Here is a 288,358-nt window from a genome sequence, read left to right as displayed (position 1 = left end):
GAGCAGGGTAGGTGGAGGCGAGTGGTTACAAGTGGTTACGAGTCAAAAGCAATGTTAAAGAGGTGGGCTTTCAGTCTAGATTTAAAGGTGGCCAAGGATGGGGCAAGACTTTATAAGGGGGGGTGCCTAATTTAAGAAGGCACGCAGGTGCCTACTTAGATGCAATTCTATAAAGATTCATAGGTATCTGTGTGCATTTATAAAATACTAGTGTAAGCAGGTGTAATACACAATCTTGGGTGCATCTGTTCATAAAGGCGGTTAATAAATCCCAATAAATAAATAAATAAAAATCTGAGTGCAAATTCTGCCCCATATCTGCCTACCAGCAAAGCACACACCATCGTATCAATGCACATGCTTTTACGCCATCTGAATTTTGTAACAGGAAATTTACAGGTCATGTTGCCACATGCATGCAGAAATGAGTTTCTAAAACTAACCTTAAAACATTTTCTCTAAGTTATCTTTTTTTCCCTTGCAAGAGAAGGCAAATGGGCTCAGAGAGCATAGAAGGGGGGAAGTGTCATTTTTAAATATAAAAGTAAAGTGTTATTTGCATGATGCATCTTCATGCCACAGGCCCTGAAACAGAAGAGCTGGTACATTAGCTCCAGCTACCCATTAACCTAGTGGCTGTTCTTCTGACCTCCCAGCAGGAGTATAATACCTTTTAACCATACTAATTCTGCTTTAGCATATAAACTCAGTTTATAGGATTAAGGCCAAGGGTAACAGCAATCTTCACTGTGTTCCAGCAGAGAAAATGCATGTGCACAACCTGAGGCTGCTACACAATTTTAACTCCACAAACAGAGCTTATAGCGAGAGTGGCTCCCCTGTTGACAAATTAATGTGCCTTGAGCTTTGAAGAGGAAGTCAGAGAGGGGCACAGAAGAGAAGGGGACATAGAACAATGGAGGGAGACGGGAAGAAGAATAAGGAGCAATAATAGGAGCAAGATGGAGAGGTGGGTGACAATGCAACAGAGAACGTACAATAAGTGAGGTGAAAGATGGGGAGAAAGGAGGAAGAAGGAAAGTGAAGATGTGGTGATGGAGGGTAGAAAAGGTGATCAACAGAGACAGAGGGAAAAGGAGACACAAGAAGAGAGACAGAGAAACAAGGTGAATGCAGATAAAAGACAAAACCCGATCACGTTTCTTTTCTCATCTGGCTGTTAAAACCATAATGTTTGGTCCTAATTTGTTGGAAAATGATTGTGTATTATTGTTTCAGAAGGAATCCTTTTATGTTTAAATATGTTTTATTGTTTTAAAATGCAGCTATTTTTAAGCACAGCTGTGCCTATCACTGGTTACTACTGTATAGGATCTTGCAGTTTTTTTTTTAAGATATTGGCTCAATTTATTCAATGTCCTTATGGTTTCTTAAATGTATACTTCATATAAAGTACTATCTAGTTTAGTGATATGAACGTGGGCTATCCCAGTCTGACATTGTTGCCCAGTTATGCTGCCTGGGAAGAGGGAGGGCACTGCAGATTCAAGCACTGGCTTAAAAAAAAAATTACTATTGTATACCAGGTTCTGAAGAATAATCTTTTTATTTAAGGGCTTCTGTAAACCACAGCCACTAGAAGCTGTACTTTTTCAGTTGTTTTAACTTTATGAAGGGACCAAGTAAACGCTAATGTGATTCCAACTGAACACTTGTCCGCCACTTGTTTAAAAAGCTCACCTTCATTTTTCACCAAGCACACCAGAGTTCTCATAAAGCCTGCTTGTTTCCCTGCCGCAGAAAGAACCTGGATTCTGGATTTGACACAGTCCACTGGGTACACGGCAAGCCAAAGAGCGACACCTCCAAAGCCACCGCTTATCATCAAAGGGATAGGGCCTGGCAGAATAAGTGATACATCATCAGATGAAAGACACAGACAAAACTAAGAGCCATGTTAAGAATAATTCAGAAAGGAATGGAGAATAAAATCTAAAGTGAACATTATAATGCCTCTGTATTCATCCATACTGCGACTGCACCTCGTGTACTGTCTGCAATTCTCATTGCCCCAAAATTAGACAAAGCAGAACTAGAAAAGGCACTGAGAAGAGAAACCAAAACAACTCTGGTACGGAGAAAAGCTGAATAGGAGCAGATATGACAAATGTCAATAAAATTTTAATTTGAACACATATTCTGCTTAACCAAAAGAAGCTCAAGACAGACAATACCACAATCAATTTTACATTTTCAAAATTCAGACAAGCAAGCCTCCCACTAAAAACAGTAAAAAAACAAAAAAAACAACACACAAATAGGGTGGAACAGTTAAATAGTACTGTTTGAAAGGGTAAACAACTGTTTCCTAAGTTGAGGCAACACTTCATGAAGCCAATAGGTAGTACATTTAAAAAACAATCAGAGACCATCAACTTTTTCACCAATGTACAATTAAGCTGTGGAATTTGTTTCCAGAAGATGTGCTTATGGCAGGTTCATGAAGGAAAAGTCCTTAAACCATTATTAGCCATGTACTGTAGGCTTGGGAAAAATCACAGCTTACTGCAGTGTATGAACAATAAAGAATACCACTATACTCCTTGGGATCTTGCCAGCTACTTGTGACTTGCATTGGCCATCCTCAGAAACAGGATGCTGGGCTCAACTAACCTTTTAGATTGACACATTGTATGTTCTTATGTACTAGGGTTTTTCTTGTTTGAAAAGATGGAATGCTTATAGTGTGACCTGATTCTGAGAATACTTCCCTATGCCAATGAAACAGAACATAAAATAGTTCCCCTTTATTTTTCTTCTTCACATCTGTTTGGGACAAATGTGCTAATAAAAAGTATCACAAGTGGCCCTATATGTCACTCACTTTTCCCATCAATGTTTACTTTTAAATATTCTAGGTTTGCCTCAGTTCAAATTCCCTCCCCCCCCCCCCATTTCTCATATCAGTGTTGCCTAGTTTGTCCCCAGTCCCTCAAATCACTCGGCAATTTTCTAAACTGGTTCAAAAACTTATAAGGGGAAGAGAAAACACATTCCTCATAAAAATCTGCCAACTTTGACTCCCTCCACATCTAGACTTACCATATTTGCTGTGAGAGAAAGAAAAAAAAAAAAAAAGACACAATATTACCCCACCCCCTGTCACAAACCCGTCATACCCCCGCATGATGCCCCCACCCCCAAGAAAGCCAGATTCCCTCTCTTCCCCCCCCCCCAAACCTTTTTTCCAGCCTCCCTCCACCCACATTCCCTCCCCTCCTGTACCTTATTGTAGTGTCCTGGTGGTCTAGTGGCCTCTTTGGGGCAGGAAAAAGCCCCCTCTTTCCTGCCCGGCGCAGCTGCAGACCTGTCTTGCTCCCAGTTCTGCTTCAAAATGGCTGCTGATAGTTCAAGCAGTGACCTTACAAGACTTCTGGGGAAGTCACGCAAGGCCGCCGCTTGAACTCTTGGCAGCCATTTTGAAGCGGCGCCGGGAGCAAGGCAAGTCTACAGCCGCACTGGGCAGGAAAGAGGGGGCTCTTTCCTGCCCCAAAGAGGCCACTAGACCACCAGGACCCTACAATAAGGTAAGGGAGGGGAGGGGAGGATAGGATACCCTGAGGCCCACCTGCCCACCCATTTGTCCGCAAACCTGAACGAACTGGCAGGCTGGCAAAACCCGCCCGGATGCCCTGCAGTGTACTCAAAAAGAGGACATGTCCGGGTAAAACCAGACATATGGTAACCCTATCCACATCCCCTCCCCCAAACTTTTAAAAGCTCAAAATGTTTGGTGTAACCCTAGGACCTACCTCCACACACAATTTTAATGGAGCTAGGTCCAGTTATTTGAATGTAGGGGGCACACATGGACATTCAGTACAATCTTGTTTTCATATAGAACCAAGGCTAAAGAGGAACAAATTTTATCCAGAACCAATACGACTACTAGAAGGCTGCTCTAATATTGAAGCATATATACACACACACACAAGATTTACTCAGGACCTTCAGCTAGTCCTTTCCCATCTCCTCAGTGTACAGAGTACACTATATTATAAAGATAAAAAATACGGAAATCACCAGAGGAAATCAAAGTACTAAGCTTGTCAACAGTCTTGCACTTACCCAACTCTTCTTTCGATTTACCTCCTGAAGCAAACAACGATCGACTCAGTTCATATCCACCGAAAAAGAAGAAATATCCTGGCATCTCTCTGAATAAAGTGCTTGACAGTCCTTGGTAGAATCCCAATGGGCCATCAGTGCGAATAATACCTTTCACCACTGACCAAACTGTACTAACAAAAGGGAAGCAAATTATCAGTGCTATGCTCTGGGTTTTCAAGTACAAGGAATGCAAAACTTTCTCTGTTGCATCTTTTCTCTGGAATTCTGTTCCCCTTGACATTTGTGCAGAATTGTCTTACCTTTGGTTTGGGAACCTTTTTCTCAAGCTTTCACTAATTAGAAACATTTGACTTGTGAACTCCTAGGTCCTGGTCCACTCTGGTAGCTGCAGCATTTTATGGACCTTTGGTCCTCTGTATTTTTTTTTCCTTTTCTTTCCTCCTTGTACTATCTTTCCTCTATACTATCTAACTTTGTAGTTCCTTTCCGTTTTATTGTACACTGCTTTGACTGCATTTGGAAAGGCAGTATATAAATACTGTAATAAAACATCTGGCCAATAAAAGTCTAAAGGGGGTGGGTATCAATGTGGGCCACCTTTGAGACGGGTTATTTTATCACTAACTCGTGCTATTTTAGCACAGGTCCCATTTTATGTAATGAGACCTAGAAGTGTATTTTCAAAGCACTTAGACTTTAAACGTTCCATAGGTTACTGTGTAACTTGGTAAGTCTTAAGTGCTTTGAAAATTCATCTCATAGTAACAGCCTGTTCTAAAATACATGAGAAATGGACGTTCATGTGCTGGTTTCATCCACCATGAATATCCATTTTACAAACGGAAACATCCAAACTATGAACAAGGCAAAACAAGAGACATGGACATCTTTGTGGCTGTATAGGAACATCCATGTTATAAAATGGCCACATAAACATCTGTGTGGTGTGAAGGAATAGTCTAATGATTAGAGCAGTTGGCTGTAATCTTTGTTCAAATCCCACTGCAGAAATTTTGTGATTTTTTTTTTTTTTTTTTAAATTATGAGCCCTCCAAGGACAGAAAAATGCATACTCTGCTTCTATGTACATGGATTCAATAGCCTTCAGGAGTTACGGGTGATATATAAATGTTTTTTTGTTTTTTAATTTAGTTACCATGAATGTCCATAGTTCCTGAAGCTGTCACAGAGCCTGGTAACCCCTTTCCAATTTATACTGGGGGGGGGGGGGGGGGGGTGACTTCCCAAACCCTCCAGTGGACAGCTGCTCAATCAGAGCACCTTTCTGTAACCTGGAAGAGCCAGGTACAAGAGCTAAATACCAATGTCCATCCTTTTTGGACACAGACATCCCTAAGACGCTCATAGGAATATAATGGGCATCTTTGTTGTTTAGCGCATGCTAATTTTTAGTGCGCACTAAATCCGCTAGCGTACCTTAGTAAAAGGGGCCCTAAGTGGTGTGAATTCATGTCCATGAGGTGATGCATCAGGAAAGGTGAACAGAGGGTTCCAATCAGATTGCCCTCATGTGGAAGGTATGATCACCCTTCTATCAATTCTGAGTTCAGCGTCAACTGTGGCTGAAATAAGGATTCTTACTGTGGACCCAAAGTGGGAAAATGTCCTTTAGACATCACTGTTGAGGCCGAGTCTTGCATATCCCTCACCTTCCCAAACAAATCATTAAAATCATCTTACTTGTGCCTTTCAAGAACCTTTCCAGATAACTGTAATTCATGCATGGCCTGCAGACGACATTTTACCAGCTCTGTGGGGCAAAGCACGAGGGAGGAGAATACAGAGGCAACTGAGCCTGCAGCTGCATTCTGTAAGTCACTGTGAAAAAAAAAAAAAAAAAGAGAGAGAGAACTAGTTTCCAAATACAGATCACCCTCCCCTGTAACTCCAAGGAAAATGCTTCATTCTCACACTTGATTTCTCATTTTTGTGACTGAGTTTTTCTGAATAGTTATCATAAAGTTGTTTAACTTCTACTTGCAACAGGAACCAGTCACAGAATTAACACAGTCCAAATCTGTCCAAAATTCCGCCGCACGGCTTATCTACCGCGTGAACCGATACTCTCATATCACCCCTCTCCTCAAGTCGCTTCACTGGCTCCCGATCCGCTACCGCATACAGTTCAAGCTTCTCCTATTGACCTTCAAGTGCACTCAATCTGCAGCCCCCCATTACCTCTCTACCCTCCTCTCCCCGTATGTTCCCACCCGTAACCTCTGCTCTCAGGACAAATCACTCTTATCTGTACCCTTCTCCACCACCGCTAACTCCAGACTCTGCCCCTTCTGCCTCGCATCACCTTATGCCTGGAACAGACTTCCAGAGCCCATACGCCATGCGCCCTCCCTGCCCATTTTCAAGTCCTTACTCAAAACCCATCTCTTCTCCCTTGCTTTTGGCGCCTAACCACCCTCCCCATTCATGTTACCTACACTGACTACATAGTTTGTAACCTTTAGATTGTAAGCTCTTTTGAGCAGGGACTGTCCTTCCCCATGTTAAACTTGTACAGCGCTGCATAACCCTGGCAGCGCTATAGAAATGCTAAGTAGTAGTAGTAGTAGATAATCATCTTACTGAGAATACAATGAAGACCACTGGATATTCAGAAAATACATCTAAAAATATTTTAAATAAGTGAAACTATCGGATACATAAAAAGAATAGGTGAAAAAGCTGTGGAACACAAGACCCGAGGAACTAATTCACTGAAGCCAGCCCCAAAGGTTCATGAATTAAACTGAAGGTTACTTTTGCCTGCCATGTAACAAAGATTGACCGATTCATCCGATCTTACCAAATACTTCTGTCCACACTGCAAAAGATGAATCCCAGCTGCCAGCCTTGGTTTCCCACTTTGCTCATACTCAGCACCCCTCCCCCTCCATATCTTTTAGTAGTCTAACTAAATACCAATACTGATGAGGTTATTGCCTCAATGTCCAAGCTAGGTCCCCTATGTAGTCTGTCAGAAAGACCTGGTTAAGTGACCACCTGTGTTTTTACTCTGACTTCTAGACTGACCAGGTGCTAGTTGATTTTCATTGCTGCCTGCTCAACGCATCCAGCTACTAAGACTTCTAACATTTCAGATAACCATAAGTACATAAGTACATAAGTACATAAGTAGTGCCATACTGGGAAAGACCAAAGGTCCATCTAGCCCAGCATCCTGTCACCGACAGTGGCCAATCCAGGTCAAGGGCACCTGGCACGCTCCCCAAACGTAAAAACATTCCAGACAAGTTATACCTAAAAATGCGGAATTTTTCCAAGTCCATTTAATAGCGGTCTATGGACTTGTCCTTTAGGAATCTATCTAACCCCTTTTTAAACTCCGTCAAGCTAACCGCCCGTACCACGTTCTCCGGCAATGAATTCCAGAGTCTAATTACACGTTGGGTGAAGAAAAATTTTCTCCGATTCGTTTTAAATTTACCACACTGTAGCTTCAACTCATGCCCTCTAGTCCTAGTATTTTTGGATAGCGTGAACAGTCGCTTCACATCCACCCGATCCATTCCACTCATTATTTTATACACTTCTATCATATCTCCCCTCAGCCGTCTCTTCTCCAAGCTGAAAAGCCCTAGCCTTCTCAGCCTCTCTTCATAGGAAAGTCGTCCCATCCCCACTATCATTTTCGTCGCCCTTCGCTGTACCTTTTCCAATTCTACTATATCTTTTTTGAGATACGGAGACCATCTTAGCCATTCATTCTGGCAACCCCAACACTCTCTTGAATTGTCTGAGAATTCCACTTAAAACAGAGTAAACCAGTGGTTTCCAAACCTGGGTACCAATGATCAAATCCCCTGCGCTATTCTGAAAGTGCTGGAAAAGCACAGAGGATTAAAGCCATCATGATTAGGGTTACCATATGGCTCCAGAAAAAGGAGGACGGATTGAGCCAGCCGGGTTTTACTTCCATTGCTTTCCATTGAAAGCAATGGAAGTAAAACCCGGCTGGCTCAATTGCTTTCCATTGAAAGCAATGGAAGTAAAACCCGGTTGGCTCAATCCATCCTCCTTTTTCTGGAGCCATATGGTAACCCTAATCATGATCAAAACTAATAGCATGCAAACTTATGCTTGCTATTAGTTTTGATCCTCCCGCAGGAGTTCTTTGACAGGTCTGGCCAATTTCATCAACTAAAACCTGGTGTAACAGCGCATGACTAATTTAGGCGCGGATCGGACATATTCTATAACACTGTGTGTAAATTTTAGGACTGCCCATGCCCCTCCCATGGCCATGCCCCCTTTTGAGATCAGTGCAGTCCAAGTTACACGCATTGCTTTAAAGAATACGCTTAGCGAGGATATGTGTGTAAATCCTAATTAGTGCCAATAATTAACATTCAATTATTAGCGCTGATTGGCTTGTTGCCCAATTAAGTTCTGTGCACAAATCGGCTACGCGTGCTGATTTGCGTGTTGAACTCTAGTTGCTATATACAGAATCCGGGGGTTTCTAGCATGCATGCACTGGGAGGGGCTTCAATACAATACAAGGGAGAAGAAACTCCCTTATATGGTACTGAAGTCTTGCCCAGTACACCCCAGGATGCACAGGGCAGGGTACCACCATTTTGAAGGTGCCACTCACTGGAGGAGGGCGTGCTACTCCCTTCTCCTGCTTCAAAAGGTACAGGAGGGGGGTTTGGGAGGACACTAGACCACCAGGGAAATTGTTTTGCATGGGGAGGGCTGGGGAGTGGAAGTCCACCGGACCTCCAGCCACTTGTATTAATTCTGTTTGACAGCTACTTTTTTTTTTTTTTTACAGCCTGGACCTGTCAAACAACTTCTGTGGGAGGATTGTGCCTTGGGTGCATGCCCAGACACAATCCTCCTGCAGAAGTTCCCCGATGATCAAAACTAACAGCCCACATACATTTGCATGCTATTAGTTTTGATCATCGGAGCTTTATTTACAGCACGAGGAATTTGATCATCTATCCATTAGGTTTTTCTTTTTAGTAGCAGAACCTGGTTACCTAGCAGTTTATTTATCCTCCTTGAGCTGTCTAGATCACATCTCATGCATGTATCTCTCTGACTCGTCTCAGTCTTAAACCCCTCCACTGGATTTCCTTCTTCACTGACATACCAAGTTTCAAGTTTTTGCCCCATAAACAATACTGCCAGAAAGAAGTCTTGGCACATCATTTTATCTCTTTTCTTATATTTTCCCCCACTCACACATCTGCTATTCTGACTACTTTCCCTGCCTCTTATCACCCTTTCCAGATTTTCTTCCCTGAGCTTCTCTTTCTGACTTCCGTGCAGGTACTGAATGCTAATATTTGACTCTGACTTTTACAACTGTGTTTTGGACTCTGTATTAACCTGTTTTCTCATATGTATATATGTTTTTAACAAATATTTTGTTCATTTTATAATTATACATTTCAACAATACATGTTAACATTTAATGCACAGGATATCACGCCTTAGCCAATAATGATCAAAGTTAACCTTCAAACCCCTCTACCCCCATAACAACTGAACCATCCTCATAAGTACATAAGTACATAAGTAGTGCCATACTGGGAAAGACCAAAGGTCCATCTAGCCCAGCATCCTGTCACCGACAGTGGCCAATCCAGGTCAAGGGCACCTGGCACGCTCCCCAAACGTAAAAACATTCCCGACAAGTTATACCTAAAAATGCGGAATTTTTCCAAGTCCATTTAATAGCGGTCTATGGACTTGTCCTTTAGGAATCTATCTAACCCCTTTTTAAACTCCGTCAAGCTAACCGCCCGTACCACGTTCTCCGGCAACGAATTCCAGAGTCTAATTACACGTTGGGTGAAAAAAAATTTTCTCCGATTCGTTTTAAATTTACCACACTGTAGCTTCAACTCATGCCCTCTAGTCCTAGTATTTTTGGATAGCGTGAACAGTCGCTTCACATCCACCCGATCCAGTCCACTCATTATTTTATACACTTCTATCATATCTCCCCTCAGCCGTCTCTTCTCCAAGCTGAAAAGCCCTAGCCTTCTCAGCCTCTCTTCGTAGGAAAGTCGTCCCATCCCCACTATCATTTTCGTCGCCCTTCGCTGTACCTTTTCCAATTCTACTATATCTTTTTTGAGATACGGAGACCAGTACTGAACACAATACTCCAGGTGCGGTCGCACCATGGAGCGATACAACGGCATTGTAACATCCGCACACCTGGACTCCATACCCTTCCTAATAACACCCAACATTCTATTCGCTTTCCTAGCCGCAGCAGCACACTGAGCAGAAGGTTTCAGCGTATCATCGACGACGACACCCAGATCCCTTTCTTGATCCGTAACTCTTAACGCGGAACCTTGCAAGATGTAGCTATAATTCGGGTTCCTCTTACCCACATGCATCACTTTGCACTTGTCAACATTGAACTTCATCTGCCACTTGCACGCCCATTCTCCCAGTCTCGCAAGGTCCTCCTGTAATCGTTCACATTCCTCCTGCGACTTGACGACCCTGAATAATTTTGTGTCATCGGCGAATTTAATTACCTCACTAGTTATTCCCATCTCTAGGTCATTTATAAATACATTAAAAAGCAACGGACCCAGCACAGACCCCTGCGGGACCCCACTAACTACCCTCCTCCACTGAGAATACTGGCCACGCAATCCTACTCTCTGCTTCCTATCTTTCAACCAGTTCTTAATCCATAATAATACCCTACCTCCGATTCCATGACTCTGCAATTTCTTCAGGAGTCTTTCGTGCGGCACTTTGTCAAACGCCTTCTGAAAATCCAGATATACAATATCAACCGGCTCCCCATTGTCCACATGTTTGCTTACCCCCTCAAAAAAATGCATTAGATTGGTGAGGCAAGACTTCCCTTCACTAAATCCGTGCTGACTTTGTCTCATCAGTCCATGTTTTTGTATATGCTCTGCAATTTTATTCTTAATAATAGCCTCCACCATCTTGCCCGGCACCGACGTCAGACTCATCGGTCTATAATTTCCCGGATCTCCTCTGGAACCCTTCTTAAAAATCGGAGTAACATTGGCTACCCTCCAGTCTTCCGGTACTACACTCGATTTTAGGGACAGAATGCATATTTCTAACAGTAGCTCCGCAAGTTCATTTTTTAGTTCTATTAATACTCTGGGATGAATACCATCAGGTCCCGGTGATTTACTACTCTTCAGCTTGCTGAACTGACCCATTACATCCTCCAAGGTTACAGAGAATTTGTTTAGTTTCTCCGACTCCCCCGCTTCAAATATTCTTTCCGGCACCGGTGTCCCCCCCAAATCCTCCTCGGTGAAGACCGAAGCAAAGAATTCATTTAATTTCTCCGCTACGGCTTTGTCCTCCTTGATCGCCCCTTTAACACCATTTTCGTCCAGCGGCCCAACCGACTCTTTGGCCGGTTTCCTGCTTTTAATGTATCTAAAAAAATTTTTACTATGTATTTTTGCTTCCAACGCTAATTTCTTCTCAAAGTCCTTTTTTGCCCTCCTTATCTCCGCTTTGCATTTGGCTTGGCATTCCTTATGATCTATCCTGTTACTTTCAGTTGGTTCTCTTCTCCACTTTCTGAAGGATTGTTTTTTGGCTCTAATGATTTCCTTTATCTTACTGTTTAGCCAGCGTGGCTGACGTTTAGTCTTTTTTCCCTTTTTTCTAATACGTGGAATATATTTGTCCTGAACCTCCAGGATGGTGTTTTTAAACAGCATCCACGCCTGATGCAAGTTTTTTACTCTGCGAGCTGCTCCTTTCAGTCTTTTTTTCACCATTTTTCTCATTTTGTCGTAATCACCTTTTCTATAGTTAAATGCTAGCGTACTTGATTTCCTAGTTTCACTTCCTTCAATGCCAATATCAAAACCGATCATATTATGATCACTGTTATCGAGCGGCCCTCGTATCGTTACCCCCTGCACTAGATCATGAGCACCACTAAGGACTAAGTCTAGTATTTTTCCTTCTCTTGTCGGCTCCTGAACTAGCTGTTCCATGAAGCTGTCCTTGATTTCATCAAGAAATCTTATGTCCCTTGCGTGTACAGATGTTACATTAACCCAGTCTATATGCGGGTAATTGAAATCCCCCATTATTATTGTGTTGCCCAGTTTGTTTGCGTCCCTGATTTCCTTTAACATTTCCGCATCCGTCTGTTCGCCCTGGCCAGGCGGACGGTAGTACACTCCTATCACTATCCTTTTCCCCTTTGCACATGGAATTTCAATCCACAGTGATTCCAAGGAGTGTACAGAATGGATGACAAGGAGAGTTTTGTAGCACATGTGGAATTTCTAACACACAATCCTTGATCCCATACATCAGATCTTAAGGTGATTTTCCGCCAAACCTCATAAGGCTACCATACTTTAAGATCCCACTTGGTTTTTGCAGAGTGCTGTGAGCTTAGACATCAAAAATGCATAATGCAACTATTCCAGTACTCTAAGCAGATCAGGAATGGCTAGTTTTGTTGGGGTTTTTGTTTTCTCTATAGCTCCTTTTGGTTTAGCAAACTCTTCAAAAGTTGCCCATTTCCTCCCACCCTGCAAGCACCTCCATAAGGGATTTCTCTATTTTACCAATATTGGGTTAAAATCTTGGATTTCAGAATGGCTCCACTCCATTTTGGCCACTATATCAAACCATACTGCCCGATGATCAGCAGTACTTAAATGGGCATCTACCCGGACAATTCAGAGACAGAACACTCCAACTCATACCCCAGAAGGTTAAAATCTCCCACACACACACCTGCTTCCATTCATAACATTTAGAACATTCTGCTTCAAGTCAAAATCTGCAGGCCATGCTGGTGCAGATGAAGCACCTTCTAAGAACATAACATAAGAGTACTCATTCTGGGTCAGACCAATGGTCCATCAAGACCAGTATCCTGTGGCCAAGCCAGGTCACAAGTACCTGGCAGAAACCCAAATCATGGCAACACTCCACACTACAAATCCCAGGGCAAGCAGTTGCTTCCCACATCTGTCTCAATCGCAGACTATGGACCTCCAGCAATTTGTCCAAACCTTTTTTTTTTTAACCCAGATACACTAACCGCTGTTACCACATCCTCCAGCAAAGAGTTCCAGAGCTTAACTATTCGTTGAGTGAAAAAATATTTCCTCCTATTTGTTTTAAAAGTATTTCCATATAACTTCCTCGAGTGTCCCCTAGTCTTTGTACTTTTGGAACAAGTAAAGACTAGAGACCATTCGAGAAGTTACAGTATATGGAAATACTTTTAAAACAAATAGGGGGAAATATTTGTTCACTCAGCTGACCCACAGTGCCCCTTTTCTCCTTGCTGCCTGAATTTCAGTTGTGTAGACATTTTTATAAGGGTTACTTCTCCATTTCTCTACTATCCTTATCTTTGCTATACAGTTTATACCCTGGTATGGCTGTCTCTCAGTCCGGGTAGACAGTGCAAGCTATAAGTTTTAAATAAAATTAAAATATGCAACCTGTTGAGCCCTATATTTGTGATGGCAGAGGTAGACCTAGATACTGTTGCTCTTAGGGCTTGTACATCTAGAATTGTATTGACTTTTATACTCAAAGCCTTCCAGATATTATTGCTCCTTAGCACAAAGTCTTTTATCTACTTCCCTTGTCCACCTTGTTGCTCCAAAGTCACCCGGTGAGCTCCTCACTTCTGTATTTTACTCCACAATCATCATTTGTCTATCAGCAGTGACAACCCAAACCAACCAGCTTTCATCCTGTAGTTTAAACACATGAATCTCTCACTCTGGTTCTTCTCTTCTCACACAGAAAGACATATACTATCATGGCAGTTCCCAATGTATCTAAAACCCTCTTCTTTGCACCAGGTTTTGAACCTTGTATTGAAGTTGGTAACACAACATAGCCTTTCTTCACCCTCACCATGGTCATACTTCCGAAAATGCTAATTCCTCCCAAAACACTCGGAGGCTGAACTGAGTCCAAGATTCAGAAGTGCATGCTCTGATATAATCAATGGGAATTATTCATGTTGTAACAAAGCAAGGCAAAAGGGACTGCTTTCAGCAGTCAACCAGATTTTCAGTCTATCCACTCCAATCCTCTTATTTTTGAAATACTGGCCACTAAAATACTTTAAACCATTTTAACTGCTCACCTTAGCATTATGTGTCTGTCTAGTCCAAGAGCACTCCTCACCACCTGTTGACAAAATCCATAGCTCATGAACAGCACAGAGTTTTCTGCTATGTTAGCCAACAGGGCTGGGCTGGTTCCCTTGTAGAAGCCTCTAAACCCCACTTGTTTGTAGGTCTTCGCTGCGCACTCTATAAGTCCTCTGTACAAGTTAGGGAATGTCTGCATCTTCACTTTTGCTGTGTCAAAGGGCTGCCCAACTAACACACACGCAGTTCCACCTGAAATAATACAGCCAAAAGTTACACAATGAGCAATGGTCAGATAAATTCAGTCTGCTTCACGTACTTGGTAACCACTTGCAGTGATCCAGGTGAAGGGCAGACTGACACATAATGTATACACCATAACTCTCCTAGACAAGTGCATACAAGCCAGCCAGTGGCAGTGCCAGGAAACACAGGGGTAGTAAAGTATTATCCCAGCAACCTTAGTTCAATGTGGCTAACAATACATTGCTGTTACAATATGTTAAATTCTGCATGTGATATGCTGGAGTCGTGTACATCAGTGTTAAAACCACTGATCTACACAACTCCAGGTACAACAACATTGCTGGACCACACTAAGTGAAGCGTGCTGTATACACCGGCTGGTTTATTCTGCCCATGATGCAGCCATTATTACTGGTGAAACATGGCCATGTCGGGCACAGATGATTGTTAACCTGGGAGCATTTTAACTTTATTAAAAAGACTGCCTTTTTATATGATCTGCCTCCTTAAAACATATTCTCCAAATTATATGACACAAACACATTTAAGTGCCAGGTATGTATCTGACAGAAATGGCACAATAAGCAGTATATAAACATTATTAAAGAATTTATTAAACTTTCAAGTGTTTTCATTATTTTTCCAAACTTTCTGTCCAGTTGGACAAGAATAGAAAAACAGCCTGCTTCTGGTCAATCAGCTGAGAGTGCTGTCACAACATCCTTCACACTGATGACAAAGAAAGCTTGAAACAGCTCCCTACAAGTAACAATGCCCACTATCCCTTTCTACCATAACAGCTTTACTCCAATGAGCGAGTCTGTAACAGCAGAGCCAGTGTAAGGGCTTTTTCCTTTTTTCAACACAGAAGAACATTGTAACATGAACTGAAAGCTAGTTGTGTTTAACTGTGAATGGAGGGAAAAGAAACCCTGACAGGATGCATCAACAGACTGCCACATAAGAAATAATTTTATAATACAGTGCCTAGGTTAACTTAGCAGGAAAGCACCTGTTTCTAGACTATTTTATAAAGGCACACAAACTCATTTCATTCATTCATTCATTTAAGCACTTATATACTGCTTAGACCTAAGCGGTTTACAGTTTCATTTTACAAGTACTGGGTCTGTCCCTAGTGGGTTCACAATCTAAGCAGTACATTATACTACTGTTGTACCAAGGCAGTTGAGGTTTCATTTTATTTAATCACAAGTATTACTTTTGACTCATGAATTAAAGTGGATTTCATTAACAGTCCGGCAAGGATTTTGTGGTTGATTTTGGATACTTTCTAATTAGGAGTCAGCAACTGAGACCTCGACCCTCTCCCCTCTTTCAGTATATAATTTTCATGGATTTGGGATTAGATCCAAGCATTTTTCATGGTGTGTGGTTTTCACTGAAGATGATTTTAATATGTGCCATAAAATAAGCATTTGCTCTGGAATTACCTGCAGCCCCTGCAGCGAGATCAATAGAAGCCTGGAGAGTGGAGCTTGGTCCCATAGTTCCCATCAGACCAATATTACATCAGTAAATCATTTGAAACTCCTAGTTTTGAGGAGGAAGTAGGGGGAAAAAAGAATTAAAATAAGACTTTATTTGGGGAATTCACCAAAGCTTAGCATAGCAGGCACTAATTCCATCGGTATAAAATGGGTTTCCTGGCATTTAGCGAATACTAAGCTTTGGTGAATTCCCCCCTATATTATGGTTTATTGATTTCTAACCCATCTGGGCCAAGGTGGGGAACAACTTAAGCATACACAATTATTTCAGAAATACAATTATAGAAAAACAATCTAAAATACACCGCACACAAACCAGGACCTCTTCTCTACTTGAGGTCTTGTGGAGGAGTAGCCTAATGGTTAGTGCAGTGGCCCGAGAACCAGGGGAACCCAGTTCAATTCCCACTGAAGCTCTTTGTAATTGTGCACCTAACCCTCCATTGCCTCAGGTACAAAATAAGTGCCAGTATATAATATGCAATTTCCTTGATTGTAAGCACAGAAAGGCAGTACATCAAGTTTCATTCCCTTTCCCAAATAAAAGGGCCTCTCAGTCTCTTCCTCCTGCACACAAAAAGCCTTCTGGAACTGTCCCAGGGGGTGACAAACACATACTATTAAGACAGCACCACCAAAAAGCATGTTTTCATGTGAATTTTAACATAATGAGTATGAAAAGGTAGTGATTGAAAGAGAAAGCTGTCTATGTTAAGATATATCAGAACTGCCTGTATTTACTAACATGGGAAGACTGTCCCAAAGGAAGGGGTGAGAATGTGGCAGGGCATTGAGCCCTGCAGTTAATCCATTGCTGCAGACTGGGCCATCAAAATCCTTCAGGCCAATGGAGATAAAGCGAGGGGGTTGGCTAGTCTGAAGAAAACAAAAACCCTATATCCACAATGACCATGATCTGGGGGGCTCAGAATCAACTACTATACTTGCGGTGGCTCTGGTTTGAGGGATAAATATCATGACTATATCCACTGTGACCCTGCTTTAGGGGATGAGTATCAGTACTTTATCCATGGTGAGAGTGCCCCTGGTTTGGGGGAATGATAATCAATTTTTATATACTGTTTACACACAAGGCTCAAAACAGTTTACAATTAGAGAGGTGAACAATTCATAAGATCATGCAATCCTGTGATTACAATAAATCAATACTGGCTATTGTCCAGTTCTACTGCAAGTATTTATCAAATAATCAGGTTTGCAGCTCTTTTAGACATTTAAATACAGTAATTAGCTTCACATCAAAGTACTCCATGCATAGAATTCCAAATCTCTTTTGTATCAATCATTGATGCAGGCATGCTGCTGGAAGCTCTAACATATTAAAGTACCATTCACTTTGATTTTAAACCAGATTTGGAAGTCCTAAACTTTCTCTAGATAAGAAGGGTATGTTTGTTCCATACATTTTAAAAGTCAAACAACATTTTTAAAATCAAGCCGTGCCCTGACTGAAATCCAGTGTAACGACTTAAAAAAAAAAAAGAGGGGATGCTCTTTCCCATCTAGATTTCCCAAAAATGATGCTAGAGCTAGCAGCAACACCAGTACAGTAAACACAGTGACTAGTTTGGGGGAATGAGTATCTGTACTCTGTAGCCCTAATGAAGATGATTCCAAAATACACGCAATCGGAAGCCCTCACATTCACACTCCCAGCACCTCTCCTCGCATGCAATTGGGTACCTAGAACACACCCTCTCCCCCCCCCCCCCCCCCTGCCATTTCTCCCCGTTCTCCGCGATCCGGCACCTCTCCCTCCCAAACCCATATCTAAAGTTGCCCACTAAGAATCCCGCAGCTCTTCTTCTCCAGTACCCCTTCCCCTATCGCGTGACTTCTCTCCCTCTAAGGCGTCCCGACTCCGAGTGACTCCCACCTGAGAGTAGTTGCTAGCGAAGCAGGAAGTAGCGTTTGAAGAGAACAGGGCAAGGAGATTGGATAAAAACAGGACAAGGGATGACGTCAAAAAGCTGAAGCCAAGTAGGTAAGACTGTTTTCCCTTACCGCGCAGCCGTCATCCTCATACAACCGGATGTACACAGAGGAAGTATAATAAGGTATAACTGTTCATAGCTTAGGATCTTGCTCCACCCCCATCCCCTTATCTGTTGGTGTTCCCCAGGGATCTGTCCTTGGACCCCTTCTCTTCTCAATCTACACCTCCTCCCTGGGCTCCCTGATCTCTGATGGTTTCCAGTATCATCTCTATGCTGACGACACCCAACTGTATCTCTCCACACCTAGGGTTACCATATGGCTCCAGAAAAAGGAGGACGGAAAGCAATGGAAGTAAAACCCGGCTGGCTCAAACCATCCTCCTTTTTCTGGAGCCATATGGTAACTCTATCCACACCAGACATCACCGCGGAGACCCAGGCAAAGGTATCGGCCTGCTTATCCAACATTGCTGCCTGGATATCCAACCGCCACCTGAAACTGAACATGTCCAAGACCGAGCTTATCGTCTTTCCACCAAAACCCACTTCTCCTCTTCCTCCACTTTCTATCTCAGTTGATAACACCCTCATCCTCCCCGTCTCATCTGCCCGCAACCTCGGAGTCATCTTTGACTCCTCTCTCTCCTTCTCTCTGCGCATATCCAGCAGATAGCCAAGACCTGTCGCTTCTTCCTCTTTAACATCAGCAAAATTCGCCCTTTCCTCTCTGAACACACCACCCGAACTCTCGTCCACGCTCTCATTACCTCTCGCCTGGACTACTGCAAGTTACTCCTCACCGGCCTCCCACTTAGCCATCTATCCCCCCTTCAATCTGTTCAGAACTCTGCTGCACGTCTCATATTCCGCCAGAACCGATATACTCATATCACCCCTCTCCTCAGGTCACTTCACTGGCTTCCGATCAGATACCGCATTCAATTCAAGCTTCTCCTTCTTACCTACAAATGCACTCAGTCTGCTGCCCCTCACTATCTTTCTACCCTCATCTCCCCTTACGTTCCCGCCCGTAACCTCCGTTCACAGGATAAATCCCTCCTCTCAGTACCCTTCTCCACCACCGCCAACGCCAGGCTCCGCTCATTCTGCCTCGCCTCACCCTATGCTTGGAACAACCTTCCTGAGCCCTTACACCAAGCCCCCTCCCTGCCCGTCTTCAAGTCTTTGCTTAAAGCCCACCTCTTCAATGCTGCGTTCGGCACCTAACCCTTACCATTCAGTGAATCCAGACTGCCCCTATCGTACCGACCGTTCACTTGTCCATTAGATTGTAAGCTCTTTGAGCAGGGACTGTCTCTCTTTGTTAAATTGTACAGCGCTGCGTAACCCTAGTAGCGCTCTAGAAATGTTAAGTAGTAGTAGTAGTAGTAGGTAGAGTAGTAATTTGTTATAAATCTAATCAGTGTGCCATTTGGAGGGGCTGGTTACAGGGACAACCTAGCACGCGTTCTATTCCTACAGAGATTTTTTTCTCTTTGTAAGGGCCACTAAAACAGACATCATGTTAAGAGAATCAGGTGCTCAACATTCTGCAGCCCCTCTCTACCTCTTCCCAGGAACTCCGTTCACTAGGCAAATCTCTCCTAATTGCACCCTTCTCCTCCATCGCTAACTCCAGACTCTGATCCTTTTATCTCGCCGCACATTATGCCTGGAATAGGCTTCCTGAGCCATTACGTCTAGCTCCATCCCTGGCCACCTTCAAATCCGGGCTAAAGGCCTACCTGTTTGATGCTGCTTTTGACTCCTAACTTGTCACTTGCTCGTAACCTTTATCTTGTCTTCCTCTCTTCAATAGTCCCTTTCCCTATGTGTGTCCTTCTGTCTGTCCTACCCTTATCCTTATTGGTCCTGTCTGTCCTGATTTAGATTGTAAGCTCTTTTGAGCAGGGACTGTCTTTTCTTCATGTTCAATTGTGAAGCGCTGTGTACGACTGGTAGCGCTATAGAAATGATTTATAGTAGTAGTACTATTTATTTCTTACTTATTTATATCCTACATTAAACATGAATTAGGTTGAAACCTGGGAACATTTAAAATCTTTTTTCCCCCCCGTGCCTAGATCAAAATAGAAAGATGGTTTGTGGGCACTTGCTCCTTTTGTTTTGTGGAACACAGTGGTATATTATAAAAATACACATACAATAGTAGCTATAGTCCACAGTTTGGTAATTGGCACATGTTCTTTGCTTAGGTTTCCATCAGAGCTCTTTCTTCCATAGTGTTGGATTTCTGCTATTTGACCTAAAGATTTTGTCCCTTTACATACAGCAGTTTTGTGCTCAAGCACCAGGAAGGGAGGGGAGTATGGTTCTTGGGTTATGTCAGAGATTTTCAGCCTTTTTCATTTCACACACGCTTACATGGCACCAGTGGCGTAGCCAAGGGTGGGCTTGGGTGGGCCCAGGCCCACCCACTTTGGGTTCAGGCCCACCCAGTAGCAGCATACCTATGATGTGGCTGGCAGGGATTCCCAAGCCCTACCAGCCGAAAACTCCCAACAAGTGTCCCTCCTGCATACCTTGTAAGTAGCAGATCTTCGCCTGCAGTGAGCAGTGACATACATACTGCTCGCACCGGCCCCACAGCCTTCCCTCTGATGTATTTCTGCCTAGGCGGAAACATGAAGCTGCATCAGAGGGAAGGGTGTGGGGCCAACATGAGCAGTGTGTATTAGTTGCTGCTGGTGAAAATCTGCTATTTAAAAGGTATACAGGAGGGGGGGGGGGATGTTTGAGAGACCATATTTATTTATTACATTTGTACCCCGCGCTTTCCCACACATGGCAGGCTCAATGCATGGCATGCAGGCGAGAGGAGAGACTAAATCACCTGTGGGACGGGGCGAGGTTCTTCTGCCCACCCATCTTGGGCCCAGGCCCACCCAAAATTGGGTGTCTGGCTACGCCCCTGCATGGCACAAAAATTGTCAAGGCACAGAACTGGAATCTGACCCATCCCCTTCCATCCCCACGCGTACCTGCAACCTTTAGAAGTAATTTCATTTAATTATGCTACTGAAATATATTAGAGCACCAATATACCTGCTACTGGGAAACTGGAACAAGATAGATTACTACAGATTCCTGCACAGACCCCATATACCAGCAGACTCCTTCACCTTAGTTGCAGATGCAGAACATGACTCTTACCTGAAACAAACTGGGAACCGCAAAAAAATAGCAATATAAATAATTCAATTACTAAGCTGAAAATAAAATAATTTTTCTACCTTTGTAGTCTGGTGATTTTATTATTCCAATCAGCGTGTTCCCAATCTTTGGCTCTGCTTTCCTCTGTCTGTGCTCCTTTCCATTTGCAATTTCTTTTCTAACCTCCTGCCCTGTCTTTCACTTTCTTTAACTTCTCTGCCTTCTTCTCAAATCTATCTGGTTTTTCTTCTCTCTTCCCTTCATGTGCAGCCTGTCTCTCCTCTTCCCTTCCACACATGTGCAACCTATCTCCCATTTCCTCCCACACATATGTAGTCTGTCTTCCCTCTCCCCCCCCCCACATATATGTAGCCTGTCTCCCCTTCTCTCCTACACACGTGCAGCCTGTCTCCCCTTCCCTCCCACACATGTACAGCCTGTCTCCCTCTCTTCCCTTTCCTCCCACAAATGTGCAGCCTCCCTCTCTTCCCTTACCTCCCAAATATGTGCAGCCTGCCTCTCCTTCCCTCTCACACATGTTCAGCCTGTCTCCCCTCTTCCTTTCCCTCCCACACATGAGCAGCCTCTCCCCTCCACACATGTGCAGCCTGTTTTCCTTTCCCTCCCCTCCCACACTTACACGGCCTGTCTCCCTCTCTTCCCTTCCCTCCCATACATATGCAGCCTATCTCCCCTTTTCCCTTCCTTCCCACATATGTACAGCCCGACTCCCCTTCCCTCCTACACATGTGAAGTCTGCCTTCTTCCCTTTCCTCCCACACATGTGCAGTCTCCCCTTCCTTCCCACACATGGGCAGCCTGTCTCCCTCTCTTCCCTTCCCTCCCCTCCCACAAATGTGCAGCCTGCTTCCCCTCTCTTTTGGGTCTAATCTCTTCTCCGACCTTCCTCCATCCACCCCTCAGGCATCTCTCTCCTCTCTGATTCTTTCAAAGTTTGCATTACTGGCAGCTTTTAGAACAGACCTTCCTATGGCCATCGCCACAAAGCTTTCCCTCTGCCTGTCCATCCCATGTGGTAAAAAGAAGTTGTGTCAGAGAAAGGACCACGGGGCTGGCCAGAGGAAGGCCTGTTCTAATAACCGCCAGCAACCACAAAATTTGAAGATTGCAGCGGAGAGGAGAGAGACCCGAAGAGTGGGAGGAAGTACATCATAGCAGCGCACGATTGCCAGGTTATGTGGAGGGGATTCCCGGACTCCCCACAGCACACATTTGTAAAACACTGGGTTAGGTTCTCTGTAAAAGTTTTTATTGTACACAAACAGAAAAAAAGCAACACTGGGCCTTCAAGACTGAGACAACAGGAGTATTTTATTAGTGAATGACCCGACACGGGCCGTGTTTCGGCGTAAAACAACGCCTGCCTCAGGGGTCAGGGTTTAGGCATAAATTGTGAAATGTATAGGTATCCAAAACCTCCGAGATTAAACGGAGAGAAACTTTGGAGCCAAGAAAGCCTGTCACACCGGACAGTAGCGATTCAAAATAAGCCACCTTTTAGTCTCCTGTTTTTGCAAAAAAAGGAGACTAAAAGGTGGTTTCTTTTGAATTAAAAACATAAAAAATAAGTTTTGGATGTTACTGAATTTTTATTATTCTGTCTCACTGTATTTCCAGTTTTGACACAGTATAAGTCATCACAAGAACAAAGTATAAGAAAACCAATATACTGCATTAGGGACTTATAGTCCATTTAGTTATATTTAAACAAATGAGAGATCTGCATGAAACAAAATAAGTATTTATTTTTATTCTGACTTATAAAACTACTTGTCCGAAACATGCTTAAAACAGAGTAATCCATTTGTGTTTCTAAAATTTAAACTTCTAGAAAACAGCTGAAGTGAAGATGTGATTCCATGTGCCCCAATGAAAGGAGAGTTTAATTTTACTTCCATTTAATTTCAATATATTCCATCTTTATTTTTTTTGTGTGTCCAAGAATTTTATTGGTTTTAGAAAAAGACAAACAATTTATCAAGTAATAACATCAACTGTAACACAGAATTCAAACAAAAAAACCCACCTGCAAATCAAAATAATAAATCTTAAACTAGTTACCTAAAATTAAAAGATTTCAGATAAATATCCACATGAGACCAAATTTTAGCAGTAGAACGTCTCACCCATTTTGTCTGCAACAGAGGTTTCAAATTTATGAATCTGTAAAATTGAATGCCACCAAAAAGTAGAATTGAGATTAGAATTATCTTTCCAATGCATAAGAACCAGTTTCAGTGCGGCAACAACTAAAATGTTCATAATTTTTGTTGGGAAACGTCCAATTGATCTTGGAATAGCACAGAACCTAATATAATAATTGAAGGAGTAATTGGACCCTGTACAAGAAGAATATTTGAAATAAAAGACCACACCTGACACCAAAAGTCATGTTATTCTACAATCAAAAATCATATGAAGCAAGGTACTAGCTTGTGAGCCACAGGACCAACATTTGTTGTTATTCGAAAGACCAGCTACTGCCAATTTATGAATCCAAATCGCCCTATGACAAAAGAAATATAACGACTGCACATAGCTGGCTGAAGCTGTAGGCCTTTTTACTTTAGACCAGAGATAAAACCACTAATTGGGTGATATCTGAATTTGAAGATCATTTTCCCATACGGAACATAGGCTTAGTTTGCTGCTTAAACACTTTTGTATAAAAAATTTGTATAATTGTGATACAACATGGCCTTTGTAGCAAATTTTAGAGAGGTAATCACGTATAGTAGGAGACCTTACATTTAGGTTAGAGAGATCTTTGTTCTGGGTTAAACAATGTTTAACCTGGAGCCACTTAAAGTATTGGCTGACTGTAAAGAAAAGACAGAACAGAGATCCTCAAAGGGAACAACTGAATTACCAGAATACACATGTGCAATTGTCCTTATCCCACTTTTTGCCCAAATTTCCCAAAATATAGGGTGCTTATTAATTTTGATTAAAGGGTTGCCCCATAAGGTGGAATGAAGGGAACAAGAGCTTGAAAATTCCATATAATTATCAAGTTCATGCAAGCAAGAGAAAGAGGAAAGAATTATATTGTTATTTTTCAACTGTTCTGGAATAAATAAAGGCAAGAGATGGGAACTTAAAGACGAGCCCCACACCAATTGCTCCATTGCTAACCAAACCGGTTGATAATGTAGAGGTTTTATCAACCAGTATGACGCCTGACCTAAAATGAATGCTTTGTGGTAAACAAAAAAATCAGGAAAGAGGACACCTGCATTTCCTTTGGTGTTTTTAAAAGTTTTCAGAGCAATCCTAGGAGGCTTATTATTCCACAAAAATTTAGTTAAGATATTATCTATTTGAGTATAAAAAAACTTTCTAAAAAAGGATACGAAGCATATTAAGGATAAAGTTGACTTTGGGCATTAGCATTATTTTAACAGTCTCCAATCGACCCCAACAAGAAAGATGTAATGGTTTCCAAGGAAGAGATAGAGATTTAACCAACTCCAGGATATACTTCCTATTCAATTCCAATGTACCTTCCAAAGAGGGACATACATTAATATCTAATGATCAAATATGCTGTGAAGACCATAGCAGACCATGCAGCAAAACCAGATCAGAAGTAGCACGAACATTAAGTGGAAGAACCTCCGTTTTAAATTTAATTTTATAACCAGAGATATTAGAGTAAATAGAAATAAGTTGAAACAAAGCTGTTAAAGAGGAGGCTGGATTTGTCAAGAACAACATTATATCATCAGCATAAGTGGAGATTTTGACTTCCAATAGAAATTCCTGTGATATTTATATTATCTCTAATTGCTATAAGAAATGGCTCTAGAGCTATATTAAATAGAAATGGAGACAGGGGACAGCCTTGCCTGGAACCCTTTTCCAGATGAATTGGATCTGATAGTGTGTTATTAATCAAAATTCGGGCCGTTGGATTATTATATAAAACTTTGACCACTTTATAACTGTAGGCTTCCCAAGACAGATTACAACAGTTAAGGTGAACCCATTTGGAAACAAGATATCCTCACTGAAATTTGGCCATCTGTATTGTATAGAAGAACAGTGTAGAAAAATGAGCACAAAATACAGAGTTTATAACTGCTGTTTCTCTACCAGCTACAATAATTTTTTAGGCTGTTTAGTGATATTCAAATTTTATTTCATGATGTTTATATCTAGATATGGGAAGCTTTCAAATAAATTTAAAAAGCTGTCAAATGAGTTAAAAAAATCTTTTGTCTTCTACCTTTTAAGGCACTGCTGCCTATCCAACTGGAAGAGCTTTTGCCTTTTTACAGATGGCCCACGCATTGGTAGTCCCTAATTTCGAATAATCTTTTTGCTATTGTTTTCAATAGCGTTTGCTGTTGTTTTGGGTGGACCAGTGTGGCAGTAATCTCCGCCTACTGACTTCAGCCCATATAATGGGCTCAATAGGCTAACCCAGCCTCCTGTTTTTATCCAGCCTCCTTGGAACAGGACGCAGAAGGAAAGCTGCGGGACAAGTAGATTTAATAACAGGATAGCATGATGTCAAAAAGTTAAAGCCGTTCCCCCCCCCCCCCCCCTTATTGGCCAGAACAAAACAATTGCTATCGCTATTGAAAACAATAGCAGACTTGTGAAGTTTTATTAAACCACTTTGGTTTTGCATTCTTTATGTCGGTGAGGGAAGGGAGATTGGGGGGGAGGGTTGAATTTTCGAGGGGTCTGTGAAGGGGGGGGAGGGTTAAATTCAAACTGTATTTGTCAATGCTTCAGAGCTTGCTTTGTTATTTGCAATGCTGTATTGTGGATTTCAGTGCTGTGCTATATGCCTTTGTTTTTCATTTTATATAGAAACTAGTAAAAAAGGCCCATTTCTGACACAAATGAAACGGGCGCTAGCAAGGTTTTCCTCGGAGTGTGTATGTTTGGGAGAGTGTATGTGAGAGTGACTGTTTGAGAGTCAGAGTGAAAGTGTGAGTGTGTGTGTGAGAGAGAGAGTGAGTGAGTCTGGGTGTGAGTGTGTTTGTGAGAGAGTGTGTGTGTGAGAATGAGAGTGTGTGCAAGTGTGTATGTGAGACACAGTGTGAGAGAGAGTGTGTGTGTGTGGGCGAGAGAGAGACTGTGTGTGAGAAGGGAAGGCTAGAGACGTCGGGAGCGCCGCCTCCTTCCCTGACGCTGCCGGAATTGTTTGGTTTTTTTTCCGCCCTCGACGTCATGACGTTTGACGCGAGGGCGGGGCAGAGACAGCTGGCTGGCTTCACACCACGAATCCACGAACCCTACAGGGAGTGTTTGAGTGGCTTCAGAACGTTGTCTTCAGAACGTTCACGGTGCGTTTTATTATATTAGAAGATATCACTATTGTCATCATCAAAACAAAAAGTAAAGGCATATAGCGCAGCACTGAAATTCACAATACAGCATTGCAAATAACAAAGCAAGCTCTAAAGCAGTGACAAATACATTTTGAATATAACCGTCCCTTCACAGACCCCTCAAAAACTCCCCACACACCCCCAACTCCCCTTGCATCCCCCCACTCTCCTTCTAACATAAGAAATGCAAAACCAAGGAAGTTTAATAAAACCTCACGCTCGCTATTGTTTTCAATAGCGATAGCAATTGTTTTGTTCTGGCCAATATGGCAGCAAGCTCCGCCCATTGCCTTCAGCCCAGATAATAGGCAAGATATGCAGTCTCCTGTCATTAAACCTCCTTGCTGCAGTGTAGCAAGCTGCACAGGAATGGGGTCTGTGGGAATCCCATGGGGATGGACGTAGTTCATATGGGATCCAGTAAGTGAGTACGAGCCTCTCGGTGACCACCTACCTACCCAGGTTCTCCAAGATGTCCATGTACTGCTTCCTCCCCCCTTCAATAATTCCCCACAGCCACACTGATGGGTCCTTTTACTAAGGTGCGCTGAAAAATGGGCTGTGGTAGTGTAGGCACATGTTTTGGACACGCGCAGAAACATTTTTCAGTGCACCTGTATAAAATGCCTTTTTTAAAAAATTTTGACCGAAAATGGACGTGGCAAAATGAAAATTGGCGCGTGTCCATTTTGGGTCTGAGACCTTACCGCCAGCCATTGACTTAGCGGTAAAGACTCGCACGATAACCAGGCAGTAATAGTCTATGCATGCCCAAATGCAGATTACCGCCCACTTGCCAGAAAATAAAAACATTTTCGGACGCACTCCAAAAATGAAATTACCGCATGGGCCACGCAGTAGCCGGGCAGTAACTCAGAATTGGCGCACATTGGTGAGTAAAAAGGCCCCTTACTCTCTGCCCAGGCTGATGGAGCCAATGAGGTTTAGTAAGACAGGAAATGGCATGAGCCTATCTGGCCCATTATGTGGGCTGAAGCTTGCCGCCATATTGAGTGACCCAAAACATTCACAGACGCTATTGAAAAACAATAACAAATTTGTGAGGTTTATATTGTTTTATTAAGACTCCTTGGTTTTGTATTCGTTATTAGGAGGTGAGTTTGAGGGGTTTGTTTTGGGTATACCAATATGACAACTGCTGGGGGAAAAACCAGCTTCAACTTTTTGATATCATGCCATCTCCTGTCTTATTAACCCTTTAGTGTCCAATGTTCCCGTAATAAGCCATATGGGAACAGATTGATGGGAACATTGGACACTAAAATTAAATCTCCTTGGATGGAGCAAAGCTCACACAAACCCAACCTCCTTGCACTAACCCATACATGGGCCGCCAGCGGCATCAGAGATCACATGAACTACGGACACAAGGGTGTGGCAACCTCCACATGCAGCCAGATCACTGCACATGGAGGTCACCACGTGTCAATAGATCAGGTGGACTTCTGATGGTGCTGGCCTGTGCATGTGTCAGTGTGAGCCTTGCTGCATCAGCATGGCTGCACTGAATTATTGATGGGAGGACTTGTTGCACAGAGCTATTTAACAGTGGTTTGCTACCAGAGCAGAACTGGTTAAATAATACACAGGGAATTATTTTCTCTTTCTTCTTAATTTGGGCCAGTTCTACAAATAATTTTATCCATAAAATGTATGCTTGGACTTTGAGGCGTTGTTAAAAGCAGACTGGAGGCCAACATAGATAATAGGTAGGGCATGAAATTAAGGTGCTCTGAATATAAATTTAAGCCAACTAAATAAAAAAGACTGCTGTAAATATTACTGTGGGCACTAGAGCACCAATATTCCTGCTACTGGGAAACTGAAACAAGCTGGACTGTTAGATTCCTACACAGACACTAAATGCTAATAGAATCCTTCACCTCATTTGCATGCCACATGGACAGATGCTCACCTGATATAGAATAGGGAACCACAAAAAAAACATGCAGACAAAAGCTGAAATGGAGGTTCCCCCCCTCCCCTGCCCCACACCCCTAAGAAAGCCAGACTCTATAAGCAATGCAATACTAGTAAAAGAGAAACGGAAATGTATTTTCTCCTGTACTTTGCAAAATAAAAATTGGAAAAACAAATGCACATTTCACAAAGATGGCACATCTCAGTCCTTAAAACGTATTAAATAAAAATAATTGTTTTATTTTCTACCTTTGTTGTCTGGGCATTTTATTTATATAATTAGGCTGGTCTCATTCTCTTTTCCAGTTTCCACGTGTCTTCTAAATTCTTTTCTGGGTTCATAAGTACATAAGTATTGCCATACTGGGAAAGACCAAAGGTCCATCAAGCCCAGCATCCTGTTTCAAACAGTGGCCAATCCAGGTCACAAATACCTGGCAGGATCCCAAAAAAGTACAAAACATTTTATACTGCTTACCCCAGAAATAGTGGATTTTCCCCAAGTCCATTTAATAATGGTCTATGGACTTTTCCTTTAGGAAGCGGTCCAAACCTTTTTTAAACTCCGCTAAGCTAACTGCCTTTAGCACATTCTCTGGCAACGAATTCCAGAGTTTAATTACACATTGAGTGAAGAAAAATTTTTTCCAATTCGTTTTAAATTTACTACATTGTAGCTTCATCGCATGCCCCCTAATCCTAGTATTTTTGGAAAGCGTAAACAGACGCGTCACATCTACCCGTTCAACTCCACTCATTATTTTATAGACCTCTATCATATCTCCCCTCAGCCGCCTTTCCATGTCTTCTCTATCCTCTTGTCTTCCTCCATTCCTTCTCTACATCTGTATAGCACTGATCTTTTGTTTGTTTCCCCCCCACCCACCCTTTTCTCTGCATTTATATGTGCCCATTTGATTTTACTCTCATTCTCCCTTTCTCTCACCTTTTAGTCCTTAGTCTTCTTTTCACTTTCCATCTACCTACTGGCTTTCCATCTCCCTCCCATGTCTTCTACCCCCCTCCCCATCTCTTAACCCTTTCCCATCCTCTGTACTCACCCTCCCAACCCCAGCTCCATGCTTGTATCACCTTCCTTCCAGGCCATTCTTCTATCTCTTACCCTGTACCCCATGTCCTACTGCCCTCTTTCACCATCTTTTTAACCCAATTTCCACCCTCATTCAATCTCTTCAGAGACCCATCCCTTTCCTCCTATACCCTGCCCAGTACTCCATCCCTTTTCAATGCCTCTCAGCCTCTCCAGTCTTCCAGGTCATTCACATTATGTCTCAAACTTTCCCCAAACATCATCCCTTTTTTCTGCCCCTCTTCTCATATCCCTCATTTCACACCCTCACTCATTCTTCCAACCCATCAACATACCTACCAATGCAGAGTATCCCCTCAAAATTTCCATGCCATCTCTCCTATAATTCCCTGTTCTTCTCCCCAACACTCTTTCATTCAATCGTCTGTCATCTTCTGATCTGTCCCTTCCATCTTCTGCTCTGTTCACCTTTCCCCCAATCCCTTGTCCTAACCATCTTCTGCTTTCCAGTGTCTCCTGTCCATTTGACATTTCTCCTCTCCATGTCCACCATTATTCGCTTTGTGTCCCTGTCATGTCCAGCACCTCCTGTGTCCCTTTCCCTCATGATTAGTATCTGCCGTGTCCCCATTTCTCTGCCGTGTTCATGTTTGTTTTTTTTTTTATTTGTACCCCGTACTTTTGTGCCCCTGTTCTCTCCCCCAGCACTCCCTCTCTTTCCCCGACCCCTTCTCATGGTGAGGCTGGTTGATGCCTGGAATGCCCTCCTGAGAGAGGTAGTTGAGAAAAAAAAACTGTGACGGAATTCAAAAAGGCGTGGGATGAACACAGAGGATTTCTAATTAGAAAATGAATGGTATATAAAACAAAACTTAAAGGGTTGCATATTTATTAGGATTCATTTACCGCCTTTTTGAAGAAATTCACTCAAGACGGTGTACAGTAAGAATAGATCAAGCATGAGCAATAGGCAATTACAGCAATCAAAATATTCAAATAACAATACAAAGTATGGCATAGTATACTACTTACGTCAACACAATATGTAATAAAACATTATAATTGATAGTGAAGGATAAAGCAAAGATGGAACATATAGATAGGTAAGAGAGTAAGAAGTTAAAAAGTAGGTGACTGATTTAGAGAAAGTTGCACATGAGGTCAGAGAGATGGTTAAATATTATCTCAGCTAGGGTAGGAGTGGATAAACATGTCCTGCTGCTGTATCTACAGCTTGAGTCACTCCTTTTCTGTGTGAGACTAATACTTTAGTTACATCTTCCATTAAAGGCCTGGTTGAACAGCCAAGCTTTCACCTACTACTACTATTTAGCATTTCTATAGCGCTACAAGGCGTATGCAGCGCTGCACAAACATAGAAGAAAGACAGTCCCTGCTCAAAGAGCTTACAATCTAATAGACAAGAAATGAAGTAAGCAAATCAAATCAATTATTGTGTACAGGAAGGAGGAGGGTAGGTGGAGGCAGGTGGTTACAAGTGGTTACGAGTCAAAAGCAATGTTAAAGAGGTGGGCTTTCAGTCTAGATTTAAAGGTGGCCAAGGAAGGGGCAAGACGTAGGGGCTCAGGAAGTTTATTCCAGGCGTAGGGTGCAGCGAGACAGAAGGCGCGAAGTCTGGAGTTGGCAGTAGTGGAGAAGGGAACAGATAAGAAGGATTTATCCATGGAGCGGAGTGCACGGGAAGGGGTGTAGGGAAGGACGAGTGTGGAGAGATACTGGGGAGCAGCAGAGTGAGTACATTTATAGGTTAGTAGAAGAAGTTTGAACAGGATACGAAAACGGATATGGAGCCAGTGAAGCGACTTGAGGAGAGGGGTAGTATGAGTAAAGCGACCCTGGCGGAAGACAAGACGGGCAGCAGAGTTTTGAACCGATTGGAGGGGGGAGAGGTGACTAAGTGGGAGGCCAGCAAGAAGCAGATTGCAGTAGTCTAAACGAGAGGTGACAAGGGTGTGGATGAGGGTTTTGGTAGAGTGCTCGGAAAGATGACCCCAAGGTTTCGAGCTGAGGAGACAGGGAGAATGAGAGAGCCATCAACAGAAACAGAAAACGTGGGGAGGTGGGTTTGGGGGGAAAAATGAGAAGCTCGGTTTTGGTCATGTTTAATTTCAGGTGGCGTTGAGACATCCAGACAGCAATGTCAGACAAGCACGCTGAAACTTTGGTTTGGATGCAAGGTGAGATATCAGGGGTAGAAAGGTAGATTTGGGAGTCATCAGCATAGAGATGGTAGGAAATGTCATGGGATGAGATTAATGAACCAAGGGAAGAAGTGTAGATAGAAAAGAGGAGGGGACCAAGAACAGAACCCTGAGGTACGTCGACAGGCAGAGGGATAGAAGTAGAAGAGGATCCACCAGAGTGAACACTGAAGGTGCGGAGGGAGAGGTAGGAAGAGAACCAGGAAAGGACAGAGCCCTGGAATCCAAGTGAGGACAGGGTATCGAGGAGTATGCTGTGATCGACAGTGTCAAAAGCAGCGGAAAGATCAAGAAGAATGAGGATGGAATAGAGACCTCTGGATTTAGCGAGTAATAGGTCATTGGAGACTTTAGTAAGCGCAGTTTCGGTTGAGTGGAGAGGGCGAAAACCAGATGGTAGTGGGTCAAGAATAGCATGTGAGGACAGAAAATCAAGGCAGCGGCGGTGAACAGCACGCTCAAGTAATTTGGAGAGAAAGGGAAGGAGGGAGATGAGTCGGTAATTAGAGGGACAAGTAGGGTCGAGTGAAGGCTTCTTAAGGAGAGGTGTGACCACAGCATGTTTAAAGGCAGCAGGGACAGTTGCAGTGGAAAGTGAGAGGTTGAGAATGTGACAGATAAAAGGAATAAGAGCAGGAGAGATGGCATTAAGAAGGTGGGTGGGAATGGTATCAGAGGAACAGGTGGTACATTTTTAGGAAGAAAGGAGAAGTGTAGTTTCCTCAATAGTAACTTTAGGAAAGGAGGAAAGGGAATGAGGGGAAGGAGAGAGAGGGGAACGGACCAGTGGAGGGAGAGGTGGCGAGGTAGAGAATGCAAGGTTTATCTTTTGAACCTTGTCGTGAAAGAATTCAGCAAGGGTCTGAGGAGATAATGAAGGAGGAGTTGGGGGAGGGGGCACCTTGAGGAGAGAGTTCAATGTGGTGAAGAGAAGTCGAGGGTTAGAGCCAAGAGAGTTGGTCAGTTGGATATAATAATCCTGTTTGGCACGTAAAAGAGCAGATTGGAAGGAGGTCAGCATGAACTTTAAGTGTAAGAAATCAGCAAGGGCCTGAGATTTCCGCCAGAGGCGTTCGGCGGAGCGGGTACAGGAATGTAGGTAGCGGATATTAGAAGTCAGCCAAGGCTGGGGTTTTGTATGCCTTTTAGGGCGGGTCATCAAAGGTGCAAGAGTGTCTAAGGCAGAGGATAGAGTATTGTTGTAAGAAGAAACAGCCTCATTGACAGACGTGGATGGTGCCACAGTAGAGAGGAGGTTTGAAACATGGGAGGATAGAGATGAAGGGTCAATATCGTGAAGATTCCTAGATAAATTAGATAAGATAGGACGGGACTGGGAGGGAGGAGATTTAAGTGTGAAAGTTATAAGATGGTGATCAGAGAGGGGAAGATCAGAGGCAAGGAAACTAGAGGGTGAACAGTTGGAGGAGAAGATGAGATCAAGACAGTGACCATTTTGATGAGTGGGGGAGGTGGAGCAAAGTTGGAATAGAGATAGAGATAATCTTATGTTAAGCGGAGCCTTTCAGGCAGTGCATTCCAGAGAAGGCTCGCTTTTGGGTATCACATCATGTAATGTCTTTTGGAAAGGGTGTGGTTAGTGATAGTCCTTGAGAGGACCTTAGTGTCCTTGGCTATGTGTGGAGGATCATCCTATTCTTCAGGTACTCAGGGCCATTTCCTTTCAGGGCCTTGAAGATCAGAGTTTTAAATTTAGCCCTGTATTGTACTGGTAGACAATGAAGTTTTTGTAAAAATGGTGTGATGTGGTCACATCACTTGCAACCTTCTATGAGTCTTGCTGCTGCATTCTGAATGAACTGGAGCTGGTGCAGGCCCTTTGTAGTCAGACCAGTGTATAGTGCATTGCAGTAATCCAGTCTTGATGTTATCGTGGCATGTGCAACTGGGATAAGATTTCCCTTCTCTGTGTAAGGAGAGAGGCAGCATAGCTGTCACAAATAGTAGAAGCAGCTCCTGAAGGCTGCTTGGATTTAGGGAGTCAAAGTAAGTGTTGAGTCTGGCTATATTCCAAGGTTCCTGATGTGATCTGAGGGAGAGTTCGTACTTCCCAAAAGGGATTTTGATGTCAGGCATGTAGCCACTTGTGTTAGGTACCCAGAGAAACTCGGTTTTACTTGGGATCAGGCAAAGTTTGTTGTGTTTAGCCTATTCTTGAATTGATGTTAGACAGTTAATCAGTTCATTCAAGGCTGTGGGTAAGTCAGGTTCAATGGGTACGAGCAGCTGCACATCATCTGCATAGATGTAGAATTGAGTGTCCATTGACCGATCAGCTCAGCAAGTGGCTTGAGGTAGATATTGAACAGAATAGGTGACAGTATCGATCCTTGTGGTACCCCGCAGGTCAGTGTCCATGGTGGTGATGAGTTGTTGCCAAACATTATGGACTGTTGCCTGTCTGATAGATAGGTTCTGAACCAGGCAAGTACTGTTCCATTGATACCTGTTTCTGTCAGTCATGCTAGCATGATATCATTATCCACAATGTCAAAAGCTGCTGAGAAATCTAGCAGTACTAACATCAAGGCAAATCCCTTGTCTCGGTTTCTGTGAAGATCATCTAGTAGGGATACGAGGACCGTTTCTGTTCCATAACCAGGTTTGAATCCAGATTGACATAGATCTAGCCAGTTTTTCCTCTTCTAGCCAATCATTAAGTTGAACACCGACTGTTTGTTCTACGAGTTGCCCTAGAAATGGGATTTTGGATACTGGCCTGTAACTTTCAAGTTTGTCTTGGTCAAGGTTGTTTTTCTATAGCAAAGGGCAAACCACTGCCCTTTTTAATGCTGTTGGTAGTTGCCCGTTAGAGAGGTGTTCACAATTTTTGTGGCAACTTCTATAGGGCTCCTACTTGCCCGCTGTACTGTCTTTGATGGGCAGGGGTCAAAGGAGCAGGTAGTTGGTCGAAGGTCTCTTAGGATTTTGTTGAGGCTGTCCTCTGTCATTAGGTTAAAAGTGTCTCATCTGTCTCTGTCAGGATGGGGCGAGTTTGGGACTGGGTGGGATTGCCTGTAAATCCTGGCGGAGACTTTTGTTAGCACAAAGTATGCAGCAAAATCAATGCAGTTCAGTTTAGACTGGGCAGGCTGACTGTGTTGTGGTTGTTGCAGTAGGCTGTTTACTATATTGAACAACTGCTTGGTTGAATTGGCAGCCTGTGAAATGTATTGAGAGAAATACTGTTTTTTGGTTGCTGTTAAGGCTGTTAAGGCTTTGCCGTGTGCTTCCTACAGTTTAGCCTTTTTTTCATCTAGGCAAGATTTACGCCATCTCCTTTCCAGTCTCCGTCCTTTGCGTTTAAGGATCTGAAGTTCTAGAGAAAACCAAGATGAGCGTTTGTGAGTGGGGCATAAGACCATTTTTAGTGGTGCCGTTTTCACTAAGGTCTTGGCTAAGTGTGTATTCCAGATGTCAACTTGTTCTGACACTGTAGTTGTCATTTCATCCACATGTGCATAGTCCAAGGCCTCTAGGAAATTCTCAGCGGTCACTTGCATGTCAAGTGGTGCTTAGATGCCAACTCTGGCTGTATCAACTAAGGCCGGTGCTGGGCTGGCTTATTCAGTCCATGTCCTGCATATAGCAATCCAGTTTAGGATGGGCTGAGAGGGCTTCAAGATTCCAGTAATTTTTAACACGAGGATTATGCTGGGCAGACTTTTACAGTTTGTATCCCCTGAATGACATAACAGATTCAGATAGGCTGGAGTGGGCTTCGAAGGCAACTCCAGTAGTTGGAACATAAGGACAGAGCCGGGTAGACTTCTACAGTCTATATCCCAGAAAGACTATGATCAAGTATATAATATCACATTCATTGCTGATTTTAATCTCAAATTGATGATGAATGTGACTGTTGGACAGAGTGGATGGACCGTGCAGGTCTTTATTTGCTGTCACTTACTATGCTACTGCGTCTCTCTCTTTTTAGCTCCATGACCTTTCCTACTTTCCCTCCAACCTATCCCATCTTTCTCTTTTCCCTCCGCTCAACCCTTCCCAACCCAGTATCTCTTTCACCATACGGGTCCAGTTTCTCTTTCTCATCTCATAATCTGAACTCTCTTTATGATCCCCTTTCCTCTCTGGGGCCTGGTGGTATCTTTCTCCCTACCCTCCATGCAATGTGGCATCTTTTATCATCCCTCCCCCACCATTTGAAGTACATCTCTCTATCCCTCTACTTCACAGTGTCTGCCATCTCTCTCCCTTGCCAGCCCCTCTTCCCCTCACGTTGCAGTCTTTCATTCATCTGGGCTACCGGCAGCATCAGCCATGACAGCATGCTGCCTTCAGCTGGTCGCCTATGCGGGAACAGAAGATGTGGCAGAGAGAAAGTTTCCAGGTCTGGCCACAGGCAGGGTACTTTCTCTTTTGAAAATGAGCCACATAGACATAGATGATGCACACAAAAAAGGAGACTATCTTGCCTAGATTGTAAAAGATTAAAAAAAAAAAGGCAAAATGTTTTAGTAATCTGTTTGCTGAGACATTCTTCCATCCATAAGCTTCAGCCTGACTCAGACAGCCAGTTTTCTAGAACCCCACCAATGTTTTTTTTCTGTGGCTCAATCTATTGATTATAGTTTTATCACAGCAACATGACTATTTACATCTGAAGCTATAGCTGCTAAACAAAACCCATCTCATATACAGTGATAAGAATTTAAAGACAAGCATGCTACTATGTATATATGGAGGGGCTTTTTCATTATGACGACTAAAGCCTGATTTTGGATGTTTTGCACAAAACATCCAAAATCCAAATAGGAAAGGAGATCATTTTCAAAAGAGAAAATATCTATCTTTTTTTTTTCCCCCAAAAATACTGTTTTGAACAAGGCTTTGCGATTTAGACATTTTATTTTTTTGGTCCATTTTTGAAAAAAAAAAATAATAATAGGTGAAAAACGTAGAGGTTCATGCCATGGGGAGGTAGGAGAAGCCAGCATTTTTAGTAGACTGGTCCCCCCAGACAGCAAGAGGACTCTTTTGTGCACTTCATAAAAATGCTCCCAGGTTCACAACCCACAGCCTTCCAAAACCCACAGCCCCCCCCCCCCCCACTACAATAGCCCATAGAAGTGAAGGGGGTACCTATACGTGGGTACAGTAGGGTTTTGGTGACCTTGGAAAGTGTCAGAGTTTCCACCACAAGTGTGACAGGTAGAGGGAAATAGGGACCTGGGTTCCCCACTGTGTACTAGACCGACCACTACACTATTCCAGGGACCTGCATGCTGCTCTAATAGACCTGACTTTAACATCTGCAGCTATCATAAAGGCTGGTAAGTCATATTTTTATTCACTTTGGGGGGGGGGGGGTTACCCCAGAAGCTCCAGCTGCTGATTTAGGGCACATTTCTGTGCCTTATTCTTCTGAAAATGGGTCTAAACCAAAACATTTTTGTTTTGTTCCATTATTTATTTATTTAAGTGCATTTCTATCCCACATTTTCCCACAAGTATGGCTGCAAAACATCCAAATGTTAGGTACACCCCACTCCTGCCTTCAAAACACCCCCTTGTGACCTAAACACACTGCTGATGGACTTCATAGAAAAAAAAAAAGTCTAAAAATAGGTTTTGAAAATACTGATTTGGAAGCTTGTGTGAGAAAAACGTCCAAATGCTGCTTTATGCAACTTTTTAGACATTTTTCACTTAAAAAAAAATGAGCCCTATAGGCCCTCTGTGAAATTAATCTCCCCTTTATTCACAAACTAAGCATAAGACTAGCACCACTGCATCAGTAAATAGGGCTTTAAATACTTTTTAGGTATGTATAATGATAAAATAAACAGAGGTTAGGAGGTGGCTACTGCAGAACCAGTTATGAAGATGGGGGATAAGAACATGTCAGTCACAACAGTTACATTATATTACACTGTAAGGAGGCAATTAAAAAAATAAAGCTAACCTTAGCTTATGGTATATACAAGTACATATTTTTAAATAGATCTACCCAATTTATGAAGATTAAAAGCTGTGCTCAGAGCCCAAGACTCAAGTGAGTCACTCTACTCAATTACATCCAAAAATATATTTTCCACTAGTATTTACTAAATCCTTCAAATTTTAAAATCTAAATATAAACTAGCAGAAACACTGCAAGCAGAGGAGACAGCACTGAGCCTTCTCCAGTATTTACCTTCCCGAATCTGCTATCTAACTACAGCACTTAGTTCCAATCCCTCTTCCTACTTGAGTCCATGGTAAAGAGTTGCACGGGGACAGAAAACTAACCCATCTGCGCTGGAATCAGACCCGTTCCCACAAGAATTTAAGGATACCTATTAAAAAAAAAAAAAAAGTCCGGTCGGCTGTCTCTCTTCAGGTTTGAGCTGCAGCACTGCAGGTAAGGAGGGAACAGAAGTTCAATTGGAACATGCTGGTGTACACATGTAAGACTTGGTTCTGATTCACTGGCACTCTGTGCTGAGAGGCCGCCATACGCACACAGCAGTAGGTCAGGTGACTTCTAATACTTGTGCCTGTGTCAGAGCTGAAGCCTGTGCATCAGCCCAGGAGCAGAGAGGATTAATGGAAGATTTTCCACATCGCTGCTGTTAAAGCAAGAAGAACGAGGAGGCTGCACTCAAAGAACTTGGTAGGTGAGAGACTGCCACAGGTGCAGCTTATACTTCCGTCACCAAGGGAAGGCTGCAGCGCAGAAGGGATTTCCGCAAACCCCATGCAGGTCTCTAGTCCATGGGCATCCCCTTCTGCAAGCCTGCCCATCCTGCAATCTTCCTCTGGCCCCAGAGCCGAGCTTTATAGAACTACACCTAAAGAACATACTAGCACACACTTCCTTGCAACAGTACACATGCTACACAGCAAGGTACTACCAACAGAGCTCCAACCAAAAGGATGAACACAAGTTTCAGCCGATTTACATAAAAAAGTAAATAAAAGAAAAAGAAAATGAAGAACATAAAAGAATAGAGGCAAGCAAGAAACAAAAATTAAACAGTTATCAATTTAGAGCACTGTTATGTTTAAATAAATACATGAAAAGTCAGTGTACAAGTTCTTGTTGTAGAACAGAACACAATTTCACAAATTAAAACATCCTAAAATTGATTTCCAGCCAAAAGAAGAGAGTAAACAAGACAAGACATGATCCAAAGGAAAAAAAAAAAGACCACCATATTTTGGCCTACACCAGTGGTTCTCAAACCTGGTCTTAGAGGCACCCCCGCCAGTCAGGATTTCAGGATATCCACATTGAATAGTTATGAGAGAGATTTGCATGCAGTGGTGCATGCAAATCTTGCTCATGAATATTCATTGTAGATATAAAACCTGACTGGCTGGGGTGCCTCCAGGATCAGGTTTGGGAACCACTGGTGTAGGCTATTAGACAAAACACATCTCTTCCAAGATTTTTCATATGTGCAAAAAAAAAGTTAAGTTAAAAATACTCTTATAAATAACAAACTTATTTTTTAAATGCACTAATGAAACCAGAGAGAACTGTCTGAAGAGCTTGACGGATTCTGTTGAAAAGCTTCAGTAAGGGTCAAGGTCGAACTGTTTCATCATCAGCTTCCGGCTGTGTTCATAGGCTACGAACAGAGCACCATTGGCAGGGAATGCACGGATCAAGGTAGGCTTCAGTCCAGAATACAAAGCTAATAACCCTTCAAAAACAAAAAGAGATATGTGAGTGGAAGAGAAGCCTAATAGAATAGTGGGCCGAGGTTCAAATTTCACTGTGACTCCTTGTAACATTGGGCAAGTCACTTAACTTTTCATTGCCTCAGGTACACACTTAGGGGCCCTTTTTATTAAAAAAGAGGGGTGGGTTAAGCTCTTACCACAGGGTTAATGCACAGAAACAGGCTACTACGAGACTGTGTTAAGGGGCGTTGTGATAGTTTGCCTGTTTCTGCACTAAGGGGTCCCTTTACTAAGCCGCGTTAGGGCCTACGCAAATCCAAGCTACCACGTGTACCTGGCAGTAATTTCATTTTTGGAGCACATCCCCTACGTATGTCAGAAAATTATTTTTATTTTCTGGCACGCGGCCCTACCGGGCAGTAAAAGGCATTTGATGTGCGTAGATCCTTACCACCCGGTTAACATGAGAGACCTTATCACTAAGTGAATGGGTGGCGGTAAGTAAGGTCTCAGACCCAAAATGGACGTGTGTCAATTTTCATTTTGCCGCACATCCATTTTCTGTCAAAAAAAACAAAACAAAACAAAAAAACGGCATTTTTACAGGTGCGCTGAAAAATGATTCTGCATGCGTCTATAACACGTGCCTACACTACCGCAGGCCATTTTTCAGCACACCATAGTAAAAGGACCCCTAAAAGACCACACATTACTCAATTTCAAAATTTTTCATTCATGAATAGAGCCTGGGCGTGGAAGGATTAGCCTGCTAGCACTTTATACCTACCACATCCAAAATGGCTAATCCACTGTTAAGCGTTAAGTGCTCCCATGTTAACATTTGGATTAACTCCTGTTACCTGCTCCAAGTTAACACACAATCTGCAATTAAAAAAAAAAAAATACCAAGGATGCTCCTTCTTGATGCAGTAGTATTCTGCATTAAAAAGGCGTTAAGCCCAAAACTAATACGTTTTAGTAAAGGAGTCCTTTATACTGAAAGGCCTTCAGGTACCGTTTAAAAAGCCAAGTTTTCATTTTCTTTTGCAAAGTCATTACCCTTCTGCTTTAGGAATGTTGCCATCAGAACCAGGCCCTTCGCCCTGTCTTTTCTCTTGAAAATGGATTTCTACTAAAAGGTTGTGGCCTAGCAGTCTCCGATTGTCCCCGGATCACATAGGGCACACTACACACTAGCTGATAAAAGTTATCTGGTCAATTCTGTGACAGTTTTATGGTTTTTAAATAACCTAAAGTTTAAAATGGATACACAAGCGGCTGTTTCAATACGTGGGATGACTGTAGTTTCAAACAATGGCATTGGTGAACCATTCCTGATAGGACGAGCGAGCATTCTAGATCAAGGGTGTCTAACCTTGGTCCTCAAGGGCTGCAACTCAGTTGGGCTTTCAGGATTTCCCTGATGAACATGCACTGCGATCTATTTGCATGTACTGCCTCCACTGTATGCAAATAGATCTCATGCATATTTATTGTGGAAATCCTAACAACTCGGCTTGGCGAGAGCCAAGGTTGGACACCCCTGTTCTAGATCCTGTTAAAAAGACTTTCAGTCAAGCCTGTGTTTATATCACTGGGGCCTGCAACCACAGCTGTAAAAAGGGACTAGCAGAACTGCTGCTGTTGGATAGACAGGCTTGCTAGCCGTCTCTTACCTTCATTTCTCACGATGCTCACTAGTGTTCCCATGAAGCCAGCCTGCTTCCCAGTCATGGAAAGAACTTGGATTCTAGATTTCACACAGTCCACTGGGAAAACGATAAGCCACAAAGAGATGCCTCCAAACCCACCGCTCACTATCAAGGGAAGGACACCTAAAGGGGGATTAGACAGGCAGCTTTGAGAGACTTGTGAATGTCGAACAGTGGCTCTCGGCCCTTCCCTGAAGGCACATCTAGCCACTCGGGTTTTCAAGATGAACATACTGTGTTGACGAGATTAAATATATCCAGATTTGAGACACGTTATATGCAAATCTAACAATGTTTCAAGATCACCGCAATGAATACGCAAAACTGGCTAGGTGTACCTGCAGGACAGAGAGGAGAAGCACTAATGTGGAATACTGGCATCTTTAAAAAGGTATTCAATTCTTTTTTAAATATTAGATTACAAACAGTTAATTCCCATTAACAAAAGGTTTATATTCCTCATGAAGTGCAAGTCTTGGCAGATAAATTACATATTAATTAAAACATCAAGCGACTAAATTTGCCAAACTTTAGTCACATGATTTCTTTTATTGTTATTATTGAATAGCAAACAACACATTGTTAACAACCTAACAGATGAGTTACCACAAAGAATCATAAACAAGCCCAAAGTCACGCAATATTCTATACTTCCAGATTCACCATGGTGAGTAAACTTCCAAGAAGATAAAGCCTAGGGTTTTGGACCTTAAGGGGAACATTTTACGACAGTGTGCTCAGTTTTTGCACTTACCATGCTCCAACAGCCAGAATTAACGCACTGTCCCCCAGATTCTATGTAGTGCGACTGAAATAGCGTTTGCAAATCCATTCATATTCTGGATTTGTGCGTGCAATTACTTAACAAGCCAACCTTGCAATGATAATTGCCACTTGAGCAACTGACACTCTTTGACATTAATCAGAATTTACAGGAACAACTTGCTAAGCATATTCTGTAAAGTGGCGTGCGTAAATTCTGATGCATGCTGCCAAAAAGAGGACATGGCCATGGGCGTCGAATGGGTGGGCCGTGGGCATTCTGAAAATCTATGTGTAGAGTTATAGTATACAGCTGCTCGGCGCGGTATTTACACCAGTCTTTGCATGGTGTAAATGGATGTGCCTAGAGTCAGGTGGTTTCACAGTTCTACGTAGCATACTGTACATTTTCAATGTGAAAGAATCATCAAAATATCCAAAAAATTGTAATTGAGCCAAAGAAACCAAAAAAGTCTTGACTGTATAAGTTTCCACACCCCTTGACGCAGTACTTGGTGGAAACCTTTTTCGCAGCAGTAACAGCCAGAAATCATTCAGGGTAAGTATCAACTAATTTTGCACAGTGGGTTGATTCAGTTTTTGCCCATCCTTCCTGTTAGAATAACTCAAGCTCTTCAAGATGGCTAGGGATTATCTGTGAACTACAACTGGGTCACTTGAACTTTCACTTTCTTCTGAATCACTTCATTGTTACTTTGCTTTGTGCCTAGGATTCACTTGTTCAGAACCCTTATTTTATCATCCTCACTTTAATATTCCCTTATCTCTTGTTTGTCCTGTTTGTCTGTCCTAATTAGATTGTAAGCTCTGTCGAGCAGGGACTGTCTCTTCATGTTCAAGTGTACAGCGCTGCGTATGTCTAGTAGCGCTATAGAAATGATAAGTAGTAGTAGGTGCATGCATGGTCACTAGGCGATTCTATGAATCTGCTAGGCATATTCTATAAACTGCACGGTTTACAGAATACACCTAGGCGGAAATATTTTTGGCACCGATATTTCAGGCGCCTCATATATGTAGAATCTAGTCCTGTATGTGCAAAGGCCATGTGGTAACTGTTGAGAGCATGTCCAGTAGGTCCCATGCAGTTACCACACAGGAACATTCCTCACCACGTAAGTGCATCCATCCTAACTATGAATGAAGCTAGTGCCTCCTGTTAAGGAGTCGTTTGTGCATGCTGTCAGCTATGCAGTTAGCACAGGTGCACTTTATTATTGTGCGTTAATTGCAATGTGCCATCCACACTCAATCTGTTCATACCCCACACTAAGCGGTTAGCATGGGATTTTAGCACAATGGCTGTTTAGTGCACAGTAATTAGCGTGGGCTCGTGGCAACGCTTGCACAACGCAAAATCCTGCGCAATACTGCATAGCAAACATGTCTCCAAGAGGTCCTTTTACTAAGGCATACTAACAGATTTAGCATGCGCTAACAATTAGTGCACGCTAAATGATAAGATGCCCATTATATTCCTATAGGCATCTTATTTAGCACACGCTAATCATTTGCACATACTAGACTTATTAATGCACCTTAGTAAAAGGAACCCTAAGTCTTTGATGTTATAATTTTCTTTTAGGGCAGGGGTGCACAACCTTTTGAGGACCAAAGCCTAGTTGGGAGTTTCAGATTTTCATAATGAATAGATTTTCATAATGAATATGCACAAGATTTACATACACTGCCTTCACTGTATAAAAAAAAACAAAAAAAAAACCAATCTAATGCTTAGTCTTTGTGGAAATCCTGAAGGGGAACAACCCCAAGTCTATAAAACAGGGATGCACGTCACCTTGTCTCTAGTGGTGGAGTAGAGAACTACTTAATTCCTTCCTCTCTATTCTCATCATAGGTTTTGGAAAAACTTAAGTACTGTCAGCTTTAGACTGTATACTAAATACAAAAGTTCACAAACCAGTGGCGTAGCTACGTGGGGCCATGGGGGCCTGGACCCCCGTATTTTTGGCCCTGGACCCCCCTGCCGAATACCCTCTTGACCCCCCTCCCGCCGTTGTACGTGCAGGACGTCAGACTCAGAAACAGAATGAAGCCTTGTGCCAGAAGAAGAGGACCTCGGCTGGTGGGGGTTGGGGTCCCCCGCCAGCAAAGGTAGGCGAAGACGACGGCGGCGGGGGAGGGTTGGTGGCAAGGGGGGGGTTTAAAATGTGCCCCCTCACCTCGGGCTCTGGACCCCCTCCCGCCGAAGTCTGGCTACGCCCCTGTCACATACACAGAAAAGGGGTGACCTATTTAAAAAAATACCCAAATTTAAGAAAGGTCGCAAAGGCTTCTATATGCCTTTACAAAATAGGTACCTTGAATTTGCACACTATCCCCCGGATTCTATATAGTGTGCCTAAGGATTGGCGCCGAAATCAGCACAGATTCTATAATAATGCACGTAATTTAACAAGCTAATGAGCACTAATAGCACTTAACAAGCAATAATGAGAACCAAATGGCACTGATTAGAATTTAGGCACACAACTTGCTAACCGTATTCTATAATGAAATGTGCCGAAATGTTTAACGCACGCAGGCAAAAGGGGGCATGATTATGGGTGTTTCATAGGCGTTCCAAAATTTACACACCTAGTTATAGAATATGGCCTAGTGCGCCTAAATCTACATGCAGGAATTTACACTACGTTTTCATTGGTGTAAATAGATGCTGAAATATGTATTCTATAAATCGATGCCTAAAACATGGTGGAAATGCCCGTGTGTAAATTTAGGCATGGATGCCCTTATTCTATAAGAATGTGTATAACTTAAAGGAACGCCCACAATCCGCCCATGACCCTCCTATTTCCACACCCCCTTTATTGACTCATTCCTAAATTTATGCATGTACATTCTAATTAGTGCTAATTGCTTGTTAAAAACCAACCAGAGCTAATTAGCTTGTTATTCAGTTAAACTGCAGACCCAAATTGGGTATGCGCCCAAACTTACGCAAGCAAATTTTAGTGCTCTTTATAGAATTCAGGGTATATGTAGAAAAGCCTTTATAAAGATTACCCCCCAAAGTTTATATTATCCAAGAATGGGAGGGGGGAGGAGATGTTGGGGTATTTCTCTAAAGCGTTTTAACTTTCTATTATCAACATGTGTTTGTACTTTGGCTGCATGTTAGATGAGATTAATCAATATATTACAAATATAGATAACAAAAATGGTGTAGAACCCCCCCCCCCCCAAAAAAAAAAAAAAAAAAAAAAGAAACCTCAGAACTTGACTGCCACATTTTCAGGGCATGTCAACTCTTTAATCACCAGCTTCAAAAAAAAAAAAAAAACCCTCCCCAAGTGATTAACAAGTGATTTAAAAATACAATACAAATAACATCTGTTCACGATCCCCTAAAATTTGGTACCTCGCTATCTGTGACATTCCAACCAGAAGCACCACTAGCTTAAAAACAAGCCAGTACCCACGTTTTTAGTGAACGGCAGTTCACTTAATTACTGAAGGTGGTGGGGCAATTTGTTCTAGAGAAAGGGTGCCTGGGAGAAGAGAGATTTTCCCGCTGATGCGTTAGCAACAACATCTTTGACTACGCCTATGAAGCTAAAGTAGGTAAAGAATTCTGAATTCTAGGTCTTAAAAACACGATGGCCCAAACCCCTGAATGAGTCTGAATACCGTAAACAAAGAACCGGACCACAATTTTCACCTTCAGTGATAACCAGCGGAGGCTAGAGGAAATATGTTCATGGGGATCCTTTTCTCCACCAGTTTAGCTGCTGTATTCCTGTTGAAATCATGTTAGTCCCCTTTATTAGTAATCTTAGGTAAAAGACGATTACAGCAAATCAATCTTGTACTGATCGTGACATTAACCATATAAATTGTACTTGTGTAATGAGGACCAATAGTAAAATCACTATTAGGGAAATCTGCTAATCCCAAGACGACTTAGCATGAAAACGAACGCAAGGCCAAGGGCTTTATCCTTCACAACAATAGCAGCACCTCGAAGCACGATGACAGGGTGTGGCCCACAACTTTATCCCTATGGACCCAGAGGGCTCCAAATTTATTTATTTATTGCATTTGTATCCCACATTTTCCCACCTCTTTGCAGGCTCAATGTGGCTTACAATACATCATGAATGGTGGAAATACATACGAAAACAGACCTTTAGTATTACATAAGGATCTTGGGTAACATGATAGTGATAAAGCATGATAGTAGTGTGTCAAGTAAATATCGTAAGGCAATTCTGGATATGTGTGATGGAGTTCACATTTGTTGATCTTTGTGGTATGTCTTGTTAAAGAGATGTGTCTTCAGTAGTTTGCGGAAGTTAGTTAGTTCGTAGATCGTTTTTAAGTTGCGCGGCAGCGTGTTCCAGAATTGTGTGCTCAAGTAGGAAAAGGTTGACGCATACATTAGTTTGTATTTTAGACCATTGCAGCTGAATTTACATGAACTTATTCTCAAGTTTGCAAGTGCAACTAGTCAGAGGCTTGCTATAGACACTAACTGGGACAACCCAAAACCTTCAGAATGATCCAAATGAGACAAGATGAAAAGCTGAGTATCAGCAGCAAAGTTGTGAAAATGAACATTAGGCACGTTAGTAGCCTAGTACTTACCTAGTTCATCTTTTGATTTCCCACCCGATGTGAAGAATGAGCGACCCAGCTCATATCCGCCGAAAAAGAAGAAGTAGCCAGGCACTTCCCTGAGTAAAGTGCTCGAGAGTCCCTGGTAGAACCCCAATGGACCTTCATTCTGGAGAATGCTCTTCACCACAGCCCAAACTGTACTAAGATAAAAGAAAGATATTACCATGGCTAGCAAAATGCACTCTCCATGCACTTCAAGTGTGTTGTATAAAAGTCCAGGATTGTACCAGGGCCTCAGAACCTGTCGCTGGATCCAGTTTTCATGGTGTTAACTGGGCAGTCAATTTGATCAGCATTACTATTGTCATCTTGGTAAAGTTTCACTTGCTTGGCCAAAACCAAACATACACTCCTCGTGGTACTTGCAGTTTATGATCTTGACATTTATTAAATGTGTGAACAAAATGATGCTCCTCTCTCTCTGGCAACTTTGAGAATTTATTGCCCACAACGACTGCTTTGCTCAAGTGATAAATTATATCTAGATGTACCATCAAGCACGTACATCTAGACGAGTACAGATCTAGAATGCTTTATGTGGAGGGTGCCATGTTGTGGAATTTGCTTCTGTATAATTTAAAGAACTATGTACAATTTCGGAAACAGCTAAAGGCATTTTTATTTAAAAAAGCCGGATTGTTGAAAATTTTAGAAGTCGTTTTATTTTGTTTTTGGTATTACATATTTTTAAATTTTGTGTGTTTATTAGTTCTGAACCACCTTAGTACCAGGGATAGAGTGGTGCATAAAACTACGGCATAAATAAATACACACACACAACTGATGCAATTCTATCACTTGGCGCCTCAAATTTAGGGGCTACATTGGGGCACACTTATGCCTAAGTGTCGTTGGTCTAAGTCGTTATAGAGTCCTAGCAGAAACCCACATTGCCATGGCAAAACTTGGGTATGACCCCTTATGCCATCTCAATGGTGGGTGTAAAGAGTCGCGCTTAAGCGCACTAAGTGACAAGGGTAACTGATAGTACTAAGTTACGCACACCCGCGGTCCTCCTGTGCTCCTTCCACGTCACTACTTTGTAGAATAACTCCTAGTACACATAAGCGAAAACACCTATTAAAGACATGTTTGACACATACAGTGGGGGAAATAAGTATTTGATCCCTTGCTGATTTTGTAAGTTTGCCCACTGACAAAGACATGAGCAGCCCATAATTGAAGGGTAGGTTATTGGTAACAGTGAGAGATAGCACATCACAAATTAAATCCGGAAAATCACATTGTGGAAAGTATATGAATTTATTTGCATTCTGCAGAGGGAAATAAGTATTTGATCCCCCACCAACCAGTAAGAGATCTGGCCCCTACAGACCAGGTAGATGCTCCAAATCAACTCGTTACGTGCATGACAGACAGCTGTCGGCAATGGTCACCTGTATGAAAGACACCTGTCCACAGACTCAGTGAATCAGTCAGACTCTAACCTCTACAAAATGGCCAAGAGCAAGGAGCTGTCTAAGGATGTCAGGGACAAGATCATACACCTGCACAAGGCTGGAATGGGCTACAAAACCATCAGTAAGACGCTGGGCGAGAAGGAGACAACTGTTGGTGCCATAGTAAGAAAATGGAAGAAGTACAAAATGACTGTCAATCGACAAAGATCTGGGGCTCCACGCAAAATCTCACCTCGTGGGGTATCCTTGATCATGAGGAAGGTTAGAAATCAGCCTACAACTACAAGGGGGGAACTTGTCAATGATCTCAAGGCAGCTGGGACCACTGTCACCACAAAAACCATTGGTAACACATTACGACATAACGGATTGCAATCCTGCAGTGCCCGCAAGGTCCCCCTGCTCCGGAAGGCACATGTGACGGCCCGTCTGAAGTTTGCCAGTGAACACCTGGATGATGCCGAGAGTGATTGGGAGAAGGTGCTGTGGTCAGATGAGACAAAAATTGAGCTCTTTGGCATGAACTCAACTCGCCGTGTTTGGAGGAAGAGAAATGCTGCCTATGACCCAAAGAACACCGTCCCCACTGTCAAGCATGGAGGTGGAAATGTTATGTTTTGGGGGTGTTTCTCTGCTAAGGGCACAGGACTACTTCACCGCATCAATGGGAGAATGGATGGGGCCATGTACCGTACAATTCTGAGTGACAACCTCCTTCCCTCCGCCAGGGCCTTAAAAATGGGTCGTGGCTGGGTCTTCCAGCACGACAATGACCCAAAACATACAGCCAAGGCAACAAAGGAGTGGCTCAGGAAGAAGCACATTAGGGTCATGGAGTGGCCTAGCCAGTCACCAGACCTTAATCCCATTGAAAACTTATGGAGGGAGCTGAAGCTGCGAGTTGCCAAGCGACAGCCCAGAACTCTTAATGATTTAGAGATGATCTGCAAAGAGGAGTGGACCAAAATTCCTCCTGACATGTGTGCAAACCTCATCATCAACTACAGAAGACGTCTGACCGCTGTGCTTGCCAACAAGGGTTTTGCCACCAAGTATTAGGTCTTGTTTGCCAGAGGGATTAAATACTTATTTCCCTCTGCAGAATGCAAATAAATTCATATACTTTCCACAATGTGATTTTCCGGATTTAATTTGTGATGTGCTATCTCTCACTGTTACCAATAACCTACCCTTCAATTATGGGCTGCTCATGTCTTTGTCAGTGGGCAAACTTACAAAATCAGCAAGGGATCAAATACTTATTTCCCCCACTGTATAAGTTCCATTTAGCTCTAAGTTTCAGCTTATGGAATTGCCCTGATAATATTTAGTGAAACATTTTTTTTTTTTTTTTACAAAATGGTCTCAAATTATGAAGGTAAGAAACCAGTAACATTAAAAGGCAATACAAATGCCTTCATGAAAATTCTGTTAGGCTATAATCACAAATTCTTCATGAGCAGTCTAAGGCAATAACCACAAACTCTCTCATCATGCTTCTAAAATGCCAAATGGTTTATCACCACATATATGAATTTTTGCATATAATGTAGACAACCCCCCCCCCTCCCCCCACTTCAGGGCAGATATTCAGATCGCGGGAGTTAGCCAGGCTAACTCCCATAGTTGGCACTAAAATTGGATATTCAATGATGGGCCATTTCCAGTGATCAGGTTTAATTTTAGCTGGTTTGACTTTAACTGGCCAAGCCAATATTCAGCACTGGACGGTCAAAGTCAAACCAGCCAAAGATGGGACTGCCTTGCACATAGCCAAATATGGCCGCTGAAGATAAGTGGCCATGTGCCGAAAATCGGCGGATAGCCAGTTATCCTATATAATAATACATACCTCCAACGTTCTAACCTGCCTGGGACCATGGCTTCCTCGGAGGTGGTCTGCAAGGCAGCTTAGAACGCTCTGACGACAGTAACATCACGGACAGCTGATTCCAAGGCAAGGGGAGGAGTAGGGAAACACGCGGAGCGGAGCTTGTTTCCCTACTCATCCCCCTGCCTGAGAATCAGCTGTCAGTGCGCCGCTACCTGCAACACAGAACCCACCCCCCCCCCGGCGCATCAACAAAGCACCCCCCACACCCGAACATCAACACCCCCGCCCCCCTCCCCCCACACACACGTCCCATCCTGTTCAAGGCCCCCTCACGCCGAGTTCAAGGCCCCCTCACGCCGAGTTCAAGACTCCCCCCTCCTTCCGAATTCAACAACCCCCCTCCACGTAACTGACCCCTGGACCCCCCTGCCGTGAACATCTCGACCTCCCTTCCCGCAGAAAACCCTCCCCCGCCGGCGTCGTGTACCTGTGCTGAAGACAGCCAAACTTCTCTTCTCGGCTGCGCCGGGGCGTTGCTTCATTAATGATCATCTGTTCAAGTTTCTGTGCATGCGTCTGACATCAGACACACACACAGACATCAGACACACACACAGAAACTTCAACAGATGATCATTCAACAAGCATCGCCGGCGCAGACGAGAAGAGAACTTTGGCTGTCTTCAGCACAGGTACGCAGCACAGGGCCCATACCGAGAGCAATCAGTTTAGTTATCAGTCACCTATGTAGAACCATGTCAAAGGCTTTGCTGAAATCCAAGAACACCGCATCTAGCGAACTTCCCATATCCAATAGTTTGGTCACCCAGTCAAAGAAAATCAGATTTGCTGACAAGATCTGCTTCTAGTGAAACCATGCTGCCTTGCTCCTGCAGTCCATTTTGATTCTAGAAACCTCACAATCCTCTGCTTTAGAAGTTGCTTTAGAAGTGGTCCCATTAGTTTACTCACCAATAAGGTCAGACTAATAGGCCTGTAATTCCCAACCTCTTCCTTACTTCCGCTCTTGTGCGGAGGGACCACATCTACCCTTCTCCAGTCCTCTGGGACTTCAGACTAAGAAAGCATTGAAAAGGTCAGACAGAGGTGCCAGAAACTCTCATTGTTCCTTGAGTACCCTCAGATGTATCCCATCAGGCCCCATTGCTTTGTCTAGTTTTAGTTTAGCTAGCTCCTCATGAACACAGTCTTCTGAGAATCAGTCCTGGTCTACCACACATGCATTCCAATTAGCATTTGCTTTCTACAGTCATACCTTTGGCCTTTCATCCATGAACACAGAACAGAAATAACTGTTAAATAGTTCAGCTTTATCCTTATCAGTTTCTACATATTCCTCCCCTTCACCTTTGAGCCTCATAATGCTATTTTGGCACTTTCTCCTAACACTTATATACAGTGGTGTGCTGGAGCCGGCTCGCACCAGCTCGCAAGAGCCGCTTGTTAAATTTTGACAGCTCTTGCGAGCCGGTTGTTGTACGGGGCGAGCCGGCTCCATTGCACGAGGTAAGCATGGCAGGAGGGCACCATGCTTACCTCCCCTCCCGCTCCCATCCATGTCTAGTGATGTCTTTCGCCCCCCCCCCCCAATCCTCCCCTGCCGCTCCCATCTGTCAGTTCAATTACCTGCCTCGAAGTGCCGCCTTATTTAAAGCCCTGCTGCCTGTCTCCAGCTGCCTTCCCTGCTTGCTTCTCAGGAGTTCGGTTCGCGCCCTTAGTCCCGCCTTCTGACGTCATTCTGACGTCATTTCCTTTTCCCGCGGCGGGACTAAGGGCGCGAAGAACCGAACTCCTGAGAAGCAAGCAGGAAAGGCAGCTGGAGACGGGCAGCAGGGCTTTAAATAAGGCGGCGCTTCGAGGCAGGTATTTGAAACTGACGGATGGGAGCGGCAGGGGAGGATGGGGGGCGAAGGACATCGCTACACATGGATGGGAGCGGGAGGGGAGGATGGGGGGGGGGGCGAAGGACATCGCTAGACCTGGATGGGAGCGGGAGGGCAGGGGAGGGAGGAGAACTGCTGGGCATGGATGGGCAGAGGGGGGCAGGGGAGAGAATTGCTGGGCATGGATGGGCAGAGGAGAGAATTGCTGGGCATGGATGGGCAGAGGGGGCAGGGGAGAGAAGAGAATTGCTGGGTATGGGTGGATAGAGAGGGGCAGAGGAGAGTTTCAGGACATGGATGGCAGGGAGAGCAAGAGAAATTCTGGACATGGATGGAGGGGAGGGAAGGGAGAAAGAAGAAATGCTGGACACGGAGGGGAAGATAGAGGAAGGAGATTAGATGAGGGAAAAGGAAGTGAGGAGAGAAACGGCACATGAATGGAGAAAATAGTCAGAAGCTGGATCCACTGTACAGTCAAGTATGCGGAGGACCAGAAATGAAGAAGAAAGGAGGAAAGAAAAGAAATAAATGGAAAGGAAGCCCTGGAAACGGAGTCAAGGGAACAGATAGAGAGCAGCAGAATCAGATACTGGACCAGTATGATCAGAGAAACAAAGTCACCAGACAACAAAGGTAGAAAAAAAATAATTTTATTTTCATTATAGTGTTTGGAATATGTCCACTTTGAGAATCAGGTGCTGAACGTTAAAAGTTTATGTTTATTTACTTATTTATGGCATTTTATCCCATATTAAACATGAATTAGATTGGAACCTGGGATCATTTAATTTTTTTTTGCTGGAGAGAGTAATGTGTTGGCCGCCGCCCCCCCCCCCCCCCCGGTATAGCCAGCTCTGCAATTTTTTTTGGGGGGGGGGCGCAGAGGTGGATGGGGGGGTGCAGAGGTGGACCGGGGAGAGAGCCTGTTGTTAAAAATTTACCAGCACACCACTGCTTATATATCTAAAAAAGGTCTTACTACTACTACTACTTAACATTTCTAGAGCGCTACTAGGGTTACGCAGCGCTGTACAATTTAACAAAGAGAGACAGTCCCTGCTCAAAGAGCTTACAATCTAATAGACAAGTGAACGGTCGGTCCGATCGGGGCAGTCAAGATTCACTGAACGGTAAGGGTTAGGTGCCGAACGCAGCATTGAAGAGGTGGGCTTTAAGCAAAGACTTGAAGATGGGCAGGGAGGGGGCTTGGCGTAAGGGTTCAGGAAGGTTGTTCCAAGCATAGGGTGAGGCGAGGCAGAATGAGCGGAGCCTGGAGTTGGCGGTGGTGGAGAAGGGTACTGAGAGGAGGGATTTATCCTGTGAACGGAGGTTACGGGCGGGAACGTAAGGGGAGATGAGGGTAGAGAGGTAGTGAGGGGCAGCAGACTGAGTGCATTTGTAGGTAAGAAGGAGAAGCTTGAATTGAATGCGGTATCTGATCGGAAGCCAGTGAAGTGACCTGAGGAGAGGGGTGATATGAGTATATCGGTTCTGGCGGAATATGAGACGTGCAGCAGAGTTCTGAACAGACTGAAGGGGGGATAGATGGCTAAGTGGGAGGCCGGTGAGGAGTAAGTTGCAGTAGTCCAGGCGAGAGGTAATGAGAGCGTGGACGAGAGTTCGGGTGGTGTGTTCAGAGAGGAAAGGGCGAATTTTGCTGATGTTAAAGAGGAAGAAGCGACAGGTCTTGGCTATCTGCTGGATATGCGCAGAGAAGGAAAGAGAGGAGTCAAAGATGACTCCGAGGTTGCGGGCAGATGAGACGGGGAGGATGAGGGTGTTATCAACTGAGATAGAAAGTGGAGGAAGAGGAGAAGTGGGTTTTGGTGGAAAGACGATAAGCTCGGTCTTGGACATGTTCAGTTTCAGGTGGCGGTTGGACATCCAGGCAGCAATGTCGGATAAGCAGGCCGATACCTTTGCCTGGGTCTCCGCGGTGATGTCTGGTGTGGAGAGATACAGTTGGGTGTCATCAGCATAGAGATGATACTGGAAACCATGAGATGAGATCAGGGAGCCCAGGGAAGAGGTGTAGATTGAGAAGAGAAGGGGTCCAAGGACCGATCCCTGGGGAACACCAACAGATAAGGGGATGGGGGTGGAGGAAGATCCATGAGAGTGAACTTTGAAGGTGCGGTGGGAGAGATAGGAGGAGAACCAGGAGAGGACAGAGCCCTGGAACCCAAATGAGGACAGTGTGGCAAGAAGTAAGTCATGATTGACAGTGTCAAAAGCAGCGGATAGATCCAGGAGGATGAGGATGGAGTAGTGGCCTCTGGATTTGGCAAGGAACAGGTCATTACAGACTTTAGAAAGTGCTGTTTCTGTCGAGTGAAGAGGGCGAAAACCGGATTGAAGCGGATCAAGGATGGCATGAGAGGAGAGAAAATCAAGGCAGCGGCTGTGGACTGCGCGCTCAAGTGTCTTGGAGAGGAAGGGTAGGAGGGAGATGGGGCGGTAGTTGGAGGGACAGGTAGGGTCTAGTGATGGTTTTTTGAGGAGTGGCGTGACTACAGCATGCTTGAAGGTGTCGGGGACAGTTGCAGTGGAGAGAGAGAGGTTGAGGATATGACAGATGGAGGGGGTGATAGTAGGAGAGATGGTGTTAAGTAAGTTGGTGGGGATGGGATCAGAGGAACAAGTGGTGCATTTTGAGGAGGAAAGAAGGCGGGCGGTTTCCTCCTCGGAGATATCAGGAAAGGAGGAGAAAGAGGTCTGGGTTGGTTGGTTGAGGGAGAGGGTTGAAGGGTGAAGAGGAGGAGGTGGCTTGGTAGTGAACTCAAGGTTGATCTTTTGCACCTTGTCGCGGAAGTAGTCAGCCAGTGATTGAGGAGAGAGTGACGGGGGGGTGGGAGCGGAGGGCACTTTGAGGAGGGAGTTAAGGGTGGCGAAGAGACGACGAGGGTTAGAGCTGAGAGAATTAGTCAATTGGGTGTAATAGTCCTGTTTGGCAAGGAATAGTGAGGACTGGAAGGAGGATAGCATGAATTTGTAGTGAAGGAAATCTGAATGGGTGCGAGATTTCCTCCAGAGGCGTTCAGCAGATCGGGCGCAGGAGCGAAGGTAACGGATGCAAGGGGTCAGCCAGGGCTGGGGATTAGTACGCCTTGTGGGACGGGAGGTGGATGGTGCAAGGGTGTCCAGAGCAGAGGAGAGAGTGGCATTGTAAGCGGAGACAGCCTCGTCAACAGACTCGGAGGACATGATGGAGGGGAGGAGATTAGAAATACTAGATGATAAGGTGGGAGGGTCAATAATCTGGAGATTCCTGGAAGTAGTGGTTAATGTTGGGCGGGGCTGAGGGGGAGGGTGAAGAAGTGTGAAGGTGATCAGGTGATGATCAGAGACAGGAAGAGCTGAGGTGTGGAAATTGGAGGGTGAGCCGGAAGAGGAGAGGACGAGGTCAAGGCAATGGCCATCACGGTGAGTAGGGGTGGTGGAACAAAGCTGGAGGTTGAAGGATGATGTTAGAGTGAGGAACTGAGAAGCGTGAGAGTTGGACAGGTCATCAACGTGTATGTTGAAGTCTCCGAGAATGAGGGATGGAGATGAGGGTTCAAGAAAAACAGAAAGCCAGGCATCGAAGTCGGTGAGGAAGGAAGGGAGGGATTTATCAGGGGGGCGGTAAATGACTGCCACTCTGAGTGGCAACGGGTAGAATAGACGGATGGAGTGGACTTCAAAGGATGAGAAGCAGTGAGACTGTGGTAGGAGGAGGGGTTGGAAGCTACAGGAGGGCGAGAGTAGTAACCCGACGCCTCCTCCACGGCCAACTAGGCGGGGAGTATGGGAGAAGAGATAGCCTCCATGGCATAGAGCCGCAACTGAGGCAGAGTCGTCAGGGGAGAGCCAGGTTTCAGTTAGGGCAAGCAGGTGAAGGGAATGAGAGATGAAGAGATCGTGGGTGAAGGGAAGTTTGTTGCAGACCGAGTGGGCATTCCACAGTGCACATGAGAAGGGGAGGGAAGAGGGGGGGAGGAGGGGAATAGATATGAGATTGGAGACATCCCGGAAACGTTTGCATGGATAGGACGAAGACAGGTGTGGGGGACCTGGATTGGGATTGATGTCTCCTGCGGATAGCAGGAGGAGGAGCAAGAGAGTGCGGAGGAGGGTGGGGGAGGTAGGGCGACGAAGGCGACGAAGACGGGATGCGCTTAGGAGGAATGGGGATGGGTTAATGGCAGGAAGGAAGTGTTGAAGGTTGAGAGCTAGGAAGGAGGAGGGGGACAGGAGAGATGGTGAGGTGGTGAGGGACGGGGGTGAGTAGGGTATTGCAGTAGTGAGCAAGATGGGAGAGGACATGGGTGGGCAGTGAGTTCCAGTGGTAGACAGCGGTAGGGGGAGGGGAAAAAGATTAGGAAGGGACAGGGCAAGGAAGAGAATGTGTAAAGGGGCCATAAGTAGTAACTGAGGTGTTATGGGTATATATGTAGTGACTGAGGTGTTAAGCGATAGATAGAACGGCAGAGCTGGATTAGAGGCTTAAAACTGGAATGGTAGGCAGCAGGCAGGTAGGCACTGCCCAGTAAGAACAAGTCACACCCACTATGTTTGAAAAATGTGGGAGGAAAGGAGGTGAAGAGCCTGAACACAGAGACAGAGCAGTTATCTGCAGGCAGATTAGGTTGCTTGGGAGGGTATATAAGAACTATCACCCTAGGGGTGGGTGGGTAGAGGGGTGGGTGGGAGGGATCTAAGTCTAAAATGTACAGACAGAGCTGCAGCACAGCCAGTTAATCTGTAAAAAAGATGGATTTCTCAAGAAAAACTGGTATAGAAGGCTGCCCCTCTAACAGAGAATCAGGTCACACCCACTAAGTTTGAATTTGTGGGGGAGATTGTACAGACAGAGCTGCAGCACAGCCAGTTAATCTGTAAAAAAGATGGATTTCTCAAGAAAAACTGGTATAGAAGGCTGCCCCTCTAACAGAGAATCAGGTCACACCCACTAAGTTTGAATTTGTGGGGGAGATTCAGAGACAGAGCTGCTAAGTCTAAAATGTACAGACAGAGCTGCAGCACAGCCAGTTAATCTGTAAAAAAGATGGATGGCAGGGAGAGCAAGAGAAATTCTGGACATGGATGGAGGGGAGGGAAGGGAGAAAGAAGAAATGCTGGACACGGAGGGGAAGATAGAGGAAGGAGATTAGATGAGGGAAAAGGAAGTGAGGAGAGAAACGGCACATGAATGGAGAAAATAGTCAGAAGCTGGATCCACTGTACAGTCAAGTATGCGGAGGACCAGAAATGAAGAAGAAAGGAGGAAAGAAAAGAAATAAATGGAAAGGAAGCCCTGGAAACGGAGTCAAGGGAACAGATAGAGAGCAGCAGAATCAGATACTGGACCAGTATGATCAGAGAAACAAAGTCACCAGACAACAAGGTAGAAAAAAAATAATTTTATTTTCATTATAGTGTTTGGAATATGTCCACTTTGAGAATCAGGTGCTGAACGTTAAAAGTTTATGTTTATTTACTTATTTATGGCATTTTATCCCATATTAAACATGAATTAGATTGGAACCTGGGATCATTTAATTTTTTTTGCTGGAGAGAGTAATGTGTTGGCCGCCGCCCCCCCCCCCCCCCCCCCCCCCCGGTATAGCCAGCTCTGCAATTTTTTTGGGGGGGGGGCGCAGAGGTGGATGGGGGGGTGCAGAGGTGGACCGGGGAGAGAGCCTGTTGTTAAAAATTTACCAGCACACCACTGCTTATATATCTAAAAAAGGTCTTGCCCCCAATTTCACCGTATTAGCTCCCTTTTCTTTCATTTGCATCTTTGCTTTCCTGACAGCTTTCCCAGCTTCTCCAGATATTTTTTGCCTGTCTTCCTCTTTCTGCTATGTCTTGTAATTTATGAAGGCCAACCTTTTTTCCCTTACCTTTTCAGCTACATTTGAGAACCAAAGTGGCCTTCTTTGCCTCTTACTTTTATATATACTTTTCTAACATAAGGGTTTGTCACTTTTAAAAGTGCTTCCTTCAGTTTTGCCCACTGCCATTATACTTCCTTCAGCTGTACCCTTCTAGCTAACTCTTCCTTGACATATTCCCCCATCTTTTGAAGTCTGCAGTCTCCTCCTTTGTCTTAATATTGAGCCACATCATTCAGTGATCACTAGATGCCCAATGAACACCCACTAACATCAGAAACACTCTCCAGTTGTAAGCATCAGGTCCAGAATAGCTCCATCCTGCATGGATTCCATTACCAATTGCTAGAACAATTTTTCCTGTACAGAATCCAAGATCCCCTTGCTTCTAGATGACCATGCAGCAGGGTCATCCCAATCAATGTCCAGCCTATTAGTACTTCCCCTTTCATAGCAGTCTTCAATTAAACCTCTCTCCATTTCATATGAGGAAAGGCTAAAGAGGTTAGGGCTCTTCAGCTTGGAAAAGAGATGGATGAGGGGAGATACGATTGAGGTCTACAAATTCCTGAGTTGTGTACAACGGAGTAGAAGTAAATCAGTTTTTTACTCGTTCCAAACGTACAAAGACTAGGGGACACTCAAAGTTACATGGAAATACTTTTAAAAATAAATAGGAGGAATAGTTTTTCACTCAACGAATAGTTAAGCTTTGGAACTCTTTGCCAGAGAATGTGGTAACAGCGGTTAGCGTATCTGGGTTTAAAAAAGGTTTGGACAAATTCCTGGAGGAAAAGTCCATAGTCTGCTATTGAGGCAGACGTTTGAAGTAACTGCTTGCCCTGGGATTTGTAGTATGGAGTGTTGCCACGATCTGGGTTTTTGCCAGGTACTTGTGAACTGGCTTGGCCACTATTTGGAAAACAGGATACTGGGCTAGATGGACCATTGGTCTGACCCAGTATGGCTAGTCTATGTTCTTCTGTCTGTGAAGGAGGTCTGTATATCACACCAATGTAAATGCATTTTCCATTCCCTCTTTCCATATTAACCTGGGCTTATTCCTTACCCCATATGTCCTGCAATTCAGAATTGACCCTGGGTTTTTAAAAAAAAACAACTTTTAAACAGAAAAATGCTGAAGGAAAGTCGATTGTACTTACTTTTGCCCTCTTGTAATCTTCCCAGACAACTGCATTTCGTGCATAGCTTGAAGACGACATTTCACCAGTTCTGTGGGACAGAGGGCTAAGGAAGCAAATGCAGCAGCAAATGAGCCTGCAGCGGCATTCTGCAGATCACTGAAACAAAAGGAAAACAACAAGGGAATCTAACTGAAGGACTATCATGGATTTAGTGTATCTAACACAGAAATAGGGATCAAGAAAAACAAAACAAACAAAACTCCAAAACCATCACATAGCACACATGGGCCTATTTATTACAGTGCAGTAAAATTCTGCTGTTACGTTGTTAACTGCAAACATTAAGAGGGAGATGCATCAATCAAACGTTAAAAAATAAAACGTAAAAGTGCTTAACGATTTTTAAAAAACGAGGAATGCAGTATAAAAACGCTCCAGAAATGTTCGGATCGGTATTGCAAAGTAGGATTTATCACAGAATCGTTAAACCCGTCGTAAATCAGCGCCAAAAGCATGTGCAGAGCAGCCGAGCGTTATGCTGGCTGCTCTGCGCATGCCACAAAGATGTCACAGATGTCAAAACAAACCCCCCCCCCACAAACACGTGTGTTTCGGGAGGGGGCAAGGGCGCTCGTCATGAGCATCCTGTATGAACGCCTTGCCCCCCCCCCCCGCTCCCCGCTTCCCCCCCCACCCCCCCACCACCCGCACGAAAAAACTCCAATTTTAGCAGCCCCAGCCCCGGGCCGGCCCTCCTCCCTTCCTGTGTGTTCTCCCACACTTGCTCCGCCTCTCGCCATGCTCCAGTCCCGTGCCCCGCCCCCCCTTAGGTCGTCGCCGCCGCTCCCCTCCCTCCAACGACCCCCCCTTTGCCTTACCGGCCAGTGCAGCGCCTCCCACCTCTGCTGCACGGGCAATAACAGCTGATCGGCGATTCAGCAGGCCTCCTCAGACGTCCCTTCTTTCTTCCTGGGCCCGCCCTCCTCTGACGTAGAGGAGGGCGGGCCCAGGAAGAAAGAAGGGACATTTGAGGAGGCCTGCTGAATCGCCGATCAGCTGTTATTGCCCGTGCAGCAGAGGTGAGAGGCGCTGCACGGGCCGTAAGGCAAAGTGGGGGTGGGGCACGGGCACGGGACCGGAGCATGGCGGGAGGCGGAGCAAGTGTGGAAGAATACACAAGAAGGGAGGAGGGCCGGCCCAGGGCTGGGGCTGCTAAAATTGGAGTTTTTTCGTGTGGGGGGGAGGGGGGAAGCGGGGAGCAAGGCGTCCATACAGGATGCTCATGATGAGCGCCCTTGCCCCCTCCCGATTTTTTTTTTCTTTTTGGTGCTGAGGGAGAGGGGAGCAGCAGCGACCTGGGGCATCAATAAAGGACGCCCCTGACGCGCGTTTTCGCCCCCCTAGTTATTTTTTTTAATAGATTTTACTTGTAAACTTGTAGCAGACAGCCCCTTACAGTAATCTGGCCGGACCAATGCTCCTACCCTGTGAATGCCTCCATTACATTCACTTGCTAAGCAGAGTTGCATGCGTCATTTATAGACTGGCACTCTGCTAGTGCTTAACCCCATAAGTGCTAGTATTCTAGAAATTTGTGTGCCATGTTATAGAATAAAGGGGGATATTTTTACAAGAAGATGTCTTATGGAGCATTAAGTGGGGTGCTGTCTCTTACAGTGCAAGACAAAAGTGCTTATGGCAATCAAATATTTGATATATACAGCAAATGCATATAATGATTTACATTTGTCTAATTGATACTCACACTGATGGTGTGCATGAGCTCCACATTGTATGACATTCGGAGGATACCAAGCTCCACATTGTATGACATTCGGAGGAACGTATCATAGACAACTTTTGAAAACATCAGACGTTTGAATTTTGTCTGTAGAAACCTCTCTTGGCATTGGTGTGACCCCTGACGCAGGTGTGGTAGCACCGAAACACGGCCCGTGTCGGGTCTTTCTTCAATCAAAGTTCATTATTAAAGGATTTTTTAAATAAAAGAACTGTGCTCCCTTCGTTTTTAAAGGCTCTTTGTGCTGTTTTTTTCTGCTTGGACTCTTTTTGTACTTAATTCCCTCTCTTTGTTACACTATAATGATTTACAATCAGGGGGTGGAGTTTAATGACCTAAATTTTGCCATTACAGAAGACAATATCAAGAACTGTTGAATATAATTTTTTTTTTCAGGATAACATGTTATGAGGGCATACATTTTGGCTCACAGAGCCTTTCACATAGATGAATGTCTCAAATGTGCCGTCACACCCGATGTCTTACATGTTTTGGTATTTTTCCCTTATTAAGAAACCTGGAGGGCCTTTGTCAACATATATCAGGATACCCTGGGGTCGAGTTGTAATTTTTCACAATTCTATCGCAATTTAACAAGAAAACCTTACAAGACTGGGAGACTAGCCAGCTTATTTTTGAAAGAGAAAGATGCCCATATTTCGACCCAAATCAGGAGATGGGCGTCCGTTTCCCGTGGGCGCCCAAATCGGTATAATAGAAACCCGATTTTTGGCGTCCTCAACTGCAGTCCGTCAAGGAGACGAACAAAGATCACTGGGGTGTGTCGGAGGCGTGGTGAAGACGGGACTGGGGCGTGGTTATTGGCTGAGGAGAGATGGGCGTTTGTAGCTGATAATCAAAACAAGAAGGGCGTTTTTGATGAGAATTTGGTCCGCTTTATTTTGACCCTTTTTTTTCAGGTCCAAGTCTCAAAAAAGTGCCCCAACTGACCAGATGTCTACCGGAGGGAATCGGGGATGACCTCCCCGACTCCCCCAGTGGTCACTAACCCCCTCCCACCAACAAAAACTCACTTTACAAACTTTTTTTCCCAGCCTGTATGCCAGCCTCAAATGCCGTACCCACCTCCATGACAGCAGAATGTGTTCTATTCTCTGACAGCCTTTCCCTGGTTCTGATGTGGGTCTCAGGTGAGTGTGACACCTTTTCTGTTAAGGGCACTGCATAGTCACATCAGCAATGCATTGTGGTGGGTGTAGGGTTTTGGGCTCCGTGATTCCACTAGCTTGTGTTAAATGCTCACGATGTTGGTAATTGGTAGGCTCTACTCCCATGGTGCTTTTCCCTCTGCTTACTGGGTCAGAGTGTGCCCTGTTTTGTTTCCGGTAGTCCATGAGGTAGTGGCCATTTGTGTAAGACACTTTTAGATCCCTTTCATGTGTTAGCCACGTTACAGCACTTAGTTCTTACTTTGAATGTTGCTGAAAGAGGGCATTGTATACCATTCTGCCAGCTCGGACCTACTACTAATCTCAGTACCAGCGAGACTCGTTGCCAGTGGGGCACAACCTCTGATCTGAAGTCAACTGTGAGTAAAGGTGCTTATTCAAATAAAGGACGTTTTCAGCGAGATTAGTCTTCAGGTGTCAACTGGTGTGCCAAGGTTATACACCAGCAACAAGTCCTGTCCCTGGAGCACTTTTAGTGGGTACTGCAGTGCACTTCAGGCAGGCAGACCCAGGCCCATCCCCCCACCCGTAACACTTGTGGTGGTAAATGGGAGGCCTCTAAAACCCACTGACCCACAGGTAGTTGCCCCCTTCATCCCTAAGAGCTATGGTAGTGTTGTACATTTGTCCCTCCCATGACCAAATGGCTTGGATTGGGACGTTTCTGAGCTGGGCGTTTTTAGTTTCCATTATCGCAAAAAAAAAAACGCCCATCTCAGAAGGGACCAAATCCATGGCATTTGGTCCGTCCAAACCGTATTTTTGAAACTAAAGATGGACGCCCATCTTTTTCGATAATATGGTCTGTCCTGCCTCTTCACATACCCGTTTTCGGACATAGACGCCCAAGGAGATGGGCGTTCGTGTATGCCCTTCCACGTGTCTAAATGGCAGATGACTTTTAATGTGAACAAGTGTAAAGTGATGCATGTGGGGAAAGAGGAACCCGAACTATAGCTACATAATGCAAGGTTCCACGTTAGGAGTCACCGACCAAGAAAGGGATCTCGGCGTCATTGTTTGTAGATACGTTGAAACACTCTGCTCAGTGTGCTGCGGCAGCTAAGAAAGCAAATAGAATGTTAGGTATTAGGAATGGAAAACAAAAAAGTGAGGACGTTATGTGTGACCGCATCTCAAATATTGTGTTCAATTCTCTAGTTGCCGCATCTCAAAAAAAAGATATAGTGGAATTAGAAAAGTTACAGAGAAGGGTGACGAAAATGATAAAGGGGATGGGACGACTTAAGGAAAGGCTGAAGCGTTTAGGGCTCTTCAGCTTGGAGAAAAGATGGCTGAGAGGAGATATGATAGAGGTCTCTAAAATAACGAGTGAAGTGGAACGGGTAGATGTGAATCATTTTAACTCTTTCCAAAAACACTAGGACTAGTGGGCATGCGATGAAGCTAGAAAGCAGTAAATTTAATACGAATCGGAGAAAATTTTTCTTCACTCAACGTGTAATTAAACTCTGGAATTCATTGCCAGAGAATGTGGTAAAGGCGGTTAGCTTACTGGGTTAAAAAAAAAAAGGTCTGGATAGCTTCCTAAAGGCAAAGTTCATAGACCATTATTAAATTGACTTGGGGAAAATCCACTGCTTATTTCTGGGATATGTATTGAACTTTTTTGTGATCTTGCCAGATATTTGTGACCTGGATTGGCCACTGTTGGAAACAGGATGCTGGGCTTGATGGATCTTTGGTCTGTCCCAGTGTGGCAATACTTATGTTCTTATGAGTTGGTGGAGTCACCTGGTATGTTGTTTCATAGTAGTATGGAAGGGTGGGTTGGTATAACCGAGCAGCAGCAAGGTTTCCTCAGGGGAGTGTCTCCTTGTCCACAAGTAAATTATACTCATTTGGCAGAGAGACCACCCGTTGCACAATGGTGCTCTCAGATTAGTTACTTACAAAGGAGAGGATGGGCATCCCAAACCTGAATGGCCTTTCAGCGCAGCTCAAGTTCTGGGAAACGCTGTTCTCCAGGGCAAACAGCAGAATCCTGCTAAATATAGGACATAGGGTATCAGGTCTGTGCGATAATACACATGGTAGATTGCATAGTGTCACTGGGTGGGTGGGAGGTTTAGATAGGTATTATTTATAGGCGTTACTGTCGAGATGGTTCTAAATGGTATTTTTTAGGCCCTTTTCTAATGCGTTTTCTCTCATTAAAAAAAAAAAAGTGCAAATAAAATCTTAGGGATTATCTTCTGAAAAAGGGATGGAGAACAAAACCAAGAGCAACATTTTTCCTCTGTATAGGTCCCTGGTGAAACTGTGCTTTTGAGTATTGTATGCATTTCTGGTTATAGTACAACTAGAAAAGGTTCAGAAGGGCAACAAAAATGATAAAGAAGATAAACATTTCTCTTAGGAGGTTACAGGTTAGAGCTTTTCAGGTAGAAGAAAAAAAAAAAAGACAGCGGGGTAGAACAGAAGTTTATAGAATGATGAGTGGGGTAGAAAGGTTAAATAAAAGAATTTATTTAATCTGTCAAAAATAAAATCTAAAAGGGACACTCAAAAAAAATCACCAGAAGATTTGAAAAGATCTTTCTACTATTTGTTGTCACATAGCCCATAATGAAGCTATGGAATTTGCAGCTACAGGATATGGTCAAGGTGACCAGCATAGCAGATTCAAAGAGGACTGGCCAAGTTCCTGGAGGAAAAGTCCATAAAATGTTGTTAGCCAGCTAGACTTGGGAAAACCATTGCCCATTCTTGGTAATCTACTTTTGGGGATCTGCTGGGTATGTGCAACGCAGATTTGTTACTGCCAGACAGGATGCTGGGTCAATGGACTTTGGTCGAACTCAGTATGGCTTTTACGCCTATTACACAGAGAATATGTTAAGTGCATTGCAGATAATGTGATGCTGTTAGCCACACCTATTCAGGTGGCATTAACTGTACCATGCACCAAAAGAACAGAAGAACAATCCTCCACAGGTAAAGTACGAAGAAATGCACAACAGTGGAGGAGACCAAATAAAGACTTCAATAAAATACTTTTCTTCTCGAACACCATTGTTGTAAGAACCCACTGTTTGATTTGATTAATTGTACCAAGTTATCTGCTGCATTATCATGTTAGTGAGACACAGTCTCTACCCATTCTACATTAGGCATTCCTTAATGCAGGAAAAAGAATGTGCTGTTAGCATACCAGTTCCCATATTAACGCCTGGATTCTATATATGATGCCCAGAATTTGAGCATGCAAATTGAGTACACAGGCCAATTATCAAAAATTGGGTGCTAACAACCAATTATTGATGTTAATTGGCATTCATTAAAATGTGCATGTCCACCTGGCTGCGTACTATTTTATAAGGATTGGCGCCTAAGTTTACTAGCACATAACTCAAAAAGGAGCGTTGCCATGGGTGTTCCGAAAGTTGCGCACGAAATTATAGAATACATCCTCACCACACCTAAGTCGGGTGCCAGCACTTACACAAGGTTTCGGCAGGTGCAAGTCTGGCCCTTAAAGTTAGGTGAATAAATCGGCGCTAAAGCATGATTCTATAAAGGGCGCACACCCTTTACAGAAATCGCTTAGCACAGATTTTTTTTTTTGGAACGGCATTTTGAGCGCCATTTACTGAATCCAGCCCTAACTGTTTAGCGTAGCTAAGAATGTAGGCCCTACAATGAATAACAGTCTTCTTAGCAATCCCCATACCAACATACTGGGAAGACAGTTAAATAATCAAAATACATTGTGACAAATCATCTCAGTCATTCACTCACCTTAGTACTGCATGCTTGTCTAACCCAGAAAGTTTCCTGACTGCTTTTTGGCAGAATCCATAGCTCATGAACAGCACAGAGTTTTCTGCTATGTTAGCCAACAGGGCCGGGCTGGTTCCCTTGTAGAAGCCTCTAAACCCCACTTGTTTGTAGGTCTTCACTGCGCACTCTATAAGTCCTCTGTACAAGTTAGGGAATGTCTGCATCTTCACCTTCGCTGTGTCAAAGGGCTGCCCAACCAACACGCATGCAGTTCCACCTGATAAGATGCAACGTTTCTCAAGTCATTCACGAAGTGGTTATGGGTATGGGAAATTACAGCTGCAGGTTTATATCCCCATCCACCCCCAAATACCATCAGGCATAAGGGAAACCAACTGCCATATTCCCCCAATCACATAAAATGATTCGCTACTGCAGATAATGTATAGTAAGTGGCTTGAGGCAGGGCCATTGCCCCACTGGGTGGCTGCCCATAGCCATATGCCTACTGTTCCCATTGGTAAGTCTGCCGCAGATGAGTGTGTAGGATATAGAAGGAAAAACCCTTTCCATATTTGTGATCAAGTGAAGGCAGAGTAAGGCATGCAACATCATGTGTGAAACATGTATTTAAGAGATCTATAACAAGCAAATATCTTAACTCAGTCAGCAATCTGTCTAGGACTAAACATGTATCTTTAGTACAAGATGAGAAACACTTGCAGGGCCTTCACTAGTCCAGTATGCTCCTATATTCAGGACTCTACCAAGTCAGAATAGGGAGGAGGTGTATACCGTAAAAAAAAAAATCTTATTTGTATTTTCTACACGTTGAATGGTGGGGCCATTGTACAATTTGTGAAGGATAAAGAGCTCATAATGTCTGAAGCTCTCAAAAATAAATAAGGATTAAAAAATACTGAGTTGCCGTACTCCCCAAGTAATTCACTACTTACAAGTACAGACAAAGTTCTATGAAGGAAGGCCATACTGCCTTGGAGGGGCTTAGGTTGAGAGACAAAAAAAGGTTAAATTCCAACACCATATAGAACTTAAGGGGCAAAAATGCTTGAAAGGCTTTGATAAATAGACTGCATGGGAGATGAATATAAGAGAAAATTTGACTGAAAAACAATGGGAGAAGTTTGCTGGTAGGAGTGAGCAAATCCTCAGTTTCTGTAGTGGTTAGCGAATAGCTATAAAACAATTACTATAAAATTTTACACAGATGGTTATTTGACATCAGTTAAACTACATTAACTGTTTCAGCAAAATGGTAGAGATTATGCCCCTTTTTCACATCGGGTGAGCATGCACAAAGGCAGAGAGAGCTTTTGGTAAGTAGTCTGGAAAGTCAAAGGTTGAACTGAACTAGATACTAGTGATACGTATTTGTTTCTTCTGGGCTATTGGCCTGTGAAAGTCCCTAACACATGCAAAACAGTCTTGGGATGCTTAACAACCAGGTGTCCTTAACTGGCATACCACTGGAAGCAGAGAGTCCCCAAATTAGGATTGCTCAATAAGTAGTTTGCGGAACATACCTTTATGACACATTGTTATGTTGTTAACAAAATTGTAAATTTTATGTTAAACTGCACCTGCTGTATACTGCCTTGGGTGACTCTTCATAAAGGTGGTTAATAAATTCCAATAATTAAACAACTAACTTTGAAAAGGTTTGTCTTTTTTGATTAGCTGAATAATGCGTAAAGGGCGGGGGAGAGTTTAAACGTTACATACAGAAGCTAAATAAAATGTTACAAGCAATCCTTATATGAATTTTGACACTGTCAGGGGTTTGAATGATATTTGCATATGTACTGCATCACTTTTTTTTTTAAGATAAAAAGATTAGGAGTTCACAAAATTACCCTCTTATCACCAAACCCCCCCCCCCCCCCCCACACACACAGTTTTTATTGTGATATTACATAAGCTTGTAAGGCATATATACTAGTCACTCACAGTAGGACTAGTATTGGCCAAAAGCTCAAAGAAAACTACAAAAGGGGCCAAGGTAGTAGAAATAGAATGCAGGTATCGGACAATGCCCTCCCTAGGAGACCAATATGGGCATAGAGGGGTCCGACCCCTGACAGTAGCACTATAGAGCCTGGCTCATTAAAAACTCCTGCAAAGAGCCTATTGCACTACATACTACAGATATGGATTAAATTCAGTATACCCTCTGAAATGAATTGGCCAAAGTCACTAAGCAGCCAGGAAGGTGCCTACCGCCTACTTGATGATGCAACCCTCATGCTTTGTTGCCTCAACTGTCTGCACCCGAGACAAAGATAGATTTGAAGACCTGAATTTGATTCCTGACCCTGGCTTCTGCTCACTGGGTCAGGTAGGGTGCTGTACAGGCAGGTTCACCGCCCCTCAGAGGACAGGGAAAGGAGGAAAGATACAAGCTTGGCTGTTATGCCGTTTAGTTTTAGGGGGTCTTTTACTAAGGTGCACTAGCATTTTTAGCCTGTGCTAAACGCCGAGACATCCTACGGGCATCTCTGTGTTTAGCGCCAGCTGATTTTTAGCATGAGCTAAAAATGCTAGTGCACCTTAGTAAAAGACCCCCTTAGTGCATAAACTGGTCTGTTGAGGGCTGGGTTAGAGCGTCAAGAAAGAGATCCATAGATACTTTTAAATGAATTTCATAACATCTAGCTCCAGTAGATACATATTTGTTTGAAACATTTCCAATATCAGTTTTTACCAAATATGGCAGAACAACAACAACAACAAAAAAAAAAAAGACCTGAGTGCATACTAATAAGTGATATTGCTCCCAAAATGACACCTCTTCAATAAATAAAACAGGAAAAATAACACACACCACAAATATTGGGGCTGCACACTCCTAGTAGATACTGGTTTCAACTGAGCTAGGAGACAAAAATAAATGTGTGGAAGAAATACTACAAATAGAAAAAAAAATCTAACTGTCCCATGCTCACAACAAAAAAAATATGAACATACATGTATGTGTTTGCCTTTTGTTAAGTCCTTTCCACTTGTAAAATTAGATCAGTTAGTTATTCACTAACAGCAAGAGTGGTGCAATAAGCTTTGCATCAGCACAAAATGTGCTTTGTCCTTGTAAAGTTTCACCATCCTCTTGCACGGGTGAGTCAGGCGACTCTTGCCTGATGTAATACTTTACAGCTACAGCGTATTCACACTTAGATCATCTGCGTTTTACATGGATATCTTCTGGATGTATTTATATTTACTATTGTATTTATTGCATTGATTTGACTAGCTCAACAGTAAAGATTTTGTATAGAATTAAGGGGTTTATCAGAAGCAAATGACTAGCACAAATTCTCCCCTCCCCCCTAAACACTATTTGACAGCTCCAAGCAAAGTCCATCTCTTACAAAATGTCATTTGTGATAAAATCTGGGACCAAACTCTGTTGCAATACATTCATGTGATCCTAAAAACATCTAAGTATGTTCGATGGTTGTTATGAGAGCGAGAGTATGCGATCAAAAGACCACTTAACATCTGTGTTTGGAAAGAATATTATTCAGAGATAGTGGCAATGTGGGATTACTTAGAAGAGCAGGTTAATAGGCAGATCACCCCAAGATGTTTTTTGGAAATGTGAAGAATTAGTACCAATTTCATCACAAGTCTCTCCAGGGTTTGAACTACAAGACAGTAAAACTTTAAAAACACTTTTAAACAGCCGAAAAGCATGGTGCTATTCTTTCTAACCTCATTTGTAGTTAATATTTCTTAGGATTTCACAGGTCAGGCTCCTTGTGCTACACAGAGAACTGCCACTAACTAGATTTTTTAAAACGTATATTAGTTAAAAATAGAAACAAAACAATCTCGGCCCAATCCTCTGAAACGCCCTTCCACCCAGCATCCATATGGAACCCTCCTGTACATAATTCAAGACAACTAAAGACTCATCTGTTTTGCAAATCTGTCAGGTCCGCTACCTCCTAATTTTGTTCCCCCTACCCTACTGTCTCTTCCCCGTAGATTAAAAAAAAAAATTTTTAATTATTGTATACTGCATAGTCGCCTTATGGATCCCTTGCACTATATCAAGTACTGGAAATAAATAAATGTGTTTTTGATTTGTAAACCACACAACATAAGCACGTAAGCCTTGTCATACTGGGACAGACCAGACCAAACATCCATCAAGCCCAGTATTTCATTTCCAGCAGTGGCAAGATCCCAAAAAAAGTAAAATAGATTTTATGTTGCTTATCCTAGAAATAAGCAGTGGATTTTCCCCAAGTCCATCATAATAATGGCTTATGGACTTTTCTTTTATGGAATTATTCAAACCTTTAAACCCTGCTACGCTAACTGCTTTTACCACAATCTCTGGCAACAAATTCCAGAATTTAATTACACGCTGAGTGAAGAAATATTTTCTCCGATTTGTTCTACATTTACTTCTTAGTAGCTTCATTGCGAACCCCTACTCCTTGTATTTTTGGAAAGAGTAAACGAGCGATTCACGTCTACCATTTCCACTCCACTCAGTATTTTATAGATTTCTAAGATTTCTAACATATCATCCCTCAGCCGTCTTCTCCAAGCTGAAGAGCTCTAGCCTCTTTAACCTTTCACAAGGAAGTCGTCCCATCCCCTCTTATAATTTTTGTTGCCCTTCTCTGTACTTTTTCTAAATTCTGCTATATCTTTTTTGAGATGCAGTGACCAGAACTGCACACAGTATTTGAAATGCAGTCGAACCACAAAGGTATACAAAGGCATTATAATATTCTCAGTTTTGTTCTCCATTCCTTTCCTAACAATTCCTAGCATTTTATTTGCTTTCTTAGCCACTGCTGCACACTGAGCAGAGGGTTTCAACATATCAAAGGTAACACCTAAATCCTTTTCCTGGGCAGCAATTACTAACATTGAACCTTGCATCATGTAGCTATAGTTTGGGTTCCTCGGATGTCTCAAGCAAAAAAGCAGTTAATCTGGCAAAATAAACTAAATCACGCCATTTGTGTCCATGTAATACATTTTGTATATAGTGTATATTATATTTATTGTATCAAAAGAGCTAGGCAGGTGTACCATGTGATTTGTTCCATTGTCTCTCTGTAGAGGAAGTTACTCATCAAACATATAAATGGCGAGTGACCGACTCACTCGCAAATGCGCAGTAGAGACTTCCCTCTCTGTCCCGCCCCCGCGTCAATACGTGATGACGTGGGGGCGGGACACAGAGAGGGAAACTGCGCCGCCGAGGTTGCTGCCGCCACCCCTCCACCCGGCCCGGGCCCTCTCTTCCCTTCTGAACTTACACATCCATTCGCCGAACGCAGCAACGCACATCAGCTGAGCTGCACTGAGCCCTTCCTTCTTTGCCTGTGGCCCCGCCCTCCTGTGACGTAACGTCAGCGAGGGCGGGACACACACAGGCAGAGAAGGAAGGGGCAGCTCAGCTGATGTGCGTTGCTGCGTTCGGCGAATGGATGTGTAAGTTCAAAAGTAAAGAGAGGGCCCGGGCCAGGTGGAGGGGTGGCGGCGACTTCGAGGGGGGGGAAGCGGTGGCGACTTCGCGGGGGGAGGGGAGCGGTGGTGACTTCGCGGGGGTAGGAAAACCTCAATACCAGCCCGTTTTTACGGGCTCAACGGCTAGTAAGAACATAATACCCATACTGGGTCAGACCAATGGTCCATCTAGCCCAGTATCCTGCTTCCAGCAGTGGCCAATCCAGGCTACAAGTACCTGGCAGAAACCCAATTAGTAACATCATTCTATGCTACCAATCCCGGGGCTTCCCCCATGTCCATCTCAATAACAGACTATGGACATTTCCTCTAGGAATTTATCCAAACCTATTTAAGCCCAGATATGCTAACCACAGTTAACACATCCTCCGGAAACGAGTTCCAAAGCTTAACAATTCTTTTAATGAAAAAATATTTCCTATTTGTTTTAAAAGTATTTCTGTGCAATTTCATCGAGTGTCTCCTGGTCTTTGTACTTTTGGAATGAGGGGGGGGGGGGGGGGGGGGGGGGAATCGATTCACCTTCTTCTGCTCCACACCACTCAGGATTTTGTAGACCTCAATCATATCCCCCCTCAGAGCATACGGCCCAAAGAGTGCTTACCCCTGATCATTAATAGGATTGAGACCTTGACTGTATTCATATTAAATTAGTTTATTATTACTCAGACACACTTTTCTCTCTCTCAAGAGTCACATTTTCCCCACCTTTGCAATAAACCAATTTCTTCAAAACTTCACTTTTACTTCCCAGCAACAGTGATTATCCAGTTTGAAAGCTCTTCCCCTGAGGCAGTAAAACTTCCGATTTTAATGCCACACACTAAGGGGCCCTTTTACTACAGGGCATTAAGACCTCCATGTACTTAACATGAAGGAAAACACTGCAAAACGTGTTAAAGTGTTTTGCAGTAAATTTCACTTTTTCTGTGCACTAACCACACTTTTTAAAATAATTTTTTGCATGGCGTGTGTCATGGGCAGAGAATGGGTGTAGAAGTATTATCCAGATAGCGCGTGCCGACTTATGGAGTTCATGGGTGCATTTAGTATGTATTTTGATTTCTACTTGATAATTGTTAATTCTTTTTTTTTTTTTTTATCTGACTTTCTTTGTCAAAGTTGGTTCTTTGGTGTGAACTTATAAAGCAAAAAAAAAAAAAAGGGAGGTGCTAAGTGTTCCCACATTATCTTTTTGCAAGTACTGTGTGCTAATGCGGATATTAGCACACGACCTGGAAAAAAACAATGCCAGCTTATGCTGTTGTCAATCTGGGTTTAGTGCGTGGAAAAGTCCCATGTTAGCATTTGCCAGGCCCGAGTTTGCCACAGCTTAGTAAAAGGGCCCTTAAGTAAATTGCTTATATTTTTCTTGTAAATAAAAAGTTGAAAGTCAGAAAAACAGAGTCTTCTTGTGGATGTTGAAATGCGGGGTTTAAGCTGTCTGGACATTAGAACACGTATATACTTTTCAAGACAACCAATACAGCTAGCTATACAGCATTGATTTTACTGGACATCTCCATTGTTTTTCTGCATGCTTTTGTGCTGTGGAGGTTGGTTCTTCTCTAATAAGGACCAGAATCAAATTTTATACGCATTTTATGTGAAGACTAGTAAAAAAGGCCCGTTTCTGACACAAATGAAACGGGCGCTAGCAAGGTTTTCCTCGGAGTGTGTATGTTTGAGAGAGTGTATGTGAGAGTGACTGTGTGTGAGAGAGAGTGAATGTGCGAGTGTGTGTGTGTGTGTGTGTGTGTGAGAGAGAGAGTCAGTCTGGGTGTGAGTGTGTGCAAATGCGTATGTGAGACACAGTGAGAGAGAGAGAGAGAGAGAGAGAGAGAGAGAGAGTGTGTTTCACACAGATACAGTGTGTGCGAGAGAGAGAGAGAGAGAGAGTGTGTGTGAGACACAGACTCTCTGTGAGACTGAGTGTATGAGACCAAGAGAGTGTGTGAGTGACTGTGTGACACATAGAGAATGAATGTGATACAGTGTGAGACATAGAGTGTGTGAGAGACAGTGTGTGAGAGTGAGAGAGAGAAAGACATTGACTGTGAGAGAGAGTGTGTGTGACAGAGATACCTCCCCCCTCCTCTGGTGTCATGCCCCCCCTCCCTCCCTCTCTCTGATGTCAGGCCCCCCCCCTCTCTCTGGTGTTTGAGCATTACTGTGCAGGACGCTGAGCTCTGGCTGTCCTTCAAGGAACTGACCAATCCTATTTAATAGAATGCACCTCCAACATTCTGAAGCCGGGAAACCTCGTGTGGTTGGTCACTTCTGCTTGTGACGAACCCAGAAGTACGTGATGACAATTCAGGAGATGGATACAGAGAGCAGGAATGCCTCAGCCATGCAGTCAGCTTCAGAATGTTGGCGGTGTGTTTTATTATATAGGATATAAGAAATTTAAAAACTGCCTGGGGCTTTACATACCTAAAAAGAAGGCACTACTGATATGTCCCCTTGTACTTTTAATGCAATATACGTGTACCCTGGGGCAGGAACAGCACTTTTTTTTTCACCAGGTGTAACTACCTGGGTGCTTTCAGGCAGGCTCTCTTATAAGGCACCCAGATTCGGGTGCGGAAATTTGGCCACAATCCCGAGATGCACATGCAACTTAAAATTGGCTAACAAACTGCTAACGAGCGATTGGCAGCTAACCACCAATTGACATTAATTGGCACCAATCAAGATTTGCATGTGCATCTGGCTGCGACTGGGTGCCCAAATCCCATGGCATGCAACTCAAAAGGGGGCGTGGCCATGGGAGGGGCATGGCCGTGCGTCAGGAGTGTTCCGAGAAGTTGACCATGTTACAGAATAATGGGTCAGTGCACCAGCATTTAAACCAGGTTTCAGCAGCTGTTTAAGTCTGGCGCCCAACAGTAGGGGTGCAAGAATCGATACTAACCATGACTCTATAAAGGGCATTTGCCTTTTATAGAATCACGCTTAGCGCTTATCTATTCTGGCACCCATTTCTGAGCACCATTTATAGAATTTGGCCCTAGGTGCTTTATGTTGCTTTTACGTTTATCAATAGAAATCAAACAAAATAAAACATGTTGCTTTTACAAAATTACGTGCTTTTTAAAAACAATTGTTTTTAGGCATCCTATAATACCCCTCACCACATTGTCAAACCTTCCCCAGACCCCACCCCCTAAAGTTCACATCATCTCTCACTGCCCGTTTGCTTTTTATTCCTCTTTCCCGTCTTGCACAGGTCTTCACTCCCAACTCAGTGAGTACCCATCTCTCCAAAGCAACCCAGGAAAAAGAGTGCAAGGACTCATCAATGCACGCTCACAGGCTACACAGCAGCAGCTTCTTCTGCTACTGGGTTGTATGGGAGGCACAGCCTGTGAGAATATGGATTAAGTTAGCCACCTTTTCAAATCTGATATGAAGGCAAGTTACAAATTCAGGTACAGTTAGTAAAAATTCATGCATCCATACCCCATAGACACACAATAGAAGAAATATTTAGTAAATAGGCCCCTACGTTTCCACCCAAGACAACAGAGGGTACAGTGATTTTCAAGAGTCACAAAACACATCATTGAATCTGGGATTCAAACTAGCTTCCGTGGTTCTCAGTCTGCTGTTCTAACTGAAGAGGTTTGATAACGGGAGACAGCATGAGCCTTTATGGCCCATTATGTGGGCTGAAGCTAGTAGGTGGAGTTTGTTGCTCTATCAATTTAATTGTTTTGGGTATACCAAGACGGCAGCAGCAGAACTGGGAAGAATTAAAACCTCCTTGGGTGGAGACCAGCTTCAGCCTTGTGACGACATGCCATCTCCCGTTATCAAACCTCCCTGGTTCTAACCAGTAGGTTATATCTTCAATCCAGTCCGCTTCAGGAGAGATGAAGTAAGAGGAAGAAGACAGTCTGGGGAAGTCCATGGCATGGTCTTCAAACTTTAAAAATAGAAGGTTTTTTTATTTCTTTTTTAGGGTAGGGGGAGGATAGGGGGAGATTTATGTCCAAAATACTTCAAGCTCTAAAACCTGCTGTAAATTAGAACATATATTATTATTATTATTAATTGCATTTGTATCCCACATTATCCCACCTCTTTGCAGGCTCAATGTGGCTTACAATATATAGTGGAAAGTGGAAATGAGAGGAGAGTTAATATTAGTGTAACAGAAGTATATTGGGTAATGGAAAGTATGATGAAGATATGATATGGGGCATGTTAACAATGCTTACTAGATATATGTGGGGTTTTCATATGTTTTAGTCATTGTGGTATGTCTTGTCAAAAAGATGTATCTGCAGCAGTTTTCAGAAGTTGGTCAGTTCATAGGTCGCTTTTAGGTTACGTGGCAGTGCGTTCCAGAATTGCGTACTCATATAGGAAAAGGTTTATATTTTAGGCCTTTGCAATTTGGGAAGTGAAGATTAAGGAATGTGCGAGATGATCTTTTGGCATTCCTGGGTGGTAGGTCAATCAGGTCAGACATGTAAGCTGGGACTTCGCCGTGGATGATTTTATGTACTAAGGTACATACTTTAAACGTGATGCGTTTTTCTCGTAGGGGTTTTTCTCATAGGGGTTTTGCACTTTTGTATTTTGGTTTTCCAAATATGAGTCTGGCTGCTGTGTTCTGGGCTGTTTGGAATTTTTTGAGTATGTGCTCTTTGCAGCCAGCGTATAGTGAGTTGCAGTAGTCTAGGTGACTGAGTACTAATGATTGTACCAGATTCCGGAAGATGGTTCTTGGGAAGAATGGTTTTACTCTTTTTAACTTCCACATTGAATGTCGCCTTCGCCCCTTCTTCCACCCAGGCACTTCATCACCACAACCTAAAGTGTAGCATTGTCATGTCTTCCTCCTCCTAAGACCCACAGATGACACTTTCTTTCTCGCTCTCTCTCTCTCAGCAAGACAGTACCACAGTCATCATCACCCACTGCCTCCTCCTGGGGCCCACCCATACCGACACTATCAATTGCCTTGTCCTACCCCCTCTGTTAATATGTGGCCTGGCTTCAGACCTACCACTGGAATAGTGGTGGGCTAAGCTACACAGCCTAAAGCAACTGAAAAGTACTGAGTAGGCCAAATAACAAGCTAATGATGTCATATTTGAGAATCTGCTAAAAGCAGGTCTGAACAATGGGTCTTAACACAACCAGGTACAACTTTCTAATTGAATATAGCACCTATAATGACAGAATAATGGGTAAAAGGAATAAAATGAGGTTCTTAAAATGGGACTTATTTTCCATCAGATGGCACACAGATCATAAGATGTTATGAAAGGTATTACAAAAGAAAGATGTGAAACTGGTATCTTAACAGAAAGATATTTTAGTAAACGAGAAAAACAATTTGTTCTAAAAACATGTTGACTTTAACGGATATGGGGCAATCTCTTGAAATAGCTAGAACGGAAAGACAGATGGTACAGATGCGCATCTGGCCGGATACGAAAGTATGATCTCAGAAATTGAGAAATATTAGAAAAAAAAGGGTCCTGCCATAGACTTCTATTGAGATCTGTAGGTATAAAAGAAGGGAGAATTTGGCTTAATTTCGGAGTCCTCCCCAACGCTTCTTCTCGGACGGCAGGGCCCTGTGCTGTTGAACCCAGAATCTGTTTGATGTCTGTACTTAATTGAACACTTGGTAAGAATAAAGCCTTTTCTCTGAAATCTATCTCTGTCTTTATTTTCAAGTATTCTTCACCTTTCATTGATACTACAAACTAAGCCACGCACACAACTAACACTCAATGTCTATATACATTACTGTTGCATTTTAATAGAATACATGTAGCTACATAGATGACCAAGGATTCACTTAGATCCTGATAGACAAAAGGCCAGGGTCATGGATAATATCCTAGACTTACGCCTTCTGGTATCTACACAACAAAGATATCACTGGGATGGAATATCAAAAGGATTTAGGCAGGCGGCCCAACACATAGTGGAAGCGCTGACCCTTTGCCCCTACAGAAGGGTATTCCTAGGGCACAAAGAGGGCCTTTAAAATTTACACCTCCAATAGTCTAAGATACAACCAAGCATTTATCTTTTCCCCTTAAGTGTGTGCAGCATGTGATTGGACTGAGGAGCAGCATGTCACTAACCTGTAGAAAATCAACATAACCATGACAGTTTTTAGGACTCCTTATCTGCATGCTATTTCAGCTCAATGGCATGCTCCAGGAGGATTCATAAAAGGTTTGAAAATAAGGGAAAGGGCCTTTCTGTGGTTTTTGCAATTACTTTCAAAGTGTATACGCAGGTACTTATTTGTACCTGGGGCAATCAAGGGTTAAGTAACTTGCCCAGAGTCACAAGGAGCTGCAGTGGTCGAACCCAGTTCTCCAGGATCAAAGTCTACTGCATTAACCACTAGGCTACTCCTCCACTCTGCTCTAGTGGGCCCTGGCTCTGTGTGCCAATGCTGTGCACTTATCACTTGAAATCCCAGGCTTTGTGCTGCTAATATATAGCAAATATATACAACAGCAAAAGAAAAAGGAGGCCACCACTGCTGTGTCAGCAGGATATCACAAGACAGGGCATGCACTGTCCATGATATTGTTAGTAAAAGCTCCCTCCCCACCATCATCCACTTGGCACCTTAAAGCATAACCCAAGATCTTTACAACAGAAAAAAAATGTTAATAATCGCAACACAGTCACTATCAAATTAGTGATAGTTCTTTAATGGTAGGCAGCTTATAAAAAAATGGTGTTTAACATTACCTGCAGCCCCTGCTGTGAGGTCAATGGCGGCCTGAAGGGCAGAATTTAGCTGCATGTTTCCCTCTGGCTTACTTGTCTTAGCAGCACAGGAAAGCTCTCACAGCCACAGAACTGCTTATATATTTCTCTGAGGAAAGGAAAATGAAAATACATATAAAGCACCTTTGGTATCAACTACTACAGCTCTATCAAACCAAGACATTTCTAGAAAATAAGTGTTCCAACAATTAAGTTTCTATTCAGCAGTTGTATGTGCAAGCGATATTTAACAGAAAAAGAAATGCATCCAGGAAAAGTCTGGTTACCAGTCTATGAAGAGCACTGGTCTAACAGCTTTCATCTTGAATATTTAGAAAGTCTTATGCACATACAATGAACTCTCTCTTTTCAACACGATGTAAGATAGAAACAAAAAGCGCATCTCCCTGTGCTCTGCAGTGTTGCCAGATGGAAAAAATTGTTCACGCCCAAAACCAGCCCCAAACCGCACAAAGTCAATTTGCATATGAATGACATTAATAAATATTAATGAGGGCATTTGCATACAAATGACATCATTAAGCCTGCCTCCACTGGCTGCGGCAAAACTGAGCCAACCTGTGGCCAACGGCCGTGGGAAAAAACCGCCGGTGGGGCAAGAAAAAGCCGCCCAAAATCCCGCAACCCGCACGTGGCATGAAAAAGCCGCAGCGGGTTGCAGAAAGGAGACCAATTGGGTGGGAAACCCGCAGCCTGGCAATACTGGTGCTCTGTTCTTCCAAACCCCCCCCCCCCCCCCCCACAGTACTGACTGAATCCGTTTTCTTTTTGGTTGCTACATGTAAGATGAACCAATATCCATTACTGTGGGCAAGGCAAAACTAAGCCAACCTGTGGCCAACGGCCGTGGGAAAAAACCGCCGGTGGGGCAAGAAAAAGCCGGCCAAAATCCCGCAACCCACACGTGGCATGAAAAAGCCGCAGCGGGTTGCAGAAAGGAGACCAATTGGGTGGGAAACCCGCAGCCTGGCAATACTGGTGCTCTGTTCTTCCAAACCCCCCCCCCCCCCCCCACAGTACTGACTGAATCCGTTTTCTTTTTGGTTGCTACATGTAATATGAACCAATATCCATTACTGTGGGCAAGGCAAAACTAAGCATATACTTTGGGTCCAAATGTTTAGCGGGGGGGGGGGGGGGGGGGGGGGGCTCATGAAATATACTCAGGAGGCTAGGATTGCTCTTACTGTCCAGAATTCAGAGTTTTGCACCAACATCCAGAAGGCAGAAGGATGGCTAATGTGTTTTAAAGCTTTATCTATGGTTGTCTAATTCCCCCCCATCCCCCACTCAACCTTTGTGAGTGTGCCTGCCCTGCCTATTTGCAGTCTAACTAGCAGCAGAGACTTTAGGTAGGATTCAGCCAATGGCAAAGCAGTGGGGGCAGAGCACTAGAAGGTGGTGAGTTGAGGGGGAGTTCTTATGTAGAAGTAAAAGTTTCTACATGGGGGGAGGGGTGCAGAAGAGAAATGACCCCCAACCCCCCCACCCCCAAAATGTTCCAATGTATTTCTGTGGGAGGATTAGTAACAACAGCTGCAGCATACACACACACTGGTTTACTGTAACATAATGATTAAGGAATTGAACTTGTCAAACTGCGCTTTCCTATCATGTCCTCTCCTGATCAGAGGCACTCAGAAAGCCAAACACAGATATAAACATAAATCAGACACACAATGCAGAAGAGATGGAAACAATGCCATACCCCACATACTTTCCCCATATGTTACTATTTCTGTTTTGAAAGTCACATTGGGTTGTTGTTGTTTTTGTTGTTTTTAGACACAGAGGAAATGAGGAGGTGTGCACAATAACATTGCCTAGAACAATTGATCTTTGCAACAATCAGAAATCCTATATTGTCTAGGAACTGACAGATCTATGACTGGCCTGTACAATTCTATATTGCAATGTTGCAACGGTGTAGAATGACATACTAACTTAAGAATTCTGCTCTTATAGTAATGGTGCTTGCCCAGCAAGATCCTACTGGCATACTGCCACATTCCAGTGTCAATCATTTCAGATTTAGGTTGTTCGTGAATTACAAAACAGTGAATACAAACAGTGACTCACAGATCCTAGTGGGAAGCTATTGTCCTCATGTGGCCGCCATGAGTGCTCCTATATACAGGAGTTACAGCCTGGCCATGGGAGATACTCAGCAGCTTACTACAGGGGTGCTTATAAGTAATAAATGTCTGGAGCAAACTTGTGCATTGCTGAATAAGTCTTGCAAAAACGTTTGCTTAGCTTAACCAGATTTGAACAGGAGTAGGATGGGATACGATGATAGGAAGCAACCATGTTGATAGCCGTGTCTGCCTGCTAGGCTGCAACCAAAATAGCTAGAAGTCCTAGCCGAAAAGCAGCACTCATGTAGTCAAGTCTACCTGGCAGGTTATGCAGTAGGCTCCAGGTGCGAATTGAAGGATCCTGTATGCTCATCTGCCAAAGATGATAACTGAGCACAAATGAAGAGAGCTCTACCAAGCTACCGCACCCTATGGCTGGAGGCGAAGATCTTTCAGACTAATTATTTAAAATTTTATAAATATTTACAGTTTATATGTAGCTACTAATTGGGATTCTGCCAGGTACCTGTGACCTGTATTGGCCACTGTTACTGGGCTAGATGGACCATTGGTCTGACCCAGTATGGCTATTCTTATGTTCTCATACGCTCATTTTTCAGCTAATTAGAGGTTCTTTGAGGGTGCAAAATGCACTTGTAAGTTTTTCTTTTGCAGTGCAGGTTCGCTGGGTACATTTTTTTGTTGAATCAAATGTGTGCAGATAAGGCACATTTGGTGCAAAGTGGCATTTTTCCTGTATTTATTGGATAAATACCCTTTTTTGTATTAGGGCTTTTTTTCAGGGTTTTATCATCCAAACCGTAAAATCAGAAGCCCAAATATACCCTTATAGTATACACAAAAATTGGCAGAAATGACCAGCTGACCCATCCAGTCTGCCCACCTTCTATCACTTATTACATGCCACATTATATTCCATCTTAAGATTGTGCTAAAATGTGGCATTTCAATTAATGCGCAAGAGCTGACCTAAGGCCCTGCTTACTAAGAAGCGCTAGAGGCACATTAGCGTTTTTAGTGCACACTAACCATGTATACGCCCATAATATTACTATGGGTGTCTACACAGTTAGCGTGTGCTAATTTTTAGCACGTGCTAAAAACCACTAGCACACCTTAGTAAACAGGGCCTCTACAGTCTTTTGTCCTGTTCTGGAGGCCATGCCTCTGAAGTGATATAGCCAGAGCAGGCAATCTAGAAAGAGGGCCATCACAAAAGCCATATAAAGAGTACAGGGGGTAAGAGAAAGAGATTCAAATACCTCAAAGATGATATAAATGAAACACAGGAAAATAAACTTTCCGTTAAAAGAAGTCCTAGACAAAGAGGGCATCAGGCTGCAAAGAAGGTAGGATCAGAAACAGAAAATACTTAGTCATGGAAATGGCAGTGGATTCATGCAATAGCCTTTCAACAAAGGCAAAAACCAGTAGGAGACTTCAAGAAATAATTTACTGGTGAGGACGTGAAAGGAATGCAAAAGAAAAAAAAAAAACAACAAAAACAAACCAGGGTCTTTGAAAACTGCACCAAGAGGTCAACTGGACAGGCTAAATGAGGTCTCACCTACAATCAAATTATATGTAGGAGTTAAGGAGGAACAAGTTTGCAATTTAAATTTAGGAATTACACAGGTCATTCAAGGTGCAATTGACCTGGCATTACTCTGCTATGCTCATACTTTTGGATTTCAGCATCGTGTTCTTTTGGCAACCATGGCTGATCACTTTGACAAGGCAGCTTGTTGGGCAAAAGGTGATGTGGAGCTAAGAGCAAGAGTACAGAAAAAGAGGCTGATCTTCCTCCACATCAATTGAAATCTACAGACAGCGGGTTCATACACATTGAGGGGCATTTTTGATACCATGTCTGTCCAAATTGAGACGTTTTGCCAAAAGCCTGGTTTAGTCACTATGAAGCCCTTTTACCAAGCCATTGTAGAGCTGCTGCGGGCTTGGCGCACAGCAATTCAGCCCTACTGCCGGGCTTGCGGTAGTCCAGCAATAATCTGACTCCCACGATGTGGCATTTCTGGTGCAAAAAAAATAGTGCCATGGGCTTACCCGGCAGTAATACCACCAGGTTAGTGCAGGAGCCCTAACTGCCTCCTAAATAGGAGATAGTAAGGGCTCCCTACCCCCTAAAATGGCTGTGTGGCAAGTGGCGGTAAAAGGAGGTCTCAGCGTCCAGGAAACCCATGTGCCGATGCCACCGCAGGGGTCCTTTTACCGCCACTTGGTAAAAGGACCCCTAAGCAAACTAGGCTGCTGCCTAAAACATCAGCTTCTCTGAAGCAGTAAAGAGCCACTTTAGAAGAAGCAAAACAAATATATCTTGAAAGCCAGATAACTTCAATTACTCGCCAGAAGAATCTACCTTTACCCACAGGGAAGGTGGGTAATTTTCAGTCCATTAAACTGAGTTTTGGGAAAAATTACCTTGATTATGAACACACATAACGAAGTTTAAAGTGTGAAGTCCATCTGTGCATTTTTAGAAGATTGCTCTGGGATAAACAATGTTGAGTTCAATTATTAAACTCTTGGGGAGGCAGGAAGGGGGCAAGACAAAATTTGCCTAGGGTAATTAATACCCTTGCACACGCTCTGGTTATTACTGGAATACTAGAAAGACCCATACATCCAAACCACAGAGAGTGTAAGAAGCAACTATTTTTTTTAGAGGATATATTCTTAAGTTTAAGCCAGGGATACCGAAACACTATTTACTGCATTTGTACCCCACATTTTCCCACCTGGAGTAGGTTCAATGTGGCTTACAGGTTATATTAGGAAAAACAGGTTACATTGTAAAGAGCAATGTGAAGTGACAAGATTTATGAGAAACAGATGGTATTGGGTTTTATGGAGTGACACAAAAAGTTCTGATTAGGCCGAGAATCACAAGAAAAGGTCAAAATGACATTTACTACAGATATTCCATTTCTGAAATGCTTTTTAATATAAATCACTATATAATTCAATCATGTTGACAAGTGTAGTGCAGTGACAAACTGACAGCAAGGTCCCAGAGAATAGCATCTGGGAAACTTGCTCCACTTTCTGGCACCAAATAAAAGGTCTCTACCACAATTAAAGAACACGAGATTGAAACTGTAGAACAAATATCTTTTATGTCACTTCACCTAATACATCAAGGCTTCCTCACCTCAGACATACACTATTTTTATATCAAGTTTTTATTTATTATTATGACACATATCCCACATTATCCCGAAAATAGGCTTGAGTTCATTGTGGTTTACAGATTAGATTAAAGATACAGAGTATAACACTGTTGAAGCAGATGCTGAAGTGGCTAAGATTTAAAGAGTGGTTGATCTATAAATATTATACATATTGATAAGATTCACAAATGAGCTGCTGATAACGCACATAGTGATAGGTGTGATTAATTCTGAAATTAATTTGGGAAAAAAATGGATTTCAGCAGTTTGCAGAATTGTAAGTAGTCTGGATGAGATCTAACTGATTTAGCACCAGAGTTACAACATTTGGTTCCAATATAAGTGAAATCAGTAGATAGTACTGATTTGTATATCACGTTTTTAAAGTTTGCTGGACGAAGTAAAAGGGAGTCTCTGGCTCCAATGAGGGCTTTTGGTTCATATAATCTAAGGAACCAAAGTTCCTAGAAAGACAACACAAACATGTTTTGAGCTCTACAGCTGCTCCTGTTTGTGGAGAATTGCTTTCCGAATCTGCTATGGCTGCTTTCCAGATGTATCTCTGCCTAGTCTCTGGGTAAGCACACAATTATGTGCAGAATGAAAGGCGAGCAACTTAAAACATTTTCCACCTGCATTCCACTGGATCCTAACTACACAATGCATTAGAAAGTCAGACGTAGTTAAGTCCTCCATAAGAATAGCCATGCTGGGCTACACTGATATGATAGTCCAGCTATCCTGCTTCCAGCACTGGCCAAATCAGGTCACAAGTCCTGCACTGCTTTTTGTTGGGGGAAAACAAAACACAGACTGGATGATTTTATCTCTAGAACTCCTTTCCCCCCCAAAACGCTGAATGAAAGCACCGGGTCAAAGTCAGTCTATTCTAAAATATCAGTCTTACCGGTGCAGAACGCTGGCCACGTGCAGCCGGCTAGACAGCATACGACCAGCATCTAAGCTGTCATCAGACTTCAAAAACATAACTATCCTTTAGCAAGGCGAAAAGAGAACATTGCAATACCTTGTGTTTCTAGTTAGGTGAGCTTTTTATATTGTCTACTCCTCCCGCTCCTAGCACAAAATGATGGATCTGAACAACCTTTCCTGAATTTACAAGTTCCTAAAACAAGAAAGACTACTACTCTCCAGCAAAGATTCGTACTCGGCCATTTCATTTTGTCCACGTTAAATGAAAAAGCAGCTTAAAATTGAGAACTTACCACTGCATGAACCGACTCCATCTGCAGACACGTGCCCCAGTTAATATAGCATGATACTGGCAACAAACCCGGAAATCAGCCATTCCAACCCAGTACCCGAGCGTCCATTGCCTTTGTCTCCCTATCTCCTGCCAATCACTTCACTGTCCCTCCCCCTCTCACTGTAACCATTTTCCCGGCTGTAACTGGATTAGGGGGATTCTTCTTCAGTTCAGCGCAACTTGCTGCAATGTTTCCTGATTTATGCATTTGCTTTTCTCTCGCAGTTTTGGTGGTTTACCGGGGGAGGGGCTGTTAAAAAAACTGATGCTGTGTGTTGTGTGTCTGGAGGTACCCCCGGGGAAGAGGAGTTACAACTCCCCCCCCCCCTGCTGAAGAGCTCAGAAGAGAAATAGCTTGCTGAAATGCAATGTAAATACTGATTTGAGGTCTGGTTTATGAAAAATGAAAATGTTGTGATCTCTGCGTTATTCAGCAAAGTAAAGTTTCCCTTACATGTCAGTGTATGCTGTGGACATGGGTATTGTTTGGAGAGGAGGCAAAGGGGACATTGCTCCCCTAAAGGCTGCAAGACAGAGTGCTTTCTTGCCTCCTTCCCCCGCCCCATGATGCAATGTTGCCAGATTTTCAGTGGGGTTTATAAGTTTACAGGAAAACTAACCATTTAGACCTTCACTTTTAACCAATTAACCAACTTTTTAATTACCTAACAAGTCTCCCATGAGAAAGGCAGAGAGTAGGCATGTTCTGCACTAATTGGTTAGCACAGCTACACTACCATGTAGTGGCGTACCAAGGGGGGGGGGGGCGGTCCGCCCCGGGTGCACGCCGCTGGGGGGGGGGGTGCCGCGCCCCTGTTGGCCGAGTCCACTCGTTCCCTCCCTGCTGCTCCCTCTGCGCGGAACAGGTTACTTCCTGTTCCGGGGCAGAGGGAGCAGCAGGGAGGGAATGAGCGGACTCGGCCAACAGGCGCGCGGCTCCCCCCCAGCGGTGTGCGCCCTGGGGGGGGCGCATCGGCGATTCGCCCCAGGTGTCAGCCAGCCTAGGAACGCTACTGCTGCCATGTGAGAGCACTTACCGACACCTACAAAAGAGGTGTCGGTAACTGCTCACGAGCTAATGGGAAAATTAGTGCATGACCATTATTGCCTAAACAGAAAAATAATTTCCTGGAAGTGCTAAAAGTGGCCTTACTGTGCAGGAAAGACCTGCGCTGGTAATAGCACAGTCACATTTTAGCCCTGCTTAGTAAAAGGGCCCCTAAGAGATTACTCACAACATTTAGGGGCCCTTTTACCAAGCAGCAGTAAAAGGTGGCCCGCGGTGGTGCCGGCACATGGGATTGCCGAGGCCACCCTTTACCACAGTGGGTAAAAGGGCTTTTCTGAGTCAGGGCAGTAACTGGTTGTGCGCTACTTAAATTGGTGCATGGCCATTTACTGGAGCCCTTACTACCCCCTATTTAGGAGGTGGTAAGAGGCTCCAGCCGTAACCCAGCATGTGCTACCTGATTACTGCTGGGTATGCCTACTTCCTGCTCACCAGCGCTACAAAATAAAAACTATTTTCTAACACTAGAAACGGCAAGCAGTAGCCCTATCACCCGTTGATAAAAGGGCCCCTTAGTCCAATAAAGATTTTGAGCTAAACCAGAAAAAAAGTTTACTGATAATCCATAAGAGCAAATAGTCAGAAAAAAATAGCAGAATAGTACAAAGTACAAACAATTTTTCAAAGTCACATCCATGCTAAAGCAGTTATCCATGACTGAGGTAGAAAACTATGCCAATCACAGTTACAAACCACTTCCAGCCACTTGAGCTCCCCTTTTTATGAAAACCTTGGGCCTCCCATTCTTTTCTTCAGGGTCTTTATATCTCCTGTCAGACCCCCAGAAACTTCAGCAGGTGTTTGCCTCCCTGCTTCTCAAAGACAAAAAGTCACAAATGGGATACTTCTGCATGAGATAAGTCTAGGATTGAGTTCCTTTCCTTTTGGCCTCACTATCCTCACCCTCCTGTAACTCAGCTCCTTGGAGTCTCCTCCTGACACCTCACAATCTCTTCAAGGGAAAGAAAGGTCTCTCTTCACCTCCAGTGGAATCTCTAGAGAGCAAAATCCAACATGGTTTTTTTCTGCAGAACACCCGAGAACACTTTGATACACCGGCCCCCACTCTCTCTGACCTCACCTTGACCAAACTCTTTCAAATCTGGATTTTCAGTTCAATATTAAGCATTTCCAAGAGAATATGAATAGAGCAGTCGGATGATTTGCCTACACAACCGGTGTTCCCCTGGTGGCTAAGAACTCCAGGGCAGTTTTACTGTTGGGTCACCAGAAGATGCTGCCTTAGAAGCAGCAATTTCTTCCAAATATATCATCTTATTATTCAAATGCTGTGGTCAGTGTTTATTTTAAACTCCAGCTGTGGCAATTAAATTGTCCACATATATTAAGCATAGCTATTCACAAAAATTAATATACATATTGGACAATGACAGCTATATGTTGTTCTGGTTTCTTTGAGTTGCTAGTGATATTCACCTGCTACCCAGATAGCTATATGGTTTAAGTTAGAAGAGGGAAAGGGAAATGGGACTTGATATACTGCCTTTTTTAGATTTTTTTTTTTTGCAACTACATTCAAAGCGGTTTACATATATTCAGGTACTTATTTTGTACCAGGGGCAATGGAGGGTTAGGTGCCTTGCCCAAAATCACAAGGAGCTGCAGTGGGAATCAAACTCAGTTCCCCAGGATCAAAGTCCACTGCACTAACTACTAGGCTACTCTTCCACTCCGGCCTTTTTGCTGTCATAATTTTATCCGCATGGCTGTCTGGATAGCTGCTGAACCACACTGTGCCCTCACTCTGCCCCAGTGCTATCCGGATAGTGCTGAGCAGTCTATAAAAATAACTTTCAGTGGAACTATCCATGTGGAGCGCATTTCTATAAACAGGAACTTATTTGGAGCCTATTCTAGAAAGAAAATTAGGAGTAGCCCCCATGCTCTGGAATTTACTACCAGAGGGGTTACGTGTAATTCGAGACTACCTTTATTTCAAGAAGCAGGTGAAAGCCTTGCTGTTCTCCCAAGCCTTTAATATACACTCATTCTGCACCTGGACTAGCTTGCTACACACACACTGTAACTTAATCAGTTCCTTTTATCTTGTTCAACTGTACAAAGAAAGAACATGCCTAGAGTTTAGCCACCCATCTGTTAATCCCAACTGACTGTACCATGCATCTTGTCCCCCATCTATATATCTGCACTTGGCCCCTCGGTTGCATGGTAAGCTGTGTTGTAGAGAAGCATTAGCATCATATCTACGTGATTTGAATGCTCTAATGTGTGTTTATTAGATGTTTAATTGGTATTATGCTGACATTGTTTAGAGCGTGTGAGAGGCCACAGTGTAGCTCTCATGTTATAGAATTGTCAGTTTCCTTTGCTGTTTGAAGGCAGAATCAGGTCCAGGCAAAGGTTCAGGCAGGTAAAGACAACAGTAAACGCAGCAGTGCTACCTAACAAAGTAGTAGCTGAGGACGAGCTGACATGATTTGCTCTTATATTTAAGAGGTTTTTTTCCTCACGTGTCAACAGTTAGTTCTGGAGTTTTCCCTGAACTGGAATATATGCTGTGCAAATTCTGCGATGATTCAAAAGAGGCAAATCAAACTGCCCTACTCTTCATTTACCGTCCTCCGGGAGCTTGGTCCAAGGCAGAACCTTGACTTGTAGCAATTACTTCCTCTGCCATGTCCCAATTTTCTAGGATTATATTCCTGGGAGACTTAGACCTACACTTGGAAAATGATGCGGATACCAATGTCCACAACTTCAAATCATTCCTGAAGGACTGCGAACTAACTACATTCTCCGAGGGTGCAACTCATGAAAATAGCCATTTGATGTGCAGGCAGAGTGGCTGGTGCGTCAGCAGCCCAGGAAAAGCACCATTAACTGCCAGGTCTCCCTAGCTTTGCAGAGAGTAGATCTTCTGCTGGCAGGACTTGGGGACCCCCCCCCCCCACCAGTGAAAGCGACAGACAGTGCCTCAATTTTGGGGGAGCCCAGGCCACCAAGGCCCCCTGTGGCTATGCCACTACAATAAGCTACAATCTGCTCCTTCATATGTCCTTTAGATGTGAGCTAAACACCTGGCTGTTCAGGAAATATCTGTGTGGCTAGGCTTAACTGCAGGTAGTCAAAATCTGTATTATTCTATCTGTTTGTCATGGCTTATATTAATGTTGTTTTTACTATTGCTGGAATCCGCTTTGAACTGTACTGATTATGTGGAACACAAATGATGACATTAGATTAAATTGAAACGAGGCAATCTTGTGGTTGTGTTTACAGCATGGGAAGAAAATAATGCATGTATGTTTCATTCCCAAATGTATGATGCACGTTATTTGTACACTGCATAGTTGACCAATTAGAAACCGCTCCATCTAGGTATGATTCCCACTGACTGCCAAATCTATGTGGTGCAAGATGGTGAAGGAAAATTAGTCCCTTCAGTAGCTCTTAAGAGTACGCCCCTGAATGGTGTACAGGATAACGCATTACTTTTGTGTGCATTCAGTAGGTTTGCATGTAACATCTGAACTCTGGTTCACTATTTGCTTCTTCAGCAATCAATTCTGTGTTGAAATCAGAACAACTACAGGTTCAGACATTAGGACCAGGAAAATGCTCATTAAACACTGACTGTTTCTTAGCTGAAAAATGGTAAGAGATTCAGCCCAGCACTCATGGTTTCCTTTGTTCTAATAATTCAACACAGTTGACTCTGTTGGTTTTGACGTGGCTTGAAAAATCAAATTGGAATGGAGATGTGGCTTAGTGGTTAGAGCACTGGTCTGGAAGTAGCTGGTTCAAATCCCACTGCTGCTCCTTGTGATATTGGGCAAGTCACTTAACCCTCCATTGCGCCTCAGGTACAAACTTAGATTATGAGCCAGGGACAGGGAAATACCCAGTGTACCTGAATATAACTCACATTGAGCTACTACTGAAAAGGTGTGAGCAAAATCAAAAAAAAAAAAAAAATATCACAGAGGAGCAAGTGTCTTTGTTTAACTATATAAAAATTGAGCTAGTTGTAAATTTTATCTGTCCCATTAAAGGGAATATTTTCTCTTCTGTTTTATGTCTTACAAAGTATTCTATGATAGAAACATTTCAAATATATGATGTTCTTCCATCAGGTACAAGAATATAGCATTTTTGTTTCAAAGGGACTAATTTTAGGTTTTAACCGATAAACACTCTGGTGAAACACCCCCCCCATAAAAAAATATGTGTTTGTTAGATAACCACTGAACAACCTCCACTTTGCCTCAGTACCCTCTCACCTCTCCCCATGCCTGCCTTGGATCCTCCACTGTTTTTGTACCTTTTACGCATTGATGACTCCTTAGCTATACAAATGTGTGTATATGATTCGGCTGGTAAAGGTATCCAGCAAAAACAATGATAAACACTGAGGGGCCCTTTTATTAAAGCTAAGTATGCACTAACGGAATTAGTACACGCTAAGAAACCCATTTTATACCTATAGACATCTTAGCATTTAGCACATGCTAAGCTTTAGTAAAAGGGCCCCTGAATGTCTTTCTGCTCAAACCCTCCCCCCTCCCCATAATTATTTGGAAAATAAACACCTAGATTTTCAATATATAAACACCTTAGGACATAATTATATAATAGACTAACTCTGTTATTTGTCTGAGACACTTCTACTTTGTGATGTCTTTTTTTTTAATGTTGGATGCATAGAAGCCAACTTTTCAAAATTATTGGGGGTGCTAAGCACAATGGAAATAACCCCTCCCTGGACACATACAAGGAATTTTCTCAACATTGGGGGTGCTCAAGCACCCACAGCACCCACAGAGTTGGCTCCAATGGCTGGATGCCATTTCTGTAAGGGCATTGGGGACGGGGAACCAAAAAGAGGCAGGTGCACCACAAAAAGAAAAAGTAAAAAAAGGGGAGTGCACACCAAGGTAAAAGCGAGCTCTATGTTTAAAAACTTTATTGTCAGGGGGGGCATTGTTAAGATGGCAGCGTGACTCGTGGAGGGAGCTCAACTCTGTGCTTTCCCAGCTTTGTCTTTTCTTCTGTTAAACTCAACGCTGCATAACCAAACGTAAAGGAGTGGTGCGGGGTATTCCCCCACTGGCCCGCATCTCCTTGCCGGCTCAACAGAGTATCGAGTGTTTCAGCTCGAAAACTCCTCAGGAAGCCGGAGTGAGGTTTCCCGCTGACTGCAACATGGAGAGAAACGCAGCGGTCTTGAGACAAGAAACATCTTTGTCCCTTCTGAAGCGGACACCACCGCCCTGTCCTACAGAGTTCTCTGTTCAAAGGCAGACCATTTCTGCACCCGAAGTGGTGGCAGATGTGAGATCTGATTTGGGCCCCAAATTGGTATTGCAGTCTGAAGAAGTAAAATCCATCACAGAGGCTGTAAGGGACCCAGGAGTGGTTTCTCTCAGTCAGATCTGGGAAATGCTTTACAAGCTTGAAGGCATGGTGGCTAAATCCTCATCTGAAGTTTCCTTACTCATGTATAGAATGGACACCTTGACTAAATCTGTGACTGATATTAAGCAGGAGAACATAAAGTCAGTTCTTTGAGATCCTGGAGGAAAATACATCTTTGAAACCTGTTTCGGCTTTTATTGTTATAGAAGATAATTTGATACACAAGAAGCTTGAAAATTTTGAAAACTTTAACCGAAGATTGAATCTACGTTTTTTTTTTAATTTTCCAAAGTTAATGGCAATGAGTCCAGCTGAGGTATATTGTAAATACACTGTTGAGATCTTTAAATTTCATCTAACACTATACCTCCTTTGAATAAAACATTATTTGCCGACCTCAAAGAACACCATCTGCGGAAGTATTGGCTGGCACTTCCCAAGCTGAGAAAATTGATGTTAATAATATTTCAGTTATTTTGGAAGGCAGATGTTTCAGATAGAAGTACTCTTCTAGCTTTTTTTTTTTTTACTTATAAAATTTTTCATTAAAACAACATCTCAGGTACAACATCGAGCCTCTGGCTCTTAACACATTACAGCTTGTCATTTTCTGAACATTTTCTTTCAAACCCTTTTACCTCCCCTTTTTCTTCTAGCTTCTTTTATGTTTGAGCAAGATCTAAACGCTGTCATGAGACTTTATTTTAAGAATGCACAAGGTTTGTTTTGTGGTCAACGTGTTTGGATATATCCGGATGTGCATAAGAATACACAGGAGAGAAGAAAAGTGTTTTGGTTTTAAGGCAAGCTACCAAAGACTTAGGGGCTACTTTTCTCCTAGCTTATCCCTGTAAATGTTTGGCTCTTTATGCCAGAGTGAAATATGTTTTCTTCTTGCCTGATCAGCTGAAGTCTTTCATAGACCTTAAGAAAATCAGCATTGGGGCTACAGGTGCTAAGGGATAATTTTGTTTATAGTTATGTTAAACCTTTACGTCATTTGATTTAGGAGAATTCTTTTTTCTCTATTTTTCTACCGGATTCTATATAGCGTGCCTAGAGATCTGTGACAAAATCCAGGAGTATTCTATAACAATGCACATAACTTAATTGGCTTAACAAACTAATCAGCATTGCTATCGGCACTTAAGAAGCAATAATGAGCACTAATTGGCAATAATTAGAATTTATGTGTGCATATTCTGTAACAAACTGTATCTAAATTCTAATGCTCGCAGCTGAACAGGGGCATGGCTATGGGCAGAGAAATGGGCATTTCATGAGTGCCTAGTTATAGAATATGGCCCAATTTGCGTAAATCTACTTGCATGGCACCGCTTATAGAATACACTTAGGTGGAAAAGTTTATGGCACAGATGTTTTAGGTGCCATATATATAATCTGGCCCTATATTCTCTGAGTTTTGTTTACTCTCCTCCCTTATTCGAGGTCTAAGAAGAATACTAGTAATTACCATATTGATATGGGGGTTTATCCCTAATTTCCTTGTTTTCTTATATTATTCATGCTACTGTAACAAGTGTTGTACTTGTGATTATATTTAAAAATTGCATAAATAAATAAAAACCGTTAATGACAAGCAATGATCACATAAAGCCCAACGTGTTTTGCCAACAGGCTATATCAGGGGTACATGATGAATTTCAAACTGAAACATATCAAAGATAATACAATAATCAGAACTTTAAAGCGTATACAAAACTAAAAGAACAAAAATAAAACAGAGCCAATACTTATATACACTGCAGTTTTTGTAATTCTGAGGGGCTCATTTTCGAAAGAGAAAAAAATGTCTAAAAAGTGGCATAAAACAGCAGTTGGACGTTTTTCTCACAAAAATGTCCAAATCAGTATTTTCAAAACCTATTTTTCAGACGTTTTTCTATGCAATTCGTCTGCAATGCGTCCAAATCACAAGGGGGCATTTCGAAGGTGGGATCTGGCCGTGCCTAACACTTGGACATTTTACAGCCATAATGGAACAAAACAAAAGTGTCCAGGACTAAAACTAAGACGTTTTGGTCTAGACATGTTTTAAAAAGGAATAAGGAACAAAAAGTTGCCCTAAATGACTAGATGACCATTTGAAGGGAATCAGGGTTGACCCCCCCCAATAGTCACTGATGCCCCCCCCACCAAAAACTGTGAATAAAAATAAGACTTACCAGCCTGTATGACAGCCTTAGATGTTAAAGTCAGGTCTATTAGAGCAGCATGCAGGTCTCTGGTCAGTGCAGTGCACTATAGATTGGAGGACTCAGGTCCCTATCTCCCTCTACCTGTCACACTTGTAGTGGAAACTGTGACCCCTCCCAAAATCACCAAAGCCCTACTATATCCATATATAGGTGCACCCTTCACCCATAAAGGCTATTGTAGTGGTGTACAGTGGGGAACAGTGTGTTTTGGGTGGGTTTTGGAGGGCTCGGGGGTCACAATAAGGGAGCAAAGGTGAGATATGTACCTGGGAGCATTTTTATGAAGTGCACAGAAGTGCCTTCTAGGGTGACTAGTCTTCTAAAAATGCTGGCTCTTCCTACACCCCAATGGCATGAATCTCTACGTTTTGCACTTTTTTTTTTAATGGATCAGAAAACAAAATGTCCAAAGCACAAAACCTTGTTCAAAACAATATTTTTGAAAAAAAAAAATTGACGTTTTTCTTTTTCAAAAATGACCTTCTTTCCTATTCGGATTTTACAGTAGGGTTACCACCTGGTGGATTTAATTATGAAAGGCTATCAGAGCCTTTAAATCAGTAATAAAATTGCTGATTATCCACCAACCATTTTAAGTCCACAAAAGCCCTCCTTTGTTCCTCTTCCCCCAACACCAGGTGCAGATCAGAACTAGGACATTTCTCTATGGAAGCCATTATACAAAAAAATATTCTGATTCTCATGTCATTCGAGTAATAGCAACATAAATCTCTCCACTATTAGATACAGTGTGAAATGTTGTACATGCTTGAATAAAAACTCATCCAAATATAAACCGAAATAACATTTTCCCCTTAAAAGAGAGAAATTGTACAATTGAATATAAAGAGTATTTATATTCCAGCATTCCTCTTCTTCCTCCCTCCCCGTGGTGACTGACATTTTTCTCCTCCTGTCTCCTTACCTCTTCCCCCTCCCTATAGTGATCAGCATTTCACTCCTTCCTTACCTCCCTCTCCTGGCTGACGCTGACACAAAAATCACTGTGCCTTGCTGGTGATGAGCCTTGAGCATCTGCACATGCTCAAGGCCTGCCAGCTCTCACCCCTTTTCAAAACTTCTGAGGTTTTTGGAGGGGGGTGAGAGCTGTCAGGCCTTGAATGTGCACAGATACTCAAGGCCCCGCAGCTCAGCACAATGATTTTTCTGTCAGGAACAGCCGGGAGAAAGAGAGGTAAGGAGAGAAATGCCTGTCACTACATCCTATCATTCCAACAGTAGGAACTCTACCTGTGAATAGACAGCACTACAAATATTACATTCGGCCCTAGAACACCAATGCAGCTATTACTGTTAAAAGTGGGACTTCTACAGTTCTTTAAACAGAAACTATATGCAACCAGAATACTGCATCTAAGTAAAACACAAATCACAGCTAGACCTTCACCAAATACAGAACAAGGGATCTGTGAAGAAACAGTGGGGTCCTTTTACTAAGGTGCGCTGAAAAATAGCCTGCACTGGTGTAAGCACATGTTTTGGACGCGCACAGATCCATTTTTGAGCACACCTGTAAAAAATGCCTTTTTAAAATTTTGGCCGAAAATGGACATGTGGCAAAATGAAAATTGGCACGAATCCATTTTGGGTCTGAGACCTTACCGCCACCCATTGACTTAGCGGTAAGGTCTCTCGCGTTAACCAGGCAGTAATGGTCTATGCATGTAGAATACCTTTTACTGCCCAGATAGCAACGTGCACCAGAAAATAAAAATTATTTTCTGGTGCACATAGTGGATGCATGTAAAAAATGAAATGACCACCTGGGCCAAGTGGTAATTCCAAACTGACGTGCATTGGGTGTGCATAGGCGCCGAAGTGGCTTAGTAAAAGGGCCCCAGTGTGTTTTAAGCCTGTAAAATGTATTAGATATTTTCAAGCTTTGATTATGTCCTGAAGTGTATTTCTCCTATTTGGCCAGCAGGTGGTGTTTCTTTGCTATAAAGCTGTTACAGGGAACTGAATGTTTTTTTTTCTTTAACACATTTTTTTTCTTTAACACAAGCAGGAAGCAAGCAGCAGCAGCAGCAGCAGCAGCAGCAGCAGTAGTATACTTTCAAATCTTGTTGACCGGGGTCTGATTGACCCAGGAACTCATTTCCTTTAGAGTGTGCTGGTTTTGCCTCCAGTCAGCCTGGGAGAAAAGAGAGACAGATCTCTTTGCTGAGGCTCAGTGAATTATATGTCCTGATCTCCCTAGATACTTTTTAGGAAGTAACAAATGTTTAGTTAGTGTTATAATTGATCCATATTTCAGTTACTACTACTATAAATCATTTCTATAGCGCTACCAGTCGTACCTGTTATTGTTTGCTGATTGCACATTTGTGTTAATTGTTCAATTTTTAAGAGAATAAACATAATTGTTTGTTTACCCTGCTTGTCTGGACTGATAAAGAATCCTGGTGGTTTGTGTGTTGGGTCTCTGAGTGATTTCTGGAAACTGTGGGACCACTGGGAGTGTGGCCCAGTAACCTAGAAATCACTGGGGATAATTTGAGAGTGGGAGACTCACCCAGAGGCAGTTGTGACCCAGTCGGTGGGAGGAGGGTGCTAGTGTAGAGCACAAGCGGTAAGTGCAGGTGGACCTGAGCTGTGCTTGGGATAGACCCTCTAAGAGGCCATGGGGTAACCCCAGGTGGGTAGCTAGGCATTTTGTGACAGGATCAAAATTAGAAATAGAACTAGGAAGACAAAATTGAACTGGGAACCCCAAGAAGTCAGACTTAGCATGCACTGCAACACTAAGAAATCAAAACAGAAATGCATTTCTTCTTGTACTAAACAAAATACAAAGACACCTGTGATGTATATTTACCAGATACAACATATTCTAGTTAATAAATTCAAAATAACATTTTTTCTACTTTTGCTGTCTAGACAAATCCCCCCTAATCAGGGGCATAGTCAAACCTCGAAGTGGGGGTTGGGGGGGCTCCAGAGCATTAATTAAACTCTGGAATTCGCTGACAGAGAATGTGGTAAAGGTGGTTAGCTTAGCAGAGTTTAAAAAAAGGTTTGGATGGCTTCCTAAAGGAAAAGTGAACAGACCATTATTAAATGGACTTGGGGAAAATCCACTATTTCTGGGATAAGCAGTATAAAATATTTTGTACTTTTTGGTATCTTGCCAGGTATTTGTGACCTGGGTTGGCCACTGTTGGAAACCGGATGCTGGGCTTGATGGACCTTTGGTCTTTCCCAGTAAGGCAATACTTATGTACACTAAGTATAACGCACTAGTTGGCTATCGCTTCCATGCCCACTCTCCACACGCCACATCCCCTTGGAGAAAATTTCAGAAAAATACAGTAATGTACATTTTAACACACAGTAACAGGCAAACTACGGCATAACCCCTCAACACATTTGTACAATTGTCTATTACCGTTCACTAACTGTGCGTTAACCTCTAGATTCTATATAGTGCAACGTTTCAGTTCTTGTCTGCACATTTGTTTCTAACTTTATTCTGTACTAGGGGAGGATCTATCCTTGCTCTGCATGTGTGAGATGAAATATTCTATTAGTTTGTAGTTGTGTTGAAGCAAAAGGAGAAGGAAACTATTCTCACGAGATCTTCTGAGGAACAGAATAGTAAGGATCAAATGCCAAAGCAAAATGGGGATGACGTCAAGAACCATATGCTGTAAAAATGTATTAGTCCTAACAGGACATGATGCAAAGTAATCTCACTCAATCATACAAATAGTGGAATACAGGATTAGACTTGACACAGCCATGTTTTGGCGGTGGTGCCTGTGTCAGGAGTCATTCAATCTGTTACTGACATCACTCGAATAATGAAGTGAGCTTCTTTTTTGTAATAATCCAAAACACGGTCATCAATGGGTCAGGCTTTTAGGATATCTCTAATGAATATGTGTAAAAGATTTGCATGTCTACTACCTAAATTGCATCTGATTTACATGCCTACCTACTGTCTCTCAAAAAACCTGACTGTTGGTGGCCCTTGAGAATAGAATAAATACCATTGCGCTAGTAAGTGTTAGCTATGCTACAGGAAATACAAAGCTGTGGGATGGAAGATGGACAAGGCCCAGAGTGGTGCAGGGCCATAACACCATAGGGAGCCAAAGGGGGAAGGTTGCTCAGGTGAGCTGGGTTCAGGGATGGCTCATGGGAGCTGTGAAGGGATGCAAGGCAATGTGCAGAAACTCACTGTGAGGCATCACCTGAAAAAGTAGGGTGGGGTAGGGTTGGGTCTGCTCTGAAGATGGAGGTAGAGGTAGATGGATACAATTGCTGGACCAGGGGTGGCAGATATCTGGCATGGAAGTGCTGATGATGGGCCTGGGAGGGGACATCCTTTTGTGCCATTATTTAAAAAAATCAAATTCATCTTAATCTGTGGCTCCGCCATCACACTACCACTGCAGAGATGCTAAGTCTCACTCATTAGGAATGTGTCACACACTCATTTGAAAGCTTTCTTACTCTTACACTCTTTGAACAAGGTATATAGACAGGAATCCCAAAATCAAATCTCCATTTATTCTTGCCCCACGCCGGGAACCCCCCCCTCCCCTCTGTTTACACGTTTGAAAAAAATGCATGCGCTGCAACTGAATAATAGTACCTCTGTACTTGTAGAACTTAAATATTGTAGACAATTTGCATAGTTAGGTATCTTTGTTTTCCAGTGTTGTCACCTGCGAATCTGAGTCCTTGTAGTGGGGAGTGTAATTTTCAGTCGCAGGAGAACATCTTATGTTACCATGAGAGAGGGAAATCTCCCTTTCAACATTACCCTCTAAAGTTGGGCGAATTAGGTAGGTAGACGTTGACAAGCTCACTAAGAAGTTGTCCATGAATAATGAATGAAAGTGTGGAAGGCGACGAGCGGAACGTTATTGCTGCTGTTCGCGTTTCCCGGTCGGAGTGTGAAGCGGAGGACTGGGGGACGCGTTCTGTTGCAAAGGGTCCCTCTCTCTCAGCCTGTGCCAGAGATGTACAGCCAGATTCTGCTGTGTACACGAAGCCGCCTGGTACCTGCTGTTCTACACGTCCGGGTCTCGGTTCCGTGCACTGAAGAGCCAGTCGGAGGATGCAGAAGGTAGGGCGCGGGGAGAGGAGCGGCGGGGCCTGTGCTTTTGCCTGTTCTCCCTTTCCTAATTCCTAGCTGCAGTGTCTGTGGGCATCTGAGGGAGAAGGCCGCCTTGCATCTCTCACACTGCTTTGCCCTATTTTAAATGGGGGTTATTATAGCCCTACATAACTTAGTAATGATGGAACAGGTGGTTAGGACTATAACTGCTGCATGTTACTCCTGTGCTTTTCTGAAGCATGAAAATAATTTGTTTTGAGCAGAATGTTCTATAGTTTTAGTCCTTCCTCTAGCGAAATTAGGATTCTCTACAGCATAAGATGTAAGCAAAGATAGAGTAAAAGGTGTAAGAAAATAAGGGGACTAATTTAAAGAATGTTACCCATGAGGTCAGAAAGGTGCTTGAATTCTGGCACAGTTTTTGCCCCCACTACCTCTCACTACCTCTACTGGGAGGGCATTCCAAGCACCCACCACACTTTATATGAAAAACATTATTTCCAGATATTGGTTTTGAATTTTTTTCATTTCAGCTTAATTTCATGTCCTCTGTTTGTACAGTTTTCCTGTCTTTGGAAAGTGTTAATTTGTTCATTAGTACCTTTCAAGGGTCTGTATCATCTTTTCTCTCTGGTATACATATTTAGGGCTTCATATCTCTTCTCATACGTCTTCTGGTTCAAATCCCAAACCATTTTGGTCACATTCCCTCTGAATTGCTCCTGAAGTTCCTGACCTGGAAAGTGTTGTTTTTGGTGGCTGGCACTTCAGCATGCACAGTCAGCGAGCTTCAGGTCCTAGTAACTGATCCACCTTACACACTGTTTCATCATAATGTAGTGGTTCTTCACACACATCCTAAGTTCCTATGGTGGTGTCAGTATTCCATTTTAACTAGTCAGTTCTGCCAACATTCTTACCAAAATGTCATGCCCATCCTGGCAGAAGTGCACTGCACACCTTGACTTTCTATCTGGAGTGGACCAAAGCCCATGTATAGTCCACCCAGTTTGTTTCTTTTGACCTATTGTTAAACACACTTCCAATCGGCTAGCAGATTGAATCGCTTTCACTTACCCCCCCCCCCCCCCCCACTTACTCTGAAGCGTCATGTCACAGCTTACAAAGTCAGAGCCATGTCTGCGTCCATAGCCCACGAGGTCAGCCTCAATTGAGGAGATTTGCAGAGCTGCAACATAATCATCAGTCCACACAGTCATATCTCACTATTGCCTTGAGCAGGAAACCCAATGTGACAGCTGGTTCGATCAGACAGTCCTGCAGAATTTGTTCAGGGTCTAAAAACTAACTCCACCCTCCTAGGCCCATTTTGTTCCAGGCTGCACTTTCACAACATAGTTTTTCTTTAAAGTTCAGTTTAATTGGTTTTTGGTTGGCCTTGCCTGTTGCAAGTCCCTTTTGACCATTGTTTGTTGTTTTCGGTGAACCTGGTAGTTAGGGATTCCCATATGAGGTAATATAGTGGTCCTACTTGTCCTTGGAGAAAGCCTGAAGCAGGATACATATTGCCACATACTGTCTCAACTCCCCAGGGAGTTATATTTTCTAAGCTGTTAGAAGTTAACTGCTGGTTTTGTGAGACTGAGACAGGCGGGAAGGCATGTGCACATGTGCAGTCAGGTCTGCTAAAATCTTCTAGAAAATTAGAACGCTCGGCAGCATCCGTATCAGGGCTCTGCCAGCGATATGTGGTAATATGTATCCTGCTGACCTTGGAAAACACCTGCTACATGTAACTTCACATTACAGTGATATGATGTCTCATCTCTTTCCTCAGAAGGACTTCATCTTTACTTTAGATGAGTAGCTTGTTTGGCTGCGTTTAGAAGACTATAGACCTGGTTTCTGAAAGCTTTTCCTAATCTCTGTTTAAACATAGTGACAAACAAGATATCTTATGGATTTGTAGTTATTAATGTATGCCATCAGTGTAAACATACTACAGTAAAATATAATTTGAATGGCTTACAGATCACTGCCCCAAACAATTTACAGTGTAGATTGGGCTCCAGAGATCACAGAATTGAACTGGGCGTCATACAAGTTGCTTTGCGGTCTCAGCTGCCTTTTACACTGTAAATTCTCATGATTTGTTTCTTGCTCTTTGTAGGTCTGTTAAAGGACAGAAGTGGCTTAGCACCAGTAAGTATGTTTGTGTCTGTGAGAAGAAAGATGATGAGCCCTTACCCTCTGCAGCCAGCACGGCTGAAAAGGAAGAAAAAGTGGAGCAGGCAGCTCCGGGGAAGGCCAAGGAGAACCTGCTGAACCTTATTGCAGCAATGAAAGTGGACATAAGTAGCAAAAAAAGGTTTCAAGCTTTAAAGGTGCAAAAGATGAAAGAGCTTGACAAAAAGGTGGCAAACACTGAAAGCACAAGCAGCATGTTTCAGAAAGTGACAGAGGACAATGAAAGGAAAAGGTAAAGTGAGCAGAGCACCTTCCTCCCCCCCCCCCCCCCCCCCATCCCTTCAAGTTGAATTTAAATGGGAAACACTATATCTGCATGTACCAAAGCACCTTGATTCACTTTGAATCAAGGCAGCTCAGATTTTCCTGGTGGTACATCTACTTTGCTTAGGAAGGGGATGTAATGTGCTTGACAGTGCTATATTTTACTGGAGTGATTGTGCAACATGCACAGGACTCCAGCAGAAGTTGCTCAAACTGAGCAAAGTAGTGACCTGAGTACTGCAAGTAATGCAGCAAGGGAGAAGTTTCTCATTAAAGTTGGTTGAGGTCATAGAAGCTGGCAGTCCTTATGACTTTGGACAGGTTTCTACACTCTCTATTGTCTTGGGTACAAACATAGGACCATATTTACTAAGCATTTTTCTTACAGATCTAGAATAGAAGAAGATAGTAGGCCTCTTAGGGGCTGATGCAGAAAACGTCTCGCATGGTTACTGCAGGATTAAAACACTTTTACACAGGTTTATAATGCAGAAAGGGTTTCAGTGCGGGTATTAACTTGTGTGGGAACCCTGACTCCACACCACCTTAAGATAAAGGCTAGTGCGTTGATTAGCTAACTTGCTACATGCAAAACAGAAAAAATATGTTTAGCTCACACAGCTAACACGTGAACATTTTTGCCATGTCTGGGGGCAATATAGAAGGGTTGGTTGAGATGATTGAGTGCCTACTGGCACCCGCGCTCACCCCCCAACCTGACCACCCTGCCCTGGATACTTGGTATTGCCCCCCCCCCCCCTCCAGTAGTCTAATGACTCCCCTCCCCCTCCACCAGCAGTTCAAAACATTTCCCTAGTAGTCTAGTGGCCCCCCTCCCCGACACTTCAATGATTTTTGGTGGTAGTTTAGTGGCCCCTGACCCATACCCCCTTTCCCCGAGTAAAAAAAAAAAAAGTTAAATCCCTGGTGTCAAGTGGCTCCCAAGCCCACCTGCCAAACCTTAAAACAGGAGGCTGATGCCCACTTGCTTCTGCTGCCGTCTTTAAAAATGGTGGTGCTTTGTTCTATGCAAGGTCTGTTTGCCATCAGACCCTGCTTGGTGCATCCCCAGTAATTTGCATACTCATTGCTTACAGCATGCCACGTTGTTTTATGATCGATAATTTCATGGTAGAATCGCAGCTCTACCGTGAGGCTTTCTGCATCAGTCCCTTAGACTGTAATACTTACTGTACTTGAATGTAATTTGCATATAGCTACTGGTGAGTAGGCATGAACTAAATATAAATAACAGATTAATTTGATTTGATTGGATCATAATTATTGAGAAAGTAAAAACAAAAACAAACCGTGTATCTTTTCCAGACAGGTTGATTGGTCTTGGTTTTACCTCACCTGCTGACCTATTGAATGCAGCCATGAGATGAAAAAAAATGTTTTTGTTTTATATTTTAACTCTTGGGACAAAAGTGGCTGAAGTTCTTTAGGACAGGGCTTCTCAAGCCAGTCCTCAGGATATATCCAGCCAGTTGGGTTTTCAGGATATCCACTATGAATGTGTATGAGATAGATCTGCATGCACTGCCTCCTTTTCATTATCTTTTTCATTGTTTGGGGATACTATTTGCCTTTGAGTATTGGATGTACATTTTTATTATTATTGAACTACACTTTTCACATATTCACTAAAATGGTTTACTCAAGGCTGTATCTGGGCACCAAATCAGAGCCTTAAATAGATGGCTTAGAGTTCTTGTTGCCACACAGGCATATTTTCAAAGCACTTTGGGAGGCTAAGTTCCATAGGTTTCTATGGAACTTTGGGAGGCTAAGTTCCATAGGTTTCTATGGAACTTTGGGAGGCTAAGTTCCATAGGTTTCTATGGAACTTTGGGAGGCTAAGTGCTTTGAAAATGAGCGTGTTAGTGAGCCTTAGATGTGAGGGCATCATGGCTTAGATAACTGAGAGTTACCATTTCTTTCACACTAATTATCTTACTACATTTCTATATTTCTTTGAAGCAAATTGTTACACCCTTTACCATTTGTTGACATTCGATTTTTTTCTTTATTATTTGTATTTACACTGCCTCTTTGACATGTAAATCTATCTCATGCATTTGTCATAGATTTGATATACCAAGGTTTACATTTTTAATATATACAATTACTTTCCCTGTCCCTAGTGGGCTCACAATCTAAGTTTTTGTAACTGGGGTAATGGGGAGTGAAATGACTTGACCAGGATCACAAGGAGCCACAGTGGGAATTGAACTCGGTTTCCCAGGTTCTCAGCCCACTACATTTTCTTCATTCAATGTGTAATTAAACTCTGGAATTTGTTGTCGGAGAATGTGGTAAATACAATTAGCTTAGCAGGGTTTTAAAAAAGTTTTGGATCATTTCCTAATAGAAAAGTCCATAAGCCATTATTAAGATGGACATGAGAAAATCCAGTGCTTATTTCTAGGGTAAGCAGCATAAAACTGGGCTGGATGGACCTTTGGTCTGTCTCAGTATGGCAATGGTTAGGTTCTTATGTTCTTAGGCTACTTCTCCACTCTGAGAAAGCCTTTGGCCCAAACAACTGGAAGCGCCTGTGCTGAGAATACTGCTGTAGAGAATTGCTTATAGATATATTTAACTCATTTGAAGAGTAAAATTGTAAGGGCTACATGCACAGGTCACATTCAGAAAAATTAGTGGTCTCAGAATCTTTAAGATAAGTTCTTTGAAACAGAACTGTATTTTTAAACTTTGAGAGGGCAGTGAGAAGTTGATAGAAGCTAGAAGTATAATGTTCTGAATTAGATATTGCTATATGCATTTGTTTTCACGTCTCTCTTTATTTCTAGAGACATGCAGCTGAGTCCGGAGCTTGTAGCCGCTGCATCCGCTGTTGCAACTTCCTTACCTTTTAACAAGACTCAGATAGAGTCAGAGTTACTGCGACAGCTGAAGAGACATGAGGAGGAGGCTGCACAGAGGAGAGGTGACTCCCACAACATCAGGTTTGTCCTATGAGCAGCACCCTTCTGAATAACCTAGTCATGAAGGTCAGGCTGGCAGTAATTCCTGCAGAGGTCCAGCATGAAAGGCATTTCTTTGCACAGTTTGAAGTATTTTTCTGAGGTCTGTTTGAAGGTATGAAGATAGACAGATCTCTGCCTCTTAAAGACCAAAATATCATGTTTTCTAAATGTGCAGCCGGGAGTAATTCTATTAGCAACTTGACAGTGTAGAACAACACTTTATATGTTCAAATAGACATTTATAAAATTGTTCTGGTGTATACATGCAGGGCTGGCTTAACCATTGGACCAGATGAGGCGGCCCAGAGCACTGGCGATTTAAGGGCACCAAAATACCCAGCCTCTGACCCCAACTGGTCTACAGGTTAAACTTTGTTTTCTTCCCCTGTTGGTGGCAGCAGCAGCAGCAACAACAAGCTGCCTTTGGCTAGCCCCTGGGTCTTCCCTTTGCCTCATTCTGCCTCCTCTGGTACAATTTCCTTCGGGTGGGACGCGGCAGAGGGAAGACCCAGGGCCTGGCAGAAGGCAGCCTGTCATGTTGTTGCTGCCACCGGTAACCGACATAAACTTTACTGGACCGTGGGGGAGTCAGAGAGGTGATGGAGCAGTGCTGGACCTGAGGGGAGCGGGACAGAGGAAGGAGAAAAAGAGACTGGATGGGGGGAGAGGAAGCGATGTGATGGGGGAGGGAGGGGGCGCCACCAAAGCAAGTTGGATCAGGGCGACACTATCCCCTGAGCCAACCCTGTATACATGCATTAGAAAACCAAGCACCTACTTTTATGTATTCTTCTAGTATGCATTCTATTGGTGGGGGTGGATTGGCCTTTATTTATGGCCTTAAAAAAAAAATTCATGTCAATATGGGGCCGATATATACAAGGACTTAGTCCACGGGGGGAAGTTTGCTCCTCAACCTATGTGAGTTACCTCGGCAGTACACATGGTCTGAATGTTTAAATTCATTATCCCCAATATTGTTTGACACACAGAAGTAAGGGGGGAGGGAAAGGGAATAGAGGGTGGGGAGGGGGGAAGTATACAAAAAACTTGATGATGGTCTGTTCAATACTTATATGTGAAGTTTCACTGTACTGTTGAAGTTTTATATTTTATGGTATCTGTTGTACCATATTTATTTCATCATTAATAAAAACGTTGAAACATAAAAAAAATTCACACATAAGCATAGATTCATGCACAAAGTTACAGCTGCTTCAGATCAGGTGCAGCAGCATTTTTGGGAGAAGGGGGAAGGTACAATATTATTAAAGTACTTAAAGGAAGATTCTGTATGTGGCACCAAAAAAATCGGCGCGGAAATCAATGCCGACTAACTGTATTCTATAATTGGTGCCTAGATTTAGGTGCCAATTATACAGTGGGGGAAATAAGTATTTGATCCCTTGCTGATTTGTAAGTTTGCCCACTGACAAAGACATGAGCAGCCCATAATTGAAGGGTAGGTTATTGGTAACAGTGAGAGATAGCACATCACAAATTAAATCCGGAAAATCACATTGTGGAAAGTATATGAATTTATTTGCATTCTGCAGAGGGAAATAAGTATTTGATCCCCCACCAACCAGTAAGAGATCTGGCCCCTACAGACCAGGTAGATGCTCCAAATCAACTCGTTACCTGCATGACAGACAGCTGTCGGCAATGGTCACCTGTATGAAAGACACCTGTCCACAGACTCAGTGAATCAGTCAGACTCTAACCTCTACAAAATGGCCAAGAGCAAGGAGCTGTCTAAGGATGTCAGGGACAAGATCATACACCTGCACAAGGCTGGAATGGGCTACAAAACCATCAGTAAGACGCTGGGCGAGAAGGAGACAACTGTTGGTGCCATAGTAAGAAAATGGAAGAAGTACAAAATGACTGTCAATCGACAAAGATCTGGGGCTCCACGCAAAATCTCACCTCGTGGGGTATCCTTGATCATGAGGAAGGTTAGAAATCAGCCTACAACTACAAGGGGGGAACTTGTCAATGATCTCAAGGCAGCTGGGACCACTGTCACCACGAAAACCATTGGTAACACATTACGACATAACGGATTGCAATCCTGCAGTGCCCGCAAGGTCCCCCTGCTCTGGAAGGCACATGTGACGGCCCGTCTGAAGTTTGCCAGTGAACACCTGGATGATGCCGAGAGTGATTGGGAGAAGGTGCTGTGGTCAGATGAGACAAAAATTGAGCTCTTTGGCATGAACTCAACTCGCCGTGTTTGGAGGAAGAGAAATGCTGCCTATGACCCAAAGAACACCATCCCCACTGTCAAGCATGGAGGTGGAAATGTTATGTTTTGGGGGTGTTTCTCTGCTAAGGGCACAGGACTACTTCACCGCATCAATGGGAGAATGGATGGGGCCATGTACCGTACAATTCTGAGTGACAACCTCCTTCCCTCCGCCAGGGCCTTAAAAATGGGTCGTGGCTGGGTCTTCCAGCACGACAATGACCCAAAACATACAGCCAAGGCAACAAAGGAGTGGCTCAGGAAGAAGCACATTAGGGTCATGGAGTGGCCTAGCCAGTCACCAGACCTTAATCCCATTGAAAACTTATGGAGGGAGCTGAAGCTGCGAGTTGCCAAGCGACAGCCCAGAACTCTTAATGATTTAGAGATGATCTGCAAAGAGGAGTGGACCAAAATTCCTCCTGACATGTGTGCAAACCTCATCATCAACTACAGAAGACGTCTGACCGCTGTGCTTGCCAACAGGGTTTTGCCACCAAGTATTAGGTCTTGTTTGCCAGAGGGATCAAATACTTATTTCCCTCTGCAGAATGCAAATAAATTCATATACTTTCCATAATGTGATTTTCCGGATTTAATTTGTGATGTGCTATCTCTCACTGTTACCAATAACCTACCCTTCAATTATGGGCTGCTCATGTCTTTGTCAGTGGGCAAACTTACAAAATCAGCAAGGGATCAAATACTTATTTCCCCCACTGTAGATATTAGTTGATATTTAAGCACCTAAATCTACGCTCATCCATTTACACCAATGAAAAGTACATAAGTACATAAGTACATAAGTAGTGCCATACTGGGAAAGACCAAAGGTCCATCTAGCCCAGCATCCTGTCACCGACAGTGGCCAATCCAGGTCAAGGGCACCTGGCACGCTCCCCAAACGTAAAAACATTCCAGACAAGTTGTACCTAAAAATGAGGAATTTTTCCAGTCCATTTAATAGCGGTCTATGGACTTGTCCTTTAGGAATCTATCTAACCCCTTTTTAAACTCCGTCAAGCTAACCGCCCGTACCACGTTCTCCGGCAATGAATTCCAGAGTCTAATTACATAGCGTAAATCCCAGGGCGTAGATTTAGGCACACTGGGCCATATTCTATAACTAGGTGTGTAAATTTCAGAACGCCCATGAGATGCCCATTTCCCTGCCCGTAACCATGCCCCTTTTTGCCTGTGTACATTAGAAGTTCAGCGCACATCATTACAGAATACGCTTAGCGACTTCTGCTCCTAAATTCTAATCAGTTCCAGTTAGTGCTTATCATTGCTTGTTAAGTGCTGTTATTAGCGCTCATTAGCTTGTTAAGCTTGTTAAATTAGGCGCATTGTTATAGAATTGATCTTTAGGCACACTATATAGAATCCGGGGGATGGTATGTATACTGTCTTTTATAGGTGCAACGTATGTGCCTTCCCTACATGGACACCCAGTTATAAAGTTTCCTTCCACAAGTATGAACGTCACAAATCTAAATGTTAGTTTCACAGTTCTCTTACTGTTTTAAAAGTTGGGCATGTTTTTATATAGTCAGTAGCTCCAGGGTCTGTGTCTGGAAGTCCTAAAGAATTCTGATTGCAGGGTTTACACATGAAATGAATTTCTTAGTCTGGTATAACTTAGTCTTCCATTCCAGCACCTTGTCAGTACTTCCTTGATGACAGAAAAGTATGATAGCTCATAGGCACCTTTATTACAAATATCAAGCATATGAGAGGACAAAACTGAGTCATTTCAAAAGTCCCTGTTAAAAACCATGTCTGTTTAGATCCAAAGTAGAAGTTACCGATTTTGAAATAGCAAGCGATGCTTAGAAGAAATCACATGGAAATGAGATTCACGTAAATTTAGCAAACAACTTGGCAGGGAAAGTGCCTAGCATATGTACAGAATAGTCTCTTGGTAAGTGTCCATGTTCTGTGTATGCCCAGGAATCCCACTGCTGTAATCTCTCATTTCTTCTGCAGTACTTACTGGTTCCAATATCCACCTGTCTCCCTTGCAGTGCTCTGATTCTGGCTCCACCTTCCTCCTCCAGCTTACTTGCCTTCCCTCAGGCTGCCCCCCATGATTTTCGCTTGGGAATCTCTTCCTTGCTGAAAGCCCCACCAGCTGACATCCTAGGGGCTTTCCCCCAGCCGAATGGCTGTCTGCTTGTTTCTCTAACCCCCCCCCCCCACTGATGACATAGGGGCTTTCCCCAGCTGATTGGCTGACTGCTTGTTTCTCCGCCCCCCCCCAGCTGACATCATAGGGGTAGACAGCCAATTGTTTGGGGAAAGCCCCTATGATGTCTGCTGGGAGGGGGTGGAGAAACAAGCAGATAGCCAATCAGCTGGGCGAAAGCCCCTGTGATGTCAGCTGGGGGGCTTTCAGCAAGGAGGAGATTACCAACCGAAATCATCTGTAACAGCCTGAGGGGAAGGCAAGTAAGCTTTAGGAGGAAGGTGGGGCCAGCATTAGAGCAATTTGCTATTGAAAAAAATCTCCTTTCTGGAAGCATCTCCCCCTTGTTTCTCTGCCCCAAGCTGCTTTTGGACAAGTTTTGCTATTGAAAAATGCAAGCAGAGTGCTTCTCCCAGAAGTCGCCCTCACACAATGACAGTTCCAGACCTCACGGAAAATTTTGCACATTAAAGATAGGTGCTCCTTTCTGTGCATCGTTCAGAATGCTCATTTTAATACTAAACAGCTTGTCATCATACATTTGCATAGGATTATCGTTGCCTGCTACCACGGTCGGTAAGATGGATTCAGAGCCCTTTTGTGCATTACCGGCTAAATATCATGCACGCTAAACTGGATATAACTAGTCAGACATTCCTAGCATGGTAAACTTTGTGCATTAGCCTCTGAGTTAAATTAGATTATTCATCATTGGAGAACAAAGATTGTTGAATGTCTTTTAAATAGTTCCATAAATCCAAATGAATAAACTGCTAGAAATTCCACCCCATAAACTTCATGTTGCTCAGAGCAATCTCCATAACCACCACTGCTGCGTTTCTAAGAGTTCATATCCTTTGAAGACAAATTAACAGAAACCCAGGACATGTCCTTTTCTCCTTGTCATTCTTCCCCCTCTACTGGTATCTGTTCTCCATGAGATGCTTAGGATCATTTTCTCTATGGATGCTTCCTCTTGTCTCCTCTCCTATTCCATTCTGCTCTTAATCATTTTTCTACAATTGACCCTTTCCCTATCATCAAGCCGATCAATCCATAGACTGGTGGGTTGTGTCCATCTACCAGCAGGTGGAGAGCAATCTTTTGCCTCCCTATATGTGGTCATGTGCTGCCGGAAATTCCCCAGTATGTTCTCTATCTCAGCAGGTGTGTGGTCACACAGCAGCAGCTCTGGCTAGGTCTCCAAGCCTAATTGTTTAGGTATTGTTGAGTTCCTGGGGTTGAGGGCTCTTCATGAGCAAGTGCAAACCTGGTGGCGCCAGATCCCTCCTTTTCTCCCCCCTCCCGCTGGCTCCGTAAAAAAAAAAAAAAAATTTTAAACGTTCAAAAAGGACGTCCATTTGCAGCTGCTCACTGGAACAAGTCGTCGCTGCTCGGAGCAAGAAGCAAGTAATTTTTACCTTTTACTAGTGGGCAGGGGGTTCCCTGAACGGTCTCCACGTGGCTATGACCTCGGATGGCAATGGCGCGAAAAGACGCTCCCCGGAACGCGTTCGCGCGCCTAGCGGGGAAGCGGGGGGCTCAAAGGTAGAGTCGCCCTTTTTGGGCGTCCTTTCGGAGCCGGGAGAGTTCACCGGTTTTTCCTCTGGCGCGGCGGCCTTTCCCGCCTTAGGCACCCATCCCCCGCTGGCCGCCCTCCCGGTCATGACCGGCCACGCGGCTCGGTCGGCTTCTTCTTGGGCCGCCCTCGAGATGGGAGACGTTAACAGCTTGGTCGCCCTTGAATTGGGCGACAGTAAGAAGTCAGCGAAATTAAAACGCCCTTCTTCCTGCGCGGCTCCTTCTCGGAGTTTCGCGCCGGACACCATTTTGGAAACAAAAGTCAGAGTGAGGGAAAGAAAGAAAGAGGATGAGACTTGAATAAACAAAAATAGATTAATCTGTGCCTCTGTACTTTATCTTCTGTGTTCCCCAAAGTTTGGGAAAATAAATGGGTTTCTAAAGCAACCTTAAAGTGTTAAGTGATTTGTATCAGAGCGTAGTGGAAATGGAAGGGTTTTCATTCCCTTGGCTCAGAGCAAGAGAGAGCAGTCTTCCTCATGGTATTAAGGTGACACATAGCAAGAGGTGGGATGGTTAATTAAGGTATTGTGTTCAGGTAGACGATTGGTAAGGAATGAACAAATTAGCTAGATAAGTATGCCCATGGAGATGGCTTTGGGGCTAATTTTCAAAGCACTTAGACTTAAAAAGTTCCATAGGTTATTTTGTAAGTCTAAGTGCTTTCAAAATATTCTTCTTTGTGTATCTCAAACAATATTTTACAGCGGATCCTAAAGGAAGCTGGAAGCTAGAGGAGCATCTTCCAAATGCGGTTAATATAGTCAAATCAGCAGGTATCTCTCTATATAATAATTTGTCCACCTGCGTCCCTGGATGGCTGGCTGTCTAGGTTCGTAACCGTATGCAGATGAGCTTATGTCAGCTCGCCTCCACTGTTCCCTTCCCTCTCAGTGTCCCGCCCTCGTGGAAAGATGAAATGATGTCAGAGGAGGGCGGGACACTAAGAGGGAAGGCAAGGGAAGGCTGGAGGCGACGCGAGCCTGCTGCCGCTGCGACCTCAGGTATGGAGGGGAAGGGAAAATCACTGGACATGGATGGGATGGGAGGGCAGAGGAGGGGAGGGGAGAATTGCTGGACATGGAGGGGAGGGGAGAATCGCCAGACATGGAGGGGAGGGCAGGGGAGAGAGATGAGAGCATGCTTAGACAATACCCTGTTTTTCACGAAACGGGCTTATTTCCTTGTTAGTTACTAAGGGCCAGATGCACTAAACCTAACGAGCCAGCAATGTGGTTTTTAAACTAGTTCTAGCCGGTTTAGTGAGAAAGTAGTAAAACGAGACATGCACGAAAGGGTTCTCTGAGCCATTTTCCTGTCACAGTAGCAGTTAACAAAAACGGAAAGCAAATGAGCTAATAGCTATTATAATGAGCTAATTACTGTTATAATGTGCATGCATGGCGATGCACAGCCGTTTTCCGACCCCATGCACAAAAGCAGTTCCTACCTTTACCATGGAAAATCTAACGGGAGGTCTGCACCTCTCGTTAATGCCTGGCTGGGTTTGCTGTGAGCTGCAGCCCATCTGTTGCTGCTGCAAGGAAGTTGATCTGCCGGTTCTTGCTCCTCCTGATGGCCAGCAGCTTCAAAGAGCACTTGATTTTTCTTTTAGAGCTGTACCAGGTGGTCTCTTTCAGCCAATCACAGCGCGTGTAGCTGAACATGCTGTGATTGGCAGGCACTTCTGTGGCAATTAATATTGGAGCCTTTCTGAGAAAGGTGAAGCATGACTAGAGGAGGCATCTTGCAGAAGCACTTTAACCAGGATCAAGGTAAACAAAAAAAAGGCTGTAGATGGCTATTATACATGCAGCTTGACTGCGTGTATGAAGCCATCTGTGGCATGCGCAGAGCAGCCACGGTTAACGCTTGGCTGCTCTGTGCATGATCAGCTGATCGACTAGCTTCCCCCCAGGAAGAAAATCGCATGCAAATGAGCTAATAGCGAGCAACTCATTTGCATGCGATTTTCTTCATGCGTGCCCGTTTTTTTTTTAGAATCGCTAAGCAGTAAGTGGGAATCGGTAAGGGAAGGGCTTTTGCCGTGGAGTTAGTGCATCTGGGCCTAAGCAAGGTATGGTATTTTGGACCAATTGTGACCTTTGAATATTGGAGTGGTTTAGTTCATAGTATAATGAATTACAATAGTTATTATTGTTGCTTAAAATAAACACAGAGGCTAGAATTTTCAGATGTTCCTTGGAAAAATATGTTTTTACTGATCACAGCTGATGAATAATTAAATAAGGTGGTTTGATGACTGGCAAAATTTGAGAGTCAAAGGTTAGATAAAATTTGCAACCCAGAATCCTGCAAAGCTAACCAATTGGCACTAGAATCAAGGGCTGTATTTAGAGCGGTGAGATCAGGGTTGGGATAATCAGTGAAGCGGACAATTTGAATATCATCTGGAAAAATGTAGCAATTTAGCCCAATATTTGAGACAAAAACAAGTTAGAGGGTAGGAGCTAAAATCGTATCCTGTGGTAAACCAGAGGGCAAGAGATGTGTAGCAGATAGTGAGGCACAGCCCAATTTAAAACTGTTTCCCTAATAAACTGCCATTCATTGCCTTTATCAGAACCGTCTTTTCACTCAAACTACTGCTCCGGTTCCATCCTAAATCCTTCTTCTCTCACTGTGACCTGTTGTGACCTCAGGCAAGGCACTTTTCCCTCCAGAGCCTCAGGTACACGTGTAGGCCCAAGTGTAATAAACTGCTTTACAACTCATTGATGTTGTACTGATTTTTGTGTGTGCTATGATTATTTTCCAGATAAAATTATAGTGCACACAAAATCAGAGGTAAACTGCTGCAGCAAAGGTAATGCAATTAGCATGAACATACATGTTAATCAGATGTATATGAAATTATTTCCAACGCAGCAAACTTTTTAAGGATTCACAGTTTCTTTTTTTCTTTATTGTTGAAACTTTTTACTTCATTTTTTTGGGGGGGATTATGAAATAGACATTTCCTTCAGTAATCGTGGCACTGAATTCAGTGCAAATAATCAATAAAAAGAAAATACAGAACTATACGAAAAAACAAAAACACAATCCACAATTATGTGAAGACAAGAGGACACAAATCAAAGAAAATTGAAACCGTTTCTATTGCATTCCAGCCAGTTGTGAGCCAGAAATAGAAGAAAGTGAAGGGGTAGATAGTGTAGTGTAACATTGGGATCCAGAGCAACAACCATCATAAGCAGGGGCGGCTTGAGTGAGGTGAGGGAAGAGATGGTACCTCAAGTCATCCAACAGGAGAGGGGGGCTACTCAGTGAACAGGAGTGTAATTTGAAAACAGCTCTCTCCCCCCCCCCCCCCCCCCCCCTTCCGAAACAAAAACAAACTTTGCTCTTCTGATTATATGGAGCATAAATTGTAGCCATTTAATGTTGTAGCCTGAATCTCTAATATAAAAATAAATTAGAACATAAAACATGTGACTCCAGACATGGTACACTGGACTATCTTAGTGTTAAATGTAAACATATGTTCTACAGAAATCACAAAGGCAAGGCAAGGTGCTTGCATTCTTCCAGTATGGCCAAGGATATGTTTTGCATGGTTGCACTGAAATCTGGAAACTCTGCTCCTTCAGGGATTGTCTCTGAATCGTAAGTTCTGGTATGTGGATCTGTTCTTCATATCCTCCAGGCGATCCGCCAGGTCCTTTCTTTGCTTTTCCATCTTTCCTAGCTGCAGTTAGAGAATAGAGAGCACTGCAATACTCGATCTGCTCCTCTGCTTCCTCCACGAGCCTGCCTATTTCAGTGATATCTGCTCCATAATCTCTTCTTTATCTCTGTCAGGTTGCATTTAAGATTGTGGAACCACCCTCTGTCCTTATTCAGTATTATCCTCTTCTAGATACTGGGCGCAGTCAGATTTCTGCCCCAGTATTTTGCTGCTTTATGCACTCTGTGCTGTCTCTGCATCACGTTTCCCCTTAAACACATGGTCTATCACCGCCTTACTCCTGTCTCCCTCTGAGAGGACCCTGCACCTGAGTATGCATACTTCTTCAGAGACAGAGCTTTTTTTGTATTCTGACTTGTTTGCCACTGTCACTGGATCTTCCTGTAGCCCAGTCGGGCCAGTTCTTTTCAACACTTTTGTAAGCGATATTGCTGAAAGGCTGTCTGCTAAAGTTTGCCTCTTTGCGAATGATACCAAAATCTGCAATAGGGTAGGCACCCCTGATGGTGTGGCTAACATGAGGAAAGTGTTGGATTATTTGTAGTAAATAATTAGCAGATTTTAGTACACACAGCTTCAGCTTTAGAAATGTTAATTTCTTTCTTCATCTCTCTCTCATTCACCCCTGAATAATTCACTGCTGAGTCACTTTAAAGTTGAAGTAACAAAACATCTGTTTACTCACAGTTTGTAGTTAGATTATAATCAGACAGGCTTATATATACATATTACTATACATTTGTATTATCAGCTCCTTCCATGTGCTTAGATGGTAATGGATGCTCACACCACCATAGATCCTCTCAGGTTAGGAGAGATCATGAGCTCCATGTGCTCCATGTGCTGCATGTGCTGTATCTGACCCCCACAGGAAGTTGCATAGCTGTGTGACCTCTCTAAGTAATTCACATCAGAGGTCACAGAGTAATCACAGAGAAATAATAGGTGACAGGCAATGCATGTAAAATACAATTACATTCCAACAAACCCCTTCTCATGCATAACTGTCATGCAATTATTTATTCATACAAAGTCCAAGCTTTATACGCAGATTCACAAAATGTTCTCTGGGTAACGGTTTGGTCATGATGTCAGCTGTCATCTCACTGGTGTGACAATAGTGTAGACTGATGACCCCTTCTTTCGCCAACTCTCGCACGTTGTGGTATTTCGTTGCGATGTGCTTGGTGCGTGACTGAACCTTGTCATTCTGTGACAGTCGGATGCAGCTCTGATTATCTTCCATTATCTGGATTGGTCTCTTTTCAGCTATTCCAAAATCCAGCAAAAGTTTTTCAATCCACATCAGTTCTCTGCACGCTTCCGATACGGCCACATATTCAGCTTCTGTAGAAGACAAACTCACAATACTTTGTTTATGACTGGCTCATGAAATGTGTACATTTCCATACATAAACACATATCCACTTGTGGATTTATAATCAGAATGATCCCCTGCCCAATCTGAATCACAGTAACATATTAGTTTTGGATTACTATTGGCTGAAATCTTTAATTTACAATCAATGGTACCCTTTAAATACCTTACCATCCTTTTAACTGCAGTCCAATCTGATTTGGTAGGTGAGCTGACCCTTCTGCTCAAAATTCCTACTGCATTTGCTATATCAGCCCTGTATGTGGTAGCTAGATATAAAAGCTTACCTATGGCTGATCTATATTGGATGTTATCTGGTAAAGGTTCTCTTACTGTTTCATCCTTCAGAAAATCAGTGATCATGGGAGTGCTTACAACTTGGGCATCTTGCATACCTAAACTTTCAATAAGCTCATTTATTTTCTGCTTCTGGCTTAGAAGATAAGAACCATCATTTTGTTTCTCAATTTCTATACCAAGATAGTATGACACATTACCAAGTTCTTTTATCTCAACATTGAGGTTTAAATATTTTACAATGTCCTTGTACTCTTGCTCACTTTCGCTTGCAATGAGCAGATCATCAACAAAAGCTAAAATGTATGCATATTGTCCATTTCTGCACCTAGTGTACAAGCATTTATCTGCTTCACCTTGCTTAAATCCTAAATTTGTCAATATTTCATGCAATTTATCATTCCAACATTTTGCACTTTGCTTTAATCCATAAAGACCTTTGTTTAATTTACACACTAGCTGTCTTTGTTTTGTATTTATGAAACCTGTTGGCTGTTCCATGTACAAGTCTTCAGTTATTTCTCCGTGAAGAAACGCTGTTTTCACATCAATGTGTTTGACTTGCATGCCTTTTGAGACTGCAATGCTCAGAAGTGTTCTGATTGTCGTGTGTTTCACTACAGGTGCAAACACTTCATCAAAATCTTCTCCATATTTTTGAAGATATCCCTTTGCCACTAATCTGGCTTTATACCTTTCCACTTTTCCTTGTGCATTCCTTTTTAACTTGAATACCCATTTGCATCCTATAGCTTTCTTGCCAGGAGGTAGTTTTGTAAGAATCCAAGTATTATTTTTATCCAATGCATCAATTTCTTCTTGTGCAGCTTTACGCCATTCAGCAGCTTCTTCTGCTGGCATTTTCTCAATCTCATCCCATGTTAAGGGCTCTTGAGCTTCTGCTGACTTTGTTAGGTAAGACAGTCTTGGGGGTGGAACACCTTTGTTTTCCCTGGATGAGCGTCTGACAACAGGTTGGTCTGACCTTCTGCATCCTCTATATCTGAGAGTTCTTCTCCAATTGATTCCCCTTCTCCAACTGTACTGTCTTCTTCAATGATCCTTTCTGTGTCTGTTTCCTCTGCCTGTTCCTCGTTAGATACAGGTGAGTTGCTTTCAGACATCTGCCTTGGTATGGCATTTATATACACTGGCATGTCTATTATGGTTCTAGTTTCATATTCTGGATGATAAGGCTCATCTGGGATAATCCAGCCTTTATCAACCCTTTTGTTTTCATCAAAATATGTAACATGTCTTATGCCAACAATGCCAGTTTTCAGATTCAAAATTCTATATCCTTTGTGTCCTGGAGTATAGCCAACTAAAATGCCCCTTTCTGTTGTGGAATCCAGCTTATGCCTTCTTTGCTTTGGTACATGAGCATATGCTGTACTTCCAAATGTTCTTATATGTGACAGGTTTGGCTTCCTACCATGCCATGTCTCATGTGGTGTGCGCTCAGCGCCTTTAGTTGGCATTCTGTTTTGTAGGTACACTGCTGTGAGAATGGCTTCCCCCCATAGTCTTTTAGGGAGATTGCTATCTGACAGCATACATCTGGTCATTTCCACAAGTGACCTAAATTTTCTCTCTGCAACAGAATTTTGCTCTGGTGTATAAGCTACTGTTGTGATATGCTGAATGCCTTCTTGTTCTAGAAATGTGCGCATGCTTTGTGAAGTGAACTCACCACCATTGTCGGTCTGAAGAACCTTTGGTTTTCTTTCAAATTTATTGCTCACCATGGCTACGTATTTCTTCAGCATGTCTGTGACTTGACTTTTTTCTTTCAGCAAATAGGCCACACAATATCTAGAGAAATCATCCAAGAATATTAGCACAAATCTGTTATTTCCCAATGATGGGATATTAAACGGTCCACATAAGTCACTGTGTATTAAGTCCAGCACTTTATTACTCCTATTTCCTGTGTATGCAGGAAATGAGGGTCTCACACCTTTTTGAGTAACACAGTCTATGCATTTCTCCATTTTACCAGCATCTGCACTTATCTGAATGCCGGTGGCTAGTTGCTTACTGTAAAGATCCTGGATCACCTTAGAATCACGATGTCCCAGGCGGCGGTGCCAGATTTCCAGACTACATTTACCATCATTCTTCCTTACTTGCGCCATATGTGAGGCTTCACCTGAAATGCTCAGTTTATAAACATCATTATGCATAAAAGCTTCAGCATACACTTCATCATTTTTAGAGATTGTGCACTTACTGTTTTCAAAATGAATCACAAATCCCTTCTTATCTAATGTAGATACACTAAGCATATTACAAACTGCTTGGGGAATATACAAGACATCACTTACAGGAATTTCTTTAACTTCATTAGACACTTTGCATTTTAAGAATCCAATACCTTTTGCTTGGATCTTAGCAGTCCCTGCGTTTGCAGTTTTAAGAATACCTTCCTCTGGACACATTTCCTGAAAGAAATTCTTACAATTGGTTAAATGGCATGTGCTCCCTGAATCCAAAATCCAAGTACTTTCATTTGAATTATTATTTACCATAGTCAAAGATTTTTCTGCCATTAGAAAGCCCTTGTGTTTATCTTTGTCCTTCATACATTTCCTGGTTTGAAAATTCTTTAGTTCCATTGGCTTAGGTGAGCTAGAGGGAGTGTTTTGTGTTTCCTTACACCATTTAGATACATGTCCCTCCTTTCCACATGAGTAGCAAATCAGCTTGCCCTTGGGTGGAGTTTTCCCATAGCTCCGCCTTCCTCTGTTCTTTGCCAAGAAATTTGTTTCATTTCTCTCTGACTTGCTTTGAGAACACATCTCCTCAGAATCATTTATTATGCATTCCTGCCTTAGTTTTGATGTTGCCTGTTCAAAAGATTGCCCTTCAATGGCCTCATTTACAGACCTAAAAACATCAAACTTCTTTGATAGTGAGGTAAAAAGAAATGCTCTTTTCAATGCATCACACATGGGAATTCCAGAAAGTTCTAGCTTTTGAAATGAAGACATAAGATGCATAATGTGATCATTACATTTACTTTTATCCCTTAATTTGGTTTCATTCAACTCTGCCAGCCAAATTGGTTGCTGCTTTGCATATGTAGTTGCATACATAGTTCTCAGTTTATATAAAATGTCCTTTGGTGTATCTTTTCCCTCCACTAATATGGCTTGTTTCTCTGAGAGAGCTTCCAAAAGCATGCACTTCACATAATAGTTTGCATTGTCCCATTCAGCCATATTTTCAGCTGTTCTGTCTTGATCTAAGCATATATTTAATCTTTTTGCTCGAAGGAGACATATGAATCTTAATTCCCACTGCCGATAATTAAACTCAGTTAATTTAGGCACCTTGAGAGAGTAGAACAATGGTGAATTTCTTCCCTCAGCCATTTTCTTAGCCTTCTGTCTGCTGTGTGGGGGGGAGAGAGAGACAGACTGAATCTTTCCTTTAAAACTTAAGAGAAAAATGTGGCCTTTTTTTCTGCCTGGTAATATTTCTCTTCTTTTTCAATTCCTGGACCCTGGGCCCATAACCCTTTTGTTGGATTATTTGTAGTAAATAATTAGCAGATTTTAGTACACACAGCTTCAGCTTTAGAAATGTTAATTTCTTTCTTCATCTCTCTCTCATTCACCCCTGAATAATTCACTGCTGAGTCACTTTAAAGTTGAAGTAACAAAACATCTGTTTACTCACAGTTTGTAGTTAGATTATAATCAGACAGGCTTATATATACATATTACTATACATTTGTATTATCAGCTCCTTCCATGTGCTTAGATGGTAATGGATGCTCACACCACCATAGATCCTCTCAGGTTAGGAGAGATCATGAGCTCCATGTGCTCCATGTGCTGCATGTGCTGTATCTGACCCCCACAGGAAGTTGCATAGCTGTGTGACCTCTCTAAGTAATTCACATCAGAGGTCACAGAGTAATCACAGAGAAATAATAGGTGACAGGCAATGCATGTAAAATACAATTACATTCCAACAGAAAGGACTTAGCAAAGCTAGAGGAATGGTCTGGAATTTGGCAGCTTACATTTAATGCTAAAAAATGCAGGTCAAGCATTTGGGCTGCAAAATTCTGAGCAAACTGTACAGTTTAGGGGGTGAAGAACTTTTATGCACGAAAGAGGAGCGGGACTTGGGTGTGATTGTATGTGATGATCTTAAGGTGGCCAAACGGGTAGAAAGGCTTGGCTGCATAGGGAGAGGAATGGCCAGTAGGAAAAAAAGAACTGATGATGCCCCTGTATAAGAATGTGGTGAGACCTAATTTAGAATATTGTGAACAATTCTAGAGACCACACCTTCAAAAAGATATAAACAGGATGGAGTCGGTTCAGAAGGCAACTACTAAAATTGTCAGTGGTCTTCGTCATAAAGCATATAGGGATAGGCTTAAAGATCTTGGTATGTATACTTTGGAAGAAAGGCGGGAGAGGGGAGATATGATGGAGACATTTAAATACTTATGCAGCATAAATGCACAGGAGGCGAGAGTCTTTCAGTTGAAAGGAAGATCTGGTTGAGGGGGCATAGGATGAAGGTGAAAAGGGATAGGAAGTAACCTGAGGAAATACTTCTTCACAGAAAGGGTAGTGAATTTGTGGAATAGCCTCCCGGTGGAAGTGGTGGAGAGAAAGCAGTATTTGAATTCAAGAGAGCTTAGAACAAATACATAGAATCTCTAACGGAATGATAGGGAGAATAGATGGCATGAATGGGTAGACTGGATAGGCCATATGGTCTTTATCTGCCTACATTTTTCAGTGTTTCTATGTTTAAAGTCTGGCTACTGTGCAGTGTCCTAATTATTTCTTCAGGCAGCTTGGAGCTCCAGAGTTAAGTGATCACATTGGGCTATGATGTCGTCTTTGTTGAATGGCCATTGTATTTTTCTAATTGTCTTCTTTCTCTAATGATTTCTGCTTTTCTCTTAGCTCTTTCCATGGCCTCCTGTCCGTTTACCATTTTTTTCTTTCACCTTCTGTCTTCTCTTCTCTACATTCACGTGACACTGATCTTTTCAGGTTCCTTTCATTTATTTTTCTACTTCTTTATTTACTCAGATTTCACCTGTACTTCTTACTATCCAGGCCACAGTCTTCCCCTTTTTACTGCACCTTCTTACAGTTTTGCTTCTCACTCCCTCACCCCAGCTCTTCCATTCCCCAGTGTCTTATTCCCCACTCTTTTACTAATTCTCTTCCCTCTGCTTCCCTATTCCCCACCTTTCCTTGTGTCCAGCATATTCTCCTTTGTCTACCTGCATCTTTTTTCCTCTCTCTCTATCTCTCTCTCTTTCCCCTTCTAATCTTCTCTTTTCTGCTGTGGTCAGTGCCGCTGCATCTCACCAGACCTGAGGCAGTGACTTCAGTAAAAGAAACAGCAAGTATGGGGCCTTTGAGACCATGCGTGTCTTGAAGGCCCTGTCTTGTCCTGCCCCTGTGAAAACAGGAAGCATGTTTCAGAGGGGGTGGGTTATGGTGGAACCTTCAAAATACTCATGTCCTGAAAGACACTGTGTGTAATTTTTTTTTTTTTTTAATTGCTTGTCACTGCTGCTATAGTTCCAGCAAGATACGGCAGGTTCTTGCTGGAAATATGGTATGTTGTCTCGTATCTTGTAACCAATAGATTTGACTTTACCGAAGGTAAATCGTGCCAAATGAGTCTGATTGAATTCTTTGACTACAGTTGATCAGAGAATTGGATTGAGGACATGCACTAGATGTAATCCTAGATTTCAGCAAAGTCTTTGGCATGGTTCCTCATAGGAGGCTTCTGAATAAACTTGACAGGCTGAAGTTAGGACCCAAAGTGGTGAACTGGATTAGAAACTGGTTGACAGACGGACACCAGAGGGTGGTGGTTAATGGAATTCACTCGGAGGAAAGCAAGGTGAGTAGTGGAGTGCCTCAAGGATAAGTGCTGGGGCTGATTCTGTTCAATATATTAATGAGCGACATTTGCCAAAGGGTGCATTCCTGTCTGTGCCTCGGAGACAGGAGTAGCCTTCTGAAGGTCTCCTAGAGGTCTTGTCCCCCAGGCAGAACCCCAGGCAAGAAAATCTCTGGCTACTAAAAAAGTCTTAGACATCCTATATAATAAAATGCACCTCCAACATTCTGAAGCTGACTGCATGGCTGAGGCATTCCTGCTCTCTGTATCCATCTCTTGAATTGACATCACGTGCTTCCGGGTTCGTCACAAGCAGAAGTGACCAACCACATGAGGTTTCTCGGCTTCAGAATGTTGGAGGTGCATTCTATTAAATAGGATTGGTCAGTTCCTTGAAGCACAGCCAGAGCTCAGCGTTCTGCACAGTAACGCTCAGATACCAGAGAGAGAGAGGGGGGCCTGACACCAGAGAGGGGGGGGGGGAGGTATCTCTGTCACACACACACTCTCTCTCACACACACACACACTCTCTCTCTCACAGTGAATGTCTTTCTTTCTCTCTCTCACTCTCACACACTGTCTCTCACACACTCTATGTCTCACACTGTATCATATTCACTCTCTATGTGTCACACAGTCACTCACACACTCTTTTGGTCTCATACACTCAGTCTCACAGAGAGTCTGTGTCTCACACACACTCTCTCTCGCACACACTGTATCTGTGTGAAACACACTCTCTCTCACACACTGTCTCACATACGCACTTGCACACACTCATTCTCACACACACACTCTCTCTCTCACAGACACACTCGCACTCAGACTCACTCTCTCTCACAAACACACACTCGCACTTTCACTCTCTCACACACAGTCACTCTCACATACACTCTCTCAAACATACACACTCCGAGGAAAACCTTGCTAGCGCCTGTTTCATTTGTGTCAGAAACGGGCCTTTTTTACTAGTAATAAATATTTATTCAAATTGTCAATGAAGCCCATCAGTAATTATTGAAATATTAACAAATAAACTCCCAATACAGTATAATATGTAGCAAATAAAAACAGAGTTTTCCCTGGGAGCTGTCAATATGTCCACCTGTTAGTGGACACACTGAGGCTCGCCATCCTCAGTTTTGTTTTCTCTTAAATACTTTTTCTTCCTTTCTTCATTATCTTAATTATAATTACCCTTCATGCCTAATGAATATGCATCTTTCCAGAATATTCTGTTTCCTGTTATGATGAATCCAGTTTCCAGCACGTTCCACCAAATTCTATCATTTATTCCTTCATTATATTGACAGGGCCTGTCATGCACATAAGCATAAGTTTTCATTAGATAATGGGTAAAGTTACCATGTTACTGCCCCCACCCTCTTGCTGAGGTAACAGTTTTACCCTGCACCCACTTCTCCTTCTGATTATTTATCTGGATACTGCAGATGTCCTTAGTCATAGGAGTCTCTGGCTCTTAGTTGCTGACCAGCAACCTATCACAAGTTAGCATAGGTTAGCATAGGCCAAATGTCAAACCACAGCCTTAGAAAGGTATTTTTCAGAAAAAGCACATTATAGCTCTCTTGCAACTCTTAAGTCTGCTCCCAGCTCAAGAAAAGCAAAATGGCTATATTAAAATAAATGCTAGAAATATGTATGGTTTGCACCTTTTCATGGTCTCTATGATATACAAGGGTTAGAAGGAAAAGTTTGCTTTTTTGCGGATGATACCAAGATCTGTAACAGAGTGGACAAGCCCTCACAAATCCTCGATGAGGAAACATAGTGTTTCCTTCTAAAGCAGCAAGAGCCCTTGTTGAGGATTTGTGGGGGCTTGCCTGGTTTTGATTATTGTGGGATACAGTCTTCTTTTCTGTTCAAGTGGAATCAGAGTTCCTTGTGTATAGCAAATGAAAGAAAATGTTACAATAAGACGCTAGAAGATGGAGTCTGAAGAACTGTGAGGCAGTATTCTCTATTGAAGATAAGTGGGGCAAGCTTGCTTTTGCATTTTTTGGATATTGGATGAACGTATTTAATGTTGCAGAATCCTTTTCTTTTTTGCACATATATTCCTGCATGAGGGAATAGTTACATTAAGGGACATGTCAGTTCTTTTTCTCCTATTGGGAGTTTTTTTTGCACTGATTTTTTTCCCTGTTTCTTGGCACCTGTGATAATAATGGAACTTCCGTTATGGTAGAGGGCTCTTTATAGTGTATCTGTGGTCCCCTGCTGGGAGTGTTTGAAGTGTCCTTATTTAAATATTTGAGATTCTATTCCCTACATGCAGGATTTATATTGTGCAAGTATTTTATATCCCATTCATTATTGGTTTAATCATGACTTGATAATGACTGTGACATTTGGGCAGACTGGATGGACCGTTAGGTCTTTATCTGTCATCATTTACTATGCTACTGTGAGGGAGAGGGGTTGGATGTGGTGGCAGCTGCAGCAGGGATGAGAGATGGATGGAGGGCTGAGAGGAAGATACTGTGCTTCAGCACAAGTCCTGGCTGCTGGCCCATTGCGACTTGAGGCTGCTATGTAGGTTAATTTGCGGAAGGGGGGGACTTGCTGACATCTCCTCTTACCACCTAATTTGTCACTTTAGGCAACCACCTTATTTTTCTGGATGATAGAGGCAACCCTGATGGCAGGCCTAGAGGTCAGGGAAGCAATTAGGCAGACCAGTTAAGATGCAATCTGCTAAATATGCATTTTATTTGTTCCACATTTACATGGGAAATTAAGCCAAAACCGTCTCTCCAAGCTTCAGCACAAGAAACTGTCATCTCCTTTTTTTTGTGTGACCCTGGATACATCAGGATAAGAGCAAACTTTACAGTTAAGAAACTATGGAGCTCATTTTACAAAGATCTATAGGTTACTATGGAACTTTGTAAGTCTAACTGCTTTGAAAATACACCTCTTTGTCTCCTGGTAATGAAAAAATAGCTTCACAGTAGCCTAGTGGTTAGTGCAGTGTACTTTGATCCTGGGGAACTGAGTTTGATTCCCACTGCAGCTTCTTGTGACTCTGGGCAAGTCACTTAACCCTCCATTGCCCCTGGTACAAAATAAGTACCTGAATACAGTATATGTAAACCGCTTTGAATGTAGTTGCAAAAACCTCAGAAAGGCGGTATATCAAGACCCATTTCCCTTTCCCCTCCCCTCTTTCTGTGGTTCAAGAATAAAATTAACAATTAATGTAGCAGATACCACAGTTTCAACTTAATATTTCTCCAAAGCTGTGTCAAATTCAAGGACACATGTAGCTGCACTGCATAATAGACTCTTGAAGTGTGTTGCGGGGGGGGGGGGGGGGGGGGGGGGGGGGGGGGGGGGGGGGGGGGGGGGGGGGGGAGGATGTGGTTTTTTTTTTTTTTTTCAAGTATTCTAAAATTTCTAATATATACCTTAAAAAAAACATGTATAATGGGGTAGCAGCTAGCACCTTTGAAAAATGTAGAAAATGCTTCATCACATTCTCCAAATTTCTCAATTTTTTTTTATGCAAATCATTACTCTATACCAATAAGGTCTCATCAATATTTAGATGTTAACTTACCTCAGCCATGTTATTCTTCGTAGACTGAAAATTGGTCAGGAAAGTCTGCAGATGACTGAATACATTTTGCAGTTGAATTGCAGTGGAGTGGTCTATTCTGGTAATAGCTTCCTAAAGGGTCTCAAATAGAACATGTGCAAGCTCCTGTATAGATCAAACTTTGAAGATTACTTGCAGATCGTGCTGTTGGCTGACTCCACATCTGGCCGTACCAACTCTCAAACATCACTGACAGGATTGCCCTCTAGTTGGTTAGGTCACTACTCGCTGTTCGCCATGAGGATAATCAAGATGAGTTCTGCTGCCACAACAGCTCTGATGCCATCCAGCTTGTTTTTAAATCTTGGCATCCCTTTCAGAATCTGTTTTCAAAGAATGCATTTCAGGCATAAGTGATACTTTGCCCTCAGCAAGGCTTTTCCTGCCAGTTCTCAAAGTGGAGCCCCTCCCCCCCCCCACAATAGGTGGTGGTAGATGCTCATTGACCTTCCTTTACATTTGCATAAAGAAATATAAGGATAAAGCAAAGGAACAGGTCAGTCTGTAAAAAGCAAAACCAGCATCTAGGACATGAAGCTGACTCCTAGTCATCCACCATCTTGCTCCCCTTCTTGCCTAGTGCAATGTTGAGGAGTGGCATGATGTTTGTCCAGCATACCTGGAAAAAATGTGGGCAAATGATGCAGATTTTGGGATACCAAGTGCCATGCTTGCTCCAAATGTCTCAACGCTCCGGACATTCAGCAGCACTCAATTCTTGGTAAATTTTTCAGCGAAAATGTCATATGCTGAATTTATGTACTTATTAGCTTGGCAGAGTTTAAAAGGGGGTTAGACGGTTTCCTAAAGGACAAGTCCATAAACCCCTACTAAATGGACTTGGGAAAAATCCACAATTCCTGGAATAATATGTATAGAATATTTGTACGTTTGGGAAGCTCGCCAGGTGCCCTTGGCCTGGATAGGATGCTGGGCTCAATGGACCCTTGGTCTTTTCCCAGTGTGGCATTACTTATGTACTTATGAATTTGAGAAAGGCTACGGTGAGGCTCTGCACATCTCGACAGCTGTGATTTTAACCCTCTTTATAATAAACAAGTAGGCTTATTCCCCCTTTATCAGTTAGATTGCTCCGCTGTATGAGCGGCATCTAGAATTGGGGAGAGTAACCCACAGAGCACGCTTGCAGCATAGAACTGCCACAGTCCAAGGGTAAGAAGCTAAAACTGCTTATCCAGGTTTGTCACTACTTGACCTTATTAAGAAGATATTTAAAACTAGCAGATGCCAAAAACACCTTTGTGGATGAAACTGCAGTTACTTAATTTCCTGCCTAGAGTGCACCAGCATCTCTTGCTTCCCTTCAACTGCAGAGGTCTGTCTGAGCAGGGACAGATGGCATGCTTCTCCCTGTATGTGCACCCCACTTGTATCTGACAAACAGACCCCATTACAGTGTGTGTCCTGGCTGCATATAAAATAAAGGGGCGAATAAAGTGATGCTGAAACCGCTGGTATAATACAGAAAAAAAAAAGATATGTTAGGGGGATACAAAGCAGGAAGAATTACAGTCATGGAAAGTCAGCAGGTATATAATCCTTTTCCTTCTACCCCTCCCCCCATTTATATTTTAACAGCCCAGCAATTTCCCTCTACTCCTTTGATCATCCAGCTCAGTTGGAATTGGCTTCTGTTGTGTAATGGCACTATGAGTGCTCATTTGTAATTACCTGGGAGGGAGAGAGTTTTCCTGTATTGTTATAGTTTTATTTATTTATTTATTTGGATTTTGCGCGCACCTTTTTCTGTAGTAGCTCAAAATGAGTTACATTCAGGTACACTGGGTATTTTGCTGTTCCTGGAGGGCTCACAATCTAATTTTGTACCCGAGGCAATGGAAGGTTATTTGCACAAGATCACAAGGAGCAGTAGTGGGATTTGAACTGGGCATCCCTGAATGTCAAGCCTGGTATAGGCTACTCCTCCATATGCCAACTTGGGGACATTATGAGACCTCAGTGTCATAAATGCACAAGAGATGGAGCTCTTTCAATTGAAAGGAAGCCCTAGAGCAAAGGGGCGTAGGAAGAAGGTGAAAGGGAATAGATTAGGCATAATCTAATAAAATACTTCTTTTCAGAAAGGTAGTGGATGTATGGTAAAGCATCCCAGTGGACGTGGTGGAGACAAGGACTGTATCTAAATTGAAGACAACATGGAACAAGCACAGGATCACTAAGGGGGGAGGTATGGATAGGCCAAATTGTTTTTCTCTGTCATCATTTTCTCTGTTTCTGTGTAACTTACTTAGTCCGGCCATTGCAGCAACAGTTTTTCATGCTGCAGCTCTCTCTGAAATGTGGTAAAGACGACCCTCTGTTCGACCACTTGGTATTGCTGTTGAGCGATAGCTGGGACTCCCGCTTCCCATGAGCTATGAACACTGCCTCTGCAGCATCCGCAAACTCGACCAATCTAGTGAGCGGAGTCATGGCCTGACAATCCAGCCCTGTTCTTTTGCCACCAGCTTTCCTATGCTGCAGCTTCTCAGTTGAAGGCTGCACAAGTTCCTTGCTGGTAGCGGGTTGGATTGAAGTCTTGTCTGAGACTGCCTGTGCCCCCCTAATGCTAGAAGTTACCACTGCTGTAATGGCTCTTATCTATCCGGTTTCACAAATTTGAACTTGTCACTTTGGTGTCAAGTATGAGGCCCTGTCAGATATATGGCTTGAACTTCAGTTGCCTGTACTACACTATAATAGCCAAGCCATGGAGGTGCTCCAGAGACAACTTAATTGTAGTATACAGAACACAGAGAATAATTTATTTAAAAAAGCTGCAAAGGGATGGCTGTGTCTGTTGCTCTTGTCACCCTTGCAGTTACTCTTTATATACCCATTAATAGATGCATGCATGCTGGGACAGAAACCTTACCACTCTCACCAGCATTATTGTATTACTGGTTATTTCTTTGTGCAAAAGAAACACTAGCAGGCAGCTTAGAGAATAAAAGCAGTCCTCTGGTTGCTTTCTTCTGCAATGCAGTAATTCAGAATAAGCAGCAGATGTCGCTGTCTGCCTGTTTATCACTGGGAGTCTTTCTACTGTGACTTTTGTGCTGGTTCAATGAAAGGAATTCTTTTTCCATCTAGGAATTTTGTTCTTAATTATACAGAAGGAAGGTTTGCCAGACGTAAACTGCAATAGTAGTATAGTGAGTCATTGTATTTTGGGACCCATGGTATTTTGTTTTTGTTTTGTAAGTGTGCTTTTTTTTTTCTTTTTCTGAGGGCAGAAGACGGAGGATATTGAACTGAAACATTTTACTGGATATAATAGTTTAAAAATTCATTTCTTTATAGGGCATTTGTTTTGTTTTTTGTTACATTTGTACCCTGTGCTTTCCCACTCATGGTAGGCTCAATGTGGCTTACATGTTTTTGTTAGCCCTCAATTAGTAATTTATTCCCTCTGTATTACACACAATCGCTCTCGTTTTGTTAGTCTTCCTTACCTCTCCCCTGTTCATGTTCTCTCTCTCTTTGTATCACTTCTTCCCCTTTCCAAGCTATTGTTTTTCTAATTGGTTTCAAGGCCAATCCTAGTACAGATTCTCTAGTGTACCACTCATGTGTCTATTCCTTTCTAACATGTTCCAGGCAAGGCGAAGCTCTGGGACAATTCCAGGAGGATGTATTTACTGCTTTTTTGAAGAACTTTATTCAAGACATTGTACAAGATCATAGAGCAGTGCTTCCCAAACCTGTCCTGGGGGAACCCCAGCCAGTCAGGTTTCCAGAGATCAATTTGCATACAGTGCCTCCTTGGTATACAAATTGATCTCATGCATATTCAGAGTGGCTATCCAGAAAACCTGACTGGCTGGGGTTCCCCCTAGGACAGATTTGGGAAGCACTGTCATAGAGCAATGCTATTAAGTAATTTTTCTTCATTGTGACACAGACCTTTAGGACAAAATCTTACATATAGGGATGTTAGAGTGCGTGCCACTTTTGTCCCTTTCTTTTCTTTCTTTTTTAATAGATTTTTGGCCAAGTTAATTTTTATAGTAAATTTTAGGTCAGAGAACATAATAATTTCTTATCCCATATTTTTTAGCCTTTGAATTCCATTGAAGTTTGTCTGTAGAAATGTTTCCTGCTGTCATATTGGTACCACTGTCGTTCTGTCCAATGCGAAGGCAGATAATAAAGATCTTCTGTTCCCCAAAGAAGTGAATTTTTTAAGTCTCTTGAAAATCTGGCTAATTCTCATACATGGTGCAGTGAAACCTATTCCTATTCGATTTTTTAAGAGTTAAAGTCAAAACCCCTCACTTTTTGTCAAAATATAACTTTAACTCAATTGCAAAGAAAACAAAAGCATAGTAGGATTCATTGCTTTTTGTGGCATGCACTTTCCTGCCTCAGTGTCACCACATAGGTAAATTGGAGCCCTGCCCAGCTTGTTTGAAAGCTGACTTCCTTTCTGTAAGACACACAAATATTTAAAAATTACCTTTTACAGAGCACTTGTGGTGGGAGGTGGGGCTAGTGCTGGGAAATAAACACTTAAGCGTTTCTGGGGTTGTGATTTTGGAAAGGACATGCTTTGTCAGTTTATTATATGGTGTATGCAGTAATGGGAATTTTGGCTTCTGCTCATGCTGCATGCATATCTCTAGTGGCATTGCTGCAATTCTGCTTGTGGGCCTGCATCCATCAGCAGTGTCAGTTCACAGCATCACAATTGCTGCATAAATATATACAAGTGAAGACCTACAATGCATAAAAGCTTTTCAACTTGGATCCTATTGAAAATGAGCTCACCTTTATCAGATCAAGGTTATTTGCAATAAGAGTAGATGCCAGGTATGTATGTTTCTACCCTTTAAGTGCCCTCCCCCGTCCTCAGGTTTGTCCAGGATAAGACAACCGAGTAGTTATACCTTTGAATGAATGGATTTCACCAATGCGTAAATGGCATAAATGCTTTTTATTCAAAGTGCAAAATGCTGAAAAGGACAGAATTTTAAAATGGTTGCTCTTTACAAGATCATAACCTTTCAGAGTATGTTGTCATAGCTTTCAAGTCCAGTGACACTCTTAACAATAAAGAGGCAGTTATTGCTTTTTAATGTGAAGAAATTCAAGGGAATAGTATGTGTTGGAGACTGAGAAATTAACATACACCATCCAGGAGAGATAGAGGGACCTTGGAACGATCATATCTGATTAGCTTGTGGTAGTGAAATAGTGCAACAAGGCTGTATCAGGAGCCCGATGAATACCAGGGAGCATAGGAAGGGGCAAAACTACAGTAAAAGTCTTGATTATCCGACCTAAACAACAGGACTGACCCGTTCTCAGATAAATGAAAAGTCAGATAATATGGAAAACGATAACCCATAACCCCTCAAACAATGCAGAAACAAAGGCAGTAAAAGCAGGGTCCTGGCTCACGACTGTGGTTAAAAGTAGGGTTCTGGGTTCTGAAATGGAAAGAGAATCCACATGACATCACCGGGTGGGGGGGAGGGGAGGGGTCTGTTGGATATGCTGGATGTTTGGATTAGCGAAGGTCTGATATTCAAGACTGTACTGTACTTGTAAAACAGAAGTGATAAGATTGCTTTACAGGCGAATGGTGAGACTTTGCTTGTAATTTTGTGTCCTGCTCTGGAAGCTGTACTGCTGGTAGGATAGAATGTAGCTGATCTAAAGGAGCAACTGTCAAAATGATTCATGGAATCTTCGGTTCTCAACCCTGTCTGGTTTTCAGGATATCCACAATGAATATGCATTAGATAAATCCACTGTATGCAAATCTGTCTCATGCATATTCACTTTGGGAATCTTGAAAACCTGACTGGCTAGTGTTTCCTGAGGACTGGGTTGAGAGCCCCTGTTCTATTGAGATGATATTTAAGAATGTAAATACATATACCCTAGAGCAGTGGTTCTCAAACCTGGCCTGGGGGACCACCAGCCAGTTGGCTTTTCAGGATATCCCTAATGAATATGCATATAATGGGAGTGATGGCATACAACTCTGTCTCATTGCATATTCAATAGGAATATCCTGAGAACTTGACTGGCTGGTGGTCCCCCAGGACAAGTTTGAGAACCAGTGCCCTAACGGAGAGCAGAGATGGGAAGATTGTAGAAAAAAGTATATATGCAAATCTTCTGCAGTAGAAACAAAGTGCTTAAATGAGAGATCATGCTGTAGATTCAGGAGTAATGTTAAAAAATATTTTGTCACAGAAAGGGTGGATGATGCATGTGATGACCTTCTAGTAGCAAAGTTTAAGAGAGGATGGGACAACCAGAAAGTATCCTTATTTTGAAGATGTGTAGGGATAAGCTAAAGTTTATGGCATTGCACCAAAAACAGACTAGTCTTGCACTTATCTGTCATCATTTTCAATATTTGTACATTGAGATTTACTTAAAAAAATGGACGATTTAATAGACCTAGTGGTCGATACAAGCCAGCTAACCTCTGCCCAGCCAGCTCCCCTTTCAGTGACAGCTAAACCCAGGGCCTTGGCCTAAGCAGAGGGTGGTGGCAAGATTGCTGTGGGTTTGCAAAGTATTAGTTTATTCACCTGTGGTTCATAAGAAATAGCCACTCAGTAGAGGTTAGACTGGTTCATTTGTTTGCTGTTGAGAGCCTGGGGTAAGGGGTATACTTTGGTGTTAAGGACTAAAATATTGTTATGATGGCTAGTCTGGGCCTGTTGGTTTTAAGCCTGTAAACTGTATTATTTTTTCAGGTGTATTTCTCTAGTTTAGCCAGTAGGTGGTACATGTTTATTTTTAAAGCTGTTACAGATATATGACTATTTTTTCTTTAGTCTAACACAGATAGGAAGTAGATGTAGTGTACTTTTGAAAACTTATTCTGGGCTCTGATTAGCCCAGGAACTCAATTCATCTAGAATGTACTGGCTTTTTTCCAGTCTTAGCCAGGGAAAAGAGAGAGAAAGATCTCTTTGCTGAGGCCCTGTGAACAATTATATTTGATAACCTGTGAGCAGCTATATGTCCTGAACTTCCCAGGTACTATTTAGATAGTAAACAAATGTTTAGATAGTGTTATAATTGATCCATATTTGAATAACCTGTTATTGTTTTGCTGATTGCAACTTTTCTGTAGTTCTAATTTTTCATGACAATACACATTTTTAGTTTATTGCCACTGCTTGTCTGGACTGAATAAAAATACTGGTGGTTTGTGTTAGGTCTGTGGGTGCTTTCTGGGAGCTGTGGGACCACTGGGAGTGTTACCCTGGTAACCTAGAAATCACTGGGGATAATTTGAGAGCAGGAGACTCGCCCAGAGGCGGTTGGGACCCAGTTGGTAGGAAGAGGGTGCTAGTGTAGAGCACAAGCAGCAGGTGCAGATGGACTTGAGCTGTGCTGGGGATATGACCCTCTTAAGAGGCCACACGGTAGCCCCAGGCGGGTGGCTAGGCATTCCGTGACCAGACCTATACAATGTTTTGGGTTTTCTAGTTTTATCGATTCTGTGGTTTGAAAGCCTTGTGGTTGTTTTTACCGACAACCAGTAAAACTACCTTAAATGTAATAGACTTCAAATGATTCCTAGGAAAGACTGATGTTTGGGAGATAATGAGCAGAAAATAGCTGTTTAGAATTAGGACATGCTTACTCAAGAATATATCTTTTTTGTTTTTCCCTCTAGTAATATCATTGTGGACATGAAGATTGGGAAAAGACCCCCGGGTCATTCTGCATCCCGGGCAGCTAATCAGATCCGGTTTGATGACGATGGACGTGGTTACACGCTGGAGAGAGGTGTTACACATGAATATGCCGGTATCCGAAAGTATGTTTTATTCCTTCTCTTTATTCTCATTACTGTTATTTCTAGAATTTTAAAATAATGCATTCAAATTTTATCTTTGTCTAGAGTATTGCAAAACTGCACAGAACTCATTTTCAAACATTGGATTCTTTCTCCATTCTCAGACCCAGGGTTTAAAAAAAAAAATGCATTTTCCTGCTTGCCTTGGGCAAGGGTTTTTCCTCAACCAGAGACTGCCAGAAATGTCCTTGGCTTTGGTCAGGGCCCAGGTGTAGGAGGCAGCAGAAAAGTCTTGGAGGAGCTGTGTGTAGAGGGAGCCATCAAAAGTGTTTCCCAGTTGTAGGGTGAGGGAGCAGAAGCATCTTCTGGACTGCGTTGAGGGGGGTGGGGTGGAGGGACAAAAGGAGGGGATTAGGAGAGAAGGCTGCTCCTTTGTGGGTTAGGTAGAGTGAGGGAGGAGAGTGAAAGGGCTGTGCTACAGTGGGTTGAGGTGTAATCATTCACTGGGGAAGAAATATCCTTGCCATGTACACCTTCCCCACTCCATCTCATTTCCCCATCCAGATAATTATGGGAGGAGGACAAAAATAGGAGCACATGGGTCGCTACCTAGGAAGTTCTGGATGAATTTTAGTATCCCTGTTTAGACCTGATAGTAATTCTGTACCTACATCATATAGACTGGAGAAAGAAATGCTGTGGTATTGTGAACAAGGGCAGGTCTAGAGCCCTGATAAACAGAGCCACACAGCGGATTAAAGGTGAACAGAAAATTATTTATTAATGTTGTGGGTGGGCATATCCTGTTCATTTTACCCAGTTCTTGGACTCACAGCTTTCCTCCTGTGACCTGCTTCTGCATTGCCACTATGTGCACTACTGTCCCTCAAAAAAAGGCAATTTACTCAGCTGGCCTCTGGCTTGAGTCTCAGAGATACAGATGAATGACCTCTCTGAAGGTAGTGTCTGTAAGCGTCTGGGAGTCATACATATTTGGAGGAGCATAGGCAGTAGAGGTCTGCTTCTTCCTTCTGGGCCTACTCGACCTAGCTGTTTCCTGAGATTTTTTCTATAATCCCACATCTTCCCAACTCTGCCTTTCATGTATTACCTCCCCCTGGATGGGATTGTGAGGGTTATGCAACTGTGAGGGAATATCTTTAAAGGGGGAGTGACAGCTTCCTATAGACTCTCTCTCACAGGTGCATGTTGAAAGAGACAGGCAAGGCTCTTTTTTTTTTTTCCAGGATTTTAATGAAAGTCAGTAAATATACAACACAGAAACTTAACATATCAAAAACCACCAGTACTGAAGCCCTCCATTTCCCTCCCCTGTAGATCTTCCAAACGTTTTCTCCCTTCCCCCCTCAGTTTATAATATGACAAAAAAACAACAACCCACAAACAAAGCCCTAATCGGAGGCAGTTCCTTCCAAACCTTGCGCCAAAGACTGATTAGATCGCCATGTTCGATATTTGTCACATATCCTTTGAAAATTCATCAGCTGGCCAGTCCGGATTGCCGTCAGTTCTGCCATGAGATGGATTTAGATGGAATCACTGCACTTTTCCACGCTGCAGCCAGTGCCAGGTGGGCTGCTGTAAATAATTGAATGGCCCAACTGTGATGTTCCTTCTTTATGCCAAAAGGCCTATGATGGAGTAAGCAGTGTTCAGCTTTTAGGGGATATGATCCCCCCATCACTTGCTGAGCTAAAGAGTAGACAGACCTCTTGTTGATATACTTGCATAGCTGGACAGGTCCACCATAAATGAAACATATCTCCCAGCAACCCACAGTCTCTCCAACACAGTCCCTTTCCTGTATGATACATTTAAACCAGTTGATGTGGTGTGTAGTACCACCAGTACAACATTTTATGGTCATTTTCTATTAATTTACTGCTAATGGGTTTCTTAAGCAGGTATTTAAGACTCATCTCCCATTTCTTTCCCCTACCTTGCACTGTCCAAATACTGTTCCCAACGTTGTATATATGAGTCTGTAGGTGAATGAAATGAAAGCAATGCCTGGTAAGTTCTTGAAATACAGCCTTTACCTCCCCCACCTCCTACTGCCCTTTCCATAAGAGTCTTATTTAAGCTAAGTTCTCCTCGGGCTTTATGCAAAGTACAATCTCTAATTTGTCTATATTGAAAAGTATACTGAGGTGGTAGGCCATACTCTTCTTGTAGGTCAGGATATGATTGAAGTGCACTGTCCTCCCAGAGCTGACCTAAGGTAACCAACTCTTCCATATCATCAAGCTGATCAATCCATAGACTGGTGGGTTGTGTCCATCTACCAGCAGGTGGAGATAGAGAGCAAACTTTTGCCTCCCTATATGTGGTCATGTGCTGCCGGAAACTCCTCAGTATGTTCTCTATCTCAGCAGGTGGTGGTCACACACAGCAGCAGCTCTGGCTAGGCCTCCAAGCCTAATTTTTAGGTTTTGTTGAGGCCTGGGGTTGAGGGCTCTTTGAGCAAGTGCAAACCTGGTGGTGCCAGGTCCCTCCTTTTCTCCCCCCTCCCGCTGGCTCCGTTTAAAAAAAAAAAAAAAAAAAATTTTAAACGTCTTTAAAGGCGTTTAATTCGACGTTTCTTTAAACGTTCATTGCAGCTACTCACTGGGACACCAGTTCGTTACAGCTCGGAGCGGCAAGCAGGTAATTTTACCTTTTTATAGCGGGCAGGGGGTTCCCCGATTCTTCTCCTCGTGGCAATGGCGTCGGAGGGCGAGGGCGCAAAAGGGTCGCTCCCCGGATCGCTGGAGCGCTTCTAGAGGGGATGCGGGGGTTTTACAACCTGATTCGCCCTTGATGGGTGATAGTTTAGTGACCGATGAATGTCCCGGTCGTTCCTCCGGCGTGGCGGTTTTTTCCCGCCATAAACGCCCATCCCCCGCTCCTCGCCTCCGCCATCTTGGCCGGCCACGCGGCTCGGACGGCTTCTTCGTGGGCCGCCCTTGAGGTTGGAGACATTAATGCCATGAACGCCCTTAATTTGGGCGACGGCACAAAAGTGGCTAAAGTTAAGCGCCGTTCTTCCCGCGCGGCTCCTTCACGGAGTTTCGCGCCGGACGCCATTTTGGATGCGCAGCATGTCTCTCCCCCGCTATTGCGAGCGCCGGTTGAGAGTGCGTCTAGGGCTGTTGCCCAGGCTGCGGAAGTGCACAGTCTGGGGGGTTTCTCCCCCGAGTTTGTTTTGCTGCTGCATCAGGCTTTCCTCATGCAAAACGCTGCCCCTGCTCCCTCTTCTGATAAAGAGGTTGAGGTTCCCAGAGGTAAACGCCCTCGGGTTGATTTCCAGGCCTTGGAGGACTTTTGTCTCCTCCGATGTAGATGAGGGCAGCGTGTCTGAGGTCTCCCAACGATCCTTTGCGGATTCCTTGGAGGAGATAGATCCCCGCTCGGATGGAGCGGATGACCCCTCTGCAGCGCGGCTTTTTAGCCCAGAGGATTTGCCCAACCTGTTGTTACAGGCCATGGACACTTTGAAGATTTCCTCTCCGGAGGACGTCTCTCCCTCAGCCCCTGTTGGCTCTGCCATTATGCTGGGGACGAAGCGCCCGCCTAGAACCTTCCACGTGCATGATGCCATGCACACCTTAATTGCGGCTCAATGGGATGTCCCGGAAACGAGCCTTAAAGTGGCTAGGGCTATGTCCCGCCTCTATCCTTTGGCTGTGAGTGAACGTGAGGCCTATCTGTGGCCTACCGTGGATTCTTTAATCACTGCGGTGACTAAGAAAACGGCGTTGCCGGTGGAAGGTGGCACGGCCCTAAAGGACGCCCAAGACAGAAGATTGGAGGCGGCCTTAAGGTCGTCCTTTGAGGCAGCTGCTTTAAGTTTGCAGGCCTCAGTTTGCGGCTCCTATGTGGCCAGGGCGTGCCGGACTATGGTGCAGCGGGCTTCCCCCTCGGATCATTCCTTGAGGGCTGATTGGCCGGCCCTGGAATCGGGCTTAGCCTATTTGGCAGACTTGCTGTATGATGTCTGGAGAGCCTCAGCTAAAGGCATGGCTCAGACAGTCTCTGCGCGGCGGTGGCTTTGGCTGAAACATTGGTCTGCTGACCACGCCTCTAAATCCCGCCTGGCTAGATTGCCTTTTAAAGGCAAGCTGCTCTTTGGGGTCGAGCTGGACAAAATCGTGACCGATCTCGGCACGTCTAAGGGCAAGAAATTACCAGAGGTCAGGGCTCGGGTTAGTACTCGTCCCGGTACCTCCAGAGGACGGTTGCAGGAAGCCCGTCGGTACCGCCCGGGCAAGTCGGGTTCCTCTGCCCCCTCTTCCTTCAAGAGGAATTTCTCCCCCAAGCAGCATTCCTTTCGCAGAGACCGCCGTCCCGGAGGTGCTCCCTCCGGTCCTCCCCCAGGGTCTCGTACCCAATGACGGGGCCTTGGTCCACGCCCCAGTGCAGATTGGAGGACGGCTGTCCTCGTTTCTGGGCGAGTGGACCACTATAACTTCAGACGCGTGGGTGCTGGAAGTCATCAGAGACGGCTACAAGCTAGAGTTCTGCCAACCCTTAAGAGACGGGTTTGTACTCTCTCCCTGCAAGTCTCCGGTCAAGCTGTGGTAGTGCAGCAGACCTTGGACAACCTGATCCGCCTGGGTGCGGTCGTTCCGGTGCCAAAAAATCAGATTGGCAAGGGACGTTACTCCATTTACTTTGTGGTTCCAAAGAAAGGAGGTTCTGTCCGGCCTATCCTCGACCTCAAAGGGGTCAATCGGGCCTGGAAAGTGAGGCACTTTCGCATGGAGACTCTCCGCTCTGTTATAGCGGCAGTGAAGGCAGGAGAGTTCTTGGCTTCCTTGGACATCAAGGAAGCGTACCTGCATATTCCCATCTGGCCTCCTCTCCAACGCTTTCTGCGTTTTACAGTCCTGAGACGACACTTCCAGTTCGGAGCCCTCCCTTTCGGGTTGGCTACTGCTCCGCGGACCTTTTCCAAAGTAATGGGGGTCATAGCGGCCTTCCTGCTAAAGGAAGGAGTACAAGTCCATCCTTATCTGGACGACTGGTTGATCCGAGCCCCCTCTTATGCAGAGTGCGGCAAAGCTATGGACCGGGTAGTTGCTCTTTTGAGCTCCCTGGGATGGATCATCAACTGGAAGAAGAGCCAGCTGCGCCCGACTCAGTCCCTGGAGTATCTGGGAGTTCGATTCGACACCCAAGTGGGCAGAGTGTTCCTGCCAGACAATCGGATTGTCGAGCTTCAGGCTCAGGTGGACTAGTTCCTAGTAGCCTCTCCTATTCGGGCTTGGGACTACGTGCAGCTGTTGGGCTCTATGACGGCCACGATGGAAGTAGTGCCCTGGGCCAGGGCTCATATGAGACCACTACAGCTATCTCTGCTGCTGCGCTGGACTCCGATGTCGGAGGATTATGCTGTGCGCCTTCCCGTGGACCCAGCAGTGCGCAAGGCGCTGAGCTGGTGGACGCAAACAGACAAGTTGTCTGCAGGATTGCCTCTGGTGACCCCGGAGTGGATTGTCGTCACGACAGACGCCTCTTTGATGGGCTGGGGAGCCCACTGCTTGGGAAGGACAGCGCAGGGGCTCTAGTCTCCTGCAGAGGCAAGTGGTCTATTAACCTCCTGGAACTCAGAGCCATTCGGTTGGTGTTATTGGAGTTCATCCCGGTACTGGTGTTGAAGCCTGTACGGGTCCTGTCGGACAATGCCACGGCTGTGGCCTATATCAACCGCCAGGGAGGTACCAAGAGCGCCCCTCTAGCCAAGGAGGCTATGAGTCGTTGCCAGTGGGCGGAAGTGAACCTGGAGCAGCTTTCAGCGGCCCACATTGCCGGAGTCATGAATGTCAAGGCGGACTTTCTCAGTCGCCATACCTTGGAGCCCGGAGAGTGGCAACTATCTGCTCAGGCGTTCTTGGACATCACGAAGCGCTGGGGCCAGCCGAGCCTAGATCTGATGGCGTCATCGGCCAATTGCCAAGTGCCGCGCTTTTTCAGCAGAGGACGGGACCCTCGATCCCTGGGAGTAGATGCTCTTCTCCAACAGTGGCCGACACAAGAGCTCCTCTATGTGTTCCCGCCCTGGCCCATGTTGGGCAGGGTGCTAGACCGGGTGGCAAAGCATCCCGGCAGGGTAATCCTGGTGGGTCCGGATTGGCCCAGACGTCCCTGGTATGCGGACTTGTTCAGGCTCTCAGTCGACGATCCTCTGCGGCTGTCAGTGGAGCAGGGCCTGTTACATCAGGGTCCCGTGGTGATGGAGGATCCCTCTCCCTTTGGTCTTACGGCCTGGCTATTGAGCGGCAGCGTCTGAGGAAGAAGGGCTTCTCAGACAAGGTCATCGCCACTATGCTGAGAGCGAGGAAGCGCTCTACTTCTACTGCTTACGCCAGGGTTTGGCGTATCTTTGCAGCATGGTGTGAAGCAGGCTCACTTTCTCCCTTCACTGCTCCAATTTCTTCAGTGTTGGCGTTCCTGCAAGAAGGTCTGGAGAAAGGCCTGTCGCTCAGTTCCCTTAAAGTCCAGGTAGCGGCTCTGGCTTGCTTCAGGGGCCGCCTGAAGGGTGCTTCCCTGGCTTCGCAGCCAGATGTGGTGCGCTTTCTCAAGGGAGTTAATCACCTGCGCCCTCCTCTGCACTCAGTGGTGCCTGCGTGGAATCTCAACCTGGTGCTAAGAGCATTGCAGAAGCCGCCTTTGGAACCCTTGTCGAGGGCATCTCTGAGAGACCTGACGTTGAAAGCAGTCTTTTTGGTGGCTATCACTTCAGCCAGAAGAGTTTCCGAGCTCCAGGCGCTCTCATGTCGAGAGCCTTTTCTGCAGTTCACTGAGGCAGGAGTGACTATTCGCACAGTGCCTTCCTTCCTGCCCAAGATTGTTTCTCGCTTCCATGTGAATCAGCAGCTGTCTCCCTTCCTTTCGTAGGGAGGACTACCCAGAGGAGTACTCCGCTCTTGAATATCTGGATGTGAGACGAGTCATCATCAGATACTTGGAAGTGACCAATGATTTCCGGAAATCGGATCATCTGTTTGTCCTGTTTGCAGGTCCTCATAAGGGTCTGCAGGCTGCTAAGCCTACAGTGGCAAGATGGGTCAAGGAAGCCATTGCAGCGGCTTATGTGGCCGCGGGGAAGGTGCCGCCTATCCAGCTGAAGGCTCACTCCACGAGAGCTCAGGCGGCCTCGATGGCAGAGGCCGGATCCGTCTCCTTGGAAGAGATATGCAAGGCGGCAACGTGGGCTTCGGCTCATACATTCTCCAAGCATTACCGTTTGACTGTGGCTGCACGGGCGGAGGCCCGGTTTGGAGCTTCAGTGTTGAGGTCAGGGATTTCTATGTCCCGCCCTGGGTGAGTACTGCTTCGGTACATCCCACCAGTCTATGGATTGATCAGCTTGATGATATGGAAGGTAAAATTATGTATAATCATACCTGATAATTTTCTTTCCATTAATCATAGCTGATCAATCCATAGCCCCTCCCAGATATCTGTACTGTTTATATTCTGGTTGAATTTTAGGTTCAAGTTTAGCCTTCAGTTACTTCAGGAGGACTTCGTGTTCAAGTTCTTCTTTCACTTGGATTCTTCAAGAGTTGAGACGAGTTTGTGTTACAGTGAGCTGCTGCATTCCTCTCCCCTCCGTTTTACGGGGCTGGATTGAGACATAAATTCTGCCGGCACTCCCTCCCGCTTCGTGCGGCTGTAGGGCAGCTTTGTACCCCTCCCGCTTCGGCGGTGTTAGGGTCAGTCAGCTCCTCCCGCGGTTGCGGTTGCAGGATAAGCCAGATCCCCCCGCATCGGCGGGTGTGGTGTCCCTCCCCCGCTCCGCGGGGATGAGCTGGACGGATTCCCCTCCCCCACTTGTGTGGGGATGAGCTGGGTTAATTCCCCTCCCCCGTTTCGGCGGTGGTGAGCTGGGCAGAGTGTCCCTTCGTGGGTGTAATTCTCTAAGTGCTGAGTCCTGCGGATGGAGCTTTGATATCGACATACTGAGGAGTTTCCGGCAGCACATGACCACATATAGGGAGGCAAAAGTTTGCTCTCTATCTCCACCTGCTGGTAGATGGACACAACCCACCAGTCTATGGATTGATCAGCTATGATTAATGGAAAGAAAATTATCAGGTATGATTATACATAATTTTACCTTTTGTCTAAAGATTACATCCGCTCGCCCTGCCCTAAAGCCTGGGGCATAGCGAATAACAGTGTGTAAAAAAAATAGGATCTTGTGGGAAAGAATTTTTTTCTGACAGCATACCAGATGCAGAACGACCCTTCTACCCCTTGAGGCACTTGTCCCATAAAACCCCAAAACTCTGTTGTGGTCAACCATAGGACAGCTTTCAATGCCACTGGGCCTAGCCATTTTTGCTCCATCTGCACCCATACTTTTTGTGAGCCAACCATCCATTCTGCCAGGATATGGAGTTGCGCAGCCTGGTAATAGATTTGAAAGTTTGGTACTGCCATGCCTCCTAGCCTTCTAGGATGGCACATCACTCAAGCCCAAACTCTAGGGGGACGTTTATTCCAAATATAATATAAGATTCTTCTCTTTTGCTGCTTAAAAAAAAAATTCTGGTGTATCTGAAGGTCAAGTCCATAAAAAGATATAGTAATTTGGGCAACATCATCATTTTTATGGCATTAATGCGCCCTAAACAAGCAATGTTAAGGCCATCCCACCTGTCCTTATCTCGAAACAACTCCGAATTTTGGTTTGCTACACACAGTATCCATTTCATATTAGCTCACATTTGACCCCTGACACAGGCGCTGTGTGCTGAAACACAGCCCATGTCGGATCCATATTGGAAAGTCCATTTCTGAATGCACTTGGTGCTTTTCGTTGTATCTTGAACTCCATTCTGTACTTTGGATCTTCTCTGTGTTGTTGTATTGTAACAACAACCATGAGCATGGCTGTGTTGCTGCAGATATTGGCTTGGAGCTTCCCTGGGATTCCTTGGATTGCAAAGACATCATCGCTAAAAACCAGAAACTTTACATTTTTGCACTTTCAAATAAGAACTCTTTCTGTTTTGAAGTTTGAATAATTTACCACTCTGATACTAGTTATACTGTATTTTGAAAATGATTTGTACAGAGAGTTCTTGTGAGCTGTAGAGTAGTGCACCAAGAAGCTTGGCTGTCACGGGTAGGAGTTGAAGAGGAATTGACCTCTGATAATAGAGGTTTAATTCACCCCTAAATATTGCAGACTGAGCAATTGTATCGTAAGCTACCTGGCACACTCTACTCAAATACTGGCATTGCACACCTACTTACACGGATTTTTTGCCCCTAGAAGGGAATTTGGCTTTCACTCTGGGGATAGATTCAGAACTGGGGCAATTCAGGGATACTTGGAATGCCCTCCCGCGGGAGGTGGTGGAGATGAAAATGGTCACGGAATTCAAAAATGCATGGGATAAACATAAAGGAATCCTGTTCAGAAGGAAGGGATCCTCAGAAGCTTAGCGGAGATTGGGTGGCAGAGCTGGTGGTGGGAGGCGGGGCTAGTGCTGGGCAGACTTCTACTGTCTGTGCCCTGAAAATGACAGATACAAATCAAGGTAAGGTATACACAAAAAGTAGCACATATGAGTTTAACGTGTTGGGCATACTGGATGGACCGTGCAGGTCTTTTTCTGCCATCATCTATTATGTTACTATGTTATGTAATAGAGGGTAAGAAAAAAAAAAAAAACTTACCCGGGGCCTCCGAGGCTCGGGCTCCCGGAGAGACATTCCGGGTCGTTCTGGGTCGTTCTGGGGGGGGGGGGGCAGCGGTGTAGTCTCGAACCCGGGGACAATTGGGTACAACCCCGGGTGTGGAGAGATGAAGACGGGCTAATTCGGGGCCCGGTGGTTGAAGGGGCGCTGCAGAAGGCAGCGCTGCGGGAAAGCAGCATCGGGGTTTTTAAAAAAAAAACAAAAAACAGAAAAGGCCGGTTCCGGCGAAGAGGAAGGGCCGGTGTGCAGCCTATTTGGGCTGCGACGGAAGAAGAGGGCCGGAGAGAGGGGAGGAGTGAGCGGAGAAGACGTCGAGGGAGCGGAGCAGCGTGTGCATGAGGCGGCGCGCCTCATGCACGTATCGGGATCGCGCGTCTTTGCGAGTAGGCCGAAGCCGGGGCCTAAATTTTGGGCCGGCTTCTGAGCTTTTTTATTTTGGGCTCCGATTTGGCCCCAGGACAGCGAGGACCCCGAGGGCAGGGTTCGAGTGAGCAGAAAATCCCGGTACAGGTAAGGGTTTTTTTTTACCCGAAATTGTAATGTATTTATTTTTTAAATGTGTAAATATGGTTTTTGATTTTTAAAAATTTAGGGATTGGTTCAATTTAAATTTGGTTTGCATATTCGTGATCGTGGAATTTTCTGGATTTTTGGGGTGGGTTAGTTTTTAAATTTAAATATTTTTAGGGTTTTTTTTTGAGGGGTGCTAGTTTGAAGGGGTTAGGAAAGGGTTAACAAATTGAATTCGATGTAGCAGGTAGAGGGGAAGGTAAGGAAATTTTTAAGGTAGGTTTAAAATAATTTTGGTCTATTTGGGGGATTTTAGGGACAAATATTGTAAGGCGGGTATTAAAAAGGGTTAAATTTGAAAAATAAATTCATAGATCAGGAATATAAGTAGTGCTTGGTGGTGGGTGTAAATTTGGGACATTTTGATGGAAATTTTGGGGTTAAATTATTATTTTTAGTAATTCTCCATTAAAGTCTTTGGGAAAAATAAAAGTAAAATGGGGCTACAGTTGGGCTTCTCAGAATTCCGTTTGCTACTGGAAAAAAAATGGAATTCTGACGGTGAGTCTGATTGGCTGTGGGGGAGCGGAATTCTGCGCTGGGGTTCCGTTACCTAGGAGACGGTGAGTTGGCTGTGGTCAGAGGAGGCTGAAAACAGCGAGGCGAGAGGGTGTGTGTGAGCAGTGCTGGCGGAGCTTGTGAGAAAAGGGAAGGAATTAAAGGAAAATTTAAGAAATGAATGTGGGAGAATGAGAATGTTAAAGGGTGAATGAAGGGTAAGTGAGAGGAATAGGGAAATTGTGAATGTGTACCTAAAGTGTCTGAAAGGGTTCTAAAGGATTGAGAAAAAGAGTGTATGGGGTGTCAGGAAAGGGGAAAAATAGCAGTGAGAAAGGTTTGAGTTGAATGAGGATGCATGAGTTCCTGAAGAGTTGGGTGCGCCTCCTTTATAGATAGGGAACCAGTGATTGAGCTTAGGTTAAAAGGATATAGGGAAAATTAAGTTGATTTTATTTTAGTGAAACCGGCCACAGTTTTATTGTCCAAAATTTAAAACCATCTAGGACAGGGAAAATTCATATGAGGTTAGGGAGTGAGGGTTTTATTCCCATTTAAGTTTTTAAGAGAGAGGTTTAGGGTGAAGACGAGCTGAAAGAACCGGACATCGGAGGAATCAGTTCCAGGGCCCCTACGCAAGACAGATTTCCAGAGAAAATAATACAAAATTTACAACGACAGTTAAGTGGTGTTTGTTCTGTGAAAAAAACCCAATTCTTACAAATACTTACCCGATGAGACGGCTGATCCGTGGTACCTGAAAAAGAAAGAAAAAGACACAAAGAATCATTTTCTCGCAAGGGAAATCTTACACTTAATAGTTTGAAAGAGTGAAAAGAAACTGTCTATTTTGGCTAAGGAATTTAGGGAAAAAAACTTTAAAATACTTATCTGATATTCTTTCTGTATGAAGCAAGAGCTCCTGCAGGGAGATAGAAAGGTGACGTAAGAACACTGAGCATTGCTTCAAGCAACATAACATTTATGGTTAGGTTTTAGGAGTTCTTTAATGTTACCGTAGTTGATTTTATAATTGAAGCATGTTTTAAATAAATCTTTTAAATTATTTTATATTCTAATTGAGAAGTTGTGTTTTGTTGTCCACAAAAGGGGTAAAATCCTGAATTTAGTTTAAATTCCTCGCTTATCCTTTGAGGGTTAGCGACGAGGTCAGTTTTTGTAGCTTGCCCCTCATGCCTGTGAGCTGGTAACTGGGAAGTCGCCACGACTATCAACATCTGGCTTCCCAGTTTCCTGCTCCTTTTACGTCATCCACAGGCATAGGTGGGGTGTAAGGAGGTTGTGTAATCTCAAGAAATGGGTGTCACTTAATTGGTGGTATATGGAATGACTTTGTTCTGTTATTGAAGCAGTGATGTAATGTGCTTATCTCAATGAAGGCATTAATGGCACTCTAGTAGCCTTGCGTAGGAATTTAAAGTTATGGTGTGCATTTGTCCAGATTTGCCCAATATGCCTATGGCAGCTATTAAGTGATTTGCCAGGTACTTTTGACCTGAACTTGCCGCTGTTGGAGACGGGATGCGGGACTCAATGGACCTTGATCAGACTCGGCATGGCTTTTCTTATGTTGTTACTGAAGACTTCTAATGCACACCTCAGGTGAATGCTTTCACAGAAGCAAGGTGGACTTGATGGTTCTCTTGAAGCATGGTGAGATATATAAAATGCCTCTCATAAAATTACCCTATTGACAAATAGGCTTATACTTCGCATATGCTTGAGGAATGGGTTTGGGCGGAGCCACGAAGTGTGTATACAGGTTATAAAATACACACGCATGTATACTTCAGCCATGTACATTTACACCAGTTTGTTAGTTCAGGGGAGAGCAACCTGTGGTCCTCCATTGAATTTTATGCCGTCCCCGAGACCATGGGAAGTATCCGCAGAAAATGTCATTGACCAGAGTTTTGGTGATTTTAAATACTGTATTTTGCAAATATTTTCAGAACAGCCACTCTAGCAGTCTTTCTATTGTTTTTAGTTCAAGTTTTACTTATGTATCATAGAAGGTCTGTGGAGCTGTGTTCATTTCCGGTTCTGATGTTACATAATGTTGCGCCCCGTTAGAGATAGTATTGACATTCATACGACTAGCCAAGGTTGCCCACCCTTGCCTTAACTGGTTTAAATGTACGTGACCACATTTTAGCTGTGATTTTGTCGGCCTTTCTGCTGGTATTTTAAGACACATAAGTGCCTTTAAAATAGTTGTCTACTTGGCAATTCTGACCTATGCAACCTATTATAAATTCCCCTTATAAAGTGATTTTGAAAACCTTTCCATGTTTTTGCTTTAAGACGTGTGAGATTTGAGCGTGAATTGGGATGTTTTCGGTTCTTCAGGCAATCTGACTTTACTGATTTTATTTATTCTCTCCTAGCCTGCTGCAAAACAAGCTTGTAGTGCTGTAGTATTGAGAACGAGTTGTCCCTTTCCGGTCAGGAAGTGAAATGTTTCTGCCTGTTGTTTGTAAGGTCCTGCAGTTTCTAACAGGAGAAATCTCTTGGAACCTACAACAGAAATAGTGATTTAAGAAAACATTCAGAGTCATGGTTTTAATTATTATGTTTTAAACACACATTCTTACTGCCTTAGCAGACTTTCCCTGGGATGATCGCCCTGGAGCTTGACGCTGGTTATCTGTCTCTGGCTGTCATGGGCACAGATTTGGTTTCCATGCTCAGGGCTATTTGAAAACAGAACTAAAGTTCTGGGACCAGTCAGAAAATAAAAGAAGGAGGATTGAGGCTTGTGGACAACTATGATGGGAAAAGAATTATATTTGATCAGCTGTAACTTTGAGTGGTGTAAATAGTGTCCCAGTGACTACCTACAGTTGTACCCATCCTGGTTGACCAATAAATTCACTTATTAAAAACAAAAATGCCTGTCATTTGATGTAGGTGGCTGTTGTTCGTTCCTTGCGGTTCCTTTTTAGGCAGGAGGTGGCAGTGATCTTGAGTGGAGTAATAACCTTTCTTTCCCCCCACTGAATGTTCTCTGGCCTGGGATGGTTGTATGGGAAACTGAATCTTGTCAGTTTGTGTTCAGCTAAACAGCATAGTTTCTCTCTCTCAATTAGTGCTCTGCACCGAAAAAGAACTTTGTAAGATTTGTATGGCTATTGAGCTGCATAGGAAATTGCTGGAGAGAGGATGGCGTGAATACAAGTCCTGTCATTTTGTTCAGTATTGCTTTTGGGAATAGTATTGTGCTAGTGCAGGAGAGCTTTTCTAGTAAGCGTTTTGAAGAAATGGTCTTCTCATATCAGCAGAAAAGCCTTTAGAGAGTTTCTTCTGGTGTATGTACGACAGAACTTGATTAAGTTGAGTTGCCCACTTTCAAACTCTTTATTTACTTCTTGAGCACACTAGCCAATTAATAAGGCAGGCATCGGTTGGATATCCAAGCTCATTCTCTCTCTCTCTCTCTCTCTCTCTCTCTTTGTTGTTGAATGAGGCATGTGATGATCTACCTCAGTGGAACAAGGCTTTATGGGGGGGGGGGTTTAGAACAGGGTTATATATGGTCATGGTCAAGAGGCTCATTTGCTATATTTCATTAAGCTTAGTTCTTTTCTGCCGTGATATTATATTCTTACTAGTAAAAAAGCCCCGTTTCTGATGCAAATGAAATGGGGGCTAGCAATGTTTTCTTCTGTGTGCATGTGGGAGTGTGTGTGTCCCTGCCCTCTGGCCTCTCTCCCCTCCCCCCTCTGAGTCCTTCACTGTTACAGAGCCAGCGATTTGATTTCGTGCTCTGCTGTTTTCCTTCACTGACTGTGTTACAGAGAGGGCGGGGCAGACACTCATAGGGAAATCGGATATCTCGCCCCCTTCACACTTCCGGCTGGAGGCTTCATAGAACGTTGGTGTTGCCTTTTATATAGAGAGATATGTATCTGAATTTTCAATAAAAAGATTTCAACAGGCATGTGGAGGTCACTTGGAACAGCCTGCTTTTTTTTTTATATTTGCATGTAACTCATCCCTTTTTCAGTCGTAGTGACTTGTCATTCAGCAAAGAGGTCTTGTACTGACTGAGGCCAGTGTTAATGTGTTTAGAGGCCAGGTGTGCAGTTTCTCTCCCTTGAAATCTGTGATTGGCAGTCTAGTAGTAACAATAACATATTTCCTCAAATCTATAAAATGGATGAGGTTGTGTTGTGCCTCAGCTGCTTGTATATTTGGCTCGTTTTTTCAGTCCATAATATGCCACACTCGCGTGTGAAGGTCTTAATATCTAGTGATCTAGGGCTGAGAACAGCCTGCACTCGGGAGGCCTCTGCACCTGAAATCGGAGACTCCTGAGGCTGTGTACTCTCTTGAGACACTCCTGTCCATGGAGTTGGTGGTTCTTGCCCAAAGCGCACAGTTCTTCAGTTGCTTCAGAGACTACAAGGTAATAGCTGCAAATGCTTTGGTCCACAATTGGAGGAAAATCGCTTTGGGTATATTTTTTGTCAGATTTACTTTGCTAGCAAGGATAAGAATTTTCATTGCTTTGACTGAGACAGCTGTAGTTTTCAGAGATGCTGGATATGAGAGTGAAAAATCATCTCAGATTTCCCAAAAGAACTAGATTAATGTGAGCTATAAAAGACATGGTCCCATAATTCATTCAAATCTATAGTACTGACATTGATGGTTTAGTGGAACTCCCTGAAATCCAAAACCTGTTCTAGTAGGATAATTTCTGGATTTTGAAGAAACTAGGAAGACCTTTACCAACAGACTGTTATGCTTCGTGGAAACATGTTGCCAAGTGGTGCAATGGCAAGCAAGTTGGGCCTTGACCTTATTTTGAATTTTCAGCTTGATACATGTAGTATTTATGTGGCCACTATTTTCTTTACCTGAGGAATAATAGACGGGGAATTTCTTCTCATTCAGATGCAGTGAGAATTTTAACTGCAAAAAGTTGCAGATTGGCTCAGTTCTCAAAATTGTGCCTTAACAAGGCCCATAATACATAAAAACATAGAAAGATGTGGACCATATTGCCTATCCAGTCTACCAATCCATGCCATCTACTGTCCTTATCACTTCCTTAGAGATCCTATGTTCATATCCCAAGCCTTCTTGAATTAAAATATTGTTTGCATCTCCACCGGAAGGCCGTTCCACGAATTCACTACCTTTTCCCTGAAGAAATATTTCCTTAGGTTACTTCTGAATTTATTCCCTTTCACCTTTGTCCTATGCCCCTTTGTTCCAGAGCTTCCTTTCAATTGAAAGAGATTTGCCTCCTGTGCATTTATGCTGCATAAATATTTAATGTCTCTATCATATCTCCCCTCTCCCACCTTTCTTCCAAAGTATACATATTGAGATCTTTGTCCCCATACGCTTTATGACGAAGACCACTGACCATTTGAGTAACTACCCTTTGAAAAGACTCCATCCTGTTTGTCTTTGTGAAGGTGTGGTCTCCAGAACTGTACACAATATTCTAAATGAGGTCTTACCAGAGTCTTATGCAGGGGCATCATCGCCTCCTTTTTTCTACGAGCCATTCCTCTCCCTATGCATGCAAGCATCCTTCTAGCTTTTGCTGTTGCCTTTCTAGCTATTTGGTCACTTTAAGATCATCACATACCCAAGTCCTGCTGCTCTTTTGTGCACAAAAGTTCTTCACCCCCTAAACTGTACCGTTCCCTTGAGTGTTTCAGCCCAAATGCATGACCCAGCCCTTCAGCAATATCATTTACAAAAATGTTAAAAAGAGCCGGCCCAAGAACTGGACCTTGCAGCACACCACTGGTAACATCCTTTTCCTCAGAATGAGCTCCAATTACCACTACCCTCTGTCGCCTTCCACTCAATCAGTTCCTAACCCAGTTACTTTAGGGCCCATACCGAGCACACTCAGTTTATTTATTAGTCGTCCATGTAGAACCATTTCAAAGGCTTTGCTAAAATCTAAATACACTACATCTAGTGCTCTCCCTCGCTCCAAGTCTCTGGTCATACAGTCAAAGAAATTAATCAGATTTGTCTGACAAGACCTGCCTCTAGTGAAACCATGTTGCCTCAGGTCCTGTAATCCATTGGATTCCAAAAGCTTTACAATTCTCTGTTTTAATTTACTTACCACAGAAGTCAGACTTACCAGCCTGTAGTTCTCAACCTCTTCCTTACTTCTGCTTTTGTGGAGAGGGACCACATCTGTTCTTCTCTAGCCCTCATGTGTCCATTCACAGTAGTTGATCTGATTCAAGTACTGCTAGGTGAAGAATCAATTGTTTCTGTTTTATGAAGTGAATTTGAAGTCAGTGTCTAAACATGCCAAACATAGAGCTGCTGAAAGAACTCCAGTGATAGTTTATTCAAAAGTACAGATCGGAGAGAGGATATAAGAAAATTTCAATGTTTTTCGATATCCCTTGAGGCACTTTCAGGTCCATCTGTGAAATTATGTCATTCAAACAGATTGCTTAGTGCTAATGTTGTACTTGGTATGTGGTAGGATTTAACAAATCAAACCCTGCTATTACAAAAAGCACACATGAAAAAGGTATGGACGGGGTAGCTTCAAGGACAGTATCATGCTTTGTTCCTAAAGTTACGGAGATGGTTTTGCTTTCTTTCTGCCCAACTCTGAAAACTTGTAAAGAGAAAATGTATTTTTACATCCTGAGGGCACTAACATATTTTGGAAAGTTTTTTGTTTTTTTTCATTGTTACTATTTGGTAATCCTCTTATCAGCACAAGTCTCTAAGAATTCTTATCATAAGATGGATGTGTTCTGTCAGACTATCTATAAATCTCCTCCAAGTTCACTCAGAGCACAGTTCACTAGTACAATGATAACATGAAGAAAAAGCATTTACTTATGTATAGGAAATCTGTAAAGCAGCTACATGGCTTCCATTCATACCTTCACGGATCATTACCAAGTAGACAAATAAGCTTCAGCAGATGTGGCCTTTGAGAGACATGGTATCCAGACAACTGTTAATCCCACCCTTTTGGTGTGCTGTGTTTTGCAAGGCCTGATGGCTGGTGATCATAATAGTAAAGGAATTTCCTTACCATCCATTCCTCTTCTATTATTTAAATCTCTAAAATAGGACCAACCCAGCCAAGGATTTATCTAAACTTTTATTCTGCACAAGACCCTTTGGTCTGTATTAACCACGTTGAGTACAAATGTGAACTAGAAAAGTAGAATATAGGTTGAAAATATATTAACATGTGCTGAGATGTTCACAGGAATGGAGAAGGGCTCGGACTGAGGTGGAGATAAGGCCCAGAAGTTGCATGATTTGTGACTTAAGGCTTATCTGCTGAAATGTTATACTCTGGGAAGCAGTAACCCACAGATCCTGATTGTTGTGGGTGTTCGTAGAATAGGGATTTAATGATAAAGTAGGGATTTTATGGTCTCTAAATGAGCACCAGAGATTGATTTGAAGGACATAACTCTGAATAGTGGTGAGAGGATTTGAATGCTGCAGGACTGAAGTTCTGGGATCCGACTTTTACATCACACTGCTGCTTATATTGGAACCATTTCATTGCACAAAAAGGAAACATTGTTTCCAAGCCTCTAGCACAGTGATGGGCAACCTTTTGAGCTTGGTGTGTCAAAATTCACCAAAAAATCGAGCATAACTCGGGTGGTGTGTCACTTCAAGAAAAATCACTGCTACTAGGAGCGCCCCCGGGCCCCCCCTACCCGAGATCGCTGCCCACCCGAGGTTGCCGGGCCCCCCCTCCACCCGCTACCGGGCCCGGAACTAACCTTAAAGCCTCCTTTCACGTTGCAGCAGCAGGGCAGACCTCTCCTCCTTCCTTCTGTGCTCCGCCCTCGCGGACATTACGTCAGGCGAGGTCAGGACACGGAAGGAAGGAGTGGCCTGCCCTGCTGCTGCTTGCTGCGACGTGAAAGGAGGCTTTAAGGTTAGTTTCCGGGAGCGAGGAGGGAGGGCGGGACCACACTGCGGCGGCGCCGCGTGTCATCGAAAATGGCTATGCGTGTCAGTGCTGACACGCGTGTCATAGGTTCGCCATCAGGGCTCTAGCAGAATTGGTCACTCTGCTTGCCAAAAGGTTTCTGGCAGCAAACAGCTAAAACTGCTATGGTGCAGGTGGTAAGGTGTTCCGTATGTTACATTCCTGAGGTCTTTGGGATTCTATCTCTGGGATTCTACAATGGAATATATCATAAGAAGTGGTGGGTGGCTGACTATTTCACCTCTGCCATCTGACTACTCACCGATAGTGAGTACTGATTACAGTATGCATTCCCTTCCCATTCATCCTGCTCTGCCCTTACCAACCTACAACTTCCTTTGTTTCTAATCTCATCTCAGTTACAGTGATCTCAGGCTTGTTCCTCTCACCAGCCAACTGCCTTTGATCTCAGATTGACCTTCCATTGCTATCTACAGTTAGCTTCTAGCTCAGATTCTTACTAAACTTCCAGTAGCAGAACAACTTTCATGTAATTTGATCCTGAAAAAGCTCTGATGCCTTTGCTCCTTTTTTCAATGTTGTATTTATTGACTTTTTAAACATAAATGTCCATGTAAATTTTCTTGAAAAGTAATATTTACTTTTATCCTACTTGACCAGTCCAAACAACTGGGAATGGGACTTGATATACCGCCTTTCTGGGTTTTTTTTTTTTTTTTTTGCAACTACATTCAAAGCGGTTTACATAGTGTATTCATGATGTTCAGGAAGCTGGAATTCATCTTTCTCAGCTGCCACACTGCATTGCCATCATAGACAAGGCAGAAGGACATCGCTGTGCTGCTGAGCCAGTAGGCACTGCATGCCTCAATCTCCTGCCTCTCTCTGGCACATCAGTGTGGTGCACCACCCCGAACCCAGGGCTCTCCCTGCAAAACTCGATACCTTGGCGTTTTCCTTGTAGCCCCAGCCAAGCTGTGCTTGTTTCACGCCTGTATCATTTTTTTAAAAACAATGTTATGCAGCATAGGTAGGGACACGGAAGACAGAACACAGAAGAGAGAAGGGGGAGGTGAAAGGGGAATACATAGAAGGACTGAGCAAGAATCCCTACTTACATCCCCCCCCCCCCCGAGCTCATACTACTACTACTACTTAACATTTCTAGAGCACTACTAGGGTTACGCAGCGCTGTACAATTTAACAAAGAGAGACAGTCCCTGCTCAAAGAGCTTACAATCTAATAGACAAGTGAACGGTCGGTCCGATACGTGCCTGAGACCTAGAAGAGGGATGTTCCCACCAGTTCAGTTAGGACAAAGGTCTGCAGACTGATCCCTAAGGGCATGACCCAAGGTACTGGAGCTCAACCATGTTGGAATAATGTATTGTATTTTACATGCATTGCCTGTCACCAATTTTTTCACTGTGATTACTCTGTGACCTCTGATGTGAATTACTTAGAGAGGTCACACCCATGCAACTTCCTGTGGGGGATAGACACAGCACATGGAGCTCATGATCTCTCCTAACCTGAGAGAATCTATGGTGGTGTGAGCATCCATTACCATCTAAGCACATGGAAAGAGCTGATAATCCAAATGTATAGTATTATGTATATATAAGCCTGTCTGAATATAATCTAACAACAAACTGTGAGTAAACAGATGTTTTGTTACTTCAACTTTAAAGTGACTCAGCAGTGAATTATTCAGGGGTGTATGAGAGAGATGAAGAAAGAAATTAACATTTCTAAAGCTGAAGCTGTGTGTATAAAATCTGCTAATTATTTACTACAAATAATCCAACAAAAGGGTTATGGGCCCAGGGCCAGGAATTGAAAAAGAAGAGAAATATTACCAGGCAGTAAAAAAGCCACATTTTTCTCTTAAGTTTTAAAAGAAAGATTCAGTCTGTCTCTCTCTCCCCCCACACACCAAACAGCAGGCAAGGCTAAGAAAATGGCTGAGGGAGGAAATTCACCATTTTTCTACTCTCTCAAGGTGCCTAAATTAACTGAATTTAATTATCAGCAGTGGGAACTAAGATTCATATGTCTCCTTCAAGCAAAGAAACTAAATATATGCTTAGACCAAAACAGAACAGCTGAAAATATGGCTGAATGGGACAATGCAAACTATTATGTGAAGTGCATGTTTTTGGAAGCTCTCTCAGAGAAACAAGCCATATTAGTGGAGGGAAAAGATACACCAAAGGACATTTTATATAAACTGAGAACTATGTATGCAACTACATATGCAAAACAGCAACCAATTTGGTTAGCAGAGTTGAATGAAACCAAATTAAGGGATAAAAGTAAATGTAATGATCACATTATGCATCTTATGTCTTCATTTCAAAAGCTAGAACTTTCTGGAATTCCCATGTGTGATGCATTGAAAAGAGCATTTCTTTTTACCTCACTATCAAAGAAGTTTGATGTTTTTAGGTCTGTAAATGAAGCCATTGAAGGGCAATCTTTTGAACAGGCAGCATCAAAACTAAGGCAGGAATGCATAATAAATGATTCTGAGGAGATGTGTTCTCAAAGCAAGTCAGAGAGAAATGAAACAAATTTCTTGGCAAAGAACAGAGGAAGGCGGAGCTATGGGAAAACTCCACCCAAGGGCAAGCTGATTTGCTATTCATGTGGAAAGGAGGGATATGTATCTAAATGGTGTAAGGAAACACAAAACACTCCCTCTAGCTCACCTAAGCCAATGGAACAAAAGAATTTTCCAAGCAGGACATGTACAAAAGACAATGATAAACATAAGAGCTTTCTAATGGTAGAAAAATCTTTGACTATGGTAAATAATAATTCAAATGAAAGTACTTGGATTTTGGATTCGGGGAGCACATGCCATTTAACCAATTCTAAGGATTTCTTTCAGGAAATGTGTCCAGAAGAAGGTATTCTTAATACTGCAAACGCAGGGACTACTCAGATCCAAGCAAAAGGCATTGGATTCTTAAAATGCAAAGTGTCTAATGAAGTTAAAGAAATTCCTGTAAGTGATGTCTTGTATATTCCCCAAGCAGTTTGCAATATGCTTAGTGTATCTACATTAGATAAGAAGGGATTTGTGATTCATTTTGAAAACAGTAAGTGCACAATCTCTAAAAATGATGAAGTGTATGCTGAAGCTTTTATGCATAATGATATTTATAAACTGAGCATTTCAGGTGAAGCCTCACATCTGGCGCAAGTAAGGAAGAATGATGGTAAATGTAGTCTGGAAATCTGGCACCGCCGCCTGGGACATCGTGATTTTAAGGTGATCCAGGATCTTCACAGTGGGCAACTAGCCACCGGCATTCAGATAAGTGCAGATGCTGGTAAAATGGAGAAATGCATAGACTGTGTTACTCAAAAAGGTGTGAGACCCTCATTTCCTGCATACACAGGAAATAGGAGTAATAAAGTACTGGACTTAATACACAGTGACTTATGTGGACCGTTTAATATCCCATCATTGGGAAATAACAGATTTGTGCTAATATTCTTGGATGATTTCTCTAGATATTGTGTGGCCTATTTGCTGAAAGAAAAAAGTCAAGTCACAGACATGCTGAAGAAATACGTAGCCATGGTGAGCAATAAATTTGAAAGAAAACCAAAGGTTCTTCAGACCGACAATGGTGGTGAGTTCACTTCACAAAGCATGCGCACATTTCTAGAACAAGAAGGCATTCAGCATATCACAACAGTAGCTTATACACCAGAGCAAAATTCTGTTGCAGAGAGAAAATTTAGGTCACTTGTGGAAATGACCAGATGTATGCTGTCAGATAGCAATCTCCCTAAAAGACTATGGGGGGAAGCCATTCTCACAGCAGTGTACCTACAAAACAGAATGCCAACTAAAGGCGCTGAGCGCACACCACATGAGACATGGCATGGTAGGAAGCCAAACCTGTCACACATAAGAACATTTGGAAGTACAGCATATGCTCATGTACCAAAGCAAAGAAGGCATAAGCTGGATTCCACAACAGAAAGGGGCATTTTAGTTGGCTATGCTCCAGGACACAAAGGATATAGAATTTTGAATCTGAAAACTGGCATTGTTGGCATAAGACATGTTACATATTTTGATGAAAACAAAAGGGTTGATAAAGGCTGGATTATCCCAGATGAGCCTTATCATCCAGAATATGAAACTAGAACCATAATAGACATGCCAGTGCATATAAATGCCATACCAAGGCAGATGTCTGAAAGCAACTCATCTGTATCTAACGAGGAACAGGCAGAGGAAGCAGACACAGAAAGGATCATCGCAGGAGACAGTACAGTTGGAGAAGGGGAATCAATTGGAGAAGGACTCTCAGATTTAGAGGATGCGGAAAGGTCAGACCAACCTGTTGTCAGACGCTCATCCAGGGAAAACAAAGGTGTTCCACCCCCAAGACTGTCTTACCTAACAAAGTCAGCAGAAGCTCAAGAGCCCTTAACATGGGATGAGATTGAGAAAATGCCAGCAGAAGAAGCTGCTGAATGGCGTAAAGCTGCACAAGAAGAAATTGATGCATTGGATAAAAATAATACTTGGATTCTTACAAAATTACCTCCTGGCAAGAAAGCTATAGGATGCAAATGGGTATTCAAGTTAAAAAGGAATGCACAAGGAAAAGTGGAAAGGTATAAAGCCAGATTAGTCGCAAAGGGATATCTTCAAAATTATGGAGAAGATTTGATGAAGTGTTTGCACCTGTAGTGAAACACACGACAATTAGAACACTTCTGAGCATTGCAGTCTCAAAAGGCATGCAAGTCAACCACATTGATGTGAAAACAGCATTTCTTCATGGAGATATAACTGAAGACTTGTACATGGAACAGCCAACAGGTTTCATAAATACAAAACAAAGACAGCTAGTGTGTAAATTAAACAAAGGTCTTTATGGATTAAAGCAAAGTGCGAAATGTTGGAATGACAAATTGCATGAAATATTGACAAATTTAGGATTTAAGCAAGGTGAAGCAGATAAATGCTTGTACACTAGGTGCAGAAATGGACAATATGCATACATTTTAGCTTTTGTTGATGATCTGCTCATTGCAAGCGAAAGTGAGCAAGAGTACAAGGACATTGTAAAATATTTAAACCAGAATGTTGAGATAAAAGAACTTGGTAATGTGTCATACTATCTTGGTATAGAAATTGAGAAACAAAATGATGGTTCTTATCTTCTAAGCCAGAAGCAGAAAATAAATGAGCTTATTGAAAGTTTAGGTATGCAAGATGCCCAAGTTGTAAGCACTCCCATGATCACTGATTTCTGAAGGATGAAACAGTAAGAGAACCTTTACCAGATAACATCCAATATAGATCAGCCATAGGTAAGCTTTTATATCTGACTACCACATACAGGGCTGATATAGCAAATGCAGTAGGAATTTTGAGCAGAAGGGTCAGCTCACCTACCAAATCAGATTGGACTGCAGTTAAAAGGATGGTAAGGTATTTAAAAGGTACCATTGATTGTAAATTAAAGATTTCAGCCAATAGTAATCCAAAACTAATATGTTACTGTGATTCAGATTGGGCAGGGGATCATTCTGATTATAAATCCACAAGTGGATATGTGTTTATGTATGGAAATGTACAAATTTCTTGGGCCAGTCATAAACAAAGTATTGTGAGTCTGTCTTCTACAGAAGCTGAATATGTGGCCGTATCAGAAGCATGCAGAGATCTGATGTGGATTGAAAAACTTTTGCTGGATTTTGGAATAGCTGAACAGAGACCAATCCAGTTAATGGAAGATAATCAGAGCTGCATCCGACTGTCACAGAATGACAAGGTTCAGTCACGCACCAAGCACATCGCAACGAAATACCACAACGTGCGAGAGCTGGCGAAAGAAGGGGTCATCAGTCTACACTATTGTCACACCAATGAGATGACAGCTGACATCATGACCAAACCGTTACCCAGAGAACGTTTTGAGAATCTGCGTATAAAGCTTGGACTTTGTGTGAATTAATAATTGCATGACAGTTATGCATGAGAAGGGGTTTGTTGGAATAATGTATTGTATTTTACATGCATTGCCTGTCACCAATTTTTTCACTGTGATTACTCTGTGACCTCTGATGTGAATTACTTAGAGAGGTCACACCCATGCAACTTCCTGTGGGGGATAGACACAGCACATGGAGCTCATGATCTCTCCTAACCTGAGAGAATCTATGGTGGTGTGAGCATCCATTACCATCTAAGCACATGGAAAGAGCTGATAATCCAAATGTATAGTATTATGTATATATAAGCCTGTCTGAATATAATCTAACAACAAACTGTGAGTAAACAGATGTTTTGTTACTTCAACTTTAAAGTGACTCAGCAGTGAATTATTCAGGGGTGTATGAGAGAGATGAAGAAAGAAATTAACATTTCTAAAGCTGTGTGTATAAAATCTGCTAATTATTTACTACAAATAATCCAACAAACCATGAAGCCACAGACCTCAGTCTGTGGCTTGGAGAGCTGGGCTCATGAAAAAACCCCTGCTACATCAGTCCAAACTGCAACCACCTGCTGGAGCAGAGAATACTGGCAAATTCCAGGGCTGCACCCGTCCTTATACTAATGAAGATGTCACTGGAAATCAATGTCCTCTGCCTCCAACTGCTAATTGGAAGGGTTTGATTCCCACTGCAGCTCCTTGCAACTCTGGGCAAGTCACTTAACCATCCACTACCCCAGGTACCAATCGGGGTGGAGCACCACACTGATGTGCCAGAAAGAGGCAGGAGATTGGGGCTTGCAGTGCCTACTGGCTCAGCAGCACAGCGATCTCTTTCTGCCCTGTCTATGATGGCAATGCAGTATGGCAGCTGAGAAAGATGAATTCCAGCTTCCTGAACATCATGAATCAGGCAGCAGGCCACAAAGAGGGGGAAATAGCTTCTAAGTCCTCATCATTGAGGTGGATTAAGGAGGCCATTGGAACAGCATATTTTTTGAACTGGAAGAAGGTGCTAATCAGCATTCAAGTGCACTATATAAGGACACAAGTAGCATCCTGGGCACAGTGTAATGTGGTTGCCTCAGAGGTTATCTGCAGGGTGACGATGTGGTCATTGACACATTCTTTTGTCAAGCATTACAAGCCTGTATATTTGAGCCATAGAGGACAATGCATTTGGAGAAACCGTGCTTAAGGGGTATCTTCTCCCACCCAGGACCATAAAGTTTGGGTATGTCGTACTTTTCTGGACTGGTCTAGTAGACAAGAGAAGTGAAATGTGATCTTACCTGCTAATTTTGTTTCCTCGAGTCCTGCTAGACTTGAGAAGACATCTGTTTGTATGGGATATTCCCTCAGTGTCTGAAGGTCAAGGACTTGGATGTTATCCTTATGTACTACAGTGTTGTTGTTCCTGGTTCTTTTGACTTGTATAGTTTTTCAGCTTCGGCAAACTATACTGGCAAATTCCACAGCTGCACCAATCCTCTTATACTGGTGATGTGACTGGAAGTTGGTGTTTTCTGTCTCTGCTGGTTGAGGGGCATAACCCACTTAATCTGGATGGTCTAGCAGGACTTGGGGAAAGGAAATTAGCAGGTAGGATAAAACTTCACCTTACCAATGTGGTTCGTGTATAAAACGTTTTTTTCAATGCACGATTTTGTGAAAATGCAACGAATGAAGAACGTGGGGATAATTTGCAATAGAACTTGATTGTGTGAATTGCGACTAAGCTTGATGTAAATGGACACTTCAGTTAAAGCAACATCTACTATTTAGTTGTTTCAGCACATTGAGTGGACTTTTTTCTTTCACAGACATTTTGTGAGCGGGAATGATCATTGCCCAGCTGTAGGGTGTTGTATGTATAAGTGTTTATTGTCTTTGTATATATTTATGCAATAAAGTGAATTTTGACATAAATTGTTGTTCTGGAGCACACTAGGAAGGAGTATTTATATATGAGTGCTCTGATTTATATAAGTATATCCCCTTTTTTTAAAAATAAACAATAGTTGGTAAAGTATGACATGTCTTAATAGAAAATTGTCAACTTTGTCCTCTTCCTTTGCCCATCCCCCAAATTACTCACCAGCTTTTAATATTGAAGAAGTGTTACATCCACCCAAGGATGTTCCTCCATATAAAACTTGGAGGAGAGAGGTCTAGCTGTTCCAAAGTTATTAGGTGTACACCACTCACACAAACACACTTGTACATGTGTATGTTAATTTTGGTTACTTCCAGCTACCCCCTCCCAAATTATGTACTGACTTTGAAAATTGGAGAAGTCTGTTGCCAACAACCTACTTGCACATAGTTTGATGCATCTGGGTCCAATTGTTTAATGAATTTTTTTTTTTTTGTTTTAAAGAGGTTATGTCCACCAAAACATTAACAGCAACACACCTAGTTTATTTATCAGGTGCAGGTTGCCTGGATTTATGTCTTTTTCTTCTGGGGTGTCTGTTTTATTCTCATAATTTCTCAATGTATGTTTTGGGGAAACATTTGTGGTGAATCTGGCAGCTGTGTAATATGAGAGACCTTGGTGGTCTCCCAGAAGTCCTGGATTAAGAGCATCAGTCCACCTGAGATGAAGAACGGATGTATTTTGGGGAGGGTTCAAGGGACTTATCTTCTTCGTCTGATAATACAGGTCTGAGGACTAAGGTGACCTGTGTAGTCTGGTGGCTAGCTGTTGTGGTTGTGAGGTATGAGATGGCGGAGGCAGGAAGAGGGGGAAAGTGAGCAGGGAACAGTTGGAGGGCAATAGTGGTCCAAGCAGATATAACTATAGTATAAGGGGGGGCGTATAAGGGTCTGCAGGTAGCATGACCCACCAAGACTCTGTAGTAAACATGATTTCTTGTCAAGAAGCCAGTGCCATATTCTAATTAGCAATATATTTGGTCTTGATATATTCTTTCCGTGCATTAATAATCTCATCTGACCTGTCTGTCCTATTTAAGCAGTTCCAATTCCCAGTTTGCCAAAATCAGAGTGGCCTAGTGGTTAGGGTGGTGGACTTTGGTCCTGGGGAACTGAGGAACTGAGTTCAGTTCCCACTTCAGGCACAGGCAGCTCCTTGTGACTCTGGACAAGTCACTTAACCCTCCATTGCCCCATGTAAGCCGCATTGAGCCTGCCGTGAGTAGGAAAGCACGGGGTACAAATGTAACAAAAATAAATAAATAAAAATAGCCGTGCTCTGAAAGAGAAGCAGTGGAAGATAGCAGAGCAAAATAATTTATTATATAACCAAAAGCACAGATAGCACACAGTAAAAAGTTCAGCATGGAGTAAATGAACACAGTCCAAAGTCCAGCGACCATCACAACAGATGCCCGATGTGTTCAATGTAACAGCCTGTAAATGCTTAATGTAAGCTGGACAGCTGGTAGGGCTGTAAGAATTGCACAAAGACCTGTTTCACTCATGGATTGTGTGTATTTGTGTGTGAGTGAGTTCGTGGATGATGGAGAATAAGAGTAGTGGGGGGTGAATGGAGGGATTATGAGTGATTAACAGGGCTGAAGCAGTTAGTAGAGGGGGCTGATTGGATGTGTGTGTGAGGTTGAGTGGAATGATTTGATTTATTAAGAGGTGATGAGTATGAAGAATCCTGAGTGAAATTGAATGGAGGGGAGCTAAGTGAATAACTGACTGGATGAGAGGGTTAGAGGCAGATGAGGCATTCAGTTAATGAGTCAGTATGTGAGAGAGGGGTTAATGAGTGAATACAGGGTTATGAGTTGCAGTGGGGTTGTGGGAGGTATGAGCTTTGTGGGGGGGGGGGGGAGGCTTAGTGAGTGCAGGATAAACAAAATGTGTGCTGCAGGGAACTATAACTAAATATGAGCTGGGGGTGATTAACACTACTGGAGGGTTTTGAGTCAGCTCCCTCCCATCCCCATCCCTTCTCGTCCCTCTGTTATCTCCTTTCCACTCCTTCTGTTCTCCTATCTCCTCACCAGCTGGCTCTACTCTACCATTCCACTTTGAGTCTTTTTCCTCTTCTGCTGATGGGCCTGGGAACCTCATCAGCACCTTCCCTTCTACCCTGCCATAGAGAGCTGGCGCTTATGCCAGCAAGCCTAGGCACCTCGCTAGCACTTCATCCTCTGTACCTAAGTGGCCATAAGCCATGGTTGCTTTCCTTGATACACGTCTGCTTGTTTACATATGTGCAAACAGAAAGATGGACTGATTCTTCACAGACACTATTGCATGAAGTGAAACACTGGCCACATGTGATTGTGACTACAGAATAAAGCAGCCGCAGGAGCTAAGCATTGCTTGCCACTTCCCCTGTCATCTGGAAGAGATCTGTAGGTGTTTGGGTGGGGGAGGGGAGAGAGGAAGACTTTGCATTGACTGCAGCTTTCATCCACTTCAACTTTTCTTCCTATTGGTGGCTGTGGCATGGCAAGTGGGAGGTTTTGTGGCACACTGGCTGGGAAATATTGTCTTCGGGGCACTGTAGCCCCAGCCTGGGCTAGGTGTTACTGAATTCAAAGGCCTGAGAAGGAGGAAGCTGCCAATAAAGTGCAAGAACAGTGCTGGGCAGACTTATACGGTCTGTGCCTTGAGAATGGCAAGGACAAATCAAACTCGGGTATACATATAAAGTATCGTATACCATGTAAAATTAGTTTATCTTGTCGGGCAGACTGGATGAACTGTATAGGTCTTTATCTGCTGTTATTTACTATGTTACAAATTATATAGAGAACAAATAACATTCTCTCTAAAAATGCTCAGTTTATTTTATGGTTCTTTGTGACATTGACTATTTCTATCCTGCTGGTACCTAAGAAAAAGTAAAAATTGAAGTATTTTTCATCCAGAAATAGCTATGAATAACCTTGCAAACATCTGAGTGGAAGCTCTATTTTTAGGTGGAACATTGCTGACATGCCTTGAAGCAATATTCTTAACTGTGTTTTGTCTACGTTTTTGTTCGTTTCCAACCTGGTTTACATTTTGAAATAAAGCAATCAAGTAATATTGTGTGTATAGCGTTCCTTCCTAAAAACTAGACACATTAGTCTAAAATTGATATTTCATATAATCCATAATATTTTTCATTTTTTTTTAATGAAAGCAATATTTAGTCTCGAACGTGGACATTTAGGTTTGATTGTTACAAATCACAAATGCTCCTATCCAAACCCACTGGCTGTATATGTTACATCCTTTCTTGTCTGCCCCTCTGATGGATGATTTAAATGGTCTCCGTAGCTACAAAGTTCAGGTTAATTTGGTTTCAGAAATAGTCTCAAAGTAAAAAGAGAGAAATATATTAGAATGGACAAAGCAATAATACCAGAATGATCCAGAAAAATGACAAATTATGAAACAATACAATACCCCACATGTGAGAACAAGCAGCCTGCTTGTCCTTGGAGAAAGCGAAGATACCTACCTGTAGCAGGTATTCTCCGAGGACAGCAGGGTGATTGTTCTCACAAATCCGCCCACCTCCCCTTTGGAGTTATTTGCTTCTCTTTATGCTTTTTGATTTAACTGAGGGAACGCGTTCACGTGACGGGTGGGAAATCAGTCCGCGCATGCGCAGTGCACACTGCACGCGTGCCAGAAGACTCTGGCAAAACGTTTTAAATATTTTGCTTTCAAAATGCTGTCCGATTCCTGGGCCGTCGTGGACGTCGACCCACATGTGAGAACAATCAGCCTGCTGTCCTCGGAGAAAGTATCTTCGCTTTTTCAAAAGAAAAATATAGATGTTTTTCGTTTTGAAAATGACTATGTTCCCCACTTGAATTTTGGACGTGTTGGACTTAGACGTCATATCGAAAATGCCCCTCTTAGACTGTCTATAAGACGCATGTTCCAACCTTTGAAAAGAAAAACAGTCCAGTTTTTAAGATTAAGAAACTCGCTATAGCCTCCAAATCCTATTTCCAGTTATCCCCCACACAGCAGTTCTCTCCCTATGCCTCATCTCCCCCACACCCATAATCCTTATCCCCAAGTTTACCCCAGCACTGAAGGGGGGATATGGACTGCAGTCTAAGGGCCTCCCCAAGTCAAATAGACATTGCAGTAGTATCAGACTTGCAATCTATTCAAGACCAAACTTCTGGGTCTCGAGGGAAGTGATTGAATATATTGTTCCAAACATCTGGAAGCGCTTCCTACGTTGAAAAGTAAGATTTACTTCTTTGGCTTCCCACATCATGAAATTACGCAATTGATTCCCCCACTGCCAGAATGATGAACCATCCACTTGGATCCACTGCTGGAGGATACACTTTTTCCCCCACTAAATTGGTCTTCTGAATGAATAACTTAGGGCCGTTATCTCATACCCCCGGGGAAAAGCTTTAAAATTTTTGTTTTGTGAAGAAACACTTCAGCCTTCTGGGCTCAAAGGCTTGCAGCTGGAGTACAGCAATCTCCACTTCCAGAAGAGGTCAATAACTTTGTTAGAGAGCTGTTCTATCTCCATAATTCAGGGCCCGATGAGCAAGTGACCTGGCTTTGTGGACTAGGGTTTCGGTAGTGTTTAGAGCAAGGGTGGGCAAGAATTCCCAGTACTATCCCAAGCAGACTGTGTGCAGAAAATTAACAAATGTGCCATATAATTCTCTGCCAACAATATGTGATGACAGAATGAATATAAATTATCAGAATGGTCTCTTACTGTATACTTCTGTCTTTCCAAACAGTTGCTAACACTGTCAAACAACTCTTGTCCCACTGTTGTATCCTTCAATGGTTCTATAGACAACAAAACTCTGGTTAATGACGTTTGTGTGGGCCCTTTTCTGTATATACTTCCCATGGTCTCATGGGCTGCATGAACTTCACTGGCGGGCCACAGGTTGCCCACCCCTGGTTTACAGGCATGCATTTCCTGTTTGACATTGTGAAACAAAACACTTGGTTGGCAGGTTACTCTTCTGCTCAGATACCTTTCTAAAGACTGTGGAGGGAGTTTGGTTGTACTTTTCATAGATAAAATGGTAGCTGTGGTAATGAGTTTGAAGTCTGATGTTACACAGCTGGCAAGTGCAGCTCAAATTCCTTTCTGCAATTTTTCATCTGATTCAAGTAAGCTTTCTTCACAGGTTTGTACTTTGGATGAAAATGACTTACTGCAAATCTCTTCAAATATATAGCAAAGTTGATAAAATTAGATAAAAGTGATAGTAATTACATTGTGTGCACCATGCTATCAGTGTTTGTAAAATGAAAAGTTTCCTAGCTGAGCAGTCTCCTGTTAAGATGTGGAATATAGAAAGTGGTTTGACATTCAGTATGAGTAGATGGTGAATATCAAAAACAATTCATGAAAGGAAAGTTTTGAAACTTAGTAGTTTAGCTAACACTACAACTGCTACATAACCACATGGAGGGTGGAATAGATAATGTCTAAAGATTTTGTTGACTGTTACTTTGTGTTCTTTTATTAAAATTGTAAGTAACATATGATAAACATCAATATCTTTCCCACTCTTGTTCTACTGTCCTCTATACCTGTGATCTGCTATCAACACATTGCAAGTACCTGTCAGGCTGTTAATGTCAGCCAGTGGGGTATTTACTATCTAAGCAGAGGTCTACTTGTAGAGACTGACATAACAGTGAACAGAGATATAAAATACATTCTGCTTGTTGGAAGGTATGCATTATTTGTAGCCTATGTTCTTGTATGTGTTGCCATTCAAACTCCTCAGTGCCATTCAAACTTCTCAGACCCTTTCCAACCTATACAATATACTAAGATTCAGTTTTCTTCACCCAGCTATAATGCAAGATCTACTTGGTACTAAGATTTGTTATTTTACTGATACCCAGTTAAGAACAGGTATTGTGTTCAGAAGGATATATTTTGGATCTCATAGTATATCAACCTTCAGTTAGTCACCTAATTACCGCTACTTAATCCCCCTTCAAAAGTCTCTATCACTGGGTTATCCCAGCAAATATGCAACATCACGCTTATATCATTGCACTCTCTCTAACGTTTAGGAGGAGCAGTCTACATCCGATAGTGATTTGGATATCATCTTTGTAGAACCTTGTAGTGATTTTTTATAAGAGTTTGGTACAAATGGAGGATTTGGCTAGTGTTCTGCATTATCTTTCTATTGTTTCTCTTCCAGAGTTCAGCCAAATTTATTCTTCTAGGTGTCTATGTACTTTATTGAGATTTGATATACCGTCCGTCTTTCTCTGAGGACAAGCAGGCTGCTTGTTCTAACATGTGGGTTGACGTCTGCATCGGCCCAGGAATCGGCATTTTGCAAGCAAAATATTTAAAAAAAAATTTGCCAGAGTCTTCTGGTGCGCATGCAGCACGCACTGCGCATACACGGACTGTTTTCCCATCCATCGCGTGAACGCGTTCCCTCAGTTTTTTCTCCATGTTGAGTTGCAGTGTTTTATTTCGCTGCCTCTCAGGCCCAGGAGAGAGTCTTCGTTTTTTTTTTCTTTTATTATCGTTTTAAAAAGGAGAGAGTACCTTTACTTTTGTTAGTTTTTTCTCCCTTTTAAAGTTTCCTTTCTTTTTCAACGCGGCCGGCTTCAGACCGCACGTCGGGGTTTTTCCCCTTATTTTTGTGCCTTCTTCTTTTAACAGGCACAATCACGTCTTTTGATTTCGCTGAAGCTGTTTTTCCTTCCATGTCATCGAAGACTCCAAGCGGCTTCAAACTTTATACGTGGTGCAACCGGACCATCTCAGTTACCGATACCCATGCCTGGTGTATCCAGTGCCTTGGGCCCGACCATAGCCCAGCCGCTTGTAGTCTGTGTCTTCGTATGAAGAAATGGACCCAAGCGTCTCGAGAAGCCCAACGAGACAAGCTTTTTGGGGCTCGGTCTGGTCCTTCGACATCGACATCAGTACCGAGGTTGGCGGCATCGACATCGAGGGAAGCATCGACGTCGGGAGCGGAGGTAATGGCTGCTGGGAGCAGTGAGGCATCGAGGGGGTCTCCACCTGTCTCGAGGCCTCCTGTTATGCAGGCCTCCCGGGACCGACCGTTGGACCTGGCCCCGAGGAGACGTGAGGATTCCATGTCCTCATCAGTACCGCAGTACCGAGGAGTCTCGATGATGGACGTCGAGTGAAGGCGAAGAAGCACCATCATCGTTCTCCTTTGACACATGGTGCCAGGAGCTCCAGGCAATCGGCACCCGAGAAGTGTCGGCGCCAAGAGGATCGCTCCCCCTCTATATAGGAGGTGCCAATGCGTTGGTCTTCTGGCAGCCCGGTACCTGCATCCGAGCCTTGACAGATTCTGCCACCGGCTCCTTTACCGACCCCGCAGCCTTGTCCAACGGCGGCTCTCGACAAGCGCATCAGGGCCCTGCTTCCAGAACTTCTGGAAGGATTGCTGCGCCAGTCTGCTTCGGTGTTGGGGTTGCTTGCGCCTTCCATACGGTTGATATTGTGTATCTGGATTTTCAAAAGGCGTTTGACAAGGTACCTCATGAAAGGCTACAGAGGAAATTGGAGGGTCATGGGATAGGAGGAAATGTCCTATTGTGGATTAAAAACTGGTTGAAGGATAGGAAACAGAGAGTGGGGTTAAATGGGCAGTATTCACAATGGAGAAGGGTAGTTAGTGGGGTTCCTCAGGGGTCCGTGCTAGGACCGCTGCTTTTTAATATATTTATAAATGATTTAGAGATGGGAGTAACTAGCGAGGTAATTAAATTTGCTGATGACACAAAGTTATTCAAAGTTGTTAAATCGCGACAGGATTGTGAAAAATTACAAGAGGACCTTACGAGACTGGGAGACTAGGCGGCTAAATGGCAGATGATGTTTAATGTGAGCAAGTGCAAGGTGATGCATGTGGGAAAAAAGAACCCGAATTATAGCTACGTCATGCAAGGTTAGGAGTTACGGACCAAGAAAGGGATCTGGGTGTCGTCGTCGATAACACACTGAAACCTTCTGCTCAGTGTGCTGCTGCGGCTAAGAAAGCGAATAGAATGTTGGGTATTATCAGGAAAGGTATGGAAAACAGGTGTGAGGATGTTATAATGCCGTTGTATCGCTCCATGGTGCGACCGCACCTTGAGTATTGTGTTCAATTCTGGTCGCCGCATCTCAAGAAAGATATAGTAGAATTGGAAAAGGTGCAGCGAAGGGCGACTAAAATGATAGCGGGGATGGGACGACTTCCCTATGAAGAAAGACTAAGGAGGCTAGGGCTATACAGCTTGGAGAAGAGACGGCTGAGGGGAGACATGATAGAGGTATATAAAATAATGAGTGGAGTGGAACAGGTGGATGTGAAGCGTCTGTTCACGCTTTCCAAAAATACTAGGACTAGGGGGCATGCGATGAAACTACAGTGTAGTAAATTTAAAACAAATCGGAGAAAATCTTTCTTCACCCAACGTGTAATTAAACTCTGGAATTCGTTGCCGGAGAAAGTGGTGAAGGCGATTAGCTTAGCAAAGTTTAAAAAGGGGTTGGACGGTTTCCTAAAGGACAAGTCCATAAACCGCTACTAAACGGACTTGGAAAACTCCAAAATTCCAGGAATAACATGTATAGAATGTTTGTACGTTTGGGAAGCTTGCCAGGTGCCCTTGGCCTGGATTGGCCGCTGTCGTGGACAGGATGCTGGGCTCGATGGACCCTTGGTCTTTTCCAAGTATGGCATTACTTATGTACTTATGTACTTATATGTACCGTCTGCTGCAGTGGCATCTGGCCCTTCACCTGTGGTGAGGTCCCCGACCTCTGTGCCGCCTGCAGCATCGATGTCGCCTGCCACCCAGATAGACTCCTCTTCAACGTCAGTGGAGGAAGCTTCACCGGAGTCCAGGCGGGTGTCGACTTCTCAGCACCGCCATCGAGGATGTCGTTCCTCGCGTTGAGGCAGGCTCAGTTTCGGACTGCTCCGAGGGATGTCTTGTCAGATACTGAAGATGAGCGTTCGTGGGAGGAAGAGGAAGATCGCAGGTACTTTTCTTCTAATGTCCTATGGGATTCCCTTGGAACCTTCCCCTCCACCAGAAAGGATACTATCTCCACCAGAGAGTCTATCCTTTACCTCCTTTGTCAGGGAAATGGCTGCGGCTATTCCCTTCCCTATGGAGGTTGAGGATGAGCCCAGGGCTGAGATGCTCGAGGTCCTGGATTATCCTTCTCCATCTAGAGAGGCTGCAATGGCTCCTTTGCATAACATACTGAAGGAAGTCTTTATGCGAAACTGGTCGTTCCCTCTGTCTGGTCCCGTGATCCCGAAAAAAGCTGAATCCCAATATCGGATCCACGGTGAACCTGGATTGATGAGGTCTCAGCTACCTCACAATTCCATGGTGGTGGACTCCGCCCTCAAAAGAGCCAAGAGCACTAGGGACTATGCCTCGGCACCCCCAGGCAGAGAATCTAGAACCTTTATTATTTTATTTATTTATTTGTTACATTTGTATCCCACATTTTCCCACCTATTTGTAGGCTCAATGTGGCTTACATAGTACCGGAGAGGCGTTTGCTGACTCCGGTGTGAACAAATACAAAGTGATAATGTGATAAGATAAAGTTCATGTGGCATAGCCACATTAGGGAATCGTACAGCGGAAGAGTTGTGTTATGTCCATTCCGTACTTTGGTTTTGTTGTGTTGCAGAGATCAGGCATTTACGTTGGACTCTTTTGGGAGGAAGGTGTATCAGGCCGCTATGCTCCCAAGATCCAGACAAACCAGCTCTTCACGAGCGTCCACTTGTGGAACTCAGTGAGGCAACTGTCCAGCTTGGTTGATGCACTCCCTCCGGAGCAGGCCGAACCTTTTCACGATGTGGTCATGCAGCAGAAGGCGTGTTGAAAATTCCTGGTCAGGGGTACGTTCGACACTTTTGATGTAGCATCCAGGATCGCTGCCCAAGGTATAGTGATGCACAGACTCTCATGGCTGCATGTCTCTGACCTGGATCATTCGGTCCAGCAGCGGATAGCGGATGTTCCTTGCCGGGGGGATAACCTTTTTGGTGAGAAAGTAGAGGATCTTGTTGACCAGATCAAGAGGCACAATAATGCTATGAGGATGTATCCTAACCAGACAATTTGAAGAACCCACCGGTCGGAGGTTATAAGAGGCCACCTTTGGTGAAAAAACATTAACCTCCCCCAACCGGCAAGTCGTCCGGTACGGAGACGTTTACTGAGGCTATGCTGAACTGGAGCCAGTCAAAAGCCAGTCTCTTGCTTTTGCTGGGGAGCCGCAGTGGCCTTAGGTGCATGCTGTTGACGAGAACGAGCGCGCTGGGACTGAGCATGGGCAGGCTGCCAAGAAGCAGAAGTGTACCTATGCCTAGCATAGGAATAGGGAGTACTCCTGTTCCCCCAAAAAAACCTCCTAGATGAGGAGGTAGTAGCAGAAGGCGCCCAGCGGGAGAGAGAATCCATAGCATCATCGAATGAGCCAGCATCTCTACCACCTCCGCCGTGAGGCCGTTCAACAAATTCACCACCCTTTCTGTGAAGAAGTATTTCCTCAGGTTACTTCTGAGTGTATCCCATTTCCCTTTCATCCTAGCTTCTTTATTCCAGAGCTTCCTTTCATTTGAAAGATACTCACCTCCTGTGCATTTATGCCATGTAGGTATTTAAACATCTCTATTATATCTCTCCTCTCCCACCTTTCTTCTAAAGTATACATATTGATACGTATTGAGAGCTTTAAGTTGGTTCCCATACGCTTTACAATGAAGACCACCACAATTTTAGTAACCTTTCTCTGGACCATTGTGTTTATATCTTTTTGAAGGTGCAGTCTCCAGAATTGTACACAGTACTATAAATGAGGTCTCACCAGAATCTCATTTAGGGGTATCATCATCTTCTTTTCCCTGTGTACCCAAGCATTCTTCTGCTTTCGCCATCACCTTTTGTACTTGTTTGGCCACCTTAAGATCATCATATATGATCACACCAGTGCTTTTTTTGTGCTGGTATGCACCGGTACGGTGTTCCGGCACTTTTTTTGAGCGGTCCGGCTCACCTTCCCACTCCCTTCTGTTAGTGCACCTGGCCGTGCTCCCTGCGTTGGAAAACTTTTGTTTACCCGAAGTTGCGGCAAACCGGCAGTGAAAGCAGCAGGCAGGCTCGCCTCCTCGTTGCTTGCTTCACTTCCCTTCCCTCTCAGTTCATCCCGCCCTCCTCTGATGTAATTTCCTTTCCATGAGGGCTGGACGCGCTGAGAGGGAAGCAAAGCAAAGTGAGCGACGAGGAGGCAAGCCTGCCTGCTGCCTTCACTGCCGGTTTGCCGTTACTTCGGGTAAGCAAAAGTTTTGCAACGCAGGGAGCATGGCTGGGTGCACAAACGGAAGGGAGTGGGCAGGTGAGGGTGGGCAGTTGGGGCTGGGGTTTGAATGATCTCGGGGGTAGGTGGAGACTGGGGTGAGTCAGTGGACATGGAAGGGAGGGGGAGGATAGGGGGCAAAAGAGAATCGCTGGACATGGAGGGGAGAGAGAGGAAAGGAGAATCACTGGACATGGCGTGGAGGGGGTGGGCAGGGGAGAGAGGAGAATTGCTGGACATGGATGGGAGGGGAAGGCAGGGAAGAGAGAATTGCTGGACATGGATAGGAGGGGAGAGAGGAGAATTGCTGGACATGGATGGGATGGGAGGAGAGGGTAGAGGAGAGAGGAGAATTGCTGGACATGGATGGGATGGGAGGAGAGGGTAGAGGAGAGAGGAGAATTGCTGGACATGGAGGGGAGGGCAGAGGAGAGGAGACATGCTGGACATGGAGGGGAGGGCAGGGAAGAGAGAATTGCTGGACATGGATGGGAGGGGAGGACAGGGGAGGGAGGAGAATCGCTGGATATGGATGGGAGGGGAGGACAGGGGAGAGAGGAGAATCGCTGGACATGGATGGGAGGGGAGAGCAGGGGAGAGAGGAGAATCGCTGGACATGGATGGGAAGGGAGGGCAGGGGAGAGAGGAGACATGCTGGACATGGATGGGCGGGGAGGGCAGGGAAGAGAGAATTGCTGGACATGGATGGGAGGGCAGGGGAGGGAGGAGAATCGCTGGGCAGGGGAGAGAGGAGACATGCTGGACATGGATGGAGGGGAGGGAAGACAGGAAGGAGATACACATGGATGGGAGGGGAGAGCAGGGGAGAGAGGAGAAATGCTGGAAATGGATGGAGAGGAGAGCAGGAGATAGAGAATTGCTGGACATGGATGGATGGAGGGGTTGGCGGGGAGAGAGGAGAAATGTTGGACTTGGATGGAGGAGAGGGCAGAGAGAATTATTGCGTTATATGGATACAGGGGAGGGAAGAGAGAGGAGAAATGCTGGACATGATGGAGGGGAGGAGAGAGGAGAAGTGCTGGACATGGATGGAGGGGAGGAAAGAAAAAAGAAGATGCACATGGATGGAGATGAGGGAAAGAAAAGAGTGGAGAAAAACTGCACATGGATGGAGAAAATAGGCAAAAGCTGAATCCACGTTATACCTCGTCCAGTCAATTCCACGGAGGAGGACCCAGCTTTTACTTATGGATGCAGGGCAAGAAATGAAGAAGAAAGGAGGAAAGAAAAAAAAATAAATGGAAAGGAAGCCCTGGAAACAGAGTTAAGAGAACAGATAGAGAGCAGCAGAATCAGAGACTGGGACCAATATGGATAGAAAAACAAAGTCACCAGACAACAAAGGTAGAAAAAATCATTTTATTTTCATTTTAGTGTTTGGAATATGTCCAATTTGAGAATTTACATCTGCTGTCTTATTTTACACTGGGTATACTGAAGCTGTAACAGCTTACAGAAATTATTTATAGTGAAAAAAAATCACGTTATTTTTTTCTCCTCTACTAGTATAATATTTTCAATGTTGTGTTAATATGCACCATGGCTGGTATAAGGTGTGTGGCGAATGTGGGCGTGGTTATCATAGGGGCGGGGCCATATGTGGTGACCCCCGCCCATAATGAGTACCTGCACCTTTTTTTCTACAAAAAAAGCACTGGATCACACCCAAGTCCCACTCCTGTTCTGTGCACAATTATTCCTGTTGCATCCTTCCTGGACCCTGGTGCATTTTATGGTTAAGTCATTTGTATTTGGGCTTAAAATGGGTTTCCTGTATCAGAATCATATATCCAAAGAGGAGTCTTTCCATAGCATCCATCTCTTAAATGGAGAATTCAATCCTTCACATTTAGAGAGCATGAATACTCAGAATATCGTGCCTTACCTTTTGTCACACATTTACCTCCCAGAAGTCTGGTTCCATGAAGGGAAATGAGTTGCAGCCTTTTCCTGTTCTTTATATTGTCAGTAGTCTAAGGCTGTTGATCTAGAACACCTCGGTTGGTCCACTATGGATACCCCTGCTCTGATTGGTTTCTATAGTATGTGTCTATTCTATTTGGCCTTCTGTACCTATATAAAATCTGGAACCCCCACTTACCCTATCCTCATATATGTCCCCTATGAGTTTGAGTTCCTTGTTGTTTACTGCTTCTTGGGGTTTGATCTTGTCTAGTCTCCCAGTAATGAACCTGCTTTGCTTTCCAGACTCTTACCTTTTCCTGGACTTTGCCTCTGCCTACTGATTTGGATTTAATTTCATACCCAGTACTTCTGCCATTTCCTTCTACCATATGCTTCTCTCTGCTGGGAGCATCTTGGGACCTGTACCTGGAGTCTGGCAGCCTCTTGAGTACTAGAGGACTCAGCCCAAAAGAAAGGGAGGCTGTTTTGAGTAAAGAAGCACATTGCTAGTCTTGGATGCTCTTGAGAGTGGAACTGACTGTGTCAACCTTAATTTGTCTCTATACATGTGCTATATTATGCTCCCCCCACCCCAAATTCTTCACAGTCTAACATCCAGATCCAGTGCAAACTTCAGACCTTGAGTCATAATAGAATTGAGGCCATTGCCTTCTCCCCCACCCCCCTTCAGTCAGCCCTAATTTTAAGGTTGTGTAGGATTGCAGCTGCCCAAAATTCCCTGACATGAGAGCATAACTTAGCAAATTCAGTGTCTTCCCCCTCCCCATCCCCCCCCCCCCCCCACCATGGCACTATAAAAGCCTATTCTTCCTAGCATCTTGCCTTAATACTTCCAAATCGCATACAGCATGCAGAAAGTGTTTCTCCTCCAGTTTCCCTTCCCCAGTGCATTTTACCCCTTTAATAATATTTCATCCTCCTCCTCCTCAGTCTACCGCTTTGAGTCTCTCTGATAGCGAGGTCCACAACCATCATCTCTTAATAGTCCCAGTGCTTCCCAGCTCATATGCTGAAGTCTGACAGTGTTCTTTGTGTTGTGGCTTCATTTTCTGGGAGTTGTCCCACCCAAGGAATCAAGAATCTTTCCAATAGTTAAACTGCAAGCAGAAACTCCCATTTCCTATGTCCTTTCTGTTGCCTGCCTTCGCAGCTTGTTACCATCTCAGTTCAACTCATGGTCATCCAAGTAGTCTCTGTCCCCTTTAGGCTATGTTGCATTTTCCTCTTAAGTTCCATGCCATCACCTGCGCTCAGAGATGAGTACTTGCCAGTGTCCTTCAGCCATGTTCCAATGCAAGATTTCCCTTCTCCTACATATGTCCTTACAGCCCCACTACCCCTTTCCTACTCACTATCAGTTGTCTTGCATTTTAATAAATGCCTGCGTGTACTTGCCTTATAGCAGTGGTTCCCAAACCTGCCCTGGGGGAACCCCAGCCAGTCAGGTTTTCTGGATACCTGCAATGAATATGATAAGATAAATTTGTATGCAGTGGAAGCAGTGCATGCAAGCCAATTTCATGAATATTCATGAACCTGCAATGAATATGATAAGATAAATTTGTATGCAGTGGAAGCAGTGCTTGCAAGCCAATTTCATGAATATTCATTGCAGCTATCCTGAAAACCTGACTGGCTGGGGTTTCCCCGGGACAGGTTTGGGAACCATTGCCTTATAGTGTACCTCTGAACTCACAGGCCCCTCAAGTATTGGGAAAAGGTCCTCTGAAGTCTCTGTCAATTGCCTGAAGCTCTCTATTAACGGTCAGAGTCTCTCCTTGTTTAGGCAGCTGTGGTGTAAGAAAGGCCTGCTTATTTTGGGAGTGTTTGTTCAGGTCTGCTTGATGCAGGGCAGCTTTCGCTATCAACAGCTTTTTTGGTTTGAGTGGTCACACCATTCACCTTGATGGTAAAAGGGCACATTCATCTATATTTTATTTTTTCTGTTTCTGCAGAGTGAAAAGTTGAGGTATCACTATATTTCATAATAATTGTAGAACTTGGATAGCGCCTTTTTTTTTTTTTTTTTTTTTTTTTTTAAATCAACCCCATAGTTTATACCAATTTTCAAAAATTCACTTGCTGGAGGAAGTGGGTTTTCTCAGTTATCAAAGTGGTGGTGGTGGTGGTGGTGGTAGCTTTGGCCCATACTGAGGCTCCAGAGGTAGGGGAAGAGAAGGTGAAAGTCCAGAGAAGTGGAACTAGGTGAGGAGGGGGAAAGGGCTGTTCAAGGGTAGGGTGGAGGGGCGTTCGGTTGCCCCTGCCCCCCCCCCCCCCAAGTTTTTGGTGGGGAGGAGCAATTTGACCTTAGTAAATCGTGGAGGAATTTTCGAGTCCCTGGTATGTACTGTAAATTAAGTATAACAAGAACATTTGGGCATCTAAAGAATAAGAGAGACTAAGGGAAAATGAAGATAAATATACATTGGCAGTGTACTGAAGTAGTTTCCATAAGGACGTCCAGCAGTGTGCAATTTCCCAGGAAATGAGAAAATGTAAGATGAAGAGTAGAGGTGGAGATGAAATGAAAAATCTCTTGCGAAGAGAGATTTTATTGGGTTTCAACCCTTAATTCCTTCTCATAATAGTGATCATTAGGCTCACTCTTCATTGAGGCTGTTTATATGAAGGAAAACAGCCATAGCTGTACAAAGCTGTTAGTAATTATGGAGTTGTTTCAAGAAGTGAAACTGAATTCCTATCATAATTAGAAAAAACTTGGCCAGTGCCTAGTTCTGTATTTTGACATGATACTATATAAGATACTGGCTAAGGGTTGGGCATCTCTCTTCTTGTATTTCTGTGAACAGACGTGTTTGAGACCCTTTGATTTTACTGAAGTCCCTGTTATAGGGAACAAATGACCAGGTGGTGTTTAACGACTGAAGGATTTGGTTTTGTAAAACTATATAATAAATTAAGTGAACATTGCAGCTTGTTGAAATACTTAAAAATAATTTGTTTTGAGGATGTGGAAAATCTTTATAAATGTCATGTGGAAGGGATATGATACTGTACTTGAGAAATCACAGTCCTGAGAAAGTGTGCAAATGTATGAAATGTTCTAGAAGACTAAATGGTTTACTGCTAAAACATACTCAATTAGTATATCTTTTTTTCCACAATAAACTTTTAGAAGTAATTTTATAATTTCATTCCCGTGTGTACATGGCCACATATTCATATAAATGACCTCTTGCAGGAATTTCAAAATTTTCTCATGTATCCTCCGTTTTAAAACTACACTGGTTACCTGTATTACAAATAGAAATCAAACAAAATAAAACATGGAAAAGAAAATAAGATGATACCTTTTTTATTGGACATAACTTAATACATTTCTTGATTAGCTTTCGAAGGTTGCCCTTCCTCCTCAGATCGGAAATAAGCAAATGTGCTAGCTGACAGTGTATATAAGTGAAAACATTCAAGCATTACTATGACAGTCTGACAGGGTGGGAGGAGGGGGGTGGGTAGGAAGTATGCATGGGGACATCAAAGCATATCATTGATATTCTAACAGGATGGGTGTGGATAGGTGAGGGGAGGGTGATCAACAGAGATATACAGCTTTATGGTTTATAATGGGCTAGGAACCCCAGATCCTTGTTAAGTCCTTTCTGTTGGGTGTTAAAATATTCAATCATTCTGACTTCAAAGGTCTTACGTTCTTGTATGGTTTGTATGACCTTTGAAGTCAGAATGATTGAATATTTTAACACCCAACAGAAAGGACTTAACAAGGATCTGGGGTTCCTAGCCCATTATAAACCATAAAGCTGTATGTCTCTGTTGATCACCCTCCCCTCACCTATCCACACCCATCCTGTTAGAATATCAATGATATGCTTTGATGTCCCCATGCATACTTCCTACCCACCCCCCTCCTCCCACCCTGTCAGACTGTCATAGTAATGCTTGAATGTTTTCACTTATATACACTGTCAGCTAGCACATTTGCTTATTTCCGATCTGAGGAAGAAGGGCAACCTTCGAAAGCTAATTAAGAAATGTATTAAGTTATGTCCAATAAAAAAAGGTATCATCTTATTTTCTTTTCCATGTTTTATTTTGTTTGATTTCTATTGATAACCTTAAGAGTGGACTAACACGGCTACCACACTCCTCTACTGTATTACAAAGAATTCAATTTAAGGTGTTAATGCTTGTTTATCAGACTTTATATCTTGCTGCCCCATGCTATATGAAGGAATCTTTCCCTGTTTATCAGCCGTGACTGGTACTGAGATCAGAAGCTGCCATGCAACTTTCAGTGGATATTGTGAAGCAGTTGCATTATGCTGATACACGGGCTTCGGCCTTAATGCCGCCTGCAGTTTCATTATAGAATGTACTCCCTGACTGACTTGTGGTAGTCTTGCACAATTTAAGAAACTTTGGAGACTCGTCTATTTGTGACAGCATTTTTTTAAGCTTCTGTAGTAGTCATGTGACGTTATGAAGAGATTTGTCATTTTTATTGTTTTGTATATTGAATTCGTATTTTGATGTTTTTCTTTGTTGTGTATGATCTTAGTTTGGAAACCACCTAGTTTATAGGTGGTCTATTAAATAAATGTGCTTGGCCTGTGTACTTTGCCTGCAGGCATACACAGGGTGGAGTTTGGGAATATAGATTATAAAATACTTTTAATTGTATGCAGGTACATGCATAAAGTACATGCATTCACTTAAACTAACTCCTGAGCAGGTGTAAGTTTATTGCGCTGACATTCAAGATGCTTTTTCTGCCACATATACTAGTTTTTGTAAATAACAAGTAGGTACTTTACTTGCCTTCCCAAGGCACCCTGTTATAAAATTACCCTCCAGGGGACTTCTTGAGCACCCCCTGGGTAATTTTGAGCACCCTCAGTAGAGAGCAGACTTAATTTTGTTTGGGAAGTGGAAACGAGCTTGCATTAGCTCCTCTCATTTTGAAAAATTGGTTCCTATGTTTTTACTTGTCTTATGGTTATAAATGTAGGCCTTTGCTTCCCTCCCCCCACCCCACATATTTTGATTTCCCATTAGTCCAGCATCAAAACTGTTACAAAATTGCAGAAGAAGTAGCTATTATGTAAAACTGAAAGGTCATAACAAAATTACTAGACAACCCTAAAAAATGGCCAGAATTTTCATAGGTGCTTAGGACAGCAGGCACATTGAGGACATTATAAGTTTCAAAACTAGGGTGGATATTCCCATTACCACAATAGTGTTTCATCAGCACAGCCTACAGATGTGATCAGATACTGAAATCAGAACTGGTGGGGAGGAAACACTGAATCTGTCATCTAAACCAAGTATGTGGATGGCAACTTATATTACCTGTTGATTTTAATTCAGGACAGAATTTCTCATCTTTTTCTGTAAAAGGGCAACTAGAGTGTAATGTCTGTATAATTTTATGTTTAAACTCTTTTCAGATCAGGCTGTGACATGTTGGTGAGTAATTTAGAGAACAAAAGTACAGACTTATAAACCCTCTTCACTAAGTGGGTTTTTGATGTTAAGCTGATAAACCTCCATAGTCGTTTCTTTCCTACACATATGCTGTGGGCTCACTGATTCATGAGCTCTGCTTCTTTTGGGGAGTGTAGGATAGAACTACTTCACAGATTATCATGGGAGGACGGTACTTAAAAAGCATTTTCAGTTCACGGCTTTGCTCCCTTCCTTACTCCCAATGCTCTCCCAGAAATACTTTGTTCTTACCACCCGCAACAGGCATAGAGAAGTAGAGCCAGTACCAGCCCTGCAACACACCTAAGCTATCTTCATAAGAAAAAAAAGAAAATTCCATTATTAAAATAGTTTTCTAACCTTTGTATCTGCAGAGGATAGAAATCAAAGTATAGATACAAAAATGGAAAATTTGTTTTTAATTTTGTTAAGACTTCAGGTTTTTTTTTTTCCTTAGCTCTATCTCTGCCACCTCTTCCTTTATCATTTTTCTTGTTTTCCTGTAATTTCGTTTTTGTTTTTTCTTTCAATTGTCCATCTCACTCTTCAGCCTTTCTCTTTCCCTCGACCCAGCCTATTCGCTTCCATTCCCTGCGTCGCAGCCTACCTCCCCTGTCAGTTCCCACTCTTCTTCTCACAGCTCTATTGCCATCTTGCATTCTCTCCATTCTCAGACGCCACATACCTTCTCAACACCTCTCCCCTCTTTTCAGGCCTTTCTGTTTGCCTCTCTGACCATTGCTCCTGCTGTATCTTTGGTGGCTGGAGAGGAGGGGCTCTGCCAGCCATATTGGGCTCTTCCTCTAGCTCAAGAGTTATGACCTTGCTATAGGGATCTATCCTAAATATGAAGTGGATCTATTGATTGTGATTGATGTTACAGTGCCGAGAAGTTGTTGTGAACCCTAAATCTAATAATAAGAATTACAAGTTCATATGGAAAAACTGGCAGTCACACTGGAGCTTCAGGCAAAGGTATCTTCAAAGAATGCTGGCAAAGTGGAAGAAATTATAAGATCCCAACAGAGAGAATGTTGTCATGGCTGAAGTAGCCCAGGTGCATTTTTAGCCGAACAGACAGATATAAATGATTCTTGTTTACCCCTATCAACTATTAAACAGGTTGTGGTTACAAAGAAAAAAATACTTTGAATTGTTTGTGTGTGAATGCCAGGTGTCTAAAAATAAGGTTGGATAGTTAAAATGTGTGGCACTGAATGAAAATGTATACCTAATAGGCATTTTGGAGACCTAGTAAAAGGAGGAAAACTAATGGCATATTGTGAAACCAGGGTACAAATATGAAAATAGATCAAATCCAAATTGGTGGAAGGGTAGAAGTATATTTATATTTATATATTTTATGTTGAAATTACAAATAATCTGAAAATGAAACATCTTGCAATAGTATAGCATACACAGGAGATCAGCAAGAAAGAAAACTTACAAAAAAAAGGGCAATAAGCATGCTTCACTATCCATCATTTCAAGGAAATTAGAATGTATCTAAGAAATGTCAACTGCATAAGTGAAGAAGCTCATTATGCCAAAAATATGCTTAACTGATGGGAGACACAGTAGTGGCAGAGGAAGAAGTTCAAGTCACCATTAAGCTGACAGAGAAAAATTGTGTAAGTTGAACTGGCTTGTAGAAAATATACTTAACATTATTATAGTTCACAACACATTTACAAGGATAATTGAGCCAAAATAAATGTCCTTACCGTAGAACACCTGAATGGAGTAGTTCTTCTTTTCTAGGTGGCCTTAGAAACATCTAGGTACATCCTCTCTTTCAAGTCATAAAGAGTGCCTTTATTTTGGAAGAAGTATCTCAAAAGAAAATATCAGAATCTACTAATAGTCAGAGTATGTAGAATACACATTGAATGTTTCAAGAATCTCAGTAAGTTTTAAAAGATTTAGGCACTGTATATTAAGGATGACATAGTGCAATGGTTCCCAAACCTTTTTGGATCATGGTGCCCCTAGGCTACACATGGATGGAAAGGAGAGAGAAGGTAGACAGAAGCTGGATGGAAGGGGAGGGAGAGAAGGTAAACTGAAGCTGGATGGAAGGGGGAGGAGAGAAGGTGGGCAGAAGCTGGATGGAAGGGGGAGAGAAGGTGGGCAGATGCTAGATGTAAGGTGGGGCTGAAGCTGGATGGAAGGGGGAGAAGATGGGCAGAAACTGCATAGAGGAGGGAAAGAAGGTGATCAGAAGCTGAATGGAAGGTAGAACGATACCATTGGCAGCAGCCGTGGCGACGGGAGTGGGAGGGAAGACTTGAGAGGAAATGTGTAGCCTAGGGGGCGCTGTGATCTAAGAAAGTTTGGGAACCATTGTGCTATGTCATCCTTAATATACAGTGCCTAAATCTTTTAAAACTTACTGAAATTCTTGAAACATTTAATGTGGATTCCACATACAGTGACTCTGACTTTATTAGTAGATTCTGATATTTTCTTTTGAGATACTTCTTCCAAAATAAAGGCCCTCTTTTATGACTTGAAAGTGAGGATGTACCTAGATGTTTCTAAGGCTACCCAGCTTCAGCCCCACCTCTCCCCTTCCATCTTTCTCCCCCTTCTGCCCACCATCTCTTCCCCTTTCCATCCAGCTTCTGCCCACCATCTCTTCCCCCTTCCATCCAGCTTCTGGCCACCTTCTCTCCTCCTTCTGTCCACCTTTTCTCTCCCTTCCATCCAGCTTCTGTCTACCTTCTCTCTCCCTTCCATCCAGCTTCTGTCTACCTTCTCTCTCCCTTCCATCCAGCTTCTGCCCACCTTCTCTCCCCTTCCATCCAGCTTCTGTCTACCTTCTCTCTCCCTTCCATTCAGCTTCTGCCCACCTTCTCTCCTCCTTCTGTCCACCTTTTCTCCGAGGACAAGCAGGCTGCTTGTTCTCACTGATGGGTGATGTCCACGGCAGCCCCTCCAATCGGAAACTTCACTAGCAAAGGCCTTTGCTAGTCCTTGCGCGCCCATACACACCGCGCATGCGCGGCCGTCTTCCCGCCCGAAGCGGCTCGTGTTCGTCAGTCTTCTTTTGTCCGCGCTCGGGATGGTCGTGTTTTGCGCCGTTTCGTGCCCCTCAAAGTTGACCCTCGCACGTCTTCGCGATTTCGCTAAAAAAAAAAAAGAGAGAAGACCTCGGTCTTGTCCCTTCCTGTGTGTCCAGTTTGTTTCCCCGACGTAAGTTTCCTTTCGCTTTTGGGGTAGGCTTTTTTGGGGGCCTCGGTACGGGTTTTTTTCTCTCTCCCTATTTTTGGTGCCCTTAGTCGCCATTACAAATTTTGATTTCGCTGGCGTGATTTTTCCGCCCATGTCATCGAAGTCTCCCAGCGGCTTCAAGAAGTGCACCCAGTGCGCCCGGGTAATCTCGCTCACTGATAGGCACGCGTCGTGTCTTCAGTGTCTGGGGGCTGGGCACCGCCCGCAGGCCGGTAGTCTTTGCGCTGTTTTACAGAAGAGGACGCAGGTTGCGAGATTGGCCCAGTGGAACGTGTTGTTCTCGGGCTCTTCGTCGACAACAGCACCGGAGGCATCGAGTGCATCGACGTCGACAGCATCAAGACCTTCGACCTCGGCATCGACTGCATCGAGGTATCGACCCTCTGCATCGTCGGTACCGAGACATCGAAAGGCTGCGTCGGTGGTACCGGGACCTCCACTGTTGCTGATGTCGTCAGACGGTGGTGCTTCGACTGGAGTGCAGGTAAGGGCTGTCCATTCCCCTGCTGGTGGCGGTGAGCCTTCGGGTGGGTCTCCCCCTACCCTGAGGGCTCCTGCGGTACAGCCCCCCCGAGACCGACCTTCTTCGGCCTCGGCCCCGAGGAAGAGACGGCTGGATTCTTCGTCCTCTTTGTCGGTACCGGGAAGCTCCGGTGACATGCTTCGTTTGAAAAAATCAAAGAAGTATCGACACCGGTCTCCTTCCCGCATCGGTACCGAGAGCTCTGGGTCGCCGAGGGAGTCAGCACCCAGTAGGCATCGGCACCGGGAGGACCGCTCACCCTCTGTTCAGGAGGTGTCGATGCGCTCCACCTTGGACAGCCCGGAGCAGCCTCTACGCCCGGAACAGACTCTGACTTCGACGCCTGCATCGGCTTCCATGTCTTTCTCCACAGCTGCTCTGCACGAGAGTCTCCGGGCCGTTCTCCCAGAGATCCTGGGAGAGCTGTTGCGCCCTTCCCCTCCGGTACCGTCGAGTGAGGCGCCGGCTGGCCCCTTGCCCGGGGTGAGGTCTCCAACATCGGTGCCGCTTGCGGTACCGACTGCAGCCGCCTCCCAGGAAGGCTCCCCGATGACGTCGGCGGAGGGAGCTTCGCCGGTGCTGGCGAGGGAGTCTACCTCTCGACGCTCCCACCGTGGCTGTGTTTCCACGGAGTCGAGTCGGGCACGGCTTCAGACACAGGTTCATGAACTTGTGTCTGATACCGATGGTGAGGCCTCGTGGGAGGAGGAGGAGGACATCAGATATTTCTCTGACGAAGAGTCTGATGACCTTCCTTCTGATCCCACTCCCTCCCCTGTAAGGCAGCTTTCTCCTCCCGAGAGTCTGTCTTTTGCGGCCTTTGTCCTGGAGATGTCTACGGCCATCCCCTTCCCGGTGGTTGTGGAGGATGAGCCCAGGGCTGAAATGTTTGAGCTCCTGGACTATCCTTCTCCACCTAAGGAAGCGTCCACAGTACCCATGCATCATGTCCTAAAAAAGACATTGCTGGCGAACTGGACCAAGCCTTTAACTAATCCCCACATTCCCAAGAAGATCGAGTCCCAGTACCGGATCCATGGGGACCCAGAGCTGATGCGCACTCAGTTGCCTCACGACTCTGGTGTGGTGGATCTGGCCCTAAAGAAGGCTAAGAGTTCTAGGGAGCATGCTTCGGTGCCCCCGGGCAAGGACTCTAGAACCTTAGACTCCTTTGGGAGGAAGGCCTACCATTCTTCTATGCTCGTGGCCAAAATTCAGTCTTACCAGCTCTACACGAGCATCCATATGCGGAACAATGTGCGGCAGTTGGCGGGCTTGGTGGACAAGCTCCCTTCTGAGCAAGCCAAGCCATTTCAGGAGGTGGTCAGGCAGCTGAAGGCGTGCAGAAAATTCCTGGCCAGAGGGGTATATGATACCTTTGATGTTGCGTCCAGGGCCGCTACTCAAGGTGTGGTGATGCGCAGACTCTCATGGCTGCGTGCCTCCGACCTGGAGAATAGGATCCAGCAGCGGATTGCGGACTTCCCTTGCCGAGCGGACAACATTTTTGGAGAGAAAGTCGAACAGGTGGTAGAGCAGCTCCACCAGCGGGATACCGCTTTCGACAAGTTCTCCCGCCGGCAGCCTTCAGCATCTACCTCCTCAGGTAAACGTTTTTATGGGGGAAGGAAGACTGTTCCCTACTCTTCTGGTAAGCGTAGGTACAATCCTCCTTCTCGACAGCCTGCGGCCCAGGCTAAGCCCCAGCGCGCTCGCTCTCGTCAGCAGCGTGCGCCTCAGCAAGGCCCCACTGCTCCCCAGCAAAAGCAGGGGGCGAGCTTTTGACTGGCTCCAGCAGAGCATAGCCGACATCAACGTATCAGTGCCGGGCGATCTGCCGGTCGGAGGGAGGTTGAAAGTTTTTCACCAAATGTGGCCTCTCATAACCTCCGACCGTTGGGTTCTTCAAATAGTCCGGCAAGGATACACCCTCAATTTGGCCTCGAAACCTCCAAATTGCCCACCGGGAGCTCAGTCCTACAGCTTCCAGCACAAGCAGGTACTTGCAGAGGAACTCTCCGCCCTTCTCAGCGCCAATGCGGTCGAGCCCGTGCCATCCAAGCAAGAAGGGCTGGGATTCTATTCCAGGTACTTCCTTGTGGAAAAGAAAACAGGGGGGATGCGTCCCTTCCTAGACCTAAGGGCCCTGAACAAATATCTAGTCAAGGAAAAGTTCAGGATGCTTTCCCTGGGCACCCTTCTTCCCATGATTCAGGAAAACGACTGGCTATGCTCTCTGGACTTGAAGGATGCCTACACGCACATCCCGATACTGCCAGCTCACAGGCAGTATCTGCGATTTCAGCTGGGCACACGTCACTTCTAGTACTGTGTGCTACCCTTTGGGCTCGCCTCTGCGCCCAGAGTGTTCACGAAGTGCCTGGCTGTAGTAGCAGCGGCGCTTCGCAGGCTGAGAGTACACGTGTTCCCCTATCTCGACGATTGGCTGGTGAAGAACACATCCGAGGCAGGAGCTCTACAGTCCATGCAGATGACTATTCGCCTCCTGGAGCTACTGGGGTTTGTGATAAATTATCCAAAGTCCCATCTTCTCCCAGTACAGAGACTCAAATTCATAGGAGCTCTGCTGGATTCTCGGACGGCTCGTGCCTATCTCCCACAGATGAGAGCCAACAACTTGTTGTCCCTCGTCTCTCGGGTGCGAGCGTCCCAGCAGATCACAGCTCGGCAGATGTTGAGATTGTTGGGCCACATGGCCTCCACAGTTCATGTGACTCCCATGGCCCGCCTTCACATGCGATCTGCTCAATGGACCCTAGCTTCCCAGTGGTTTCAGGCTGCTGGGGATCTAGAAGACGTGATCCACCTGTCCACGAGTTTTCTCAAATCCCTGTATTGGTGGACGATTTGGTCCAATTTGAGGCATATTTTCAAAGCACTTTGGGAGGCTAAGTTCCATAGGTTTCTATGGAACTTTGGGAGGCTAAGTGCTTTGAAAATATGCCTCTTTGACTCTGGGACGTCCTTTCCAAATTCCTCAGCCACAAAAAGTGCTGACTACGGATGCGTTTCTCCTGGGGTGGGGAGCTCATGTCGATGGGCTTCACACCCAGGGAAGCTGGTCCCTCCAGGAACGCGATCTGCAGATCAATCTCCTGGAGTTACGAGCGGTCTGGAACGCTCTGAAGGCTTTCAGAGATCGGCTGTCCCACCAAATTATCCAAATTCAGACAGACAACCAGGTTGCCATGTATTACATTAACAAGCAGGGGGGCACCGGATCTCGCCCCCTTGTCAGGAAGCCGTCAGCATGTGGCTCTGGGCTCGTCGTCACGGCATGTTGCTCCAAGCCACATATCTGGCAGGCGTAAACAACAGTCTGGCCGACAGGTTGAGCAGGATCATGCAACCTCACGAGTGGTTGCTCAACTCCAGAGTAGTGCGCCAGATCTTCCAGGTGTGGGGCACCCCCTTGGTAGATCTCTTTGCATCTCAAGCCAACCACAAAGTCCCTCAGTTCTGTTCCAGACTTCAGGCCCACGGCAGACTGGCATCGGATGTCTTCCTCCTGGACTGGGGGGAAGGCCTGCTGTATGCTTATCCTCCCATACCTCTGGTGGGGAAGACTTTGTTGAAACTCAAGCAAGACCGAGGCACCATGATTCTGATTGCTGCCTTTTAGCCGCGTCAGATCTGGTTTCCCTCTTCTTCTGGAGTTGTCCTCCGAAGAACCGTGGAGATTGGCGTGTTTTCCGACCCTCATCACACAGGACGAAGGGGCGCTTCTGCATCCCAACCTCCAGTCTCTGGCTCTCACGGCCTGGATGTTGTGAGCGTAGACTTTGCCTCTTTGGATCTGTCAGGGGGTGTTTCCCGTATCTTGCTTGCTTCCAGGAAAGATTCCACTAAGAGGAGTTACTTCTTTTTATGGAGGAGGTTTGCTGTCTGGTGTGACAGCAAGGCCGTAGATCCTCGCTCTTGTCCTACACAGACCCTGCTTGACTACCTTCTGCACTTGTCTGAGTCTGGTCTCAAGACCAACTCTGTAAGGGTTCACCTTAGTGCAATCAGTGCATACCATTACCGTGTGGAAGGTAAGCCGATCTCAGCACAGCCTTTAGTTGTTTGCTTCATGAGAGGTTTGCTTTTGTCAAAGCCCCCCGTCAAACCTCTTACAGTGTCATGGGATCTCAATGTCGTTCTCACCCAGCTGATGAAACCTCCTTTTGAGCCACTGAACTCCTGCCATCTGAAGTACTTGACCTGGAAGGTCATTTTCTTGGTGGCAGTTACTTCAGCTCGTAGAGTCAGTGAGCTTCAGGCCCTGGTAACCCAGGCCCCTTACACCAAATTTCATCATAATAGAGTAGTCCTCCGCACTCACCCTAAGTTCTTGCCGAAGGTAGTGTCGGAGTTCCATCTGAACCAGTCAATTGTCTTGCCAACATTTTTTCCCCGTCCTCATTCCTGCCCTCCTGAACGTCAGCTGCACACATTGGACTGCAAAAGAGCATTGGCCTTCTATCTGGAGCGGACACAGCCCAACAGACAGTCCACCCAATTGTTTGTTTCTTTTGATCCCAACAGGAGGGGAGTGGTTGTGGGGAAACGCACCATATCCAATTGGCTAGCAGATTGCATTTCCTTCACTTACGCCCAGGCTGGGCTGGCTCTTGAGGGTGTTGTCATGGCTCACAATGTCAGAGCCATGGCTGCGTCAGTAGCCCACTTGAAGTCAGCCACTATTGAAGAGATTTGCAAAGCTGCGACGTGGTCATCTGTCCACACATTCACATCTCATTACTGCCTGCAGCAGGATACCCGACGCGACAGTCGGTTCGGGCAGTCAGTACTTCAGAATCTGTTCGGGGTTTAGAATCCAACTCCACCCCCCTAGGCCCATGTTTTATTCTGTTCCAGGCTACACTCTCAGTTAGTTGGATAAGTTGTTAGGTCAATCTCAGTTATGTCCTCGCCGTTGCGAGGCCCAATTGACCATGTTTGTTGTTTTGAGTGAGCCTAGGGGCTAGGGATACCCCATCAGTGAGAACAAGCAGCCTGCTTGTCCTCGGAGAAAGCGAATGCTACATACCTGTAGAAAGGTATTCTCCGAGGACAGCTGGCTGATTGTTCTCACAAACCCGCCCGCCTCCCCTTTGGAGTTGTGTCTTCCCTTGTCTTTGTCTTGCTACATACGGGACTGACGAACACGAGGGAAGACGGCCGCGCATTCGCGGTGCGCATGGGTGCGAGGACTAGCAAAGGCCTTTGCTAGTGAAGTTTCCGATTGGAGGGGCTGCCGTGGACGTCACCCATCAGTGAGAACAATCAGCCTGCTGTCCTCGGAGAATACCTTCTACAGGTATGTAGCATTCACTTTCTCTCCCTTCCATCCACCTTTTCTCTCCCTTCCATCCAGCTTCTGCCCTCTTTCTCCATCCAGCATGGTCTCCCACTTTCTGTCCCCATCCTTTTACCCAGCATCTTCTCTCTCTCCAGCCCTTTTCCATCCAGTGTGTTCCCAACTTTCTGTCCCCATCTTACAACTCATTATCGCCCTCTCTACCCCTCTTCTATCCAGTGTCTCCACTCTTCTGTCATTTTTCATCCCCTCTCTCCATTCAGCATCTCCTGCCTCTCTCTCCATGTCCCCCCCTTCCTCATCCACCCGGCATCTTCTGTTTCCTAGCCACTGCTACTTCTGCTCATGAGCAGCAGCAGTGGCCCCAGCAAAACAACAAATAGCATGAGCAGGGCTGTAGCCTTTTCAGGCACACGCTGTCGGCTCTGCCAGTCCTGTGCTCTAGAATGGGAAGTTGATGACTGCAGGGGCAGAGGACTGGCACAGATGACAGCACATGCCTAAAGGCTGCAGCTCCACGCCTGTTTTCTTTTATTTTGCCGCTGCTGCTTATCGGGAGAAGCAGTAGCAGCGGCGGTGCAGTGGTGGCAGTGTGTCTCAGTGGGAGAATTTCCTGCTTTGGCAGGCTTGGAGTTTCCACTGAATGCAGGAGACTTGCCAGGTCTGTGGGAGGGAGGTGAAGAAAGTATGCTGTGGCACCCCTGTGAGTTTGCTATGGTGCCCTAGGGTGCCGCGGCACACAGTTTGGGAACCACTGATATAGCATCAGAAAGGCTAAAAGTCCTGCAGAAAACAAAATCCACTGTGGAATCTTTATGGGTAGAAATTCCATGGGTGATGGGAAAGACTGTAGCAGTGGAGGGCATACTGCCTTCCACCTTGGCCAGGATAAGGAAATATGGGGAACTGCTGTCAGAAATTAAGAAAATGTAACTAAACTGTTCAAACTTCTTCTACTAACCTATAAATGTACTCACTCTGCTGCTCCCCAGTATCTCTCCACACTCGTCCTTCCCTACACCCCTTCCCGTGCACTCCGCTCCATGGATAAATCCTTCTTATCTGTTCCCTTCTCCACTACTGCCAACTCCAGACTTTGCGCCTTCTGTCTCGCTGCACCCTACGCCTGGAATAAACTTCCTGAGCCCCTATGTCTTGCCCCTTCCTTGGCCACCTTTAAATCTAGACTGAAAGCCCACCTCTTTAACATTGCTTTTGACTCGTAACCACTTGTAACCACCTGCCTCCACCTACCCTCCTCCTTCCTGTACACAATAATTGATTTGATTTGCTTACTTTATTTCTTGTCTATTAGATTGTAAGCTCTTTGAGCAGGGACTGTCTTTCTTCTATGTTTGTGCAGCGCTGCGTATGCCTTGTAGCGCTATAGAAATGCTAAATAGTAGTAGTAGTAAACTGGCAGCAGGTTAGTAATGGGAGATTTCACTTATTCCAGTATTTTGTGTTCTCTTTTTGGAACAAACTGGACAGATAATTTCCAAATGCCCTAATAAAGTGCTTAGTAGACCCAATTTATGCAGCCACAAAATGTTTGTACCCTAGACACACGGGTCAGTGACGTAATATGGAGGGTCCATCCAGATCATGATACAAAACATGGAAATTGGGTTATGACCCACAGGGAAACCCTATCCTAATTTGACTGTTTCATGGAGTGGCTTGTCCTTGAACAGATGAGAGAAGGAACTACTCTAAAATAATCCTCCATGCAACATAGGATCTAGAAAAGGGAATCTCAGCCCAGTCTTTGAGGCACACCTAACAGTCAGATTTTCAGGATATCCACAATGAATATTCATGACACAAATTTTCATTCACTACCTCTATTTAATGTAAATCTTTCTAATGCATATTCATTGTGGATATCCTGAAAACCTGACTGGCTAGGTGTGTCCTGAGAATTGGGTTGAGAATCTCTGATCAACAGTGGTTGAGCTACTTAGTAACAGTGATCATAATGTGGTCAAAATTACTGAAAGGAGGACATTAAGGAAAACTACTTAGTTGCATTTAACTTTAAAAAGGGGGACTATGATAAGATGAAGAAATGTAATTAGAAACTAAAAAGAGGGTTGGCAAAATTTTACATCCAACAGACCAAATGCAGTCCATGCATTAGAAAAGGTCAATGGAAGACCAAAATGCCTCATAAAATGTTGAGGTAAAAGTGACTATTAAATCCAAAAGGGCATCGTTCAAAAATTGGAAAATGGATCCAAGTAAAAAAAAAAAATAGGAATGAGCATAAACAATTACAATTTAGAATAAAACTATAAAGAAGCAGGCTAAAAGAAGCAAAAACTCCATAGAGGCAAAAACTAATAATAAAACTTTTTTCAAGAAAATTAAAAGAAAAAGACTGGTGAGAGAGTCGGTAAAGAACAGTATATGACCTGAGGATAGGAGAGGCACTTGGAGGACAGGGCCATAGCAATAACAACAATAGCAAACAAAATAAGTTCTTTGCTTAGTGTTTACTGGAGAATGCCATACCAGAAACACCATTTGATGCTGATGACTTAGAGGAACTGAAGCACATTATGGTGAACCTAGAAGACACAATGGATTATTTGACAAACTAAAGAGTAACAAATTGCCTGGAATGGATGCTATGTATGAAGCTTAAATGAAAAGTAATGCCTCCATCTCCATAATTCATTAACATAAACAGAAGACAGCAGCGCTACGTGTTCACTTATTCTTTGAAATCTCTTCCTTCATCTCAGTTGGCGAGAAGTTCTGTGTGAAGAAGCCATTTTGCTATTGCTTGTGAAATGGAAGCGTGCAGTATGTACTTGTTCGTGAGATTCAAGTAACGTGCTGTGATAGAATTTCTGACTGTTGAAGGAGTCCCTCCCACATCCAAATTGTTTGTTTTGTCTGTGTTGATGTTGAGTACTGTGTGTTTCTGGGCCAAAAAATGTAAAGTTTTTTGGACGGGAAGGGCTAATTTGTGCATTCAGAAATGAAGTAGTTAACCTGTGGCAGTAACGAACAAGTCTCACATGAGAAATGTTGACAGACTTGTAAAGGACAATTGGAGGATCATTCAATGTGTTATATTGCAACCCTGAAAACTTTGAAGCAAAGATTGAGAAGAGTTTGGAAGCACAAGAATGAAATTTCGTTGCAACGTGACACTGCTAGGCTTCACAAAGCACGAATACCACAGAGCAGTACCGAAGGTGGGTCTCACAGTCTTACCACAGCCTCCATATAGCCCAGATTTAGCACCATGCGATTTTCATCTTTTTCCAAAATTGAAGGAATACCTTTTGGGGGGGCATCTGTTCAACTCAAATGAAGAGGACTGTGAGCAGTTGGTTGAAGAGACAAGATATGCAGTTCTTTCACGATGACTTTCAAAAACTTGTCCAACATTAGCAGAAATGTGTGGTGATTATGTGGAAAAGCAAATAATGTAATAAAAGAACAAGTTTCAAGAAGCGGTGTGGGGCAGGAACAAGTGGGGTTTGTTCCTGCCTCTGAAGAGACCACTAGACAACCAGGCCTTAAGGTAGGCTTAGAGAAGGGCCTACCTTAAGAAGGCCCGGGGAGGGTAGAATGAGGGGGGGGGGGGGGAGTGATCGTGGAGTGGAGACACTGCTGAGGGGGGGGGGGTCAGCTCAGGAGGGGAAATTTTTTGGTCAGGTGTGGGGGAGTTTTGTTTGTGTGTACAGTTTTGGTTTCTGCTGAAACAGAGAGTCTAATTTCAGTTGCAGATTCAGTTTTGGTAGAAACCAAAGATCCTGGTTGTATTTAGTGCATTAAGTGCCATGCAGCCCATAGGTATACAGTGTATGTAAATGGGCAAAGAGACACACAAAGTGCAGCAATGGTGTGAGAGTCAAGCTTATTGGTCAGTTGAGTGAGTACAATCTCTTGTAATCCTCAGTGGTACACACAGTGGGAGTAGAAAATATGTAGGCTGATTTCCTCAGCAAAAACGTACTGGAACCTGTGGATTGAGAGTTGAACCAGGACGTTTTCCAGATGATTGTACACAGGAGGCACAGACCTCACAAAGATCTAATTACAAGTCACAAAAATTCCAGGACTGACAGATTCTTCAGCAGCTGAAAGGAATGGGGTTCCAGTGTCATTGATGCCAGAACATGATCTAACATGTTTTTCTCCTGGCCTCTTATAAGTAGTATTCTCAGATGAAGAGAGTCCCGCCCACTGAGAATCATCCTTGTGACTGTTTCCCCCTGGTGGGTGGACAACCTTACTATTCTGATCTTATTGCAACAAGGGCTAGATAAGGGAATAGCCTTAAATTCTGTGAAAATTCAGGTAGTGGCCATATCTTGTAACAAGTCTTGGATTCAGGATTTGTTAGTGAAGTCTCATCTAGATGTTGCCTTTTTCCTCCAGTTTGTCGCACTGTAGACCACTAGTTGCCCGGTGCAATCAGTACCCTGGCAGCTCTACCATTTGAGTCTCTTAAGCAAGTGTCTTTTAAGGACCTCTCTATTAAGGAGTCTTTTTAGTGACCATTTGTTCAGCTAGATGCATTTCAAAAGTACAGGCCTTATCTGACAGTGATCCTTATTTCATTTTTTTTTTAATGACAGGTAGTCTCCTTTAAGCCCATATGCCATTCTTCTTACCTAAGATGGTTATCACCATGCAGTCTGAACCATACAATTTCTTTTCCAGCCTTAAGGAAGGAGAATGTCTAGGCAAAAATAAACCACTCCATTTTTTGGAAGCCCAACAAATTGTTCTCTGATATCTGAAGGAGAATAATGCCTTCAGAAAAACAAAGGGACTGATACTCAGCCAGCGGCAATCAGCGTTTTGCTCACTGCCATCGGCATTATAGTTGGAAATTTAATGCCAAGCCATTGAATTTCCAGGTACACAGAGCCAGCAAAAACATAGCTGGTTAAGTGCATTATTCAGCACTTAACCAGCTATGAATAACTAAAGATAAGACTACTTTTTATGCAGTCCTGATTATGCGGTTTATCTTAGTTGGCTAAGTGCTGACTCTACCCATGAAACGCCCCCCAAATAGCTGGTTTCAATTTGGGCACTAACCAGGTATTTTCAGCGGCACTATCCAGTTAAATGCCACAGAAAATGCCCAGTTAGCCCCAGACAGGCAATTTAAATAGCCAGGAACTTCTCCTGGCCGTTTAAAATGTTTTGGATATCATGCCCAGACTGTTTTATTTAGCGGTCCTCAAAAGGGAGCAACAGCTTCCAGGTCCTCTTTGTCCATCCAGATGGATTACAGAGACAGTATTCTTTGCTTACTTGCTTAAGAGTCTACAGACCTCCAAGGCTATGCAGGCTCATTTATTGAGAGCCCAGTTTTCATCTTGGGTGACACTGAAGCAAATTTCTCTGGAGGAGATTTGCAAGGCAACCGCTTGGCCCTCTTTGAATTTGTTTTTCAGATGTTACAGCTTGGATGTACAGGCCAAATTAATGTGTTGCCTTTGGAGCAGGTGTTCTCAGAGCAGCCCTCTCTTTCTCTCACTTAGGTTAGAAAGGGCTTGGGGATTTCCCAGTCATCCATGATATGGAAGAAGAAATTTTCTTTGGCTGCCATGGGATTAGGGTTACCATTTGTCCGGATTTCCCCGGACATGTCCTCTTTTTGAGGGCGCTGTCGGGAGTCCGGGCGGATTTCTTCGTTTGCTGGCTTTGTCCGGGTTTTCTACGAGTCCTCCGCTCCTCCTCCTGACTTTCAGTCTCCTCCCTTCGTCCGACGTGCAGCGTCCGTGCGTGATGACGTACACGCCCCAATCAGCTGATTAGTTGATCGATCCGCCCTCCCGTTCTCAGTCCTCCTGCACGTACACGAGAACTAGTAGTGCCTGCTGCAGCCACGAGGTAAATTTGTTTTTTGTCCGAGTTGTGTGGGTCTGGGTGAGGGTCGGACGGACTGAGCCACTTTCTTGATGTAGCTGCTAGTGCTACTTCACTTAGTTGGCAGGCTGCTGCCTGCCATGCAGTCGCGGTAGTGTGGGGATTCGGGGAAGTAATAAAACCGGAGATAGTAGTTGTTCAAGTTAAAGTACAAGAAAACTGTGGCCCGTCTGGGGGGGGGGGGGGGGGAGACCAGAATGGAACTGGCTGGGTAATTCAATTGGTATCTCTCTCCCTGTTGGTTAAAAATAAATCCTCCTGTTCTCGATTTTCATTTGGATTGGAACAAAGGTGCACAAATGTCCGGCAGCTTCTCTGTGCTATCTTTTTCAACTCTCCAGGGCTTCCTTACCGTTCCTCTCCTACCTCATCTATCTGTACAAGTGGTATCCTCCGTCCCTATCATGCTGGCTGGGTTTTTTTTTCTTTTTCTGTGAAACGTTTTATTGCCCAATGTTGTTTCTCTTAAAAGTGCCCCCGGCCATGCGGAACTAATCATCTTGTTGTGGGTTGCAGGGTGACTTGTTATTCTGTGAGTGTCTCCAGCTCCATTGAAGTCTTGAATAGGGGGCGGGGCAAGGGGCGGGGCATGGGCGGGGTGGGGGCGGGGAAGAGGTGTGTCATTGGGTGGGGCATGTGTCCTCTTTTTTCTTAGGGCAAATATGGTAACCCTACATGGGATAGTCCTTCTTATTGATAGGTAGTTTTATGGGGTTCCATGATTCTGTTAGGCAGATGACTTAAGGAACAACTGGACCACTGTTCTGATTCCTACTCCTTTATACTCGGAAGCTTTCCTTGAGGAAGAGCTGAATACTTCCCTCTTTCAGTATACTTTGTTTTTAGATTTTTACCAGATTCTTAGTTTATAGTTTTCCACTGCTTTGATGTTTAGGATACTGGTGAGTGCCTCGTTTGTACCACTGCATAGTACAGGGATGATGTCACAGAAAGGTTGTGGTCCTCTTTCTCCATTTGCTGGCAGGGTGGCATAAACACATGCATCTAGACCAGTCTGGCAAGATTCAAGGAAAAGACATTAACAAATAAGATGGCTACTTTTCATCAGTGAAGCAGAATGCACTGGTGCACAGAGTGAGTTCTGTTGCTGAGGTGTCTTGCTACATAACACTCTCACTGTAGACATGTTTGAGCTATGAGTGCTGCAAGGTAAATAGTTATAACTTTCTCTAATCCATGCAAAGTAAGGTTATAAACAGTAAGGTCCAGCGGCAACAACACCCACTATTTTACTTTATGAATTGTGTATTTGTACTAAATAGCAGGGTGTTGCTTGTGGACCAACTTTGTTTGGCTGTGTGTGTATGTGTGTGTACATACAGATCTGGACAAATCTGGTTCAGATCAAGGAAGCACCTCCAGTACTTGGTATTAGCAGGGATACTGTAGTGGTGTCATGATTGGTAGGAACCAAGTATATATACAATATTACCAAATAGAAATGTAGGTACTACCAGACAGTATTAAAGGGCAATCTCTGCTGCACATGAATTTTGTTTAGCAGTGAGTTAATTTAAATGCAAAAATGATACAAGGTTTTCAAAACATTTTTCCTTTATTTTTGTTCCTTTTCATATTCACTGTTTATTTTGTCTCCCATTTTCTGCTGAAACCCCTGTTGTTACCTTCTTCTTTCCCTCTTTTTCCTTTGTGCTTTACCAGACCCTTTTATTTTTCTGTGCTTGTCTCTTCTTTCTCCCTCTCCATCCTTCTCTCTCTCTCTTGCCCTCTTGCCATCTGTGCATGGCTTCCTTCATTGCTTCTACCAAAATCCTTGCTTTCTCTCTGCACACTTCTCTGTAGCAGTCTTTCTTAGCAGGGCTGCCATCCTTGGATAAATCCCAGCTGCTGGGATATGGTTCTTAGGCACCATGGTGATACGCATGCCCCACCTCAATATCCGTACTGGCAGTTCCACTATATGCACTGATAAGTATAGACCAGAAACAGAGACTTGAGGGTGTGTCAGCCAGTTGAAGATTTTGATTGGCTGTGTGCCTCCTGTTGTGCGATACAATTAACATTCTTTTCCGTCTGACCCTACTTATGGGTTGAGTACCTATAAGATTAGAACTGAAAAAAGGGAATAATTTTCTCTAGGATTTGGAGGTAAAAAAAAAAAAATAGTGCTGTGTACATACTAGGCTGCTCTTGACAAGGCAAAACTGATCCGAAATGGACTACTGCTCGTAATGAATTTTGGAATGCTAGTGCTTTTTTTTTATGAACCAGGTCCACAGTGCAGAGTTGTTTAAAAATACCCCCATGACATTCTGTGGCTTTGGCAAGTTTAAAATGCTCTGACTGAACAGAAAAGTAACTGTTCAAAGATGTCTTTCCCAAACCTTGAACACAAGATCAGTTTTAGCAGTAGAGAATGACATGGGGACAAAGTTTGTCCCCATCCCCGCAGGTTCTGTCTCTGTCCCTATGGGCTTTGTCCTCATCTGCAGAAGCCTCGAACACTTATGATTTTATATTTAAATCTTTTTATTAAAGTATAAAAAGGAACAATATTCTATGCAACTGTTGTTTATAAAGCACAAATATAAAATAATAATGAGAAATTTTAATAACCCCCCACCCTCTACCAACCGCAACAATAGCTGACTTCTGCTACCTCAAGGAACCCTAATCCACCCTGTTAAAACCTCACCCTGGCCCCATGTCATTCTAAAACTCAACACGGATAAAACACATTCCCTCATCATCTCATCCCAATACAACCCATACAAACCCACAAACATTAACACCCCAGGTTGCACCCTTCCAATCTCAGACAACCTGAAAATTCTCAAAGTAACAATTGACTGGAACCTCTCACTAGAGAACCAAGTGAAATCCACAATAAAGAAAATATTTTATTCAATGTGGAAACTCAAACGCATGAAACCATTCTTCCCGAGGGAAATATTTCACAACCTGATACAATCAATGGTACTAAGCCACGCAGACTATTGCAATGGAATTTATGCGGGCTGCAAAGAACAAATTATAAAGAAACTTCAGACCGCCCAAAACACAGCAGCCAGGCTTATATTTGGAAAAATGCGTTTTGAAAGCGCCAAACCCCTCCGAGAAAAACTGCACTGGCTCCCAATCAAAGAACGTATTGCTTTCAAAATCTGTACAATAGTCCATAAAATTATTTATGGCGAAGCCCCAGGATACATGACAGACCTCATAGACCTGCCAACCAGAAACACTACAAGATCAGCACGATCATACCTAAATCTCAACTACCCAAGCACCAAAGGACTCAAATACAAATTAAAAATGCATCCAGCTTTTCCTATCTAAGCGCACAACTATGGAACACACTGCCAAAAGCAGTAAAAACTACACTCGACCACCTAAATTTCTGAAAACTACTAAAAACAAACCTGTTCAGAAAGGCATATCCCACCGACCCAACATAAAAACCTGGACACCTGTGACACAACAAAACCAAAGACCGAAATGAACATTTCTAACTCCTCCTTCTCTAAATACCCCCATTGTATTTACCACACATGAACCTAATCTACCACAATATCACCTTGTATTTGTTCATACTGGAACTGGCAAACGCTGTAACGGTACTATGTAAGCCACATTGAGCCTGCAAATAGGTGGGAAAATGTGGGATACAAATGTAATAAATAAATAAATTCTGTGTTCATCAGTTTGTGATGCACATGCATTGTTTCACCTACTCTAGAAGCAAGAGACAGGTTTAACATAAACAAGTGAGCATTATTCCTGTGCTCTTTGTGTCAGCCCACTGTTCTGTAGAGGAGATGACTAGTTAGTGTAGAAATTAACACACAAGCCTCTGAGTGAGAAGTGCTAAAGGCTGGTGCTGGGAAAAACAGAGGCAGATTTGGAAAAGGAAAGGGAAAAGACAGCAAGAAAGGACAAAATGCAAACAGTAAAGGGGTAAAAAAAAGACAAGACGGACGAACAAGAGCCAAAATGGAAAGGAGAAAAGGACCTGAAGTAGAAAGGTTAGAATATGTTTATGCCATCACTGTTTAAAATAATTGCTACTGTACATAGTTCTAGGACAAAGTTAATTAATTGCAACTTTTAGAATAAATTGAACACAGTCACATAATCGTAGATACATCTGTAGTTTTGTAGCTGAAGTTGTGATGCTGGATCAGTAAATAGTAATATAAAGCAATATATTGTGCATTACAAACTTGAGAAAGCTTACAATGATAGATGCAGCCTTGGAAATCTGAGGGAAAGCTAGTGGGATGAAATTTTAAGGTCAGGGAAGGAAAAGTGTTGCTGTAGCAACCATGAATATGTAATAAAACAAACCAAGAACTGCTAGAATTTCAGTGGAAATATGTACTGCGCAAACAGGAAAGAGTATATGATTAAGGGATTCACTTGCTCTGGTTTCATCATGGTTTCAAAGCTTTAGAACTGACATGTTTTCAGTAAACTTTTTAGAAACAGGTTAGAAGATAAAGTGCTTAAAAAAAAAAAATCTCAGAACTTTTTTGACCTGTTTTATTGAAGCCCCCTTTGCTTATGAGCAGTCACCTCTCCTTAATGCCATTTCATTGGAAAACATATTAACCCAGTAGTTGTGGATGGATAAGCACTTCTTGCTGACCAGTCTAGCCAGTGATTCCTGCCAGCTGTGTCACTGCAAACCCTACTCAGTCTCCGGCCTTCCTCTTTCCTTGATCTTACTGCTACACTCTGTCTGCATTCCAAGCATGCTTAAATTTTTTTGTTACTGCCACCTCTGTGAATAGGCAACTGAAAGATAAGCTCTCTGGGACATGAAGCTCCTCTACCTGCAGGATGTTCATTTCCCAGTATTACATTGCAAAACAGTTCCTTAACATCTCAGTTTATATGGTTCAAATGCCAGCTTTAATTGCTGGAATAGTAATTTAAAATTTTGCTATTAACCGCCCCCACACACACACACACCCACCCACCCCCAAAGTAAGGAAGTGGAAAGAGGGAATGAAGGTGGAAGAGTTACATAGAAAATATTGGCAGAAAAGGACAACTTGGTCCAACTACTCAGCCCATTTGCGCCTGTCTGCCTGCTGTGCTGTCACAGATCCTATGCAATCTGTGGTCCTCTTCCACTCCCTACCACTAACATCCCTTTGTGTCTATCCCATGCATGCCTGAATTCTGCTACCATTTAGACTCCTATAAACTCTTCTGGGAGCCTGTTACAGATGAATGCCACCTTTTCAGCCAGTCTTTTCAGTTTGCTTGCCTTTATCGTCTTACAATGACCCATTGAGATTTTTTTTTATTTTATAGCACTTTAAGGCCTGTTAGATATTAGAATGCTTATATCACATCTCCCATTTGCTTTGTTTTCTTGTCAGATCATTTAGGGACTCCTGTATTAGATTGGCCTTATAACCTGGACAGGGCTCCTCTTTCTGCCGATCTTGTGCGTTGTGAGATTAGCAGGGAGAAAGTGCTAGATCCATGAGTTTTGAACATGCTGGCATAGCTGGTAGTTGCTGTCAGAGTGGGCAGCAGAGGCAGAACAGGCTTTTGCCACTGCCAATCTGGATGAAATGTTACTGCAAGCTGTTGTTTGGGAGCCCCTGACCTAGAAGGTTCATCTTTAGCTCCTTAAGTCTACGTGTGTACCACTGAACACAGCCTGCTCCTCAAGTGAGAACAGCAAGGGGGACACACATGTATTTTGGATCCCGATATATACTTCTCCTTTCCACAAGATACCTCCTCTCTAAATAAGAAACCATAAGGAGGAGGGAAATCTGTAGGAAACATAAACATTGTGCCTTCTTCCTGCCCTCTGCTAATGCTGCCACTGTCTGATACCTTGGCCTCTCTCCTGTCTGCTAATTTTGTTATGGGCCACCTTCCTGCTAATATAGTTGCCATCCATCTTCTTTTCTTGCTTCTTTTCACTAATATTGCTGCTGGCTGGCACTTGCTCACTAATTTTTCCACCTTTTCTCCCTGTAGTTCCACAAATGGCCTCTAACTCCTTCCTTCCTGCCTGCCTGCCTGCTACTGAATCATCCTCCTTACCATCCACTAATTCTGCTACTGTCTCCCTCCCTCCCACCTACCTACTTATGCTGCTGATGTCTGCTACCCTCCCTCCTGCCTACTAATGCTATGCCTGCCCAACACAAAGAGCACAATTCTATAAAGGACACTAAGAACCAGAAATTTGGGAGCCAGGTCTGTTAAGATTATTAGCATAAGTTGGCAGTTACATGCCAGCATTTATGTGCATCCACTTACACCGTGCCAATAGTTGATGTAAATGCATGCACCTAAATGTGGCATTCCATGCATTAAACTGACAGTATTCTGTAAGTTGCACCTAGAACACTTAGGTGCTAAGATACAGAACAGTGCTGTCATCCTTAGCTGCCTACTCAAAAGCGTAGACCAAGGAATACTGTGTCCAGAACTCTGCTTGCCAAAGTGCAAGCCAAATTCAATCCACGGCTCTGCTTGCCAAAGTACAAGCCGAATCCAACCCCAGAAAAGGTTGGTGTCCTCCTCTTGGCACCCCTCTGCCAGAGAGTCCTGTCTCACCGTCCCTTTACTCTCAGGGTGAGGGAGATACAATCCAAATATTCCTCAGGTACTGGCCAGGTAGCAATCCCCAACAGTTTCTCTGGCTCCCGACCTCTTTCACTGAAACTCTGAGTCTTTGTCAGCCCTCAAAGTTCCTTATATAATTCGTCCATGCAAATCTCAAGCAAATGAGTCCAGTCTCTTCCAACTCTTAACTGTTCAGCTTTAAACCTCTTCCCCCTCCCAGGAGTCGTTCAACTATTCCCCAGAGGGTTAGCCCCGCCTTTGTCACCTCCTATGTAGTCTCCTCTACCTAACTACAACCACCTCAAGCAAGGTTCTGGAACTTCCCCTAAACATAATAGTGGGGAGTCGTACGGTAGTGGCCTGAGAATACCATCTTTATCAGGGAGATCTCTTTCCTAATGATGGGACGTACACCCTGTCACAAGTGCTTAAGTGCACTTAGGCGCATACGTGGAGGGGCATAATCGAAAGGGACGCCCAAGTTTTGTTGAGGATGTCCTCACAAAACGTCCCGGTGGAGAGGCGGGAAAACCCGTATTATCGAAACAAGATGGATGTTCATCTTTTGTTTCGATAATGCGGTCGGGGATGCCAAAATCTTGAAATTTAGGTTATCCTTAGAGATGGTCATCCTTAGACTTGGTCGTTTCTGATTTTTGACGATAATTTTTATTTATTTATTACATTTGTATCCCACCTTTTCCCACCTATTTGCAGGCTCAATGTGGCTTACATAATACCGTAAAGGCGTTCGCCACCTCCGGTAGAGAAACACATACAAATTGATGTTTCTTGTTGGTAGGTCTAGGAGGCTTCGTCGTAGATAATATTATGGATCAGGGTGCAGATTTTGAAAGCAATACATTCTTTGATTGAGAGACAGTGTAATTTTTCTAGGGGTTTGGTGCTTTCGAATCGCGTTTTCACAAATATAAGCATGGCTGCTGTGTTTTGAGCGGTCTGAAGTTTCTTTATAAGTTGTTCTTTGCATCCCGTATAAATTCCATTGCAATAGTCTGCATGGCTTAGTACCATTGATTGTATCAGGTTGCGAAATTTTTCCCTCGGGGAAGAATGGTTTCACTTGAGTTTCCACATTGAGTGGAACATTTTCTTAGTTGTGGAGTTAACTTGGCTCTCAAGTGTGAGGTTGTGGTCGATAGTAACGCCGAGGATTTTCAGGTTGTCTGAGATAGGGAGGGTGTAGTCCGGGGTATTGTGGGTTTGTTCGTGTTGTGTTGGGATGAGAGAATGAGACAGTGTGGCTTTTTTGTATTAAGTTTTAGTTGAAATGCATTTGCCCATGAGTCCATGATGTTCATGCTGAGCTTGATTTCGTTGGTGATTTCTGTCAGATCGTGTTTGTAAGGTATGTATATTGTGACGTCATCTGCATAGATGTATGGGTTGAGGCCTTGGTTGGATAAGGACTTGGCTAGTGGGGTCATCATTAGGTTGAAAAGGATTGGTGATAGTGGTGATCCTTGAGGTACTCCGCTGTCTGCTTTCCACGGTGATGATATGTTTGAATTTGATTTCACTTGGTATGTCCTGGTGGGTAGGAAACCCTTGATCCAACTAAGTATGTTTCCACCAATGCCGAAGTAATCTTGGAGTCTTAGTAGTATATTATGGTTTACCATGTCGAATGCACTAGACATGTGGAATTGAAGGAGAAGTATGCTTTTACCTGTTGCTATTTCCTGCTTGAATTTGGCCAGGAGAGTAGTTAATACTGTTTCAGTGCTATGGAGAGGGCGAAATCCCGATTGTGATTCATGTAGTATGGAGAATTTGTTTACGTAATCAGCAAGTTGTTTGGTTACCATGCTTTCCATCAGTTTGACTGCTAGTGGGATAGATGCTACTGGGCACCATTCATCCCTGAAGCTGAGAAAATCGTAGCCTGTTGGTGGGCTTTTGGATCCCCTCCCAAATTTCTTCCCTGGGCCCTTCTCATTTCTAATACTGGCTCTGTATTTTCTAAAAATTAACATATTCACATTACTAAATAGAAAATAAAGTTCTTTCTGCTTTTGTTGACTATTAATGTTATTTTTTTAATCATGTTGGTCCCAGTCTTTGATTGCTACATTCCTCTGTCATCTTTTAACTCCCTTTCCCAGATCTCCTGTGGATTTGATATTTCTTCTCTCTCCGTGTCCACCATCCATCTCCCCTCTATGTCCCTGCCTTTAGCATTTCTACATAGTGTCTCTTGTCCTTATCCTCCCCCATGAGGAGCATCATTCCCTCCCCATTCCTTCCCTGATGCCCAGCATCCCTTTTCTATATCCTTATTCTCCCCTTCCCTGGTGGTCTATCATCTCTCCTCTGGGTCCTTGTTTCATGCTTTCCATCTCTCCTTCAACCTCCTTCTCCCTGACAGCAGCTCCCTTCCCTGCTGTCCAGTCACCTATGGCTGCCACACGGCAACCCCAAGACCTGCTGCAGAGATAAAAGACCAGAAGGCAACCTGGGGCTTCCTACCCCCATGTGCACTGATGGATTTGCAGCACCCCACCCCCTAGGACAAAGACTTTCTGTTCTGTGGGGGCAGGATGCTGTAGAGCCATCAGCACACATATAGCTATGAAGCCCACTGCAAGTTGCAGTGGGCTTCCTAGCCGCATGTGTGCTGATGGCTTGGGGTAATTGGTGTGAGCCGAGATAGCAGTGGAGGGAGCACCCCTGAGTCTGTCAGCAGAAAATTGGCACTTACAGCAGATGGAGAGGAAAGAGAGAATAGGATCTTGATCAAGGGGGGAAATGGAAAACCGAGGACAACACCCTATGTTAAGAACCCTGGAAAGAGGAGGTTGATGTTGAAAGATGTTGGGACAAGCAGCTAGGAACCTTGTTCCCTACTGTAGCTCTTTGACATGTTTTGTGTGTTCTGTCCTTTACATAACTGCATATATTTTTCATGACCTGTAGAATGGACAGTGCCAGAATCAGTTGTTTGGAGTATGGAAGCCCCAGGTCTCTTTTCCCTGCTGGGCCATAGTCCTTTGGTGCTTCCACTTTATCCCCTCCATTTTCAGTTATGTGATCCACATGATCTGTGATTTCCTTCTGTAAATATCCATTATAGTACAGATGCACTGTACAGACACTTATAAATCTAGGGCAGCAAGAAACAGCAGTGAGTTACCAGAATGGACAGGTCTGAACTTAAGAAGAATTAACAAGAGGTTAACTTTATAATATTTCTGTTGGTGCCTATTCTAGTTTAGCAGATCCTAGATACAAGGAAGAAAGGAAGTGGATGTAGTTTTAAGTCATATTTTTGAGTTAGCAGGAGTCGTTTTCCAAATATCTGCAGTCTGTCTTATAGTAGGATTAAGCGATGCCTCCTTCCAGCTGTGACTCTCAACTGCTGTACTAAATTAGCTGCTTTCCATGTAATTAGGTTCCCTAAACATTTAAATTGAAGTAAATCAAATCTAAAATAATGACAAATTATGTTAATCCTTTTACTGGGAAACATATAGGGAATTGGGCTTTCATGCCTGATTAGCTGCATTATATAGCGCTATCTCAAATGCAAAGCCTACTTAGCTGTGCTATCAAGTATGAAGGTTTGAGGATGTGGTTGTATCCTTGAACAAATGCACTAGCATCTCAACTTTCATTCTCTGCAGTGTGTCAGAAGCCTATTTTATTTGTACTTGGAAAATTGGGTTTTAAACAGCATTTTGAAAAGGATTCTTTTCATTTTTCCTTCTTCTTTACTCTAGGAGGGAACTGTATACAAGGAAGAGGCTGAATATTTTTCCTAAATCCTATACTGATGCTGTCGAGATACCTGAAGCAGGTTAGTTCAGAAGCAGCACAATGCTAATTCCAGGGTACAAACTTAACTGCTGTTGTATTACCAAAAACTGTTACATTCTTGTTTTTGTGATACAAATAACCATTCTCCATGTTGTGTGTCTGTCAAACCTGTGCACTTCTAGTTTGTGCTAAACAAATTAATAATAGTATTTCTCCAATTAGTGATTCCAAAGGTTGTTTCCTGGCCACTTACCTGCTCCCCTTGGTGTGGAGTAGCCTAATGGCTAGTGCAGTGGGTTGAGAATCTGGGTTGATTCCCACTGCAGCTCCTTGTGATCCTGGGCAAGTCGCTTAACCCTCCGTTTCCTCAGGTACAAAAATTTAAATTGTGAGCCCACTAGGGACAGAGAAAGTACCTGCATGTAATAAAAGTAAACTGCTTTGGTTGTACCACAGAAAGGTGGTATATCAAATCCATAACTCTTTTTATGGCTCAGCTGCCTCCTCTGTTCCCCTTTTGCTCCTGACTTCCAGCTCTTGGTCCTTCCCAGTCATGTGCTCCATAATAGCATCATGTTCTTCGGGTCAGCATACAGTTTAATGTGAGTGTATGCTGATGTAAGTGTAACTATGCAAATGAAAGCACCCATGTGCAGGGCTTGTGTGATGTGACTGCTATGGACAAGCAACCGAGCTGAGTGGGATGAGGAGCTGAATTTAGCTGGAAAGGGAAAAAGACAAGGAGCTGGGAGGAATGGTGCTAGGATGGGCAAGATAATTCTGCCACTTGCCTCCTTCCTCTCTGTTCTTGGTCTATTACTGTAGTCATTCGTATTAAAAATACAGCTTCCCAGTTTTTCTTGAAATTTGGATGTAAAATATTCTCCGTTTGGTGCACACATTTAGAATTCACAGGGAGTAGGCCAGGCTGTCTGGCATACGGATCACTGAGTTCCCGATTTACTCTTAGATCTGCTATGCCTGATTGACTTAAGAGTGATCTGTTTCCTTCCTCCTCCCTCTCCTTCTGTGACCTCTCCCCCCTTATCTTCCTTCCTGTGAGTGTGACTGTTATTAACTTTCCTATCGATTTTATTGGTGTTCCTTTCTTACGATTTTGAGGGCTTTTTTTTTTTTGTAATTGTAAACTGCTTTGACCTGATTCTGATAAGGCAGTATATTAAATTTATAAATAAACATAAACTAGACACAAATCTAACTTCAGTCATGAAAATCTGGGTGACATACAGGCTTATTTTCGAAAGAGAAGGATGCCCATCTTCCGACACAAATCAGGAAATGGGCGTCCTCCTCTCAGGGTCTCCCAAATCGGCATAATCGAAAGCCAATTGTGGGCGCCCTCAACTGCTTTCCGTCACAGGCACGAACAAAGTTCTTGGGGGCATGTCGGCACCATAGCAAAGGCGGTACTGGGGCGTGCTTAAGAGATGGGCATCTTCGGCCGATAATGGAAAAAAGAAGGGCGTCCCTGATGAGCACTTAGGCGACTTTACTTGGTCCATTTTTTCTTACGGCCAAGCCTCAAAAAGGTGCCCGAACTGACCAGATGACCACCGGAGGGAATCAGGGATGACCTCCCCTTACTCCCCTAGTGGTCACCAACCCCCTCCCACCCTAAAAAAAAACTTCAAAACATTTTTTTGCCAGCCTCAAATGTCATACGCAGCTCCATGACAGCAGTATGCAGGTCCCTGGAGCAGTTTTAGTGGGTGAAGTGCACTTCAGGCAGGTGGACCCAGGCCCAGTCCCCCCCCCCCCCCCCCACACCTGTTACACTTGTGGTGGTAAATGTGAGCCCTTCAAAACCCACCAGAAACTCACTGTACCCACATGTAGGTGCCCTCCCTTCACCACTTTGGACTATGGTAGTGGTGGTACAGTTGTGGGGAGTGGGCTTTTGGGGGGCTCAGCACACAAGGTAAGGGAGCTATGCACCTGGGAGCAATTTGTGAAGTCCACTGCAGTGCCCCCTAGGTTGCCCAGTTGGTGTCCTGGCATGTCAGGGGGACCAGTGCACTACGAATGCTGGCTCCTCCTACAACCAAATGGCTTGGATTTGGTCGTTTCTGAGATGGGCGTCCCCAGTTTCCATTATCACCGAAAACCGGGGACGACCATCTCTAAGGTCGACCTAAATGTTGAGATTTGGGCGTCCCCGACTGTATTATCGAAACGAAAGATGGACGCCCATCTTGTTTCGATAATACGGGTTTTCCCGCCCCTTCACCGAGCCACCCTGTTCGATTATGCCCCTCATAGTCTTGCGTTATAGACTCCAACAGGTATGTATCATAGTCTTCAAATTTTGCATGTTTCTATGCATTCTGCCTTTGACATGTCAAAAGTACTTTAAAAGTTCACTGATAATGATCTAACTCTCAAGCATAATCAACAGATCTCAGCTAAATTCAAAAACAATATCTAGCTTAGTTTTGTAAGACTTTGAGGCACAGAGATCTGGTTTATGATGTGGTTTTATGACGTTACACTTGATACAGTTAACTGTGATGCAGAAGTGATTAGGGATTCAGTACTGTGGATCTTACAAGTGAAATGCACAGAGCTATGATGGAACAAACATGCTTATGGAGGGTAATTCTGTAAAGTGTGTTCCGTGTGTTTTACACATGGAAAATGACTTACAAAATTGTGTGACTGACTGCATCTGTGCAAGTACATGTGCCAACAAAATAGCCTTTATTTGTATGTGGTGCTATGCATAGGCATTCCTGGGCAAAACAGGGATAGAGTTGTGCAGTGTTGTATAGTAACTAAGTAAATGTAACTAATTACTGTACTTAAGTAAAAGTTTTGTTACTTTTACTTGTAAAGAAGTACAGGATGACGTTACTTTTACTGAAGTAATAGCTTTGCCAATTTTTACTACTTTTATTCAGTTACATCTGATGCTTGCAGTTAAAAGTAAAAAGTAAGTGGAAGCGAGATGTAAATGATAATTCCTCAGTTAAACCAAATGAAACAGCAAAACCAGGAACAGGATTTTGCTGTTGCAAAGCTCATCACGCAAAAAGAGGGTCATCTTATCTTAAATTTTGCTGTTCAGTGAATATAGCCTATAAGAACAATGGAGTTGCTTATATTTGTTGAAATGGTTACCGGTTTCCAGCCAAAGAGAACAGTGATGAGTTTAGTTACTTTGAAGCGGAGGTGAAGCTGAAGCTGGTTGCAGTTCTTGGTGAACAAATATGCCTCTACCACAACAGATTGCTGGTAATCCCACTGAAAGTTTTATATCAGGGTGACTATCCATAGGATTGATAGTCTTTAGAGAGGAAGTCTGCTTGTCTGGCCTTAAGATTGAAGGGTTTCCACACAAATTTGGTGTTCTTGCATCAGTTTTCAAAGATATTCAGAGTTTGCCATCACTTGAAAAATTGTTAGAACAACAACAGATGATGATTCCAACTTTGTGAAAGCTTTCTTTTTACTTGGACAGCATGATGACGATAACAAATATGAAGATGCAAGTGATGAATTAGCACTATTTCTAATGCAGATGATAGTGGCAAAAATAATAATAAAGTACTCTTTGCTGTACGAAAGTCAAGTGTTTCAGACAGAGATTCCCTTGATCAATGCCTGCAGACCAAGTCAGAAGACTATCAGTAATATTCAGCCTGACTTGATTTGAAAGAACTTTTTATCAGACTAAAGACTCCACTTCCTGCTAGCGCAGTTGTTGAACACCTTTTTAGCTGTGCTGAATTAATGACTCACAAGCACACTCGCATGAGTGACAGCTATTTTGAAAAATTGAGTTTTACTAAAAGCAAAGTGCATTGAATTGCAGAGCAGTAAAGTTGTTGACAATACTTGCATTCATTGTAGTTGTGGTATTTTTACTTTTTACTCAAAAAGTATTAAGCAATGACTTTTTACTTTTACTTAAGTAAATTTTGTAATGTGTTTTTCATTGTACTTCTGTTTTTACTTAAGTATTAAAATATACATTTATTTTTAATTAAGTACTTTGAACAACACTGAAGTTGTGATATATATGCACATATTTATATATTCTTTGGAGCAGGTGAAAGTGTGCAAGAGAATTTGTGCTCTACCAGGGGTTATTATAGGATTCAATTTTATAAAGGCACTTAAGTGCCTATATTACTTTTATAAAATATCTGTGGAGTAAAAAAGGAGAAAAAGATCCTCACAAAAAATACATAAAGGAAAATGCAGTGAGGTCACAAGGTAAAAACAAGAAGTCCAACAGAGGTGGTAAGTGACATCAATTTATTTATCAACATATGTCAAATAAGAAACAGTCTATGTAGCTAAAGTCATGTAGTAAAGCCACTTTTGAAATTCTCAATCTCGCTATAAAGGAGTTAACTCTTCCACAGCATAAGAGCACAGTGCAATTCTGTTTATATCAAGGCTCATGCATCAATGCTTTAGCATAGCAACTTAATTGAATAATTCAGTGGTTCCCAAACCTAATCCTGGAGGCACCCCAGCCAGTCAGGTTTTTAGGATATCCAAAATGAATATTCATGAGATAGATTTGCATGAGGTAGAGGTAGTGCATGCAGATTTCTCTCATGAATTTTCATTGTGGATATCCTGAAAACCTGACTGGATGAGACACCTCCAGGACCAGGTTTGGGAAATACTCGAATAATTGACTTCTGTCGCAGACACCATTGCCAGAACACGGCGGTGTCGAGTCTCCTTTCTCCAGTTGCTTTACTGCATGACTTTTTAGCTACATGGACTGTGTCTCATCCAACTCATGTTGATGAATAAATTGATGTTATTTTCTACATCTTTGGACTCCTTGTTTTTGCCTTTTGACCTCACTGCATTTTCCTTTTTATAAAATATCTGACATGACATCATGTTTAGAGTCAATGTACTTCAAGGATATAGTCTCATAGCTTAAAGCAGCACTTGATAATTTTTTCCAACCATTGTCTGACAGATTCTGCAAGAGCATGTTTGAAAAATCTTATAATCATGTCCGCCTTTAAGCTTTTATAAGACACCTTTCTGAACTTTTCACTTTAGCATCTGTTATAAAATTAGCTCCACATATCTAGCATTTCTGCCCCTAATTTTTATATGCCAGCAATGCCAAGAGGCAGCATAAATTAGGGTCTTTGCATTCCTCAGTCCACACTGTTAACATACCAGGGAGTCAAAACCAATTGATAGACAAATGCAACAGGATTCTTTAACCTTATGAGTGTTTCCTAGAACCTCACACTCTTGTTAGTATTTTTTTAGGAAAGGTGCACGCCTTAAATTGACTTGTTTGACAATAGCGAGAATGCAGGATGTGCTGGTTATAGAAGGGGCATGGCCCCTCATGTACACTTATCTATTCATCTCTATGATGACCAAAACCCTACACAAATTTCAAAGGAGATCCAACACAACGATTCTCCTAGCATCTTACTATCTGAAAAGACTCTTGGTTACCACTCTGTGTAGTCCAAACTTTCTCACCTTGTTAATATAAAACGGGGGCACATTTCTACATTCCATTATCAAGTCCTTTCCATATCATCATGCTGATCAATCCATAGACTGGTGGGTTGTGTCCATCTACCAGCAGGTGGAGATAGAGAGCAATCCTTTTGCCTCCCTATATGTGGTCATGTGCTGCCGGAAACTCCTCAGTATGTTCTCTATCTCAGCAGGTGGTGGTCACACACAGCAGCAGCTCTGGCTAGGTCTCCAAGCCTAATTCTTAGGTTTTGTTGAGTACCTGGGGTTGAGGGCTCTTCTTGAGCAAGTGCAAACCTGGTGGTGCCAGGTCCCTCCTTTTCTCCCCCCTCCCGCTGGCTCCGTTAAAAAAAAAAATAATAATAATTTTGAACGTCCTTTAAGGGCGTTTATTTCAACGTTTATATCAGCGTTTATTGCAGCTGCTCACTGGGACACCAGTTCGTTAAAGCTCGGAGCGAGAAGCAGGTAATTTTTACCTTTTGTTGCGGGCAGGGGGTTCCCTGATCGGTCTCCACGTGGCTTATGGCGTCGGAGGGCGAGGGCGCGAAGAATCGTTCCCCGGACCGCATGGGCGCATCTAGCGGGATGCGGGGGTTTCAAAGCCTGAATCACCTTTTTTGGGCGTCAGTTTGGAGTCCGGTCAGTGTCCCGGTTCTTCCTCAGGTGCGGCGGTTTTTCCCGCCATAAGTGCCCATCCCCGCTGCTCGCCCCCTCCATTTTGGCCGGCCACTCTGCTCGGACGGCTTCTTCTTGGGCCGCCCTCGAGGTGGGAGATGTTAATGCTATGGCCGCCCTTGATTCGGGCGACGGCAAGAAAGTGGCTAAAGTTAAGCGCCGTTCTTCCTGCGCGGCTCCTCGGAGTTTCGCGCCGCACGCCATTTTGGATGCGCAGCATGTTTCTCCCCCGCTCTTGCGAGCGCCGGTTGAGGGTGCGTCTAGGGCTGTGGCCCAGGCTGCGGAAGTGCACAGTTTGGGGGGTTTCTGCCCTGAGTTCATTTTGCTGCTGCATCAGGCTTTTCTTAAGCAAAACGCTGCCCCTGCTCCCCTGTCTGATAAAGGGGTTGAGGCCTCCGGAAGCAAACACCCTCGGGTGGATTTCCAGGCCTTAGAGGACTCGGTCTCCTCTGATGTAGATGAGGGCAGCGTATCTGAGTTCTCCCAACGGTCCTTTGGGGACTCCTTGGAGGAGACGGATTCCCGCTCGGATGGAGTGGATGACCCCTCTGCAGCGCGGATCTTTCGCTCAGAGGACTTGCCCAACCTGTTAGTGCAGGCCATGAGCATTTTGAAGATTTCCTCTCCGGAGGACGTCTCTCCCTCAGCCTCTGCTGGCTGTGCCATTATGCTGGGGACGAAGCGCCCACCTAGAACCTTCCACGTGCATGAAGCCATGCACACCTTGATTTTGGCTCAATGGGATTTCCCAGAAGCGAGCCTTAATGTGGCTAGGGCTATGTCCCGCCTCTATCCTCTGCCTGAAGGTGAACGGGAGGCCTTTCTTTGGCCTACCGTGGATTCTTTAATCACTTCTGTGACTAAGAAAACGGCGTTGCCGGTGGAAGGTGGCACGGCCCTAAAGGATGCCCAAGACAGAAGATTGGAGGCGGCTTTAAAGTCGTCCTTCGAGGCAGCGGCTTTAAGTTTGCAGGCCTCAGTTTGCGGCTCCTATGTGGCCAGGGAGTGCCTGACAATTGTGCAGCGGGCTTCCCCCTCGGATCCTTCCTTGAGGGCTGATTGGCCGGCCCTGGAATCGGGCTTGGCCTACTTGGCAGACTTACTGTATGATGTCTTGAGAGCTTCGGCTAAAGGTATGGCTCAGACAGTCTCTGCACGGCGCTGGCTTTGGCTGAAGCATTGGTCTGCTTGACCACGCCTCTAAGGCTAGCCTGGCTAAGTTGCCTTTTAAAGGCAAGCTGCTCTTTGGGGTCGAGCTGGACAAGATTGTGACCGATCTCGGCACGTCTAAGGGCAAGAGGTTACCGGAGGTCAGGGCTCGGGCCAGTGGTGCCCGCCCCGGTTCCTCCAAAGGACGGTTTCAGGAAGCCCGTCGGTATCGCCCGGGCAAGTCGGGCTCCTCTGCCCCTCTTCCTTCAAAAGGAACTTCTCCCCCAAGCAGCATTCCTTTCGCAGAGACCGCCGTCCCGGAGGTGCGTCCTCCGGTCCTCCCCCAGGGTCTCGTACCCAATGACGCGGCCCTGGTCCATGGCTCAGAGCAGATTGGAGGACACCTATTCTCGTTTCTGGGCGAGTGGACCAGGGTAACTTCAGACGTTTGGGTGCTGGAAGTCATCAGAGACGGCTACAAGCTAGAGTTCTGCCGACCCTTAAGAGACGGGTTTGTGCACTCTCCCTGCAAGTCTCCGGTCAAAGCTGTGGCAGTGCAGCAGACTTTGGACAATCTGATCCGCCTGGGTGCGGTCGTTCCGGTGCCAGAAGATCAGTTTGGCAAGGGACGTTACTCCATTTACTTTGTGGTACCAAAGAAAGGAGGTTCTATGCGGCCTATCCTCTACCTCAAAGGGGTCAATTGGGCCTTGAAAGTTCGACACTTCCAAATGGAGACTCTCCGCTCTGTTATAGCGGCAGTGAAGGCAGGGGAGTTCCTGGCATCCTTGGACATCAAGGAAGCATACTTGCATATTCCCATCTGGCCTCCTCATCAGCGCTTTCTGCGTTTTGCAGTCCTGGGCCGACACTTCCAGTTCAGAGCCCTCCCGTTCGGGTTGGCTACTGCTCCGCAGACCTTCTCCAAAGTAATGGTGGTCATCGCGCCCTTCCTACGCAAGGAAGGAGTACAAGTCCATCCTTATCTGGGCGACTGGTTGATCCGAGCCCCCTCTTATGCAGAGTGCGGCAGAGCTTCAGACCGGGTGATTGCTCTTTTGAGCTCCCTGGGGTGGATCATCAACTGGGAGAAAAGCCAGCTGCGCCCGACTCAGTCCCTGGAGTATCTGGGAGTTCGTTTCGACACCCAAGTGGGCAGAGTGTTCCTGCTAAACAATTGGATTGTCAAGCTTCAGGCTCAGGTGGACCAGTTCCTAGTAGCCTCTCCTCTTCGGGCTTGGGACTATGTGCAGCTGTTGGGCTCTATGACGGCCACGATGGAAGTAGTGCCCTGGGCCAGGGCCCATATGAGACCTCTACAGCACTCTCTGCTGCAGCGATGGACTCCAGTGTCGGAGGATTACGCTGTGCGCCTTCCCTTGGATCCAGCAGTGCGCAAGGCGCTGGGCTGGTGGCTGAGGCCAGACAAGCTGTCCCCAGGGATGCCTCTTTTGACCCCGGAGTGGGTTGTCGTCACGACGGACGCCTCTTTGACGGGCTGGGGAGCCCACTGCTTGGGAAGGACAGCGCAGGGGCTCTGGTCTCCTGCAGAGGCAAAGTGGTCTATCAACCTCCTGGAACTCAGAGCCATTCGGTTGGCGCTTTTGGAGTTTCTCCCGGTACTGGCGTTGAAGCCAGTACGGGTCCTGTCGGACAATGCCACGGCTGTGGCCTATGTCAATCGCCAGGGAGGTACCAAGATCGCCCCTCTAGCCAAGGAGGCCATGAATCTATGCCAGTGGGCGGAAGCGAACCTGGAACAGCTGTCGGCGGCCCACATTGCGGGAGTCATGAATGTCAAGGCAGACTTTCTCAGTCGCCATACCTTGGATCCCGGAGAGTGGCAGCTATCTGCTCAGGCGTTCTTGGACATCACGAAGCGCTGGGGCCAGCCGAGCCTAGATCTGATGGCGTCATCGGCCAATTGCCAAGTACCGCGCTTTTTCAGCAGAGGACGGGACCCTCGATCTCTGGGAGTAGATGCTCTTCTCCAACAGTGGCCGACACAGGAGCTTCTCTATGTGTTCCCGCCCTGGCCCATGTTGGGCAGGGTGCTAGACCGGGTAGCAAAGCATCTGGGCCGGATAATCCTGGTGGGTCCGGACTGGCCCAGACATCCCTGGTATGCGGACTTGATCAGGCTCTCAGTGGACGGCCCTCTGTAGCTGCCAGCGGAGCAGGGCCTGTTGCATCAGGGTCCCGTGGTGATGGAGGATCCCTCCCCCTTTGGTCTTACGGCCTGGCTATTGAGCGGCAGCGTCTGAGGAAGAAGGGCTTCTCAAACAAGGTCATCGCCTCTATGCTGAGAGCGAGGAAGCGCTCTACTTCTACTGCTTACGCCAGGATTTGGCATACCTTTGCATTGTGGTGTGAGGCAGGCTCTCTTTCTCCCTTCACTGCTCCAATTTCTTCAGTGTTGGCGTTCCTGCAAGAAGGTGTGGAGAAAGGCCTGTCGCTCAGTTCCCTTAAAGTCCAGGTAGCAGCTCTGGCTTGCTTCAGGGGTCGCCTGAAGGGTGCTTCCCTGGCCTCGCAGCCAGATGTGGTGCGCTTTCTCAAGGGAGTTAATCACCTGCGCCCTCCTCTGCACTCAGTGGTACCTGCGTGGAATCTCAATCTGGTGCTAAGAGCCTTGCAGAAGCCGCCTTTTGAACCCTTGTCGAGGGCATCTCTGAAAGACCTGACGTTGAAAGCAGTCTTTTTGGTGGCTATCACTTCAGCCAGAAGAGTTTCCGAGCTCCAGGCGCTATCATGTCGAGAGCCCTTTCTGCAATTCACTGAGGCAGGAGTGTCTATTCGCACAGTGCCTTCCTTTCTGCCCAAGATTGTTTCTCGCTTCCATGTGAATCAGCAGCTCTGTCTACCCTCCTTTCGTAGGGAGGAGTACCCAGAGGAGTACTCTGCTCTCAAATATCTAGATGTGAGACGAGTCATCATCAGATACTTGGAAGTAACCAATGATTTCCGGAAGTCAGATCATCTGTTTGTGCTGTTTGCAGGTCCTCGTAAGGGTCTGCAGGCTGCCAAGCCTACAGTAGCACGATGGGTCAAGGAAACCATTGCAGCGGCTTATGTGGCCGCGGGGAAGGTGCCGCCTATCCAGCTGAAGGCTCACTCCACTAGAGCACAGGCGGCCTCAATGGCAGAGGCCGGGTCCGTCTCCTTGGAAGAGATTTGTAGGCCGGCAACTTGGGCATCGGCTCATACCTTCTCCAGACATTACCGCTTGACTGTGGCTGCTCGGGCGGAGGCCCGGTTTGGAGCTTCAGTGTTGCGGTCAGGGATTTCTATGTCCCGCCCTGGGTGAGTACTGCTTCGGTACATCCCACCAGTCTATGGATTGATCAGCATGATGATATGGAAGGTAAAATTATGTATCATACCTGATAAATTTCTTTCCATTAATCATAGCTGATCAATCCATAGCCCCTCCCAGATATCTGTACTGTTTATATTCTGGTTGCATTTCAGGTTCAAGTTTAGTCTTCAGTTCCTGTTCAGGAGGACTTCGTGTTCAAGTTTTTTCAATTGGATTCTTCAGGAGTTGAGACGATTTTGTGTTACAGTGAGCTGCTGCATTCCTCTCCCCTCCGTTTTACGGGGCTGGATTGAGACCTAAATTCTGCCGGCGCTCCCTCCCGCTTCGTGCGGCTGTAGGGCAGCTTTGTACCCCTCCCGCTTCGGCGGTGTTAGGGTCAGTCAGCTCCTCCCGCGGTTGCAGGATAAGCCAGATCCCCCCGCATCGGCGGGTGTGGTGTCCCTCCCCCGCTCCGCGGGGATGAGCTGGACAGATTCCCCTCCCCCACTTGTGTGGGGATGAGCTGGGTTGATTCCCCTCCCCCATTTCGGCGGTGGTGAGCTGGGCAGTGTCCCTTTGTGGGTGTAATTCTCTAAGTGCTGAGTCCTGCGGATGGAGCTTTGATATCGACATACTGAGGAGTTTCCGGCAGCACATGACCACATATAGGGAGGCAAAAGGATTGCTCTCTATCTCCACCTGCTGGTAGATGGACACAACCCACCAGTCTATGGATTGATCAGCTATGATTAATGGAAAGAAAATTATCAGGTATGATACATAATTTTACCTTGCTCTAATGGCATGGAAATAGAGCAGTGGCTAATTACCTCCTTCAGTCTGCCATTTCCTATTCAGGATATCTTAATGGTAGCACGAAAACTTTCCACAACGCAATCATATGCTTTCAAATAGAGAAGGCTTCTCAGTCTGGTGCTTTATTAATTGGAGGACACCAAAAGTGGTGTCCATATTTACCATATTTATCATCATAGTCTACAGATCTATTAAAATTCACCTTAGTGAGTTTGGCTTCTCAGTGTCCCCATTGCTTCAGGGTTTATGATAGGGCTTCTTTATGTCAAGTCACAAGTACAGATAACTTCCTGTTTCATGGTACCTGAAAGTCATCCTTTCATGTCTGATGAAACAGATATTTTTACTGATGTAATCCTTATCTCCCAAACATCTAATCTATAAAGTACTTTCTGGCAGCAGTTATTTTAGCTGGACGGATCAGTGTAAGATGTTGTCATTTATGAGCCTTGCACTTTCATTATTATAAGGTGGTTCTGTGTGATCACACCTTTTCATGAGAATCAAGATAGAGTACTTCTAACATTTTATCCTAAATTGCATTAACATCGCCATAAGAAATCCCTCCACCCTTGACTACAAATGGGCTCTCACCTACTATTTTAAAGGAACAGAATCTATTAGAAAGTTGCACAGCTGTTCATCTACTTGTTGATCTCAACAAATTTGGAATTCCAGAGGCACCATGTATTCTACACAGTAAGATCAAACCTCATCAGGCAAAAAAGCCACTGCTGCTTCCACCGGAAAGTGTATCCAAAGTAGCAGGGATAGGTTAGCACTAGTTGAAAATTGCTTCAGGGAAGAGATGGAAGTTTCCTACCCCTCAGCAGTTTAGATAATATTTTGTTAGAAAGATCAGCTTAGCACCAGGACCCAGACTGCAGTGCATGGAGAGAGACTCTGATGACATCTGAGCTTGTCCTTCAAGCCCCATAAGATCAGGATCAGAGCCGGCGCACCTTTGGAGTCTCATTGAGATCTGTGGAGTTTAACGTCCATTTGATATCATGGGAATATGGAAGATCAAACCCAGTACAATAAAATGAGACAGGAGAAGAAAGTAAAGAAAAAAAATAGAAACCTTAACAACCTAGTGAAAATCTGAAGTAAAGAATAAACAGGTGAGATTTAAGTAATTTCTTAAATGCAGAAAGCGTTAGTAGGTTCCTAATGTGAAGCAGAAGCTCATTACACAGTTTTAGGCCAACATTGCGAAAAGCGGTGGAGCGTGAATTAGTGAAATGGAGTTCTGAAGGTGACAGCAGCCAGAGAAGGTTGTGGTCCGCAGAATGGAGGAAATGGAGGGGAGTGTAGCGATAAGGAGTTTATGAAGGCAGGCAGGGGCAGAAGGCTGGCGTGATTTGTAAACTTCTGACAGAGAGAAGTTTTTTCTTTACACTTTAAATTTCAACCTTTTGTAAATTTCATGTTCATAAGGTTAATATCTTTTCTGATTTACCTTCTGCTGTACTACAAATTAGGAGATATGTTTTGTCTGTGAGACTTAGATGCGTATTTTCAAAGCACTTAGATTTACAAAGTTCCATAGGTTAGTATGAGGCGTATTTTCAATGCACTTAGATTTATAAAGTTGCACAGTAACCTATGGAACTTTGTAAGTCTAAGTGCTTTGAAAATGAGCCCCATAGTAACCTATGGAACTTTGTAATTCTAAGTGCTTTGAAAATGAGCCTCCTAGGGTATTGGCCCTTAATTTAGTCTTTATGAGGTTCTCTAGGAAATGAGTAATTAAGAAACAATCTAGATCTTATTTTTCTTTTTCCCATCACAATTTAAAGACTTTTTGGATGTTACTGAGAAGGCGGCTTAATTATTATGAATAGGCGTGATTGTCCTGTCTACAGTTTTGACAAGAGAAGTTTAGATTAATACAGGCTTAATTTGCATCTTTGATGTATTCTTTTTCCTTTGGTTTACTGCTGTTCCTCCCAGTGGTGGACTTTTGGGGATCAGTTTTTCTTTATTGTATTTGACTGTTGAAATTACTTGGAATATTGTCCCTTTTCCTTTAATTTCAGATTACAGTGTAGAGAATTCTATGATAAAGAAAATTGCTTCAAACCTTTTCCTCATACTTATCCCCGAACGAGGCTTCAGTCAGACAGTGCTCTCAGTAGAATAGTACTGAGCAATCTCTGTAATCTCTTCAGCTTTCATATCATCTGATCAGGCTGCTCCGCAGTGCTGAGAAAGTTATGTGGCAACTGAAGCAACCCTGAACTTGGGTGACATCCACTTGTAGGCTGAGAAAGTTGCTTACCTGTAATGGATGTTCTCTGTAGACAGCAGGGTTAATTAGGCACATAATCCCTAACAGTTGTACTACTACCTGAGCTATGGAGCTGACAGAACAAACTACTCTGCATGGGAAGGATTGTACATGCTTAGAATTTTAGGCCAATTTTGAGCTCTTGGAGAGCTATTCTGGCCTGGCACTGTACAATGACATTACTTGTGTGCTTGATTACATCCTGTTATCTACAGAGAATATTTATTGGAAGTAAGCAACTATATTCTGTACATATCCTGAGCAGGTCTTGTGTCTAGGAAGTGAAGACCCACCTGACTGTACTGTTACTGCTTTCAGTTGCCTCAGACATTTCCTTGTTTTATTGCCTGAGGAAACCTATGATGTTTCCATGCAAAGATTCTCATTGCACAAGAACCTGGCTGAAAAGGCTCATTGCGAAATTATTTTTGACCAGACTACTAGGAAGTACCACAAACTATTTGATTCTTAAATTTGTCTCCCACATTTTCTTTGCTGGTTATCATTTTATTAATACATTGCATGCTCCTTATCAGAATGCTAGATTCCACTTTTTTATTTTTTTTTTAAACTTGAATTCAGTAGGGCAGTATTTGGAAAAGCTGAACAGAATGAAAAACTTCTTAGGTCAAAAAATATACCCTGAAATAGTTTTGATAATTTGTAGACTTGAACAACTATCAACCAACATCATCTTTGGTGCTTTTAGTGGAGTATGAGAAAGAACCAGTATTTCTTATTGAATGAGTTTTTAGTAGGAAAAAAAATACATTACAGATATGGGATCAAGGCGTGTTTTTAATGGTTGTGATTTATGTCTGACTAGGAACCCTGTGAGACAGCGAGTGAGATGAAATATAGACCATGTCAGATCATTTATCCATCAGCCTACCTCATCCCGCTTTTTAAGGAGTATCCATTAAATCAGTATTACAATGAATTAAAAAGAAAACTTTGTAGTGATGCAGTACAGTCAGGGCTTTATTTCTGGAGGAACAACCTGGAATGCAGTTCCACTACTTCTCTTTTTAGCTCTACAGCAGCCCAGGAGTATTCTGCTTCTGTCTCTGACTTCCAAGAAGGGAGCGAGCCTAGAGCAGAACAGAAAACAGCCACTGTGCTATCTAATCTACACCATCTTCTGTTTGCTTACCCCCTCCCTTTCTGTTCTTTAGGAACTGAGATGGGAGGGGTTGATAAGTACATAAGTGTTGCCATACTGGGAAAGACCAAAGGTCCATCAAGCCACCATCCTGTTTCCAACAGTGGCCAATCCAGGTCACAAATACCTGGCAAGATCCCCAAAAAAGTACAAAACATTTTATGCTGCTTATCCCAGAAATATTTTCCCCAAGTCCAATTTAATAATGGTTTATGGACTTTTCCTTTAGGAAGCCGTCCAAACCTTTTTAAAACTCTAGTAAGCTAACCGCCTTTACCACATTTTTTGTCAACGAATTCCAGAGTTTAATTACACGTTGAGTGAAGAAACATTTTCTCTGATTCGTTTTAAATTTACTACTTTGTAGCTTCATCGCATGTCCCCTAGTCCTAGTATTTTTGGAAAGCGTAAACAGACACTTCACGTCTACCCGTTCCACTCCACTCATTATTTTATAAACGTCTATCATATCTCCCCTCAGCTGTCTTTTCTCCAAGCTGAAGAGCCCTAGCCGCTTTAGCCTTTCCTGATAGGGAAGTCGTCGCATCCCCTTTATCATTTTTGTCGCCTTTATCTGCACCTTTTCTAATTCCACTGTATCTTTTTTGAGATGCATCAGAATTGAACACAATATTTGAGGTGCGGTCGCACCATGGACCAATACAATAGCATTATAATGTCCTCATTTTTGTTTTCCATTCCTTTCCTAATAATACCTAACATTCTATTTGCTTTCTTAGCCACCGCAGCACACTGAGCAGAAGGTTTCAACGTATCATCAACGACGACACCTAGATCCCTTTCTTGGTCGGTGACTCCTAACGTGGAACCTTGCATGATGCAGCTATAATTCGGGTTCCTCTTTCCCACATGCATCACTTTGCACTTCCTCACATTAAACATCATCTGCCATTTAGATGCCCAGTCTCCCAGTCACATAAGGTCCTCTTGTAATTTTTCACAATCCTCCTGCGATTTAACTACTTTGGATAACTTTGTGTCGTCAGCAAATTTAATTACCTCACTAGTTATCCCATCTCTAGGTCATTTACAAATATGTTTAAAAGCATCGGTCCCAGCACAGACCCCTGGGGAACCGTACTAACTACCCTTCTCTATTAAGAATACTGACCATTTAACCCTATTCTCTGTTTTCTATCTTTTAACTAGTTTTTAATCCACAATAGGACACTACCCCCTATCCCATGACTCTCCAATTTCCTCTGGAGTCTTTCATGAAGTACTTTGTCAAACGCCTTCTGAAAATCCAGATACACAATATCAACCGGCTCACCTTTATCCACATGTTTGTTCACCCCTTCAAAGAAATGTAATAGATTGGTGAGGCAAGATTTCCCTTCACTAAATCCATGTTGGCTTTGTCTCATGAATCCATGCTTTTGAATATGCTCTGTAATTTTGTTCTTTATAATAGTCTCTACCATTTTGCCCGGCACCGATGTAAGACTCACCGGTCTATAATTTCGCGGATCTCCCCTGGAACCTTTTTTAAAAATTAGCTGACGTTTAATGTTAGACAGCACCAGTGGTTACGCCTTGCACTCCATGAGAATTCTGGAGGCACATCTGTATACGTCAATTTGAAGACCCCTGAAGAAGGCCGGTTGACCGAAACACGGCCCGTGTTGGGTCTTAATAAACTTTTTTGGTGCTCTTACTCTTTGCGGTTTCTTTCTGGTCTATTTTGTTTTTTCTCCCGCTCTCTTTGTTGTTTGAGGCTTAGTCAAAGCCCAGACCAGAATCAAACAGAAAATATGGCTAGATTTGAAAACTGTAGTCCACAGATGATTCCCAGCCAACTTGAAGGAGCTTGCCAAGAATAGTGGGTAAACTTCATAGTCTCACTGTGCAAAGTTGGTGAAATATTTCCTAAATGACTCATGGCTGTTGTTGCTGCAAAAGGGCTTCCACCATGTATTGAGTCAAGGAGTATGAAGGCTTTTGCAATCGCAACTTTGGTTTCTTAGTTACTTTTTTAATGTTTCTATATTTGTTTTCATATTGAACATGTAAAATATATTGTGTAGATCAGTGGAAACTCCTACTTTATTGCATTTTGAAGTATTTTTTTGCAAGGCACTATAAATAAAGTAATTTGTTTTCTAATATTGTTTTCTTTTGTATAAGGTACCTGGTCTACCAACTAAAAAACTTTCCTTTATTAAATTTAGATTCTTCACCAACCCTTTGGGATCTGGAGCTGGCTAAACAGATTTCAGCAGCTGGCCATCAGCCACCTCGGAATGGGTTTGAGGAGATGATTCAATGGACCAAAGAAGGGAAACTTTGGGAGTTTCCAATTAATAATGAAGCTGGTATGTCTGGTACTGTTTTTTTCCCTCCTCTTGTTTTTTCAGGTTTGCTAAATAGAAATGGGATACTGTGGCAATATTCCCCTGGGTGTGACCTTTGAAGGAGATTGCAGGTCTGGGTAACAGAGATGCCAATAATGAACTATCTGAAAGAGGGAGATTGAAGACCAAAGAATAAAGATTTTCAGATCATGTGTCCAGAAATATTTAAGTGTATTCTTGCTTTGCAGATAAAAAAAAAAAAAAGTAACATGAAATATTTGCTTTTCATTGCTGCTTCTGAGAGGATATTGATAGAATAGAGGCAGGATGAGACAATTTTGAAAGGAATTGGCCTAGGTAACTAAGGCAGCTAAAAGTATGTGCGTAGATTTCACAATTCGTGTACTTGTAGTTTCCGGGAAAAAGGATGGGGTAGGGGAGGCAGTACACCAGAAAGCCTGCTAACGTGTCTTCCTACTGGTAGGGACATGTGGCTTTTCTTCTCTTAGGCTTGTCTGTCAAAAGCAGTGGGTCAAATTCAGTGCATGTACACTGAGGCTTTGAGAGAGGGAAGGGCCTCAAAAAGTGTGTATGTGTGTGAGAGAACCTTCAATTCATGGGGGTGGTAGTCTTGTTCGGGGTTGGGAACTTGTTGAGGGGAGTAAGGGAGATTGGATAAGGGCATGGTATAGCTTGTTGAGGTGGCATAAAGTACAGCCATGTTAGTAGCTGTTGGTGCTGGCTACACCCTTTCACTGCCCATGTCTCTTTTGGATCCCACCAGTACCCACACTCATATTGTTCCTTCTCATTGGAAAACAGCAATTGTTACTCCTCTCCTTAAAAAGGTCTATTTGGACCCCGCCAGCTCATCTAATTACTGTCCGTTTTCTAATTTACCTTTCATTTCGAAATTATGTGAAAAAAATTGTTTTTGACCAACTTCTTAGCCATTGTGATAATCAATCCATTTTACACCCTCGACAAACAGGTTTCAGGTCTCTACATAGTACAGAAACAACTGTTACATCAATTCTTAGTGAATTACATAGTATTCTTGATCATGGTCAAATTGCACTAGTTGTTTCTTTAGACTTATCCACTGCCTTTGATCTGGTTAGTCACTAATTGCGTCTCACCAGACTACAGAATATTGGCCTATCTGGTTCAGTTCTTAGTTGGTTTAGTTCTTATCTTTCCGACTGTTCATTTATTGTGCAGACATTGACTTCTACCTCTTCCCAACATTTTCTGCCTTGTGGTGTACTTCAGGGCTCTGTTCTTTCCCATCTGTTATTTAACATTTATCTAAGTCCACTGGCTACACTAATTCAAGATCATAATATCCATTTCTTTTTTTATGCAGATGATATTCTTCTAATTTATCCAACCTCAGTCATTTCACCAGCCCTTGGGCAATTGCCATTGGGCAATTGCTAAACAAATGGACAAATCTTTCAGATACCTAATAGACATGCATTAGAACATTCAAATAACGTAGATAGGACGCTAATGCTTTTTTTTAAAATAAAATACAGTGAAACATCTTAATATGTAGCTGGGGGGGCAAATGCAATTTAAATATGGACGAGCTAGGATGGGTTGTACAAAGTCAATTGGGATAAATAGATTGGTGGCTAAACTGATGGCAAATTGTATATAAAGTTGACTAAGATATGAGGAACTGATATAAGTTACAGGTTATACAGCAAGCCAGTCCAGGTGAGGAGTGAATGAATTGTATTAGTATGTTACTATGAATATAGACATCCCAGCATCCTTAATCACCAAGCTGTTTTTACAGTAGTCCTTATAAGGCTAATCTGAATTAAGAGAATTATAATTAAATACTGCTTGCCTTTTTGTACAGCGCTGCGTACGTCTAGTAGTGCTATAGAAATTATAAGTAGTAGTACTGGCTACATACGATGTTATCCAGAGACAGTGAAACTGATGAATTGGTGATTTGTCCAAGAAAAATGAAATTTGTAATATTTTGCCAAACTACTCTTCCTGCTATTAACTGTGTGGAAAAAATCAATTATTTGAAGAAAGCAAAGAGCAAATATAGCATCAATAAAATCCAGACCAGAGCTTGATTATAAACATCAACATGGATATTGAAATTATCCATAATCAACAATGTTGTATAATAGTTGTCCAGAACGATCCTTGATCTTACCAACAACCCGATCAGCATGAGCTTTATGGACTTTTAAAGCCAGGGAGTGGAGGAGTGGCCTAGTGGTTAGAGCACTGGTCTTGATATCCAGAGGTGGCCAGTTCAAATCCCACTGCTGCTCCTTGTGATCTTGGGCAAGTCTCTTAACCCTCCATTTCCTCAGGTACAAACTTAGATTGTGAGCCCTCCTGGGACAGAGAAATATCCAGTGTACCTGAATGCAACTCACCTTGAGCTACTACTGAAAAAGGTGTGAGCAAAGTATAAAATAAATAAATATAAATAAATGTTGACAAATCATAATTCAAAGCTGTAAGCCACTGGGTAAATAATCAGATCTTAACTGAAGCATGACAAAATGGAATGTATGTTAAATACAGGCCACTATGCTCATTTATTTGAACAGATTCTAGTATTTGAATATAACGAAGATTTCATATTAAGTTTGCTGCAACAAATCAGCATAGTACCTCCCCTTTATCTTTTTTACTCTCAGCATATGCTATACCACATACCCACTTGTACATAAGTAATGCCACACTGGGAAAAGACCAAGGGTCCATCGAGCCCAGCATCCTGTCCACGACAGCGGCCAATCCAGGCCAAGGGCACCTGGCAAGCTTCCCAAACGTACAAACATTCTATTATTATTAGCATTTGTATAGCGCTACCAGACGCACGCAGCGCTGAACACCTGATACAAAGAGACAGTCCCTGCTCAAAAGAGCTTACAATCTAAATATACATGTTATTTTTTATATTAGTTACATTTGTACCCCACGCTTTCTCACTCATGGCAGGCTCAATGTGGCTTACATGGGGCAATGGAGGGTTAAGTGACTTGCCCAAAGTCACAAGGAGCTGCCTGTGCCTGAAGTGGGAATCGAACTCAGTTCCCCAGGACCAAAGTCCACCACCCTAACCACTAGGCCACTCCTCCACTCCATTATTCCTGGAATTGTGGATTTTTCCCAAGTCCATTTGGTAGCGGTTTATGGACTTGTCCTTTAGGAAACTGTCTAACCCCTTTTTAAACTCTGCCAAGCTAACCGCCTTTACCACGTTCTCCGGCAACGAATTCCAGAGTTTAATTATGCGTTGGGTGAAGAAAACTTTTCTCCGATTTACTACACTGTAGTTTCATTGCATGCCCCCTAGTCCTAGTATTTTTGGAAAGCGTGAACAGACGCTTCACATCCACCTGTTCCACTCCACTCATTATTTCATATACCTCTATCATGTCTCCCCTCAGCCGTCTCTTCTCCAAGCTAAAAAGCCCTAGCCTCCTTAGTCTTTCTTCATAGGGAAGTCGTCCCATCCCCGCTATCATTTTAGTCGCCCTTCGCTGCACCTTTTCCAATTCTACTATATCTTTCTTGAGATGCGGTGACCAGAATTGAACACAATACTCAAGGTGCGGTCGCACCATGGAGCGATACAACAGCATTATAACATCCTCACACCTGTTTTACTTACCTTTCCTAATAATACCCAACATTCTATTCGCTTTCCTAGCCGCAGCAGCACACTGAGCAGAAGGTTTCAGTGTATTATCGACGACGACACCCAGATTCCTTTCTTGGTCCATAACTCCTAACGTGGAACCTTGCATGACGTAGCTGTAATTCGGGTTCTTTTTCCCCATATGCATCGCCTTGCACTTGCTCACATTAAACGTCATCTGCCATTTAGCCGCCCAGTTTCGTAAGGTCCTTCTGTAATTTTTCACAATCCTGTCGCGAGTTAACGACTTTGAATAACTTTGTGTCATCAGCAAATTTAATTACCTCGCTAGTTACTCCCATCTCTGTCATTTATAAATATATTAAAAAGCAGCGGTCCTAGCACAGACCCCCAAGGAAAAACATAGTAACATAGTAGATGACGGCAGAAAAAGACCTGCACGGTCCATCCAGTCTGCCCAAGAAGATAAATTCATATGTGCTACTTTTTTTTTTTATTTGTACTGTCCTCTTCAGGGCACAGACCGTATAAGTCTGGCCAGGAACCCCACTAACTACCCTTCTCCATTGTGAATACTGCCCATTTAACCGCACTCTCTGTTTCCTATCCTTCAACCAGTTTTTAATCCACAATAGGACATTTCCTCCTATCCCATGACCCTCCAATTTCCTCTGTAGCCTTTCATGAGGTACCTTGTCAAATGCCTTTAGAAAATCCAGATACACAATATCAACCGCTCCCCTTTGTCCACATGTTTGTTGCTCCTTCAAAGAATTGAAGTAAATTGGTCAGGCAAGATTTCCCCACACAAAAGCCGTGCTGACTTGGTCTCAGTAATCCATGTCCTTGGATGTGCTCTGTAATTTTGTTTTTAATAATAGCCTCTACCATTTTCACTGGCACCGATGTCAGACTCACCGGTCTATAATTTCCTGGATCTCCCCTGGAACCTTTTTTTAAAAATCAGCGTTACATTGGCCACCCTCCAATTTTCCGGTACCACGCTTGATTTTAAGGATAAATTGCATATCACTAACAGTAGCTCCGCAAGCTCATTTTTTAGTTCTATCAGTACTGTAGGATGAATACCATCCGGTCCAGGAGATTTGCTACTCTTCAGTTTGCTGAATTGCCCCATTACGTCCTCCAGGTTTACCGTGAAATCAGTAAGTTTCTCTGACTCGTCCGCTTGAAATACCATTTCCGACACCGGTATCCCACCCAAATCTTCCTCGGTGAAGACCGAAGCAAAGAATTCATTCAATTTCTCTGCTACATCTTTATCTTCCTTGATCGCCCCTTTTACCCCTTGGTCATCCAGCGGCCCAACCGATTCTTTTGCCGGCTTCCTGCTTTTAATATACCGAAAAAATTTTTTGCTATGTTTTTTTGCCTCTAATGCTATCTTTTTTTCGTAATCCCTCTTGGCCTTCTTTATCTGCGCCTTGCATTTGCTTTGACACTCCTTATGCTGCTGCTTGTTATTTTCAGACAGTTCCTTCTTCCATTTTCTGAAGGCATTTCTTTTAGCCCTAATAGCTTCCTTCACCTCACTTTTCAACCACGCCGGCTGTCTTTTGGACTTCCGTCTTTCTTTTGTAATTCGTGGAATATGTTTGGCCTGGGCCTCCAGGATGGTATTTTTGAACAGCGTCCATGCCTGTTGTACAATTTCTACCCTCTCGGTTTCCCCCCAAAGTTTTTTTTAACCGTTCTTCTCATTTTATCATAGTCTCCTTTTTTTAAAGTTAAACACTAACGTATTTGACTTCCTGTGTATAGTTACTTCAAGGTTGATATCAAAACTGATCATATTATGATCACTGTTATCAAGCGGCCCCAGTACCATAACGTCCCTCACCAGATCATGCACTCCACTAAGGACCAAGTCTAGAATTTTTCCTTCTCCCATTGGCTCCTGCACCAGCTGCTCCATAAAGCTGTCCTTGATTTCATCAAGGAATTGTACCTCTCTAGCGTGTCCCGATGTTACATTTACCCAGTCTATATTTGGATAATTGAAGTCACCCATTATTATCACATTGCCCATTTTGTTTGCGTCTCTGATTTCTTTTATGATTTCTGCGTCTACCTGCTCATCCTGGCAAGGCGGACGGTAGTACACTCCTATCACTGGCCTTTTCCCTTTTATACATGGAATTTCAACCCACAGGATTCAAAGGTGTGATTTGTGTCCTGCTGAATTTGTAATCTATCTGAGTCAAGGCTCTCATTAATATACAATGCTACCCCTCCACCAGTCCTGTCTACCCTATCACTATGATATACTTTGTACCCCGGTATGACAGTGTCCCATTGGTTATCCTCCTTCCACCAGGTCTCAGTAATGCCTATTATATCCAATTTTTCATTTAGTGCAATACATTCCAACTCTCCCATCTTATTTCTTAGACTCCTAGCATTTGCATATAGACATTTCAGAGTATGTTTGTTTTTCTTATTTGCATGATGCTTAGTACTTGACACTATTGATTTGCCATCTTTTGTCTGATCTTTAATTGTATTTAAGGGCACTTGGCCTACCACGGTCTGTTGTGCAACCTCACTATCCAGAAACTCTACCTTCCCTGTTTGTGAGGTATCCTTGCAAGATACCTTATCCTGAACCATGCACTTTTGAGCGACTGTCAGCCTTCCCCCCATTTCTAGTTTAAAAGCTGCTCTATCTCCTTTTTAAATGCCAATGCCAGCAGCCTGGTTCCACCCTGGTTAAGGTGGAGCCCATCCTTTCAGAATAGGCTCCCCCTTCCCCAGAATGTTGCCCAATTCCTAACAAATCTAAAACCCTCCTCCCTGCACCATCATCTCATCCACGCATTGAGACTCCGGAGCTCTGCCTGTCTCTTGGGCCCTGCGCGTGGAACAGGTAGCATTTCAGAAAATGCTACCCTAGAGGATCTGGATTTGAGCTTTCTACCTAAGAACCTAAATTTGGCTTCCAGAACCTCTCTCCCACATTTTCCTTTGTCACTGGTACCCACATGTACCAAGACAGCCGACTCCTTCCCAGCACTATCTAAAATCCTATCTAGGTGACATGTGAGGTCCTCCACCTTCGCACCAGGCAGGCAAGTCACCAGGCGATCCTCATGTCCACCAGCCACCCAGCTATCTATATGCCTAATGATCGAATCACCAACTACAACAGCTGTCCTAACCTTTCCCTCCCGGGCAGCACTTGGAGACATATCCTCGGTGCGAGAGGATAGTACATCCCTTGGTGGGCAGGTTCTGGCTACAGGAGTAGTTCCTACTTCACCAGGGTGATGCTCTCCTTCTAGGAGACCTCCCTCATCCAAGGTAGCACAAGGGCTACCAGACTGGAGGTGGGACTTCTCTATAACATCCCTGTAGGTCTCCTCTATGTACCTCTCTGTCTCCCTCAGCTCCACCAACTCTGCTATTCTAGCCTCAAGAGAACGGACACGTTATCTAAGAGCTAGGAGCTCTTTGCATCGGGCACACACATGTGACATCTCACCAACTGGGAAATAATCATATGTGTGTGCCCGATGCAAAGAGCTCCTAGCTCTTAGAGAACGTGTTTGCAGATTTTAGCCAAGCCTGTGTAAGAACATAAATATTGAATGAATGCAGTAAAATAAAATCAAGCGTAGCCTGATCTTTCATTTACAAAAGTGAGGCTGTTCTCATTAGTTTCATTGATCGTAGCTATCTTCTCATGCTCTACAGAGAGGAGTTGCTCTAGCAGCTGTAACCACTAGGCCATGCCTCCTCCTGGGATATGCATCAATTCCCATTGCCTTATCTACTTTGTATGGTGATAGCACTAAAATACTACTGAAGTTATTGTCTGCGTGCATATTTATGTTTTTGTAATCCTTTCTTAGGTATCTTTATAGAAAGACTTAGTGAAAGGGTAACATGAGTTAAATAAGTGTTTTTGGAGAGGAAGTGACGTCAGCTGCCAAGTTGGCAGCCTGAACCGCGAGTTCCTGCTCTCATTTTTGAATGTGTCATTATCTCACTCCGTCGGTGTTTATTTTGAGTGGTTTTACCATCTCTACTGGCAATGTAGACCCTTGCTATGTCCCAAAGAGTGAATTCCGGAGACGTTAAGGAATCGCTGCAACAATTTCGACAGATGATGAGTGATGAGACCTCGTGGTCTGCATCCCCACCCCTTGGTAAGGACCCTGCATCTCCCAAAGCTTAGGCGGATGAGGATAAGTCAGCGCAAATTACTTTAACTTGATTGAATAAAGACTTTAAGAATTACTTTTCTGCGCTTAGTGCTAACTTGAAGGCCATGAGAGAGGAATTAGCATCTCAGATGATACTTTGCACGGGGATGTGCGGGACCTTGGAGATTCAGATACAGATACATCAAGTATTAACTAAAAGTCCCTGCAAGAGAGTCACATCTGTTTGCTGGGGGAGTAAAGTTCAATGAGACATCTTGAAGAACTGAAGGACCCTACTGAATTAAACCTCTCATACCCTCACAAAGCCAGATGCAGAACATAAGCATCACCACACTGGGACAGACCAAAAGTCCATCTAGCCCAGCACCCTGTCTCCGACAGTGGCCAATCCAGGTCACAATCACCCGACAAGATCCACGGAGCAAAGCATTTTGTACTACTTGTCCCAGGAATAGTGGATTTTTCCCTATGTTCCTTTAATAACATTCTATGGCCTTTTCCTTCAGGAAGCCGTCCAAACCTTTCTTAAACTCTACTAAGCTAATCGCCTTAACCACATTCTCCGGCAACAAATTCCAGAGTCGAATTACGCGCTGAGTAAAGAAAATTTTTCTCTTATTTGTTTTAAACTTACTGCACTCCAGCTTCATCGCATGCCCACTTGTCCTAGTATTTTTTGAAAACATAAACAGACGCTCCATATCTATCTTTTCCACTCCACTAATTATTTTATATACCTCTATCATATCACCCCTCAGCCGCCTTTTCTCCAAGCTGAAGAGCCCCAGCCGCTTTAGCCTTTCCTCATAGGAAATTACTAAAGAAATCTTAAAAGTAGCTTCATAGAATTGCACAGCAGGGTAGGACATCTTTGTGACAAGCTCCTAGAGGGCAAGTAATTCAAAGGAGAGTGATGATGTCCACAGGTAACTCTGTCAGACCCGTTAGCTCTACCACTCTAGAGACTCAAATTGCAGCCAGCAGACTAAAGAGAGCTGAAAGGGGAGGTAGAGCACATGAAAAAGAAAGTGGAATTAGAAAAGGTAGAGAAAAGGGCGATGAAAATGATACAGGGGATAGGACGACTTCCCTACAAGGAAAGGCTGAAAAGGCTAGGGCTTTTCAGCTAGGAGAAGAGATGGCTGAGGGGAGATATGATCAAGATCTATAAAATACTGAGTGGAGTGGAATGGGTAGAAGTGAACTGCTTTTTACTTTTTCCAAAAATACAAGGACTAGGGAGCACATAATGAAGCTACCAAGTAGTAAATTTAAAACGAACCTGAGAAAATATTTCTTCACTCAACGTGTAATTAAACTCTGGAGTTCATTGCCAGAGAATGTGATAAAAGCAGTTAGCTTAGCAAGGTTTAAAAAAGGCTTGGAGCCTTGGTCATTTTCCTAAAAGAAAGTCCATAAGCCATTATTAAGATGGACTTGCGAAAATCCACAGCTTATTTCCAGGATAAGCAGAATATTTTTTTTTCCTTTTTTGCGTTCTTGCCAAGTACTTGGACTTCAATTGAACACTGTTGGAAATAGGATACTGGGCTTGAGATAGACATGGGGAAGTCACTGCTTGCCCTGGAATTGGTAGCATGGAAAGTTGCTACTAAATTGGACTTCTGCCAGGTACTTGTGACTTGGATTGGCTACTGTTCGAAGCAGGGTACTGGCTAGATGGACCATTGGTCTGACCCAGTATGGCTATTCTTATGTTCTTAGACTCCATGGAAGAAATGTAGGCGGCTGTGGCTTAAGTGTCCGAGTTTTAATCATAGTCTAGATCCCTCTTCTTTGGGATATGATGGCGACTTTAGAGCTAGTCTTACCTTGAAATCCCTGTCGCAAGACTTAAAACCTTATTGATGTCTGGAGGGGTACTAGAGGGATTGCACCTTTTATTCATCTCCCCATGATTTGTACAGTCATATTGATTATATCTTTTTGGATACCTCTCTCCATTACTCAGTAAGGGAGGGGTGACCATCAGGAACAGAACAGTGTCTGATCATGCAGCTTGTCGGGTAGACCTTGATGGTATTAGGGATGAGCCGGTGGAGAGATTCTAGATAGTGCTGGGGAGGAGTCCGCTGTCTTGGTACATGTGGGTACCAATGACATAGGAAAATGTGGGAGAGAGGTTCTGGAAGCAAAATTTAGGCTCTTAGGTAGAAAGCTGAAATCCAGATCCTCCAGGGTAGCATTTTCTGAAATGCTACCTGTGCCACGCGCAGGGCCCAAGAGACAGGCAGAGCTCCAGAGTCTCAATGCGTGGATGAGACGATGGTGCAGGGAGGAGGGCTTTAGATTTGTTAGGAACTGGGCAACATTCTGGGGAAGGGGGAGCCTATTCCGAAAGGATGGGCTCCATCTTAACCAGAGTGGGACCAGGCTGCTGGCATCGGCGTTTAAGAAGGAGATAGAGCAGCTTTTAAACTAGAAATGGGGGGAAGGCCGACAGTCGCTCAAAAGAGCATGGTTCGGGATAAGGTATCTTTCAAAGATATCACCATAACAGGGAAGATAGAGTATCCTGATAGTGAGGTTGCAAAAGAGATTGTAGTAGATCGGGTATCTTTAAATAACAATAAAAATCAGACAAAAGATTGCCAATTAATACTGTCAAGTACTAAGCATGATGTACTTAGGAACAACAAACATAGTTTGAAATGTCTATATGCGAATGCCAGGAGCCTAAGAAATAAGATGGGGGAGTTAGAATATATTGCACTAAATGAAAAATTAGATATAATAGGCATCTCTGAGACCTGGTGGAAGGAGGATAACCAGTGGGACACTGTCATACCGGGGTACAAATTATATCGTAGTGATAGGGTGAATCGGATTGGTGGAGGGGTAGCATTGTATATTAACGAGAGCCTTGAATCAAATAGATTGAAAATTCTGCAGGAAGCAAAACACTCCTTGGAATCACTGTGGATTGAAATTCCATGTGCAAAGGGGAAAAGGATAGTGATAGGAGTGTACTACCGTCCGCCTGGCCAGGACGAACAGACGGATGCGGAAATGTTAAAGGAAATCAGGGACGCAAACAAACTGGGCAACACAATAATAATGGGGGATTTCAATTACCCGCATATAGACTGGGGTAATGTAACATCTGTACACGCAAGGGACATAAGATTTCTTGATGAAATCAAGGACAGCTTCATGGAACAGCTAGTTCAGGAGCCGACAAGAGAAGGAAAAATACTAGACTTAGTCCTTAGTGGTGCTCATGATCTAGTGCAGGGGGGTAACGATACGAGGGCCGCTTGATAACAGTGATCATAATATGATCGGTTTTGATATTGGCATTGAAGGAAGTGAAACTAGGAAATCAAGTACGCTAGCGTTTAACTATAGAAAAGGTGATTACGACAAAATGAGAAAAATGGTGAAAAAAAGACTGAAAGGAGCAGCTCGCAGAGTAAAAAACTTGCATCAGGCGTGGATGCTGTTTAAAAACGCCATCCTGGAGGTTCAGGACAAATATATTCCACGTATTAGAAAAAAGGGAAAAAAGACTAAACGTCAGCCGGCGTGGCTAAACAGTAAGATAAAGGAAATCATTAGAGCCAAAAAACAATCCTTCAGAAAGTGGAGAAGAGAACCAACTGAAAGTAACAGGATAGATCATAAGGAATGCCAAGCCAAATGCAAAGCGGAGATAAGGAGGGCAAAAAAGGACTTTGAGAAGAAATTAGCGTTGGAAGCAAAAATACATAGTAAAAACTTTTTTAGATACATTAAAAGCAGGAAACCGGCCAAAGAGTCGGTTGGGCCGCTGGACGAAAATGGTGTTAAAGGGGCGATCAAGGAGGACAAAGCCGTAGCGGAGAAATTAAACGAATTCTTTGCTTCGGTCTTCACCGAGGAGGATTTGGGGGGGACACCGGTGCCGGAAAGAATATTTGAAGCGGGGGAATCGGAGAAACTAAACAAATTCTCTGTAACCTTGGAGGATGTAATGGGTCAGTTCAGCAAGCTGAAGAGTAGTAAATCACCGGGACCTGATGGTATTCATCCCAGAGTATTAATAGAACTAAAAAATGAACTTGCGGAGCTACTGTTAGAAATATGCAATCTGTCCCTAAAATCGAGTGTAATACCGGAAGACTGGAGGGTAGCCAATGTTACTCCGATTTTTAAGAAGGGTTCCAGAGGAGATCCGGGAAATTATAGACCGGTGAGTCTGACGTCGGTGCCGGGCAAGATGGTGGAGGCTATTATTAAGAATAAAATTGCAGAGCATATACAAAAACATGGACTGATGAGACAAAGTCAGCACGGATTTAGTGAAGGGAAGTCTTGCCTCACCAATCTAATGCATTTTTTTGAGGGGGTAAGCAAACATGTGGACAATGGGGAGCCGGTTGATATTGTATATCTGGATTTTCAGAAGGCGTTTGACAAAGTGCCGCACGAAAGACTCCTGAAGAAATTGCAGAGTCATGGAATCGGAGGTAGGGTATTATTATGGATTAAGAACTGGTTGAAAGATAGGAAGCAGAGAGTAGGATTGCGTGGCCAGTATTCTCAGTGGAGGAGGGTAGTTAGTGGGGTCCCGCAGGGGTCTGTGCTGGGTCCGTTGCTTTTTAATGTATTTATAAATGACCTAGAGATGGGAATAACTAGTGAGGTAATTAAATTCGCCGATGACACAAAATTATTCAGGGTCGTCAAGTCGCAGGAGGAATGTGAACGATTACAGGAGGACCTTGCGAGACTGGGAGAATGGGCGTGCAAGTGGCAGATGAAGTTCAATGTTGACAAGTGCAAAGTGATGCATGTGGGTAAGAGGAACCCGAATTATAGCTACGTCTTGCAAGGTTCCGCGTTAGGAGTTACGGATCAAGAAAGGGATCTGGGTGTCGTCGTCGATGATACGCTGAAACCTTCTGCTCAGTGTGCTGCTGCGGCTAGGAAAGCGAATAGAATGTTGGGTGTTATTAAGAAGGGTATGGAGTCCAGGTGTGCGGATGTTATAATGCCGTTGTATCGCTCCATGGTGCGACCGCACCTGGAGTATTGTGTTCAGTACTGGTCTCCGTATCTCAAAAAAGATATAGTAGAATTGGAAAAGGTACAGCGAAGGGCGACGAAAATGATAGTGGGGATGGGACGACTTTCCTATGAAGAGAGGCTGAGAAGGCTAGGGCTTTTCAGCTTGGAGAAGAGACGGCTGAGGGGAGATATGATAGAAGTGTATAAAATAATGAGTGGAATGGATCGGGTGGAGGTGAAGCGACTGTTCACGCTATCCAAAAATACTAGGACTAGAGGGCATGAGTTGAAGCTACAGTGTGGTAAATTTAAAACGAATCGGAGAAAATTTTTCTTCACCCAACGTGTAATTAGACTCTGGAATTCATTGCCGGAGAACGTGGTACGGGCGGTTAGCTTGACGGAGTTTAAAAAGGGGTTAGATAGATTCCTAAAGGACAAGTCCATAGACCGCTATTAAATGGACTGGAAAAATTCCTCATTTTTAGGTACAACTTGTCTGGAATGTTTTTACGTTTGGGGAGCGTGCCAGGTGCCCTTGACCTGGATTGGCCACTGTCGGTGACAGGATGCTGGGCTAGATGGACCTTTGGTCTTTCCCAGTATGGCACTACTTATGTACTTATGTACTTATGACCCTCAATGCTAGTTTGCTTAAGGATGAGGCAGTGATATGGGAGTATCGACAAAGTAGTTTGGGATGCCTTGAAAGCTGTCACTAGAAGCTTCTTTCTGAAACATGCATATAGGAAACGTAAGGCCAGAGTTCTTTTGAGACAACAGTATCTCTCTGCTAGCTCAGCTTGAACTCCTCCATAAACAAATGGGTAATAAACAGACTCTGAGCTCTTTGCGGCAGACCCGCTTGTAGCTCTAGGAATTGAATCAAGATTTGCAGTTTGCCTTAGACAGGCTTAAACAATGATGTACACAGGGAAGGCAACTCTTTGTTGGCTTTAAAAGTCCATAAAGCTCATGCTGATTGGGTTGTTGGTAAGATCAAGGATCGTTCAGGACAACTATTATACAAGTCTAAGCAGTCATGGAGGCAATTTCAGGGATTTCTTGGCTGAATTGTATATGAACGATCCTAAGATAGACTCCACTGATATTCAGCCTACTTGGGTACTTTGGAGATACCCTCTTTGTTGGATCCCCAGAGGGCTGGCTGGATGCTTTGGTGACTCCTAAAGGATATCCTAGATTCTGTCCAAGCTTTGGCGTCTGGTAAGGCGCTGGTTTGGATGGGTTCCCAGTTGAATTTATAAAACCTTTGCACCTGAGTTGTCCTCCTTGCTTTCTCACCTAATGAACGAGATTCGGGATGGGGGACTCATTGTTCCCACCATGTTGGAGGCTTGGATCTCTGTTATCCTGAAGGGGAGGGGAAGATGCGACTGATTGCCAGTCTTGTAGACCTATTTCAGTTCTCAATTCTGACGTAAAACTTTTGCTGAGGTGTTGGCTAAGAGGCTTACAGGGCTATTGGCGGACTTGATACACCCAGATAAGGTAGACTTCATTCCCAAGAGGCAAACTGCTGTGCGAGTTGAGTGCCCGCTGTCCCCCACTTCTCTTTGCATTTATTATGAGCCTTTGGCCATAGCTATAACATTCAACTCGTCTATTCATGGCATTCAAGTGGGGGATAGGGACTATTAAGATCAGTTTGTTTGTAGACGATGTGTTATTGTCGTTAACATCCCGTTTGATTACCCTTCCTAATGTGTTGAAGGAGCTAGCTGATTTTTTCTCTGGGTCACTAATGGGCTCATTTTCGAAAGAGAAGGACGTCCATCTTTTGACATAACTTGGAAGATGGACGTCCTTCTCCCAGGGACGTCCAAATCGGCATAATCAAATCCCAATTTAGGACATCTCCAACTGCACTCTGTCGCAAGGATGGCCAAATTTCAAGGGGGCGTGTTAGAGGCGTAGCAAAGGCGGGACTTGGGCGTGCCTAACACTTGGACGTTCCCCATAATCGAAAAGAACAAGGATGTCCCTGACGAACACTTGGACATTTTCACCCGGACCTGTTTTTCTTACGACTAAGGCACAAAAAGGTTCCCAAAATGACCAGTTGACCACCGGAGAGAATCGTGGATGACCTCCCGTTACTCCCCCAGGGGTCATTAACCCCCTCCCACCCTCAAAAAACATCTTTAAAAATATGTTGAGCCAGCCTCAGATATCATACTCAGCGCATGCAGGTCCCAGGAGCAGTTTTAGTGGGTACTGCAGTGCACTTCAGACAGACGAACCCAGGGCCCATACCCTCCCCTACCTGTTACAAATTTGGAGGAAACAGCGAGCCCTCCAAAACCCACCAGAAACCCACTGTACCCACATCTAGTTGACCCCCTTAACCTGTAAAGGCTATGGTAGTGGTGTACAGTTGTGGGTAGTGGGTTTGGGGGGGGGGTTGGGGGGCTCAGCACACAAGGTAAGGGAGCTCTGTACCTGGGAGCAATTTATGAAGTCTCTCAATGCCCCCTAGGGTGCCCGGTTGTTGTCCCGGCATGTCAGGGGGACCAGTGCACTACAAATGCTGGCTCCTCCCACGCCCAAATGGCTTGCGTTAGGATGTTTATGACATGGACGTCTTTGGTTTTGAAAATCGCTGAAAGTCAGAAACGTCTATGTCTAGGGATGACCAAATCTAGGGACATCTAAATTTAAGGATTTGGACGTCTCTGACAGTATTTTCAAAACAAAAGATGGACGGCCATCTTGTTTCAAAAATATGGGTTTCCCCGACCCTGGATTTCACCGTTTTGCAAGGACGTCCAAATTGCAACTTGGACGTCCCTTTCAAAAATGCCCCTCCACGGGTCTGAAATATTTAGGTGTTTGGCTACTCCCTCAGTACTCTCATCTTTACAAGGCCAAGTATCCCAAATTGTTTTCCACCATACGATCTGGATCACTGAAAGGCCTTTCTCTCAGTTGGTTCTGTAGGAGCTCTACCATTAGAATAAAAGTTTTGCCTTGTCTCCTATATTTGTTTCTCGTTTTACCTGTGCAATTCCCAAGTTTGTTTTAGATTCCCTGCAGTCGTGTATCCTTCGGTTTATATGAGGGGTAGATACCTAAGTTATCTAGACGGGTCCTTTATAGAGGTCCCCAAAAAGGGGAGGGGGGGCTTGGTGTTCCTAATCTTTGGTACTATTACCGTGCTGCTCAATTTAGCTGCAGTGGAATGGTTCCAGAACCATACTTATAAATTATGGGTACATATTGAACATCTTCAAGTGGGAGCTATTCCTCTGTGGCATTTACTTTGGTTACCGTTGGCTGTGTGCTGATGTTCCTCCTGTGATCCTCACACTTTCAAGCTTTGGGACATGATGGGTGCTAAGCATGATTTCCAGCTTTCTAGATATACACCAATTTTTTGTAACACTTTGTTCCCTCCAGGTATTGTCTCCTCAGTAACTACTTTAGAGCAAGATCGGGTTAGAAGTGACACCAGATTGTCCTGCCTCACTCAACATGCAGACAGCACATGTGCAGCCCAGATTTGATGAAATGCACAAATTCCAAAACCAGGAGTCACAGCTGTCTTTTATGAATTTGTGATATACTGCTGTGTCCTGACATGTTTAATGTGTGTTTAGGATTAGTTATATTTTAAAAAAATTAAATAAAAATTGTAACACTGAGGCAGAAATAAAAAAGGGAAGTTGTCTGTTTGGTGGAGGATACGACTGCGGTCTAGGCTTGGGCAGTTTGATGCACATATGAAATTAGCCCTGTGTTATAGTACAAATCATTCAGTCTTTGTTTGCCTGATTTTACAAACAGCAGAGTGTAGGGTTTCCTTGTGGGAAATAGCCTCAGTTGGAAGCGTTTACAACATGTGAACCAAACAATTGAATGGGGAGTGTCTTGCATTGCACAGAAACACCTGGGTTCAGGAGGTGGATTTAGTCTCCAGAACCAGCCGAGTTTAGTCATTGCAAGAAAACAGGTTTATTTTTCAGTTTGGAGAATAAGTTGGGAAACATCTGGTGTGTCCAATTCAAAGGAGGCATCTGTGACCCTTGATCACTATGGACCTCATAAATATAAAATGGTGCAACATAGGAAAAGGAGGGGTGTCATTTCCAGCTCCATCAGCCATTTACGTGTCGTGTCTGCAGGGAAAACAGGAAAGAAACCATGGTAACTCTGAATTTACTGTAACATAAGCGTTGCACATACTCTGCTGTGGTGAACCAGCCGCAGAAGAACATGGCTGGCAGCTTCAGCTCTCAAGATTCTCCATGCCAGCTGCTTCCAGTGACCTGGCATTTTTGGAGCACATTTTAACCTCCACTGTTTTCAGCTTCTGTGCAGTATAAAAATAAACTAGGGCTACAACTGTTTTCTTCCAGGGCTTTCAGAGTGATTTGAGTTTTGTTTTGTTTTTAAATACTGATATGTGTTGCAGAAGAATATGCAAACAGATTTGCTTATTCTGCAAGCCTGCCAGTGACAGGTCTGGCAGGTAGTCATGCTTGCCATTTTAATCTTTTTGAAGCATACCTACAAAATGCTAAACTAAAGCAGCTTTTTCCCAGAAACATGAGCTGGCTTTCCAGCAAGAAAATTCATTAATGCCACAGTTGTCATGGTAAAAAGTAATGCTTGTATACTATTTATTAGTGCATATATAAGCTATGAATTCTACTTATGACTGAGTGCTTTTTTTTCTCCCTCTGTAATAGTGTACACGAAATGCACGTTGAAAACTTTTCATGCAAATCCTGGTGGTCTGTCAGAAAAAAATGAAAAGTTTACATAGCCTGAATCTGACTCTATCATGACTAGAACCTCTCCTATGTGGGGAAAGTCAGTACCCTGGGAAAAAGATGACTTTGAGGCATATTTTCAAAGCACTTTGGGAGGCTAAGTTCCATAGGTTTCTATGGAACTTTGGGAGGCTAAGTGCTTTGAAAATGAGCCTATTTGTCTATCTGAAATACAACACCTAGATCTGATAAACACTAAGCACAAATATCTGGGGAAAGCTCATATTGAGCATAGCATTTCTTTTGAACAGTTTATTCTTTTCAATACTTCCAACTTATGGCACAGTGTTGAAAGTAAACGTCTGCATTATACCTTGCTTTTGATGTTCAAACACCATGGGGCAATGTTATAATAGGTTGTCTAGGCTGAGAGAGCAAGAAGGTGCCTATTTCTAATTATTTTATAAGGGCACATAGGGGCTGATTTTCAAAGCACTTAGATTACTATGGAACTTTATAAATCTAAGTGCTTTGAAATACGACTCATAGGCACCTATGGCGCTCATTTTCAAAAGAGAAAAATGTCTCAAATGCGGCACAAAGCAGCAAATGGATGTTTTTCTCGCAAAAACATCTAAGTTGCGATTTTGAAATTCGGAATTGTGATGTTTTACTCCACAGTTTATCTAAATCACAAGGGGGCATGTTGGAGATGTGTTTTGGGTGGGAATTAGTCTTAAAATCTGGATGTTTTTTTGCGATAATGGAGCAGAAAAAAAGGTCCAGGGCAAAAAATAAGCACATTTTTATCTAGATGTTTCAGTTATGACTAAGTCACAAAAAGGTGCCCTAACTGACCCACTGACCACTGGAGGGATTAAGTCATGACCCCTCCCCCCCCCCCCCAAAAGACTTGGCAATGATAGTAGATACCAGGCTGTATGATAGCTCCAGATATTATGGTCATTCCAAAGAAAGCAACAAGCAAGTGGCTGGAGTAGCTTAGTGGTCAGGACAGTGAACAGTGGGACCCAGGTTCAATTCCCACTTACATAATAATAAAAAGATTTCAGTACAAATATGTGAGCCCTGGAACATAGCATTGCCTCCTGAAGCTAAATATGTGTGACCTGCAAACCTGAGGGTTATTGTAGAGGTGGACCTTTAGGTACAATAGATTTTCTCTGTTCCTGGAGGGCTTACCATACAATATGAAGGGGTTTAGGTGGGATTTCTATCTGGGTCTCATGTGAAGTCCACTGTGCTGACCACTAGGCTGCCCCTCTGCACTGCTGGGATGTCTGTGTGGCCAGTTTACTAGGAATGCTGCCAGACAGACATCCCTATGGCTTGTTTTTCTTCGTTTTTCCCTGGGATGTTTTTTTTTCCAAAAATGGTACTTCTCTGAGGATAAGCAGGCCTATAATTCTCAAAGATGGGTAACACGTGGTCCGTGTTGCCAGTCTGGAGTTTGTAACAAGCTTAAAAATAGGTCTTTGAACACGAGATGTTCTCTATCATGCATGCATGCATGAGAATGCGGGACCAGCAGTTCTTTTTGCATGGTGAGGAGTGGACACATACATTATCCACTCCTCCCAGCTGGTTCGGCTTTGGTCTTTTTGAGCCTTTCTTTCTCCTTTTTTTTAAATACCTCTTTCAGGGTTTACCTTATTTTGTTCTTTCCCCGTATATTATTTTAGAATATATTTTGCCATTTTTCTAAGTTTTCTTTGTTTTACCGCGCTTGCTAGGCTGCGTTTAAGCCTGATCTCCGGTCAGGTTATAGTAAGTATTGCTGTAGTGGGACAGACTAAAGGTCCATCAAGCCCAGCATCCTCCAACAGTGGCCAATCCAGGTCACAAATACCTGGCAAGATCCCGAAAAAGTTCAGTACATTTTATACTGCTTATCCCAGAAATAAGCAGTGGATTTTCCCTGTCAATTTAATAATGGTCTATGGATTTTTCCTTTAGGAAGCTGTCCAAATCTTTTTTAAACCCCACTAAGCTAACTACCTTTACCACAGTCTCTGGCAACGAATTTCCAGAGTTTAATTACATGTTGAGTGAAGAAAACGTTTCTCCGATTCGTATTAAATTTACTACCTTGTAGCTTCATCGCATGCCCTTGTCCTAGTATTTTTTGAAAGCGTAAACAAACGATTCAAGTCTACCCATTCCACTCCACTCATTATTTTATAGACCTTTATCATATCTCCCCTTAGCCGTCTTTTCTCAAAGCTGAAGAGCCCTAGACGCTTCAGCCTTTCCTCATAGGAAAGTCGTCCCATCCCTGTTATCGTTTTCGTCACCCTTCTCTGTGCCTTTTCTTAATTCCACTATATCTTTCTTGAGATGCAGTGACCAGAATTGAACACAGTATTCGAGGTGCGGTCGCACCATGGAGCGATACAAAGGCATTATAGCATCCTCACTTTTGTTTTCCATTCCTTTCCTAATAATACCTAACATTCTATTTGCTTTCTTAGCTGCCGCAGCACACTGAGCAGAGGGTTTCAATGTATCATCAACAACGACGCCGAGATCCCTTTCTTGGTCGGTGACTCCTAACGTGGAACCTTCAGCTCTCAGCATAAGCAGGTACTTGCAGAGGAACTCTCTTCCCTTCTCAAGGCCCATGTGATCGAACCCGTTCCACCAGGGGAAGAAGGGAAGAGATTCTGTTCCAGGTACTTGTGCAAAAGAAAACAGGGGAGATGTGTCCCATCCTAGACCTGACAGGCCTGAACAAATTATTGGTTAAAGAAAAGTTCAGGATGGTTTCCCTGAGCACCCTGCTTCCCTTGCTTTAGGAAGACGATTGGCTATGCTCTCTGGACATAAAAGGATGCTTATACTTGTATCCTGATAATTCCAGGTCACAGGAAGTATCTTCCATTTTGACTGGGGACACGTCACTTCCAGTATCGCATGTTGCCTTTTGGCCTCGTTTTGGCTCCCAGGTTTTTCACCAAGTGTCTTGCAGTAGTCGCAGCGTTGCTACGTAGACTGGGAGTCCATGTGTATCCCTATCTCAATGACTATCTGGTGAAGAGCATGTAGCAGGATGACGCTCAGGAGTCCATGCGGAGGACTATTCATGCGTTAGAGCTATTAGGGTTTGTTTTAAAATACCCCAAGTCTCATCTGCTACCTGTCCAATGACTGAAGTTCATTTGAGCCCTGCTAGATACTCAGCCGGCTCAGGCTTTTCTCCCTGTGGCACGAGCAGCCGCTGTTGTTGTCCTCACCACTCGCATACAAGAAGCTTGGCAGGTGACAGTCCGGAGTGTTTTCCAACTCTAATCACTCAGAACGAGGGATCTCTTCTGCATCCCAACCTCCAGTCTCTGGACCTCACAGCCTGGATGCTGAGAGCTTAGAATTTGCTTCCTTGCATCTGTCTGAGGGTGTCTCCAGGGTCTTTCAGGCTTCCAGAAAAGATCCCGCTAAGAGGTGTTGCTCTTTCAAATGGAGGAGGTTTGATGTCTGGTGTGAGGGCAAGGCCGTAGATCCTGTTTCCTGCCTTACACAAACCCTACTTGAATACCTTCTACACCTCTCTGAGTCTGGTCTTAAAACCAACTCCGTAAGAATTCACCTCAGTGCAATTAGTGCTTATCATCGATGTGTAGAGGATTAGCCCATCTCTGGACAGTCTCTAGTTGTTCACTTCACAAGAGGTTTGCTGTTGACAAAGCCCCCTGTCAAATCTCCACCTGTGGAAAAAAAAAAGCAGATCAGTGGTAGATGTACTAAAATTTTAATAGTAGATTTGCCAACAAGTATATTGCCTGACACAGGACGTGTTTCGGCCAAAGGGGCTGCGTCAGGAGCTATGTTGTACACTTCACAATCAAAAACGTGTTAAAAGGTGTGTATATTATTCTCTTAAAAGCTAAAAGTCAGACACACCATAGTAAAAAAACAGACCTGGGATAATCCAAAACGCCAAGGTAAAATCCACACCTCAGTGTGTTTAGGATTTCCTAGTGCTGGTTTTCATCTTTGTATAAGGGTTTAACATAATGTGATCTAGTTAGCAGATCTAATTAGCTATAAATTATGTATTTTTTCAAATTTACATAGAAACATAGATAAAGACCATATGGCCGATCCAGGCTGCCCATTCATGCCATCTACTTTCCCTTCCCCTCCATACTTGTCCCAGTAATGTGAAAAAGTCTCCCCCCCCCCCCCCCCCCCCCCCCGTTTTCCCCATTACTGCATATACAGTGGGGGAAATAAGTATTTGATCCCTTGCTGATTTTGTAAGTTTGCCCACTGACAAAGACATGAGCAGCCCATAATTGAAGGGTAGGTTATTGGTAACAGTGAGAGATAGCACATCACAAATTAAATCCGGAAAATCACATTGTGGAAAGTATATGAATTTATTTGCATTCTGCAGAGGGAAATAAGTATTTAATCCCTCTGGCAAACAAGACCTAATACTTGGTGGCAAAACCCTTGTTGGCAAGCACAGCGGTCAGACGTCTTCTGTAGTTGATGATGAGGTTTGCACACATGTCAGGAGGAATTTTGGTCCACTCCTCTTTGCAGATCATCTCTAAATCATTAAGAGTTCTGGGCTGTCGCTTGGCAACTCGCAGCTTCAGCTCCCTCCATAAGTTTTCAATGGGATTAAGGTCTGGTGACTGGCTAGGCCACTCCATGACCCTAATGTGCTTCTTCCTGAGCCACTCCTTTGTTGCCTTGGCTGTATGTTTTGGGTCATTGTCGTGCTGGAAGACCCAGCCACGACCCATTTTTAAGGCCCTGGCGGAGGGAAGGAGGTTGTCACTCAGAATTGTACGGTACATGGCCCCATCCATTCTCCCATTGATGCGGTGAAGTAGTCCTGTGCCCTTAGCAGAGAAACACCCCCAAAACATAACATTTCCACCTCCATGCTTGACAGTGGGGACGGTGTTCTTTGGGTCATAGGTAGCATTTCTCTTCCTCCAAACACGGCGAGTTGAGTTCATGCCAAAGAGCTCAATTTTTGTCTCATCTGACCACAGCACCTTCTCCCAATCACTCTCGGCATCATCCAGGTGTTCACTGGCAAACTTCAGACGGGCCGTCACATGTGCCTTCCGGAGCAGGGGGACCTTGCGGGCACTGCAGGATTGCAATCCGTTATGTCGTAATGTGTTACCAATGGTTTTCGTGGTGACAGTGGTCCCAGCTGCCTTGAGATCATTGACAAGTTCCCCCCTTGTAGTTGTAGGCTGATTTCTAACCTTCCTCATGATCAAGGATACCCCACGAGGTGAGATTTTGCGTGGAGCCCCAGATCTTTGTCGATTGACAGTCATTTTGTACTTCTTCCATTTTCTTACTATGGCACCAACAGTTGTCTCCTTCTCGCCCAGCGTCTTACTGATGGTTTTGTAGCCCATTCCAGCCTTGTGCAGGTGTATGATCTTGTCCCTGACATCCTTAGACAGCTCCTTGCTCTTGGCCATTTTGTAGAGGTTAGAGTCTGACTGATTCACTGAGTCTGTGGACAGGTGTCTTTCATACAGGTGACCATTGCCGACAGCTGTCTGTCATGCAGGTAACGAGTTGATTTGGAGCATCTACCTGGTCTGTAGGGGCCAGATCTCTTACTGGTTGGTGGGGGATCAAATACTTATTTCCCTCTGCAGAATGCAAATAAATTCATATACTTTCCACAATGTGATTTTCCGGATTTAATTTGTGATGTGCTATCTCTCACTGTTACCAATAACCTACCCTTCAATTATGGGCTGCTCATGTCTTTGTCAGTGGGCAAACTTACAAAATCAGCAAGGGATCAAATACTTATTTCCCCCACTGTATGTCATCTTGGATGGTTTCTGATCTTTAAATTATTACTTCATTTATTTAAGGAACAAAGAGGGGCATAATTGAATGGCGCCAGCGCCGTAAGTGGACAGAGCCAAACGTATTTTCAAAATACGCTTGGCGCCAGCCAAATTGCTCGCCGGGTTTAGAGCAGGATCGCCGGGTTTATATGAGATGGCCGGCTTAGTTTTTCAGCCATAATGGAAACCAGGCCCGGCCATCTCAAACCCAGCGAAATGCAAGGCATTTGGGCATGGGAGGAGCCAGCATTTGTAGTGCACTGGCCCCCTCACATGCCAGGACGCCAGGACACATGCCAGGCACTTATAAAAATTTAAAAAAACAAAAACAGCTTCCAGGTGCAAAGCACCCTTACCTTGTGTGCTGAGCCCCCCAAATCCCCCCCCCCCAAACCCACCAGTCACAACTCTACACCATTACCATAGCCCTAAGGGGTGAAGGGGGGCACCTACATGTGGGTACAGTGGGTTTTGGAGGGCTCTACATTAACCACCGCATGTGGAACAGGAGGGGGGGATGGGCCTGGGTCCACCTGCCTGAAGTGCACTGCACCCACTAAAAACTGCTCGAGGGACCTGCATACTGCTGTCAAAGAGCTGGGTATGACATTTCAGGCTGGCAAAAAAAGTTTTAGTTTTTTTTTTTTTGGGTGGGAGGGGGTTGGTGACCACTGGGGGAGTAAGGGGAGGTGATCCCCGCTTCCCTCCGGTGGTCATCTGGTCAGTTGGGACACTTTTTCCAGACTTGGTCCTAAAAATAAATGGACCAAGTCTGGCTGGCGAAATGCTCGTTCGAGCCGGCCTCTTTTTTTCCATTATAAGGCGAAGCTGGCCCTCTCCTACCCATGCCCCCGCCCCCCATCCCGCCTTCACTACCTCACCAACATGCCCCCTTGAAGGTTGGCCGGCACCGCGACGAAACAGGAGTTGGGGATGGCCAAAATCGGCTTTCGATAATACCGATTTGGCCGGCGATCTCCCGATTTGTGTCGGAAGATTGCCGGCGATCACTTTCAAAAATGAGCTGGAAAGTTATCCAACACCCTCATGACCCATGTAAAAAAATACCTTGCCCCTAAATTTAATAACTGGTTACACCACCTTCAGCAGCAATAATTGCAACCAAACACTTTCTATAATTTAATATCAGTCTTTCACATCGCGATTGAGAAGACTTAGCCCGCTCTTCTTTGAAGAACTTTAATTCAGACACATTTGTAGGTTTTCGTGTATGAACTGCTTATTTCAGATCCTGCCCCAACATATCTATTGGGATAAAGTCAGGACTTTCAGTAGGCCATTCCAAAACCTGGATTTTATTTCTCCTCAGCTATTCAGACACAGACTTGCTTTTGTATTTTGGATCAATGTCTTGCTGCATAACCCACTTACACTTTAACTTCAGCTCACAGACAGAAGACTGGACATTCTCCTTAAGAATTTTCTGGTACATCACAGAATTCATGGTTCCTTCAATAATGACAAGCTTTTTAGGTCCTGAGGTAACAAAGCATCTCCACACCATCACACTTACCAGCACCTAGTTTGACTATGATGTTCTTACTGTCAAATGCTGCATTTGCTTTATGCTAGGCATGATGGGACTTGTTTTGTCCAGAGAGTTCCACTTTTCATTCGTCTGTCCATAGAACATTATCCCAAAATGAGTGCGTTTTTGCAAATGTAAGAAGAACATTGATGTTACTCTTGCATAGCAATTGTTTCTACTTTGCTCCTTTCTCATGAATCCAATTTTTGTCCAGTCTCTTTCTTATTGTGTAGTCATGAACACTGACCTTAGCTGAGGCTAGAGAGATTTGCAGTTCTTTGGATGTTCTTCTGGGATGTTGTGTGACTTCCCAGCGAGTTTTTGCTATGCTCCTGGTGTAATGTTGGCAGCAGGCAATATTTTTAAAGTCTTCATTTGAAGATAATGCCTCTCACTGTGGTTCGGTGGAGTCCCAGAGCTTTTTTTCTCCTCTCTTCTGGAATTTCCTTTGACCATGGTATAGCATTCTTGTTGAAACTTTCTGGTGCCTACTTCACTCTCATGGTAAGATTCAATATAAAGTGAGGTTTAGATTCAACAAGGTTGGCTGCAGTCAAGCCTGGCTGTATTACATCAGCTGAATCTAATTATAAATTTGGTCAATTGATTATCTAAGGGGACAATTATTTTCATGGGTGATATTGGTGTTGGATAACTTTGTTCCTTCCTGTGTTATATGTGTACCCAGGTTCCTTTTGTCTAATATTAAAGTTTGTTTAAAGATCAGAAACCATTCATTGTGACATATATGCAACAGTTGGGGGGAATTTTCACATCACTGTATTTTTTATGGTCAATGTAAAGATTTTTCATTGAAAGGATATCTTGATTTTGCAGTTATGTGAAAGTGATTCAGACCTTTCCCTGGATATAGTAGTGTTAATTTGACAACTTAAGAGTTCTTATAATTCTCTCTTGCAGGTCTTGAGGAGGAGCAGAATGTTGAATTTCATGAGCATGTCTTTCTTGATAAACACTTGGAAAACTTTCCAAAACAAGGGCCAATTCGGCATTTCATGGAACTGGTAATATGTGGGCTTTCCAAAAACCCCTATCTAACAGTTAAGCAGAAAACTGAGCATATTGAGTGGTTCCAGAATTACTTCCAAGGAAAGGAGGATCTCCTTAAAGAGTGTGATGTATTCCTCAACTGAGGCAAGAGCAAAATGGTTTTGTGGGTTGCCTTTGTACAGGATCCTGACCAATTTATGATATAAAATGCTATAAAGTCTTGACTTGGAATTAGTGTCTTTTTGTGTGTATAAGAATAAAAGATCTTTATTATGTTTCGTTCTTTGATTATGTATGGCATCTGGTAGCAGACATGAGATATTTTTACAGCACGTAACTTGTGCACTACAAAGAACTCCTATGATTTTAACAAATATACTTCTTACAAAACAAAGTATGTAATGTTCCATCATGTATCCCAGCTGATCCATTATGTACTGTGTCAATTTTGCATTTACTAGTATATACTTAATAACAATTTGATTCTTTCATTAGACTATTAGTACTGAAATGTTATATTTATCATAGAAAGCAACATTAGAGCAAGAGTTTATACATTTCAAAGTTGTTACAAATTATTCATAAAAGAAAATGTTGAGAATGAAATGGTGATCTAAGCAGCCAGAGTACTGAGGTACTACTTAAGAACCAGCGAGCCAAGAAAAGATGAGAACAGTGTTCTTTATTCTAAGCAGCGGTTAAAACAATAACTTAAACTTTGACTTCAGGCACAGTCTAGCGCCTTCTTAGTACTATTATTTCAGGCAAGCTGCACTTCATCAGATGCTGATTCAGCAGTATGCCATTCTCTTATATCACTTAGCTGAAAGAATACTTTTCCCATCCCATCCCGTCACAAAACCTATTAGATTTTATTCAGTGTGAGCATATATGATTTGATTTACTGTCTTTCTGTGGTTACAGTCAAAGCAATTTACATATTATATACAAGTACTTATTTTGGTACTGGAGATAATGGAGGGAGGGTTAAGTGACTTGCCTAGAGTCACTACGAGGGGCATAATCAAAAGGGGCATCCAAGTTTTCCTGAGGACGTCCGGCAAAGGAGCAGAGAAACCCTGTCTCTTCCTTCCTCTCTTTTCCATTGTCTACCATCTCTCCCTTGAGGCCTGGTCCAGCATTTCTCCCTTCTCTCCCTCCTTCCCATTGTCCATCATCTCTCTCTCCATTGTCCTCTGATCCAGCATTGCTCCCCTTCCATCAATCCGTCACTCCCATTGTCCAGCATTTTTCTCCCCAGCCCACGGACCATTATCCCCTCCCCAGCCTACCATAATAGGTGTCTTTAACTTTGACATGCATACTGAGGAGCTGAAGTCAGCACCAGCCCCCTCTAAGAGGGGTCGTCAGCTGAGCTCTGAGCTACTTTTCTCTGGCTCCAACTGTTGTCAGGGGAACATAAATCTCTTGTTTGGACTGACCTTCCAGGACTCAAGGAAAGGAAATTAACAAGTATCTAAATTTCACCATTTTCTTTTTTTGCTTTAGTAAAGACTCAAGTTCCTCATATAATTTTAATATCATTTAGTTTCTTTACTACCCTAAGTATTTCCTAGTACCTCAATTTTTGAAAAACATCTTGTTCCTGTCTAATGAAACCTCAATAGTAGACATATATGCTACCAATCCTGAAACATTTCTTCATTTTCTCTCTTAAGTGGGGCATAAATCTGGATCTTATCTGATTATAACGCCATGTCGAACTGTCCTATCCTGTAACGGAACCTTGTTGTACCTGATACCTAATTGGGCATAGGTGAGAGGTACATTTTCCCAAACCATAAGTGTTTCCTTTCAAGAATGATCTAATCCAATACAGTGCTTTCCCATAGTGTTCTAGTTGGTCTACCAGATGATGGTTCCAATGATATCAATACCTCATTGCTTTGCTCTAATTCCAGTTGTAGCATATCTATAAGGCAGGGCTGAAAAATTTCCCGAACACCAGGTCACCATGGTGCTTAGAAGTTACAGTACTGCCATGTTATCCAGGTTCAGAAGTGTGACTTTTTGGCTAGTTCTGGTTTTGAACATTCATCCCAAAGCAGTGTGTTTGTAGTCCCATAATGCATCAGGCTGTGGGTTATTGGAAATCTAGGATGGAGCTGGGTAACTTGGCAGCTCTGAAATTCACACCCTTCAATGTTTCTTCAGCAGCAGACAATGTTAAAACAAACCTACTGCCACACAAAACTGTACCACACAGTTTAGCTCCCAGTGCACGAATCTCCAGATGGTCTAAAGTCTTAAAAAAACTAGCAAGAGGTTCCTGTGCTTTTGTACCTCATACTTATTGAGAGTTGAACCATGCTATGCGAACTGTTACAGAACTACCAGCAGGCAGCAAGATGAAGAGAAATGGGTGGCAAGGTGTCCTAAGCTCATTAGTTGCCTGAGGTCGAGGGTTGGCTGGTTACCTGGAGGGTAAATATATGAGAGAGGGTGACTGGGAGTGAGGTATAAGAAACAGGGATTAGTGGGAACCCAGGCAATGGTGATATATGAAGCATAGGAGGTAATTGCCCCTTTCAGTCATTTATAAAGTGGTTGCTGTCATACTGCTGATGGGTATGTTTGGGGACAGGAGGCTGCTGTCTTCTGCCAGTGATGTGCAGTGACACATTAAGGAACTGATTTACTAAATGTTCTCTCCCATAGAATACAGAGTGAGAAAATAATTTAAACAAGCTGCTGTAGACTTCAGGGGGGATTCCATCTCTCACATACCCCTACAATCTTCAACTTATCCCACTAAGTAGGGGAAGAGAGAGAGGTCTCAGCAGATGACGCCTGTTATGTATTTATTTATTAAAACATTTATATTCTGCACTATCGCCAAAGTTCTAGACAGATTACAAAATTACACACTCAGTAGTACAGCTCGTACACATTTTACAACATTACTAACAGACTTGAAACAAACATGATTCACTCTTTCATATACATTATTCTCAATGCTCTAATACCAAAATATATCAACATGTTGTGCTTCTAAAATTGAACAAGTTAGGATCCATCATAGGCCTCCATAAGTAGGAAAGTTTTTATTTTTCTCTTAAATTCAGTCAAAGTCTGAAGCTCTCTCAACCATTTTTGGACTGGCTCCTAGAGTCACAGAAAATTTGCCAGGGCCTGCCATACATGCTGTCTCAATCAATATCCTGGGCTAAATCCACTGGAATAGGTCTAAGCATCCTCGTGGCCTTTCAAATGTTCTTGCAATTGTACGGTGATTATTTTTTAAAATCACTTTAACTATGAGGTTTTTTCTTACCGGTTGAAAATTCTTACATTTATCGAAACCTAGATTAGATTTTTTTCATCAGATGATACCCTGCTGCTATTTTTAAAGTCTTGGGTTGCCTCCCTTTCTGGTACACTATAAGCCATGCCTTGTAGCTCCTGCTTCAATTCTCCTTTATAGATTTCACCAGCCATGCAGGGATTAAGTATTTGGGGAAAACTAGTTAATCATTACCTGTTATACAATTGACATTATCTCCTTGTTATCTAACTCTCTGTGTTTCACCCCATAATCTTCTTCCCTGGTATCATCATAAGAACATAAGAATAGCCATACTGGGTCAGACCAATAATCCATCTAGCCCAGTATCCTGCATCTAACAGTAGCCAATCCAGGTCACAAGTACCTGGCAGAAACCCATGTGGAGGGGCATAACCGAACGGGGACGACCATCTCTAAGGACTTCCCTGCGAATGGGTGGGGCATCCTGTATTATCGAAACAAGATAGGCGTCCATCTTTCGTTTCGATAATATGGTCGGGGACGCCCAAATCTCGACATTTAGGTCGACATTAGAGATGGTCGACCTAAATGTTGAGATGGCCGACCTTAGAAATGGGCGACCTCGGGTTTTCGCCAATAATGGAAACTGATGACGCCCATCTCAAAACGATCAAATCCAAGGCATTTGGTCATGGGAGGAGCCAGCATTCATAGTGCACTGATCCCCCTGACATGCCAGGACACCAACTGGGCACCCTAGGGGGCACTGCAGTGGACTTCAGAAATTGCTCCCAGGTGCATAGCTCCCTTACCTTGTGTGGTGAGCCCCCCAAAACCCATTACCCACAACTGTACACCACTACCATAGCCCTAAGGGGTGAAGGGGGCACCTACATGTGGGTACAGTGGGTTTCTGGTGGTTTTGAAGGGCTCACATTTACCACCACAAGTGTAACAGGTAGGGAGGGGGATGGGCCTGGGTCCGCCTGCCTAAAGTGCACTGCACCCACTAAAACTGCTCCAGGGACCTGCATACTGCTGTCATGGAGTTGGGTATGACATTTGAGGCTGGCAAAAAAAAATTTTAATTTTCTTTTAGGGTGGGAGGGGGTTGGTGACCACTGGGGGAGTAAGGGGAGATCATCTGGTCAGTTCAGGCACCTTTTTGAGGCTTGGTTGCAAGAAAAAATGGACCAAGTAAAGTCACCCAAGTGCTCATCAGGGACGCCCTTCTTTTTTCCATTGTCGGCCAAGGACGCCCATCTCTTAAGCACGCCCCAGTCCCGCCTTCACTATGCTGCCAACACGCCCCCTTGAATTTTGTTCATCCCCATGACGGAAAGCAGTTGAGGGTGCCCAAAATTGTCTTTCAATTATGCTGATTTGGGCGACCTTGAGAGAAGGACGCCCATCTCCCGATTTGTGTCGAAAGATGGGTGCCCTTCTCTTTTGATTATGCCCCTGATAGTCATCCAAAAAAATAAGGGAAAGGAAGATGCTCCACATAAGATATCAGCAAAGCAAAAAAAAGGGGAAGTACTTCAACTGGGCAACCACTAGTTAAAGGTAATAAATATTTCTTCATTTATTTCACAAGAAAACATTTTAATTTTTTTGTATATTTAATATTTGTCTATAGAACACCACGGTTAGAACAGAAGCATCATAGATGTATTGCAAAGGCTATGAGATCTCTTATGACGCACAGCCATTCCAGATCTGCAGCACTCTTAAATTTCTTAAACATCTGCCTCTGACACTAACACCTATAATATCCAAAAATAATATACGTTCTTTAAAAACACCATCAACCAACAGCGACCTTGGTACTTAACTGACAGAGAAAGCCACAGCGCTGAAAACACTTGAACCTCCCGATGCCCACTGCTAGAAAATTGTTTCAGTTCCATAGAACCTTCTTCCAGGGTAGTTGAAAATTAAATTGCCATGTACTGTGGAAAAAAAGGAATACATTTCTATAATAACGTGATATTAACATCATAACACACGGTGTTTGCAAAGAGAGTGCACTATTATCAGCAAACAAAACACACAAAATATGGGGGCTTTTTCTGCTCATTTTTGTTGTCATTTTTTATGTGATTGTAAATGACAGCCCATCCCTATGTTCTTGCTTCAGGCTCCTCCCCCTAGTTAGTGGCTGGGGATATGGTTGCCATTAAGTACTGCTCTATCTCCAGTATTACTGCTGTGTTGATTGAAGTGTAAGAGCAGTTCCTTGTGTTGCAAGAACTCATACATTACTGTGTTTTGTTTTGTTTTGTTTTGTTTTTTTAGTTCAGATCTCTTTATTCATTCCTTACAGTGTTTTTTAATTGTTCTTATGTTGGTTTAATAAAAATTGACAGTTCAAAGAGTTCAACCTATATCTTTGCATAATGAGCCTATTGAGCAACTGTGCTTTTCAGAGATGGCCTGCTTTCTGTCTTCTACAGACTTTTGCATATTGGGCTCAGCAGTCGAGAATGACATGGGGACAAAGTTTGTCCCTATCCCCACCCCGTCCCCGTGGTTTCTGTCTCCATCCCCACCCTGTATCTGCAAGTTCTGTCTCCATCCCCACCCCATCCCCGCAGGTTGTGTTCCCATCCCTGCTCCGTCCCCATGGGTTCTGTCCTCATCTGCAGAAGCCTCGAACAATTCTGATTTTATATTTAAATCTTTTTATTAAAGTATAAAAAGGAACAATATGCTGTGCAACTATTGTGTATAAATTAGAAATAGAAAACAATAATAACAGTGAGCAGCTATAATAACCCTCCTCACCACCACCCTCTACCCTTCCAACCCCAACAATAGCTGATTTCTACTACCCTAAGGAATCCTAATCCACCCTGTTAAAATGTCCAGGGGCACAAAATACAACCCGTTCTGTATGCCCTAAAGGGGAGAAATGGGCCCTATGAAGCACTGTTACGATTTTTTAATCTGTGGATGAATAAGAAGTCATCAACATCTCAGGATTCAGTGTAGCTCTCCTGTCTTCCACAGTCCTTCCTACAATAGATGATGTGTTCTTAGAAGATGTGCTGGTAGCAGGATGTACGGGATCCCTCCCATGCAAATTTTGCTAGTTGTGGTCAGCATGTTTGCTGGTTTTTCCAAAAAATCAAAATATCGTTGTCTGCATCACTCAAACATAAATAACAGTCCAGTTCATTAACAGGCTTCAAAGTAGAAAATGACACAGGGACAAAGTTTGTCCCCATCCTTGTGGGCTCTGTCCCGTCCCCACAAGCTCTGTCCCCATCCCTGTGGTTACTTCTGGTCCCCGGTTACTTCTGGTCCCAGTGTCATTCTCTACTCAGCAGTGAGGCTCTGCTCATGGCCTTGAATCCTTCTGTTTCTCCCCTCCCCTGTGGTCTGCCCCTGTCTCTCCATTGTTGTGCTGATGAGAGAGCAGAAATGAACTGAAGAAATTAGAAGTAGCAGAGATAGGGGAGGATCCCAATAAAGTTGTGGGTGAGTAGGGGCAGAGGTTTTTTGAATGGCAGTAATTATACGTGTGAAATGTAAGATGTACATACACTCATGCAGTAAAAGTGCCATCTCAGTGGGGGTACATCAGGTTGTGTTTTCATATAGGGCAGTTCTGTACTCATGATATAGCTTTGATTCATCTCTACATATATATATATATATATAATGTATTGGCAACAGTTAGTTCATCTTATAAACATAATTCCTTTCCAAAGATTACCCAGTTTAGTAACAAACACTTTGCTTTTGCTATTGACTTTCTTCCACCAGTAGAGTCGGTGACAACTGGAGAACTGCAAGTTTAAGTCTATGCTAAAACAAGAAATAAGTGTTAAAATCCTGCTTTTCTTTCTATTAAAAAAAATCTTTTTTTTCACTAAAATTCCAACTCCCTTCCCTCCCTCTAATAATCTTTAAACTTCTAAATTGTTCAGCAAAACAGATCATACTCTGAGTCCATACTTTCAGAAAACATTTCTTTGATGATAGCCTTGCTGTTTCAATAGAAATTCTTCCATGCTCAACAATGCATGCATTTGCATTCTTCATAACACCAAGGTCAGATGATACTCTGCAATCCACTGTAACATAATACATTTTTTTCACTGTCAAACATGCTTGCTTTTCTGAAGTAGGTTGTGAAAACTATAAGGCTGTTTATAGCTATTCTGTATTCTGTTTTATATTCTTTAATTTGGTAATTTTTCAATTTGTATTTTGTGTTTCTTATATTTTCATTACTTTTTATTCTTTAATTTCTTTTTAGGGCTGCATTTTGATTAAAATTTGTAATTGCAATTAAAGGTGTGCTATTTATTTATTTTTCCCCCACTGCAGCTCCTTGTCATGCAATTAATTGTGATTAAAAATGTAATCAAAATGCATCCCTACTTTGTGTATATAGAGTAAGAACCTGCACAACTTCAATCAAAACATCCAGGCAAAATGGTAGAGACTATTATAAAGAACAAAATTACTGAGAATATACATAGGCATGGATTAACTGGGAAAAGCCAACATGGATTTAGCCAAGGGAAATCTTGCCTCACCAATCTGCTATGTTTCTTTGAAGGTGTGAATAAGCCTAGAGATTTATTCAGGATGGTGAGAAATTTCATGCAGGATGGTGGTAATGTAATTGCTCCACCTGATTTTACACCAGTTTTATCTGGGAGTTTCTTTGCTGAATAGATAGATCATGGATTGTTGGAGTCTGAATGGTCAAGAATTGAGGTATAGTTCTATTATCTGTTGGGAGGATAGTTGGACAGTTGATACTGTTGTGGAGGCTGAGGTTTGTTCTATTTTGAAATCTTTGAAATCTACTTAATCCTTTGTGGACCTTTATTTGCTATGTATTTTACCAAACATTGGAGGATTTGTGTGGCCCAGCATTAACTGTGATCATGAACAACTCATTGTGTACTGGAGTGTTGCTACAGAGTTTGAAATTGGCAATGATATGTCCTTTATTGAAGAACCCCTCTTTAGATGCTTTTGTTATAAAAAACTATAGACCTGTTTCGTCTCAGCTGAGGGTAGTAGTTACAACAGTTGCCAGTTGGTAATAGGCTGGGACTAAGAGCCCGATGCACAAAGCTTGCTCCCATCCTCCTGCCTCCATCTTTTCCAGGTAAGGGGAGGGGAGGTTGGGCCACTTGTTGCCTTTGGGGGGGGGGGGCTCGGGATCACTAGACCACTAGGCCATTGTTGCTTTTGGGGGGATCAGGAGGGGCAGTGAGGGAGTGCAGGGGTGTTTGGGGGACCACCAGGTATTCTTGGGGGTCAGGGTAGAGTCTCATTTGGAGCTGTCAAATGCATTTGACAGCTCGGAATCGCAAACAGAGACCGGTGCACAAAGGGATCCGTGCATCTCATTTCCATGTGAGCTCCTTTGTTCATGGGTCGCTGTTTGTGACTTGCTAAATTTTTCCAAAACAGCTGTATTTTATGGTTGCCTTTGTGCATTGGGCCCTAAATGTTGCAAAGATGGAGGTGATGGTTGTTTCTTGATCTTTATGTCCAGTTTTCCCAGCAGGATTGAGTTAGTGGGCAAGAGGTTCCCATTGTACAAATACATACCTTGGGTGTCATTCTTAATGCTAATCTCTCTTTTAAATAATTAGGTGGGTATGGTAATTGTGTTTTTTTTAAGCTGAGGATTCTTGTTAGGATGAGATCATTTCTGCCCCAGGGGGACTTTAGGTTGGTGCTTCAGAGTTTGATATTAATTGGTTTAAACTATTGCAATTCATTATATTATGGACTTCCTGTTGGATGGTTAAAGGCTTTGCAAGTGACTGATTTATATGTCCTCTCAATTTCAGCATGTGTCTCCTTTGTTAATCCAGTTGCATTGGCTTCCCATAGGTGCCAGGGTGAGGTTTAAGCTTTTGCTTTTGATTCACAAAATGCTTCGGCACTCGTCTGCTTATTATGTGTCAAATGTTCTTCAAATTTACACACCTGCCAGGCCTTTCAGTCTGAGGGGGCAGTTCTTTTGTCTTTTCCTGAAAAAGTACCCAAAGGTTGACATGTTCATACAAATCTTGACTTTCCATCATCAGATACTAAAAGATATTCTCTCAGGCTAGGAATGAACAGATTGAGGCTAAGGATGGCGAAGAGTCTGGGTCTTTCCATCTGCTGACAAGGTATCAAGACCCTATTGAAAATATATAATAGTGGTTGAAGGGGGAAGAGGGTACAGAATAGGAGCAGGAGGGAAGAAAAGGGCATGGAGGAAAGTAGGGCACTGAGGGCAAACAGAGAGAGGAAAGGAAGCTGCAAGGAGACGAGGGAGAGAGAAGGATAGTACAGGCTTGTGTTTTTCACACACACACCATTGTCCTAGAAGTACATTACTGCTCCAAATACTGTCAGTCTGAAAGTGCTTTATGAGTGGTTGTTGCTACTGTTCTTTAGAGACACAGGAAGAAATATGAAACTCCCATGCTTTTTTAAAATGCTTTTTCTCACTGTGTATTTCCAAGTCTTTAAAAAAACATAGTAACATAGTAATATAGTAGATGACGGCAGAAAAAGACCTGCATGGTCCATCCAGTCTGCCCAAGAAGATAAATTCATATGTGCTACTTTTTTTATTTGTACTGTCCTCTTCAGTGCACAGACCGTATAAGTCTAGCCAGCCCTATCCCCGCCTCCCAACCACCAACCCCGCCTCCCAACCACCAGCTCTGGCACAGACTGTATAAGTCTGCCCAGCACTATCCCTGCCACCCACCACCGGCTCTGGCACAGACCATATAAGTCTGCCCAGCACTATCCCCGCCGCCCAACCACCAGCCCCAGCACAGACCGTATAAGTCTGCCCAGCACTAGCCCCCCCTCCCAACCACCAGCCCCAGCACAGACTGTATATGTCTGCCCACACTAGCTTCCAAGTCTTAACATTCCCCACTTTTTAAAACCGAATGTGTAGCTCCATCACATAAACTGTGGTAGTTGGAAAAATGTTAATTGGCTCAGCTGCAGTGGTGAGTAGTAGCTAACAAAAACTGGGGACAAAGCAGGATCATCTTGCCAGTCCACTTTCTTCTTGCTTGCATTACCTTCTCCCTCTTTTCCTCTCTCTGATCTCACTTCTACATACCTTGATCTCTTCTGTATATGATTCTTACCTCTTCACTTGGCTTCTTCCAGGCTCAGCATTGGAGGGGGGGGGGGGGGGGGATGCAACCAGGGCAATTGTCCTGGGTCTCTAGGCTACAGGGGCTCCCAAGCCTACCAAAAGCTGAAGAATACACAGCTTGCCATTGGGCTCTGGGGGTACCTCTCATATTTCCGTCCTAGGCCCCAGCATATCACCAGTCCTGCCTTTGTCTAGATCCCAGTGCCAACTTGCAAACCACTTTAAGGTATGCTGCCCTGTATCTGCTCTCTTCTACTTTTCTGGACTCTGTCTCAAGCTGTCTTCTGCTTCTCCAGCAGGTCCCCCCTTCTGTCCAGCTCTCCCAATTTCTGCCTCTGAATACCCTCTGGCTCCTTCTCATCAACTGTTCTATAGTACCACTGTAGCAGCTCCCTCCCCCCATTGCTGATGTCTGTCCATTTGTCAATCCATCATGGTCTTTTCTGCTGGTGGATTCCTCTTCCCTGTGATGGTAGTGGTCTCTTTTTTGACTGCAAATGTTAGTGACTGGAATGACAGAGCTGATTCTATGTGAGTGAGTCTGATGCCAGTGCCAGTACAATTGATGCCCAGACCACCATTGTCCATGAGACCTGCCTGTCTTCAGCTCTTGATGGGGTATGTGAAGAAGCACTTAGCAGCACTGGAGCAACAACCAAGACAAAGAGACCTTTGAATGCTTCTAGAAAGCTTTTTTTTCCCCTTAATTAGGAAGAGAATTTTGAGTGGTATGATTGCACCTTAAGCACCAACCAACAACAGCTAGCTAGTCACTCAACTGGTCCTTTAAAAGAAAAGAAAAAAGCATGTTCATTGGAGTTTATGCTTCATCTAGGAACGTTAAAGCTTTCATTCTTTTGAGCTCGTTCTAATGAAAGGTAGCACTGACATACTCTGTGTATGTGAGAGAGAGAGAGAGAGAGAGAGGAAGTCCTTCCCTCCCATATTTGAAGCAGCAAATACTGCAAGTGGCTTTGCTATAAAGGGTGCAACAAGCAGTTCCTATAGTAACAGTACTGAGAGGGATGGTAACCAAATTGCTAGACAAATAAAATATTAAATATTTTTACACTGTACAGCCTGCAGCTGATAGAGATGTACTTGAATTACAAAAAAAAAAGTTTTATACATCATTTAGAAACAGAATGATACAGAGAGGGGCATGCAAGTAAGATGTTAACGCAAGCTCCCCAAAAAGGGAGGATGGGGTGTTAAAGTAATCATGAGGGAAGTGAGAGTTGTTAAAAATGTTTATTCTGTGGTTCTAGATGGGGAATATAGAGGGAAGGAGGAGAGGAAAAGTACTTGTTTTTAGGAAGATTTGCAGCTGCAGAAAGGCCAGCTTGGTTGTAGTAGAGTAGGGAGGGAGAGCAGGAGTACAGTCTTAAATCCCCCCCTATCATGAGAGTGCTAGTTGATGTAGAGACCTCATTGACTGTATGACAAAAAAGGCAGGGGAGGGGAATGGTCTGTAGAGGAGGTGCATCATATTGCTTATACTGCTGAGAGACAGGATTTGTGAGCGTAAAAAAATTGGATGTGAATATGGTCATTAGAGTATGGCAAATAGGACAGTTGTCCAGGACTCAAATGCCAAAAATGGACCTCTCAAAGGCAAATTACTGGATCCTATCTTCAGACTCCTGTGTGTAAATGAAGGGTTAGACAATCCCAGGTGCCAGACCTCCATGGTTCCTATTAATTTCTTCCAGGCATTTGTGATTTGCTGCTGCCACCGCCCTCTGTCTCCCGTCCATGCTCCCTCAAGATGCCACCAATTAGGTCTTTATCCCACCCACCATTCCTCTTCCATAATGCCACTGCTACTCTGCTGCATCTCCTGCGCACTTTGTCCCTCTTTCCCATTGCCCCTGCCAATAAATTATATGCCTCCATGACCTAGGTCCATCATTTTTCCACCTCCTCCCAATTTCACCTTCTTTCTGCCTTATTCCTTTACTCCATATGCTGCCAACATGCAGTTCCATGTGTCCTAGTCCTTCCCCCTCCCTCTGGATGCCATCATAGTTCAGTTCAACGCAGAGCATTTTTTCTAGCGAAAAAGGTGCCGGTACTCGAATGCCAGGCCACCCTTCAGGGCTGGGGCGATCACTGAGGGACCCACCCCACAACAGCCAGGCCCCCTGCAACCAGTCACAGAATCTATGACAAGGCAGAATTGGTGTGTAGAGCCTGAGCTCTTTCATTAAAACTTGGTGGGACCATGGGTCAATTTTAGCAGACATGGAAAAGGTACTGGTACTCAGTACCCCCTCAAAAAAAGCCCTGGTTCTACATATCCTACCTTCTCTTTGAATGACAGTGCCCAGCTCAGCATCTCATACCCACCCTTTGTCTAAATACACCTTTCATCTCAGCACCTCATGTCTCCCCTACCTGTACCACTGCTGCTAAGCTCCATCTCTTATCCACCCTCCCACCTTTCCTCCTGATTCTGCTGCTGCTTACCTCCCTCCCAGTTCCATCATTAATTAACTCCATTTACCGTGCGCTATCCAGATGCTGCTGTTGCTTAGCACCCTCCCTCCTAACCATCACTGCCCTGCAATAGCAAAGAGAAGTACTTCTGATTCGGCTGATTCGTAGTTTCTCTTTTTTTTTTTTTTAAACCTTGTCTTTTTGGTTGAAGCAGTGAACGTACTGCTTTTAGTCTCTGAAATATTGAGGATCCCGAAGGAGCTATGCTGAAATCCAGTATACATTATGATGGGACATACAAAGCACCGTTTCAGAAGGAGTTAATTTTATAGCCTTATTTTTTAGCGTAAGTGGACTTCCTTCTGCCATTGCAGGACAACATTCTCTACCTCTTCTCCTTTTCCCTAACCAGAGGAAATCGTGAGTTATACCATACCAGTTCTCTCTGCTGGCTGGGTTCTGCAATGCAACAGAACCAAGCAATAACCAATAATAAATATTGCAGGACCCACTGTGTTGCACGTTTAAACTATGAGACTGAACACAGTAGAGGGAGCTGGTGTAGGTGTGATGGGTGATTTTCCTCTACTGGCTAAGGGTTATTGGTTGAGCATTGGTTAAGGAAACGGACCCACACTGTAGCTTTTCCCCAGGCCTTGTTGTGTATAATGCATTCTCTACACCCAAAAATGACTGTTAAAGCTGCCCATGCCAAAGAGTGAAATGCAGGACTGGTTTTAGACATGCTGAGGCCCAGGGCAGAAATTAAGGAAGGGGTCCCCAATTCCTTCTCCCTGCCCCTCCCCCAATTTCCCCACTCACCATTACTACCACACATAAAACAACTTTAAATGACTTCTTCACACACACACAGACAGACCTTCACCAAATACAGAGCAAGGGAACAGAAATATGGACACCAAAATGGAACTGGGAACCCCAATAAGTTAAACTCGGCAACTACTGCAACACTGGAGAAATAAAAATTGAAATGCACTTCATTTTGTACTGAACACAATCAGTGGCATAACTACGAAGGTGGGGGATTAGCCCCCTCCCAATTAACATCTCCTTTGCTGTGGCTGGTGAGGGCTCCCCAAGCCTCACCAGCTGATGACCACCCCACCCCCAACACCTGCTCGGCTTTCATGCATACATGAAAACTGAACATTTGGGGGGGGGGCAGCAGTGGCAACTTGGGGATACTGCCACTGCTCGTTCTCGTCAACAGCGTGTGTCTAAGGCCCATTCTGCTCCCCAGCAAAAGCAAGGGATGGGCTTTTGACTGGCTCCAGTTAAGCATAACCTCAATAAAAGTGTCCGTACCGGACAACTTGCCGGTCGGAGGAGGTTGATATTTTTCACCGAAGGTGGCCTCTCATAACATCCGACCGGTGGGTTCTTCAAATAGTCCAGTTAGGATACACCCTCAACCTGGAATCCAAACCTCCAAATTGCTCACCGGGAGCTAATTCTTACAGCTCCCAGCACAAACAGGTACTTGCAGAGGAACTCTCCGCCCTTCTAAAGGCTCAAGCGGTCAAACCCGTTCCACCAGCAGAAGAAGGGTTGGGATTCTATTCCAGGTACTTCTTTGTGCAGAAAAAGACAGGGGGGATGCGTCCCATCCTAGACCTAAGGGGCCTGAACAAATTTCTGGTTTGAGAAAAGTTCAGGATGGTTTCCCTGGGCACCCTTCTTCCCATGATTCAGGAGAATGATTGGCTATGCTCTCTGGACTTAAAGGATGCTTACACACATATCTTGATTCTTCCAGCTCACAGGAAGTATCTTCGGTTTCGGCTGGGAACTCAGCACTTTCAGTACTGTGTATTGCCTTTTGGTCTGGCGTCTGTGCTCAGAGTGTTTACAAAGTGTCTGGCAGTAGTCGCAGCGTCCCTACGCAGACTGGGAGTGCATGTGTTCCCTTATCTCGACGATTGGCTGGTGAAGACCACCACGGAAGCATGTGCTCTACAGTCCATGCGAATGACTATTCAGGTGCTAGAGCTACTGGGTTTTGTGATCAATTACTCCAAGTCCCATCTCACCCCAGTACAGAAGTTGGAATTCATTGGGGCTCTGTTGAACACAAAGACAATTCGAGCTTATCTTCCCGACGCAAGGGCAGACAATCTCCTGTCCCTGATGTCCATGGTTCGAGCGTCTCAACAGATCATGGCTCGGCAGATGTTGAGACTTCTGGGGCACATGGCCTCCACAGTTCATGTAACTCCCATGGCACATCTACATATGAAATCAGCTCAATGGACCCTAGCTTCCCAGTGGTATCAAGCTGCGGGGGATCTAGAGGATGTAATCCAACTGCCCACCGACTTTTGGAATTCCCTTCAGTGGTGGATGATTCGATCCAATTTGACCTTGGGACAAATTCCTCAGCCACAAAAAGTGCTGATGATGGATGCATCCCTCCTGGGGTGGGGAGCTCATGTAGATGGGCTTCACACTCAAGGAGCTTGGTCCTTTCAGGAAAAAGGTCTTCAGATCAACCTCCTAGAATTGCGAGCGATCTGGAACGCTCTAAAGGCTTTCAGAGATCGGCTGTCCAACGAAATCATTTTAATTCAGACAGACAATCAGGTTGCCATGTATTACACCAACAAGCAGGGGGGCATGCCATTCAGATTTGGCTTTGGGCACGCCGTCACATCATGTTTCTCCAAGACACTTATCTTGCAGGCGTAAACAGCAGTCTGGCCGACAGATTGAGCAGGATAATGCAATCTCTTGAGTGGTCACTGAACATGGGCATAGTCCGCAAGATCTTCCAAGCGTGGGGCACCCCTTCGGTGGATCTTTTTGCCGCTCAGATCAATCACAAAGTCCCTCAGTTCTTTCCCGGCTTCAGGCCCACAACAGACTAGCGTCAGATGCCTTTCTCCTACATTGGGGAACAGGCCTTCTGTATGCGTATCCTCCCATACTTCTAGTAGGGAAGACTTTGCTGAAACTCAAGAAAGACCGCGGAACCATGATTCTAATTGTGCCCTCTTGGCCTCCGTCAGATTTGGTTCCCTCTTCTTCTGGAGTTGTCCTTCAAGAAACCATGGAGATTGGACTGTTTTCCAACCCTCATCACCCAGAACGAGGGGTCGCTTCTACATCCTAACCTCCAATCTCTGGCTCTCACGGCCTGGATGTTGAGAGCTTAGAAATTGCCTCTTTAGGTCTTTCTGAGGGTGTCTCCCGAGTCTTGCTTGCTTCCAGGAAAGATTCCACGCAAAAGTGTTATTCTTTAAAATGGAGGATGTTTGCTGTCTGGTGTGACAGCAAGGCCCTAGATCCTTTTTCTTGTCCTACACGGACCCTGCTTGAATACCTTCTACACTTATCAGAGTCTGGTCTTAAGACCAACTCTGTAAGAGTTCACCTTAGTGCGATTAGTGCTTATCATCACCTTGTAGAGGGTAAGCCTATCTCTGGACAGCCTTTAGTAGTTCGCTTCATGAGAGGTTTGCTTTTGTCAAAGCCCCCAGTTAAACCTCCACCAGTGTCATGGGTCTCAACATTGTTCTCACACAGCTGATGAAAGCTCCTTTTGAGCCACTGAATTCCTGCCATCTGAAGTACTTGACCTGGAAGGTCATTTTCTTGGTGGCTGTTAATTCAGCTCGTAGGGTCAGTGAGCTTCAGGCCTTAGTAGTGCATGCACCTTAAATTAAGTTTCATCACAACAGAGTAGTCCTCCGCACGCACCCTAAGTTTCTGCCGAAGGTGGTGTCACAGTTCCATCTGAACCAGTCGATTGTCTTGCCAACATTTTTTTCCCCATCCTCATACCCGCCCTGGCGAAAGCAGTTTGCATACCCTGGACTGCAAGAGAGCATTAGCCTTTTACGTGGAGCGGACGAAGCCCTTCAGACAGTCTGCCCAGTTGCTTGTTTCTTTCGACCCCAACAGGAGGGGAGTCGCCATTGGAAAACGCACAATCTCCAATTGGCTAGCAGATTGCATTTCCTTCACTTACGCCCAAGCTGGGCTGACTCTGGAGGGCCATGGCTGCGTCAGTGGCTCACTTAAAGTCAGCCTCCATTGAGGAGATTTGCAAGGCTGCAAAGTGGCCATCAGTCCACACATTCACATCTCACTACTGCCTTCAGCAGGATACCTGACGCGACAGTCAGTTTGGGCAGTCGGTGCTGCAGAATCTGTTCAGGGTTTAGAATCCAACTCCATCCCCCCCAGACCAATTTTTGTTCTGTTCCAGTTAGTTGTTTATGGTTTCAGGTCAATCTATGTTATGTCCTCGCTGTTGCGAGGCCCAATTGACCAATGTTCATTGTTTTGAGTGAGCCTGGTTGCTAGGGATACCCCACATGTGAGAACAAGCAGCCTGCTTGTCCTTGGAGAAAGCGAAGATACTTACCTGTAGCAGGTATTCTCCGAGGACAGCAGGCTGATTGTTCTCACAAACCCGCCCACCTCCCCTATGGAGTTATTTGCTTCTTTTTATGCTTTTTGATTTAACCTATTAGATTGTAAGCTCTTTGAGCAGGGACTGTCTTTCTTCTATGTTTGTGCAGTGCTGCGTATGCTTTGTAGCGCTATATAAGTGCTAAATAGTAGTAGTAGTAGTAGTAGTAACTGAGGGAACGCACATCAGTCCATGCATGCGCGGTGTGCGCTGCACGTGCGCCAGAAGACTCTGGCAAAACTTTTTAAATATTTTGCTTGCAAAATGCCTTCCGATTCCTGGGCCGCCACGGACGTCGACCCACGTGTGAGAACAATTAGCTTGCTGTCCTCGGAGAATACCTGCTACACGTAAGTATCTTCGCTTGCTGGCAGGGATGTAAAGCCCCCATCAGCCAAAGAGGTCTCCTCACAAGTCCCACCTGTGCTGCCAGAACAGTGCTCAACTCAGTGGCACATTTCAGCCACCAACATTGGCAGTCCTACGTATGATCAGTTCAGTCACTGACTGAACTGAGCAAGATGGAGAAAGCCAGCTCTGGCAGTACAGGTGAGACTTGCAAGGAGCTCTCTTTGAATGGTGGGGCTTGGCATCCTCGCCAGCCATTAAAGCAGAGGGGCAGGCAGGTGAGACCGGGGACTGCAGCGCCGGTGGCCTGACCCCGGCACCTAGCCCCCCTCCATCCGCCACTGGGCTCCCTGCATTCAAATCGTCAGCACCTCACCTCCGTATGAAGGCGGCAGATCGCCTCCCTTCGGGCCCTCCCTGTGTCCCGCCCTCGCGGAAACCGGAAGTTACATCAGATGAGGGTGGGACACAATGAGGGAAGGCCCGAAGGGAGGTGATCTGCCGCTTTCACATGGAGGTGAGGCGCTGCTGATTTGAATGCAGGGGTCCTGGTGGCGGACACAGGGGGGCTGGGGGTGGGTGGGTGGAGACTTGGGACTGTGGCGTCAGCGGCCTGAGAGCAGGGGGGGAGCGGCCTTGCCCCAGGCCCAGCTTAGTCTCTCGGCAGCCCTGATTACAAGGCAAAAATTGTCCACAGATAAGATTTTTTAATCTCACCACCAATCTGATTTTGAAAAAAAACAGTATAACAGAAGAAATCTGGGTTTGAAAGGACATAAATGAATCTAGGATCATGCCCAAGCTTTTAACAAATTCTAAAATAGGAATAGTTGTACCTTCAAACTGGAAACTTGAAGGAAACTTTATAGATTCAAATCGTGAAAGCCAAAGAATTTGTATTTTAGCAACATTTAGGGGTCCTTTTACTAAGGAGCGCTAATGAATTAGTGTGCTCTAACAGCATGCTAAGATGCCCATTATATTCCTGTGGACGCCTTGTCATTTAGTGCACGCTAAATCCATTAGAGTGCCTTAGTAAAAGGACCCCTTAAAGACAATCAGCAGTCATCCAAACTTGAATGGTTTTTATGTAAAGCTCCATGAATTGAAACCAAACCTCACCCAACCTCAGTCTTGTGAAGTACTGGAAAATAAAACTGAAGGTCATATGCATATCTATTTATATAAAACTCACCCTCAACGTTCTATTGTCTGCTGACGTCACTGAAGCCAAGGTTTGTATGTTCGAAGCTCTGAAGCCACGAAAATCACAGTCTCTGGGCCCCGCCCTCGCGTCAAACGTTATGACGTTGAGGGCGGAGCAGATTCTCACCTCCAACGTTCTACTCAGGCCACAAACTCTGGATTTCCACAATGTAGCTCTGCTCCGCCCTCGCGTCAAAACACGATGACATCGAGGGTGGGGCATGAAAACCGCCACCCACACAGAGCTACAACGGAAACAACAGCGGTGCATGCCACGAACCAGGTAAAACCGCGACGAGCCATGCAGGGCTAACAAACCGTGTCGCTCCTGCCCCTCACCACAAATGAGCCACCCGCCGCCAGAACCACGTCAGACCCCCCCCCAAGGAACAACAGCGGTGCGGATGACGCTCCTGCCCCCTCCCCCCGCCACACATGACACTCACAAACAACATCACCCCGCTCCTGCAAAAAACAAACACATCTTCCCCCTCAAACGGAGACATCCAAAAGGTCAGAGGGAGGCAGGCGAGCAGGCAGCCAGCCTCAACTTCTCAGGGAGCCAGCCAGCCAGCCAGCCTCAACGTGGTGCAAGGGAAGAAGGGAGGGAGCCAGATGCATCATGCTGGCAGTGGCAGCAGGGAGGGAGCCAGATTGAACAACACAAGGCAACGGATGACCCTGAAAGGCTGAGGGAATGGGACTCACTACCCTCAGGCAGGGAAGGGGGGAGGGGAGGAAAGGAGGGGGATGACGGGGGTGGGGAGGGAACACAGGGGGGAAAAGAAAAGAGGAGGAACCCTGCCACACACTCTCATTCTCACACACACACTACCGCATTCACGCTGTCTGTCTCTCTCTCACACAGTCACTCACACACACACACACTCTCCCAAACATACACACTACCATGAAACCCTTGCTAGCGCCTGTTTCATTGCTCTCAGAAACGGGCCTTTGTTTACTAGTAATCTATAATTTACACCAAGCTCTGCTAATAATTTACTGAGTGGAAACACATAAATTAATACCAAGGCCAATAAGGAAGAGCTTTGTGGCACACCTGAACTCATTGCCAACTTGAAACTGACGTCCTACTAGGAAAGATTCAAACCATAATAAAACGTTTCCTGAAATTACAAATGATTGTAGACAATTGATCAATATAGTATGTTTCACAGTATCAAAGGCAGCTGCCACATCTAAAGATACCAAGAAAAGTCCTTCTCCCCTATCAAACTGTAAGCGAATCTCATCAAGTACAGATATCAACAAGATCTCCGTATTATGTTTGGATCTAAAGCCAAACTGAAAAGTATCACGTCATTCTTGTCAACAGAATCAAATAGCTGAAGTAACACTAAGTTCTCCAAAACAGAGGCGGGATGTGAGAGGAAGGGTCTCCGGACTAGCCCCCCTCCCCTCTGTTCTTGTCAAAGGACTGTTTTAGAGTGTGCTAGGGATAAAGCATTGATTCAGAGCACATCACACTGACAATCAGATTATAGTATGAGTTAAATAAGTTGCCTTCTGTAACTTCAGATCCTGCTGACTGAATGTACTTTTTAAACTGTACTCCCAACTACTGAAGAGGTGACTAAGCTGAGGAAAATAAATGTTTCTTTTACGCTATTGTTCCATCTACAGCAATTTGCTCTCTCTCAACTCTGTAATAAACATCTATACTAACAACTTTTATAATTTAAACCTTTTCTTCTTGTATATTACCCTCCTTTCCTTGCCCACAAGCTACTCTCCTGGAGGCAGTGCTTCCCAACCCTCTTCTGGAGGCACACCAGTCAGGTTTTCAGGGTTACCACAGTGCATCTACATGAGATAGGTTTGCGTGTACCAAATCTACTCCATGCATATGCATTGTGGTAATCCTGACAACCTGATTGGCTAGTGCGCCTCCAGGAGAGGGTTGAGAAGCAACATTCCCTCCAAGCTGCTTGGGAGTCCACCAACTGTGTTACAGTCAAGGGAGATGCTTGAGTCTTGGAGTTTCAATCGTGTGGGGCAGACAGGTCCCCTGGGATTCCCGCAAAACCTGCCAGAGCCTATGCATGAAATGGCAAGATGGTAGCAACACTCCTGTTGTAAGAATGTGGGCAGCAGCAGTGGCATAGCTATGGGGGCCTGGGCCCCCCCAATATGGATCCATATAGATTTTAATTTCATTAAAATTGAGCGTGCACAATGTGAGGGGTACAAATGTGATAAATAAAATAAAACATAGAAAAGAAAATAAGATGAAACCTTTTTTATTGGACTAACAATACATTTTATTTTATTTTATTTCTATTGATTACCTTTAAAAATGGACTATCACAGCTACCACATCTCTCAATTTGATGTACTACAAATCTAGACTTGGTGTTAGACATGCTGGAGCCTGGGGCAGAAATAAAGAAGGAGGTCCCCCAATCCTTTCTCCTCCCTGTCTCCTCCCATCTTCCCACCTGTCATTAGTACTAGTGATCTGGGCCCCTGGGCAATAAGGGTCATGGGCCCCTAACCACATTTCAGAATTGATTAAATTAGATGGTGGCTAGGTGAGAGTGGGGCCTTTACTGCTGTGGGCCCTCAGGCACTTGCCTAGCATTCAAATGCTCAGTCTGCCCCTGCTAGTGGCTGCGGTCCATTTGCCATCTCTCCTGCCTTGTTCCATTCCCTCACTATACCTGTTCTGACATATTGATCTTTCAATTTTAGCTCTTTCCTCTCTCTCTCTGCCTTTCTCTCCACTCCTATGTCCTCTCATTTCCTTTTTACTTTTCACCTACCTATTAATTTTCCATTTCCTTCTGTCACCCAGGGTTCACTGGGCAGGGCGGGGTGTCATTTTGGAGGCAGCGCTGGAAGGAGGAGGGAGTGCTACTCCCTCCTCCGTCCTTTCAAGGTATGGGGGGGGGGAGGGTTTGAGGGCACTAGACCACCAGAGGGTCTGGAGGTTCACTGGCCCTCCAGCCCTCTACTCCTCTGTCCGGGTGGGGGGTTGGGGGGTCTGAAGGTCCATCCGACCTCCATCCCCTTGCGTTGGTAATGTTTGACAGGTCCAGGCTTTTTTCTTTTTTTGACAGCCTGGACCTGTCAAACAACTTCTGCGGGAGGATTGTGCCTTGGGCGAGTACCCCTATGACTGAAGTTAATAGCACACATAAATTTGCATGCTATTAGCTTCGATCATAGCAGCATTATTTCCCCGTGCTGTTCCGGCGCTAATTTTACAGCTCTGTTTGAAACAGCGGGAAATTGATCATTGGGCTGTCAGGCAGACAGGCTGGTGGTTGGAAACTACAGTGGCGTAAACAGCAGACCTCAGATTGTGGAGGTGGTAGCAATCACTGAAACTACAGGGCAGCAATGACATTGAGGCACTACATATACAGTACGCATGCGTGTGGCTCCTTGCTCTCTGCTCATTTGCAGGGCTCTCCAGCAGCAGGAAATTCAAATAGTATTTTTTTTCCAGCAGAAGAAAAGTATTCTTAAGGCCGTTTGGAGGTTAAGGCTACCTACTTAACATGGTGGAACTCAGTATGCATACTTGCCAGATAAGAATATGCAGCGGCTGAGAAGTATATTTCAATAACTAAATACAGGAAAATATGGATTCCCCTTCAAGATCAAATATGTAGTACTCTTGCGTAGATATGTACTCTTAACTGTCTGTTTTCAGGATATGACTACCTACCCATCATTACTAATCCGTAATCATAATAATTGATGTTCTTATCTTGTATCAGATGTGTATCCTAGCCCTTATTCACTTGTTCAGAACCCTTATTTTGTCGTGCTCACTTTGGTGTTCCCTTGTCTCTTGTTTGCCCTGTTTGTCCTAATTGGATTGTGAGCTCTGTGAGCAGGGACTGTCTCTTCATGTTCAAGTGTACAGTGCTGCGTACATCTAGTAGCGCTTTAGAAATGATAAGTAGTAGTAATGTGTATATTGTTTGATGCTCAGTTTATTGTTCATATTTGTATACCAACTAACATTTTAACCATTTGTGTTTTGTTTAATTGATAAAATCAAATAAAAAATATTGTAACTAAAAATAAATAGTATTTTTTTTCTTTTCATTTCCTGTCTGCTTGTGAGCCTAATTATAGAGCCCCTCCCCCCTGCCAGGAGAAGCTGTCTGTGTTCTGTTAACCAAGAAATTAAATGGTCATTCCATGGGGGGGGTGTGTGGTCTTGTAGCTGTGGGGTCCCAGGGCAGCTGTCCTGCTCCACTCCCTCAACGCCAGCCCTGTGAAAATTTAAAACAAAACTAGACCCTCGGGGCCAGTACCTTAAATAGATAAATAGAGGATTTTAGCCTAGGGGGACTTTGGGAGATCCTGGGATGGGGGGGGGGGGGGGGGGGGGGGGGTCACTGGACCAGTCAGCCTCTAAAACTAAAATGTACACATTTTTGCTTTTCTTTTGGATAAGCACAGATTTTTTTTTTTTAATTTTCTGCTTTTTACATATCATTATCTTGTACGATAACCTTGGAAGCAAAGTAAAAAGAAAAAAAAATCAGCACGGAAGTAAAAACAACTGCGTTAAAATCTAACCAGATTTCTAACGTGCAGTTTGTGAGTAAATGTTTACTCTGCTGAAGCAAGAGCCCACTCTCAGACTTGCCGTATTTTCTGTTACCTCGCTTGTCCAAAGCTGGAAAAAGCTGCCCTGCTCTCCCCCCCGCTGTAGTTAAAAGCCAAAAATGAAAATACAAAATGTTCCGGAATTGTCTGGCAGCAAGCGTATTTTCTTTAGTTAATGTAAGAGCAGCGTTTATTTTTCAGCTGAGTTTTGGTCTCTGATCGTTGCTCTCAAAATCAGGATGCCATTTTTAACAGGAACTGAGCTAAGAGACCCAACAGAGGAGGACCTCGCTCTGATCGCGGGTGTGGCAGCCTGAAAATAAACAAACACATACTATGTAAAAAGTCATGTTTTATAAAAGCTGTTTTAATTCTGCGTTTTTATTAGTGGCAGGCAGTGCTCGGGGAGTCTGACTCAGCTTGGGCAATTATCTCTCAGGCTAATGCTCGCTGCCCTGAGCAAGAGCACTCAATTATTTTCCCGCTTCTAAACAAAAAATCTCCTTTTCGCTCTGCTGGAAGATGGGCATTAGCGGAAAAGCTCTGGTCTTGCGCCACTTTCCAAAATTGCAGAAGCCAACGTGTGAAGACTGCTCTTCACAGGAGGCATCATGAGCACAGGAGCCAACTTTTCAATTGGGGGGAGGGGAGGGGGGGTCCTAACTAGCCCAATGGAAATAACCCCTCCCTGAACACATACAAGGAATGGTCTCAATATTGGGGATGCGCGAGCACCCACAGAGCCGGTTCCTATGATCTTGAGGGCCATACATTTGTATTCGGGGCCATACTAGAGACAGGATGAGGAAGCGGTAATATGCGTTTGCTTTAATCAGGAACTGAAAATCAACACTGCGCCTTGACACCATTTTCAACAGAGTGAACCTGTGGGTGAAGCTGAAATCAGCTGCAGCGATCAGACTTAGCCCCTTTCCACAAGGTGTCAGCAGAGCTTTGCTAGATCTGGCCTGCAGGAAATGTGGCTGTTTAGCTGGAGTATAAAAATAGGTTGTGCAGATATGTAATGGGTTAGACTGAAGAGCTAGTACAAAGGAGGAAATCATTGGTGCCTCGCAGGAGGTGAAATCATGAATGAGTTGTAAAGTTCATTCTCTTGGAAGCGCTTTTCCGTACCTCTGTATGTTTCAGCTCTGTTTATAGCATCTGCGTGTTTACACTGTACAGGGAGTTTATGACTGAGATATACCAGTGTGGCACTGGGTGTTAAGGCGTAACAGAGACTGTGAGTAATATGAGACTTGCCTACGTCGCCTTCTTGAGCAGGAAAGTGTGTGTATTCATGCGTATGTAGGTGTGTAGCAAATTGGCCCTTTGCGTGCAATAACTCGATTAGAGCATGACTGAAGACATGGGTATCTTTCAATAGGGGGGTTGAATATTGTCTCCACAGCTTCTCCAGCTAACCCGGAGTAAGGAGGATCCTACTGGTCAAGCGTCCCCGATTTGATCCAGTTGCAGTGCATTGCTACTGAGCCGGTCCACTATTGTCATTTGATACTATCTGTAATTTGCCCCTCCTACAGCAGTACCCAACAGATGATATAAACACACAATTTTAACATTTCTTTCTTAGCGTTCAAGCATCCCTGTTATGACGATATGTTCAGTTTAGTTACATTTTCAGCAGGGTCATCATTGTACTGTTATACCCGTGCCATCCTGTTGGCTAGTGCCTACCAGTAATAAGTTTGTTGAACTGGTCACAGAATAAGGGAATCCCTGTTCCATAAAGGAACGTCCATCAGGGTTAGAAATACATACTCTCCGGATTCTATATCGGTTGCCAAAATTTGTGCACTAAAATGTCAGCAGGTAGGGTGCAAATCTATAGCAGTACATGTTTACTCACTCCTACCCTAGCTCTAAGATAATATTCAAATACCTTTCTGACCTCATTTGCAACTTTCTTTAAATTAATCCCCATTATTTTCTTACTTCTGTTACTCTATCTTATCTATCTAAATGTTCCATCTTTGCTTATACCCTAGGCTGTCTATTAAAATGTTTTATTGTGTATTGTGTTGATACTGTAATGTAGCCATACCTTGTATTGTTATTTGAATATTTTTACTGCTTTAATTGTCTATTGTGCTTGACTTATTCTTGCTGTACAGCTTTGAGTGAATTATTTCAAAAAGGTGGTAAATAAATCCTAATTAATTAACAAGGTGTTAACAAGCAGCAATTGGAGTTAATTGGCAACAGTTTGAATTTGTGTGCAGAACAGCCCTAGTCACTGTTCTATAACATCATTGCGTAACTTTTCTAACATACAACTCAAAAAGGGTATGGCCATGGGAGGGGCATCGATGGGTCGGGAGCATTCCTAGAAGTTAAGTGCAATGTTTTAGAATACCAGGACCAGCTTAACCATTGGACCAAGTGAGGCTCTGGCCCAGGGTGCCGGCGACTAAGTGTGCCAAAATACTCAGCCTCTGACCTCACCTGGTCTACAAGTTAAGCCTTTTCTCTCCTCCCCCCCCCCCCCAGCACAGTCCAGTCTTTCCCCTTCTCTCTTTCCACTCCCTGCAGGTCTGGCACTGTTCCCTTGCCTCTCTTACTCCCCCATCGTCATGTAAAGCTTGTGTTGGTTGCCGGCAGGAGCAGTAGAGGCTGCCTTTGGCCAGCTCATGAGGAGAGATGCTAAACCCAGTGGCGTAGCTACAGGCGGGCCTGGGTAGGCACAAGCCCACCCATTCTTGGCTCAGGCCCACCCAGCGGTGGCACCCCACATCAACATCTCTTCTCCTCTGTGGCGTCCCAGCATCTGTCTGCCTATCGTTGAACCCCGTCCTTCCCTGGTGTACCTTACAAGCGTCCCCAGCACCTGCAGTGATTCAATTATTGCTGCTTGTGCCAGGCCTGTGGGCTTCCATCGGCCAGGTCTCGCCCTCACTTTCATCATTTCCTGTCTGGTGGGACCCGGCTGATGGAAGCCTGCAGGGCCGGCACAGGCAGCAATAATTGAATCACTGCAGACACTGTGGATGCCTGTAAGGTACACCAGGGAGGGATGGGGTTCAGCAGTGGGCAGGCAGATGCCGAGACGCCACGGAGGAGGAGAGATGTTGATGTGGGGTAGGTGAAAAAATCTATAATTTTTAAAATATCTCCACGGGGGGGGGGGGGGGGGCTGTGGAGTGGAAGGACCCATCTAAGTTAGCTCTGGGCCCATCCATATTACTGGGTCTGGCTACACCACTGGCCAAACCCCATGGGAGGGGGGAAGGAGGGAGTGTGTGCTGGAAGCAAGGCTATGGGAATGGAGGGCGCTGCCAAAGCAAGTTGGCTCAGGGTGCCGCTATCCCGTGAGCTGGCCCTGTACAATACTGTCATCTATGCACTCATTTCCAAGAAATTAAGCACCAGCATTTGCATCAGGTTTCAGCAGGAATGGAGGAGTGGCCTAGTGGTTAGGGTGGTGGACTTTGGTCCTGAGGAACTGAGTTCAATTCCCACTTCAGGCACAGGCAGCTCCTTGTGACTCTGGGCAAGTCACTCAACCCTCCATTGCCCCATGTAAGCCGCATTGAGCCTGCCATGAGTGGGAAAGTGCGGGGTATAAATGTAACAACAACAAAAAAATGCTGGCGCCTCATGGTTGAGTGAAGAAATCAGCACTAACTCCCAGATTCTATATAGCGCGCCTAGAGATTCATGCCAAAATTCAAGTGGATTGTATAACAGCCAGTGTAACTTAATTGGCTTTAACAAACTAATTAGCTTTGATAATAGCACTTAAGCAATAATGAGCTCTAATTGGCAATAATTAGAATTTATGCACACAATTCACTAAGCATATTCTGTAACGCACTGCACCTAACTTCTAACCTGTACAGACAAAAAGGGGCATGATTATGGGTGGGGAAATGGGTGTTTCATGGGTGTTCCAAAAGTTACATGTGTAGTTATAGAATATGGCCCTCTGTGCCTAAATCTGCGCGCCTGGAGTGACACGTTTTCATTGGTGTAAATGGATGTGCGTAGATGTAGGCACTACGATTGCCACTTAAGTGTTTTCTATATAGCGCACCTAAATCTAGGTGTGACTTATAGAATATGCTTAGGTGCAGTGGAGGCAGAGCATGCAAATCTCTCTCATGAATATTCATTGTGGGTATCCTGAAAACCTGACTGGCTGGGGTGCCTCCAGGAACAGGTTTGGGAACCACTTGCTTAGGTGAAAATGTTTTCCATGCGGATTTTTTAGGTGCCATATATAGAATCCCCCCATAAGCACTATTTTATAAAGGGTGCTTGGCACAAACAAGCCTTCATAGAATACAGGTTTACCATGGATCTTTCGAGTGTCTAACTTTCAGTGCCATTTACTGAATCTGTCGTTGTGCTGTGTCTGATCATGATACGATGCATGCAACACTCTTTAGTTTCTAAATATGAAGGCAAACTATTAACACAAATTACTTGACTGTATTGTGGCAAACCTTGAAACCAGAAATATTTGGCATGGCCTTCTTCAGTAAGGCCCCATAATTTGCTGGCAAAATTGGGTTAGTTCAACAAATACTGACTGGGGTGTATATGGAGTTCTCAGAAATCTTAGATGTACAATACATCTAACAGAATCACCTGTTACTTCAGAGTGTAGACCATTGGCAGTACAAGGAAAGGCAGAGACTTGCCAGTTGCATTGCCATGACAACAAGATCTAGATTGTGGGAATATGGTGTCATGACATCACCAGGAAATCTAGGGTTGCTGTCTTTCCTTTTCACATTACTTTCTGAGGGGGTCAATGTTCAAAGCAATTGAGCTGGGCAGGAGAGGCTCCTCTCTGGTTACATTGCCTGCATGGGGCTATGTGGGGATATTCTTAATTGGATACTTAATTGGTACGTGCTATTGGATATCCCTCTAACTGCCTAAGCCAAAACCAGCTATGTTGTGGGCAGTCTCTGGGGCACAGTGAGCACTTATGCGGTTAAGTGCCGATATTCATCACTTAACCAGATGAGAACCAGACAAGGAAATGGCCCTGAGTACTTGAAAAACAGGATCACCCTCTACACACCTCCAAGGACACTAAGGTCCTCCCAAGGAGTATCCCTAACCACATCTTCTCCACAAGACATTTCATGATGTGATACCCGCAAGAAAGCCTTCTCCGGAGTAGCCCCCACACTCTGGAATGCACTCCCTGAAAGGCTTCGCTTAACAGAAGACTATCTCTACTTCAGGAAGCAGGCGAAGAAGTAACTAACTTGTTAGTCTCATACACACGAGTGACACAGGCTTCACATACTACAGTAGGACATGTTTATCTACTCTTACCCAAGATGAAGTAATATTTAATCACCTCTGTGACTTCATGTGCAACTCCTCTTACCTATCTATATGTTCCATCTTTGCTTATACCCTACGCTGTCTATTATGTATTGTGTTGACATTGTAAAGTAGCATACTATGCCATACTTTGTATTGCTATTTGAATATTTTTACTGTGTAATTGTCTGTTGCTTATGTTTGATTTATTCTTACTGTACACCGTCTTGACTGAATTTCTTCAAAAAGACGGAAAATAAATCCTAATAAATAAATAAATAAAAAACCCGAACCTATCTTGTCGAGTTTCACCTATCCAGTTAAGGGCTGAATATTGGCCTTAACCAGATAAGTGATGGTTCTCTGTGCATACCCAGATATTCAGTGCTGATGCCTAGCACTGAATATCCATGCATGAAGCCGGAGGCAGCTAAAAAATTGCTCACCGCTTGCTGCCTATCAGATCCTTCCTATCCCTTGGCGGGGAGGAGTTGTGAGGGAGGCTTTTAAAGGGGGACCCTCGGAGCAGGTTTCTTCCTGATGGTTTCCAAGGACTCTCTGTTATATCTTCTTATGTAATTCTTCTAGGAAGCTTTCTTTGAGTATACGTATATTGGGAGTCATTCTTGATTCTGACAACTTTTAAGCTGCAGATTTGTGCTGTGATTAAGAGGACCTATTTCAAATTGAGGATGTTGAGCAAGTTTAAGTCATTGGTTTCTTCTTCTGATTTTTGAACTGTACTTCAGAGTTTGATCTTTGCCAGTCGATTTGAGCATATTACTTCGCATCTTTGTACTCTGTATTGGTTGCCAGTTGTATCAAGGATCAAACATAAGATAATTTTGATGATCCATCATGTTATGCATCCTGTAGTTGCTCAGTATTTGACTGATCAGAATTGAACAGAATATTTGAGATGCGGTCACACTATAGACTGATACAAAGGCATTATAATGTCCTCACTTTTGTTTTCCATTCTTTACCTAATAATACCTAACATTCTATTTGCTTTCTTAGCCGCCGCCGCCACACACTGAGCAGAGGGTTTCAACATATCATCAACAATGATGCCAAGATCCCTTTCTTGGTCAGTGACTCCTAACGTGGAACCTTACATTACGTAGCTATAATTCGGGTTCCTCTTTCCCACCTACTACTTCAGACTTAATATCACCCTCTCTTCCTCGTGATTCTCTCTCTCTCCACTCTACCCCCCCCCACCCCCACTCTTTTCCTTTCCTCTTTTGGTTTTCTTCTATCTTCTATCTCCTTTTCCTTTTTAAAATGTAAACCACATTGAAGCCTATTTCTAGGCCATATCGCGGTATATGAGATATAATGCTAAATAAATAAATAAGAGTCCTGCGCTAATCATAGGGGCTGACTTTTCAAAATGATTGGGAGTGCTAAACTGAACAGAAATGGTACCTCTCTCAAGAGGTTTACACAACATTGGGAGTGCTATGGCACTAACTGATTAGCGCAGAAATGCCCACTCTCCACCCCTATACATACCCCCTACTTGAAAAAGAAAAAATATTTTTTAGCATGTGGTTTGCGTGTGCAGATTGAGATCTTACCTCAGGACATCTGAGCACATCCCACGGTAAGCCCTTTTCTGTTGTAAGCACGCTAGCTCTTACCACACCTTAGTAAAAGGGCCTCTTAGTGTGCAGCCAAGATAAGATATAAGATATTGTTACTGTGCATTATCTATTGAAATATTGTATTTTCTATGTGTTTTTAATTAGTAGAAAATTCTTATATGTATTCTATTTTATTCTGTGATTTCTATTTTGTTTTTATCCTCACGGTGCAAACATTGTCAATATATATCATTAGAAATAATTACTGTAATTCTGAGGGGGATATTTCTTCTTTTTGTGCATGTTTTATTGTAATCCACCATGTTAAAGATGGGTAAGAAATAAATCTTAACCGTAACCTTCCCTAGTTTTTATTTATTTGTTACATTTATAGCCCACATTTTCCCACTTATTTGTAGGCTCAATGTGGCTTACATAGTACCAGAGAGGCGTTTGGAGACTCCAGTGTAAACAAATACAAAGTGATGTTGTGGTAAGATAAAGTTCATGTGGCACAGCCACACTAGGGAATCATACAACAGGAGAGTTGTGTTATGGGAGTGGAGGAGTGGCCTAGTGGTTAGGGTGGTGGACTTTGGTCCTGGGGAACTGAGGAACTGAGTTCTATTCCCACTTCAGGCACAGGCAGCTCCTTGTGACTCTGGGCAAGTCACTTAACCCTCCATTGCCCCATGTAAGCCGCATTGAACCTGCCATGAGTGGGAAAGTGCAGGGTACAAATGTAATAAAATATATTACGCTCTTTAGTTTTGTTGTGCTGCAGAGATCAGGCATTTATATTAGATTGGTAGGGTATGCCTTTTTAAACCAGTTAGTTTTAGTGTTTTCCGGAAGTTTAGGTGGTTCGTAGTTTTTAAGGCTTTTGGTAATGCGTTCCACAGTTGTGTGCTTATGTAGGAAAAACTGGATGCGTAAGTTGATTTGTATTTGAGTCCTTTGCAGCTTGGGTAGTGCAGATTTAGGTACGTTCGTGTTGATTTGGATGTGTTTCTAGTTGGTAGGTCGATCAAGTCTGTCATGTATCCCAGAGCTTCGCTGTAGATAATTTTGTGAGCCAGAGTGCAGATTTTGAAAGCAATGCATTCTTTGATTGGGAGCCAGTGTAGTTTTTCGCGAAGCGGTTTTGCACTTTCAAATCGCGTAGTTCCCCAAATATATTTGGTTGGCACCAGGGTTTCCAAATAACTTTTTCACTCTCTCCTCCCCAAATATATATATATATATATATACAGAGAGAGAGAGAGAGAGAGAGAGAGAGAGAGAGAGAGAGAGAGAGAGAGAGAGAGAGAGAGAGAGAGAGAGATACACATACCTCTCACACAGATGTAGAGGAGTGGAGGAGTGGAGGAGTGGCCTAATGGGTAGTGCAGCGGGTTGTGGACCTGGGTTCAATTCCTGCTGCTGTCTGATGGCCAGCAGTGGATTGAGATACCGGGGAACCAGGTTGAATTCCCTTTGCAGCGCTTTGTGACCCTGGGCAAGTCACTTAACCCTCCATTGCCCAGGGACAGCGGTAGTACAGTATACTTCTTAGGCTATGAGCCCACTAGGGACAAACCCAGTACCTGTAAAATGAAACTGTAAACCGCTTAGGTGTAAGCGGTATATAAGTGCTTGCTTGAATGAGTGAATAGTGTATATGTATAGTGGAGTTCCTGAAGGCAGAAGACTCTGAAAACACCGATAGGCGATGCCAGTTACATGCTTAAACTTCCAGGCATTGGAGCCGACTCTGTGGGTGCTGTGGGTGCTTGAGCACCCCCAATATTGAGAAAATTCCTTGTATGTGTCCAGGGAGGGGTCATTTTCATTGGGCTTAGCACCCCCAATAATTTTGAAAAGTTGGCTCCTATGCTTCCAGGAAGTGCCCACTCAGATGCATTACCTGTATAACACCTCTTTACAGCATTATTGTCTATCCCCTTTCATACCGGAAACTGATTAGAAGAGTCTTGAAGATGCAAACAGAGTCATAACACACTATTCTGGTTACCATTTTGTATAGCATTATATCCTGCAGTTTCTGAGAGTGTGAGCCCAACTTTTACTGGTTTTGCAAAGACAGCACTGCACTGCACTGGGTTTGAATAGCATAGAGTGTTTCCTGTCCTTAATTGTGCTGACATCTATTGTAGAGGTGTGAAGTTGCTTAGAAGTGAAAATTAGACGGATAGCAGAAACATCTGTTACAGCTCTGAGTGCTGCACCGGCAGAGTCCAGTCGCACAGAAGCCACTTTTGGAAAACTGTTTATTTAGTCAGACAAGGAGAAAGCATCTCACAGAAGAAAATCAGAAACCTCAGCAGTTTTGAAACAGAGCTAATGGTAAGAATGGCATCCGCTCAAACCTAGGCATTAACAGAGCCAGCAAGGATCTCAGCAGCTGTTGTAGCTATCCCTAGCACCTTTTGGAGAATCATTTCCAAAGTGTTTGACCTGTGTTAATCAGTTGTATGAAAATTGTCCACTCTCCGTCTGCACTGAGAGGTGGTGATCTTTGGGGCATGCTAAGGCTGGGGGAGGAAATGTACATAGATGGCACTTTCAAATCTTGATGTATGCTTTCCCAGTTAAAAATCCATCCATGGAAAAAGCAGGTACTTTGGACTTTCGGCATGTTTCAAAGTCACAGCATGTGATTATTTTAGCTTTGAAAATTAGTGCAAACTCATGGATGAAAGGTACACATAGTTTTTGTCTCAATTGCCCCAACCCTATAAGCTTCAGATGCTCGGCTATGCTTTTACTTTTGCAGTTTGCCGGGGGAGGGGGGGGGGCAAACTGATACATTGGTGTTTACACCTCCAATGTAACTATTTTTAAAATTATTATTACTAATTTTTAATTTTTGTTATATTCCTTATGTTATTCATCCAAACTGTTCGTTTGCTGTAAACAACTGTAATAAAGACACCTCTATTACTTATCTTAGTAGGTGTATTCTTAGCATCGGTTAGTCCTTGTTAATGTGCTGTGCGTTTGCTCAACAGGAGACAAACCATACTGCACAATTTCTCACGGAGCTCCTCCGCTCCGCTGTTTCATCCGGAGATAAACCGTACTGCAAAGATATTCCTGTGTCCCTGTTTCCTGTCACTCAGTGTATCTCGATCTCATCTTTCCATAAGCAAGTTTTCAGCCAATTTATAGAAACAAATTCTTTCACTAGTAGCAATTTTGCTACTGTTTCTTGAGAACCCCCAGCAAGAAAGATCCTAGCATAGAAACATAAAAACATAAGCATGCCATACTGGGACAGTAAGCAGCCCAGGACAGTGAATTACAGGTGAGATGGTTTACAGCAACAGATATCTGTAGATTCTGTAAGAAGGAACTGGGAACAGTTACTTGTCTTTGTAGTTGGCTGTGAAGTGCTGATCATTTTTATACAGAAAGGCACAACAAGGTGGCACATCTCATTCACTGGAAACCCTGTAAGCATTACAAAATCAGTGTACTGGAAAAGCGTTGGGATCATGAACCTAAGAGAACTGTGGAAAACAAAGAGATCATGATTTCCTGGGTCACCTCCATCCTGACTGATAAAAAGCTGGATGCCAGAAAACTGGATATAGTTGTAAAAAGAGAAAAACACCAGGATGGCATTGATTTTAGAGGTGTCAGTCCCAAGCAATTACTCGGTGAATTGTGTGGAGAGAAAGAAGATCCTGAAGTACCAAGAAATGCAGTCTGAGACAAAAAAAATGCTGTAGAAAGATACAGAAAATTTTCTCATCAGTTTAGGTGCCACAGGCTTGATGAAATAGAACTTCCAAACGTATCTTGGTAAGTTGCCTATACCTGTTATATCTTATGAACCCCATAAAGAAGCTTTCTTTAGCACTGTAGTAATAGTGTATAGGAATGGAGGAGTGGCCTAGTGATTAGAGCACCAGTCTTGACATCCAGAGGTGGCCGGTTCAAATCCCACTGCTACTCCTTGTGATCTTGGGCAAGTCACTTAACCCTCCATTGCCTCAGGTACAAACTTAGATTGTGAGCTCTCCTGGGACAGAGAAATATCCAGTGTACCTGAATGTAACTCACCTTGAGCTACTACTGAAAAAGGTGTGAGCAAATCTAAATAAATAATCAGAGAATTACTTAGATCAGTAATTACTTGGGACTCATTTGGCTAGTGGTATGATGCACTATCTTGGACCATTATGGGTAGAGCTTGGTTGTCCACAAAGAAGGAATAAGCCAAAGTGGAAATATATTTGTTATAGGATAATAATAATAATTAGCAAATTTGGCAAACAAGCATTGAAAAATAAAGACCACTAAAGATTGCCATAATAATTGCTGAATATTACACAAAATAGATATCTGTATATATTCTGGTATAGAAACTAAGGATTATTTCCTAAGAAGAGATTACAAAAAGCAGCAAATATATATTGGGCTTGTAGACCACACCCCTGAGAATCTAACAAGTCCTTTGCAGAGCAAGAACAGAAAATAACTTTCCGAAACCATAGGAATAAACTCTTTCTCACCATTAGAGGCTAGCAGAGTCCTTCACTACAGAATTACCTGGTGATGGATAGGATCCTTCCTCATATGCTCAAGCTGTGTTCACTGCAAACTTACCTAGCCAGAAGTTGGATGGTATCAGATGTTTGTCTAATAGTCTCTTCCTGGCAGAATTTACTGGATTCTCACAGTGTGTTAGAATCCATACATATTAGCTAAGGTTTCTCTGTATGGACTTGGTGTACAGAGGCACAGTTCATAGGAGATACTGATTAGTCAGTCTCTCTCCTGAGAGAGCTATCAGTTTTCCTTCTTCTCTTTTTTTCTTCTCCTGCCAGACTAAAAGTTCTTCACAAAGCCTGGTATTGGCTTTGTCCCATTGGTCCTCAGGTGACTTTTCTGGACCAATCAGCTCCCACATACCTTCTGTCCAGCAGATGAAATACAGTCCCTGGATAATGGAGCCCATGGTCTTGCAAAAAGGATTTCCTAACAGGGCTGGAACTTAAGAAGGTGGTGAGCAGGGCTTATCTTTATTATTATGTTGGTGTAAATCTTTCCTCTTACTGGCTCCACACTAGAGATAAAATGCAGATGTTCAGTATGTCCTTGTGAGATGGCAGTCAGACTAGTGATGCCAGAAGTCTTTTTTGTAGCCATGACAGTGTTGTTAAAAAAAAAAAGTGTTCCTGGCCTAGTCAGGCCTCAGGCTTACAAAAGATAAGACACAGAAGACACCCCTACAGTACAATGCCCCTACAGTACAATGCAAGTACTACGGTGAGCGTTAGAAGTAAATTTGAAAGACTGAGATCATACTCCACAAACCCTGGCTTAGCAATTAGGTTAATATGGTATGCATAAAAATAACCTGTTTGGCGAAATCACCCCTGGACAGACCTAAGTTCCATCAAACCCAGTATCCTTTTTCCAAAAGTGGCCAATTGATGTCACAAGTACCTGGCAATATCTCAAAAGAGTAAAACAGATTTTATGCTGCTTATCCCATAAATAAGTAGTGGATTTTCCCAAGCCTATCTTAATAATGGCTTATGGACTTATCCAAAGCTTATCTACTGCAAATCTAATGGCATTAATTAAGGGACATCTAATTGAATTAATTAAGTAATCAGGATTTTGACATTAAGTGCCAGGCAGGCCTCACTATGGTCACAATAAACATAATTTTGGAATAAGAGTTTGTGATGAGCCAATAGCAGAACAGGTCTCAGACTCCCCTATCCTCCCAAAGTTCCAGAAGATGACAGCCTATCCCTGCACATCTCCTCCTGTTCAGGAGAGTAGCAGTTGGGAAAAACCCATGGTAGCATTGATGAGTAAGGAGCACCACCTATTTTTAATGATGGTCTTGTGGACCCTATTCACATGGTTTTGAGACTCAGCTCTAGTTCAGCATTCCATAAAAACAGAGAAAAATGAAGGCAGATAAAGACCATATGGCCTATCCAGTCTATCCATCCAACTATCTTTTCTTCTCCCTTAGAGATGCACTTATCTAACAGTTTCTGAAGAGTGACACCGCTATATCAAGCCTCTAGCAAAGCACCTTGCAACAAGCAAATAGAGTTCAGATTCCCAGAGAAAGTACATTTTCATCTTTAATAGAAAGTCATTTTACAAAGAAGAACCAAAGCAAATGTTGAATAGGGATTGTCATTCATTTGCAACAATATATCCCGTGTCATTGCATTTCATTATCAAATGAAAGTAAGCTAGAAAAACATGAAAATTCATGTTTTATCTTTTGCTGTTAATAGTATGCACTCTTTCAAGAGAATGCACACTATTTGAGAAGAGGGTGGCCATTGCGCCTGTGCAAACTGCCATGAATGCGCAAACCACTTTTTCAGAAAGAGTGTGCATTCAATGACTGCTCCCATAATGAAAAATGGCCGTGAAAATAAATAAAACAAACATTCCCAGAAACTACATGGGAAATAACGTGAAATGAAAATTTCCTGGCTGCCCATCCCTAATGTCGAAATCCCACCCCTTATAACAGTTAGGCAGAGAACATCTGACTGGATTTTGTTATCCTATTTGTATTGCATGGTATTAGCCTGATTGTTGGGTGTTTGGCTTCAACCCATTTTAAAGTTTCTCAGTACATATAAAAAGAAAAAGATGGACAGCATGGAAGAAGATGAAGCAGAATGTTACTCTGTGCCCCTAGAAACCATGCTCATCTGTACATGTGAGAAGCAAATGGTCGAGGAGAGTAGTACTCAGAGGCGGACTGACCATATGGGCAACCGGGAAGTGCCTGAGGGCCCAGATGCTCTCTTCCCCCCTGCAAATTACAGCCCCCCCCAAGCCTCAGTGGGCCCTCCTTGGACCCGCCTTCAAGAGCCCTGGGGTCTAGTAGCCTCTTCGGGGGCACGACGGAAACCCCACTCTTTTCTGCCCAGTGTCACCACATTTTCGAAATGGCTGCTGAGACTTTCTTGCGCCAGTCTCATGAGACTGCCAAGACCCATGAGTACCGCAGGAAGTCTCAGCAGCCATATTGAAAACATGGGCAAAGCAGCAGCATAGGGCAGAAAAATGTAGGCTTCTTTCCTGCCCCCAAAGAGGCCACATGTGACCTTTACTGCCTGGGGGCCCAGAGCACTGTCAGTCTGCCCCTGGTAGTACTGGTTTTCAAACTGCTCTTCTAGTGGCAGTTGCTCCAGTTAAACATACACTTCAGGCTGCCAATTGTCTTCTGTCATAAGGAATAAGCTAACCCAGCCTTGGTTTTAAGCTGTGGCATCTAGGATCATGTCGTTCTGATTTTCCCATTGGTTTCTCAAGTCTAAATGGAGGCGTGGTTTGGTAGTTAGAGCACAGGGCTGAGAGTGAAAGAAGCCTAGTTCAAATCCCACTGTTGCTCCATGTGATCTGCAGCAAGTCAGTTAACCCTCCATTGCCTCAGTTACAAATTTAGGGATCCTTTTACAAAGCTGCACTAGTGATTCCAAAGAAGCAAATGCAACAAAGCCCATGGGAGTTGAACGGGTTTTTTTGCATTTCTTTGTAAAAGCATCCCTTAGATTGTAAGCCCTTCAGGGACAGGGAAAATACATGAACCTGAAAGTGACTCATCTTGAGCTACTACTGAAAAGGTGTGAGCTAAATCTTAAATAAAGAAGTAACTACCTGTATACATTGGAGTGGATTAACCTGTTCTGTATGACATGTAGCTGGCTGCCAAAACTCTGGCATGTCATGACTAATAAAACCCAAGATTGGCCCCACTCATCATATAACTTGTTGGCCATCCTGGGCTGAGTTTTCAGGAGTTTAAACACCTATAAACTGTAATACGATCCTGGGACTGCCAAATAATTCCAACCTGGCCTGTTTTTAAATCTTCCTACTATGAGCATTTTCTCAGTAAAAAATGCTTAGGAAAGGGGGAGGGAAGAAGCATAGGCTCTCATGAGCATATCTTTCATGATTTGGATGTTTTCAGTTGTACCCTCATCGGGACATCCATGTTTGTTCAGCTCTCAGAAATGTTTGGTGTCTGCAGCCTGCAGGTACAAAATGTTACTATAGAGTCAGTGAAGACACTTTAAACTGAGTGATGAAATGCAAAGTGACTCCTTGTTCTCCTGGGGGAGTGTATGAATTTGAATGGCATGCTCTGGCCCTTCGGATGTAGTATAAAAGACCAACAGAAAAAACATTAGTGAAAACCAAAAATTCACATGGATCAAAATTTTTTTTTGAGATTTTTCTCCAATCTTTGAGCTAAAATTTGATCCCTGGCTAGGCCTCAAAAACTTGTATACAAAGGCAAAACTATTTTCCTTTGGGGTGAATGTAGGGTTACCATATGTCCGGGTTTCCCCGGACATATCCTCTTTTTGAGGGTGCTGTCAGGAGTCCGGGCGGGTTGCTGAGTTTTCTCTATTTGTCTGGGTTTCTTCTCAGTTCGGGTCACATGACCACGACCTGTTCACGGGCCGACGCCGGCAGGCAGCAGTGCCTGTGCGTGTGCTAGCCAGCCTGATCAGCTGATCTACTCGTCTTGCGCTGGGACCTTCAGTGCACGCGTCGGGTGGCGGCTGGCTGGTTGGCAAGAGTGGCAAATGCAAGGGACTTGTGCTGGTCTTTCATGTCTGGATTTGTCAGAGTTGCTAAGTTACCCAGTTCCAGAAGGTAGATTTTTTGGCCAGTGCTGGTTTTTAAAGTACATCTGAAAAGCAGTGTAGCCCTTGACTATACCCACTGGAATCTGTGCTGCAGCTCCCATAATGCACCAGAATAGGATCCCCTGAAATCCAGGACTGGCCTAAACTCTCCCTCTTGGAGCTGGGTAACTTGGCGTCTCTGAGGTGTATGTTTCATTCTGGCATGGAAGCCAAAAGGATCTGAGGGTTGAAAGCGCACAGTTGCCAGCATACACTCACATGCATATGTTCTGATTAATCAGACAGCTTTTGCTACAAGACGTCTCTGAAAGACTGAGCGTCAAGTCTCAGTTACCTCTCTGTTCCCTAGACACTGTGCAGTTCAGGTCAGGCCTGCAGTTAACAACTGAAATGTTCTAAGAAAAGTTGCCTTGAGGTTGTTGGTCTCACTTCCCAACCCTAAGACGAAACAGAGAGCTTCAGTCTCCAGCAGTACATCATTGGTGCTTTGCATTTTGCGGGTTCTAAATTCACAGTGTTAAATTTAAACCAGTACGTGGTTTTAAGGTTTAAATCAGGAGAGCCTAGTTGCACTTTATCCAATCCATTGTGCAGTTCTAGTTTCTCTCATTTTATAATTGTTAGTTATTACCCTGCTCCCACCAAAAGAAAAAGCTTTTAGAGATTGCTGTAATATATTAAAGAAATCATATATTTTTTTTTAGTGTTTTGGCTATTGTCTTTTTTCGAATTATGTATATTTTATGTTCCATTGATTTTATAAAATAAGTATCAGAATGATGAATGTTTTTTCTTAAACGTCAGCAACATTCAGATGTTGAATATACTTATAGAAAAAACAAAAAAGAAGAGCACAAAGGGCCTTTAAAAACAGGAGGGAACACAGTTTTTTCATTAAAATAATCCTTTAATGGTAAACTTTGATTGAAGAGAGCACAGCTATTCAGCCACTATCCATACAGCTAAGCTGTTTCATAAGTACATATACATACGTACATAAGTATTGCCATACTGGCAAAGACCAAACATCCATCAAGCCCAGCATCCTGTTTCCAACAGTGGTCAATCCAGGTCACAAATATCTGGCAAGATCCCAAAAAAGTACAAAACATTTTACACTGTTTATCCCAGAAATAGTGGATTTTCCCCAAGTCCATTTAATAATGGTCTATGGACTTTTCCTTTAGGAAGCAGTCCAAACCTTTTTAAAACTCCGCTAAGCTAACCGCCTTTACCACATTCTCTGGCAACGAATTCCAGAGTCTAATTACACGTTGAGTGAAGAAACATTTTCTCCAATTCTTTTTAAATTTACTACATTGTAGCTTCATTGCATGCCCCCTAGGGCCCCTAGGATAGGTTTTTTTACAAGCCTACTGAAACAGCTCAGCTACAAGAGTAATATAACATAGTAACATAGTAGATGACGGCAGAAAAAGACCTGCACGGTCCATCCAGTCTGCCCAACAAGATAACTCATATTTGCTGCTTTTTGTGTATACCCTACTTTGATTTGTACCTGTGCTCTTCAGGGCACAGACCGTATAAGTCTGCCCCGCACTATCCCCGCCTCCCAACCACCAGCCCCACCTCCCAACCACCGGCTCTGGCACAGGCACAGACCGTATAAGTCTGCCCAGCACTATCCTCACCTTCCCACCACCAGCCCTGCCTCCCAACCACCGGCTCTGGCACAGACCGTACAAGTCTGTCCAGCACTATCCCCGCCTCCCAACCACCAGTCCCGCTTCCCACCACCGGCTCTGGCACAGACCATATAAGTCTGCCCAGCCCTATCCCCGCCTCCCAACCACCAGCCCCGCCTCCCGATCTTGACTAAGCTCCTGAGGATCCATTCCTTCGGCACAGGATTCCTTTATGCTTATCCCACGCATGTTTGAATTCCGTTACCGTTTTCATTTCCACCACCTCCCGCGGGAGGGCATTCCAAGCATCCACTACTCTCTCCGTGAAAAAATACTTCCTGACATTTTTCTTGAGTCTGCCCCCCCTGAATATCATTAGTAACACAGTAACTGTTGGCAGATAAAGACCTTCACAGTCCATCCATTCTGCCCAACAAGGTGGCCAGAGTTGATTCTGGCACTCTGCACAGGTTCCACTTCTTTACGATTAAACACTGGTATATTTAATCGCTGTATCCCCCTGCCAATTTTGGGGCACAGATCGTAGAAGTCTGACCAGCACCGGACCTATTTCTCAATTACTAGAGTTGTTGAAGCCACTCCAGCCTTGATACTGATATGTTTTAGCCACTTACAGGTCCCAGATTGGGACTGGTCTTCTTAACCTTTGAAGCTGTTGTCAAAGTTCGCTCCAGTTATGAGGTCATTAATTTATTTGGATTTATTTACCACCTTTTTAAAGGAATTCACTTGAAGCAATGTACAACAAGAATAAGTCAAACATAGCATAAGTCAGCAACAACCCCCTTACATTTAAGCGCCCCCCCCCTACTTACGCCATGTCAACATCAACTGTAAATGCGTATTCTTAGGTTCATCACTTTAGCACGTAATTTACAATACACTAAATATTGTGCGTAAATGTTGGTCTCATCCTTGCTCCTCCCCTGTGAACTTCCTTTCTCATTTACATATTAAGTGAGTTGGTGTGTCACTTATAGAGCAGCACTGATGTGTAACACCCGTGTAAATGCATTTAAGCACCAAGTTCTAGAACGAGGGGATAAGTGTGTCCCAATGATGAGCTTCAACTGGCTTCTTGTGTTATTATTATAAGAGTAACACAATCCCTCTAGCATCTCTCACTCTGATCTTATGTTCTGTAAGACCATTTGCTAATATATCCAGGGCCCTGTTTACTAAGGTGTGCTAGCATTTTTAGCATGCGCTAAATGCTAGTCGCCCATATGTTCCTATGTTTAGCATGTGCTAATCAGCGTGCGCTAAAAACGCTAGCGTGCCCTTAGCACAGCTTAGTAAACAGGGTCCCTAGTGATTTTATTAGCTGGATAGAATGTCCTTGCTCCACCCTGGTGCTATCTGCTGGGGCATTTGGAAGTAGTAGCACTATCCATATAGGGGGAGATTCTATGTACGGCGCCTAAAAAATTGACGTGGAAATCAATGGTGCCTAGATTTAGGCACAGTATATAGAATACACTTAGTTGATATGTCAGTGCCTAAATCT

The 288,358-nt window shown here is 43.7% G+C and overlaps 3 protein-coding genes across 7 annotated transcripts in view; 1 reads left to right on the top strand and 2 right to left on the bottom strand.

Annotated features, from left to right (window-relative positions):
* Positions 1-21,379, bottom strand: part of LOC115468604 (mitochondrial ornithine transporter 1-like) — a 23,809-nt gene extending 2,430 nt beyond the window's left edge. The window contains exons 1-6 of one of the 4 annotated variants that reach the window (XM_030200424.1): positions 21,031-21,379; positions 15,950-16,049; positions 14,243-14,501; positions 5,794-5,931; positions 4,090-4,262; positions 1,702-1,860 (exon numbers count right to left, since the gene is read on the bottom strand). In XM_030200424.1, the coding sequence (XP_030056284.1) occupies positions 1,702-1,860; positions 4,090-4,262; positions 5,794-5,931; positions 14,243-14,501; positions 15,950-16,013 (793 nt within the window). In that variant the 5' untranslated portion in view covers positions 16,014-16,049; positions 21,031-21,379. The other 3 variants (XM_030200422.1, XM_030200423.1, XM_030200421.1) reach the window with 3 other exon arrangements.
* A 17,655-nt stretch (positions 21,380-39,034) lies between these two features.
* LOC115468602 (mitochondrial ornithine transporter 1-like) lies at positions 39,035-92,939 on the bottom strand. 2 transcript variants are annotated; one of them, XM_030200420.1, is made up of 7 exons: positions 92,920-92,939; positions 77,675-77,801; positions 65,441-65,699; positions 58,706-58,843; positions 46,475-46,647; positions 41,048-41,206; positions 39,035-39,391 (listed from the first exon to the last, which is right to left on the bottom strand). In XM_030200420.1, exons 2-7 carry the CDS (start codon positions 77,727-77,729, stop codon positions 39,261-39,263), a joined length of 915 nt encoding a protein of 304 aa, XP_030056280.1. In that variant the 5' UTR covers positions 77,730-77,801; positions 92,920-92,939; the 3' UTR covers positions 39,035-39,260. The 2 variants fall into 2 exon arrangements, with proteins under 2 accessions (XP_030056280.1, XP_030056279.1); XM_030200419.1 differs by lacking the exon at positions 92,920-92,939 and adding an exon at positions 84,227-84,317.
* A 4,783-nt stretch (positions 92,940-97,722) lies between these two features.
* MRPS31 (mitochondrial ribosomal protein S31) lies at positions 97,723-246,471 on the top strand. The gene is made up of 7 exons (XM_030199404.1): positions 97,723-98,050; positions 100,173-100,481; positions 103,330-103,485; positions 132,101-132,244; positions 202,958-203,034; positions 220,073-220,216; positions 246,103-246,471. The coding sequence occupies exons 1-7, from the start codon at positions 97,815-97,817 to the stop codon at positions 246,333-246,335; spliced, it is 1,299 nt and encodes a 432-aa protein (XP_030055264.1). The 5' UTR covers positions 97,723-97,814; the 3' UTR covers positions 246,336-246,471.
* The last annotated feature ends 41,887 nt before the right edge of the window (positions 246,472-288,358 follow it).

This window comes from Microcaecilia unicolor, chromosome 4 (genome assembly GCF_901765095.1).
Source record: "Microcaecilia unicolor chromosome 4, aMicUni1.1, whole genome shotgun sequence".
Lineage (NCBI taxonomy): Eukaryota > Metazoa > Chordata > Amphibia > Gymnophiona > Siphonopidae > Microcaecilia > Microcaecilia unicolor.
This window is presented reverse-complemented; position numbering and strand designations above follow the sequence as displayed.

Excerpts from the sequence above, each read along its gene's own strand:
- LOC115468602 (XM_030200420.1), bottom strand. The coding sequence starts at position 77,729 with ATGCAGCTAAATTCTGCCCTTCAGGCCGCCATTGACCTCACAGCAGGG. Across the intron at positions 46,648-58,705 it reads AAGATTACAAGAGGGCAAAA|TACAGTTTGGGCTGTGGTGA; the intron begins GTAAGTACAATC and ends CTTTTATCTTAG. Across the intron at positions 39,392-41,047 it reads GAGCATCGTGAGAAATGAAG|GGTTATTAGCTTTGTATTCT; the intron begins GTAAGAGACGGC and ends TTGTTTTTGAAG.
- MRPS31 (XM_030199404.1), top strand. The coding sequence starts at position 97,815 with ATGAAAGTGTGGAAGGCGACGAGCGGAACGTTATTGCTGCTGTTCGCG. Across the intron at positions 100,482-103,329 it reads GAGGACAATGAAAGGAAAAG|AGACATGCAGCTGAGTCCGG; the intron begins GTAAAGTGAGCA and ends CTTTATTTCTAG. Across the intron at positions 103,486-132,100 it reads GGTGACTCCCACAACATCAG|TAATATCATTGTGGACATGA; the intron begins GTTTGTCCTATG and ends TTTTCCCTCTAG.